Source organism: Morchella importuna (genome assembly GCF_003444635.1).
Source record: "Morchella importuna strain M04M26 chromosome Unknown Morimp01GS010, whole genome shotgun sequence".
Taxonomy (NCBI): Eukaryota; Fungi; Ascomycota; class Pezizomycetes; order Pezizales; family Morchellaceae; genus Morchella; species Morchella importuna.
This window is the reverse complement of record NW_025763407.1, coordinates 219,069-465,691: the sequence shown is the minus strand read 5'-3', so window position 1 is coordinate 465,691 and position 246,623 is coordinate 219,069. Positions and strand designations below refer to the sequence as shown.

General features: G+C 47.3%; 72 protein-coding genes across 72 annotated transcripts; 39 read left to right on the top strand and 33 right to left on the bottom strand.

Moving 5' to 3' along the window:
- Positions 1 to 8,104: 8,104 nt before the first annotated feature.
- LAJ45_04226 (uncharacterized protein) lies at positions 8,105 to 9,588 on the bottom strand (the record flags this gene model as incomplete). Its single annotated transcript, XM_046113806.1, has 6 exons — positions 8,105 to 8,426; positions 8,481 to 9,021; positions 9,072 to 9,143; positions 9,202 to 9,220; positions 9,281 to 9,421; positions 9,487 to 9,588. The coding sequence occupies 6 exons, from the start codon at positions 9,586 to 9,588 to the stop codon at positions 8,105 to 8,107; spliced, it is 1,197 nt and encodes a 398-aa protein (XP_045972908.1).
- A 2,170-nt stretch (positions 9,589 to 11,758) lies between these two features.
- Positions 11,759 to 14,820, top strand: LAJ45_04225 (uncharacterized protein; the record flags this gene model as incomplete). Its single annotated transcript, XM_046113805.1, has 9 exons — positions 11,759 to 12,738; positions 12,801 to 13,503; positions 13,561 to 13,746; positions 13,799 to 14,214; positions 14,267 to 14,308; positions 14,366 to 14,469; positions 14,527 to 14,605; positions 14,658 to 14,714; positions 14,775 to 14,820. The coding sequence occupies 9 exons, from the start codon at positions 11,759 to 11,761 to the stop codon at positions 14,818 to 14,820; spliced, it is 2,613 nt and encodes an 870-aa protein (XP_045972907.1).
- Positions 14,821 to 15,010: 190 nt separating this feature from the next.
- Positions 15,011 to 16,021, bottom strand: LAJ45_04224 (uncharacterized protein; the record flags this gene model as incomplete). The annotated part of the gene is made up of 6 exons (XM_046113804.1): positions 15,011 to 15,040; positions 15,099 to 15,168; positions 15,240 to 15,454; positions 15,518 to 15,643; positions 15,699 to 15,782; positions 16,013 to 16,021. 6 exons carry the CDS (start codon positions 16,019 to 16,021, stop codon positions 15,011 to 15,013), a joined length of 534 nt encoding a protein of 177 aa, XP_045972906.1.
- Positions 16,022 to 16,090: 69 nt separating this feature from the next.
- Positions 16,091 to 16,554, top strand: LAJ45_04223 (uncharacterized protein; the record flags this gene model as incomplete). Its single annotated transcript, XM_046113803.1, has 4 exons — positions 16,091 to 16,160; positions 16,233 to 16,278; positions 16,388 to 16,398; positions 16,457 to 16,554. 4 exons carry the CDS (start codon positions 16,091 to 16,093, stop codon positions 16,552 to 16,554), a joined length of 225 nt encoding a protein of 74 aa, XP_045972905.1.
- A 1,352-nt stretch (positions 16,555 to 17,906) lies between these two features.
- Positions 17,907 to 18,212, top strand: LAJ45_04222 (uncharacterized protein; the record flags this gene model as incomplete). Its single annotated transcript, XM_046113802.1, has 1 exon — positions 17,907 to 18,212. One exon carries the CDS (start codon positions 17,907 to 17,909, stop codon positions 18,210 to 18,212), a length of 306 nt encoding a protein of 101 aa, XP_045972904.1.
- Positions 18,213 to 19,602: 1,390 nt separating this feature from the next.
- LAJ45_04221 (uncharacterized protein) lies at positions 19,603 to 22,130 on the bottom strand (the record flags this gene model as incomplete). Its single annotated transcript, XM_046113801.1, has 9 exons — positions 19,603 to 19,643; positions 19,699 to 19,867; positions 19,930 to 20,371; positions 20,427 to 20,689; positions 20,746 to 20,818; positions 20,871 to 21,556; positions 21,620 to 21,732; positions 21,788 to 21,887; positions 21,951 to 22,130. The coding sequence occupies 9 exons, from the start codon at positions 22,128 to 22,130 to the stop codon at positions 19,603 to 19,605; spliced, it is 2,067 nt and encodes a 688-aa protein (XP_045972903.1).
- An 856-nt stretch (positions 22,131 to 22,986) lies between these two features.
- On the top strand, positions 22,987 to 24,778 carry LAJ45_04220 (uncharacterized protein; the record flags this gene model as incomplete). Its single annotated transcript, XM_046113800.1, has 5 exons — positions 22,987 to 23,165; positions 23,242 to 23,258; positions 23,426 to 23,575; positions 24,532 to 24,691; positions 24,754 to 24,778. 5 exons carry the CDS (start codon positions 22,987 to 22,989, stop codon positions 24,776 to 24,778), a joined length of 531 nt encoding a protein of 176 aa, XP_045972902.1.
- Positions 24,779 to 25,370: 592 nt separating this feature from the next.
- Positions 25,371 to 30,591, top strand: LAJ45_04219 (uncharacterized protein; the record flags this gene model as incomplete). Its single annotated transcript, XM_046113799.1, has 7 exons — positions 25,371 to 25,402; positions 25,925 to 26,061; positions 26,431 to 26,492; positions 26,751 to 26,784; positions 27,348 to 27,349; positions 27,406 to 27,547; positions 27,608 to 30,591. 7 exons carry the CDS (start codon positions 25,371 to 25,373, stop codon positions 30,589 to 30,591), a joined length of 3,393 nt encoding a protein of 1,130 aa, XP_045972901.1.
- A 404-nt stretch (positions 30,592 to 30,995) lies between these two features.
- On the bottom strand, positions 30,996 to 31,429 carry LAJ45_04218 (uncharacterized protein; the record flags this gene model as incomplete). The annotated part of the gene is made up of 2 exons (XM_046113798.1): positions 30,996 to 31,267; positions 31,321 to 31,429. 2 exons carry the CDS (start codon positions 31,427 to 31,429, stop codon positions 30,996 to 30,998), a joined length of 381 nt encoding a protein of 126 aa, XP_045972900.1.
- A 304-nt stretch (positions 31,430 to 31,733) lies between these two features.
- Positions 31,734 to 33,304, top strand: LAJ45_04217 (uncharacterized protein; the record flags this gene model as incomplete). The annotated part of the gene is made up of 5 exons (XM_046113797.1): positions 31,734 to 32,132; positions 32,213 to 32,317; positions 32,374 to 33,072; positions 33,132 to 33,223; positions 33,283 to 33,304. 5 exons carry the CDS (start codon positions 31,734 to 31,736, stop codon positions 33,302 to 33,304), a joined length of 1,317 nt encoding a protein of 438 aa, XP_045972899.1.
- Positions 33,305 to 34,456: 1,152 nt separating this feature from the next.
- LAJ45_04216 (uncharacterized protein) lies at positions 34,457 to 36,714 on the top strand (the record flags this gene model as incomplete). Its single annotated transcript, XM_046113796.1, has 3 exons — positions 34,457 to 34,655; positions 34,712 to 36,474; positions 36,544 to 36,714. 3 exons carry the CDS (start codon positions 34,457 to 34,459, stop codon positions 36,712 to 36,714), a joined length of 2,133 nt encoding a protein of 710 aa, XP_045972898.1.
- Positions 36,715 to 37,160: 446 nt separating this feature from the next.
- On the bottom strand, positions 37,161 to 40,210 carry LAJ45_04215 (uncharacterized protein; the record flags this gene model as incomplete). Its single annotated transcript, XM_046113795.1, has 6 exons — positions 37,161 to 37,483; positions 37,544 to 38,260; positions 38,317 to 39,502; positions 39,557 to 39,925; positions 40,005 to 40,130; positions 40,187 to 40,210. 6 exons carry the CDS (start codon positions 40,208 to 40,210, stop codon positions 37,161 to 37,163), a joined length of 2,745 nt encoding a protein of 914 aa, XP_045972897.1.
- Positions 40,211 to 41,293: 1,083 nt separating this feature from the next.
- On the top strand, positions 41,294 to 43,299 carry LAJ45_04214 (uncharacterized protein; the record flags this gene model as incomplete). Its single annotated transcript, XM_046113794.1, has 11 exons — positions 41,294 to 41,415; positions 41,481 to 41,581; positions 41,691 to 41,730; positions 41,782 to 41,851; positions 41,912 to 41,938; positions 41,994 to 42,026; positions 42,105 to 42,338; positions 42,393 to 42,420; positions 42,468 to 42,581; positions 42,640 to 42,890; positions 42,949 to 43,299. 11 exons carry the CDS (start codon positions 41,294 to 41,296, stop codon positions 43,297 to 43,299), a joined length of 1,371 nt encoding a protein of 456 aa, XP_045972896.1.
- Positions 43,300 to 45,020: 1,721 nt separating this feature from the next.
- LAJ45_04213 (uncharacterized protein) lies at positions 45,021 to 46,576 on the top strand (the record flags this gene model as incomplete). Its single annotated transcript, XM_046113793.1, has 5 exons — positions 45,021 to 45,072; positions 45,145 to 45,237; positions 45,293 to 45,732; positions 45,808 to 45,973; positions 46,035 to 46,576. 5 exons carry the CDS (start codon positions 45,021 to 45,023, stop codon positions 46,574 to 46,576), a joined length of 1,293 nt encoding a protein of 430 aa, XP_045972895.1.
- A 2,809-nt stretch (positions 46,577 to 49,385) lies between these two features.
- LAJ45_04212 (uncharacterized protein) lies at positions 49,386 to 50,473 on the bottom strand (the record flags this gene model as incomplete). Its single annotated transcript, XM_046113792.1, has 4 exons — positions 49,386 to 49,639; positions 49,730 to 49,999; positions 50,053 to 50,190; positions 50,272 to 50,473. The coding sequence occupies 4 exons, from the start codon at positions 50,471 to 50,473 to the stop codon at positions 49,386 to 49,388; spliced, it is 864 nt and encodes a 287-aa protein (XP_045972894.1).
- Positions 50,474 to 51,068: 595 nt separating this feature from the next.
- On the top strand, positions 51,069 to 52,180 carry LAJ45_04211 (uncharacterized protein; the record flags this gene model as incomplete). Its single annotated transcript, XM_046113791.1, has 3 exons — positions 51,069 to 51,590; positions 51,668 to 51,911; positions 51,984 to 52,180. The coding sequence occupies 3 exons, from the start codon at positions 51,069 to 51,071 to the stop codon at positions 52,178 to 52,180; spliced, it is 963 nt and encodes a 320-aa protein (XP_045972893.1).
- A 704-nt stretch (positions 52,181 to 52,884) lies between these two features.
- Positions 52,885 to 55,814, bottom strand: LAJ45_04210 (uncharacterized protein; the record flags this gene model as incomplete). Its single annotated transcript, XM_046113790.1, has 7 exons — positions 52,885 to 53,051; positions 53,107 to 54,546; positions 54,603 to 55,201; positions 55,380 to 55,399; positions 55,514 to 55,591; positions 55,675 to 55,692; positions 55,773 to 55,814. 7 exons carry the CDS (start codon positions 55,812 to 55,814, stop codon positions 52,885 to 52,887), a joined length of 2,364 nt encoding a protein of 787 aa, XP_045972892.1.
- Positions 55,815 to 56,038: 224 nt separating this feature from the next.
- On the top strand, positions 56,039 to 57,024 carry LAJ45_04209 (uncharacterized protein; the record flags this gene model as incomplete). Its single annotated transcript, XM_046113789.1, has 5 exons — positions 56,039 to 56,160; positions 56,340 to 56,362; positions 56,428 to 56,488; positions 56,620 to 56,799; positions 56,871 to 57,024. 5 exons carry the CDS (start codon positions 56,039 to 56,041, stop codon positions 57,022 to 57,024), a joined length of 540 nt encoding a protein of 179 aa, XP_045972891.1.
- A 454-nt stretch (positions 57,025 to 57,478) lies between these two features.
- Positions 57,479 to 59,039, bottom strand: LAJ45_04208 (uncharacterized protein; the record flags this gene model as incomplete). The annotated part of the gene is made up of 5 exons (XM_046113788.1): positions 57,479 to 57,826; positions 57,894 to 58,091; positions 58,165 to 58,680; positions 58,754 to 58,841; positions 59,011 to 59,039. The coding sequence occupies 5 exons, from the start codon at positions 59,037 to 59,039 to the stop codon at positions 57,479 to 57,481; spliced, it is 1,179 nt and encodes a 392-aa protein (XP_045972890.1).
- Positions 59,040 to 61,951: 2,912 nt separating this feature from the next.
- LAJ45_04207 (uncharacterized protein) lies at positions 61,952 to 63,350 on the top strand (the record flags this gene model as incomplete). The annotated part of the gene is made up of 4 exons (XM_046113787.1): positions 61,952 to 62,295; positions 62,365 to 62,413; positions 62,464 to 63,263; positions 63,335 to 63,350. 4 exons carry the CDS (start codon positions 61,952 to 61,954, stop codon positions 63,348 to 63,350), a joined length of 1,209 nt encoding a protein of 402 aa, XP_045972889.1.
- A 369-nt stretch (positions 63,351 to 63,719) lies between these two features.
- On the bottom strand, positions 63,720 to 64,544 carry LAJ45_04206 (uncharacterized protein; the record flags this gene model as incomplete). Its single annotated transcript, XM_046113786.1, has 3 exons — positions 63,720 to 63,872; positions 63,949 to 64,272; positions 64,443 to 64,544. The coding sequence occupies 3 exons, from the start codon at positions 64,542 to 64,544 to the stop codon at positions 63,720 to 63,722; spliced, it is 579 nt and encodes a 192-aa protein (XP_045972888.1).
- A 1,800-nt stretch (positions 64,545 to 66,344) lies between these two features.
- LAJ45_04205 (uncharacterized protein) lies at positions 66,345 to 67,091 on the top strand (the record flags this gene model as incomplete). The annotated part of the gene is made up of 4 exons (XM_046113785.1): positions 66,345 to 66,430; positions 66,509 to 66,707; positions 66,776 to 66,881; positions 66,955 to 67,091. The coding sequence occupies 4 exons, from the start codon at positions 66,345 to 66,347 to the stop codon at positions 67,089 to 67,091; spliced, it is 528 nt and encodes a 175-aa protein (XP_045972887.1).
- A 1,605-nt stretch (positions 67,092 to 68,696) lies between these two features.
- On the bottom strand, positions 68,697 to 71,334 carry LAJ45_04204 (uncharacterized protein; the record flags this gene model as incomplete). The annotated part of the gene is made up of 8 exons (XM_046113784.1): positions 68,697 to 69,018; positions 69,078 to 69,281; positions 69,341 to 69,986; positions 70,040 to 70,109; positions 70,184 to 70,562; positions 70,617 to 70,903; positions 70,956 to 71,035; positions 71,142 to 71,334. The coding sequence occupies 8 exons, from the start codon at positions 71,332 to 71,334 to the stop codon at positions 68,697 to 68,699; spliced, it is 2,181 nt and encodes a 726-aa protein (XP_045972886.1).
- Positions 71,335 to 73,020: 1,686 nt separating this feature from the next.
- Positions 73,021 to 74,883, bottom strand: LAJ45_04203 (uncharacterized protein; the record flags this gene model as incomplete). The annotated part of the gene is made up of 8 exons (XM_046113783.1): positions 73,021 to 73,176; positions 73,240 to 73,395; positions 73,452 to 73,682; positions 73,750 to 73,790; positions 73,857 to 73,959; positions 74,022 to 74,135; positions 74,207 to 74,814; positions 74,874 to 74,883. The coding sequence occupies 8 exons, from the start codon at positions 74,881 to 74,883 to the stop codon at positions 73,021 to 73,023; spliced, it is 1,419 nt and encodes a 472-aa protein (XP_045972885.1).
- Positions 74,884 to 78,580: 3,697 nt separating this feature from the next.
- LAJ45_04201 (uncharacterized protein) lies at positions 78,581 to 80,276 on the top strand (the record flags this gene model as incomplete). The annotated part of the gene is made up of 4 exons (XM_046113782.1): positions 78,581 to 78,673; positions 78,736 to 78,836; positions 78,892 to 79,753; positions 79,809 to 80,276. The coding sequence occupies 4 exons, from the start codon at positions 78,581 to 78,583 to the stop codon at positions 80,274 to 80,276; spliced, it is 1,524 nt and encodes a 507-aa protein (XP_045972884.1).
- Positions 80,277 to 81,119: 843 nt separating this feature from the next.
- On the top strand, positions 81,120 to 82,978 carry LAJ45_04200 (uncharacterized protein; the record flags this gene model as incomplete). Its single annotated transcript, XM_046113781.1, has 6 exons — positions 81,120 to 81,231; positions 81,312 to 81,530; positions 81,604 to 81,714; positions 81,764 to 82,524; positions 82,581 to 82,820; positions 82,877 to 82,978. The coding sequence occupies 6 exons, from the start codon at positions 81,120 to 81,122 to the stop codon at positions 82,976 to 82,978; spliced, it is 1,545 nt and encodes a 514-aa protein (XP_045972883.1).
- A 3,471-nt stretch (positions 82,979 to 86,449) lies between these two features.
- Positions 86,450 to 88,153, bottom strand: LAJ45_04199 (uncharacterized protein; the record flags this gene model as incomplete). Its single annotated transcript, XM_046113780.1, has 3 exons — positions 86,450 to 87,560; positions 87,618 to 87,783; positions 87,850 to 88,153. The coding sequence occupies 3 exons, from the start codon at positions 88,151 to 88,153 to the stop codon at positions 86,450 to 86,452; spliced, it is 1,581 nt and encodes a 526-aa protein (XP_045972882.1).
- A 1,237-nt stretch (positions 88,154 to 89,390) lies between these two features.
- On the bottom strand, positions 89,391 to 91,322 carry LAJ45_04198 (uncharacterized protein; the record flags this gene model as incomplete). The annotated part of the gene is made up of 7 exons (XM_046113779.1): positions 89,391 to 89,598; positions 89,671 to 90,080; positions 90,142 to 90,363; positions 90,427 to 90,776; positions 90,850 to 90,985; positions 91,046 to 91,101; positions 91,187 to 91,322. 7 exons carry the CDS (start codon positions 91,320 to 91,322, stop codon positions 89,391 to 89,393), a joined length of 1,518 nt encoding a protein of 505 aa, XP_045972881.1.
- A 2,703-nt stretch (positions 91,323 to 94,025) lies between these two features.
- Positions 94,026 to 94,821, top strand: LAJ45_04197 (uncharacterized protein; the record flags this gene model as incomplete). The annotated part of the gene is made up of 4 exons (XM_046113778.1): positions 94,026 to 94,236; positions 94,289 to 94,384; positions 94,436 to 94,534; positions 94,598 to 94,821. The coding sequence occupies 4 exons, from the start codon at positions 94,026 to 94,028 to the stop codon at positions 94,819 to 94,821; spliced, it is 630 nt and encodes a 209-aa protein (XP_045972880.1).
- A 1,323-nt stretch (positions 94,822 to 96,144) lies between these two features.
- On the top strand, positions 96,145 to 97,791 carry LAJ45_04196 (uncharacterized protein; the record flags this gene model as incomplete). Its single annotated transcript, XM_046113777.1, has 6 exons — positions 96,145 to 96,343; positions 96,419 to 96,537; positions 96,611 to 96,682; positions 96,782 to 96,952; positions 97,013 to 97,354; positions 97,435 to 97,791. 6 exons carry the CDS (start codon positions 96,145 to 96,147, stop codon positions 97,789 to 97,791), a joined length of 1,260 nt encoding a protein of 419 aa, XP_045972879.1.
- A 719-nt stretch (positions 97,792 to 98,510) lies between these two features.
- On the bottom strand, positions 98,511 to 99,834 carry LAJ45_04195 (uncharacterized protein; the record flags this gene model as incomplete). Its single annotated transcript, XM_046113776.1, has 4 exons — positions 98,511 to 99,020; positions 99,092 to 99,151; positions 99,216 to 99,451; positions 99,558 to 99,834. 4 exons carry the CDS (start codon positions 99,832 to 99,834, stop codon positions 98,511 to 98,513), a joined length of 1,083 nt encoding a protein of 360 aa, XP_045972878.1.
- Positions 99,835 to 100,272: 438 nt separating this feature from the next.
- LAJ45_04194 (uncharacterized protein) lies at positions 100,273 to 102,003 on the top strand (the record flags this gene model as incomplete). Its single annotated transcript, XM_046113775.1, has 8 exons — positions 100,273 to 100,421; positions 100,482 to 100,495; positions 100,573 to 100,635; positions 100,754 to 100,848; positions 100,932 to 101,023; positions 101,093 to 101,234; positions 101,331 to 101,833; positions 101,913 to 102,003. 8 exons carry the CDS (start codon positions 100,273 to 100,275, stop codon positions 102,001 to 102,003), a joined length of 1,149 nt encoding a protein of 382 aa, XP_045972877.1.
- A 517-nt stretch (positions 102,004 to 102,520) lies between these two features.
- LAJ45_04193 (uncharacterized protein) lies at positions 102,521 to 103,635 on the top strand (the record flags this gene model as incomplete). Its single annotated transcript, XM_046113774.1, has 2 exons — positions 102,521 to 102,772; positions 102,838 to 103,635. The coding sequence occupies 2 exons, from the start codon at positions 102,521 to 102,523 to the stop codon at positions 103,633 to 103,635; spliced, it is 1,050 nt and encodes a 349-aa protein (XP_045972876.1).
- A 1,613-nt stretch (positions 103,636 to 105,248) lies between these two features.
- Positions 105,249 to 108,214, top strand: LAJ45_04192 (uncharacterized protein; the record flags this gene model as incomplete). Its single annotated transcript, XM_046113773.1, has 11 exons — positions 105,249 to 105,569; positions 105,652 to 105,711; positions 105,807 to 105,921; positions 105,984 to 106,252; positions 106,313 to 106,489; positions 106,558 to 107,048; positions 107,126 to 107,427; positions 107,506 to 107,579; positions 107,634 to 107,754; positions 107,840 to 107,938; positions 108,132 to 108,214. 11 exons carry the CDS (start codon positions 105,249 to 105,251, stop codon positions 108,212 to 108,214), a joined length of 2,112 nt encoding a protein of 703 aa, XP_045972875.1.
- Positions 108,215 to 111,566: 3,352 nt separating this feature from the next.
- Positions 111,567 to 112,018, top strand: LAJ45_04191 (uncharacterized protein; the record flags this gene model as incomplete). Its single annotated transcript, XM_046113772.1, has 3 exons — positions 111,567 to 111,594; positions 111,762 to 111,843; positions 111,913 to 112,018. 3 exons carry the CDS (start codon positions 111,567 to 111,569, stop codon positions 112,016 to 112,018), a joined length of 216 nt encoding a protein of 71 aa, XP_045972874.1.
- Positions 112,019 to 114,570: 2,552 nt separating this feature from the next.
- Positions 114,571 to 114,882, top strand: LAJ45_04190 (uncharacterized protein; the record flags this gene model as incomplete). Its single annotated transcript, XM_046113771.1, has 1 exon — positions 114,571 to 114,882. One exon carries the CDS (start codon positions 114,571 to 114,573, stop codon positions 114,880 to 114,882), a length of 312 nt encoding a protein of 103 aa, XP_045972873.1.
- A 1,098-nt stretch (positions 114,883 to 115,980) lies between these two features.
- Positions 115,981 to 119,893, bottom strand: LAJ45_04189 (uncharacterized protein; the record flags this gene model as incomplete). Its single annotated transcript, XM_046113770.1, has 10 exons — positions 115,981 to 116,118; positions 116,199 to 116,321; positions 116,382 to 116,411; positions 116,468 to 116,548; positions 116,619 to 116,939; positions 117,009 to 117,334; positions 117,397 to 117,545; positions 117,610 to 117,705; positions 117,779 to 117,865; positions 117,921 to 119,893. 10 exons carry the CDS (start codon positions 119,891 to 119,893, stop codon positions 115,981 to 115,983), a joined length of 3,324 nt encoding a protein of 1,107 aa, XP_045972872.1.
- Positions 119,894 to 123,658: 3,765 nt separating this feature from the next.
- Positions 123,659 to 127,557, bottom strand: LAJ45_04188 (uncharacterized protein; the record flags this gene model as incomplete). The annotated part of the gene is made up of 10 exons (XM_046113769.1): positions 123,659 to 124,196; positions 124,269 to 124,771; positions 124,835 to 125,355; positions 125,419 to 126,115; positions 126,171 to 126,338; positions 126,418 to 126,580; positions 126,666 to 126,760; positions 127,074 to 127,161; positions 127,238 to 127,264; positions 127,499 to 127,557. The coding sequence occupies 10 exons, from the start codon at positions 127,555 to 127,557 to the stop codon at positions 123,659 to 123,661; spliced, it is 2,859 nt and encodes a 952-aa protein (XP_045972871.1).
- A 636-nt stretch (positions 127,558 to 128,193) lies between these two features.
- Positions 128,194 to 129,619, bottom strand: LAJ45_04187 (uncharacterized protein; the record flags this gene model as incomplete). The annotated part of the gene is made up of 2 exons (XM_046113768.1): positions 128,194 to 129,317; positions 129,394 to 129,619. 2 exons carry the CDS (start codon positions 129,617 to 129,619, stop codon positions 128,194 to 128,196), a joined length of 1,350 nt encoding a protein of 449 aa, XP_045972870.1.
- A 2,784-nt stretch (positions 129,620 to 132,403) lies between these two features.
- Positions 132,404 to 133,639, bottom strand: LAJ45_04186 (uncharacterized protein; the record flags this gene model as incomplete). Its single annotated transcript, XM_046113767.1, has 4 exons — positions 132,404 to 132,729; positions 132,793 to 133,107; positions 133,166 to 133,426; positions 133,486 to 133,639. The coding sequence occupies 4 exons, from the start codon at positions 133,637 to 133,639 to the stop codon at positions 132,404 to 132,406; spliced, it is 1,056 nt and encodes a 351-aa protein (XP_045972869.1).
- Positions 133,640 to 136,210: 2,571 nt separating this feature from the next.
- On the bottom strand, positions 136,211 to 136,861 carry LAJ45_04185 (uncharacterized protein; the record flags this gene model as incomplete). Its single annotated transcript, XM_046113766.1, has 4 exons — positions 136,211 to 136,300; positions 136,360 to 136,444; positions 136,501 to 136,699; positions 136,771 to 136,861. 4 exons carry the CDS (start codon positions 136,859 to 136,861, stop codon positions 136,211 to 136,213), a joined length of 465 nt encoding a protein of 154 aa, XP_045972868.1.
- An 841-nt stretch (positions 136,862 to 137,702) lies between these two features.
- Positions 137,703 to 140,782, top strand: LAJ45_04184 (uncharacterized protein; the record flags this gene model as incomplete). Its single annotated transcript, XM_046113765.1, has 6 exons — positions 137,703 to 137,782; positions 138,114 to 138,219; positions 138,686 to 138,744; positions 138,811 to 138,818; positions 138,869 to 139,258; positions 139,317 to 140,782. The coding sequence occupies 6 exons, from the start codon at positions 137,703 to 137,705 to the stop codon at positions 140,780 to 140,782; spliced, it is 2,109 nt and encodes a 702-aa protein (XP_045972867.1).
- A 2,504-nt stretch (positions 140,783 to 143,286) lies between these two features.
- Positions 143,287 to 144,106, top strand: LAJ45_04183 (uncharacterized protein; the record flags this gene model as incomplete). The annotated part of the gene is made up of 2 exons (XM_046113764.1): positions 143,287 to 144,031; positions 144,090 to 144,106. 2 exons carry the CDS (start codon positions 143,287 to 143,289, stop codon positions 144,104 to 144,106), a joined length of 762 nt encoding a protein of 253 aa, XP_045972866.1.
- Positions 144,107 to 145,202: 1,096 nt separating this feature from the next.
- On the bottom strand, positions 145,203 to 149,784 carry LAJ45_04182 (uncharacterized protein; the record flags this gene model as incomplete). Its single annotated transcript, XM_046113763.1, has 9 exons — positions 145,203 to 146,432; positions 146,499 to 148,174; positions 148,249 to 148,413; positions 148,471 to 148,711; positions 148,763 to 149,089; positions 149,179 to 149,247; positions 149,305 to 149,545; positions 149,643 to 149,701; positions 149,782 to 149,784. The coding sequence occupies 9 exons, from the start codon at positions 149,782 to 149,784 to the stop codon at positions 145,203 to 145,205; spliced, it is 4,011 nt and encodes a 1,336-aa protein (XP_045972865.1).
- Positions 149,785 to 153,377: 3,593 nt separating this feature from the next.
- On the bottom strand, positions 153,378 to 154,848 carry LAJ45_04181 (uncharacterized protein; the record flags this gene model as incomplete). Its single annotated transcript, XM_046113762.1, has 3 exons — positions 153,378 to 153,692; positions 153,755 to 154,602; positions 154,707 to 154,848. The coding sequence occupies 3 exons, from the start codon at positions 154,846 to 154,848 to the stop codon at positions 153,378 to 153,380; spliced, it is 1,305 nt and encodes a 434-aa protein (XP_045972864.1).
- A 793-nt stretch (positions 154,849 to 155,641) lies between these two features.
- LAJ45_04180 (uncharacterized protein) lies at positions 155,642 to 156,582 on the top strand (the record flags this gene model as incomplete). Its single annotated transcript, XM_046113761.1, has 2 exons — positions 155,642 to 155,935; positions 156,025 to 156,582. 2 exons carry the CDS (start codon positions 155,642 to 155,644, stop codon positions 156,580 to 156,582), a joined length of 852 nt encoding a protein of 283 aa, XP_045972863.1.
- Positions 156,583 to 160,093: 3,511 nt separating this feature from the next.
- LAJ45_04179 (uncharacterized protein) lies at positions 160,094 to 161,319 on the bottom strand (the record flags this gene model as incomplete). The annotated part of the gene is made up of 2 exons (XM_046113760.1): positions 160,094 to 160,705; positions 160,771 to 161,319. 2 exons carry the CDS (start codon positions 161,317 to 161,319, stop codon positions 160,094 to 160,096), a joined length of 1,161 nt encoding a protein of 386 aa, XP_045972862.1.
- Positions 161,320 to 167,858: 6,539 nt separating this feature from the next.
- LAJ45_04178 (uncharacterized protein) lies at positions 167,859 to 168,113 on the bottom strand (the record flags this gene model as incomplete). The annotated part of the gene is made up of 1 exon (XM_046113759.1): positions 167,859 to 168,113. The coding sequence occupies one exon, from the start codon at positions 168,111 to 168,113 to the stop codon at positions 167,859 to 167,861; it is 255 nt and encodes an 84-aa protein (XP_045972861.1).
- A 356-nt stretch (positions 168,114 to 168,469) lies between these two features.
- LAJ45_04177 (uncharacterized protein) lies at positions 168,470 to 169,033 on the top strand (the record flags this gene model as incomplete). The annotated part of the gene is made up of 1 exon (XM_046113758.1): positions 168,470 to 169,033. The coding sequence occupies one exon, from the start codon at positions 168,470 to 168,472 to the stop codon at positions 169,031 to 169,033; it is 564 nt and encodes a 187-aa protein (XP_045972860.1).
- Positions 169,034 to 170,442: 1,409 nt separating this feature from the next.
- LAJ45_04176 (uncharacterized protein) lies at positions 170,443 to 170,959 on the top strand (the record flags this gene model as incomplete). The annotated part of the gene is made up of 2 exons (XM_046113757.1): positions 170,443 to 170,664; positions 170,765 to 170,959. The coding sequence occupies 2 exons, from the start codon at positions 170,443 to 170,445 to the stop codon at positions 170,957 to 170,959; spliced, it is 417 nt and encodes a 138-aa protein (XP_045972859.1).
- Positions 170,960 to 179,537: 8,578 nt separating this feature from the next.
- Positions 179,538 to 180,574, bottom strand: LAJ45_04175 (uncharacterized protein; the record flags this gene model as incomplete). Its single annotated transcript, XM_046113756.1, has 3 exons — positions 179,538 to 179,750; positions 179,807 to 180,339; positions 180,406 to 180,574. 3 exons carry the CDS (start codon positions 180,572 to 180,574, stop codon positions 179,538 to 179,540), a joined length of 915 nt encoding a protein of 304 aa, XP_045972858.1.
- Positions 180,575 to 180,585: 11 nt separating this feature from the next.
- LAJ45_04174 (uncharacterized protein) lies at positions 180,586 to 182,547 on the bottom strand (the record flags this gene model as incomplete). The annotated part of the gene is made up of 1 exon (XM_046113755.1): positions 180,586 to 182,547. One exon carries the CDS (start codon positions 182,545 to 182,547, stop codon positions 180,586 to 180,588), a length of 1,962 nt encoding a protein of 653 aa, XP_045972857.1.
- Positions 182,548 to 183,049: 502 nt separating this feature from the next.
- LAJ45_04173 (uncharacterized protein) lies at positions 183,050 to 185,867 on the top strand (the record flags this gene model as incomplete). The annotated part of the gene is made up of 4 exons (XM_046113754.1): positions 183,050 to 183,059; positions 183,372 to 183,627; positions 183,732 to 184,078; positions 184,135 to 185,867. 4 exons carry the CDS (start codon positions 183,050 to 183,052, stop codon positions 185,865 to 185,867), a joined length of 2,346 nt encoding a protein of 781 aa, XP_045972856.1.
- Positions 185,868 to 187,013: 1,146 nt separating this feature from the next.
- Positions 187,014 to 187,394, bottom strand: LAJ45_04172 (uncharacterized protein; the record flags this gene model as incomplete). Its single annotated transcript, XM_046113753.1, has 1 exon — positions 187,014 to 187,394. One exon carries the CDS (start codon positions 187,392 to 187,394, stop codon positions 187,014 to 187,016), a length of 381 nt encoding a protein of 126 aa, XP_045972855.1.
- An 89-nt stretch (positions 187,395 to 187,483) lies between these two features.
- Positions 187,484 to 188,802, top strand: LAJ45_04171 (uncharacterized protein; the record flags this gene model as incomplete). Its single annotated transcript, XM_046113752.1, has 2 exons — positions 187,484 to 188,151; positions 188,217 to 188,802. The coding sequence occupies 2 exons, from the start codon at positions 187,484 to 187,486 to the stop codon at positions 188,800 to 188,802; spliced, it is 1,254 nt and encodes a 417-aa protein (XP_045972854.1).
- A 1,213-nt stretch (positions 188,803 to 190,015) lies between these two features.
- LAJ45_04170 (uncharacterized protein) lies at positions 190,016 to 190,519 on the top strand (the record flags this gene model as incomplete). The annotated part of the gene is made up of 1 exon (XM_046113751.1): positions 190,016 to 190,519. The coding sequence occupies one exon, from the start codon at positions 190,016 to 190,018 to the stop codon at positions 190,517 to 190,519; it is 504 nt and encodes a 167-aa protein (XP_045972853.1).
- A 1,525-nt stretch (positions 190,520 to 192,044) lies between these two features.
- Positions 192,045 to 194,084, bottom strand: LAJ45_04169 (uncharacterized protein; the record flags this gene model as incomplete). Its single annotated transcript, XM_046113750.1, has 1 exon — positions 192,045 to 194,084. The coding sequence occupies one exon, from the start codon at positions 194,082 to 194,084 to the stop codon at positions 192,045 to 192,047; it is 2,040 nt and encodes a 679-aa protein (XP_045972852.1).
- Positions 194,085 to 195,062: 978 nt separating this feature from the next.
- On the top strand, positions 195,063 to 201,183 carry LAJ45_04168 (uncharacterized protein; the record flags this gene model as incomplete). Its single annotated transcript, XM_046113749.1, has 4 exons — positions 195,063 to 197,982; positions 198,037 to 198,575; positions 198,641 to 200,114; positions 200,165 to 201,183. 4 exons carry the CDS (start codon positions 195,063 to 195,065, stop codon positions 201,181 to 201,183), a joined length of 5,952 nt encoding a protein of 1,983 aa, XP_045972851.1.
- A 392-nt stretch (positions 201,184 to 201,575) lies between these two features.
- On the bottom strand, positions 201,576 to 202,903 carry LAJ45_04167 (uncharacterized protein; the record flags this gene model as incomplete). Its single annotated transcript, XM_046113748.1, has 4 exons — positions 201,576 to 201,768; positions 201,828 to 202,256; positions 202,338 to 202,761; positions 202,819 to 202,903. 4 exons carry the CDS (start codon positions 202,901 to 202,903, stop codon positions 201,576 to 201,578), a joined length of 1,131 nt encoding a protein of 376 aa, XP_045972850.1.
- A 1,969-nt stretch (positions 202,904 to 204,872) lies between these two features.
- LAJ45_04166 (uncharacterized protein) lies at positions 204,873 to 205,833 on the top strand (the record flags this gene model as incomplete). Its single annotated transcript, XM_046113747.1, has 2 exons — positions 204,873 to 205,747; positions 205,803 to 205,833. The coding sequence occupies 2 exons, from the start codon at positions 204,873 to 204,875 to the stop codon at positions 205,831 to 205,833; spliced, it is 906 nt and encodes a 301-aa protein (XP_045972849.1).
- Positions 205,834 to 206,756: 923 nt separating this feature from the next.
- Positions 206,757 to 212,260, top strand: LAJ45_04165 (uncharacterized protein; the record flags this gene model as incomplete). The annotated part of the gene is made up of 5 exons (XM_046113746.1): positions 206,757 to 209,000; positions 209,054 to 210,517; positions 210,575 to 210,694; positions 210,746 to 211,801; positions 211,853 to 212,260. 5 exons carry the CDS (start codon positions 206,757 to 206,759, stop codon positions 212,258 to 212,260), a joined length of 5,292 nt encoding a protein of 1,763 aa, XP_045972848.1.
- Positions 212,261 to 213,551: 1,291 nt separating this feature from the next.
- Positions 213,552 to 213,980, top strand: LAJ45_04164 (uncharacterized protein; the record flags this gene model as incomplete). The annotated part of the gene is made up of 1 exon (XM_046113745.1): positions 213,552 to 213,980. The coding sequence occupies one exon, from the start codon at positions 213,552 to 213,554 to the stop codon at positions 213,978 to 213,980; it is 429 nt and encodes a 142-aa protein (XP_045972847.1).
- Positions 213,981 to 215,315: 1,335 nt separating this feature from the next.
- Positions 215,316 to 216,004, bottom strand: LAJ45_04163 (uncharacterized protein; the record flags this gene model as incomplete). The annotated part of the gene is made up of 3 exons (XM_046113744.1): positions 215,316 to 215,382; positions 215,444 to 215,764; positions 215,838 to 216,004. The coding sequence occupies 3 exons, from the start codon at positions 216,002 to 216,004 to the stop codon at positions 215,316 to 215,318; spliced, it is 555 nt and encodes a 184-aa protein (XP_045972846.1).
- A 2,280-nt stretch (positions 216,005 to 218,284) lies between these two features.
- LAJ45_04162 (uncharacterized protein) lies at positions 218,285 to 218,938 on the bottom strand (the record flags this gene model as incomplete). Its single annotated transcript, XM_046113743.1, has 3 exons — positions 218,285 to 218,555; positions 218,613 to 218,786; positions 218,919 to 218,938. 3 exons carry the CDS (start codon positions 218,936 to 218,938, stop codon positions 218,285 to 218,287), a joined length of 465 nt encoding a protein of 154 aa, XP_045972845.1.
- Positions 218,939 to 220,444: 1,506 nt separating this feature from the next.
- Positions 220,445 to 223,528, bottom strand: LAJ45_04161 (uncharacterized protein; the record flags this gene model as incomplete). The annotated part of the gene is made up of 2 exons (XM_046113742.1): positions 220,445 to 223,057; positions 223,349 to 223,528. 2 exons carry the CDS (start codon positions 223,526 to 223,528, stop codon positions 220,445 to 220,447), a joined length of 2,793 nt encoding a protein of 930 aa, XP_045972844.1.
- A 2,140-nt stretch (positions 223,529 to 225,668) lies between these two features.
- Positions 225,669 to 226,019, top strand: LAJ45_04160 (uncharacterized protein; the record flags this gene model as incomplete). Its single annotated transcript, XM_046113741.1, has 3 exons — positions 225,669 to 225,759; positions 225,813 to 225,905; positions 225,964 to 226,019. 3 exons carry the CDS (start codon positions 225,669 to 225,671, stop codon positions 226,017 to 226,019), a joined length of 240 nt encoding a protein of 79 aa, XP_045972843.1.
- Positions 226,020 to 226,784: 765 nt separating this feature from the next.
- On the top strand, positions 226,785 to 229,823 carry LAJ45_04159 (uncharacterized protein; the record flags this gene model as incomplete). Its single annotated transcript, XM_046113740.1, has 3 exons — positions 226,785 to 227,546; positions 227,601 to 227,690; positions 227,742 to 229,823. The coding sequence occupies 3 exons, from the start codon at positions 226,785 to 226,787 to the stop codon at positions 229,821 to 229,823; spliced, it is 2,934 nt and encodes a 977-aa protein (XP_045972842.1).
- A 2,137-nt stretch (positions 229,824 to 231,960) lies between these two features.
- On the bottom strand, positions 231,961 to 233,785 carry LAJ45_04158 (uncharacterized protein; the record flags this gene model as incomplete). Its single annotated transcript, XM_046113739.1, has 6 exons — positions 231,961 to 232,000; positions 232,057 to 232,175; positions 232,231 to 232,412; positions 232,470 to 233,579; positions 233,657 to 233,702; positions 233,762 to 233,785. The coding sequence occupies 6 exons, from the start codon at positions 233,783 to 233,785 to the stop codon at positions 231,961 to 231,963; spliced, it is 1,521 nt and encodes a 506-aa protein (XP_045972841.1).
- Positions 233,786 to 234,345: 560 nt separating this feature from the next.
- On the top strand, positions 234,346 to 235,362 carry LAJ45_04157 (uncharacterized protein; the record flags this gene model as incomplete). Its single annotated transcript, XM_046113738.1, has 6 exons — positions 234,346 to 234,437; positions 234,496 to 234,552; positions 234,623 to 234,634; positions 234,913 to 234,938; positions 235,155 to 235,276; positions 235,357 to 235,362. The coding sequence occupies 6 exons, from the start codon at positions 234,346 to 234,348 to the stop codon at positions 235,360 to 235,362; spliced, it is 315 nt and encodes a 104-aa protein (XP_045972840.1).
- LAJ45_04156 (uncharacterized protein) lies at positions 235,004 to 235,442 on the top strand (the record flags this gene model as incomplete). Its single annotated transcript, XM_046113737.1, has 4 exons — positions 235,004 to 235,066; positions 235,155 to 235,219; positions 235,272 to 235,276; positions 235,357 to 235,442. The coding sequence occupies 4 exons, from the start codon at positions 235,004 to 235,006 to the stop codon at positions 235,440 to 235,442; spliced, it is 219 nt and encodes a 72-aa protein (XP_045972839.1).
- A 1,849-nt stretch (positions 235,443 to 237,291) lies between these two features.
- Positions 237,292 to 237,785, bottom strand: LAJ45_04155 (uncharacterized protein; the record flags this gene model as incomplete). The annotated part of the gene is made up of 5 exons (XM_046113736.1): positions 237,292 to 237,345; positions 237,412 to 237,495; positions 237,595 to 237,665; positions 237,715 to 237,719; positions 237,781 to 237,785. The coding sequence occupies 5 exons, from the start codon at positions 237,783 to 237,785 to the stop codon at positions 237,292 to 237,294; spliced, it is 219 nt and encodes a 72-aa protein (XP_045972838.1).
- Positions 237,786 to 240,336: 2,551 nt separating this feature from the next.
- On the top strand, positions 240,337 to 241,125 carry LAJ45_04154 (uncharacterized protein; the record flags this gene model as incomplete). The annotated part of the gene is made up of 2 exons (XM_046113735.1): positions 240,337 to 240,490; positions 240,548 to 241,125. The coding sequence occupies 2 exons, from the start codon at positions 240,337 to 240,339 to the stop codon at positions 241,123 to 241,125; spliced, it is 732 nt and encodes a 243-aa protein (XP_045972837.1).
- Positions 241,126 to 246,623: the final 5,498 nt, after the last annotated feature.

Below are 246,623 nucleotides of genomic sequence, written 5' to 3'. Positions count from 1 at the left end.
ATCAAATGGAGCTTTGATAGATTTGCATGCACCCAAGAATGGCAAAATAGATGGAAGTGTGGCGCGGCACAGCCGATAAGTCAGTTTCTCTAAACCCCAGGCAAGTGTGTATGTACGAAACTGCGGTTCTGAGTGGGTAATGCCAACAGCGGGGAAGGATGGCGACGGTAATCAATGTCAACGCTTGGACTGCGGGTCTTCCGCTTCCCTCCCACCTTCGTTGTCTTTTTTTTTTTGTATGTCTGTAACCGTCTAACTGCTTCTGCTTCTAACAGATTTCTTTTTTTCTTCCACTTGAAAGGAACGCGGGGAGCTGACTGGTCCTACGCGGGGTTCATCCATGCACTGGATACCTTAGCTGTGTAAATGACCACATCGATGGTAAAGATACTCCATCAAAGGGGCCTCTTCGCGCATATCACTTTTGATTCTACATCATCTCATCATATATCAAGGGTTCAGACTGTGACCCTTCTTTCGTTTAATTTCTGGACCCTTTCTGTCTGATCTACTAGCTCTGGAAACCTCGAGAATTGATTCTTAGAACCCGACAAATTGAGAAATTGTTTAGGTCAGGGGTCTAGCAATGCCTCTAGGCCACAGTAGGTAATAAGGCCTCGATCGATCCCACAGAAAGCTCGGTCTTTGCCGGCATACCATACCCATGATCCATCTCTCCAAATGCACGCTGGTGTAGGCTCTGCACCTTTGCGGGGAGGAGGGGGAAGGGAGCTGAAGATTGCTATCCTCCAGTTCGACTCGACGAGTAAAATTAGGAACCTCATTTTGGCGAACGCGTGTCGAGTCGACGCGCATCATCTGCAAGTTGACCTCACTTGTGTTGATCCTTCTTTTTATTTTTATTTTTCCCATTTCCTCGAAGAGATGGACCCAAGACTCGGGGTCCTTCAGCAGGTGTGGAGTAAAGCCACGGTGCGGAGGCGAGCCAAGAAGCCTTGTCACGTCCGATCCTGCCGTTGGGTCCACCTCTAACCGCAACTCGATCACCGCGGCGACATCGATCGCGAGTGAGCCACAGGAAAAACTTCATGCTCGGCACCGTTACAGTTCCTGATTGGTCCTGCCACAAGAGTACCACCGTGATGTGGCGCTTCCCGCCGTAGTCATGCACGTGAAATACTACGTCATAGGGGGCGGAGATCTGCGGTGCCGTCTATGGACGGTCACGGGGGAAACCCGGATGGTCGTCGAATGCTAAAAAGGCAACTACGGCCCAGCTATGGAAATGATAAGATGGGGAAAATTACTTTCTACGGGAAAACCTCAAAGTTCGTGAATGTCCCCTCCAAGAACCAAGCACAGGGCAGCAGGAGGCTTAATTGTTGACAACATCCTGCGCTCGCGGCAGTGGATCACAGCTGCAGACCGTTGACACCTGGGACCCGGAATGCGATGCGGGGAATAAATAACTGTTGAATCAAATCATATTAAGGGCTCAATTAAAGTACCGTCCGCCAGCTAAGGCTTTCCAGTCCTCATTTTACTATTGCTTTTTCCTTTTCGTCTCCGTCTACGAATTGAGGATGTTCGCTGTGAACCATAGAACTCGCACTCTAATCGACGAGAGACATCTCGATTCCCGAGAGACTGCGTCCGCTTTCCCTAATAAACACCATCCAACGCGAAGGACCTGCAGCGATGTGATTTGTGATGTAAAGGGCCGTCGGTCTCCGTTGGCAATGAATGATATCGTCTTCCAGTGCACCTCCGTCATTTCCATTTGGTGCCGTCCCTCCAAAGTTCAGAATCCGCCCACTATTCTTGAGAGGAATAGGTGACACGCATGAGCTGCAGGCCAGAAATCGACTGCAGGCTGAGGAATACGCCGTGGGCTCGCCCGGCGCCGCAGAATCTATCGAGTGAGCTAGCACGGATCAAAAAGTGATATGTGAGATGCACTTCTGCCCAACATCATTGTTCTTCAGAAGACGTTAACAGGGATAACATATCAGAACGACTGCTATAATTACATGTCTTACTGGTGTCTCACCTAATGTCTACTCGTTTATCGAAGAAGCATCATTTTGCCCGAAACCGATACACCAAAGATCCCGATTGCTGAATATCAATGCCATTTATGACGTCATGAGCCCGAGAACACAGATGTGACACTCCCGAGAGCGAGATAACGTTATTTCAAACATTGCCCGGGTGTCGGGTGGATGCTGTGCACGATGGATGCACCGGGCAACGGTTTGGGCCTCAACAGCGCTGGATCGGCCCGAATTCTCCATAAATTGCTGGAGCTTCCATTCGGACCTGCTTTCAATCTCCCACCTTTAGCATGGGCACAAAATACGTGACAGGGATTTGCTTCCCCCTTTCCCCCCCAAAAAAAGCCTCTACCGCTGCCAATTTTGAAACCGCCAATATTCCGCCTACTGCCAAGCCGCGCGGATGCATCTTTTCTGTCTCGTTCTGTCAGACTAGACCGACCCCAACCCTCGCATCGGCGGCCCACCACGGAATTTCTGCGGCTTGGGTGAGACATTGTGGATTCTAAAGAGCGCATATCCGTGATATATGCAAGAAGCGACAGGAAGCAAAGAGAAAAAAGGTCGGTGTGCTTTCATCCGGCAGAGAAGGAATAACCCCAATTGGATTTCGCAATCGAAAAATGGGTGTGCTTCGGTACAGTGTGCTCCTAAGCTTTGCAAGTACCCTGTGGGGGGGGATTATTTTGTGGAAGGTGTTTTTGTGGGTTGATGCAGAGTTGATGCAAGCCACATGCTGCACGGTACCAGAGGAGCGGTGAAGGGTTGTTCGGGAGGCGAGGAACATTTCGGCAAGACAAGAGGTAAGAAGGGGCCCTGTCGGCTCCTGCCTGTGCTCTACGACCTTTTGCGGCTAAACCGCCAATCACCACGGCCACCGACAATAACAATGACGACATTAGAGTTATTGGTGTGGAACGACAGAAGCTCTGAAAATACATTCTATCATCATAAACACATGATTTTTATGCTGAGAATGTGTGATACCGACAGATATTGTAGACATGGGCGTGATCTTCCCCAAGCAAACTGAAGGCACGGTGACATACGGGTGCTGACCACCATCTCGATCGCACTTTCATAGAGTGTCACTCGGTAACGGTGTGGTTGGGGCAATTTGCTTGTCGTACGTCATGGTGTGTGGGGGCAGTATAACCTCACCTCGGTCTTTCATGGTAGGGGACGAAGGGGAAAGGGCAGGACATGTCAAAACCCTCCTGCCCCTTGAAATGACGTCGGTGCCGCCGTAGATCATTGCTTAAAACCCCCTTCCCCAAGGCTCTTACATGTTCGACTGCAATTTGCCAAGCGGGGGGTTGTGTCAGCGAGCCAAGCACAAGGTTGCAAACCAGTTTCAGTGTGGAGGAAAGCTTCGAAAAACAAAAAGGAAGCACAAAACTCTATAATTTATCCCAGGGCTGTGGCGCATGAAAGATACCCTACGTCAAGTGGTCATCCCCGGCCATGTCTGAGACAAAAATATAACGCGCCGATCATATATACATCGCGAAATTATGAAGTCATTACTAGTGACGTTTTGAACGCTTTTACGTTTCTTGTGAACCCTTGAACGGAGAATGCCGCACGTAACTTTATTAACTGGGCCACACTTGGGGAAATGTGTATTCGGAGGCCGAATCACTTGACTGTAAAGGAGCTCTAAAGAAAATATTGAATTTAACAATCAGCTGGTTTTTATTTTAGTTCTCCGGGTCGAATCACATATTCCCAATTAGTAACTAGGAGTTAGAGCCGAATGTGAGAATTAAAAAAAAAAAAAAAAAAATTCGCGTGACGGGCCGTCAATAATATTACTAGGTCTCTAATTTAGACCGGACGATAATATTTTCAGGCGATTGATTACCACGATATATATTGTTATTATTAAGAGGATGTAAATACCGCATTGAGTAATAGAGATCTTACTAATTGCCGGTTCCATAAGTAAAACTTCGCAATAACCCTAGAGCTGTGATACTTCGTGAACATCGAGTGATAGGCAATGACCGAACATAAACGCAGAACAGCCACAGTCTTTATATAGAGAAGCAGCTCATTGAAGTAGGTAATCACTAAAAATGACCTGAAAACCCAATGACATCTCGGTACCAGAATAGCCAGAATTAAGGGTGGACAGGACCACGGTGTCGGCCCTGCCATGCGATAGGTAGCCGTTTCACTCGAACTCGGTCAGACAGATGCGATCGCCTCTGTACGAGAACACCGTAGATCTGGTCCCGACGATCTGGGAGCTTTTATATTTGATGGATGATTGCTGCAGGGTCACCCCGCCTCCTAGTTTGAAACATTTCTCCGAAGATGTAGCATACAAGTAAGCTTTATGCCGAGCAAATGCAGGAGGATCATCACCACTAGAGTGGGGTCGTCAGCTTGGAAGGGGGCCAAGGCTTCGGGAAGGGTGTTTAAACCGTCGATCATCCCCAAAGTTAATTGAACTTACCAGCCGGTCGCCTATCACCCGTAACAGGGTTTTGGGGATGCATACGCACATACATGATTTGATAATCGGTCTAAAAGGGAAGGCAATCCGTCTTCATGTAATATGCAAGTGGGGTAGAGGTCAAGTTAACCATCTTATGAGTATTGGCTCTCGGAGTGCTTCGAAGGCTGTGAAAAACGTTGAAGATTAGAAAGATCAAATGTTCAAGCGGTAGAAATCAAACTTGTAATTCACCGACTGCTCTTATATGGTCCTTTTTTGATAAGTTCGTCGGGCTTTACAGCTCGTTCAACATACTTTATTCAAAAGTTGCGTCTGAAAAAAGCAACCAATTCCTGTTGATGGAATTCACGTTTCCTCTAGGCTGGTGTTATATCATATTATTACAAAACGAGTCCGCACTACCCCATGATATTCCCAATTTTACCAATTTTTTCACATGACACAATTTTGGTAGGATTTTTTCACAATTTTAGTCCGCGGACACAGTCTTTGCGCTAAGGTGAAACCGAAAGTAGAAGCGTCCATTTGAACCAATCTAATTTCTCATATCAGCCCTCTCCTCCTGAATAGAGCAGCCTTTGAAGACCAATACCTTTAGTTAGATTTTTGCGCATTGGAAATTCGGTAGGATACAACTTAAGAATATATCTCAAAAGATAGGTATCCCTCGTTGGATGTAGCTACTTGATAAACGATCATGTTGATGGTTGTAAGAACCAAAGAGAACCAAAGAAAAGGACAAGTTGTTTCTCTATGGATTCACTTCTAGCTAGCTAGCTTTGCTAGTATGCTATATTTAGTGAACGCAAATCCCCGTTAAGTTTATCGCCCTCAAGCTAGATAATAAGAAAGCATCTCTGTTAGTGCTTGTATATTACTCTGTCATCAGTTGGGATGACCTAGGCTACAGAACTCAGTTCAGTGATGTTTCCCTCCAGTCGATTAGCCCTCCTTGAGCTACATGTGGTAGTTGATATCGGGTGTATTTTTTTTTTTTTTTGTTTAATTGATATCGGGAGTATACTATAAGTACATACATACATGTATACATATCGAAGGAAAAGAAAGACTACACTAGAATCGTGTTTTCAACAACCTGCATAATTGGCCATAGTTATGGTGTTGGCTGCGCTACCACGTGCACGCCCATAAGAAGTTTCCAGAAGTAGGCTAGTGTGGTCTTTCTGCCCACACACCGCTAAAGTATTTTTTTTAATATTCCCCTTATATATACCTCGAGCCTCTTTTTTCTGAGTCTTCTAATCCTCAACCACTAAGCATCGGCTCTACAGCGGTAAGCTTACCAGATCAGGTCTACGTATCTTCTTATGATTGACTTTAGCTCTGAGAACCGGAGACCTTCCAGATTCGGTGCTACAAGAAATGATGACTCAATTAAATCTGTCTCTCTAAGGTTAGAAGGTTTAACCATGACTTGGGGTTTTGTTGGAATGGACCTCTCGCGCTTGGCATATGAAATTAATAAATTAAACAAAAAAAAATATCGCGCTTGGCATTCATAGGTGTAGCGAGTGATTTTTAATGATTCAATTTATACACATCCTTCATGAACCGGTGATGGAATGAACCCATCTAATATAATCTCTATTCAATAGAACAAATTATTATACAGAAACTTCAATGACAACCAGTGTGACCACCAGCCTCAAAACGGCGAGACCCAGGAACGTCCCAGCTAACCGCAGCCGGGCCATTCCATGATAGCAAGGAAGAAATAAGCCAGTTGTAATAACGTAATATAATACCCACAGACTCTAGGAGCCGTGGAAATGTGTACCTGAAAATATTAAATAATATTCAGTAAAGTCGTCGGTAAAGTCGTTTTTCGAGCTTGGATTTACGTGGGTAATGTCAATATTTTGGTAGAGGGAAAGTCGTTTTAAGGGAAATCAGACGACTTTGCAGACGACTTTACAGACGACTCTACTGATGCCTTTACATGTCACGCTTCTGTCACACATTTGGGCGTATACACGGGGGGATAAGTTTTGGCCACCCGTGATGCTTCACATGATTGACGAAGGGCATCGGCAATGAAACGAATCATCACAGAGCATCCTACTATTATTCCAGGAGCATTAAGCAAGAATTGCCTGCATGTATATGCCAAACAATAGATCCACCAAAATGAAATTGTATTCCCCAACTGTTACAAGCCCATTGATGCCAGATACCATTTGATGATCCCACCGAAATATTTTGTTTGAGTACTCAACTATCTCGAGATCTAGAGGGGGGCTTCATTGGAAAACATTGATTTTCCGGTGGAAAGCAAGAAACGCCGGAAATAGTCAGTAAAGTCGTATTTTATTGCATTTAACATGCCTTTAACATGCCTTTAACGGGGAATGTCGTCAGTAAAGTCGTATCTTATTGCCTTTAACAGGTAAATGCATCAGTAAAGGTGTCGGTAAAGTGTCGGTAATGGGACAGGAATGCCTTTAACACAAAGTAATGCGGTTATTGCATCAAATAATGTGTATCTCGTAACTTTTTGTACGGGCAACGTCAAAATTGATGCATTTCCACGGCTACTAGAGAGATGTCTGTAGCGATATCTATTGTTGTTATAATTTCTAAAAGTATCGGCAATTATAAAGAGGCATTGGGTCACGATCAGTTAGGCCATCGCACAAAAGATATACGCATATATATCATGTGAAGCCAAACTAAACAAATAGGTGGTCGACAAATGTGAAGCCGAAAGCTGAACTCCGGTTCTTTACTACATGTAGCCATGCCACCTGGGATTTCGATCACGTGTAGGTTAAGTAATGTGTAGGTGAGAGTAGAAACTGGTATGTCCTTTGCTACTCTCTAGGTGTATCCCCACGTGACCGAGATTATTGCTAGTATAGATGCTAAGGCCAAGTCAAATTTTTTACTTTCACTGGGACTGTTGATTCTATTTATATCTATAACTGGAAGAAGGAACCAGAGTAATGTTAAATATCTTCAAACCTAGCGAGACATGAAATGTCACTCGGTAACATATGCTCCTTCCTTGTTTAATTCAGCTCCTTCCTTGAAACCACCCGTCATAGATTGATTGTTGTAGCTATAGATGATAGGTATGTGACTAGTAAAATTTTAGTTTTCGTATGGATGGTGAGGCCATAGTTCGCGATCGTAGGTAATCCATACTAAGAAATTGTTTAGACCTATTGCGATACCTTTAGGAGCTAAATACTGAATACATTTACTAAGACCCCATATAATGTATGACCACAGGTCATCAATCGATAGCTTGACTACCAACTCTAAAACGAACTTACGCCGAATACAAAAAACCGCATCGCTGCGAAGTAACAAACACGGTGTATATTTGCAGATGGCAGTAATCGATGTTGAAAGCGCGAACTGCTTTTTAACAGAAGCATGTGTAACAGCATCAATTCAATACGCTAATAATACTATCCAGCTAGCTATTCCGCAAAAGATATGCTGCTTGCGCGTTTGTAAAATAAAAATAGAATAGACAAAATTAATTCTGTCCATGTTATCCAGAACCGAAACCCAAACGAAACAAAATTCCATTACAAAACAACCGTGTGTACGTTAACCATTCATCGAGAACCCCAAGCTTGCCACTCGTGTTATTGGTTTATTTGGACTTGGCAAGGCCAACAGTGTTGTCTCCCAAGTCGTAGACAGAGTACCATCTTCGCAAGAAAGCATCACCTAGGATTGCAAGAGGTCCTACGGGTTCAGGGAAGTCCATTCCCATGAAAGCGCTGATGCAGGAGCCCTGAACTTCAAGAATGTAGTCATAGGGACCGATGGTGAAGTCATGGCCGGTGAGAGTGAAAGTGAGGTCAGGAAGTGAATCCCGCTTGCTGCACTCAACGGTGTACTGTCCATTCCATCCCTTCTTGGCGCCAATTTCCTTGTTGAGGAGCTCGGCCAAAGTGGAGGGGAGAGCGATGCTACGGCGGTTAATTATAGTTCGAGGAGAGAAGATTTGGGCCAAAGGAACTTACAGAGAAGTGCCGGTATCAACGATAGCGCCCGTGTTCTCAAGTTGAGCAGTAGCCTCTCCAAAAGTAATCGCCTCGAATTCAACCTCCCAATAAGCCTTTCTACGGACAGGAAGCTTGATGAGCTTTCCCGAGAAATGACTTTCATCGATACCACCAAAAATAGCCTCACTCTCCTGGTCGGTGCTCCCAAGGTAGAAAGCAAACACAGGTTTGTCCAAAAGACCCTGGTCGATCATGTTGTAGAAGGGAGGGGTGATACGGTTGACAGAGATGGTATCGTAGCCAAGCCCAAGAATGCCGTCGAACTTGCCGAAAGCAAAAGCGAGGCCAGGCTCAGAGGTTGCTTCAGCAAAGACCTGGTTTTTAACCTTAAGATCGCCGATCTGGAGAGTGTCCTCGGACACGAAACCACTCAAGCTACCAGAGCCGTAGCGGATCTCAAACGAGGTACCGTTGGCCTTGTAAGTCTTGGACGATGACGAGTCGTACTTTGTGTGGAGATAGCAAGCAATCGAGCCACACTGGGTGGAGGGAACCCAAACTAGAAATGGTTAGTTCAAGGTTCAATGTATGATAGGAGGTTTAGCTTACGGTTGGAGCTTCCGGTGTCAAGGACAACCTTGAAACTCTGTGGCGGTGTTCCAAGAGAAATCTCGGAGAAATCTATATTTCGTCAGTATGGGAGAAGCTCATCTGCCTGGACGCGGATTATTAAGCTTACACTGGGCGTTCAGGAAGTTCTATAATGGATAATATTAATGAATGAACTTGGAAGATATTACGCAAAGGGACTTGCTCACATTAACAGGAATAGCATGACCGCCTTCAATGGTCATGTCCTCAGCAGCAGCCTTGAACATTTCCTCGGTATGCTTTTCGGGGCGAATGCCCATATATTTCTGACCCAAAGCCCTCATCTGGGTGTCGATATCGTGATGCGACTGAAGGGATCAAAATTAGCAGCTCCTGGTTTGTAAAAACTAAATTATTGAGCGAGTAAACCCACTAGTTGCTCTGTTAGGGGGACCTTTTTCAAAGGCATCCTGTGAATACCGGCCATAGCCGAACCCAACAGCGAGCCAGCAGCAAAGAGAATAGACGACTTCATGATTAGCGAATTTACTAGCTGCACGGCAATAAAGAAGAGATGTAAAGATATAAGAGAGTTCAAAGGTTGAGTGTACAGGACCGAGTAATGCCCAGTCAAGTGGTGAAGAGAACAGGAAAGGAGGGAAGATGAGGGCAACCAGCTTCTTGAGGCGAGAGATGGCGTGGCTGGGAAACGCCAAGACCTCCCCATGCGGACTGTACGCGCTGACGTCTTCATATCCAACAACAAATCAAGTCTCGTCATACCGTTTAATCCAAATAGATACATGTACCATACCTACATGTAGGTACACTCACTCATAAAGTAAAGACGGATCCTGTCTGATGGCGGTCAGGGATTTAAGGCCAATAAATTAGGTTATGGATGCCAAGGGCAAATTACTACAAACAGAACCATCAGACAGGATCCGCCATCAGTAGGTGAGAGACTGTAACCGTAAAACGCCGTGTTCTTCACTCTCTACTTTGTATAACGGCTACAGCTCCGTATCTAGATCCTGGAGTTTCGGCCAGGGGCGGAAGTGGAGAAGACATCGTATTTAACCAGTTCTACAAATAAGGGAAAGCGCGGATGCCAAGAATAATACATGTCCTACTTTAGGCATGGATGTCCACCAATTGACTCATTCGTCAAGTAGGTACTTGGGTACCTCCGCACTTAACCACCGAGAAAACCTAACCCTCCCAGGACGGCGTTTGGTTGCTACATGTATCATTGAACCTTTGAAGTTATATCCCTTCGTGTGTTTTCACGACTAGGCGCTAATGGGCAGCTTTTACTCGGTAATAAACTTAACCCTCATTCCGTGAGCCTTTTGCTGTAAAGTCACCTTCTGTGACCCCTCCTATACCTTTTTCAGGTCTGTAGGTAGCTAGAGTTTTTGAATATCACTACGCCGTCGAGAGCCTAATATGTCTCCGATTTTGCTCTGACGAACGAAGGGATGTGGGCACTCGTACCCAGGGGGTATTTAAAGGTTCACCAGGCCAAGGGATACATCATACTATAAAATCGAGCTTCGATTATATGCGCTCGCGCGTGGCGGTCTCTTCTCTTCTTGCGAGCCTTCCATTATAGATAGTTCTTTGGCCCTCTCAAATAATATTTTGGTTATGAACATCATTGACCCGTCGTTGCTTCCACACTGGTAGTGGGCCCAGAACTGTTATTAGAGCGTATTTGCCAACCGTCAATTTCAAGAATTTACAAATTGTGGGGCTCCAAAAATGACAACCGGGGCTGTTAATTTTGGATTTCGGCGGGGCGGTGTGCTGTGAGATATACCAGGAGGATCACAGGTACCCAGTTTTGTTACTACCAAAGCTAGCTATAGTATCATGGGTATGAATTTTCAGTATTTCACAGGTAGCGTGACGAATTGTCTGATTTTCGGGGTTATTCTGTCATACCGTTAACCAGATCGATTTTGGCCACTGAGGGGAACTGTCAATTTTGCCTCCCGAAACTTTCAAGTTTGAAGTGTCAAGAGTTGAAATTGACGGTTGGCAAATACGCTCTATTAGGTCTATAAAGTTGCCTAGAAAGAATAGGTCGTTCTAAAGCTAGAAAGGTCGCTGAAAAATGACACCAAAGGTGTTCGCTGAGTGCCCCGAATTTCGGAGTCTACAGAGGGTCGCCTGTAGAATTGTATAAAATTGCTTATATGAGTTATAAGTTTAGTTTAGTGACCAATTGCAAGCATATGATAGTACTAAAATTCATGTGATCACATACTGGTGTGTTGCCTTGGTTTTCACTGACTTGGTACCTTTATAGAGCCAGATCTGGGACTACAATGTATGTAGTCATGGAGTATGATTCGGTTAGAGGGCAATAACAGGAACGTTTGGGTAAGGTTAGATGATCTACAACGGAAATTGCCCGAACAGGTTAATTTCTACTATGTTGAGAACGAATGAAGGATAGGTCATAGGGATACTTTTCGGCACCGATTAAAGTAGCTTACACACAAAGGTAACAGCGCCAAGATCATCATACAGTGGGGTTTTAGGTGCTGTCTGTGCCCCCTTATCCGCTTTACTCCTGACCATTGTCGACGACACCTTCGAGCTCACCATTTCAACAATAGGAACGAAAACCACTGCGATTTACCCCTGCCTACCCCATACTAGCACTATTACCATCGCGTTGACGGCGGTGGGACAGGATGTTAGGAGTCGTGCGTCTTAGACGCTATAGATCCCTGCTTCTATTCGTTGTTATTGCGGTCGTCGTGTTTACCCATTTCTACTCTTTTGGTGATTCTGCCAGTTCGTTTTCCGTCGATAAGTTAAAAGAATATACATCCACCGTATCGAAACAAAGCCCGCAGGGTGTGCAATGGCCAGTAGCTGAGGTCGAAACTCATATTCCACCACCCGAGATTCCGCCCATAGATAAACCAACCCCTCGGCCCTCGGAGTCTGAGAAAAATCCTCTAGCTGCAGACAAAGAATCTTTGCACGGGGCGGCGCATACAGTGGCCACGTCTTCAACAAAGTCTGCGAATCCTGTAAAAACATCTACACCGAAGCTCGAAGATGTGCCCTCAAAAGAACAAAGCACTATCAACGTTGCCCCTGTGGTACCATTGCAGGTACATTGGGAGAAATCACCAGAGCATTACCCACTACCCGAGGAATCAATCATTCCATTGCCCAAGAAATACAAGAAACTTCCCCAAATACAAGCTTCGTTTGCACAGGAAAGCGAAACGAAGCGCAAAGTGCGTATAGAAAGGCAAGATGCTGTAAGAGAGGCAATGAAACATGCGTGGAAGGGCTATAAGGCTCATGCCTGGGGCCATGATGAGATAATGCCTGTGAGCGCATCTTATAAAGATGGTTTCGGTGGGTGGGGAGCAACACTGGTTGATTCCCTCGATACATTGTGGATTATGGGGCTCGAGCACGAATTTTTAGAGGCTGTTAAGGCGACAGGAAAGATTGATTTCACAACTACGCCCATGACAAAAATACCTGTTTTTGAGACAGTCATCAGATACCTTGGAGGTCTGATAGGGGCATATGACGTTTCTGGCGGGAAGCATCAGATTCTACTTGATAAAGCAATCGAGTTGGCTGATATGTTATATGGTATCTTTGACACTCCGAATCGCATGCCGATTCTATATTTTGGGTGGAAACCGTATGTCTTCCCTTATGAAAGAAACAAATCCGGCAATGTAATGAATGGCTAAATTTAAGTAGGACGCAAGTTGCCAAACAAAATCGTGCGGATATTCGAGTTGTTTCGGCAGAACTTGGATCTCTTACTGTCGAGTTCACACGTTTAGCTCAGATCACAGGAAACGATAGATATTACGATGCGGTTCAGCGCATCACAGATGCATTGGAGGAATTTCAGCCCAAGACAAGTCTTCCCGGCATGTGGCCATTGAGCATGGATGCGTCTGGGTGTCAAGTAGTCAAAGTTCCCGTTGAAGAGCAGAGGAAGACTGTACCGCAGCCAGTTCCCCTACCATCAAATGGCATATTTGCGGAGGATGTAGGTGAGGGAAAAATGGTATCTCCACCGGTCCATAACCCTGGAAAAAGGCAATTGCCTCAAGTTCAAGAAATAGATTGGTTAGGGGAACTACAGGGGGGGAAGATCTTGACCGAAAGCGAAAAGGATGCTAGAGAAAAGGCAGCGGCGGCAGCGGCGGCAGCAGCAGGACCACCACCTGGGTTGACAGCCGAGGCGCAGAGTGGAAAGATTCATCATGAAGGAGAAATCGAGCCCGGAAGATCCAACGCTATTGGGGCGCAATTAAGTGCCACTAGTACTGTTGCCGCCGCAAAAACTTCCCCGTCTTGTCTGCCTCAAGGACTAAAAAATGCGGGATACCAAAGGGAACAAAAATTCACATTGGGTGGAATGTCCGATTCCTTATATGAGTATTTAATTAAGGTGTGTCACGAATATCTCTATCCTAACCCCGTGTTCTCACGTGTTTGATATATATAGGAGTATATACTTCTCGGCGGTGCATCTGATCAATACAAAAAGATGTACGAAAGCTCCATGGATATCGCCAAGAAATATCTGTTTTTCAGACCACTTGCAGACAAGAGCCCTGATGTCCTACTTTCCGGTAACGTTTACGTGAATGATGCCGGTGACGTCAGCTTTGATACTAACACAGGTCATCTGGTAAGAATTCCCGTATTCCGCTGATAGAATATATTTCTAATTCATGTAACAGACTTGTTTCACTGGGGGGATGCTGGCTCTTGGTGCAAGAGCGCTCGGTCTCGAGGCTGATCTTGAAATTGGCGCCAAGCTCACGGATGGGTGTGTCTGGGCATACTTCTCTATGGAAAGCGGCATCATGCCCGAAGGCTTTCAGACCGCATACTGCCAAGATCCAGAAAACTGCAAATTCAACCCGACACAGTATTATGAGCAGCTAGTACCAAAATACAGACTGCCAAAAAAGAAAGTAGATGGAACTACAAATGTCAAGAGGGACGGTCCAACTCCTGCAGAAAAACAACGACTCCAGGCCATTGATCCTAATGCAGTCCCAAAAGAATATCCAACAACTCTTGAAGGAGTTGCGAAGCAGATGATTGAAGAGGAATCATTACCAAGTGGATTCACCAAGATCGGAGACAGGAGGTATTTAGATTCCGGTATCTATGAACTTCATATCGTTATTGACACTCCTTAGGTACATTTTACGACCAGAGGCCATCGAATCTGTTTTCATAATGTATAGAAAGCTCTCTCTTAATTAATGAATAGGCCCTTACTCACACCTGGAACTTAGGTATCGGCTTACAGCAGATACAACATGGCAGGATAAAGGATGGAAAATGTGGCAAGCTCTTGAAAAAGCAACACGGACGGAGTTTGCCTTCTCAGCGATAAGTGGCAAGTAGTGAATTGAATCTACATCTATGAAAACTTTCTAACATTAACGGCTTTTAGACGTAACCAAAAGTCCATCACACCCCATGTTTTCCCAGATAGACTCGATGGAATCATTTTTCCCCGCCGAGACACTCAAGTGCGCATTTTTCTGTCCTTCTCTGATGAACGTCACTCATTATTTTATCTAGATATTATTACCTTTTGTTCAGCGAGCCTGATCTGATATCTTTGGATGATTATGTCCTGTACGTTTTAACCTTTCTGCTCATAATAACCTCTTTATATGATACTTATAGTGTTCATAGGAATACCGAAGCGCATCCTCTGAGGCGTCCGCAGCCCTCGTCGTAGATTTAACACTTTTCTTCTTCATTTTTTTTCGGACTTGTTACTTTGATTGATTGTATATAGGAGCGAAGGGCTGTTTTTATTATACGTAGGGGTTAAGGCAACCATAATGATATACCTCTCGGATCCTACTAAGTATGAAAATATAAAAGTCAATGAGCAATTGGTACGTTCGAATTAGCTAGGGCTTAATCTAAGGCACGCCATGGTGGAGATATTCGACCTACATATCTAGTCAACGCGATCCAACCCTTAATCTGGGGTTTATGAGGCCGAGGAACCTTCTTCATATAATATACAAAGTGATTGGTCATCCGGTAGTCCTTACTACTAGCTTTCCCAACACTTCTACTTCAAGACTTTTGAGCCCCCCTCCTATAGCTTTCTCGTTCAATAGGCTTTGTGTGTTGAGGTTATCGGACTTGATCTTGTAGTTCTTCGCCACTTTGGCCCAATCCACCACCGTTTCCTGCAGTAAATTCTCGTCCGTGAACTCCACAGCTGTTCCCTCCACGGACCTTTCTAGGTGTGATTTTATGGATTCCAGAGTAACGGGTGCAGAGAGTGTAGAAAACTTAATGCACAAGAGGGAGGTGGTAGTAGGTAATATCCCAAATCGTTTAAAAGCATCTGTGATCTAAGGTATTCAGCATGCGTTAGATAAACTTATAGTAGCCAATATATTAAGTATATAACCTACATTGTTGTTTGGGCTGAGACAGAATACGGTCTCCGAATGGACATTTCTAGTGCGCAATTTCCCTGCCACGAGGAGATTGTGGATGGCCTGGTGAGCAGCTGCAAGGGCGTGGACTTTCGATATTATCTGGCAAAATTTCCCGTTAGTCATGACCCCCGAACTAACTGAGCCAGCCTCCTACAGTATTCGCATCAATAAAAGCGTATTCAAATTCGGAATTTCCGGCCAGAAGCTGATCCCGGAGGAAGGTTGCGTTTTTCACATCCTTGAAAAGGGTTATATACACTGTATGCGGTCGGGGATGTGTTCTAGCTGGAGGGAAGTTATTGGAATTGTCATGGTTGAGGTTATGATATAGTTGAGACCCGTGCAGCGCGGGGTTTAAAGTAAGGCCTAGTCTTAAAAAGTGATGGAGGCTCAGCCGAGCCTCAGTATCGTAGACTTCATTTGTAACACAACATCCCCTAACCCTTAATATGATGCCATAAAACAGACTTCACGCATTTGCTAGGTAACCACGATTACATGTAGGTACATATACTTCTTTACCGGACCATAAGACCCTTCATCCTTATGGTTATCGCATCGCTCGGTAGTACTGATGCCATACACATGGTCCCGCAGTTCTTCGGGCATGATAATCGTGAGGTGGCTCCAATAAGTTATAAGAAGGGTTCGTTCCTTATCACGACTGACAATAAATTTGTGTTTCTAGAATCTCAAAGATACCACACTCAACATCTTTGGTGTTGCCTTATTCTGTATGGCCAGAAGAAACAAAATGTTGAAACGGCTTTAGAAACCACATAACTTCTTCCCATGGAAGTAGTGGTTTGTGTAACACCTCCGTGCCGTTCCCCCGCCCAAAAGGGTAATCACTGGTATTCTTCCTATCAGATATGTAGGTACTCATAGAGTATATTTTAATGGACGATTAAGACTATGGTCATAGGTTGGCGCAGTATATCTACCATATTCTTCAGATCCATCGAGGGAGCAGCACAAACACCCTTGGGAAAGTTACAATAGAGGGGTGAAAACCTCGGCTTTATGAATTCATGTGTTCTAGTCTCGTTCCCAGACTGTTTTGTTGTCGCACTGCGTGCAGACACGATATTTCTCGTTACACAGAAGTAAACAACTAAAAAAATTGTAGCACTCCCTAGGCTTGGCGAGTAGTGCCAACGATGATAGAAACGCCGTTTTGGAATTGACCAATAGAGAAGAGTCGCATACTTCAGACTTTGAAATGAGTTATTATATATCCCCAGGGCACAAAATGACTAAGAGTTATCCTTATCAAACGAGTCATCAATTACGTGTTCAGAGGATTCCCTGGCGATAGAGAAAAATTGAGAAAGCGGTGAAGGAGGGACGGCTTGAATGACAGCTAAGTTATCTGTGAATCCTGAGCTTGTATTTGCGTTTCACGGAACCAACAGTTAGGTTACAAAACAAATTGCCAGGGCACTGTTCTCTCATTGGCTTTGCTGGGCCAGGCCCAGACCAAAATGTAATTCGATTTCGAGTGATAATCCATGAAACTTACCCTGCATTCAGCGGTGGTTATTCTAGAAAATAAGCTCCTCGATCGCCCGACGGATATCTTGACCACGAGTTTAACAGATAGATTCGAAACCCAGCTCTATGGATTGTGTGGCGTACGTGTGGGTGCTGGGTTGGTGGAAGATATCGAGACACGAGGGTTGACGTCCTATGGATTACCTATCTAATCGAGGCGGCTAATGACCCTTGTCTCGAGGTATGATCTGCTAAGAGAAGAGCTACCATACCCCTGCCTAGAGAAATGTTTAAGCTTACAGTACTTGCATGAGTGGTATAACTACAACTCTGCACGTCTGGCTGGCCTAAGATGTACGTACGAGGCCGCACTGGCACTCCTCAATTCACGCAGTCACACTGCTGCACAAACACACATGCACAACAAAAACTACTCTGGCAGTTGTTGACAATTCACTGAGCATCGTAGCAAACAAATCTTTTTTTTTTTTTTTTTTTGTTGTTGACTCTTGCGAGTTTTTTCGCATGAATTTCTACAGCCCCCCTCCCCAGAGCTCCAGGACTTTGATCGACAGTGTCTTCTATTCAGCCCTTTAACCCACGCCCGACAAAAAAAAACAGATTGCTTCACACCCTCGGCGCTTATCCCTCCTACGATAGATACCCTTGCTATCCACGTTCCCCAAGCTCGCCTCATCCCCCACTCCAAAGTTCGCTCCCCGAGAATCGACTCAGCAACTCAATAATCTCGTAAGAAACCCTCACCAACTTGATAATTTCTTCAAACCAATCTCTTTTTCTAAACTCGCCATAGGCTTTGATCCTATCAAGAGAGAATAGAACAACTTCATAGAGTTCGGAGTCACCCATGGAGACAGACACCGCTAGTACGCAGTCACTCCCGCAACCCCCGCACCTCACCAAAAGACGAGTCAGCTTTGCCGAGGCCCTAGCAGTTCGCCCAAAACTCAAGGAAGCTCCAGTTGACTCTGGAAGCAACCACGAAACTGAGGCTCTGGCAAAGAGGGATAGAGATGCTATTAAGGCAGCTGCAGGAGGATGGGAAATCGAACGGTCAATATACAAGAAGAAAGTGGCCGGCTCACGCACGAAGGGAGAAGAATCGCAGTTGCCAGTTCCGAAGGAACCTGTCAGAAGAAACACTGCGATTTGAACGACCTATGAGGGGGAAGTTGGAAATTGGGGGGGTTTGGTGATGGTGGTGAGACTATCAAAGGTTTGAAACGATATGCACTCAATCGAGCATGTACCTAGACGCCCATAATTATGTCTTTATATCATTGACCCCGTTTCGGTTTGGCTGGGTAGGGTGGGTGTAGAGACCGATTTTTTTCTAAGACTTTACTTATTTCTTAATTTTTAAGTAAGGATTCATAGAAGAAACCTTTGGAAGACTTTCTCTATGGTGATGGTGGTTGCTAGCTGGTGCGATGGCAACCTAGTTGCATCACCACAGATCACTCGCGCGGGATCTCCGATCAACAGGGGGTTAAACACATCATTTTCCCGGGTATGCGAGGTATTACGCATGCAATAACAGCACAGCCGACCCCTGAAGCCTTGACAACTCTAATTCATCCATGTTTTATGGGAAGGTACATGTAGATATAACGAGTAGGGTGCTATGCTATGCTAGTAATTCCGGTGATCCGAATCTGATTGAGCGAAAAACAGCGATCGTGGGGTATTCAAGAGATCGGTACGGGAAGGATTTTTATGCGGTACTCTGGGCCTTGATTGCCGTATTAATCGCGGCCATGTTTTTCGATCGTACCCACGTGTTCCACACATGCGTGCTAAACATTCACTTCCGGAAAGCTTTTGTGAGCCCAATACCAAAGACGCAAAATATATACTAACACCAATCACAGCAAAATAGTTGACTCTCGTTGCAGTATCACCGCATATAGTGATATCTTCGCCGTTATCATAGCAAGCACTAATCCAGAAATGCTGTTTTCCTAGATCCTCATGTTGATATCTGTCTTCTAGGTTTATAAACCTTTCGGTTCAACTCTATGTAGATAGTGGATATAATATGTATCTTCTCCCCTTAAGCTGTCAGCTGCTGAGCCTTTTTGTGGGTACCGAGAAAAACAACAACAGATCCAAGTACATAAGAGATTGATTCAAATCCAATATAATTGTTGAAGAAATCCAGCAAACCTACTCACAAAAGGACCAGCATTTCGGTGACAGCTTAAGGGGGATGACTTCACACGTATTGGAAGTGTTGAGAAAGAAGAATCAATTTTAGCTCTCAGTCCAGCATGCAGCATACATGTATGTATCCATCAACACATAATTCGCCGCCCATGGCGCACGCGTGCGCAACATACAGGGCTGGGCTATCCTTTAGTACTTCCAACCTCAAGCAATCGTCATGGTCATCATTATTTAAAAAGAAAACAAAAAAAACAAAAACAAAAACAAGACAAGACACAAACTCTAGAAAATCATGAGCATAGAAAACCTCCATTTTTACCCTCTGAATAAGAAAACCCGTTACTCTTTGAAAACCCTCGCTGTAACAACCCTAGTCTCTATTCTTCTAAAGCGAGAACAATAGCGGTCCTTGTTGGAACTAATTTTTATAATTTAATTAGTATCATAATAAGCAAAAGGATGGTATCACAAACCGTAAACTTGAGTAAAGTTGTTCCTGCCGTTCCATGGGAAATCGGTTGTGAAGAACTTGGTGCTCTCATCAATTCTGTTCAATCCACCAAATTCTGGCCTGTCCGTGTTCAGGACAATTCTGTAGGTGCCAGCCTTTTCAACGCCAACCCTGTAGTCCGCAAAACTGTTCTATTATCCCAATGCCGAACCAGTCAGTAATGAGGTTACAGTAAATATTCGACTTGGCTTACCGTAGGGTGGAAGTTGAAGATCCAGAGCAAACCAGCACGCTCGAATACAATCACTTTGTCGCTCTCATTCTTCAAACTGATGTAAGCCTGTGGTGAGTGTAACCATCCATATTTACCCTCGGTATTTTGCATGGCTGAATCAAATTCATTGAGAAACTTGTATCTCAGAAGATGATCATCGGGAAGATTGAACTGTCTCCTGGCATAGTGGAAGGAGTTGTTGTTGCCAGCACGCGGGAAATCAAGCCATTCTGGATGCCCGAACTCATTTCCTTCAAAGTTGAGGTAACCCTCACCACCCAACGCATGAGTGAGCAGGCGGATCATTTTGTGTAATCCAAGACCACGCTCAATGATGGGGGTGAAATCTGTGAGTGTAGACATGTGCGTATACATCTCTTTATCACAAAGCCAGAACATAAGAGTTTTATCTCCGACAAGCCTAGTAATTTTAGTACGGGTTTGAAAGCAAGAATATTTAAAAATTTGAAACATACGCTTGGTCGTGACTCTCTGCATAAGCAATTGTCTTCTCCTGGTGGCGTCTGTTGATGAGAATCCAACAGATATTTGCCATGTCCCAGTCATCATCTTTCTTCTCTTTCAAGAGCTTGATCCACATATCTGGAATGGCCATGGCAAGACGGTAGTCGAAACCAACACCTCCCAAAGCTAGTGGGAGACATAAGGCAGGCATTCCGGAAACATCCTCGGCAATTGTGAGGGATTTTGGATAAACGTTGTGAAGCATCTCGTTGGCCTTTAAATAAAGTCAGCAACTGGTTTTTATTCCAAGTTTCTTGTGAGACAACATACCAGCATGAGATAGACAATTCCTTCTTCATCGACGTTGGATCCGAAGTATTCGTGGTAACCACCAGAGAAACCGCTGAGTTTTGTTAATTTATTATTGGACTTAAGGATTAGAGATTAAAACTTACGTCCCAATACCATGGTGAGTGTAAAGAATACTGGTAACGCCATCGAAACGGAATCCATCAAACATATATTCCTCCATATAAAACCTCAGATTTGACAAGAGAAATCTCATCACCTCATGATGTCCGTAGTTGAATAATCGTGAGTCCCATAGCTCGTGCCTTCCCTTTCCACCCTCGTGGAAGTATAGGTGATCACTGCCATCGAACATATTTAGTCCATCCTCTGTGTTTTTACAAGCATGGGAGTGGACAATATCGAGAAGGACAACAATTCCCAATCCATGGGCAGTGTCGATCAACTCCATCAGCTCCTCCGGAGTTCCATATCTGCTAGAAGCAGCAAAGAAAGAGGTAACCTGGTAGCCGAACGAGGCATAGTATGCATGCTCCTGGATAGCCATCAATTGAATAACGTTGTATCCAAGTTTCTTAATTCTAGGGAGAATATTTGCGGTAAACTCCTTGTAGGTTCCAACTCTGTACTCAGTGGTACTGATACCAACATGAGCTTCGTAGACACGAGCTGACTTAGGCTTTTCTGGGCGAGGATTCTTGAAGACATATTTCTCCTTGGGATTCCAGAAAACCGCATCATAGATGGGGCTTATAGAAAGGTCTTGGGTAACACGCTTGATCCAGGCAGGGATGCGGTAAAGAACCTCACCACCAGGGATTTCCAAAGCAATCTAACAATTTTAGAATATGATATCAAAGGGAGATAGTGAATGGGGGGAATGGATAGAACTAACCTTGATTTTGGAGTTATGAGGGACAGCGGATTGTCCGTTTACAGCAGGGACGACGGTCTCCCAAACACCGAAATCATTCTTCACCATTCTGTTGGCATTTCTATCCCAGTTGTCTATCAAACAAGATAAGCAAAGACCCAAAAGGGGCGAATTTTCCGTAAAACCTACTGAACTCTCCAACGAAAGATGCATTGATTGCATTTGGAGCCCATTCACGATAAGTAATATCGCCGTTAGGAAGGACATTGATTCCGAAATTCTCGTATCCCTAATCAACAAAGAAGACATTAGTATACGATGAAGAGATAGATAGCTTTATGGGGTAGTATACCCTAGAGAATTTTTCCAAACCGCCTTCATGAGCGTTCAACTTTGTGATCCACTCATCTGCTCTGGTGAAGCGGCGACGGAGATCATCTTTGAAAGGACCTAGCCAAGGGTCTAGCTCAACAACACCAGTTCCATCGGCGGGAACCTCTTTTCCTTCGTACTTAATAGTTTTGAGAGACATAATGGATGCAAACAGATACGATGGGCGTGAGAGAGTCTGTGCAGGAATGACAAGAGGAGTTGAGGATGGAAGAGGGTCAACACTTGGTTTAAGTACTAAATAGGATGGAAGGATTGTATGTGGGCAGGACGACTATGGAAGCTGCCTTGAAAGGTGTGAGGGGTATATGTTTCGATAGTACATGAGGGAGATTTGCAGGAATATGTGAAAGCCATCGAAGATCGCACAGTCGTCGCCAACCCCTCCCAAACAATTTCTGGTACTTGTTGCTTTCTCCCAAGCACAAACTGAAAAACTATGTACAGTGCAACGTCATGTCGGGGAGATGAGGGGTCCGCAGCCTAAGTTGGAAAGCTCTCATTGCTCTCGACGAGTCCATCCCATGTTTAGTTCACGCACTTTACTTTTTCTACATGCATGCATGCTGCGATGTATTTTACCCAAGAGTGGATGCTTTTTTGAGCTGCAAGGCCCTGCCTCGAGAGTAGCTGCTTTCTTGCTTTTTTGTTTTTCCGACAGCCGGATTGTTTGGTGCTGGTTGGGATGGAGGCCCGTGCAGGGAATGGGAATGTGTGGCGATGACCACTTAAAACGGTTTGCAGGTGTGGCGGTGGAGAGCTAGTCTACAGATTGATAATGGGTTTAACCCAACTCTAATGACAGATGAGGGGCTGTCAGGGTCCTGTCCCACCCGAATATGGCACACTATCAATCTTCATTATGCTTTCTCACCACAATACCTATCATGATAAATTTACGCTGTCCCTCAATATCTTTCACCATCACACACACTGAAGCGATTGCCGCCGAGAACATTCTTTGCTGTTTCCGATAGAACATCACCACCTTTCTTACCATGTCCGCCGCTGCCGCCGGACAAGACTCCGAGCTTGGTGGCTACAACATAGGAGGGAACCACCTCATGTATGAATTCTGCGCTGTTCTGATTGAAGATGACGAGCCCATCGGAAACGTCTCCAAAAAAAACTTGCGTGCATACCGACATTTTTCAATTGAGATGCCCCGGGTTGCCGGGTAATTCCAGGTCATCGAATTTTACGGATTCATCGCAACTCTTCCGATTCGGAGAAATATTTACCTTTTACAAAAGAGAAGATAAGGCTCCCGGTACGTACGCCCTGCCATTACCTCCACTCTACATGACATGTGCTTGCATCCATATAATAGAGTAGCATATGCTGCCGCCCATGGTTACTCTAGAGTAGAGTACATATCTACATCATATGTACCTACATGTATAACATAGAACCTTTAATATTAATTTCTCGAGTAAGCACGTCGATCACAGGAATTTGCCACAGTCTATCGGACTACATATCACTCGAATTTCGCTTCTTACCGTGGCTTGGCATTTGCGTGGTTTGGTCTAAAGCTTGTTCTCTCCCTCATCGCCCACACTTGGCTACAGGAATTTCGCCTTCCAGGTTCTGGAAACCCATACGCAATATATTTAGAGGCTAGTTTTTATTTATTTGACTTGTAGTAGCTATATGCATTGTCTCTTGACAAACTTACTCTACTCTACGTACATGTAATAAGGTTTTTTTTTTTTATATAGGTGAGGTGACGACTTATTTAACCAGGCTTCTGCGGTCTTTTCTCTTCAAATGCTCCAAGCTCTATCGGGATGATGCGTGTGTTGCTAAAATAACGCTGCATACATGTACCTACATGTAGCGACCACCTTGAAATTGCTGGTACAGATGAAAACGGGGATGCCGTCGCAATGAATAACAAAATAAGCTTGTAACACTGAAAGAAAAGGATGAATAAAGAGGATAAAAAAGTTGATTCTCAGAAGACCGATACCTGGGAGAACAAGAAACCTGAAAGACCTAGTAATAATTAATAGTACTCTAGGTGGGAGGCATACCGATGCGATTCAGGCTCCGATTGAATTGTGAAGACAAGAGCCGGCATCGAATAAGGATCCACAGCGAGGCATTAAGATGCTCTGCCTGATAAGATCATCGGGATTCACTGCGGTAACTATATGTTACTTCACCATATTTCCCTTACGATAGGGTATGTTTGGTAAATCCTCAAAACTGCTTAAGCCGTTTTTCTTGCTCAAGACCTGCCCTCCATGGCCACTTTGAAAGAGTTGGACGCCAATCGGTTGCCCGCAACTAGTTATACCGAATGCCAAAAGAGCCACAAATCTGTTGTTTTGGTGATCCGAATCCGAATTTCACACAGAGTCTTGCCTGCTGCACCGGATAGGCAATCTGCTGTATCGAACGAGTATGCAGGTTCGTTATAACAGAGTGAGGCTGATGTTAAACGGGTCTTCAATCGTAGATGAACACCAAGCCTTTCCGACCTCAGAAAAACTGTTGACTTTGGCACTGTGATATTAATCTGACATGGTGGCGTCAAGAGGGGAGACAAAACAGCAATCTCCGAGATTTGGCCCGAGGGTTGGCGTACATAGTTCGGAGAATAGACGATATTTCGGGTTGCCATCATCTCTTCGGCGACGGATACGAATCATGTCAAGCAATCCCGGAAACCCATGAAAGAACTGATCAGGCCGAGGTGTGAGTGTAATATTCCCCCAGGGCTTGCGGGGGCAGGAATGCTGATGGTATAAGAAATAAAGGAATAAAGGAAAGTGTACCAATTGAGCTATTCTCAACTAAATGAGTGGAAGGTGCGGGGTCTTATGTTTTCCCTATGATGTGGGGCTATCGTGATACCCTCCATGATGATTAGCCCCAGAACATGAAGGGACCGTGCAGACGATGTGCGGAACACGCAAGATCTTAAGACCAAAGGACTTGTATCCATAGCCAGTGCAGGTGTGTAGTCCGAGCCTGTTCTCCAAAACCCAGTTACTAGAGAAGTTTGAGTTCAACTCTAAAGAGTCCAAGCGTCAAGAACACAGAAGCCCCAATTCTTCTATCACTTTTCTTGTTCTACTCCTCTACCCTCGAACTCGAACTCGTCTCTTCTCTTCTCTTACCTCTCTTACCTCTCTCACTATTTATCACACATTGGTTCTCTTATACTTGCTATCTCATCTCTATAGGTCTATCAACTGCAATACGCACTGATCAAGGCAATCCTTTTGCCTCAAACCTCCAAATGTTTCACAACTTTTGCATCAACATATCCAGAAAACCGATATTTCATCCTTACCTTTCCCCACCTCCTATCAATCAACTCGAATCGAATTAGCAACAGAGAACGAACCGGTGACGAGGCACATGCATGGCCATGTTCCATGGAGAAAACGATAGCCAAGCTGGGTGCGTAGCCGGACCCATCAAATCCTCAGCCCCCCTGCTCGATAGTGTGGCCTACATACATACCAATATGCTCAGACCCACCTATTGCTGGTTCAAATACTCTTTCTTTATTTTCTTCGAGTTTTTCAGTACTTCAAGTCAAACTTCTTGAGTTATGTCGAGCGTTTTGAGAATGTCTATTACATATGGAAGTTTTGGTTTGTCGTCATGGGTACTCCTATTATTTTTTGCTGTTTCCTACGATACGTTGCTTTTCTCTGTTGCCCAACCTGATACCCGTCTCTTTCCGATCCTTTCAACGTTTGGTCAGAGAACACGCAACGTCGAGTTATTCCAGCTCAGGCGGGTAGAATTCTGTATCGTGAGATTGTTAGGCGACCGATGAAGTATACACGAAGCCCATAGATCCCAAGTTGTGTCCTTTTTATCGATCTTCTTCCTGAGAAACGAATCCCCCTATTTTTTTCTTGGAGGAATAGGCTTTCTCTTCCTCTCCATACACTTAACGCGTCTTTGTTCGAGCGTTTTCGGCAACGGTAGGCTGGGTGCTGTCGCCCTTGCCACGCTCCCTCCTTCAACCTCTCCATCCTCGCGCGCCCTCCCACCAGAGATTTTTTGGCTCTACGTTTCTATCTCTCCACTCGCGAAAGCAAAAAAAGGTACGCACTTTATTTTCCTGCGCTTGTCCCCATCCCCATCCCATCCCATACATACATCGAATCGCTTCTTATTCTCACAAGCTCCGATCCCTCCAACCCCCCTCCCCATTTTACTTTGCCTCTCTTTACCTTTGCGCTTCCCCATCCCATCCCCATTTCCATCACACACGTCGTATGTATGTACATGACATTATTGTATTTACATACACCCGTCCATCCATCCACCCATACCTCATCACTCATGCCACCCATCCGGTTCCCTTGACTATCTCGCTCCCCCCCCCCCTAGTTGCCTAAGCATGCTGTTACCTGCCTATGTACAAGCCGTTCCGTGTGGCTAACTATTGAGGCTCTCGTTCCCTACTCAAGCTTTGATACCACTCCCTTGCGAAAAGAAGAAGAAAACAGCATCAGCGGCATTGATAGTAGCTGTAATAGCTGTCATTTAATAGTAGCATTAGCCGTAGCAAGGAGAGTCTCTCAACATACCCAGCATCAATAACGTTGACGTCGACTATTGAATTTTTTTTTTTTTTACATTTACCTTTGTCTTTTATAACCCTACCCTGAGATATTTATTATTGTCATTTACCTTCCCCCTTGTTACTACTCGTTTGGCAAGCGGCGGCAGAGACACTCTGGTCGATCTGACACACACCACCACTCACTCGTCCCCGCTGTTGAGCAAGCACGCACGCACTTGCCGGAACCTGCTTGCTTTTGGTCAGTGAATTTGCTCCCCCGTTCTTTTGCTGCTTCTTATACTGTCTGTTCTACCCCTCTTCCCCCGTGCCTGTGCTTCCCCTCCCTCCCCACCAGCAGGCCTGGCATGCTTCGTGCCCCCCCTTTTTGTCCGCTTGCCTTGTGTGCTCGCACGCCTTTGGCTGGCGCGGCCCGAACCTAAATCCCATGACCTCCGCTTGCTTCTTGCATTTCCGCATTGTGCTCCCCGTCATTCATCTTGCAATGATGTTCTTGCGTGCCTGGGGTTGTTTTGCCTTGGCTGCCTTCCCCTTGGCATGCGGTTCATGTCGTTATGATGGTTAGTGCTGCTGCCAGTGAATGAGGGCGTTGCAGTGGCAGCGGCATTGACAGTGACAGCGGGAGTGGGAGTGGAAGGGGTGGAGGGAGGGGAGGGAGGGGAGGGAGTGGAGTGGGGTGAAGGTGAAAGTAGTAGCGGTCCTAATCACTGAGAGGTGGTTGGGATGGGTGATTTAAAGACGACGATCGTGTTAGTGGTTAGAAATGACGATCATATTAGCTAACGCGTGTGTACTGCTTTGTAGAGGTTATCCCGAGTCCATGTCATTGTCTGGTTGGTTGCAAGACCCTTCGGCTGTCCAGAACTCAACGTTCGTTAGCCCCGAGGTCCCTTCTGCGACGGGCATGCACTCCTACGATTCAGCGGCCGGTGTGATTCCTCCCTCCGCCATAGATCCCCATCAATTCCAGCAGGCAGCACATCAACGCGCCCAGCTCCAGAATGGTACGTCTCGGACGTCATCTCCCGGTTTCCCGCAGCCGGCGTATAACGTGAATGCCGTAGTACCTCTCAAGAGACCACGTCCGCGTGAAGAATCTGCCACCTTATCCCCGCGTCAGTCAACTGGCAATCTCCCAACGTCGCGTTCCCACACGCCCATGGCACAGAACCCCCAACAGCTCGCGTACCAGATATACCAAAACAATCAGAACGCGCAGCAACAGCAGCAGCAACGACAATATACACCTGTTGGATATCCTCATTCACATCTTCAGCATGTTGGTTCTGCTACTGCAAGTCCGTCGCCTGTCATGCAGAACCAGACGTTTAGTCAACAAAATGTCTCTCAGGTTCCCCCACCGAAACGTGTTGCAACGCAGTCCCCATCTCCCTTTTCACCAGCGCCTTCTCAGCAGTCGTTCATGGCGCAAAGCTCTCCTCCACCGCCTGGTCATATTTCACGCGTTAGCACTCCGCAAAATAACATTAGCTTAGCCATGCCTTCACAGCACGCCTACACCCAGAACTTCAGTCAGGGGTTCTCGCCGCCCCCTAGTACTGCATCTTCGTCCCCTGCCCCCATGCCCGCGCAACATATGCAACAACCGATGCAAAATCAGATGCAAGCGCAAATGATGTATCAGATGCAAGCGAGGCAGCAGCAGCAAAGAATGATTCAACAGCAGCAGCAACAGCAGCAACACCAGCAGCAGCAACAACAACAGCAGCAGCAGCAGCAACAACAGCAGCAGCAGCAACAACATCAACATCAACTTCAGCAACAGCAACTTCAACAACAACAAACGCAACGTATGGGAACTACCGCGCCGCCGAATTCGAACGCGATGATTTCCAATCCCATGAATTCTCAGGTGTCGCGCCCTCCAGGTCAAGGCCAGGGGCAAGTAGCTCCTGGTTCTGGACAAAGACAACAGACTGATCCCCACCAATTCATGGAGATTCTCTACGGGTTTATGCAAAAGCAGGGAACTCCGATTGTTGGCCTTCCGACTATTGCGGGAAAGGCTGTGAGTCTGGTCAATCTTTATGGGAGTGTGTTGAAGATGGGTGGATCGCGAAAGGTCTCCGCAGAAAACAAATGGGCCCACGTCGCAATGAGCCTAGGATTTAGTGGTGACCAACACCCATCACTAGCAGAAGAAATGATGAACATATACAGACAATACCTGGGGTCTTATGAGATGATGGCTTGGATGAAAATTCAGCAGGATATGAAACGAGCGCAGATGGCGAGGCAGAACCCGCAACAAGTGCCAGACATGAGGCTACAGCAGCAGCAGCAGCCTTCTATGCAACAGCCCCAACCGGTGAAGCAGATTTCAAATACACAAAACGCTCAGCAACAGATGCCGCAACGACCTCAAGGGGCCCCGAAGCAAGCAACGCCGGTGCCCAATAACCAAACGCGGCCTAACATGCAAAATGGGTATGCTGCTCAACCAGCAACGCCCGCAAGACCACAGGTTCAATATCAACAAACAAGCACACCGAGTCGAATCCCGATGGACATGGCATCCCCACATGGCCCCGTCCCATCTCCTAGTTTCTCAATGCCGCCCACACCTTTACCACAAAAGGAACCAGCCGCCTTTTCAGCCCCCCAACACCCCATTACGCCTATTAAGGAAATCCCGGCCGACTTTAAACCAAAAGTGAGAGTTTTGGATACCCATGGAGGATTACCCGCGGCTGTTTTGGGACAAATTGGGGCGGAGATTATATTTCATAAGCCAACGATACCTATGTTTCAAGAGCTTGGAGTTATCGATATTCATGCCTTGACGATGATGCTCAAGTCAGGCTTGGCCGCTGAGGTCAGACATGCATTAGATACACTGGCAACAGTTTCTGTGGAATCGAGATGGTCAATAGCCCTAGAGAGCTGCGAGGATTTGATTGAGACATTAGTGGATGTGGCCGAGTCTCAGGTGGGATTGCTTACGGAGCACTCAGAAGAGAGCTCTGAAAGCATTGCCGTACCCGCCTACGAAGAAGTGATGAGAGCTTGCAAAGCAGAGGTAGATAGGCTTGTCGACATCCCACAATTTGGATCCATCGAATACGAACTAGAAAAAGCAGCCGATAAGTTAATTTGCATTACCACAATATTCCGCAATCTGTCATTCTTTGAATCCAATCATAAGGCATTGGCGGATCCCAATGTGGTTAGGTTCTTGTCAGTCGTGATCGAAAGACTTGGCACTAGCAGGCTACTGCTCCGCACATATACCAACACCTTGGATTTTATGAAAGATATTATTATCTATCTGTCCAATCTTTCTCATTCAATTACACTGCCTAGTGAGGATGAGGCACTTAATTTGTTGCACCTAATACTGGCATTTGCTCCTCAGCCTCTCCCCGCAGTTACTGGGCGAGAAAATCTGATGTTCACATCATATTCCCCTTCAATTCATCGTTATCTTCCGCCCGCAGTCGATAGTTTGGCGAAGTTGCTAGCACGGGATGAACCAAATCGTGCATTTTATCGAACGATATTCCTTTCAGAATCATCGACGACACCCCCGTATGACCTTCTTACGCGCTCCTTTGCTCTCGCTATATCGCCAATTCCGGACAATACAAAAGTAACGCTGCCTCAGGTTGTGGAGGCGCGAAAACCTTTCTTGGAGCAGGGCATGCTCGCTGCAGAGATTCTTGCTGGAATTGCTCCTGGCCCCGATCAAGGAATTGCACGGTCGTGGCTCTCATCTGAGGATGGGTTTGCCCTCAGTTTGTTGCGATTGGTGTGTTTATTAAGTCCCCAAGTTGGGCCAATGCATCCTCGACAAGGCGGTAAGATGCCAAGTCCGGATGACTCACAACCATTTGCACGGATCACACACCGGGGAATGGCAGTTTTACAAAGGTTGGCAGAAAAATCAGAGCTTGGAAAGGATGAAGCGTCGAGAGTTCCGCTGGGGGTATTGCCGAAGAAGGAGAGTCTTTTAGGAGCGCTGTTGACAGTTCAGATAGACGGTGCTATTGTTAAGCAGCTTTGTACTTATGCAGGGCTGAATGATTGAGGGAAATAGGTATCTTTTTGTAATGGTCCGTACTGCGAGGCGCAGAGGCGGGGGGAAAAGGAGGGTTTGGATGGTTCGTATTTGTATAAAATGCTGGGATCAAGTCTGTTTCATTGTGGAAATTACTATATCACTTTGCTATTTCTTTTTTTGTTCTGTACTTTACCAGAGGGATCATCGGCGTCCCTTGCATCTAACTAAACGGTGGAGCGATATTTTGGAGGGTAATTTATGCCTCTTTCAACTTTGTACACTTACATGAGTTTTCTTTTTTACAGTAGGAAAGGGAAACGCCAAATAATAAAATGAACACGCAGAGTTTACATCAAGATGTCCCGAACCACCAATTGTTTTGTTGGCGCTCTGTGTCTCTAAGGGTAGCCACACTAATGTCAAATAGTAGATTAAAATCTTAGCCCCTGCAACCATGACGATAGATCCTTCTTAAACCATCCCTTAATTATAACATGTCTCGTGCGCCCGTTGATTGAGACCGACTCTTTATCGATACCCAAATGATTGATTACATGGCCTTTCAGTGCATTAAGGTCTCCATCAACCTTGCGGATCCGTGTTTCCTTCTTATTGCTCCCGCGGAGTTCCTCGTAGACGGGGAGGTTGTTGGTTTTGGTGCGATGGATGAAGTAGGGGAGTTGGGATTGGGATTCGGGGGTGACTGAAGGAGGTTAGTTGGGCAGCCAATCGAGTAATATAAGGAGGAGAGCTCACTCTCTTCTGCTCGTCGGGTTGTGGTGGTGAAGCGAGCAGTGTGGGCCTGTCGGAGGAGTTGAGAACGCAATGCCCTTAGGGTAATTGAATGAGAGTACGTGTATAGCATGATGCTCAGCACCAGTTGAACTTTTTTGTTTTTCTGGGTGATGGAGGGATTCGCGATACTGTACTGTCGTCTGGCACTTCGTAGAAAAAACCGCGCGCCATATCAGATGGCGAACTCACTAGATGTCTTGGCGTACGAAGTTTAGTCTGGCGGGGAGGGAAAAAAAAGACAGTCCTTTGCAACCCCACATCTCTCTCCTGCAACCATCCACAACGTTACAGGCCAAATAAAACACCAAAAATCAGTTTCAACAACAACAGCTCTAATTCGAGTTTGTTGGAGCTGACGCCAAATACTTTCGAATATGGCCGACAGTGTGGAAGCTGGTAGCAACGATGTTGCTGTCTCCTATGATCTCATTCCTAAGCTGATGCCCCATCTTGACCGACACCTAGTATTCCCGCTACTCGAATTCGTACAGCAGCGTGGAATATTCACCGACGAAGAAATCACTCAGGCGAAGTATGATTTGATGAAGGGCTCGGACATGGTAGATTTTGTCAGTTCACTGTACACAAAAATCCATAATACCGATGACCCCCTCGAAGAACTTATTGGAAAGAGGGATGTGGTCTTGCAGAGGTTAAAGGACCTTGGGGAACAAAGTGAAAAGGTTATGCAGCTGCTTGAGGATCCGGATGTTGTTGGGAATCTTCGAAGTGATAAGATGCAGAATATGCAGTATTTGAAGGATAACCATGGGGTATAATTGCTCTTAACCGTGGGAAAAGCAGAAATTGAAAGTAAAAGCTGAGAGCTAATCTAGGATAACTTCTGGTAAAGGTTACAGTCGAAAGTGTCAATGTGCTTTTCGAATATGGAAGGCAACGATTTAGATGCGGAGACTACGCCGCTGCCGCCGATATTCTCTACCAGTTTCGTGTGTTGGTATGTCAGGCCTTTAATTGGCTAAGCTTCTTGATACTGATATTTCTATTTAACAGTCCACGGATTCGGACAAGACTAGTCAGGCTACCTGGGGGAAGCTTGCCTGTGAAATTCTAATGACCAACTGGGAAGGTGCAATGGAGGAGGTTACAAAGGTTAAGGACCTGATTGAACAAAAGCTCTACAACAACCCCCTTGAACAGCTTCAACACAGGACATGGTTGCTTCATTGGTGCTTATTTCCCTTCTTCAACCACGAACCCTCTAAGGATACGCTTCTTGAGATGTTTTTCTCACCTGCCTATATCAATACTGTTCAAACGTCCTGCCCATGGATCCTCAGATATATTGCTGCCGCTGTCATCACCAACCGCAATAGGAACCGGAATACTGTACAGTACCAGAAACAACTTAAGGACCTCGTCCGAATAGTGAAGCAGGAGATTTACGAGTACCGTGACCCTATCATTGACTTCGTTGCGGCCCTATACATCGACTTTGATTTCGAGGAGGCGCAACGCAAGCTGGGAGAGGCAGAGGAGGTTCTCAAGAGTGATTTCTTCTTGGTGGCCACCGCTGAGGAATTCGTGGATTCGGCAAGACACTTGATCTCTGAAAGCTATTGCAAGATTCACCAGCGCATTGATATCAAGGACTTGGCGCAGAGGTTGAACTTGAGTCAGGATGAGGGTGAGAAGTGGATTGTCAACTTGATCCGCGATACCAGGGTCGATGCGAAAATTGACTACAAGGACGTAAGTTGATGAGTCTGGCTCGTACACATTAATGAGGTTGTTATTTATATCTATGTTAGGGAACTGTTATTATGAACCATCCTCCACAATCGGTATACCAGCAAGTAATTGAGCGAACAAAGGGTGGCTTTTTCAGGACACAAGTTATCTCGTATGTCTCCCAAAAGACAAACTATATATATAATCCGATGCTAACCTACCTCCTTATAGTGCTGCGGTTTCAAAATCTTGAAAAGTTGGTTGGGTTTTTTTTTTCTGTGTTCGTATTTTCAATTCATTAGGGCAATCAATTAGTAGATTAGGGATTTGAATAAAAGACGTAACAAAAACTGCGATTCTTGTCGCGGAAAGATATTGAGAAGCTTTGATTGTAGTAGTAGCTTGAGTCGTGGCTCGAAATGGTTTCTTTTTTTCAACGATCTACATAATTGCATATCTACTTTGAATTGTTGACATGTCTATTTAGGATGACTGCATAAATTGAGTGCCAATAATATTAGGATAACCCCCCAGCTTATTAGTAAATTATTGCTGTGCAGTCCAGCTCGTAGACCCATGTGTGGCTATTAAGGTCTGAGACGAGCTGAAGAAGTTGTTTGATGGGATGTGCATAAGAATAAGTAGGATGATCATTGGATGCATTCCAAGCTGAAACACTGGCTTCGCATGTTCTAGTGTATGTTTTGTTTCTGTGGTATGGCTCGAGAAGCTATGGTGGGTAGGTGTGTAAACTTCGGCGTTTGTAGCCAATCAATCTATAGGAATTGGAAGATCTACTCCCACAATGGTACTAGCGCCTAGCCTGACGGTGGAATTTTCTCTCCCATACAAAAAAAGTTCCTCTGAAGTTGACACACCCACCCCCTATGCCTTCTCGCATACGTAGAGTAGACCGAAAGTCATCTCATAACTTACCTGCATTTAATGTGTGTAGCACAAAAGTGGCAAAGCGTACCTGGGCGTTTGTTGTTGTGGAGACGCCCCATGTTTATCCCATTTGAGCCGCAATTCCGTAGTTATCCTCAACTCCTTACTGTTTGGCCTTGCCTTCTCATTCTTGTCTTCGAAGCTCGGATAACTCCCCACTCAACACCATCCCTTCGTTCGTATTGACGAGAAACGCTATTGGGGCTGATTAAATTGTTCCAGCAACTTTTATCTCTAGTACACCTAACCCACACTCCGCGAACCTCTTTACCTCTTTTTCAACAGATCTTTCCACTACTAGAGGGTATCCACTCCCTGTAGCAGTTAGTATTTTGAATATCAACTCGGCTTTTTCTTGCGAAAACCGGGCACGAACGAAGGGATAAACCAGAGGGCCTAGCCGCTGCCCCTCAAGCTCTTCGATACTCAACACGAGCTTTACTAATCCTTCCAAAATATGTCTACCAGCAATAATGTGCGGATAATTGCCCGTATACGCCCTCTCCTGAAAAATGAAATAGAGAAGGATATTGTTGTTCGCACAGAAGGGACAGCTATTTCCATGCCAAATCCGAAAAACGAGAACGAGAATTTCACATTCCCTTTCAACGCGGTTCATGACAGCGAGTCTGATCAATCACAGCTATTTTCTGAGGGTACATTATTCAATTCCTTCATGTCTCTTCTCTAAGCTAACGGGCATATGAATAAGTGTCGCCAACAATAAAACATCTATTTAAAGGCAACGATGTTACAATTTTCGCTTATGGTGCTACTGGTAGTGGTAAAACTTACACTATGCGCGGTCAAAAATCAGCTACGGAAAGAGGCATCATTCCGCGTCTTCTCAACGCCATCTACCGTCGCGGAAAGGAGCTGGAACGAAAGTCGGAGGGAGAAATAACAATGACGGCAACCATGAGCTACTACGAGATCTACAATGACAAAGTCTTTGACCTTTTTATGGCGCCCGAGAAACGCACGCCTTCTGGCCTATCACTACGAGATAACGCAGGGAAGACAGTGGTTGTCGGGTTGACGGAGAAGGAGATCTCGTCACTCAAAGAGTTCGAAACATTATACGATAAAGCCAACAACAACCGTTCCACTTCTGCCACAAAGCTCAATGCACATTCAAGCAGAAGCCATGCCATTATATGCGTCCGAGTCGCTATTTCGAACCGCGATACGGGCGAGACCCGAACGGGCACAGTCTCATGTATCGATTTAGCAGGCAGCGAAGACAACCGCCGAACCTGTAATGATAAAGAGCGTATGATTGAATCCGCTAGTATTAACAAATCTCTATTTGTCCTTGCGCAGTGCGTCGAAGCGATGACCAAAAAACAAAACCGCATACCTTACCGCGAAAGCAAAATGACACGCATCCTCTCACTTGGTCAAAATAACGGGCTCACGGTGATGATCTTGAATCTTGCCCCCACGAAGGCATTCCACATGGATACCCTTAGTGCACTTAATTTTGCCAATCGCGCCAAAAAGATTGAGTTGAAGCAGGCCGAAACAGACTATACACCAGCGGCTACCTATTCCAACCGCCAGCCATTGCCAGCGCTATTAAGTAAAGAGCCAACTCGTGCTTTCGGAACTGCAAAGACAAATACTACACAGCACATACCGAGACCTTCGCTCGCTGAAAAGTCGCTCAAGGCAACACGCGCACCACTTGCTGCTAAGCCTGCTAAGCCGTTACATAAACCAGCCTCTTCCGGCATTACTAAAAACCGTCAAACCGATAGTCGTATGTCAACGCATCTATCCTCTGCTAATATCGCGGATATTGTCGAAAAAAAGGTGGAGGAAATTCTCGCAGCACGCGCACTCGAATCTGCCAAATCCCCTCCACCAGTATCAGCGGATGTATCTTTCGACTTTAGTAGACGACTCGAACTCCTCGAGAAAAAACTCGAAAAGAAGGCAGATGCTCGTGCAGAAGGTCTTACTTATATTCTCCTAGCAAAACAACACACTGCCCGTGGTGAAAACTTCTCCGCATTGAAAATGTATGAGCTGGCACAGACCTACTTCCCTGACAACCCGAAAATAATGAAAAAGATTGCAGCCTTGCGAGGCAAAAAGAACTCGGGCATGTCTACTGCCATAAATATTTTATCGAGAAAAGAAGATGAAACGTCAATTATGGATATAGAGGGAGGAGAAATTAAGACGAGCGACGTTAAAGAGGAGCTCTACACAAAAGAAACACACGCACCGCCCCCCCCAATGCCAGTGAAGAAAGCGTTTGCAGTCTTTACCGACAATGACCGCGTTGATGCTGTTACAAACTGGAAGGAGGAGCAGGATGAACAAGATGAGCAGGATGAGCATGTTCATAACAATGATCTCATGGACACCGATTATATACCCCCTGCAGATGTTCAGCAGACTCCGCGGACACAGTCACTCTTGAAGATCATCAATAGTGAGGATGTAGCACAGATAATGAAGCTCAGGGTAAGCTTTTTAAGACTCGAGTGATATTACATGAGGACCCTTTGCTAATTGAGGCGTTGCGTTGTGTAGGGTGTTGGCAAGAAAAGAGCAGAATCTCTCGCGCAACATGTTAGAGGGAGGAGAGAAGCCGCTATCGACGACGACGAGGATTTTGGATTCAAAGATTTGGAAGAACTGGGTATGATCCGGGGGATTGGACAGGGGATGGTAGAGAATATGAGGAATAGTTTGGTGGCGTAGCATATTGAGACACCTCAACTACTTAACTATATGGCTAGGAGTATTGTTTCCCTCTTGAAAATGCATTTCTTGAATTTTGGTGTATTGGAGTTGTTGTTCAATTCGGAATTTCATTTGTCTGTTTAATCATTGATTTACCAGCGCTTGCTTCCTGATTATCCCTGTTTAGAATACCTTTCTCCCTTATAAATGTATTGTACGTTGTGCATTAGATACACAGAGTTGTATAAAATTGTTGGTTTAATGATATTTACATGATTTCATTACATCTATATGGCATCTTATAAATGCTTATTTCCACCTCTACAATAGGGAACAGGTGAGTGTAAGAAGTCATATAATTAGAACAATGCAATTTCAGCTATTCATATTCACCACCAGAATTCCATGCGCACCCGCTGACACTTCTACTATACGTTCAAATAATAATATCAACGTCGTATAGTCTACAAAGCCTTCACAGCCTGGAAGAAAGGATCATTTTCGAATGATTCCTTGTATGGCCCTGATATCAATTTCATGAGCTCTTCCCTCATTTCTTCTGATGACATGCTCCCGCCATCAACTTTATCTTTCCATTCCAACAATAATCTTTTGAGAAGTATTGACCCCTCTGTAATCTGCTCTTTACTGCATTGTGTATGCTGTTGCTCTAGCTTGCCGGTGAAATCTTCAAGCTCATCAGCTTTCCGTTTAGCCATGTTGATGACCTTCTGCGGGAAGCGGACTAATTCCGCAACGTGTATACCAAAACTTTGATCACAAACGCCTGTTAAAGGTATTTTTTTTTAGCTTAAACAGTTAAGGTATCGGAATAATAGGGATGTACCATCTTCAACTTTATACAGAAGCGTGACCTCTCTCTTTTCCCCTTCACTATCTCCGACGTGAGCGACGACGTGAAGGTTCTTGACCGAGGGATACTCATCCACCAGAGCCGTTAACTCATGGAAATGGGTAGCGAACATAGAGAAACATTGGATTTCCTTGACAATGTGCTCCGAGATAGCCCATGCTAGCCCAAACCCGTCATAGGTACTTGTTCCTCGACCAAGCTCGTCGATAATTATCAGCGATTCAGAAGTGGCCGATTTGAGAATCGTTGCAGTCTCTAACATCTCTGCCATAAACGTAGAAACACCCTTCAATTGCGAGTCGCTAGCTCCGACTCGGGCCAGAATACAGTCGAAAATGGTCAATTCCGCCTCGGAGCAAGGAACAAAACATCCTGCCTGGGCCATGAGAGCAATTACCCCGATCTGTCGAATATATGTCGATTTACCACCCATATTAGGGCCAGTGATGATTAAAAACTCCGAGCTCCCTCGACATAAGCTCACGTCATTTGTTATGAACTGAATGTCGTCTTGCATTTCCATACAGGGGTGTCGAGCCTCTTTTAAAATGGTGTTTCCTTCTCCTCGTGGGTGCATCTTAGGCCGGACATATGGCGACGGAGCGTGCACCGAAACATGGGCAAAGCTGACAATAACGTCCATGTGGGCGATTACGTCTGCAAGTTCTTCAAGAACAGGACAATAGGAAGCTAAGCGTGTTAGAGTTGTGTATAACATCTATAGGCAAATGGTTGCGAAAACTTACCTGCCACATTGACGACTTCTTGCACAAGCCCACTCTGAGTTTTATTATAAGTCTGTGTCGATTGGTCAACTTCCCTATTTAAGTCTCGTAATTTACTAGTGGTAAAGTAAACGCCGTTTTTTTGTGTTGAAATTTCCTGATATTCTCTCTTATTCCGGATAGATCCTGCCTCCGTCCGAGTTAATCGAAAACACCATCCGTGAACTTTATGATTCTCGAGGAAAAGCTTTTTGTCAACTTCTTGGTGGAGGTCGCTCCCAGCTCTTCGGTGTTCCTTTTCCATATCGGTTTTCAGCCTTTCAATCCTTTTCTTAATGATACCAAGGTCATCACTGAATTCTGGTTTAATGATGAATTCATGGTTATCAAGCGCGTCGAGATCAACAGTAGTCTCAACCAATTCTTGCAACATCTCCAACTTCCCAGCGATCTCCGTTAGCTTTGCTGTATAACTCATGTCTAGTGGGTCTTTATATTTTTCATCCATGACACCTTCCAGTGTACCAATAAATCCAGGTATCCTGATAACAACTTGGTAGGCTCTTACGACATCTTCCAAATTGGCCAGCTCCCTCTGGAACCTCTTGGCGAGTCTATAAAGGTCCGGAATGCTCTTAAGGTGCTCCTCCTGCATCGTCTGTCTTAGCTCTGTGTCCTCTACAAATGCTTCGACAAGGATATGACGCTTCTCAATCTCTTCATGGCTCATCAACGGTTGTTTTAGCCATTGAGAAAGCAATCGAGTTCCGATCGCAGTCTTGCATTTGTTGAGGAGACCATAAAGAGACATATTTTTAGCACCATCTCTAGGTCCTGGTAGAAGGTTCAAGGCCCTCACAGCAGATGCATCGAGCTTCATGTATTGAGCCAGATCATGCTGGTAAAGATGATACTGGCCGAAATTGTGATCATCGGACATGAGATTTAGATACTTTATCAACGCCGAAGCAGCTCCCATAGCGAGTTTACTTTCGGTTTGTGGAAGTACCCCAACTGCAATCTCACTTGTGAGTAGGCGCGAAAAGTCTTGGTCGATATCCTTGATAGAGAAATCGGCGGCTTTTCTAAATGTCATGACAATTCCGCAGCGATCGATGAGGGCCCGAAGCTTGCCCAGTTCGTAATCTTTGTTTTTCTCGTCCATTTGTACGATGCATTCTTTAACACCCAATTGAATCAGGAGAGACTACAATGAAGGTCAAAAAGCGGTACGATGCAGATGAAAAGATTGTTAACATACCTCGAAGTTACAGTAGAGGTCATTGTCAATGAATTCGCTCACACCCAACTCACGAATACTGGCATCCGCAAAGCAGACACCCACATTTCGCTCTTCTCCCTTCGCAGATATCTTGACTGCTAGAATTATTGGCGATGATTCTATCTGTCCAGCAAAATCTTCTTCTACATCCTGAAGATTTCCAGGGGAAGCTTGTTTTGTGAGCTCCCATTTATTTTTCCCTGTGGATGACCAAATTTCGATTCGTTTGCCCTCCTTGAAAAGAACTTCGCGTAGAAAATTACGGAAGGCAGTCACGGAAAGTGTACATGATTCAAGAGTATTTCTTGAATTACCTAGTTGTCGGATAACCGATGTAGTTTTGTAGACCTATTTGCCATCCGTCACTTTAGCCATGTCAAGTAATTTTTAAAAAAGTTTTTTTAAGAAAATGAGGCCAATGGCTTACTGTTTTAGCAACATATACCGCGTCCTTGCCATGAACAGTATAGAATTCATTGCGTTCGAATAGACGGATAGCATCTACTTCTGGGAGTCTTTGAAAGAAGGAAATGAAGCCATTCTCGTCGTCGACCTATGAGGGCATTTAGCATTGACATCGTGGACAAGCTGGTGATACTAAATTCGTACCTTGAGTTCTGGCCTGGATCCCATAATGATCAATGCAGATTCTAGGATTTTTTAAGTTTGAGTTGAGAGGGATAATTGAACAAGATTTACACGCGTCAAGGAAGCAACATTTTCTAGGTCCCAGGAGCTCGGAGACGCGTTGAATAAAATCTTGGCACGCGAACCGTGCATGATAATCAGTATTATTCAACGTGTACCTCGTTATGTACTTACAGTACTGTACTCTATGTCTTCAATTCATACACATTAAATACATGTATTCCTTTAATTAGCTGCAGATTGGCAGCCCTATCACTCGGTACTCTACGCTCAATTCACAGGGAACGAGAGTATTCTACTGGGTCCGGTTATAGGCTACGAAGTTTATAAGCACTAGAACTTTGGAACGGTATTTGAATTGGGCCAAATATTATTTTCGAGCTAAAGTATTGGTTCGATTGGACCCACAATCTTATAGACTGTTACCCGGCCTAACTTTGATCAACGCCTTATCAACAATCCATAGAAAAGGTAGAGTGTTCCCATGCTCCCATGATAAAGGTTAGGTGTGTTGCACAACTTAAAAGAGTTTAGCATATTTTATATGGCGTAGATGCTGTTCCTGATTCCATATTGGAAGGTCATGCCCACTTGTCTAGGAGGTACTTTGTATACATACATGTGAATTTCGGGGGGTGTTTCAGAAATTCAACTTGAAACCGCGTGTTTCGGTATCACAAGGAGCTTTGATCAGACGAAGCGATACGTACATGTATCTACAGCTGTGTTTTTTTTTTTTTTTTATTATTATTTTGGGGGGCATCTCGGGTACCATACGCGATGATCTCTCGGTTGCCCCGAAGATGTGTACGTGTGTACCAGTTTTGTAGTTTAATTCCCGGCCAGTGACTGGCAAGCACCAGACTAGTTAGGTACTGTATTGCCGGAACGTTGCGATATCAGAGCTCTGGCCAAACCCTATCCCTTACCTCACCTCCTAAGGCCAAATACTTCCTTAACTTCCATCTTTTCCACAACCTCGCCACATCCACTTTCTGCTCACCTTCCTACAAATTTCGTTCTCTACGCATCTGTCTTTCGATTTCTCCTCTCCATACGTTAGAAGACATGGAGCCCTCATCTAACGTCTCTTCGACACACGCATCTACTTCGGCAACCCCTTCAACAACCCCTCCTTCGGGGACAATTTCAAGCGCAGTCTCTGATGCTGGGGATCAGTCAAAGCTAAAGTTTGTCTATACATTTTGACTCCTATTGTATTTAGGAACCGTATTACTAACTTTGCTTATTATAGGATACTTCTCGGTATTCTCAAGCGGTTTGTTGGAGTGTCTGATATTGCCTCCGTGCGGTTCTCGCTTCCTAGTCAGCTTCTAGAGCCTGTTCCTAACCTAGGTAAGGACATGTACCGTCTGGGGAATCTCCACGGTCCTCACCAGGCTATTAAATAAGCTCCCTATAAGAATGCCGCCTTGCGTCAGCTGACTGGTCTTTTCCGTGCTAGAATATTGGAATTATTTGGACCGACCAGAAACCTTCATTAGGTGGGCTAATTTGTCATTCTGAGGCCTTAAGATTTTCTAACAAAAGTGTAGCATCGGCGATTCGAATGACGAGCTTGAGCGCTTTTTGGGCGTTTTGAGGTTTTGGTTCACAAAAGATCTTGTACGTTCTCTAAATTGCCGAAGGTCTGTCGCAGCGCAACTGCTAATCATTCCGAAATAGAAATTTGTTAAGGGAAAGCCTTGTAAGGTGTTTATTCACTCCTATATTCAAACTTTAGTGTCATACTGATCGAATTAAACAGCCATATAACTCGACACTCGGCGAATTTTTCAGAGTATGTTTACCCAAGACCAAGACCTAAAGGACCATGGAGTCGACCGGCTGATGGAGGCCCCGCGGGTGGATTGAATAGTGTAGTTGGGATGTTGAAGCATCATTACCACCGGTTTCAGCCTCCCGCCCCGCCTCACGAAGTTCTGCGAAGAGCAAAGCTGCCTCAACCGCTACTACACCCGCGCCAACGCCTACTAATAAGGCGCCTATTCGAGTGTCATTTTTAACAGAGCAGACATCCCACCACCCTCCCGTCTCTGCATTTTACATAGACTGCCCCGAAAAGGGCATATCCGCGAGGGGTTATGATCAGGTACACGACATCTCGCTTTTTGTACTGAAACATGCTTACAATTTACGCTTGTAGATCAGTGCCAAATTTACTGGAACATCAAGTATGAATTCTTTTAATTTGGAAAGGAATCTTACTAATTCTTTGAAGTCAGGGTTACACCCGGTGAACATAACTTGGGAATATTCATAAACTTGCACAACAGAGGTGATGAATGCTATCGACTGACCCACCCCGCTGCCAGTTTGGGCGGGATTCTAAGAGGTATCTCTTTCGCCCAATGCAACCCTACTCGAGTTCATACTCACTTACAGGCTATCAGGATCCCTGAACTTATATGTCGAGGACGTATGCTATGTGACATGTCCAAAGACCAAGTTGAAAGTTATTTTGCAATATTTAGGTGACTCGTGGCTGGGCAAAGCAAAACATCGAGTTGAGGGAGTTGTTTATGAGTACAATGGTGAAGAGGATGGCATAACAAGACTCAAAGACGTACCCAGTAAGGCTATACGTGCTAAAATTGAAGGTTCTTGGATGAACCAACTATACTATATATTGCCAGGATCTACAGTAAGTCTTTTGTGTGTGTGTGCGTATCTCGATAGGAGCCAACTAATTTCTGTTCTAGGAAAAAATACTTCTCATAGACCTAGACCCTCTATTGCCAGCAAATAAGATTTGCCCGCCACTGGAAGTCATGCTTCCCAACGAATCTCGTAAAATGTGGCAGGCCGTTTCGGAAGCAATACACGCTAAAGACTACGCTCGCGCCACCCAACTCAAATGCGAGATTGAAGATCGACAGCGAGAAAAGGCTGCAGCCAGGACGGCGGAGAATATAGATTGGAAGCCAAGGTTCTTCGAAGCCCCTTCGTTGTCTGCTGGGCAACCATCATTGAGCAAGGACGGAGAGCTGGTGCTGAAGGGATTGCATTCTGGGAACTATGCTTTGAAACCCTCCGATGTTACCGGAGCCTAAGTAGAAGGAGAACTGATCTGGGGGTATCCTGTATCTTCGTATTTTCGACTATTCATGTTTTGAGTTAATTTTTCGCTTCTTGTTTTGTTTGAATATCGGTTGCAAAGAACGTTAGCCGACGAAATCCAGTATGAAGTTTGAACGACAGTGGGAGAAAGGGAGTTAGAGTGTAACTGGGGAAGGTTTAATCTTGGATCATTTTCAGTTCTTCCTAATGTTATCCGCTTTTTTTTTCATGTTCATGTATACCTCTTATCGGTGTCTCCGTTAGTCACTTCATGTGCCTTTGAACCTTGGTAACGACTCCTTTATCTTCATTTATTTCTTTGCAATGCCTTTAGGTCATATTGCATATCTAATTCATTAGACGGAGGATACCTGGGCTTGTATGCTGGCCAGAAAGTCGACAACGGTGTACATGTTTTACTTACATGTATATGACGTACATGAACAGGTAATAGGCACAGGAACAACAGCATCATTTATATAATTATAGGTTTCTAGTAATACTCGTCGTATTTATATTTAAGGACGTACTAGAGTATATATACATCTATTACTTTCGTTCGTCCATTGCGTTACATACATGTATCCTCACAAGAATATACAAAAGTAAACTACATGTAGTCCTCTAGCTGCATACATCTATGGTCTCGCGCATACTGCCAGAGTGAAGATACCCTGGTTGATAAGATAATCGCCGAGCGGTTTCGATCCGGCAGTGCAGGTATTTAACAGCCCAATATCAAATTGGTCACGTGGATAATAAACATGAATATCCTAGATGAATGACTTGGGCACCCGGCCACATGCAGCAGTGCACACGTACATATCAGCCCTCTCTCCTATGTACAGTCGCACCTCGCTATCTCGTAATTCGATATCTCGGATCTCTTGCTGTCTCGTACGAATTTGTGGGACAGGTACTGCCCTTCTCCACCAAAAACTATTTGCTGTCTCGTATATTTGCTATCTCGTAGGGGTTTGGCTCCCAGAATATGTTAACGACATAACGAGGTGCGACTGTATGTGTAAACTTGAGCTTTTGGTGCTTTGGCCTTCGGGAATCTGCGTTTCGAGGATCAGAGGCCGAATTGGAGCTGAGGCCCCCCCTAACACATTAATAGGTCAAATATCCCCCCACATTTAAGTACTCGCGCGGCCGAGTTTCAACTTAATCACATGACCTATGGGTAACGCAAAAAACCTGTTAAATAGCGTCACGTGAGTAAGTCAAAACTCGGCCGCGCGAGTAGGTATTAAGTTTCATGGTGAAATCAAATCGACATACATGCGAAACGTGACAAGGTGATTGCCGAGATGGTGGTGGAGGTGCGTGATGGTGATGATGAGGCTCTCCTAGAATGTCTTAGGATGCCACATGGAATCTCTTCCCCTCATCCCTGCTTTTAATAGTTCCTCTATCAACGGGTGTTACCTACAATAGCCTGACCGTCCAACCCCCTGACAGCTGGGATCTCCACTCCCTCCGCAACCTAACGGCCTACATATTTTGACCGAACAAGCTTGCTTCCCGCCTGGTCCCCACTAACCTGCAATCATTCCCTCTTGCCTCGTGATGCTATAAGGAGTAGTCAAAAAAAAAAATCCGATCTTTACGAAAATCTGTCCTTTCGCTCCGTACCTTCTTTCTTTAGTAAGGTTGGTTTTCAGTTGTTTTTTGTACTCTTCATTTCAACTGGGACCGCCCAACACTCGTTATGGATTTCGATGTCTCCTATAGCCTTGAGAATGAGCAGCAATTTTGGGATGGTAGTGACCTTTCATATTCTTCCCTTAGATTTCCCTGGCGCCTTTTTATATTAGACTAATTCGGGAAAGCAGAGCTCGATGAAATTGTCGGCGCTCATTGTGAAACTCAGAGCTTTGTTGACAACGCGCTGAAGACTTATTTGATGTTCACGTCTTCGTTTACAGGTATATTTCTTTTAGCGGCGGTGGTGGTGATTGGTGGCTAATGCTGAGACTGTAGACGAATACCTCAACACGGAATACGACTGGGCGAAGTGCGCATTCAAATTGCTTGAATCTTCCTTATTTTTGAAAAATAAGCACCATGTTCGTCGGCGGATGATAGGGCGATTGCGTAAAGAAACCTCAAACACAAAACTACGATTGATTACGAACGTTTTGTTATATGATGGACGACAACATCAGAAGACTTTCGAACTCATGCAGGAAGAGGGACTTTTTTCGAGATTAATGGAAATGGTAGCGCAGAAAAGGGAAGAGGATCGAATATTGTGGAGTTCTGTACTAGACCTTCTCTATGAAATGTCAAGGATACAACGTTTGAGGCGTGAGGATTTGGACTCGATTGGTGATGGGTTTATTAGCTATCTTTTCCAGCTGGTAGAGGAAGACCCTGATGACCCTAATGATCCATATCATTATCCAGTAATTAGGATGCTGGTGGGTAGCTCTTTTCGCATGACAGTAAAGAAAAGATGGACTTATAAACTAATCTATGCGGTCCATGGTTTTTAGCTAGTTTTGAACGAGCAGTATATGGTTTCAGCCCACGCCCCGCCAAGGGATGGTGCACCTGAGGACAGCAATGCGCCAACTAACAAAGTCATCAAAATTCTTTGCTTCTATGGATCCACTTACAAGACTTTTGGCGAGAACATAATTCTATGCCTTAATAGAGAAAGTTTGTCTCCCGCTTAATATGTTAGGATGGGTTCTATCAGATTACTAACAATATCCCACAGGTGAAACATGTTTACAACTTTTAATACTCAAGCTCCTGTATCTACTTTTCACAACCAGTGCAACATACGAGTACTTCTACACTAACGACCTGCGGGTTCTGGTCGATGTAATGATTCGCAATCTGTTAGACCTCCCTGAAGAGTCCGAATCCCTCCGTCACACCTATCTCCGTGTTCTTTACCCTCTTCTTGAACACACCCAACTTCGCCATATCCACTATAAACGCGATGAAATCCTCAATCTTCTCGAATGTCTTAGTGGTGTTCGGAGCAATCATTTCCAGCCTGTCGATCAAACCACAGCACGACTTGTGTCACGTTGCGCAAATGTTGAATGGATCAAAGCACCACCAGGGGAAACTATACATCCAGAGAACCCAGCTCATAGATTATTAGGGATGTCTTTGGGCCGTCAAGCGCAAAGCTCTATGTCAGTGCTAGAGGTTGCATCACAGTCGGAAAAGCCAGGAGTTTACACCCCATCGAGGAATAGAGGGATAGGTGGCGACTCAAGTGGGGTGGAGATTGCAGGGGAGGCTTAATCGCTGTAGTTTTTATTTATTATTATATGGTGTTACAGTACGTACTGTTATGTTTTATTTCCTTGTCCTGGGTTATGGGGAGCAAAGAGGTTCGGTGTAATTCTTTGACTTTTTTTTTCATTTCTTGATTGCTTTCTTGCTTTCCTTAATTTTTTTTCGCGGTCCCAGAAAGGATTCCTCAATCAACCAGTTTATATTTCCTATCTGGTATACTCCCTCTTCACACCTTGCATAATTTAGGCTTCCCCCTAAATGCCCTCTACATTATGCTTATATATTTCATTGTTTCCTACACCTTTCCCTCCATTTTTTATAGGCGTTTTATTTCTTATAACTATATTATAGGGGGAGGGGAGGTGCGAAAGAGGTGTTTGGCATAAACTAATAATCGACTGGGTACGGGTATAACGGTAAATAAACGTATGTGCGCGTACATAGAGGTTCTAAAGCAATCATTATCTCAATATTATAGAAAACTACTATCGTTACTTGCATATTTTGCTTTCCATATCATTCCGTATCCCCCCTCCAAATTGCACCTATCGCATCGTATATATAATGCTTGGATCTAGACCGGCAATACCTGAGATATTATCTTTTTTTATGGGTATATCAAAATAAGCTATAGATATATCCCTTCAACATCAGGCATCCCTCTAAATTGAAAGCCGAGGCACCCCCCTAGATGTATGGTGGGCATAGAGGGCTGTAGTTATTGCCATAAAGCGTTTGTGCGCCTCGTTGTTGCGGTTCAGCTGACGGGTAGCGCAAAGTGATTGGGACAACGTAACACCTGGAGATACACAACACAATTCCGGGGGAGTGACGCAGCTCAACTCCTTGGCTAAGCGGATCTACATATAGAGACTAGTGTCTTAGAAACACTCCCATAAATGGTTTTATTTGGGGAGAGGGCCGCGCCGGGTGGAACTCTGGTCTTTGGATCATGGAGTATCACTCGTGAGGATTTCTGTTGTTGCGATTTGTGTTTTGACTTTTGAGCGGGCCGGTGAAATAAGGCGTCGCTGAGAGTATTAGTAGCGGAAGATTTTGGGACCCGGGGGGGGGGGGGGTGTCTGGTATGTCTATGGTTAGTTATAACTGGGTGCGGGTAATTATAATGTGGGTCGATCCACGAGGACCCTCGAGGCGAGGTTTGGGGTGCCCTCGAGGCGCCTCGAGGACAACCCGGTAGAGCAAAAAGTGATATTTCTTAAACTAAAAAGTATATTTTATTCATAGCCTCATATATTCGATTAGGGCATATTAAGTGTGTATTATAGCCACAAATTGTCCTCGAGGTTCCTTGTCCTTTTTGATCACTGTGCTTGCGTGACATCGAGGACATACCCTAGCTCGAGGCAAGGACACAAAGACGCTCGTGCTCATACTCCTCGTGCGTGGACCGCACTAGTTAGCTAGTGGGTATTGGTGTTGGTGTAAATGGAGGATATATGTGGGGGAGGGGGGGGGGGGGGATCGTACTGTGTGGTTAATCCGCTTTTATATATGTAGTCATCGTGGTCATTGGTGATATTCGCTGTATCTAGGGGGACATATGCGCGCCTTTGTGGCTGGTAGGTTGTGTATGAAGGGGTTTCCTTGACCAAGAGACCAGATATAATCAGTTAGCTACTTGCCAGAACTAAAGAACAGGCAGGTCAAATACTAACGAAAGACTCCCGCGCTGAGCTTCTACCTTCAAGATATATAGGATCATTACCACCCCAGTCTCCTCATCGCTGCTATCTCAAATCATTTATACAGAGACATAGAGACATATAGAGACATGGAGAAATGATCGCGATGCAAACCATACGCCCCCACCCCCCCACAACCACCACCGCACACACACACACCACACCAGCAACGAGACCACAACAAGACAACACCGCCAACACGACGCCTAACCCTACCTACATGTACCTATCCTACCCTATCAAGGGAAAGTAGATATAATACCGAGCTTAGTCTCCTCAGTACGGCCGCGGTACATGGCTTGTTACAGCTAACTAATGGAACAGCTATGTAGCAACTGCACTGCCACTTTACTCTTCCATGGCGGTGTGTACGCCCGGCGAGCTAGGCCAGCCGGGGCGCCCAGTATTGCAATACGTATACAACCAGGTCAGCACCTCGTCTTGTCCGACTTGGGCCGCCCAGGGAAAACGGGAGCCGTCTTGGTTGTTCGGTTGTTCGGTTGTTCGGTAGATGCTGCCATGGTGGTATACTAGTCGAGTGCGAGTGATGCGCCATGACCCATCCATCCGACCCGAGGCACAACGGAAACCTCTAGATCTGTGCTGAGAAATAGAATGGCGGCCGCTGACAATATATCAGGGCCTACTCGTAGCTACATAGGATAGTTAACTTCTCTTCCGGTGTGCGTTGGGCTCGGCGTATCTCGTAGTGTTTTTCTCAGCGGGGGATGTTGGCCGCTCCACTTGGGCGGCGGTCATCATCTAATTAGTGGCATAGTCACTACGGGTTAGGGTAGGGTGACGCGGCGTCATGTGTGATCACTCGGCGTGTATTCGCCCCCACACGACCCAACTACTAATCAGAAAGCAATCCTACGCGAAACCCACCCCCAATGGACAATTGAATCTTTTTTTCCCCCTTCACAACACATTACATGACACCTTAGATGGATACTACACATTAAATCATTCCTATTATCACCTTAAAATAAGTCCTACCCTGTCCCGTCCTATCCCATCCTATCCTGTCCTGTCCTGTCCTGTCTATGGGCATCCATAACAACAAAAGAGATCTACCCCCCCCCCCCCCCCATACCCCAATTTCCCCCTTAACTCCCCAGCCTGATCCCGGGCCCCGCAAACCCATCCTCCATATCGCTCTGCGCCGCCGCCGCCGTCGGCACCGCACCCCTGGCGCTCCTGAAGCTGCCCGCCATCGGCATAAACTCCCAGTAGCCCAGCTCCGCGCGCCTATCCAGCGCCACATAGTGTGGCACCCTGCTGAAGATGAACGAGAGCTTCTGCTCCACCTTGCCCATCAGCCATTCTGAGGGCTCCAGCAGGCGGAGGTATCGGCACGCATCTATATACACCACCAACACCACCGCCATTAGTCTCGATTCAGCCCCGGGGGGAGAAAGACGGGAAGGGGGAAGGGGAGAGGGGGACTAACAAGCATAACCAATCACCAGCCCACAAAAGTGTCCCAGCAGGGATGATCCCGGCATCAGGAACGCCATGAGCACCATCCAGAAGACGGGCGTGAAGTAGGACGGGAACTCGTAGCCGGCGATGATGTAGTATGGCTGGAAGCCGTACGTCTTGACGGACTCGATGGCCATGAGCGTGAACACGAGGGCGCTGGCGCCGGCGACGGTGGTGTTGCCGTTGAGCAGGAACATCTCAATGCCGAGGTAGAGGAAGCCGGGGAAGGTTACGAGCGCTGGAGGGTGTTAGTTATACATACGGCGGCATGGAGGTATTGGGGGGACGTACGCCCGAGGATGAGGAGGAGAGTCTTGAGGGTTCCGCACTCGCGCTCGAAGCGCTCAAGGAGCGGGGTGAGCGCGAGGAGGTTAAAGATCGCGTGGAGCAGGCCCAGGTGGACGAGGGGGTAAGTGTTGAGTCGGTGCACTGTTATAATATCACTCTCGGGTCAACCTCCGGTTTCTGATCATGTGTTTTCGGGCATGTGTGTGTGTGTAGTGTACGTACTCTGCCCCAAGTCCATCTTCCCCGGGCTCAGCGCAAAATACTCGGCCATTGGCAGGCCGAAGGTGGCCGCGAAGTGGAACGCGGCGATCAGCAGCATGACGATGCGCGTGAGAACGGGCAGCCGCAGGAGGTAGGCTTCGAGCTTCTTCCAGATGTCGTGGGGGGAGACGACGACGGCCCCGCGAGGGTTGGACGACGACATTGCGGGTGTGGTATGAATTGGTTGTGGATGTGATACGGGTGTATGTGTGTTTGCTGGTGAAGTTTTTTGGAATATGGAAAAAGGGAGGAAGGGGAATTAATCGAAAGGTTTTCTGCAACGGCCACCACGACCAACCGCGGAGAAGCTAAGCTCGATTGATCCGTTGTGCAGCTTTTCCTCGTTCTCGTTCTCGTTCTTCCTTGCAGAACTGCCGGTCCGACACGAGATTCCACGCTGATATCAATGTGAAAGTTAAGCTCTCGACAACCAATACGGGCTGAATAAAAGACACCGGGCATGGGGAAATAACAATAACATCTCGGAATGCACGCACCCGAGACCCCCGAGGGCCACCGACAGCCCTATTATCCAGCCATCCATCCATCCATCCACCCAGCCCAGCCCAGCCCAGCCAAATCCCAATCCCGCCGTCGAGCCTTATCCCGATAAGCTTATTAACTAACCTGGACCCTTAACACACAACCACCCCTAACCCTGATCTTCCATCCCACCTCAGGTTCCACAACCTCTCCCCCACCACAGAAAAACTCTCTCTCCCCACCACAGCACCTCCCCCCGCAGCACCACCGCAGCAATGTCGACCACCCCCCTCATGCAGCAACAAACCACCGACGCCCCCACCCTCACCATCACCGTCCTCGGCTGCGGCACCATGGGCGTCGCCATCCTCTCCGGCATCCTCGCCTCCCTCACCTCCTCCCCCTCCGGCACGGGCACCTCAACCCCCAACGCCCTCCTCCCCACCCGCTTCCACGACACGGACGAGTCCACGCCCCCCGTCCTGCCCTCCCGCTTCGTCTGCTGCGTCAAGCGCCCCGAGAGCGCCCAGCGCGTCAAGAAGGCCTTCGTGCACTACGGCGACGCCGTAACCGTCCTCACAAAGGACAACGTCCACGGCGCGCAGGCCGCCGACGTGGTGCTCCTTGGGTGTAAGCCGCAGATGTACCAGGAGATCCTGGGCGAGGAGGGCATGGCCGCGGCGCTGGAGGGGAAGCTCCTCGTGTCCATTTTGGCCGGAGTGAAGATTGAGCAGCTGCGCGCGGTGGTGCCGGCGAGTACTAGGGTCGTCAGGGCGATGCCGAATACTGCGTCGAAGGTATTTTCTTCCCCCCCCCCCCCCCCCCCCAATGACGGGGAATTGAAGGGGTGGGAAAGCTAATAGTGAGGTGTTAGATCCGCGAATCCATGACCGTCATCTCCACGGCCGACGACCTCCCCAACGAGGAGAAGACCCTCGTCTCCTGGATCTTCAGCCAGATCGGCAAATCCCTCATCCTCGGCGAGAAGCACATGGACGCGTGCACGGCGCTGTGCGGGTCCGGCCCCGCCTTCTACGCCCTGTTCATCGAGGCCATGGCCGACGGTGGCGTCATGATGGGCCTGCCGAGGGCGGAGGCGCAGATGATGGCTGCTCAGAGTAAGTTGACCCCCCAAACCCCGGGGGAGGGGGGTGGCATGTGGGCTAATCGGTTTTTGTGTTTGTGAATAGCGATGCAAGGCGCGGGCCGCCTTGTGCTGTCGGGACAGCACCCGGCAATCATCAGAGAGCAGGTATCGACGCCGGCGGGGTGCACTATTGGCGGCCTGCTTATGCTAGAGGATGGCGGGGTGCGGAGTACGATCGCGAGGGCGATCCAGGAGGCTACCAATATGGCTGCTGGGCTGGGAAGCTCGAAGAAGAAATAGAGCTAGTTGGTGTGGCGTGGATCTTATAGATATTGGGATATTGGGATATTGGGATATGGGCTGGGGCTTATAGACGCTCTGGGAGTATGCGAGTCATGTAGATATGCGGAATATCAAAAAGTTTTTTTTGTTCGGGGGGTACTCTATAGATAGATAGGTCTAAGCGCTGCTCTGTGGAAAGATGCTTTATTCTGATAATTGGGTTTTAATGGCGGTCTTTTGGATTGGGGGCCTGGAGTGCCTTTTCGGCATATTGCTTGGATGTGGAATTGAGGTTGTAGGAGCAAGTTACCCCTCACTAGGGGCTCGATCTGCGAGTGATAATCCATGAAACAAGAGATTTAGATACGGTTTGGAGGGAATGTTCAGTTCACAAACTTCAAATGAGAAGAATTGAGGACTACATGTAGATAGTATGAAGGCAATCCTTCAAAATGAACGCTAAGTCACAGCTCGGTAAAATAAATAAAATGTGCCCAGAACCTTGAATTTTGAAGGAAAAAAATAACAAAAAAACAAAGCGCTGAATAATGCTAACCAAGCGAGACTACATGTAACTACTACTAACCGCATCAACCCCAATTCGTCTCCCTATCATTTTTTCACAAATATTGTTCAAGAAAATAACACCCAGTAAAAATAGGAAAAGTTTGTACATAATTTTAAAACCGCCTAGCTATTCTATCCCACCAAAACGTGCACATCTAAGAGCGTTGAGCCTTGGCCATGGTGTTGAGAGCTGAGCCGTTCTTGAACCACTCGATCTGGCCCTCGTTGAAGGTGTGGATAAGGTTGGTCTCCCATGGGCTTCCGTTCTTGGGGTGGAATCTTATCCTCATGGGCTTTCCGACAGCGAGATCGGTGATGAACACTAAATCATTTAGTTAATTAGTCGTTCTTATCGTTTCCAAAGGGATTAAACTTACAGTCAACCTTGTCATCAGGGTTGATCTTGTCGTAGTCGGCAGGGTTCTCGAAAACGAGAGGAAGCATTCCCTGCTTCTTCAAGTTGGTCTCGTGGATACGAGCGAAAGACCTGGTAATGATGGCAAGACCACCCAAGTGCCTGGGCTCAAGGGCGGCATGCTCACGGGAAGATCCCTCTCCGTAGTTCCAGTCACCGATAACAACCCATGGGATGTTCCTGGCCTTGTAGTCACGAGCAGTGGCTGGCACGGCATCATACTCGCCAGTGATGAAGTTCTTGACACTGTTGGCCTGGTCGTTCTCAGCGTTGGTGGCACCAATCAACATGTTGTTGGAGATGTTGTCCAAGTGACCACGGTACTTCAACCAAGGACCGGCCATAGAGATGTGGTCGGTGGTGGTCTTACCCTTGCACTTGATCAAGATCGGGATGCCCTTGGCGTCCTTTCCGTCCCAGGGCTTGAAGGGGGAAAGTACTTGGAGACGGTCAGAGCTAGGGGAAACCTGGACCTGGACCGATGCGCGGTCCGCAGGAGGGGCCTGGTAGGTGTCCCTTCCTGGGTCGTATCCGCGCTCGGGGAGACCGGCACCAGTGGGAGGGGCGAGCATGAACTCGTTTCCGTCCTTGTCCTTCAATTTGTCGGTGAGGGGGTTGAAGCGAAGATCACCGGCAATGGTCATGGCGGTGACAAGGTCGGGAGAGGTGACGAAAGCGTGGGTGGCGGGGTTGGCGTCGTTACGGCCAGTGAAGTTACGGTTGTATGAAGAGATGATAGAGTTGGGCTCTCCCTTCTTGACATCACGACGGTCCCATTGACCAATGCAAGGTCCGCAAGCGTTGGCAAGAACAATGCCACCAAACTCCTCAAAGGTCTGGAGTTGACCATCACGCTCGATGGTAGCACGAATCTGCTCGGAACCGGGGGTGACGGTGTAGACAGACTTGGCCTTGATTCCGTGGTTCAAAGCATCACGGGCAATAGAGGCAGAACGGGACATGTCCTCGTATGAGGAGTTAGTGCAAGAACCGATCAAACCAACCTTGAGCTCAGCGGGCCAGCCGTTCTCCTCAACAGCATCCTTGAACTTGGAGATCGGGGTAGCAAGATCGGGGGTGAAAGGTCCGTTGATGTGGGGCTCAAGAGTGCTCAAGTCGAGCTCGATCAGCTCGTCATACTCAGCGCCCTGGTCCTCACGGAGCTCCTTAGCGTAAGTGCGGGCAAAGTCTCCAATGTCCTTACGCTTGGTAGCAGCCAAGTAATCGTACATGCGGTCGTTGAAGGGGAAGACAGAGGTGGTGGCACCAATCTCAGCGCCCATGTTGCAAATAGTTCCCATACCAGTAGATGAGAGATTGTCAACACCAGGACCGTGGTACTCAACAATAGCTCCAGTTCCTCCCTTTACGGTGAGGATACCAGCAACCTTCAAGATAATGTCTAGCCAAATCATTAGTATAAAAGACAGTGAACTATAAATTGTGAAGATATCATACCCTTAGGAGAGGTCCATCCACTCAGTTGACCGGTGAGCTTAACACCAATGATCTTAGGAGCCTTCAACTCCCAAGGAAGGTTGGCCATAACATCGACAGCATCAGCACCACCGACACCGATAGCGCACATTCCCAAACCACCAGCGTTGGGGGTGTGCGAGTCGGTACCAATAAGAAGACCTCCGGGGAAAGCATAGTTTTCGAGAATAATCTGGTGAATAATACCAGAACCAGGTTTCCAGAATCCAATGTCGTACTTAGCACAAGCAGTTGACAAGAAGTCATAGACCTCCTTGTTGATCTCCTCAGCCCTTGCCAAATCCTTGGCTCCACCAACCTGCGCTTCGATCAAATGATCACAGTGCACAGTTGTTGGAGTTGCAACCTTAGGCAAACCCGCACTCATGAATTGCAGGATGGCCATCTGAGCAGTGGCATCCTGGCAAGCAACACGATCCGGTCGGAGCTTGAGGTAGGATTTGCCGCGCTCGATTTCCTGGCCGTGAGGATCGTCTAAATGCGAGTAGAGGATCTTTTCGGCATATGTAAGAGGACGGTTCAAACGGGCACGGACAATAGCGAGGTTCTCGCTCATCTTCCTGCAATCACGATCCTTGTCTTAGCACACGGACCACTAACATGTGACGACACCTGCACATCATTCTTGCTTTATCGCAACAACACTTTTGATTACTCGGAGAGTGATTAAAGCGATTGATAACGATAAAAGCAAAAAAGAAATTCTCCACATATTTTAACTCTCAAAGAGAAACATACTTGTAGTTGATGAAGTTACCCTATAATCATAAATGTTAGTAAATTCATCCGAGACGAACCCATGTGCCACCCGGATATCCGGGCGTTTCCGAAAGATAGCAAAAAATTTGCAGCGGGGAAAATTATTCACAAACCTTCTCCCAGTTGGTCATTTCGACCTTCCTGCTGAGCGGATCATCACTGACAGAGGCCAATCCACGGTGCTTCTGGCCCTAAATTTGGAATTATTAATCAGTATGTTTCTTTCTTGAGCGCCTAGACTCTATCGCCGAGTGATAGAAGTTAAAATACTTACAACTCTAACGCCAACGCTCTGAAAAAAGTAGAATTGTCAGCTAGTTGTTTTTTAAAAAAAATACATCATGCTTGATAGCTAATAGAAAATGATCATACCAGAGGCAGCTTGGTGGCCCTGGAAAGGTGCCTGGAAAGCATGATGAATTATATAGTTGATTCAAAGAGTAACAAGCTAAAGTCACTTCACTATGGAAGAGAAGAGGAGATGCACCTCTTAAAGAAAACCCCCGGTGAATAAAACGGGAGAGGATGGGTGAATAAAGGGAAGGGAAGAGGAGGAGAAAGAGGACAGGAAACAGAATGAGGGTTTAGAAGTAGAAGGGTTTGGGGGGGGGTCTGCCAAGAAGTTGTTAAAGCAAGAAATGCAACTCAGCGTCACAGGCAGCAGTGGTTTGTGCGTTTATCTCCTGCACACCCCGCTGAGAGAATACCAGGGGTGGGGAGGCGGGGGTCAGCTCGAAAAGAAAAAAGCCTCTGAAAAAGGGTTTACGGACATTCTGGGCCAATCACATTGTTTTGATTTGTGAAGCCTGTTGTCTCCTCTTCGCCGACCCTCGGCCCGACGAAACCCTTCCCTCCGCACCCTACCGTGTCCGCCAACAACCGCCTCCGATAAATTATTCCCACTAGCGTAGGTAAGACCCCCCACATCACACACACTAGCCCACGCGCCACAGAGCCTCAAGGTGCGAAGAAAACTTTCCGGGACTTCAGGTCTCAAAGCTCTACTGTGCTTACACTGAATCTCAAGGCTCCTTTACTCCTACAAAAATGGGTTCAATTCGTCGTTCAAAAACCAAGCGAATGACTCGGTATTAAGACCTCAATCCCCCCCCTTTGAATTCACCCCCCCCCCCCCCCCCCCACAACCAATCTTTGCATCACTTTGGACACTCTCTTTCCCAATTCAATGGCTAATGCTAACATGTTTTAAACTCAACAGCGGCCTCGACCAAATCCATGCAGACCTCCGCAGTTCCAAGCGGCTCGCGCAGCTGAGGGCGCTTGTCCCAAATGAAGACAAACCTGGTCTCGGTCAATTTCACTGTGTTGAATGCGCAAAGTATTTCGAGAGCGAGTGGAACATGACCCAACACACACGAGGCAAGAACCACAAACGAAGGTACGTCGTTAGAAGAATCATTTTGGTCTAAATTCAAAGAGAGCTAAAGGAAAACTGTGGGGAAATTTCAGAGTGCGCATGCTGCTTGAAGAGCCCTATTCCCAAAAGGAAGCGGATGCTGCAGCGGGGTTGGGAACCACTTCGTTTTATGAGGCGCTCGAGGCAAGGAAGGAGGCAGAGAGAGTTGCTAAAGAGTCCGTAAAGCCTATGGAGGATGTCGAATAAATATTCGATCTGAGGGCTTCTTTACTTTTCCCTCTCTATTCTCTTTTCTAGATTTACTCTCTGCGTCATTTATTTGCTCGGCGTTTCAAATAAAAGTGCTTTTGTTACGGATTAATGGCTGCGAGTACATATGCTACTCTGTGCAACGCGAGAATTAGCACATTATAGTAGCCCCACGGATGTAAGGGTATCAAGTGTCTTGTTTCTGTAGAGTCTAGGTAATATGCTTTGGAAGCTCTCAGACCGTGCTTGTGGAGAACGCTCGGATAAGCGGTTCTCATGATATTATCAAGAATGCTACGTAAGCAAATATCTCACCTCCGCAGTAAGTACATCTGTTGTAAAATCAAACACTTAAACCCTCAACTCCAACCCATTCTCCATGCAACCAATCCTAGCCCGTGTTGAAACGTGATTATGTACAGCCATCCGAAGTAATTATGCTGACTAGTGACTAAAATTCCCCAAAATCCGAATGTCCAGTTTTAGTTGCGTGCTCCACAGCTGCCTTCTCTCCCTTCAAACCAATACCACAGATATTGCATTTAATTGCGAAATTTTTGGTATCAGTAAAGTATTTTCTCTTCCTAAGCTCCCTGCACAATTCCAGTGCACCTTCAATCATCTCATCATCATTCGAGTCAAATATTCTTATATCGTTGCTCGAGTCGTGCTTCGATGACCCGGCTGGTGAAAGCGCCAGAGCGTCGTAATGAATTCCGGAATAAACCACAAATGCTCTTTTCGATTTTCCTTCATTGAACCGGATCATGTCATTTGTAGAAACATCAATTGTGCATATCTGCCCTGGTCAGCATCTTGCATTAAGGATAAATGTAATCACTGTACTCAATGAGGTTTCCACATACCTCCATGTCAAAAAAGTTTGCAAAAATCCCTAACTCTATTCCACCTCCCCAAGAACTATCCATAGTAATCCACTCACAGTAGCCGTCCCTCTTCTGCTCAAGGACTGCCTCGGAGTAGGTCTCATGATCTCCCTGGATTGTGCTTGCTACAAGTTGTCGCAGCTCTTCAACCGAGTACATGGAGTTCGTCATAACATACTACTATCCCTGTCAGTCTTTGTCCGTTATAGATGGTTTTCCTTTTCTACAGTGCTTTTGAGGGGAGTGCTACACTTATCGCTCTAAAGAGGCAGGAGTTATCATCTTCCATTACTCTTAGCATAACAGTTCCACGCCCATTTTTGAGTGGTACATCCGGAGGATCATCCTTGTTGATTTTGGGTTTCAAAGAGCGCGACAGACTCAGTGGATTTGAGTTGGTGGAAGAATTCAGAGCTGCAGAGCCTTGACCTGCAAAGGAGAATGAAGCATTTGATTTTGGTACTGTTGATGATGGTGGCACGTAGACCCCAGCCTTTTCTGTTTCAATTGTGGTAGCCTCACTCTTCTTCACTACGCCTGAACCACTTCCACGAAGAGCTGCCCCACCGCTTTCCGAAATGATTAATTGCTCCCCTTCTAGCTTTACTGGTAGCTCTTTCAATAGGGACGATGAGGAGTATTCGCTCAGTTGAAGAGTCTTAGGCGGATATCCATATTTTATCTCCATATCTCCTGAGATGGAACATTTCGATCTGATTTCTGATAAGAGAGACGAGACTGTTGCTTCCGGTGAGAGGTTGAGGACCTGCGTTCCTGTCGGTGAGCGAACTTTGATGCGCATACTTCTAGTTATTTGCAGAAAGGTTGATGAAACTGACAGTTTTACGGAAATGGGAATGGAGTGAGGGGAAAGATTTTGAAAGGGGTTTAATAGTTGAGGGGGATGATACTGTTGAGGGGGTGATACTGTTGGATATAAGGTTAGGTAGCTTGATAAATGTCCCGAATGTCACGCACGGTTTTAAAAGCGGCAAAAGTCGCTGGTTGCAACGTCACTGGAGAAGCCCGGTCCACCCCAGCACTGCAGCTGAAGAATCTCAATTTCCAATCTTCATGGAAAGAGATGGAAAAATACTTTCCGCTATTTGATAGGCCGGTTTGCATAATTCTATCCCGGCACCATTGGTCTCACTCAAAATCAGATCACACCAATGCATACATGGACGTGTGTAGATACATGTATACATGTATGGTCTACAGCTAGGCCGGCTGCATATATCCTTTGTTACCATCATCTTTATTATACCGGCTTCACCTTCACATTGCAAAAATACACAACTGGTTCCACAACCGGGAGTTGGCGGTTGCGGTCCATGTGATTAAACAATTTGGATGGTGATACCCACATGTATGTAGGCCTACATGCACGAGGCAATATCATGATCAAGAACGATTGCAATTGATTATTAATATTAGTAGATTGTAAATATTATTTGAATCTTATATGTAGAATAACACATCAAGCTACCCTTTTTTCGTGGGCCCGTCAACAAGCCACAAATCTAGCAGAGTGATTGGAAAATCTGTTGACATGACAGCATGGGATATACTGCGCACTCAGCATGGAAATGTGATGTAGCATTGATGGGTCCTGATCATCATAGGTCACTCGCACGTGCTTAAGGCCAGGGTGCATATTTTCTTTTAATTGTATACATGCAAGTACGTACGGAAATGGGAAGGTAAAGAGAGGCTTCGCTCTATAATACGTACTTATCAATAGTGTTAGGCACGAGCCTCTTCGAGACGAGCCTGACTTAGAGCTCGAGCTGGTTCGGGTTGTGCAAACGAAGGCTCAGGATGTTCGAGCTCGTGAGTATGGCTCGAGCTTAGGCTCGAGCTCCAATTAAAGAGCTAAAAATGGTCATTTCGATATAAGTTTCACTTTTGGGGGCGAGCTCAAGGGGTTTATCTTCGTTATATTTTCCAATTTTGCCATTACTGATAGTCCAAAAGCTCGAGCCTAAGCCCGAGTCCTTCTAATACTAGTTCGAGCTGGCTTGCGCTCGTAAGAAGGAGAGCTTGAGGTGTTCGAGCCCAACACTACTTATAAACACCATAAACTTCCACCCCTTAATACAAGTATATATAGATTATCATTTTAGGCAAGAATGATAGCTCCAAAATTCACAGGGTCGGTGCGCGGTGGGGTCAAAATCAACACGATGTTCCTAAAATTCTTCGTCTAGATCTTACGAGAATATTGCGAGCCGGTAAACTGTTACTAAATGCGCCCCACCTAGTGCCATTTGCATTGTAGATGCGGTTCAAGCAACTCTGGGGGCCAGAAAAATTGTCAAGATTATAAGAAGTATGTATATCACCGATGTCGCGTGCTTTATCACACCCAAGATCCGTCGGCCTAAAGCCTTTGCTGACCATGAGCAATTGGGATGTTCCACATCGATAGGGCGAAGCCATGTAAACACGTCTAGAGAGGGTCGCTAACTACATGTACATGTAGTGAAGAAATAGCCTGTTTGGCTCTAAAACAACGGAAATAGCCGTATGCCTATAGCTACATGTAGTCTTGCGCCGAACTGTCGAAGGTGCAGCTTAGGGTTGGGGATCGGTGGAAGTGATGGCTGGGTGGGATTTAAGGGCTAGGGGGGCGCGGATTACTTCAGAATTGACTAATTAATAGATAATCCGAGCGTCTGAGTTTATCGAGACTACTGCACGCCCCTGTGTGTTGTTAACTCAAATACTTGGGAATCAACTAAAATGGGACATGCGCTTCCGTGCTCCGGCTTTGTTGGGGGGCGGTCTGGGTTTAGATACCTGCGGGAAGCAAAATGGTTTAAACCTTATAACCTAGTGAGAGATAACCCGGATAGTACCTTCAAGGTGCGGTGTTGAAGGTGTTGTGTTGAAGGGCACAAAGACCACGAGGTCGCAGAAAGAAGAGATGGCATCCGTGCAGAATAATGATGTTCTTATACATCTCCTTAGACTACACCTGGCGCATTATACATGTAGTTATCAAGGCAGATAAAGACATTAATAACCAGCTAGCCAGAGGCTTTTCATTTCATATCAGGTTCGCTACATAGTACTTTACTCAAGGCATGTGGGCTGTTAGGTCTTATGAAAGAATATTTGTAATTAATTGCCGCCATCAGCCATATGCATAAATACATGTATGTAGTAGAAGAAGACAGCCTGTAACAAGTTATAGGATATGTATGTATGCGTAGGCCGTACCCATAGTATGGCGGCCTTGCTAACATCCATGGTATAGAAGACCTTTCGATGACGTCCCCTAGTCCTCCATAGAACGTAACCTCCGTGATATAAAGATTCTTTGATCGATCATAACTTATACAACAAATCAACGAAAATAATAATTAATGATCCGATTAAGCACAAAAAGCAATTACACGAGTGATATATCATGATCTAAATTCCTTGAGGCGTGAATTAGGTAAGTAAAGATATACCGAAAGACTTCTCCAGTAGATAGAGCCAACCAATTCTATACTTCGGTATATATTTAGACATATAATTAGAAGCCAACATCTCCTATCAAAGGCTCTGTAACTATAGCTACTAGTGCACCCACCCTTTAAAGTGTTCGTGATTCTAAAGTCAGTCGATACCATGATTGAAACTTTTCGTAGTATTTACCGCTTTACCTGACTCCAGGTATAATTTTATTTAGAGGTCATATTTCTGAGTTAATCAACGCATACCTCTTGTTGGCGCTCTAGATCTCTGCGAGGGTGGGTTGTACTGATCAATAAGAGGCCTAGATAACAGTATTCATAATTAAGATTTCTACCGTGATTAGCTAGATATTCAGGTTGAGAAACCCGAATAAAGAGAATTCCCACTTCCGCCCTCCGTTCAACATTGGCACGTTTATCGTCTAGTGCTGAAACGTGTAGTTATGGCCGAGTGATATATCATGAAGATTATCAAAGACACGGTTGCGAGTCACGTGACCATAGATAATCTACGCGAGAGAAAAAAACCGACGCGTATCCGTCTATCTCTCATCTTATCACAACGCAATAATGCCGCCTAGAAGGATAAATAACCAGCAACATCATGACCAAGTTCTCGCCAGATATAATACTTTCCTCGAAAATTCTAGGCTCGACGAGAATGGAAACCCTTTCGCGGAAACCATCTTTAGGATCGAACAGCGGCAGGACTGGACCCTTGTGAAAAACAACAGAATTCTGAACTCTATTGAACACAATGGAGATTCTCTCAGGCACAGGGCTGATGGTCCTCCTTCACTTTTTGACATAGTCAGGCGATTTTTGAATCGGAATCTGAAAGATCTGAGTATCGAAGCATTGGAGGGTGTTCCATGGTCTATCATGAAGTGTATCTGGGATGATGTATTATCCTCGTAAAGTTTCCTGATTCCAGTTGTACAATATCGTCGCCCATGCGTGATGTTAATTGTGTACGTGTGTAGAGGGCAGGAGAATGTTCAAACGTGGTCATTGTTTGCTACAGTCTACGGCGTAAATAACCCCATTGTTCCTGTAAGGGTTGAGCTAATTCGAAACAACAGCAAGAGCCTGATTTCAATACTTCCTCCGACGAGAAAGAAAAAGAAGATCGTAGTAAAGGGATAATTTTGAAACGTCAGGTTTCCATAAACTCTCTTATCGCTCCAGTTTCGTCCCCTTCTTTCTCATGGCTCGTGGATCTGGACATACAGCGTTCATCCGGCTACACTCGTTATGATTTTCTTGAGCTTCCTCAACTGCCGAATCTTGGGGCTCTAAATATATCGCGACACCACCAGGACCTCGATATAGATGATGGCATAGTTAGGACATGGTCAATGGCTGCAGTTAATCAAGGCAAATTCACGAGGTTGAAAATTTTAATAGCGAGAAATCATAAACAGATTACATCTAGGTCTTTAGAGTATCTGAGCTGGATAAAGAGCTTGGAGGTCTTAGACTTGACTGGCTGTGGCACATATGATATGGAGATAGCTCGGGTTGCATGCTGGAAGCTCGATCCGTTGCTTAATAACATAATTGATGATCATGATATGGCGTGGAAAATTATAAGGGGGGAAGAGGATGGGAATAAGGTAAAAAAGTTAATATTGCAGGTTAAAGTTGAAGCCTCACGACCTACGCCTACGAGGGTTGTTACCAGAATTGAGGCGGTGTTTCGAAGGCAGGGCCATCAACCAAACGCCAAACGCAAGCAAGTCCCAGGTACCGAATTACCCTCAGCAACGGCAATAGAAAGATCCCACCCTATCACAAAAAAGCCAAAAATCCTCCGCAACTCAAAAAAGAAAGACATGGGCAGTCTCCTAGCTGAATTCGGGATGTACGGAAGCTCTAGTAGGTATTGTAACAATGCTATTCCATTGAAGATTCGGAAGTTCACCTCAGTGGCTAAACCTTTGGTTGATGCAGAAAGTCAGATAGCTAGAAAAAGGAAACTTATCAATGCTTTCAAGCTGTTATCGAGAATGTCTTCTTAACCGATATGAGGAAGGGTGATAGTTAAGCTTCAAGGTTTCAATTGTGCAAAAACAAAGAACACACCCTCCTTAACTCCATGAAATCGCAACAAACAGCAGTTTTGGTATGTCTGGCATTTTTGATACAGATCCCTCTCGGGTAGCCCACCAGATTTCCCAAGAGTGAAAAAAGAAAAGAAAGAACCCCATTTGCCCTTTTTATTTTTTTTGATGCATCGGAGGCCTGATTTTTTGATTGTTTCATTCCACACATACAAAAATGCACATGCCTCCCGAACTAAAGAAAACCTGATTCATTTTTCCCGCAAAGCCACCGTCTACCACTGCATCAAATGGGGCCTGTCACCCTTGGAGAGGGCAAAGTTGGAGGCGAGGTATGAGGAGAGCTGAGGAGTCTGCTTGATGGTCTTGATCAAGGCAGCGTCGACGGCCTTCTGGTCCTCCTTGCGGGCCTCAGGAGTGCTCTTTCCCTATTCGTAGAAAACCCCCATATCAATATCATCATTCCAGCATAATTTTCCCTGGCACCAAATTGAAAGTACGAACCTTGACCTTCTTTCCACCCTCGTAGAACTTCTCCTCGTTGGACTTCTTTGACTCCTTCTCGCGGGCAAAGTACTTCTCGTCAAACTTGTCTGTGTCAACACCGGCAAGATCGACCTTAGTTGAGGTAGCAATGACGAATCTGGCGTTGACACGGCGGAGGGGAACACCGTTGATCCTGAAGGGCCCAGTAACAAGAAGAACACCGCCCCCGAGGTTCTTGAGGTAGACAACACGCTTTCCACGGAATCGACCAGCGAGAACGATGAGGATCGCGCCGGGCTGGAGGGAGGGACGGAGGGTGGTTGGTCTGGGGGTTTTGCGGACCTGAGGAAGGTCAGTATATGATTCCTGAATTGAACCAGCTTCAAGACCAAAAAGAGCTCCAGGAAGCAATAATCAACAGAGCTTCCCCCGCTGAATATTGCCCTTCATAGCTTCTTCTTCTTCGCGCTCTTCCGTAGTCTATCCCTCGAACCTATCATCTAAAACCATACCTTCTTTGGCAGTGACTCGTCCTCGGCCGGGTACCACTTGCTCGCCTTTTGGGCGGGGACCTCCCTTGTTCCGGAACCGAAGGGCACAGACTTATTCGACATTGCGGTATTAATTGACGGGTAGTATTTTGTGTTGTCGGGAATTATCGTAGGTCGTCGTTGGGTGTTGTTGTTGCTGCGTCGTTTAGTTCACCATACAATATTTTCGGACTGGGCGAAAATGTTGAGTGTGTGTGGGCTAGGATTTAGGGCTTCTGTGACGGTTTGTGGTTGTAAGATCTAAGATAATATGGAGATAAGATAAGATAAGATCTACACATTTCCTTATATTAGGGTGCACGTGCCTTCTATAAGAGGATAAAGGCAACATTATTGATCTAGACGCAATCCTGGGGGTACGAACAACTCGGCCATCCTGCCTTGGCACCTACGACGCCATACTAACCACTCGGCCATCCTTGGCGTCTATGGCCCGGGCCTGGCGCCATAACCAACTCCTCACAAAATCGAAAAGGGCTTCCAGTAAACGGCACTCTTGGTGGCTCCTGACAATTGAAAACGGTTTTCCATATTCTTGAAAAAAATAGAGCATATTCTCAAGAATTCTCCATGCCTCCCAGTTTAACCATACCCCCAGGATTGCGTCTACTGGTTGCCAGCAGGCTGGCTAGGCCCCGAATATTTCTACTCTTCTTTTGGGACTGCTTGGAATATAATTATGGATTATAGATCATATATATTAACTTTTTCCTCAATAACTACGGGGTAACTACTCGATACTGGATGCCTCCGGCACCCCCGTCCTCCCTCCGGGATCCCCTTCGCTCTCCTAGTAAAAGGGACATCGAGATTTATATGTACCAAGGAATGACCGCCAGAGGTTACGCCGGAAAATGCTTCCGCAGGAAACGTATCACAGATATCTGCTAAACTGTAAGTAGAAACGAACAAAGGATCTACGACGAGTCATGTGTAGAAAGACAATTAGACTTTTGCCTGGTGGCGTGTCGTGTCAGGGCGTCAGGGAGCGGCTTTATTAGGGCGAATGTCAGAGTTTAAAGATTGTGTACGCCTTTGTTCAAGGGTTTTAGTACTAGGGTATGTTTAAAAGTACATGTCCTTAGCTACATGTCTTCTATTTCAGGATGCGGACAATCCTTAATATATATATTAACCTTTGCGAGCTATAGCTATCCGTGCGTCCTGGAACTTAAAACCGGCTCCTTAATGACTACACGTACATATATTATTTCCCCTAGTGTACCCATAAAGTACGTATATGTAGGTGCACTGATTAAATAGGGTGTAACGCTAACGAGTTTAACTCTTCTATCGTTCAAGATAATCGTGATCGATTTTTAAGGGTTACATTAAGTGGACCGGCCCGCCCGCCCAAAATGTACTAAGTACAAGTAGTCAACTGGTGGGCGCGGTGCCTTGTCAATGATGGATCAGATCCGCAGATTTCACATTTGGAAGTTGTCCTCTAAGAAACTCTTACCAATGGGTACGTATCACAGTAATTGTCGTTTGTTTCACATTGTTCGTAAATTTTGTGTTTCGCGTAGGGCATTGATAGTTATACAAATTATACATGGATCTTGAAAACAATTGAATAGGTCTAATCTTCCACTGGGTACTTTCCAAGTTACCATATAACTATATACACAAATATCGTTAACATCAGTACTCCATTCTATATAATCACAAGCTTCACTAGACTTAAATAGTGCTATATTCACCCCCTCGTTCTTGTTGTCATCGGTAGCCATATTTAGACCTTGCGCTTCAACACAGAATAAGAGCCAAGAAGGCCCTCGATCTCCCTGCTAATAAAAACCGATCACCCAAGAACTACACCACTGAAAGTTAATCTCAACAAACTCAAAACTCAAACTCGAAATGTTGCCTGGATGCATCATCTCCTTTTTTCTGTTCACCGCAGTTTTTGCTGCCCCACCATTCTTCACCAGGGATGAACCTAAAGCGTATGAATATCCCTTCGAATATCATATCCTTTTGATATATAATACGTGCAGTTAAACTTACGGAATCTGTTATTTTAGATATGTTGCGGGATTCTCTGGCGTCGTCGAGGGCAGTGTAAAGTTCACATCTACTGGAGGAGGTGCCGGCGTATCTATCGACTACAAACTTTTTGTACCGAACAACTTGCTTGGCCCTTTCTCATACCATATTCACGAAAATCCCGTCCCGGCGGACGGAAACTGTGCTGGAACTGGTGGGCATTTTGATCCATTCAAGGTAAGCATTATATTATATTACTATATATCATCGTGTACACCCCAGTATCACAATAGCTAACAATCTAGCCCAACTCGCCGCGCACGGGTTGCGATAGGTCAAAGTCTTGGACGTGTGAGATTGGTGATCTATCTGGGAAACTCTACCCATTCCCGCAGAGCACAACTGATTCACGTGAGTTTATCCTACATCTTCTAATCCTATAATCTTATTTATTAAAATGAAACTAATTGCGCTATAATTTTAGCATCTCTTACTGCGACTTTACGTGACCCTTGGATCTCTGTGATTCCAGGAAATGCCGCTTTCATTGGTGGTCGTTCTATCGTGGTTCATAACATCAATAAGGATCGTATTGGTTGTGCAACTCTGGTACCTTTGTAATGAATTTCTTTAGTGGATATTTCATTTTATTTGTCGAAGGTTGAGTGAGCGAGTTAACTACCAGGGTTTGCATTATGTTACCTTACTTTTCTGATTAATCATTTCTACTTTTGGTTTTATTCCAGCTAGAAAGTTTGGTTGTGTCGTGATGTAGCTAGAGACCGGTGGCTATTCGTGCGTTCAATTGCAACGGTTGGTTTTGTTTTCTGTGGTTTCCACATATTTACATGCCCATATGCGTTTTTATAGATTACCAAACATTAAATAACTAATTTAAAAGCGGCATACAAAGTAGGGAGCTGAATAAACAGCGTGCTGTGCTGTTCGGATGGTACTCAACTGACAAATTTTTCAGTTACCAAGAACTCTTTCCTCTAACCATCAACTATGTTTATCATCAGGTACTACTACTCTTTTACCGAATGTGTTCAACTACATGCGGGAAAGGGGCTGCTTAAAATTCCTTCAAAGTTTAGGACAAACCGAATTTCATGCAGGATAGTGCGGGTAAGGGTCGGTTCTGGTTTGGGGGTGCATAGGCGCAACACAGTTAACAGCCATTTAATACTTGCCTTGCCCTGTGTTTGTCGGGATCGTGTGGTGGGTTGGGTAGTCGAGGGTACCGGGTATCATGCTATACGCTCCGATCCTTATCTATGTAGTACTCTCAAGTATCTTTGGGTGCTCCCATCTAAAGAAATTACATGTATGCTTAATTTCCTCGTTGAGGACTAAGACAATTATGCAGAATTATGAGTCCAAGGAATCGATGGCTTAATAATTTAGTTTAGATATTGTGAGAAAATATGATTTTCGATCTCCACTAACGTAAGAATGTATTTCTTTCTTTCTTTCCCCGCTGGGAATTCTTTTTTTTCTTTCTTTTTTGCCCCCCATTTTTTTCTTTCTCTCCTTCCTGAACACACCTGTCATGATGCAGGATACAATATCCCACGCTAATTTAACCAACCTCTAGATGTAAATATCCCTATATGTAGTTAACAAGCCGGTATGTTTCTGTTGTTAATCATATGTGAGTTAGTGAGCGGGCGACTGCATACAACACAACAAAAGTATGCGACACAGTATATCACTCGACCCTTCCTTCCCGAAAGAAGGAGGAGAAGAAAGAAGCAAGAAATCAAGCAATTCCTTCAGGTGTTGCCAAAACTACTACATGTATATTATATATATATTGGTAATCTTGTGACATGCATATGCAATAGGAATATACTTTGCAATTGGGAGTTATCTCCTGTATTCGAATCGATGCTGGTCTACTATATTTTGCATGAAACTTACCATACAAAATATCATGACCCAAACTTCTACTGTAATAGGATATGCCATGGCAGTCGATATTCTTTTTTATTCCTTGTAAGATGATACTTGAATCCCATATATTCCATATATATCCCATCATCCAAAACAGATGCCCATGTAAGCAAGTAACGCCTAACCATAAAAGCGAAGAAGGTACCCTAAAATACATGTAGTTAAGACCAAAACCCGTGTTATAAGAACCTAAACTGTATAAATGAGCGCTTAAAAAGCCGGGGCATTCAATAATGCCAGCAGCCACAAGTGTAGAATCGTAGTGTAAAGCTACATAGAGGTGGCTCGAAGATTGACCGAGACTTGACTAGACACCTCAGGTGATTCTGATTTGAAGCGCTTCGAAGAAGATGAGGTGGTATGGTGGGAGACCGAAAATGGTGGCTTCCCCTTTGTAGGTTTATGGGACGAGACTGGAGGCTCAGGCGTTGCTTCATAAGGGATTATGTCTTCCGGTAACCCACTAACGTCGATATCCCCCTCGAAGACCTTCATCTTTACCGAAACCTCAGCTGAATCATATAACGATAGTTTCTCTAGAGACGCTAACATTCCCTCTGCAGCCCAGAGATTTTCAGAAACACCATCAATCCTGAAGATGTCGGTTTTGTTAGCCTGAGTGACCGAAATATTTTTCTGATGGGTAATTACTTTGAAGCTGCGCCTTCCTTGATTCGATTGAATCTACCATTACTTATTCCTTGTAATTTGAGCCAAGCAAATCGCAAGCCATCGCGTACAAAGCTCATAGCATGAAATCCAGTCTCTTCAAACCGATCTTTTAGTGCTGTCGATAGCCATTCTTGGTGACTCTGCTGCCGAAGTTCCATTCCCACAACAAACACCGGTACGACTCTGGAAATAATATGTTAGATTACACAATATATGAGTTTTTTATCTTAAGAAATGCTTACATAGACGCATCAGTAGAATTTGGTAAAAATGCAAATATCCTAAGGGCAGCATGACAAAGAGACCCAATATGTGGTGGGACAATAGGTATCTCTGGATACCGTATGCGGAAAAGTTGAACACGAACACCGATTGCCCAGCCAAGCACCAGTCCAACACAGATATGTGGGTATCTTCTGGGGGTAATTGAGGTAATATCCGTGTCGTTTATGTCTTCCTCTTCCCCATTTTCACCGGTTGCTGGATCATCATCAAGCGCCTTGAACCAATAGGGGACCTCCGCATACCAAGCATCTAGCTCCTGATCCAACTTGGATACTCGAGACTCAATGATATCTTGCAGGCGTGATTTCTGCTCACTGGAGGTATTTCCACCGTATTTCATCCAAAGGTCTCTTCTTCGCTTTAGTGCCCAGGCCTTGAGATATGTGAGTCTGCAGCAAATCACACAAAGCTTTGATAATGCTGCATCTGCGGCGAGAAGTATTGGCGAGTCATGGGTGATGGGTACACGCGTAAACGGGTCTACGGTCCACCAATCACTTGTCATAAAAGTCGGGTTTCCAGAAACGCTTGAGGTTGCGATATCCGCTCTTTTAAAAGCTGCATAGAGAGCTCTGCCAACTGGAGTCATATGTGCTGCTTTACCTAGTAAAAGGTGAATAGGGTACTTGGTCGTAATGATTGGAATGAAAAAGTACCTCTAGCAACTATAATGTCCCTACCTCCCAACATGTGCACTCCCATTTTTACGTTTTCTCCGTTCCATATCTTGTCGAAAGGTGTTAGCAAGTTTGAATATCTTGAAAAAATGTGAGGATATCTGCATTCTGCGGGAATATTACTTCGTAATGACTTAGAATGATACTCGTTGCCAATAACGAATCTGTGTCTTTATTCCGAAAATCAGGATCCGATACAGCTCTGAAATGTTGCTTGAGAGATTTCTGATAATGTGATGCAGCATCAACGGTTATCATTCGTAAATCCTTCTTCATTAATCCAGTTTGCAAGGCTGCTAAGGCCAAAATCCCTTCCATCAGGGCTGGAGAATCATGAGCCATAGCTGGTATATATTTCCGAAATAGGTCAATATAAGAGGGTGAAGTATCTGCTAGTCTTTTCGCCGAGAGCTTCATGTAAATCGCCAAGAGCTCTTGATTCGTAGGGTTATCTAAAGTTGGTGGTCGCGGAGGGGCTAAGGTCATGGTTGTTGGGTTCCAGCTAACTCGGAATGAGCAATTATACTAAGTAAATTAGAGAAACAATAAATCTTACCCTGACATTGGTAATGATATTTCATCCATTAATTTTGGCGAAAACCTCGTTACGAACTCTGGTAGGGAATTTATAATTGCTTGGTCCCGGGACATGGGCCCTTTACCAAATATTGGTGATGAGATCGTTGTACTTGAGCCAAAACTGATTATGCTTTCTGGGGGCGAGCTCGCTCCTTCGCTTGAATCTGAACTATCATCGCTCGTTTGATTTACGATGTACCCTCCTAGCCTCGAGGGGGTTTCTGGAGTATCACCGATCATGAGTTGAATACCCTCAGAGTTTATCTGCATGGACATTAGAAAACGAATAGTACCCGAAGCCCAGTATTTTACTCACAGAAGCCTTGCGCTTTCTATTTATCCCCATATATGCATCATTCCTTCTTAGCATCTCATTGACGAATAGTTGAATGTCCCCTGTATAAAAGCGCGGTAAGTTGAAGTGTCGCAAAGACAATTGAGTACAAAAGTATCAACCACGCCTTTCCTCCGCATTCTTGCTTTTCCTAATAGGGAATTATACCATTCCGGATTTCTGAATCCTGAAGCTGTCTGGGTACTACCCATTTATCATTTTCCCAGAGAAGGACCGCATCCTCCTCCTCCGCCTCATCCTCCCCAGCTTCTTGCCGCAGTTGTTGTTTACTTTTCTTCTCAATTTCTTTCCTCCTAGGCAACGGCACTGTAGAATTCTTTGAATTATGTAGGCTTCGCATCGTGGAATTTTTGTATTTCCTTCTATCGAAAAGTTGGCAAAGAGTTGGCAGCAAATTGCATTGTTGCCTGCTCCAGAGAAATTAAAGGGATGAGGGATAGACCAGCCTTTCAACTGTTCCAGTTTCTTAATAATACTGGGATTGCGCAGCGTGCAATACCCTCTGTGTTGGATCCGGACCCGGCTTCTACTATGAGATGCCTAAGGAGTGTGATTACAGCGACTGTCCACGAGGATCCTTTACTTATATAGCTAGGTTGAGAAAGAAGACTGACTGCGGGTAGATAGGTGAGAGTATCGGCTACACACAAGATTCCCTGCGATAATCGAAGGAGGCGCACGGTTTACCGATAAAAAAACGGTTTGGGAAATTTCTTTACTTTTTCTGTCTAATGCTCTAGTTGACCCCTGCTGATTTCGGTACCTTGCTGTTGGGTAGACAAGTATCTAGATGGAGGGGGAATAGCTGAGGGAGAATATAAGACAAAAGCTGCTCGGCTCCACAGATTTTTCTTGAGCTTAAGGCTGTATCGTAATGGAAGAATCCAAAACTGTTATGGTATTGGATTAAGGTGATGTGGGGCTTATGGATCCTGCAGGTATTTTAAGGCTGCAACGCCTTTCCTGGTGTGCTGACGCTTGGTGGCTGAGGAGGACGAATATTTGATTTCAAGAGGTCTTAAGCTGAAATTGAAGTTAGGGAGATGCACATCATGCAAGAAGAGTTTAGGTGAGTGGAGTAGAGTAAATACATGTAGTATACTAATATCGAGCCGGAAGGGGCTATGATACTCAAGATCTAGATACGCTGTAGCGAAAACGATCAATAGACGCCGGATGCGGAACACAAGGTTTGATTTCATTCCTTCTTCCACCACTGAGATGTTTAAGCTTTGGCCACATAAGAATCGTGTGTAGGAAGAAACCTTGCAGATTCAGCCTGGCAGGGCAACGGTGGCTTTCTGCACACATCGTACGTGCGTCCATATCAGCTACCAACGACCTACCATTGCTACACAGGTACCTACATGTAGAGTACTCGACTGAATTCTCTAGAGTAGAGTACGTATACATGTACATGAATCTACCGAATTGCGTACGAAGATTGAAAAGAGCCGATAGGGCAAGAGTTCGTGTCACATTAGCTAGGTAGATACAGATATCTCAATCATACGTCCAAAAATTACATACATACAGTACATTAATAGTGATCACGAAATTAGTTTGAATGCGCAGAAGAGACTACATGTACCTACATACATATAGTTTCAAGAAACCCAGCCAAATATATGACCAGCCCATCTAGTACCAGTAGTAGCAAGTCGAGTACGCTAGGCTAGGCTATGAAGAAATCTCTAAAGCCAATCAAAGCCAACTTCAGGCTCTTCTCGCCAAAGCGAATTCTAGGATCCTAAGCGTCTGAAGTAGAAAATGAACAAAAGAGGAAAAGAAGGAGAAAAAAGGTGGCTGAATTCAGCCAATGCAAGACCGTTGATGCCGCCCAATTACCCGTTTTAAATAAGATGGGTTTTGGTGATCGTGGTTGCTACAAAGCTGGCTAGCGGCTACTATGTATGTGGACCAACCACGTGGAAAACATGTGCCTGTCGTGACTCGTGAAAGAAGGAAAAAGACGTTACACACCCGCGCTTTCCGATTGCGCTGCATTTCTTCGAAAGAGGAAAGTTCAGCTTTTACGGTGCTCTCGCCGTAGGGCCCATCCCTTTATGGCCATAACACCAGTTACCCAGCACATTATAAGTGCTGCGATACCGATTATGACCGTTAGGATGAACATCGGGTCTGCAGAAACTCTGTCGAGGTAGCTGGCAGTGTCCTTATTCTGATCGATCCGGGGCGTCAGCAACAAAAAAGGGAAAGAGGAGAGGATTTCTTAACCACTTACACTAGCCATGAAAACCAGACCTCCGGCCATCAGGCAGAAGGACCCTACAATCTCTGTGGGCGGCCTGGATGGAAGGTACGATATTGGAGGTGAGAGATAAAGTAAGGCATATGTCAAAAGCCTAAAGACCGAGAACCCGGATAAAAGTGTTCCCCACTGAATTCGATTAGCTAAAGATCCATTACATCCATCTATTAAACTTGGGTCCGTACCTGTGTGTGTAAAGTGGTCGATAAAGGCAATGCCTGGTGGTGTTTGCTCATCATCACCCCCAAAATGAAGAACACCAAAGCCGGAATCGGATTATACGACATGCCATAGTTCTTGGGGACTTGATGTCCAGGAGTTGAAATAGTAGGAGAGTTTGATGGAGTTGTCACTTGTGTGACTGTTGAGTAATTGAGCAAGTCTCGAATCTTTTTGGACTCGAAAAGTATTCCCGACTTCATGGCTACAGTCAGTACTCACATTCACAAAACTCGAAGGATTTACTTCTACTCGATTACTTACCAGACCACCCCCGATAAACATGAAAGCTATCGATACATGCTCTAGATCGCCATGAGACCAAGCACCACCCGCACCGGCGAGCCGTTCAAGGAATATATTGGAACAACCATACACAAATATTGTCGTCGATTCAATCATTTCAGCCGATGGAACGTATTTTCTAGCCCAGCCTCCGCCAAATTCGCGAAGAGAAGGCTTGACATTCCATGCCTATGTTTTATTCGATGTTAGAGAAAAGGGTTTTCTTTCGGGTTTGGGGAAGGAGTCAGTACCCAACCGAGCTCACTAAATGCCCCGAGCCACCTTCCTAGGGTGATGATACCGTAGAGGAAGAAGATGCTGCCTTTGATGAAGTGTGCGAGGCCGTTGAAGACTCTGTTGCCCATCTAGATTGAGATAAATCAGTAAACCCGATAATACGCATAGGGAGCCCAATCTACAAAATCCTATTACTTACGAATATGCCGCTTCCCGTTACGATACCTAAACATATCTGCACATACCCCAGAATCACAAGGAATCTCTCTATATAATCATAGCAAAACCCGCAAACTCGCATAACACGCTCATTAAAGACAAACGGCATACGGCGAGAAAGGAATGATTCGATACGTTCTGTAGTCTTGGCGAAATAACCAACCCTTTCTACCTGTGTTGGGACTATGTAAGGCTCATCACCATCAAATTCTTGAAGCTGATTATCTCGATCACCGTAAACGGACGCTCTCGACGGATAATAATCCTCTGTTCCCTGGCCGCTATCCCCAGATGGCCTGCACTCTGGGTCATCTTCTCTAATTGGCGTGAAACCTTCCTTACTTCCCATGAGATGTCGATTCTCTGGAAGCACAGTTCTGACGATTACTCTCAAAACCCCGAGAACTGATTGAACTAATAGTATACAGATAATTGCCCATTCGAGTTTACGGTAGGAGTTGTTTGGATAAAGATCGGGGGTAGCTTTGTCATATATGAACCCGAGAAATATACTGACGCCGTGTGTTACGAGGAATAAAAGTTTTGCGGGGAGATGATATCGCGAATTTGATATCAACAATACACATGCTGGTGGGGGATTTAGCCAAAGAAATACTTATGAGTGGTTTGGGTTAGTGAGTACTTACACACTGGCATAAAAATTATCCAGCCTGCACACATCGTCAAGATGTGTGCATACATTAACCCTCTATATTTCGGGTATGAGAAGTAATAGGTCCCCTCATCATTCACAATCGTAGCTGCGTGCGCCTCATGGTTATGCTCATGTTCGTGGTTATGTTGGTGTTCATGCCCGTCTGCGTAAACCGCGGTGCTCAGGAAAAGCAGTAGAGTTAGGCATACAAGCCTACCTGTAAGCTTTTTAGGGGTAGACATTCTGGAGGAAGTTGCGATATATTGAACTCTGAAAAACAAAAGTTACAAAGAGAAGGTCGGGCGCCCCATAACTTTATTTACTTGTTACTTTTCCCTACCGGAGACGAGGGACCCATCAAATAGCACGATGCTTTGCCCTAGAAGGCATCTAAACACGAAGTGGAGCTCGATCTTTCAATTAATGACGTATCGAAAAAATACTGCATGAGTACATGATACAGACATGTACAGAGATAACTCCGCACACCGTACAGTGCCGGTAGCACGTTTCGGAATATGAACTCCGCCATGCGTGATGCCAAGGCCTTGTTAATACGGGTGACTCCACTCCGAGGTAAGCAACAGCAACCCACGGCCGCGGTCTTAATCTACTAATTCTACTACAGGGTAAAAATTTTTAAAAAAAGGAAATTTATCACGATAAAAATTGCCCATGGGATTGCAGAACCCTTGAAGATTGGTTGCACGGCATAAAGCAATTCGGAGTTCCGAAAGATCCGAATTTCCGTCTTGGGCTTCGTTTCTCCTCCTCCCATGCTGCTAGTTTAAACAACAAGGTACCAATTGGGGAGGGATATGCAGGATTGGACTTTTGAAATCCGATTTCAAATATAATCTTCGATAATCGATAGCATCATACCCACCCAGATAAGGAACCCTAAATCAACAACAGTTCGTTTAAGAAGCTAGGACCGGGGAGAAAAGATCATTAAAACCGTTTTGATATAGGCTCAGGTTCGGTGACATTCGCTACCATTCGACTGGACTATGTTTTGTAATACGCAATGCAAGTTGAAAGAGTCATATGCCCCCCATGCCTCATGACCACCTAGAGTACCTTTAACTCGGTCCTGCAGAGTATGAGTGGGGTGACGGTCGTATTCAAAGGCTGTCTATGCGTTTATTCTCTTTTCTTTAACAATAATTCTTAATATTGTCCAAAAATAATTTCATTCTTAAAAATCGCTTTCTCTCTTCTTAGTATCAATATGCTCCCATGTGAAGGTTTTACTCTCAAAAGACGAGTAGCAAAGGAACTCATTACTAAGTCCTTTCATATGACGGACTTCATAGGTGGTCGTTCGGATTCCAGCATGCTTATAGAGCTTCTCCACTAGTCCCTGCATTCGTTCTCCCGTGCAAACAATTAGGCGATTACTGGGAGTCCAGGGTTTCATCATCCATCGGACAGTGAGAGCCGCTAGTGATGGGTAACATTTGTCAGTGAAAATCATATGCAAGAACGGAGGTGATGGAGTCGATGTGATAGTGAGTGATAATGCTAGGGGTAAGAAAGATGCTTTACATTTGGTCTGACAGTCATTGCTAAGAAAAGGTGGGTCGAGGATGATGCGATCAAACTTGCCCTTCAGCGACTCGGGAAGTCGGAGGGGGTATTTGAAATCGTAGTGCACAAACTCGTCGAATAGGTCGAATCGGTCGTCGAATTCGAGGAGGTAGACCTGGATGCCCTTTGACACTTTTCCGGCATTCTAATGACGTAGCTCCCCATCAGTAACATACCCTATAGCTATGTACAGCGGTGGGGTTTGTATATATATGCACCTTCATTTCCTGTATCTTCACAAACACGCTAGGGGCCGAGACAACCCCGATCACGGTCTCATCCGTCGCGCCGTCCAGCAGTTCCTCCGCAAACTGTTGTGCTGTAGTGTGATCGTACCAGAACTGCACCGCGCCGTACGTAGGTAAGCTTCACCGCACATTCACCATCCAGAACCGTGCCATAGGTATAAAAATAGAAAGCCCCAACCTGAGAGTGCTGCCAATCCTCCTCAAAGTCATTGATGGTGACGATCTTCCTTCTCTCGACATCCTCGTCCTCCGCCTTCTTCTTCAACGCCTCAAAGCGAGTCTGGCGCTCATCCTTCTCGCTGAGGAACGCACGAAGAGCTTCCTGCGCCTCGGGTGAGAGCCTTTATTTGTGCATGTGAGGGTTAGCTTGTCTGTGATGGGGGATAGGTGTTTAGGGGAGAGAAGAGTTCAGACTGGATTTTTTCGTCGTCGTCGATTAGGGCCATTTTTTTTATGGATTTTATTTTTTTGGTTTCAGGTAGTACTGAGCCCGAGGGGTTGTCTGCAGGAGGGAAAAACCGATGTCTGGCCGTAGGGGTGAGCATAATCCTTATTTTCATGGGTTGAGGGAAGCGAACCTGGGTCCTTGGGAAGTTTTGGGTTTGTTTCGACACGTTTATGAGTACCGAATATCTTCAACTACTTTTGTTTGGTAGATGTTTCAACTTTACTTGAGAACTTGTGGGATCTTAGTAACGCGATCGGGAACTTAGGGTTAGGGCACTTCATCCGATCTTTTTTTAGAGGGCAGACGATAATAGTAAAAGGGCACCCTATCTGGATGTGCGCATTTGCGCAAAGATATCTATATAAGATGACTTTGTCCCTTGTAGGTTTGGTTTTTATCGTTGACAAGCAGATCCATCTAAAGTTTGGGAGAAACAAAATATATTTAAAACTAAGAGAATAAAAAGAATGAGAAAAAAAGAAAAGAAAAGATTAAGATTGTTGAATTATTCGGAGGGTTCTCTTGCTCCCACCCCACAGCCTCTGAAGAAGCCATAAAGAAGTGGGAGCCTTCTATCTCCGCCTTGCCTCCCTCTCATGAGCACCGAAATGCTCACAAAAGAAGAGACAAATCTTGATCTCCCAACGCTCCGTTAAGGCCCACACCATAATTATACAGCGGGTCCCTGCAGTCTCCCGAAGAGTCTGCATCGCTGGTGTCCTATGTAGTACAAAGGGGTCACATTGCCGGATATCACATTAGAGATTAATTTTGGTCCCGCAAATCTTGCTTGCGAACAATGAATTATATTGATTGATGCTATTTTGTTCCATGACATTTGGTGGTGCTCTAGATCTGAGGATCATGAATAAATATTAGTCGATGCTCTCAAGTTTAAGTAAGAACAATGGGTGCAAGGTGTGGGGAGGAAGGAAAGATCAGAGAGGCTCGCATGCTAAATTTTGTAACCATGTGTTTGTCTTAAAGACTAATCGAATTTTTTTAATGTCTCATCATCTCGGTGTTGGTGGGGTATCCGGGCAGAAGGAAAGCAGAGCATCTTAAGAGACACAAGATATCATTGGGGGGCGTTACTGACCTTTTACAAAGTGCTGTTAAAGAATTGCGACGATGATTGTTAGCCAATTGCCTGTATCTTCCTGAGTGGGGTTCATGGTTCCTTATTTGTTGAAGTTGACGTTGAGGTTGAAGTTGATTATGGAGAAAAAAACTTTCTTCTCTCTACATGTATTTAAACCACGCTTCCCCGGGTAACCTATCCTTTGTCCGTTGCTTGGCTACATAGCACCTGCTGTGTCTACAACAATTACCCTACCTACGCGTCTCACAACCTTTCCCACGCTCTACAAACACTAAGAACTGTCTCCAACAGCACACATAGATAATTACATCATGGGCATAATCGACGAACAGCGCAGTCTCTGCGAAGATCTTGAGCGCCTTGAGCAAGCATGCGCCGACCGCAGTCTCGAGGAACCGAAAACTGTATGTTGTCCTTTCCCGCCGCCGCCGTAGCCGCAGTCACTAATGTTCGGATTGAATTGCAGATCAGAGAGCGATTGTTGCGTGATCATCAGATCGCAAAATTTGTGGACCGCTTCCAGCAGCAGAGTTCTAGACTATTAGATATCCAAGCCGACGCTGACGGGTTTGTTATATCCCCCGCCGAGAGAGAGAGCATGTTAACTAATTCCGAGCAACAGTGTACGACAAAAAGAAATAGACTCCCTCTCCGCCAAAGACCCCTTCGATGAATTCTACAAACAACTCTCGCAAATCAAAGACTTCCATCGACGCTACCCCAATGAACCCGTCGAGAACCTCGAGCGCGCCTACAAGCGCCGTCCCGCCGTCGCCGACGGTGAGTTCGTCTCGGCAAGCGAAATCGACACCATGTTTACCGGTGAGGAGAGTAACGGGCGGTTCTTTGACCTGACGCGCAGCCACGAGGAGTACCTCAACCTGCCGGGAGTCAAGAAGCGCACGACGTATCTGCAATACCTTGGGCTATTTGATAAATTTGACCGCTTTGTTAGGGCACAGAAGATGAACGATCGGTACTTTTCGCATGTCAATGGGCTGGCAGAATATTTAGAGAGCTTTTTAGCAAGGACGAAGCCCCTCCAAAACCCTGAGGGGATTGTTAAAAACATCGAGGAGGAGTTTGAGAAGGCCTGGAAAGAGGATAACGTTCCTGGGTGGGGAAAGCTTGCGCCGGTTGAGGGGTCCACAGAGGTTGTCGGGCCCCAGAAGGAAGAGGCCAAAAAAGAAGAGTTCTGGTGTGCGCCTTGTGGGAAGGGCTTCGGGAACAAAAACGTTTACGACCACCATTTTGACTCGAAGAAACACAAGAAGGCAGTTGCAAGGCAACAGGAATCCGGTACCAGAGTGGAGCTAGAAGTCCGAGGTCCTGGCGGCCAGGAGAGTCTTGCGAGGTTGAAAGATAAGGCGATAGCAGAGAGAGAATGGAGGGTTAGGGCGCTTACTGAGCTGATGAAGACGGAAAGAGAGGGTACAATGACGAACGTAGAGCGAAAACAATCGCTTACTGAGAGAGAACGACGGGTACGAGCTCTTCCTTTCTCATTATCCCGTGATTATTCCTAACCATTCATCACAGATGGAGCTTGAAGCACATTACCAAGAGAACTCAGCAGATCCAAATGCTGAGGCCGGAGATGCCTCAGATGACGATGACGATGATGAGAAGATCTATAATCCTCTCAAGCTACCTCTAGCCTGGGACGGTAAACCAATTCCGTACTGGTTATATAAGTTGCACGGTTTGGGTGTCGAATTTCCTTGCGAGATTTGCGGAAACTTTGTATACATGGGCCGACGGGCGTTCGACAAGCACTTTAACGAGCACCGACACACATATGGACTGCGATGTTTGGGAATTACAAACACAACGTTGTTCCGTGAAATCACTAAAATCGATGAGGCTCAACGACTATGGGAGAAATTAGAAGGTGATAAAAAGAAGAAGAAACAAGCGAACGAAACGGTAGAGGAGATGGAGGATGGACAAGGAAATGTTATGCCTAGAAAGGTTTACGAGGATTTACAAAAGCAGGGCTTACTTTAGTCCATGGAAAGGTGGGGAGTTTATTGATGCTATTTTTTTCTTCCTGTTTTGATGCTTCCTCGGTCTAGTTTCTTTTATGCATGTATCTATAATAGAGGCCGTAATTCAAACGAGTGATCCCCGATGATCCATTCAGCGCACCACCGTGATCAACACATCCTCCATGTACCTACCAATGGTAATTCGCCGGCCTATCATGGGAGGGGGAATATAGCAAATCTGCCATTGGTCAAGAGGTGAAGCTGTGTCATTTTTATGTACTCAAGCAGCAGCGGCGGGGAATTCTTATCTCGCATGATCTCGGAGAGCGATGGCATTTTGCCGCTTGGTGCAGCGGACATCATCTTTAGTTAGCTAACCTTGTAAGTTGTTTCCCCCTCTTCTTTCTTCTCCCCTTTCCTCTCACTGAGGCCTGGGATTGCTTGGATAGGATCCATCCAACTCACATGTACGGTATGTAGGTACTCTGCCGTATCTGGATAAGTCCCCAGTGTCATGTAGGTCGGTCCAACCCGATTGGTCCGCTGCGCCCTAACCCTTACCTCCCTTCGCCTTCTTCCATCATTTCAGCCTCATGGACGCTAATAACTTGTCTGAAACACTCGAACTGCGCGCGTCCTGCACGTAACTTACTTCATCCTTCAACCTCCACACTCTCTAACACCTCCCACACAACCCCCCCCCCCTCCCTCACTCACTCCCTTTCCCTCCCCCCCCTCCTCCCTTCTTCCCCTCCCCCTCCCCTCCCCCTCCCTTCCCCTAGAAAGACCTTCTATCCTTCCATTCCAAGGTTATCTTCCCTTCCAGTAGCTGTGGTGCATAAATAGAAATATCGTGTCAATTATGAGCCCTACACTAGTTATCAAGCGGCCTCCCGCTACTACAACCACTTCCCCAAAGGCTGTTAAAAACAACAAGCCAGCTGCAGTGGTCGCCGCGACGTCCTATGGCTGTGGTCCGAGCTCCTTTCTCTCTTTCTCCCCTCCTCCCCCACTACACACATTTTTAACGCGTGCATACGGAAAAAACAAACAGACCATATCAAGAGCCTTCTACAAAGCGGACAAGGAACAAAAGCTTACTACTCGGGCGCTACCCGCGTCGCTTTCGACTCCGTCAGAACTACGGCGCAGACATGTGTAAAGTGCGAGTGCAAGTTTTTGGTCACGAGGACCTTCTTGTGTATGCAATGCCCGAACACTCACTGTCCGCAGGACGCGAAGGAGCACTCGAAGGATATGGGGCACGTATTTGGTGAGTGGTATTGTTTCCGCGCCGGCGCCAGGGGCAGCGCGCTACTGGTACTGATTGTGGATTTGGTGTGTAGGTATTGATTCGAGAAGCGGCCATGTTTACTGCTTCCTCTGCGAGGACTTTATTTATGACCCGACTCTAGAGGAAATCCGAATAGAACGAGAGGCATCCGTTGAAGGACATTGCAAGTTACCCCCATCCTCACCCTAACAACCTTCTAACACAGCCAACAGCGCGCAAACGCCGCCGAATAGACGATCACAAGCCCACCCCCGAAGACGTCAAATACATAGAATCCAATACAAATGCCGCGCCCTGTCGCGCAACTGGCCTCCGCGGCTTTCTCAACATGGGGTCCACTTGCTTCATGAGCGTCGTCCTCCAATCCCTTATCCACAACCCTCTCGTACGCAACTTTTATCTCTCGGACGGACATAAAAAGGAGTGCACGCAGATAAACTGCATGTCCTGCGCTATGGACGAAGTGTTTTCAGAGTTTTTTGCTACGGATAAAGTAGATGGATTTGGCCCTGTGAACCTCCTCACGACATCGTGGAAATGTGAGCAAACTCTCGCTGGCTACCAGCAGCAGGATGCACACGAGTATTTGCAATTTCTTCTGAACCAGCTCCACGTGACGAATGGGGGGAATAGCGACACCAAGGAGGACCCATGCAAGTGTATCATCCATAAGAGTTTCTATGGGAAGCTTCAGAGCGATGTTACGTGTTCCGGATGCTCGAATGTTACGACTGCGTATGATCCGGTCATGGATCTATCACTGGATCTGCGGATCAAGTCGAAGAAGAAAGCGGTCACGGCAGAAGGAGAGCCAACGATGCAGACACTACAGGAATGTCTAGAGCGCTTTACGAGCAGCGAGAAACTAGGCGTTGATGGATATAACTGCGAACATTGTAAAAGCGCGCAGGAAACCGCAACGAAACAGTTGACGGTGAAGCAGCTCCCGCCAGTGCTATGTATACAACTCAAAGTACCCCCCCCCCCCCACTGCAGCAAGGCCATAAACGTAAACTTACAAACCTATAGCGGTTCGAACACTCCTCAACCGGATCTTCGAAAATTGATACAAAGATACGTTTCCCGATGCAGCTTGATATGACACCATACACCACGCGCGCACGCCGGAAAAACCCCAAGGCGACAGCGGACGGTGCGAGTAAAGGCAAGACAAGCGGGTTGTACATGTATGATTTGTTAAGCGTGGTACAGCACCATGGACAGATTAGCTCGGGACACTATGTGAGCTATTCAAGAGAGAACGGTCAGGTCAGTACATACTTTAGTCATCTCCAATATTTCCAAGGGTGCTGATAAGGGAATAGTGGTTTCAATTCAACGACAGTGTCGTCACATTAGCGACAGAGAAAGAAGTGTTGGGCGTGCAGGCGTATCTGCTATTTTATATTGTCCGGAACCTTAGTTGAGGTCCGGTGAAAACCCAGTGCAGGAGTCATAATGGGAAACGGACATGGCTGAGAAGCAGGCGTAATCATATGGAGTTTTTTTTCTTTTCCTCCCCCCCCCCCCCCCCCCTTTTCTTTTCTTTCTTTGGATCCTTACTCTATTCTTAATTCTACAGGGAGACCTTTTTTTTGTTCATAAGACCGGCTTGTTTTCTTTTTCTTTTTTCTATCTTTCATTCTTCTCTTAACTACAGGCGTCGAGGACTTACTTATTCTTACTCTTATTTCTTATTCTATTGTTGATTATTAGGGTGGAATAACTATCACTATCTCAGTTGTTAAGGTATGAACACACAACGAGTGAGAAAGCATGAGAGACGATTTCTAGAAGATAACAATTCTTGGCAACATGCTATCATTGGCTCCGCTGTATACGTCGCAAATCCAGTAGATGAGGCTAGCAAAATTTCTAGGTCTATATCTCATAGTTGGAAAACACCATAGACACTACTCCAGGTTGAGGACTGGTCTTTGCTATCATCTAAAGTAGACAGAACGGATTACGCTCGAGTGATATCCCATGATCTAAATTAGCCTTTGGCCGTGGGAGGCGCCCCTTCCTTCCCTGGGGCTAGCAAAAATGTCCAGCTAATGAGAGAATTCTTGGCAAAAGTCAGAGTTTAGTTCGGAACAGAATATCTTTTATCTGATATTCTCGGTAATCAATGTTGTCAACTTTGTTTTCAACTCAAAAAGAGGGTCCAACACTATATTCAACGAGTTTTTAATTTTTGTGGCCTGCTCTCGGTGGCGGGGGGGTTGTCGACGTCCTGTCCCGGTGCGATCCCTATAGTATTCTTAAGTCCGACCTCACACCCAAATTACATAAAGCCCAACTCTCGCTGCAAAGTTACCTAACACCGGCGGTAACGGTAGAGTACAGAAGACTAAGAAAATAGGGGACAAAAAAGAATTATTGGGTCATGAAAGGAGATTGAGATTTGTGTGCCGTGAGTCCGGCGGGATTGGAGTTGAGGCTACAATTATCACGATTCGAATAGCTGAGTTGGCAATTATTCTAGCTCCCAAAATATCTACATCCAATCTTAAACCCGACAGCGGAAGCCTTACGAAGCATTTGGCTAGAAAGATGGATTTCAAAACTGCCAAGCCAGGTTATTGATAGGGCTTGGCATCCGAGTGATTTATTATGACCTAGAAACTTGTGCTTGGTATTCCCCTGTAGCCCACATGTGCACTTAGCAGGAACTCATCTTCTGTTATAGATATTATGGATCTTCAATGTTTCTATTATTGGGAGTGTTCACTCCGTGTGGTGTTTTCTCTAGTCATTTTCAGATGTAATAGGAAGGATAGCAGAGTTTTTTTTAGAGGGCAAACATTACCTCGCAGAGCTAAAGCCATGCATATGCCCCAGAAGAACCCAACTTATCACCCCGGAAAAGCCACCGTTATATATCACCCGGCTCGAGGTCGGTTACCCAGGAAGTCCCATCATCGGCTCCCGAGGAAGTGGGAACTAACGAAATTTTGGTAATTTTTAATCATTGAAGCTACCAATCACTCTGAAAAGGGGCTATTCGCGTTGGTGGTAGGGGTGAATGTTCGCTGGTTACAAGAAGTAAGGGAAGAAGGGGGGTGGGGTAGGTGGGGAGGGCTTGGGCAACTGGGTTGGGAGTAGGATTTAGAGGAGCAAGCCCCTTCTACTACATGCTATCTACCGTACCACTTGCATGCTACCCGTTATTCTTTACGAACTACACCCACATATAAGAGTTAACACACAAAACACAGCACGCTGCACTTCTAATCCGAGAATATGCCGGGCAGTAATATCCATAAATAAAAGAGCCTTTCTACTATATATATATATCAAGCTGTCGAAATTTCCTGAATGGCCGGTCACTAATCATACTTAAGACGCTTGCTCTTAGGGGTCTAGATCACGTATCTCTACCCTCTTTGTCGGGTTAGAGGTGGGAGCCGTCACGATTCAATCCATCAGCCTTTCTCAGAGCACTTCCGTAAATCCAAAAGGCCCGTAAGCTAACACTTCATCTGTGTCCTCTGGTATTCTAAGGATGCGATCCCGGTGCTTGTTTTAATCGTAGCCCCCGCTCCTTATGCGCTCATTTTGCCGTCCGCCTCCACAAATACCGGTAGCTTTGCCGAAGAATGAGTGGGGTTCTTATACGGGTGTTTTTCACCTCGCCTCTCCGAAGCTTCGCCCGGGTCGATCGGACTTCTCTAGGAATGTTTACCGAAATGAATGCCTTGAACTTATCCCCGGTATACGGAAATGTATTTTCAAGTGGATTTAATTCCAATATATAATGCCTATCGCCCCATTTGTTAAGGTCTCTTGGGCCTCAAGATATATCTCTGCGTGTCCCCGGGGGGGGGGGGGGGGGGGGGGTCTCTATAGGGACTCACAAGTCTGGGCCTGGAGTTATGAGCGGTAAACCTCCCCGTTGTCCTAATATATGCTGCACTCAAAATTCGGAGCCCGCCGTCAGGCTCAATTAAAATGTGCGTGAATAAGTCTTCGGAATTGGAACTGCATGCTCGGTTGGGTTGCTTGCGCGTTACGCTTAGCATAGGATATCACTCGGTTGCCAATTAATTTATCTGAGACAAGATTTTCTCGACTAAGATTGCAAATCCAAGTCTTACAACAAGCTCTGGTGGCCAAGTTGGTAAGGCGCAGCACTAGTAATGCTGAGATCCTCGGTTCAACTCCGAGTCAGAGCACTTTCTTTTGTTCCAGGATACTACGGTAAAGCTTATAACTGTTTTGATTCTGTTACTGACTATGCTGATATTCAAAAAGAGCTTTTTTCTCTCTTGCCGCTGAGAGAAACACGCAATCCAAAAATTTGGCATTGGAAGAGAGATCATTGTATCTTGATGGGTATTATTTATATTTATTCTTCCTGAATAAGTGCTTGCACTATCTCGAACCCTATCGTACATGCAACCGGGGCCTCTGCATCAATACTTCTCACCCTTGATACAAAGTGAAAGACATTGCGGGGCTACGGAAACTCCAGCCCCTAGGGCCCGTCCCCATTCCTCAATTCTTCTTATCCTGAGCGCGGCTAAAGGAAAGTAAAGACAAGTAATACTAAAAATTGACAGCAACCCGATAAAACAGAAATGATATCAGTGCGTTGCGCAAACGTATAAAGAAAAAAATGGATATAAAAAAAAGCAAACCCCGCGCCAGATCCTAAATTGCCTGAGTGACCTGGCAGAAAAAAAATGCAGCAGGAAACAAAGATAAGAAAATGAAAAGAGAGAAAAATATGCCGATGCGAATCGAAGTAGCGTCCCCTAGGATATAATGGAAAAGGCAACAAATGGAAAAAAAAAAAAAAAAAATAAAGCTATAATCCTCCCTAGTAAAAAGAATGAAATAATAAATCTCGTCCCATCTTCACTGAGTAACGTCAAGATATATGCATAATAAGCCTATTCGACGCCCCAGTCTTCATCCCATGCACCCACACGGGTCTTCCGGGGCCTCTCGTAAACACCATAATCGTCCTCATATTCGAGGACCGTCTCCACATCATCATCATCCAGTGCTTCGATAGACATATCTGTGGAGTATATCTTCTCTGTCAATGTATATGCAGCCCCCGTCACAGCCCTGCTAGCAATTTTGGCTGCAATGGAAAACATCAGCCCTGCAATATATGATGACGGCTTGATTACAACCAAATTTGCAATGCTGACACCTCCAGATAGCATTATTTGAGAGGCGGAGCGTGTCAGTCGTGGTTTCGTAGTAGTTGAGATTGGGTCGAAGCGATGTGGCGGGATGTTTCGAGGAGGCGTGGAGACCGATTCTGACCAGTTTTCCTCGGACTGGGAGTCAGAGCCGGACCAGAGACTTGGTGTTGATGCGTTTGAGGGAGTGAGTGAGTCTTGTGAAAGGTTGGTGTACATTCTGGGCTCGGTTCTTACGTCTATGAGTGATGTCGCGCGCTCTCGACGTTTGGCGATACGTATTTCCTGTGATTGGATCTTTGACTGCCGTTTGGTAGTAGGGCTCGTAGGACGGCTCGGGGATGGTGTGGAAGTGCGTGATGATCTCGTACTGATTGTTGAGAATGTATTTGTGTCGGTACTGAAGTTTGGGGTCTTGAAACCATTCCACTCCATCATCGGATCAACAGATGATGGAACAGCTCTCTCTTTGTGTGAAACATCTTCTTGTGAGATATCGACTAGTGTCTTTGTCGCATCTTCCTTTAATTCCTCGATCTTTGCGGGGGGTGATTCCAGCCCACCCAAAATACCGGCCTCCTCCTCCTCCTCCTCTTCTTCTGCCACAAGCTCCTTCTTCTCAAACCCCTGTACCGATATCTCCTCGACCTCTCCCAAGTCGGCCAGTTCAGCCACCTTGCTTGGCCGTCTCCAAACCTTTGAGGGCTGTAATGTCCCAAATATTTCTGCCTCCCTACTCACACAATTCTCCCCCGTTCTTTGGAAAGGGCAGGCGGTTACTTCGTATGCTAGTATTTTCACCAATACACCGCTGAATTCAATGGCTTTCACGGCCGGAGCGTCTTCTGGTCTAACAAAATCTATCAGCATTCAGCCCTCACTACTAAAAGCAGTATCGGTGACAAACTCAAGAATCTCTAGCCTCCAAAAACTCCCAGGACGGATTTGGAGACAGAATGTCCCCCGCCCATCCACATTCCAGCATTGACTACGTGAAAGCACTGGCCGCAATGCTGAACCAGACTGCAAGAATGCAATGTCATGAGGAATAGTTTTATATATTCTAATAGGGCCTGATAAAATCAGCTCCCAGCTCTTTCCACCACCACCAAGACGGGTTATTTAAGGAGCAAACATACCCGACGCGATGGTCCTCTCCGCTGGACTCGTCCATGGCAAGAGCCTTCCCCCAGAACTCACAGCACTAAAGCTCACAATCTTCGCACTCGAGTGCGCAAACAACAAATCAATATTCTGGGCGCTCGCAGCAGCGGCACCGCTTGGCGTAGTAGAGGAGGCTCTGGCACATTGCTCGGAGGTTGATGAGGAACTCCCTCCCTTTTCAAAGCCGGCACCGAGACGTACAGGTACCGACGCGACTCGTCTGGGGCCTCGCGGGCCGGGCGTGAACTTTCGCTGGGAGGGCGATGATATTTGCATCATTGTGGGCTAACTATTTCATACGGTTTCCCGGACTGCAAGAGTAAGAGGAAACGTAGCACCGAAGCACAGTAAAGAGCTCGAGATGCTTGGAACTCGAAGGGACGGGTTCCGAGGAGTCACGGGATCACGAACGCTTGATATGGGTCCGAGAACGTGACTTAGAGCGCGATGAAAAGAAGGAAGAGCTCAAAGTCTCAAGAGAGAGTGTGTGTCGGTCAGTCACGAATAGAGAACTGAGATTTCAAGCAGTTGGAAAAAACAAAAACAATAGATAGACAAAAATAGGGACCACGAGAAAACCTGAAGAGGATAAATTGTGAAAAAGGGAAATTAAAAAGACGGGAATGAGCGGTGGACAGTGGGAGGTCTTAACAGAGGAAAACGCGATTGTAAGTGTAGGTAGGGGAGGGGGAATTAATTTAGGGGAAAGTCTTGGACGGATATCACTCAGGGCAATCGTTTGCCTAACCGTGAAGAGCGGGCGGTTATCAAACACATGGGCGTTTGTCTCATCCCCTGTCAAGTCAATAATCTCCCCACTGTTATCACATCGTGAGGTGAGAATAAGGAAAGTGGGATGAGGTGAGATGCAGTTACCCCTCTGTTTGCTTCACAAATGTCAAAATCGCCATGCATCCTCCCATTAGCATTCCTTTCATGGATGGCATTGTCATATGCTGTTTGTTCGAAGCGCTGCAGGGTGCAGTCGCAATTTTTACAGGGGCAGCGTTCAAGATGGGATGGAACGTTAGGTACATGACCTAATCGGCAAGACCCGAAGTGCGCAACTGGAACTCTGCAAGATGATGGTTGCAACCAAAGCTTGAAGCCTCCAAAAAGAAGCTGAAGCTCTTATGCACCTTATGCAAGGCCGGGGCGTCGCTAGAATACTCGCTAACTGTCTGCTGTATGTAGCCTGTAGGGAACCCGAACACCCCACACATACACAACGCTTACCCCTCATATCCCCTGCAAACCCACAAAACACGATTCGATTGAGAAGAAAAAATATATAAAAACTTCAAACCCCACTTTACGTGCTACACAGAGGATATGGTATGAACAAGCTTGTGATATTTCAAGAGAGGAAAACAAAAAAAACATAGGGAAAAAATACAAAGACGCTCCCATATCACCCAACCTCCCATACAGGTCTCTTCGCTAATCTAAGAAAAACACCCACCCAAACCTTTTGAATCGCCCCACGTCCCTCTATTCACGCAACAGATTAAATGGTTTATGCGTGGATAGGTTTCGAGTAGGCAGCCATGGCAGCCTCTTTGAAAGCCTCAGAGAGGGTAGGGTGAGCGTGACTTGTGCGACCAATGTCTTCTGAAGATGCACCGTATTCAAGAGCCAAAACACCTTCTGCAATCATCTCACCAGCGTTGGGTCCAATGATGTGGATTCCCAGAATCCTGTCGGTCTCCTTGTCTGTGATAAACCTGTAGAAGAAAGGAAAATATTAGCAACAAATCTCCGATACAATAAAGTTAATAATCGCATGATATACTCACTTAACCATTCCTTCAGTATCCAAGTTGGTCTTGGCTCTAGAGTTGGCGCTAAATGGGAAGCTTCCAATGTTGTAGGGCTTTCCAGTGGCCTTAACCTCCTGCTCGGTCTGTCCAACCCAGGCAGCTTCAGGGTGGGTGTACATGACGCTAGGAATGGCGCCGTAGTTAACGTGTCCGTGTCCCTTGCTGATGTACTCAACCGCTGCGATACCCTCCTCCTCGGCCTTGTGCGCCAGCATAGCTCCAAAAGTGACATCTCCGATTACGCGGATGTGGGGAATCTTGGTGCGGTATTCCTGGTCAATGACAATACGGCCTCTCTCGTCGGTTTCGATACCAACGTTCTCGAGACCAAGGCCGGAGGTGTAGGGTCTACGGCCGATAGCGACAAGGACAACGTCGGCATCGAGCTGCGAAACCGGCGATTAGCTTAGGTTTATGCAAATATACTAACTATAGTCTTAAGCCTACCTGCTCCTCCTTTCCACCCTTCGCAGCCTCAATCTTGATCTTAATGTCATCGGCGTTGACATCGCCACCGAGAACCTTAGTGTTGAGCTTGAACTTCATGCCCTGCTTTGAGAGAATCTTCTGCATGGTCTTGGCCATATCAGCATCCATACCTGGGCCACCGATAGCGCCCAAGTATTCAACCACGGTAACCTCAGCACCCAATCGTGACCACACAGATCCCTAAACCTCGCTATCAGCCATACTCTCCCCCGCTAAAAGATTTGCCAGAAATTGGATACGAACCATCTCGAGTCCAATGATACCACCTCCGATAACGATCATTTTCTTAGGCACCTCTGTGAGCGCAATCGCACCTGTGCTGGTAACAACTCTCTTCTCATCGATTTCGAGTCCTGGGAATGGTGTAGCCTCTGATCCAGTGGCGATGATGATGTTCTTTGCGCGGTATGTCTGAGCTTCTCCACCATCGAGAGGATTCACCTTGATTTCGTTTTCGCCGGTGAGGGTACCGGTTCCCTTGATATAGTCGACGCCGTTCTTCTTGAAAAGATACTCGATACCCTTTGTAAGACCGGAGACGGAGGTTTCCTTTGCCTTCATCATTTGTGTAAGGTTGAGCTTAACACCCTCGACTGCATGAGGTCAGCATTTCAGCTCCTAACTCCGAAATAAAAAGACGGGATATCGCATAATAGGTATACGAACCATCAATACCACGGTTCTTTACATCGTGTAGGATCTGGTGGTAGATATGCGAATTGTTGAGTAGCGACTTTGAAGGGATACATCCCACATTCAAACATGTTCCACCCAGAGCACCACGCTTCTCAATGCAAGCAGTCTATAAAACCCGCCGTTAACCCCTACAAACTCCGTATAATCTGTAATCGGTAACTCTTACCTTCAATCCCTCCTGAGCAGCCTTGATGGCCGCAACGTATCCTCCAGGACCGCCACCTATATAAAACCTCATCCGTCAGCTCAGCTATTCCCAGCATACCATTTCCTCCAAGCACCTATCGTAGGAATATGCTGCACATACCAATGACAATTACATCATGTTCGGGAGTCTCAGAGGCGAATCCTCTGCGGGGAACAAGGTAGAAGGCGGAGGGGGCGCCTGAGTTCAAGGGCCGGAGTAATGAGCGGGACTGTCGGGGAATAAACGACTTCAACATGACTGCCCAGAGAGATTGAATCTAAAAGATATCTCTGAAATTGATGAAAGTGATGAGGATGGAGTAGAAGGGTAAGAGTAGAACGGTAAAACAAATCTTCCTAGGAAAGAGGAAGGAGAAGAGGCTTTTTTTGAAGTGTGAGTGAAGAAACCCGGAGTTCAAGTTTCTCACTTAGCGAATGGGGCCTCTTGGGCGGAACCTCCACAGACCGGGTAAGGACTCTTGGCAACTACGATAGCCGGTGTCCGCGTGCCACCACAGAAATAATACGGAATCCCCAACAAATTACTCAGCGGGGCCATACAGGAGCGCCACGATAAATTTCCATCAGTTCCGAAGGGCTGGGGTCCAGTCGTTCGTTGACAATTAAACCCCGTTGACAAATTCGGGTTTCTGCCTCGGTAGCGGACCGAAAGATACGCAATTGGTGATAACTCGAATCTTCATGAAGCTGCTTCTCTGTCCCAAGGGGTCGGATCGATTTCATATCGTACCATGGAAAGGCGTTAACCCCGTCCCCCACCACTTACTCATCCACGTGCACCTGAGAAGGTCCAATTGGAGGGGTAAATTGCCATTGAAACATCTCTTATGCCGTTTCTACCCATCATCAAAAGGCATCTGCTTCGGGGGTGTGCCTGAATCAGCACTAGCCACTATAAAACCCTTTAAGGGACTCCACACTTGCCACTTTTCGTGAGTCAGATGGATCATATCGCGTCACTCGCACAATCCAGGTCTTGAAGGGTTCGTGTTTTCAAGAGGTGAAGCTTTGATAGTGACGTCATGAGTTAAATTTTGAAAAGGTTTCCAGAGTACATACCTGGTCATGAGCCAAGATCGAGTAGAGGTGTCATCTCGATGCCCTATGGAGTCTCTATGGAATTGAACTAGGGGACTCACATACATGTAGTTAGGGTTTCCTCAGTCTCGCTTATCCCTGTGTAATAAAAACAACTATATAATACTTAGGCTTCTCTACCCGAATTATAAATACTTCTTACAAAAGGTAATGGGATAATAATACCCCGAGCAGCTCTTATAATAAATTAATATTATAGCCAACTACATCGAAATTAAACATGACTATTTATAGAAAGCTAATAATTAACGATATTCCTCACATTGAGTGGGCGAATCAAGTTCTGGCAGTTCTGGAATACCAGTTAACGACTCATGGTCGACTTGTGCTTGATTGTTGCAGATATATTCTGACACCTCACATCGATATAAGAATGTCCAGCTTACATCTTAGATCATTTGCGTACAGTTTGAAGCGCGTGGGAAGTAGCCTTTCCTTCAGTTCTGACAGAATGTTCCATAACATTATTACCCGTCCATATGGAGCCTACAATGATGAAATATACCCCAATATGCCTAGGAATGTTTGTGAATCACGGCCACTCAGTCTTTTGAGAGACCACCAAGTTGGGCTCTGGTTTGCACTACATGTAATTACACATTGTACAACGTAGGCGTATGAAATTGTGTAGATGTACTACTTGTACAGCTTACATGTCACCCTGATTACATATATAACATACTTGTACTCAGCTAAAGCCCATTCGTGAGTGACGCGTTTCGCAGATTACTACATGTAAGTTACATGTCTGATGTGTACATGTATGTCTATTAGCGAAAAGGTCGAATTCTGTCACCCATATAGTTTACGAAATCTGTCCTCTACATATTTGTCTTCCGATATTTATTTATAATTATTTATTACCTGATTAAGCTCTTATGACGGCGTTGTTGGGTCATCTCCAGAAAACCCCAAAATGGCCAATTGAACGAAGCTACTGCATGCAATCAATATTAAACAAAAAAAAAATTTGAACGAAGCTAGTAATTCGAAGTTACATGATGACGTTACAATCATATTAATCACCGGCGATGATGGTCTGCGCTCTTCTGAGCAAAAGCCCTTTGAAAGTGCAAGTACACTAGTCTAAAGAAGTGTGGTCCGTGGTATCAACGTTGCGACGAAGTTGTCTGACAAATGAATAAGTAATGTACCCAGAGGTGCCGGAAAGTAATGCAACGACTCAATTTACTACTCACGATTTCAACCACATGCAACCCAACTTTGACTTTAACGAAGTAGCGATATATAGTATATAAAGTAAAGAGAGTATGAAGAATTCATCAATCACATCAAAATGAAAGAAATTACATGTAAGGTGGTTGCGAATTCACTAAGACCTCACCCTATATTTCCAAGCCGTTGCATCACTTTTGGGTACCCCTGGGTACATAGAGGACAAGACAGATCACAGGGGCGCAGTACTCTCCAGTAGCTACTACGTAGTCTTTGTCGTCGCCTATTTATATATTGCGTCTCTCTCTTCTCCTTTCTTTTCGTCATCATCATCAATACACTTCGATCCGGCGCAATCTGATCAAATCTTGTTATTTTCCTACAAAACCTCCGAGATGATCGTCGCGGCTGGTCATCCGAACACAGAATATCACTCGACCTCTCTTTACAACCTAAAAGTAGTACGCTAAATCTACTAATTGCGCAATTATCAAATCAACGACTAAACACCTCGAGACATGAGGTAATCAATACGACATTGCCCAACGAAGAAAAGAGGGAGTCTATGTGTATAAAAGGCTGCATATCCCTCCATCTGGAAAAGAAACCCGCCAACATCCAATTGCAAATACAACGCAACAGATCTAACAAGTCCCAATTCCAAAATGCTTCTCAAGAACATCATTTTGCTTGTTGGGGGGGTGTTCGCGGCCTCAGCCTACGGGCAAGACTCGAAGAGCGAGTCTATCGCTCTTGGAAACGGTCTTGCACCGTCAATGCAACCCTCCAAGCCTCATAAGAGACTTCACACCAGGGAGTTTTTCCCTGTAGTAAACTTCGGGGCCTCTGGGCCTCCATCAACTCGCTGGGCTCCTGGTTTGTCTCTTCACTCCTCCTCATCAAAGCCCTTAAAACTGACCAAACACAGTGAATAAGCCCACAGGGTCCCAGCTCCAAACCAGGGAGTTTTTCCCCGCGGTTGACTACGGAGCATCAGGGCCTCCACCAAAACACTGGGATCCTGGTTTGTTCACTCTCCCACTACTTTATAGTCCGCAGCGCTGACCAAATGCAGCCAGTAGACGCGCCGCTAGCGCTCCAATCACCCCCCCGTCCCCCCCGTCCCCCCCGTCCCCCCCGGCCCCCCCGGCCCCGTTAGTCTCTGAGCCGCCAGGTATGTCTCAGCCTATCCCCCGCTCTTTATCTCTTGTTGTGCATGTATACTGACCAACCGTAGTTGTCCTCTCGGAATTCGACATTGAACCCCTCGGCGGCCCCGCTTACACTTATCGTCAGTGGGAGACCCCGAAGATGACTCCCGAGGAGGAGGCCGACCGTGAAACGTGGAAGGATGGCCCACCACATACTCCGGGCGAGTTTGAGTTCTCGTTGGCTTTTGCTTGGCAGGCTTTCAAAGATTTGCTTTCGTTGTTGCCTATAAAAAGCGCGCTGTCTCCTTGACGAGCCGTTGTTAGATAGGGTGCAGCGATGTAATGGAATAAACAGATACATTCACTCATCCATATGTTCACTCGGATAGATTTTAATAAATTTTTAATAATGTGAATCTTGTAAAATCACTAATATGTCAACTGTGTGGTATCTATATATAAACCTTTGAGTGGCATGATCTTACATGATATTAAAATGCTATAAACTATATGTATAAGTAATCAATAATCATTAAAGTTGATTAATTGAGGGTCAAGGTAGTTATAGTGGAATAAGCATATAGCTTGTGTCTAATTCGATTAAGATAATGAGGTATGACTATTTAAAATTATGTTACTAGATAAAGATTAAAAGCCAACCACGTCAAGCGTGGCCTTAGAAAAAGAGTCAATGCTTTACCGTACCACAAATAAGAAAAGTGTTAATAAGATCGTGTTTTGTATTTAGATAGTGTAAGCTAGGGTATGGTGAATAAAAAAATCCGGATGGCCATATGGGACAACCTGAGCGAGTGATGGGTTGTGACGTGACTTAGGCTGTGGGTGGCGCTGCAATGGTGTATGCTTTTCAACTAAAGGTGTATACTATCCCGTTGATAGAGACTTTCGGTTCTTAGTCCGCAGGTACTACGGGCTCGGTCGATTGAAACCTGGAAAGTATACGCAGTGCTGGTTACTCAATGAAAGTTATATGCATAAAGCTTTGTCCCAATGGAATAAGCTTTTCCCTTAAGCTTCTCGATCTCCAACATAAGCGTACGTACGCGCATGTATGTAGCACTGACTGTAGGGAGCTGTTATTAGTGATAGATGAAGACAGCATATAAAGACAATTAGCTTAGATAAGGCGATAAACATATTAGTAGCTATAACTAGAAATAGGGAAGGGACCGAGACTTAAATAGACATCAGTAACCGCTCTATATACACTGACGGCTCGGTGTTGAGACCCGTGGGCAGTCGAAACAGGCGCATGTGCCGTAATTTCCCTATCCCATAAATATATCCCAATTCCAAGCGAAGCTTCTTTCCAAGTCTGCTAAAAAAAAAACCATTCCAAACTATCATTACTCTCGCCTAGGCCGATCATTGGCTGGTTCGTGGGGGCTAATTTTTGACGTGGTTCCCGCCGTTGCCATAAGCGAGTCTCCCCACCCAGTCGGAACCGCCATAACGACGTCCCCCCCAGCAACACCCCCAACCCCCACCACAGTCCAGTCCAGGATGTATCCGAACCGGAAAAAATCATTACCTCAAAAAAATCCCTACGACGAATGAATGAATGAGGCTCACGAGCGAGCTTCGTTCCATCACTAGAAACACCAAACACACCATGGCCGCCGTCGCCGCCGCCGCCCGCAACACAACTGTCCGCCCGTTCCTCGTGGCTCCACTCCGGCTTCGCCAATGCACTAGGAGGAATGTGCACATCAAGGCAACGCCGTCAACGTCATCCATCGACGGCCCGGTGGACCTGTCGGAGCAGACACAGGCAATCCCGAAGTTGAGCGGAGCGGGGCCCTTCCCGGCTGGTGAGTTGCAGGGCGGTCCATCCTTTCTGCTGGGGTTGTGTGGGGGCGGGAACTAATTGCGCGGTGTGGGTTTAGATGTAAGGTTTGAGGTCCTGGGAGCTCCGTATTCTATGCTGTCGGTAGCTCTACCGGCTTCCTCATTGCTGTACTCGAGGAGAGGAACATTGGTGGGAATCAATGGGCAGACTGAGAATGTGAGGAGTCTTTTGGAGGGGTTGTGACGGGTTTGTGGAAAGTTCTTTATCTGACCGTGTAAACTTGTTGCAGGCAGTCTCAACGTTATCGATTCTGGAGCCCTTCAGAAGGGCAGCTCTACGGGTCCCGTTTCTATACCAGAAAGTATGATAAGGCCCCAATGCTACGGCAACATCTATATCATCCAGTACGAATCGATACTACGACGCAAACAAAAATGCTGATACAAACAACCCTCAACAGATATCCTCCACCACCCCACTCACATGTCTAATATCTACAAACACCCCCCACACCACCTTCGGCATCATAGAGCTCGACGGCAAAGTCGACTGGATGCTGACACAAAACGACGCACTCCTCGCCTGGACCGGCCACTCCATCTCCTCCAAGCCCACCATCAGCCACAAAATGGTAGAGCCCTCCCTCCCTACATCATAGAACCCATAAATCAGTTCCCACTAACAATCCCAGAGTCTGGCCCACTGGGGCAACTCCAAGCTCACCGGCCGCGGCCTCGTCGCCCTTATCGGCCGCGGACAGATCTACCAGGTCACCCTCAAGCCGGGCGAGGAGTACACAATCCACCCCAGCGCCCTCCTCGCATACTCCATGAACGGCCCCTCCCGGCCAGTGCCGTATAGACTCAAGAGCACTTCGCTCCGTCTGCAGATTCCTCGCTTCAACATGATCCGCCGGTTTCTGCCGGAGGTGGAGTTTATCCGGAAGATAAAAGAGTCGGACATGTACAAGACCATTGCCAGAACACTCTTTGGCATCAAGGCCTGGTCACGAAGGACCATCTGGGGCGACAGGGTATGCTTTCCCCCCCTCCATTCTCTTCCCCTACCTTTCTACTTGAGCCGTCCCCGGCGGTGCTGATGCGGTAGGTGTAGCTCTTCCTCCGCTTCCAAGGCCCCAGCACAATCCTTGTGCAGTCACGGACCGCACGCCTCTTCGAGGTCTTCCGCAAGGAGGACTTTAGCGAGCTTGCAGACATCGAGCCTGGCTTGCTTCCGTCGCCGATAGCTACCAAGGCGATTGAAGCGCCCTCTTCCTCCCCATCCTCCTCCCCATCCTCCTCCCCCTCCTCCTCGTCGTCATCGGAAAAGATCACGATCGGCGCGGCGGATGTGTGGCCGGTGGGTGCGTCGAGTGGTAGGCATCCGAGTGCGCTGAAGATTGCGATTGTGACCAAGGATGGGAAGACCGAGTTTCAGGATTCGGACTTTAGGGCTTTTATCAGGTCGTAGGGTAGGCGTGAGGGGTAAGGGTGAAGGGTGAAAGGGGGGAGTGTAATATATTACATAGATTGAAATGGGAAAGGGTTTATAGCTATAGTAAATGTTGGTCTGTGAAGGGTGTTCTAGTGATGTGATGTGACGAGATGTGGTTGTGGGCGGGGTGGTGTCTTGTGGTAATGATTATTTGGTGACTTTCAGAGTAGACGAGAGTCTGAGCGTAAGCCTCCCAGTGATGCAGTATCGAACTTCTCATACCATTGAAACGACGTTACTCAGGATTGGTTTAAAATGAGTTGCCCATCCTAGGCTTCTGTAGGAGCTCCAAGGAGATGATGTAATTATATGTAGCCTACTTCAGAGCTAGGGTTATCATTTTTCACTAACATATTCTAACTCTCTACGTAAGCTTAGATGCAGAATTGAAGAGTGTAGGACGAAATAGTGGAACTGCAGAAGGATTTTACACTTGATAAGCTAGCTAGAATCGATTCTCCGGCCCCCAAGAAACATTTATTTTTGGTTAACATTCGTGATATTCATTCAGCCATGTCGATCAAATCATTTCTGTCCCAAAGCAACGACAGGAACATCACCATCACCAATAATAGTCGATAGCAATTACGGATACTATTCCCCTGATCAACCCATACAGGAAAAGCCAAATTTTATTCTACTATTTCCCGCCCATCCCCGGCAAAGCAAAGCGAAAAAGTAAAACAACACACAACCTAAGCCTCCGCCGGCGGCGCCAACGTAGTCTCCATCCACGCACCCATCTTATTCACGCTCTCATCCCAGTCTAGCAGCCTCTGCTTCATACTCACAATCTGGTCCTTATCGAGCACCTTCGGCTGCACCCACGAGATCCTGGCCACCTCGGCCACCTGGTCAATGCTGCCGCGCACGAGGCCCAAGCTCAGCGCCTTCATGAGCAGATGCTCGACCTCCTCGGGGTAGACGCGCGTCTCCTCCAGGATGGTCGCAAACGACATTGCGCGGTCGTGCGGCGGGCGGCGGAACACGGCCTCCGTCAGAGCAGACAGGCAGATCTTCTCGCGGAGGAATTTGGACTGCTGCTCGAGCAGGGGCTGCTTGGAGAGGTGGCCGGAGAGGCCGTGGAAGCCGGCGAGGTTGCCGGCGTTGAAGGCGAAGAGCAGCTCGCGCAGCCAGGCGTGCTCGGTGTTTTTGAGCGAGTCGAGGATGGGGTGGAGGAGCAGCTCGCCGAAGTTGTAGATGGTCTCGCCGAGGAGGGCGGCGACGGAGAGGTTGTAGGCGCGTTCTTGCTGCTCGGGGTGCTGAGGTCGGAGACGTTGACGCAGGCGAGGTAGAGGAGGGCGTTTTTGTAGTAGGAGGCGAATTCGAGTTTTGCCTGCGGGTGGGTGGGGTGGGCTTGTTAGCTCTATATGTGGCGGGGTGTGGGGGGAGGGAGCTACGTTATAGTAATCGGCGTTCACGCGGTAGAATGAAGCATGGACGACGGACTCGACAGAGTCAAAGGTCTCGAGATGCTTCTCGGCATCATCCAGGGCTTTCCGTGCACCCTCCAGATCTCTCAGGAGCAGCTTCACCCGAGCTACCTCGACCGTGGCATAGACATATGCATCCTTCGAGTCGTCCCGATTCACCTTTTCCGCCAGTGCCGTCAGGAACTCTAGTGCCTCCTGGTTATCTGTAATCCCGCCATCACCATCATCACCATCATCAGTTTTTCTTGTTCTATTCTGTGCAGCGTGCGACTTGTTTGAAGATGGACAGGACAGGACGGACGGACGGACCTTTGCACTGTCTCGACGCCGACAGGCCCAGCGTGACGAGCTTGAGCTGGTTGATCTTGTCCGAGAAGGACAGCACAAAGTTCTTGTAGAGCGGGATGCGCTGGGGCGCGCTGTCGGGGTGCTCAAAGAACTGGAGCAGCACGCCCGTGAGCTGGTGCCACAGCTTGCGCTCCCAGTAGTCCTCAAAGTCGATGAAGAGCGGTTGCAGGCTGGGCGGGGCTACCTCGTCCCGCTGCTGCGTGAGGAACTCGGGAACGGGCTTGGGGTCGATGTCCATGGCTGCTGATGTGGTGGGGATAGAGTTTGATGATGGATTGATTGATTGATTGATGGAGCACAGTCAGTGGGGTGGTGGTGGGTGGGTGAGGTAGTGCGTGGATGGGATGGGATAGGATGGGATAGGATAGAATAGGTGGGTAGTTGTAGTTGTGATCTCTATCATTTACATCTTGGTGGGATGGATTCACACAGCAACCAACCCAACCAGTGAGCCCTGACCCTGGCCTGCTTGTTCCCCCCCCCCCCCGATGAGTAAGCGGAGCAACCACCCACATCACGTGGTGGGGCCGCACCTCCACCCTGACCGACGACCACCCACATATCCCGCCTACCGGCCTTTCAGTTTTCCTGTAAAAGGCCGCCGCCCCGACCCCCAATTCCTTTTCCCTTAACCCTCTCTCCACTCATTTTTTTTCTTGCACACCTCAACAACAATATGCAGAGGTGCCTGTTTTCCGCTGTGCCACGGAGCTCGTGGGCGCCGGCCGTTGGCCCGCGCATGATGCTGGCGACAAAGAGGGCCATCCACGATATCGCAATCACGAGAACCGGGAAGCCGATCATTCGCCAGCCGTCCGGCGGGAGGTGAGTATCCTACTTGCGGTGTGTCTACGGGTGGCCGGGTGCTAACGGTGGGGAGTATAGGTCTTCGATTGGAGGTTCGTTGTTTAACACCTGGATCATTCTATATGGCGGGCAGGTAGGCGGGGGGATGCTAATTGAGTTCGGAGGACAGGCCACACTGTCACTGTTTTCGGAGCGTCTGGATTCCTCGGGAGATATATTGTCAACAAACTCGGTATGACCACCCTGGTTGGAGTCGTGGAGTGGAGTGGAGTAGAAGGGAGGGGCAGGGCAGGGCGGGATATCGGGGGTATGGGTATGGGTATGGGGCTGACTGGACGGCGGGAGGATAGCTAATTCCGGGTGCACGGTTGTGATCCCGTACCGCGAGGAGATGACGAAGCGCCATTTGAAGGTCACCGGGGATTTGGGGAAGGTTGTGTTTATAGTGAGTGTTTCCTGCGCCGTGGATACCGGGAGTGGAATGGGATAGTTGGGATGGATATTGATATGTGGGGGTGGGGGGTGTAGGAGTTTGATCTGAGAAACACCCCGTCGATTGAGGAGAGCGTGAGGCATTCGGATATCGTCTTTAACTTGATCGGCCGTGACTACACCACCAAGTATGTTTTTCGCTACTATCTACTTACTGCTTGATTATGAGGGCTGGTGGCTGACGGTGACTGTGTTAGGAACTTCACATACGAGGACGTCCACGTCGAAGGGACCCAGCGCATCGCCGAGGCAGTCGCAAAATACGACGTCGACCGCTTCATCCAAGTCTCCTCCTACAACGCCGACCCCAAGTCGCCCTCCAAGTTCTACGCCACCAAGGTATGCTTTCCCCCCATGCACCCCCCCCCCCCTCCATACACAATCCCCCCCCACATACATTCCCGCACTCCACCTCTACTAACCCCCCACCTGTAGGGCCGCGCGGAAGAAGACGCACGCCTCATCTTCCCTGAAACCACGATCGTGCGCCCCTCCCCCATGTTCGGCTTCGAAGACCGCCTCCTCCTCAAGCTCGCCAGCGTCACCAACCTCTTCACCGCCAACAACATGGCCCAGCGCTTCCGCCCCGTGCACGTCACCGACGTCGGCAAAGCCCTTCAGGCCATCGCCTACGACGACAACACGGCCGGCCAGACCTTCGAGCTCTTCGGCCCGCAGGAGTACTCCATGGCCGAGCTGGCGCACATTGTCGACCGCGACATCATCCACAACCGGCGCCACGTCAACCTCCCCAAGCCCGTGCTGAAGGGCATTGCGCGCGCGCTCGACTATGTGTGGTGGCCCACGATCGCGCCGGATGAGGTGGAGCGCGAGTTTATCGACCAGAAGATCGACCCGGCCGCGAGGACGTTTGAGGATTTGGGTATTACGCCGGAGAATGTGGATGATATTGCGTATCAGTATACTAGACACTTCCGGTATGTGTATTCCTGTTTTGCGTGTAGGGGGAGCTGGGTTGTGTTTGGTGGGATGTTTGCTAATGATGGTGGGGGATAGTCCGGCGTCGTACTATGATCTGCCGCCAATGACGGAGAAGGAGAAGAGGGAGGAGAGGAAGTATCTGCACGTGGAGCACGACCTTGTCTAGAGCCCCTGCTGCCCCCTCTAACTTCACCTCCGTGCCCAGTGCTTTTTGTTTCTTTAGGTTTTTTTGTGGATATATATATATCAAGTGTGGTTTGTTGTTCAGACAGAACAGTAGAGTGCAGTACGTATGGCTTGCTCAGTAGATTGTGTATATACGGCATCAAGCGTATTACGCTGAAATCGATTCTTTTTTTTCTTTTTCTATTTTTTTTAGTTTCTTTTTTTTTTACGCAACTCCTTTGCATGTAGATCTTTTTTCATGCTGTCGTGATCATTACCAGTAGTGGGTGGGTGGGAGAGGGGAAATGATTGTTTAGTAGGTTCTGCAGCTCTGTAGCTCCCTCCGGCTTGTGATGCCGACAGACAGCTGGATGATTACGCGACTCCCACGCGCAGAGTCAGAGTTACCTCGGGTACAATTAGTGATAGATAATCACAAATAGGGGAGAATACCCTGTGTCTCTGTGTATGCCAGCTGCAGTCAGTCAGTGATACATATAACAGCTTGTGTAGCTCCCATGCTCGCACGCAGACTCGCATCCAGAGCTCTCACAGCAGCAGCAACAGCACTCCCCACACTCGCACCCATCACCCCGCCAACCACACCCACAACCACACCTCCACACCGCCGTAGCAGCAGCACAATGGTCGAACCCAAGCACCCGCACGACGCCTTCCTCACCGCCCAGCTCGCCTCCCTCCCCGCCCTGCCAGCCACCGAACGTCTCTCGCCATCCGTAATCCGCATCCTCGGCCACAACCCTGGAAAGGTCTCTCTCCCCCAATCTCCACCCCACCCCACCCCACCCCACCCCACTACTAACACACAATGCAGTTCACCCTCCAAGGCACAAACACCTACCTCCTCGGCACCGGCCCCACGCGCATCCTCCTCGACACCGCCGCCGGCAGCCCCCTCTGGCACAGCACCCTCCTCACCGTGCTCGCCGACGAGGCCGCAACAGTGCCCACATGCCTCATCACGCACCACCACGGCGACCACACCGGCGGCATCCCCGCGCTGCTCTCCTCCTCCCCCGACACAGAGGTGTACAAACACACACCCGCGCCCACCCATCTTCCAATCGCCGACGGGCAGGTGTTCAGCGTGCCCGGCGCGACACTGACAGCGGTGCACACGCCCGGCCATACGGCCGACCACATGTGTTTCCACCTCGCGGAGGAGAACGCCGTGTTCACGGGCGACACGGTGTTGGGCCATGGGACGACGGTGTTTGAGGACCTGGGCGCATATGTGGGGTCGCTGCAGCGGCTGATAGGGTTGGGGGCGAAGCGGGCGTATCCGGCGCATGGCGCGGTGATTGAGGATTTGGGGGGGCGGGTGGCGGCGTATTTGAAGCATCGGGAGGGGAGGGAGGCGCAGGTGCTGAACGTGCTGAAGAAGCGGCAGGAGAGGAGCAAGTTGGCGGGGTTGTGGGGTGGGAGTGAGGGGGTGACGGCGGGGGAGGTGGTGGCGGAGGTTTATCGCGGGTTGGAGGGGGATTTGGTGAAGGCCGCGGAGAGAGGGGTGGTGCAGGTGCTAGAGAAGGTGAAGGGGGAAGGTGGGGTGAGGTGCGAGGAGGATGGGGAGGTGAAGAGGTGGTTTGTTATAGAGAAGCCGCCAAGGTTGTAAAGGTGTCTAGGTAGTAATGAATATATAGGTAGAAGTATCCTTTTGGTTCTGGTGATATTAATAGTAGAGGTTTTATAACGAGGGTCAATGATGGTCTGACTGGTAATGATTGCTGTGAGCAAATATGGGAAACCCTAGCCCTATAAACAACGATAATAGTGTCCCGGCCGCCCGCTGGCCTATGTAGCCACCTCCGGCCCCCGCACCTCACTTTCCGTATGCGGCAGTGGAATCTAATATTACAGCAACTATTTGGGTGTCAGAGCCCAGCTAGTAGCGATTTGTATCGCCGAACCTACCGGCAGGGGGGACGTGCCGACACTTCTACATGCAACACCCGACAGCGCCGGTCAGACGAGTATTTATATCCCCCCAACGCCCGCGCAAGCGCCTTGATTGTACGGTCTTTTCGCCATGCCATTTCTGCTACCCCAGCAGTACCGGTAGGGTCCTAGAATTCGGACGGCCGGCCATGGACAGGTAGCGGTGCTCTAGGGGTTACATGCATTAATACCACAACGCTTTTTGCATGCTCGTTTAAATTACTAGCGTTTCTCCCGCTTACTCCGGTCTCGGGGTAGTGTGTTTCATGAAGAAGTTCAAGGTTCGGCCCCGGAGATACTCCTGTTCGGGGGGTTTAGAACGTAGCATCGTTCATGACATTGCTGTTCGGGGGAGGGTATTAAGGTATGGCTGGAGTTTCTTGTCGTTGTGGCTCTGATGGTCGTTGTGGGAAACAACTTGGGAAGTTGGTTCATACATGTATGTAGTTGCTTGTATTGATGACGGGAGGAGAGAGAGTTGTTCTCTCACAAACTTGAGTATAGAGCTTCTTTAGTGACAACTAAGTTACTGGTGCTCTTTAACCACGTATGGCGTATATTCTGAGCTAGTATAGGGACAGGGGCGGGCGAGTCATAGAATATCACTCGCACTGACACCGGTATTCTTTTCACCTAGCTCGACAACGAGACTCTAAGAAGAGGACACGAACACATTAAATAGATATCTATAGGACAACAAGGACCACTCCTCTTGTAAATCAACCAAGTTCATCATCTCCGCCGAACAGAAACCTACAATCTTGGGTTCCACAACGGACCAGTCCATCGAGATAGGAGCATCTGGTTATCACAAATCACCATTTATCTATTATTAACATCGGTAGAGACCTAGACAGGGCGCAGGTATTGCTCTTCAGGTTTCTGAGCTCACTAAAATACCAAGTTCTAGTATATATGTTTAACTCATATGTGACGAAGCTTGGGGTGTCAATGACAATAGTGAATGCCTTCCTAAACGGACCAAACCACGTCTCACAATACCACTAATAAAAAAGCACCACATCAAAAGAACAATATCACAATCCCGGGGCACTATTTATCTACAGTAACTTACCTTCTACTGCGATTTTACCACTAAACTTACATAATGACTCATCACTGACTAATCACCCAACACTACTTGAAGCTCCAGCAAGCACCCCATGCGGCTCCTCCCTGGCGTCATTGTGCCTACAACACCAACCACAACCCCCACCACGACCCCTCCAAGCTCCCCCCAAGCTCCCCCTCAACAGCTCCTCGCAAATCTACCAACCGCTCCATCCCTCGATGCTCTCGGCCAGCATTCTCCGGCCAATTGCGCGGGAAGGGCGTCTCCACCACCACTACCACCACCTTCACCACCTCCTCGCACGACCCACCCTAACCCGCACCTTCGCCTCGACGCAGCAATGGCGCGCCATCAGCACCGAGAAGGAAAAAAAGACACTCGCGGCAGCGGTGGACCAGAAGAAGGCCGCGGCAAAGATGCTGGCGGGCGACGCAAGTAAGAAGACGAATCTGCTGGCGGAGGCGGAGCTCACGACGAAGGAGCAGAGGAAGGCCGATTGGGGCATCATCAAGGAGATGTCAAAGTACCTATGGCCGAAAGTACGGGGTTTTCGTTCTTGCTCCTTGTTTACCCCCCGGTTCTCTTGTAGAGCGTAGTTGTTGAGAAAGGAAATGGTGATAGGACGATCTAGGTGTCAAGGTCCGGGTCGGGCTATCGCTAGGATTGCTAGTAGGCGCAAAGGTATGTTTCTATAGCTACTTGTACTTGTGTAGAGCATAAGGGAGAGTATAGCAAGAGGATGGACTGCGCGGGACTACGATACTGATCCCAATCAGATCCTCAACGTCCAAGTGCCCTTCTTCTTCAAGACCATCGTAGACTCCATGAACGTCGACTTCCTCGCCCTCGGCGGCACCGTGTGGACCACCGCTGGCGCCATCATAGTAGCATGTACGAGCCTCAATCTCCCCTCTCGTACCGCAAAGCTTAAAATAATGTTTTTTAATCTCAAGATGGCCTCACGCGGGTAGGAGCGACGGCGTTCCAGGAGCTCCGAAACGCCATATTTGCCAATGTCGCGCAGAAGGCGATCCGGAAGGTGGCCTGCAACGTTTTTGACCACCTGCTGCGCCTGGACCTGAATTTCCATCTGTCGCGGCAGACGGGAGGGCTGAGTAGGGCGATTGATAGAGGGACGAAGGGGATCAGCTTCTTGCTCACGTCCATGGTGTTTCATATCATTCCCATATTCTTGGAGATATCCATGGTTTGTGGGATATTGGTAGGATTGTCATTGACCCCTCCGGGTAGAGCTCTATGGGAAGATGGCTAAGTGGCAGAGACATATAAATACGGGCCTAGCTTTGCGGCGGTCACGGCGGCGACGATGCTTGCGTATTCGGTCTTTACGATCAAGACAACGTCGTGGAGGACAAAGTTTAGGAAGCAGGCAAATGCCGCTGACAACAAAGCTGCGACTGTGGCAGTTGATTCTCTTATTAACTACGAGGCTGTTAAGGTACGGTATATCTATTCCCTGACCGCCAATTGCTCAAACCCGAGATTGATAGCCATGATGGATGATAGTACTTCAACAACGAGAAATTCGAAGTCGGCCGCTACGACGCTGCGCTGAAGGCCTACGAGAAGGCGTCTATCAAAGTAGCCACATCACTGGCCTTCCTTAATTCCGGCCAAAACATAATCTTCTCCTCCGCGCTCACCGCAATGATGTACCTCGCTTGCCAAGGCGTCGCAGAAGGCAGCTTGACAGTCGGAGACCTTGTGATGGTCAACCAGCTCGTCTTCCAGCTGTCGGTCCCGCTGAACTTTCTAGGCTCGGTATACCGCGAGCTGCGGCAGTCGCTGCTGGACATGGAGACGCTGTTCAACCTGCAGAAGGTCAATGTGGCGGTCAAGGATGCGCCGAATGCGAAGCCGCTCGAGTTTAAGGGCGGGGAGATCGTCTTTGAGAATGTGACCTTTGGGTACCACCCAGATAGGCCGATCTTGAAGAACGTGAGCTTTACGATCCCGGCGGGGAAGAAGACGGCGATTGTGGGGCCTAGCGGTTGCGGGTGAGCCTTTTCTTTTTACCATATTCAAGCGCATAAAGGCAATTGTTGGTTACTGATGGATGATATGTACGGCGCAGTAAATCAACCATCCTGCGCTTGCTATTCCGCTTCTATGATGTGCATGAAGGCAGGATTCTCGTCGACGGTCAGGATATCAGGGATGTGACTATGGAGTCGTTGCGCAAGAGTATCGGTGTCGTACCGCAAGACACTCCACTGTTCAATAACACCATTGAGCATAATATCCGCTACGGCAGAATCGATGCGACGTCCGAGGAGGTCTTATGCGTCTCCAAGAGGGCGAAAATTCATGATATCATCTCCTCTTTCCCAGAGGGCTATCAAACGATGGTCGGGGAGCGTGGCATGATGATCTCAGGTGACTAGCCTGGTCCCCACGATTCCTACTTTTCAAAACTTCTAGAGCTCCCGACTTAACCAAGGAACAATATCACAGGTGGCGAAAAGCAAAGGCTTGCAGTCGCGCGACTTATTTTGAAGGACCCGCCTCTTCTGTTCTTTGATGAAGCTGTGCGTTGCCACTTCCGAGATCCTGATTGTAGCGGCGGACTGATAGGAATGTAGACCTCCGCACTTGATACGCACACGGAACAAGCGCTGCTCAGCAATATAAACTCCATCCTGAAAGAGAAGGAGCGAACCAGCGTGTTTGTTGCGCACCGCCTCCGCACCATCTACGACAGCGGTGAGACTACTCCCCCACATCACGCCAAACACACTCGCAACCTTCCAGAACAGCACACTAAGTTTTAACCCTCTTTTCTCCGTAGATCAAATCATCGTCCTCAAAGACGGTACCGTTGCCGAGAAACCAGGCACTCACGAGCAACTTATTAATTCTGGCGGCGTTTACTCCACCCTTTGGGCAGGTGCGTATTTTCTCTGTTTTTCTTTCGTCTTCCGTCCCTTCCTTTCTGCGGTTTCCCACCTTCTGGCGTGGGGCGGGGTGGCGGGGATGCACGTTGCTTGCTTGCGGGGAAGGCCCCGGGGTTGCCAGCCAGCTGTTTCATGCGTGTTGGGGTTGGGGGACTGCGACTAACGACTAGCGTGTGCGCCTTTTAGCCCAGGAAACGATGCCGACAGTGGAGGATGGCGCAAAGTCGTCGTCTTCTTCCACTTCTTCGACCACAACGTCGATGCGCTGAGTTAATTCTCCCGGTTGTTGAATTTTTCCAACCTCCTTCTTCTACCACCCCCGTTATCTTTTTCGTTATTCTTTCGTCTTTTCTTCCATCCTTGAGCCTCCTCGTTTCTATGCGTGATGTCTGTTCTGGTTGAGATAAGGTCCGTGTACCTGCATATTATAGTGGGTAGAGTAGAAAAAGTCTGTAGAGTAACACAACTCTCGTACGTTGTTGATATCTGGCTGTCTTGCTGTTTGTCTGGTTGGGGAATTTGTGCATAGAGTTCATGTACCATGCGTGTGCCTGTTCGCTCGCTACATTGCAGTGTAATCACGATTCCCATCACGGCTCTCAAAGTAGGCAGGCAGGCAGGTAGGGTAATCACAGCGTGGTTATGTGCCTCGGTGACCACGTCCAGCTCATCATTTTACCTCCAAGCACTCAATCTGAACCATTGAGCGCACCTCCTTACGGCCTGGCTTCCGCCAGGATTCGTCATGGTGGTTGGCTACCTGTAGGTGCTCTACTCTTGGGATTCTGGCCGGCACGGGTGCGTGTGCCTTTGCCTTTGCCTTTGCGTCCATCTATCTGAAAAAGATGGCAGGTTGGAAGGTTGGCTGTGGGTTGTCCTGTTGGTTGCGTGAAACGGGTATTCTGTTTCGATCTTGACATGATATCCCTTGCGATCCGTAGAGTACCGGCCTACAGGCTACTGTGGTACCTGGACTCGTAGAGCAGCAGTTTGCAGCAGAATCAGATTAGCGACTCTGCGAGTTTTCTCTACTTCTCGCAGCAGGCCCGAGCAACAATAATGGAGGCTGTAGAGTACCAGTATGTATGCACGCACAGTCCTATCCAGTCCAGCTCATCTCGACAAGTAGCTCGCGAAGCTAGAGCGAGCATCGGATTCTAGTTCTAGAGCACCCTGCTGCACTCACACTTTTTCATAACCAACCTAACCTAACCCTATGCAGGTACTTTTCGAGATGCAGCCGTGCAGGCAACAACAAAAATTGCACTTTAATCAGCACGCGCAGCACTTTCCCACATAATTCTATTTTCTGCTCTATGTAGCAGCTGTTTGCTTTTTGATCGCTGATCACCTCCCATGTGCTGTTGTGCTGTACAACTCGCGATCGGGTTGTTTCAATAAAAAAGCATATTTAGGGAGAGCGGAAGTCAAACTGCAAGACCTGCACTTTTCTTTCCCCATGACGGGTTTCACGGCATGGTGTGGGTGGTGGTGGGGGGGTTTCTATTGGGGCCCGCCGAGAGCCCCGAGTTGAAAATCGCGAGGGACCCGAGTTTGTGTCTTTCGGCCCTTTGGGGCTGCTGACTGGTTTGGTTTGGCGGGTGCATTTTTGAGACTATTCTAGGAAGGAATGGTGGAATGGGGGAATGGGGAATGGGGTGCCAGCCGCAATAGATCGCATCGTATGATGGGCGTCAACTTTAAATGTGGCTGTTAAATAGCAAGCAAGTTTAAACGCGCGCAATAATTTCAGCCCAGCCATGGGGGGGGGTTCAAAATAGGCTGGGCGGGCGTATGATGAGCTGGATTATTTTACTTTATGATGATGGTGAATGGGCAGATTAAAGCTGTGGTGATATGATGTAGTTAGTGCTGGTTCAGACTCTCTTCAAATATTGCCCAACCCCTGCCTCTCTCTGCCTTTCTGTCCAAGTCTGCCTGCCTGCCTGCCTGTCCAGCATGTAAGTGCAAGGCCGTCGACAGCTACTCTAGACAGCATCAAGCACAGAGCAGAGCTGGAAGCTGGAAGCTAGACGCAAATCGACCCCTCTTGTTGAGCTGTACAGCACATTTTCCGGGTCTTCAAAATGCAGTTTCCAGGCTCCACCTTACCCCCCCCCCCCCCAAGCCCAGCAGCTGGCTAACATGTATTTTCTAAATGCAGTTATGCGGCGGGCCAGACTGGGGCTTGTAGGGTTCAGGAATGGAGAAAATGGGAAATTCGGTACCAATCCTGCGGGGAGAGAGAAAACGAGGTTTTCCTTTCCAAGGTTCTCCCTCCCCCAGCCTCCCACACACTCTTTGTCTTTCCCCCGATTCCGCCGATAAACAAGCAAGGCTTGCTTGCGCGCGGGACCGGCGTGGACGGCACAAAATTTGAATAAAAAAAAAATTAAAGGCCTCACAGCCTTTTACCGTTTTTCTATCTTTTCCCTTTTCTTGTCAACGAAGCGGGGCTAGGCCCGGAAGGGAATAAGAGAGGCGGTTGTTGTTGTCTTCGAAACATCCCGCGAAGGTTTCTCTGCTTTACCGTTGCGTGTAAGGCAATGGGCGCACAGACCCCGGGAGACTTTTTGATTTCGCTTTCTTTTTTTTCTGGTTCTGGTTCTGGCTCAACGACACACGGGTGGTCAGGGAGATGGTCAGGAACACGACCAACCAGAAGTGTCAGATGCGGGTGTGTGGCGCTGGCCTGTCGCGTGCGTATCGAGGAGACTGAGAGAAGAAAGAGATCCACCTCCTTTTCTTTCTTGGGGCAGCTAGGAAGGAAGCTCAGGAATGGTATCCGAACCATGGTGTTTGTCGTGGGACCTTCCCACACACTCACACACTCCCACACACATCTCATATCCATCTCGTTTTGTGTTAATTCATATTGTTTACTCTACATGCCTATTCTAAAGTAGATACTTCTTGTTCTGGTCTGTCCTGCACAATCTTTATCAGGAAGTTCCTCTTACAGCTGCTGGCAGAAAAGCCCGCGTTCCTCCCTAAGCCCTAGACTGCACCCTAGTATTAGAATAGACCCGTTGCAGCCATCTTTGCCCAAATCCATTTCACTCGTTGGTTTAGCCGTCTTCTGCCCAACCTGCATCTACCCAGAGTTTATCAATTTAGGTACCCGAACTCTGGGCACCCCATCCTATCCCAGAGTAGCTAAGATCAGTAGAGGTATTACTAGCCTCACCTCCACCTCTCCCTCCCCCCCCTTTTGCACCATATTATTATTAGTACTAGTATTATTACTGTAATAGCAGCCACTCCTCTTTTTTTTCTCAACTGCGTTGTTTCTGGCTGGCTGGGATCTACCTACATAACTTACTTGTACTACTTACTTCATTTTACCCTTTCTTTCTTTCCTCTGCTACTTATTCCATCCTTCCCTCTTCCACTTTTCCCTTCTTTTCCCTTTCCTCTCTTTCCCAACCCTCTTCCTCCTCCGTTCATTGCTCGCTGCTGCCACCGCAAATCTGGATACCACCGTCCTGTAGAAGCAAAAACAGAAAGGGAACAAAACCCCTCCCTCTCCTCCTAAAAAGCCAAAGTCAAACACCGGGCCTGCCCTTTTCAAGCTTTGTTCTGCCTGTCGTCTTCCATCCGCTCTGGTCTGTTAGATTCAAAATGGGGTTCTTTGATAAACTGCATGCAAGTAAGTAGTTGACAGCCAGCACCTTGCCTTGCCTTCTGTTCTCTGCCCTTAACCGTACCTTACCTTACCCTCATGCAATCGAGGGTTCGGTTCCCCCACCACAACCACCACGTGTTCTTGTTTCGAGTTATTTGGCGTGCGCAATAACGTGACTAACCAGGAAACAGAGTACGAGTTGTATAAATTAGAACAGCGCTACACCAAGCGTAAAAGAAGAACCACCTTCATCTCGGACGCCAAATATGTCGAGTACGTTCACACACCTACCCTACCTACCCCCAACCTTCAGACAGAGAGACTAACGTTGGGGAATTGTAGTGGTGAATACGTATACAACTCATACCAGCCAGCCAGCCCCCAAAAGAGCAGCTTCCGCGTCTCGGAGACGGGCTCATCGAGTCGGCGAGGCTCAAACAACAGTTAGCCCAAACAAGCCAAGCCCACCAGAACTACGTACTTCAATACAGCATAGCATGGCCGATTGGAACGGGATGTGATGGGGGAAATTGGGGGATTGGGGGATTTGAATGATGATTTGTACTATTTCCACGACAACCTTGGAGGACTGAAGGATGGGTTATAGGGGGAGAAAGACAGAGAGAGAGAAGCGATAGAAGAAGAAGAAAGACAACGAGAGAGATGTAGCCTCTATCTACAGCTCGGCCGGCCGGAACACTACAATAAAGAGGCTATATAACCACAACAAACACATACTCGTCACCATCGTCACCGTCATCCTCACATTCTCCTGCTACATCCGCGTCTTCTCGGCGAACCCTTCACCCTCAGATCCCCCTTTTGACCGTTTCGATTCTTACGCTCTTTTATGGACTTTTTTGGGTTTCCTTTTTTATAGTTATTGGGTTGGTCTGGTCGGTTTTTTTACCAAGGGAAAGGGTCCCCGGAAATTTTTTTCACCTTCAATTCTTATTTTGATACCAATTGTTCGATTTTTTCCCTTTTCTCACTGTAGAATATTCTTTCGCTTTATATTTCCTTTTTGTGTTCATTTTTTTGTTAAAGGGCGCAGCTTTGGATGGTGTTCTGATTCGAGACTCTTTTTTTGATATATATATATCTCCTTCAGCGGTGTGCATCGCTTGAAATGGTAGAATACATATAGACAACAGTAGCAAAGAAAAGCTAAGGTTACCAACAAAAAGGAATCAAAATAATCAGGGATTCTTTCTCGGGGCTATATCATACAAGTTTTGTAATTCGAGGATTGGATGTGTTAGATCTGTTTGCCATATTGCTTTCTTTCTTTTCTGTGCTGCGGGCTAACTTAGAGCTTAGCTGTGTTTTGTTTGTGCCGGGAATAGACTAGACAGGGTGTGAAAGAGAAAGGGAAGAAAGGGAAGAAATTGAACTCAGATTATGTCAATATTACGCCCTGGCTCATGATCACTTTTTGTTATTGCACCCTTCTCGTTTCCGATAATTAAACGGCCGTCACGGAGGTCAGCGGGCACGCACTCACTACTCCACGGGCATGGGAATATAAACGCCCCGGGCTTTTTCTTCTGTGGGCATGTGAAAACGTCATAGCGCCCAATCTCACGATGCGTAATACCTGGGGGTGCTGCGGCGGCGGTCACCTGTCATTGCGACGGACTGACATTTATGAAGTCTGCTCCGCTGTGTCTCAGGGTTTTGACTGAGTGAGCGTCTTGTCTTGCTTATGTATATTATGTTTGTTTATACATAAGCCACGATTCTTGGCAACGTCCGTTTGAGTGAGGTTGTGGTAAGGGACTTCGTCCGAGTGAAGTGCTGCACAGCGTTGGTGCCCCGCTAATCTCCTAGATGTTGGTAAGGTCGGTTCCTGAGAGGAGATCATGCGCGAAATAGCCCCTATATATTTTCGTGTGCTCTGTGCGTGTACTCCTCCAGCCACCTTGTTTCCCCGGATCGAGTAGGACACTATATAGCTGTCAGTACAAGTTGAATCTTCGACGAGTGATATTCTATGATCTTTGGTTCGTCCCATGTTGGTAGACCGCCTTGAGACCTGAGTCCCCGATGAGATTCCATAAAGGTTCAATGAATACATACGCAGATTAGCCTTCCATGGACGGTGAGTCCCATGCCCAGGAATGCCTTGTGATGTAGAAGCGGGAATAGGAAGAAGCATAAAGCACTAGATAGGGGTCCCAAACTTTAGTGGGCGAAGCAAGGTCTGTTGATATATATTTGTTAGGAAATTGGAAAGACCATGGATAAGTAGTGATATATACTCGATATTGGGGAAGGGTTCCCCGTGGCCAATGATTATGGTGAGTAGTTACACCTTTCGAGCGGAGGATACAGTGCCAAATGATCTTCAGTCACCTGACACCCGTCCCACAATTGAATTGTTACTTCTTAGTCACAAATTTAATTAAAGTGCAGTTGCATACTGTGGGATGTGCATGTGTCGCAAGAGAATGTTGAATACACATTTTGGCACGTCGTAGTTGGTAATACCATGGGACATTTCCTTTTATTATATATCTAATATCATTAACCAGATCGATTTTGGCAAAATTGACGCTCTATTTTGCCAGCGATCATACGACCGCGACCGTAAAAGGCGTTAACTATCACCTGTTCAGTGCCAGGCTTGGGAACACGCCATAGAATACCGCAAAAACTCACGAACTTTGCTAGCGGATCTGACCAAAAACTAACTTGTAGAGGAAATATCTGAAGCTGATCTCTGCCTTTCAGCCAATCATCAATGAAGAAATCCCTGCACGGAGATAATCAAGTTGGCGAGTTTCTGCGGTATATGGAATCCTAATACTTAGAGTTACCCCCTCTGGGTATTTCTTATACTATGCAGGGCCTTTATTCCCCTTGCCGCTACTGTAGCCACCTCCCGCAAGCACATAAAAACTTAGTTACCCTCTTCATCCCACGCAGATACCCACCTCATCTCATCGCACCGCATTAATTCTAAACCCACCCACCATCGCGCACCCCCACAACCCCACGATGGCCAAAAAAAGTGTCTCCACCAGCACGCAGCGCATGCCCGTGCTGCCCAGCACCTCCAAGCCCAAAAAATCCACCCCCGCCGCGCCCGCGCGAGAAACAAAGGGCCTCCCTATCAACAAAGATGACCTTCCTGAGAACCAGCCGGGCCACCCAAACTTCAACAAGTTGTATGGGCTGGACTTGGGCGAGCGTGCGGCTCTCAAGAAGGAGAGGAAGGCCGAGCTGCGCGAGCGCGATGCGAGGAAGGATCGGGTGACGAGGAAAGGGAGAGAGAGCAAGAAGTTGAAGCAAGGGCTTGGGGACTGGTAGAGAGAGGGGTGAAAAGGGTGTTACTTTCTTTCTTTCTTTCGGGATCGGGTTGTAGTGGTTCTATTTTATACCGATAGAGGCAGCGATCGACTAGACCGGGGAATTCTTTTATTTGGGATTTTTTTCTTTAGGATTTGGGATTTGGGTTTGTGTTTGGTATAAGCTTGGGTTCTGTGCTTTTTTATAAACTACATAAAGGCTAGATATTGTATGGCAGTGCTGTACACATACCAACTAAAGCTTTTATACATATACTTTATCTTGCCTAACGGATATCGCTACAACCAAATCCCTACTAAGAATTCCGACCATTTAATGAACGCATGAGTATAGTTGTTGGTCAGTTGAGTTTCGGCGGGCTTTTGATTGGCTGCGACTACGGTACTAAGCCTGGTTGGGTTTCACTAATAATAATTAGTAGCAATTAGCAGCTAAAAGTGGGGCTTTTCTATGGTTGGTTGGCTGGCTACGGTCTGATCAATAACCGAGTGATATCCTGTGCCCCTATCGAGACCTGACCTTCGGCCAAATGCTAACCAGGCCAAGAACTAACGTCCCCAGCCCTGGAAATGTTTGTAGTTCATCCTTCGTATTGGAATATCACCCTTGAAATGACCTTTCTCGGAGTATGTGGATTGATGAGAGGGATGGAGAAAGATCTCAGCGTCCACTGGTTCGTTCCTTATTGTTCGAGGGGTCTTCCTCGATTTTTTTCGGATGGGTGACCCAGAACCGGCTTGTAGTGTATATCCCGTGCGGGGAGAAATGCCACTGCGGATCTTTTCGTAAGATGTTAATGTTGCGCACGGGGTTCGGATTTGGCTTCTTTGGTCTTTGTATGCCAGGTAGTCCGTGGAGTTTTAGTGGAGAATTTCTATGCAGTCCTTTCTCGTATTATAAATATAGTTAGATGCCTTCTAATTTCATGGATCCTCGGTAATCCTACCCCCTACCAGTATGCATCTCATTACGGGATCATTACCGCATGGCCAAAACAAACTAAGACAAAGGAAAAGATATAAATGAAAGAAATAAATGAGAGGGTGAAAACAAAAATGAAAAAGAAGAGAAAGAAAATTATCCCAGGAGATATGACTTTCAGCAGTATTTCGACTTTTTCGTCCCGCTTAAATGAGGCATATGGAATGTACTAGTTTTGGTACTGAAGGCACGGGCTTCAAGATCAATATCTCGGTCTGCTTTGTTTTTCTCCATCCTCTTGTTTTGTAGGTATTCCTGAATATCATCCATAGTTAGTATATGCAAGTGCTTTGAGTAATCAGTTTAAACTATAAGGAACGGGATGCAATATATACCTCAATATACTTGCAGACCAACCATGTAAAGATCACCAGGACCAAGACAGGAACGCAAAAGATAGGATACCACGACCAATTAGGACCCCCAGAAAGTATGTCGATGTTCATCCCAAATAAACTCTGTATATTAGTAAGCGGGATAAAATATCTCTTGGAAATAAGATAGCTAGGGGTATATACCGCGACAAACATTGATGGCAGGAATATAAACTTGGAAAAGATCAGCTCAAACTCAATCATGTATTATAAGATGGGTCAAGATTTACAGTAATCCAGCTAAGTCGTTTCATGCCAATAGCTGTTGTGTTCGACCTTTGAGACTCGTAGGCTTGAAGTAGATTTAGTTTCTGGACAAGTCTTTAGCCTGAGACGAAACTAGCTAGGTTTAATTAGGGACATCAATAGGGAAAGCCTTACAAAGTCAACCAGTCCTTGTGTTTTTATCTCTAAAGCAGTTATTTCTTCTTTAAATCTGGATTCAAACTTCAAAACTCTCTCTGATAACAACGCAAGCTCTTCTTTGAATCGACTTTCTGGGCATCCAGCCCAGTCAATTTCCCGAGAGAAAAAGCTGTCACCTTTATACTGGATTAGTGTTTTATTGCAAATCTGTACATGCGATGTTAATTGGGCCCGAAATTGACTCCATGTTCTCGCGTCCGCAAAGAGATGTTCCAGGTAAAATGTAGTCTTAGAGGTCTGCTCTTGACCATATTTGCTTCTGAGTAGTTCACCATGCTAAAAAGACCATAAAAAACGTGGTTAGAGCGTTAGTTTTAATTATATTATAAAGGGAAGAATATTTACGTCTTCATCTAGGTGATCTCGTGATGCAATAAGAAGATCCTCCCATATTCTGTGCAAGTCATCAAAGAATAATGTGAAGAGTTCCAACGAGTGATTAGGAATCCAACGGTGGTTTAAGGTGCTTCGATATTTGACGGTCTGTACCTGTACTTTGGGCTTATAACTCTCGGAAGAACGCTTGTCGTCGCCGTTCGCCCGCGCTAGCATGGTCCATGAAATGTGGCCAGCCCGACGTTCAAGTTTAAGGCCAGCTAGTTTAAGACCACTCTGCTTTGTAGCATCGACGACAATAAAGAATTCATACTTTATAGAGTATTTAATTATAACTTTTTTTTTTGATAAGTTTGTAAGCTTACTTCACTTCAAGTACTTAGGTAATTATACGTACTCGGCGAAACGTATACATTTGTCAACCTTGGTAGGTCGGTATTCCACCCATCAAGTCGTCTCGGGTCGCATGGCAACCACCTCAGTACTGTAGCCGGCCGCGGAAGTTCTCCAGGCCTAGGTGCAGTAGGAGGTTGTAGTAGCTCGAGACTTTACGGGATTAGCACTGCCTAAGAATAATGAGAGTATGTGGTCAAGGTCGTATCATACATACCAGAGAGATCTCGTAGGAGCATTGTGATCAGAGATCCATTCTTCAGCGGTTTTCATGTCTGCGAGTGAAAGGATTGAGTCGTCAAAAGACATATACCTTGATAAACAAAAATATTAATCTTAGATTGTTCATTTGTAACAAGCTTGAGGCGAGGAATGGAAGACTATACGAGAGCTTATTTTCAATACGATGACATGACTTCTTTTTATTTGGTGTTTCTGCCTGTATTTCTTTGTACTTGGCGGAATACCCTGAACTTTATAAAGTTAGCTTTGTAATAATAAGAGAATACAAGAGTGCAGGAATTCTACTTGCTGATGATCTCGGGATGCCGTATCTCTTTTAGCTCAAAGATTTCATCGCTTTCACCCTCTGGGCAGGGAAATATTTTGCGCCAAGCCAGGGACTGATCGATGTTGTGAGCATGAGGAGCGGCACCATGCTTTAGCAAGAGCAAGATAATTTCCAGTAGTCCATCGGCTCTAGTTAAGGTCGCGGATTCTGGAACGATTTGGCCGCCTGAATTTGTCTTTTTTGTATCCATTTCCTTCTTTATAGCCTTCAATGCTGTCAATTCACGGACTTTTAGGAGTTCAAAAATCGTTGACTCTAATGGGTTTCGGTCGTCTAGATCAGTCTTATCAGTTTTTGCCCCCTTTTCTAGCAATAAAACGACAGCATCTTTGAAAGGTCGAACTGCAGCAATGTGTAATGGAGTCTGCCCTGCGCTATCTCTTGAATTGATAATAGTTTTCGAAGCTTCGCCGTCAAGAAGTTTACGGAACTCCTCGCCGACTTCTTTATCATTCCGGCAGAACGAATGTAAGCCATGAGTTGTCAGACGCTTGAAATACTCTGATATAGACTTGTATTCTCCTTTATTGGCTGCCTCGATTGCGCTGATTCCACCTATTGCTGACGGTTTGGCGTCTATGTCGGCTCCGCGTTCCACTAGTAACTTCACTATATCTCCATGTCCCTTTTCAGCTGCTGCTTGGAGCGCCGTTCTCCCATCAGATGCTGATGCGGGTGCGTTTATCTGAGTGTCTCCGCCCCTTTGTAACAAAAGCTCCACCACCTCCTGATATCCTCCTCCAGCTGCTGCTTGCAGCGCTGTTCTCCCCTTATATTGTGCCGGCGGTGCGTTAATATTTGCGCCCTTGTCCAATAGAATCCTTACTATTTCTTCATGCCCGCCCTCAGCTGCTGCTTGTAAAGCCGTTCTCCCTTTGGGTTGTTCCAGTGCGGATTCGTTGACCTCGGAATCTTCTAAAAGTAAAGTCACCGCCGACTTGTATCCTTTTCCCGCTGCTAGCTGTAAGTTAGTTCTTTTCCCTTCTTTCGATTTTCCGTTGGCGGCGATTCCCTTCAGTAGCAATTTCACAGCAGTCATTTCTCCCTTTATAGCAACGTTATCTACTACTTCAGCAAGACCATCCACAGTATCGGCATTGTTATTGACTTTTCTCCCGACCTTCAGTAACAACTCCACGGCCTCCCAACGGCCATCTTCTGCTGCATCTTGCAATGCCGTCTTCCAATATGTGATATCTTGTGGAGGAAGGGTTATATCTTGATCCAGTATTTCTGAAACTCTTTTTGCATCTCGGCCTTTACTAGCTGCTGCGACTAGCTGCGTGTTGATTTCCGGGATCTTCGTAAAGTTTTCGCGGATTGACCTCCAATAAGTGTATGAGCTTTGAACACCGGGAATACTTAAAGTTCGTTCCCGCGAGGGTCCCTGGTTCTTGGGATCCACTGAAGATACTCGAGCATTCGTATCAATCTTTTTCGGGCTGGAAATATCCTGAGGTTTGAGGCTCTGATCTCCCACGGGAGGAATTTTGATATCCAACTGGGAATTCCTGAATCTGGAATACTTATCTGCAGATACTGGCCGAGATGTTGGAGTGTTAAATTCCACAGTAGAGATTCGAATGGCTGGTTCGACCTTTTTCGGGTTTAGGTTGTCTCCGGATACTAGCGGAATTTCTGGATTCTCGATCTCAGTTGCCGACACCTGAACAGCTGTCCCAAACTTCTGCGGGCCGGTATTATCCGCAGATGCTGACGTTAGTCCGTGATTTTGAAGTTCCAGGGCAGAGATCTGGAGGTCTGGTTCCGCCGGGCTGGGTGTATCTGAAAATAACAGGAGAGGTTCAGGATTATGAGGTTTGGGCGCAGAGATCTGAGCATCTGGCTCCATCATACTGGATTCACTCGTGGGACTCGCATATGGTGGATGTTCAGTGTTCAGGGCGGGAGTCTTAGGAATTTGCGACATGATAATATATCAGAGCTGGCTTTTGACGTTGTACTAAGTATTATGATCCTATTAAGTAAAATAATATCAGACACCAAATCGTATCATAAAGGAAACTATGGAATCTACCCGGATAATAATAAATCCTATTTAAAAACAATATATACCTTTAGTAAAATTTGTTGATTTATGTGCAAGATGGACGAGTAAATTGTCGCTGGGGTGCATTTTTTTAAAGTGGGACTTTGTTCCCTATTATATCATATTTGATATCCAATTAACAGCTCTGTTAAGGGGCTTCATTGATACGTGAATGCGAATTAAAGTATCCTACTTTGATATGGAGGTGCGCATATACCCGTCGACGTGTCATGGAGAAAAGATCATATGTAACCAACTGAAACACAGCTGTAATGGAAGCAATAATCGTGGCAGCTATTTCAAGATAACGTATATTTCTTTTTAGCAGTTACACAGTTAGGGACTGCGCATGGCTCACCAATCATTGGCAACCAATACATCTGCTGGCTGCCGGACCGCCTCATTATGTATATCATGCACCTGACGTAAGTAGCATGGAGAACACGAGGATATTAGGTGCGTAGTCTACTACCCAGTTCGTCAATTGAGAAGTATATTCAATCTCAGCTCAGATGATTCAAAACCCCTTTTCAAAAACTTGTATTTCCGTCCATCGGCCGCAGAATTGGGATGCTATTAGAAAGTGCAATACATGTCTACATGTACCTATTTAGGTAGTTAATTTATTAAGTTCACCCGACCAAGCCCTGACCTCAGGTTGATAGAAGTATGCACCACCTACGTATATACATGAATACGAGTTTTCCTGAGTCTATAGTATGGACTTGTACGTAGACTTAGCACTGAGCCATATAAGAGAAAGGATTGATAGAGTACGTACCCATGATTCTCCACACTTTCCAAAAATCAGATAGGTAACTCGAACTTGTCCCATTGGTGTTCATATAAACGTCTACATGCGTGCTATTTCGCAGTGATAAGCTATAACTTTGGATCCGATAGCTGAAATGTATGTAAGTATTTCCATATCTCGCCCCGTGTCCCACTAGCGTCGAATTATTCAGTCATTGGAACTACCGATCTCCAATTAATATTCAAACCAATATAATCCCTATTTACACATCTACTAACCACTCGAAAATGGTTTTTGCAGCCACCGGCACGCATCTTATGTTCAATGTGACCTGTATCTTGTGTGCGTTACCAATAGGAATCCGCATGTAGACTATGCCTACTCTCGCTGACCAAGGTGATGCTGTATGTACTATTGGCCAGCTTTAGCAGACTGTGCGAAGGCGTATTATTAAGCAACTCATATGTTGGATTATTAATTTATCATCTTAGAACCTTGAGCATAGGCGAGTTTAGTAATAGTTACTTCGGAATAATATTGCAAAATCCCCTACGCCAATATATCCATGGGAATTAACGATCTCGATTCAACTTTGGCCAAGCCTAAATCACAGCTTCGTCACCAGTGGTTTTCCACAATTTGAGATGAGGCGGGCTGCCTGTATTTCCACCATTCACTCATAACCTAAACCGCCCACACCCGCACACATAGCTCCTAACCGAGGAAATTGACGCAAGAATTAACACCTATCGCTTGATGTGCACTTCTTTGGCCAACGGATTCTGCCTGATGACCCTCGACCAACTAAGTTGAGATCTTTCAGCTTGCCATAACTGTAAAGTCATTAATTAGTCAACATATCGCAGACCTACCTGTCGAGTAAACGTGGAAGACTGGGGGGATCAATTACTCACATGACATGATCAACGATTCAATGATAATTCGCACTCCTGGCATTCATGAGATTTCCCTACCCTCGACTTATTATCCTGAAATATCCTACATTCTGCCTCTATATTCACATTTTTTTCTATCCGGGACCCTGTCTATCATGACAGACTTATAGAGGGCTGGGCTTCTCATAATTGCATGATAATTGACTGGTTTCCTCAAATAACACTAAATTAATAATAACCGTATCCATAGGGAGGAGGGGGGTAAATTGTAAATAAACAAGGGGACGATGTAGTTGCGAATACGGCGACCTGGCTAGATACGCTGAGAATCTAGTGCAGTGCAGCAATGACATAACCATACATAGTTCCTAGCTTTCCACAAAACAACGATGATTGATGCCAAGATGTCCAAACTGCACTGTACCAAATTTTGAACGTGTCTCGTCGGACCATGATATAATAAGCTTAAGCTCAAGTAAGACACAAACCAAGACATGACCAACGGAGTTTCTTCGCGAGTGATAACATATGACTCAAGTGGAACGAAGAAAGAGACGGTTTTGACATTCCCTTCTTTGCTTTTGGGCGGAGCGGATAGCCTAAAAGTGAAACAAGTTCCCAGAAATTTAAAGGTGGGCCACTTCCTCACTTATCTATCACACACCCATGGCGACCCACCACACAACCAACCCACTAATCACCACACATACCACCGCGATTCCTGAAGTCACTGAAATAGTGACACGTGCACTATTTATGACGGGCGACACCTTCCTCCGGTGAAGTGTAGCCACAGGTATCCTGATGGAGGCGCTCGCGAGATCGGGAGGAAGCGGACCAATGATGTGAGGGGCCGATATGTATGACGAGCTATGGTGCGAACCAGTCAGCACGGATATTCCATGTTATCTTTTGCTTTGATGTTGGGAGCAGGAACACTCGCTACTAGCTTTACTAGTTAGATTTAGGGAGATACTCTACAGCTACATGTACCATTCCGCTCTTCTAGCACCGGAAGTTTAGTCACACAGAGATCTGTCTGGAGGGAATCCCCGTTTTGACTCCCAACCACGTATCCATCGATCTCCACGTGACCGGCATCTTAGTCGGCATCGCTGGTTTGCTGAAGCACACGCGCCGGTACCGCCCGAGAGAGGAGGGAACAATCACGGAAGCCGAATGTCTGGAGCGCTCAGAAGTCGATTTTGCGGTGCCTAGATGTGTCTCGTTAGTGTAGGTCTATGGTAGAGAGTGAGCTAGGTGATTATGCGAGTGATATTCCGTGCGGCAGATTTGGAATTGCAAGTCATCCTTGGTCTTGATGTAGTCTACCGATAGCCTTTATTTTGCTCCTTGAATTCTATCGCGTGTAATACCCGCTTAGGACCTTCGAACTTTTGCCTTCTTGAGCGGCGGATTTTAAAATAGGGTAAGGCCCGAGTGAGCCGCTATGACGCACGAGTGATATCCTATGCTCCAGCCCCACACCCCAGAAACCACATCGCTCCAACCCAACCACATCATACATACTCGTACAGGAACAACACAATCACTCCTCACAACAGAGCACGAATCAACCCCGACCATTCTCCTCAAGCAGATATTCAAGGACTCAATCTCGGATTATATTCCCTATACTCTTATCACTCTCGATCCCGCGCTCAGATACATTAAGCTGCAACCCAAACAAATAAACGCCGGCCAATCGAAGAGGAAGGAAGAAAGAGAGCCAGATGAGGTATAAAGAAATAAGAATAAAAGAGAGACATGCGGGGGAGGGGGGGAAATAGATGCGATGCATGCTTGACTGACAAATAGAGCCCGACTACGTACCTGGGGAATCGCCGTGATCAATCTCTCTTAAAAACGGAAAGAACGAAAGGGAAAGACACAACTACAGTACACTGCTACAGTCTACCACACAGGGAAGCTCGAAAAAGCGAGAGAGAAAAAGCCACATAAAAGACATTAAGGATGATTGTGCAGGCGGGTTAATCATTTCCTGACACCCCTCCTCCCCGCAGCCAGTCTTCCGCCCAATCCCAAACCACCGGACCCTCCAGGCCTCACAGCCCCCACGGTATTCTTCCCCGCTGCCGGTGTCCCCGACCTTGTCGGCGACATGACCTGTGGCGTGCCCGTGCCCCCACTATTACCACCGCCGCCAACATGAAACATCTGCTGTCTTCTTGCCCTCTCCTGGACACTCTTGAACTTTTCCAGCAATTCAACCCATTTGATGTCGTCCACCTTCCCCTTTAATCTCCCTGGCCTTTCGCGCTCTGGAGGTGCGGCGCGTGGAGCAACGTGAAGGTAGCCAATTGCGCTGACGCTGTTGAGGCGGTTCTTGAGGGCAGCGAAGGCGGATGATTGTGGGAGGAGCATTAGAAGACCGTAGAGGCATTTGTAGAGGTAAGGGTGCTTCTCGGGTTCGAGGAGTTGCAGACGGAGGTACGTGAAGACGGGAGATTCGAGAAGTTGAACGAGTTTGTCAATTTGGATGAGAAGATTAACGGTGATTTCGAGTTCAGCACTGGGCATGGGTTAGCACTCGGTGATTTGGCGCTAGCGGGCTGTGCTCATATCTCGAGGAGGATAAACTTACAAGATCTGCAATAGGTTCGACGCCTGCTCATATGCTTGCGCCAATAAACACAACGAGAATGTTGCAACGGCATTATGGCACCAGCTCCTAAACAGGCTCACAAAGAACGTCTGGCCATCCTTTGTATCCAAGCTCCTCAGCCGTTTTCTCAGATCCGTTAGTTCCGGTGCCGTGATCAAGTTATTGTTCAGGTTCTGCACCATGATACTGGCAAATTCTACGTCCTCGTCTTTCTCAAGAATGTCTGCAAGTGTGCGGTAGATCCGCTCTGGGTTTAGGTTTACGCATAGATGCCGAATGATAAGGTTCCCACGGGTTTCGAGGAGCCGTCGGTCAGTAGAGAAGAGTGAAAGAAGAGACACCATAAAGGAGGTGAAGTAGTCGTCTTCACTGTTGTGACTGATTTGAGAGAGGAGTTGAAGGTCACGGGTTACAACTTGGTCTGAGGGATCACTCAGAGTTTTTAGAAGTGCTGGGAAAGTGCCGTCGTTGATGGCGAGCATCTACACAAATAGTGTTAGTATTACCATTTTCCCGTTCTGATATAGCTATGTATGATGACCAACTTTACGAGGCGCCTTCTTATGTAGCATTAATAGCCACTCTAGGGCCACAACCCTTGTCTGCTCGTGCTCATTGAGAAACTGCAGAGTTAGTGCGTTAACTGTTGCCGAGTAATCCAGATCCGCCTGTTTCGGCGGAGTGGGCGATGGTGGAGGGATAGGTGTCGGCGGTGCAGGCGGAATACTTGACGGTGTACGCCTTCCCATTGAATCCGACTCCTTTGGTAGGGACTGTCTCGGCATAGAGTCCCGCCTATCGCTACCGCTCCTCTCTCCCATGCCTGTACTCTCCCTTGTAGGTTGCCGCGACATAGGCGGCGACACACTCTCTTCACTCAGTGACATAATTAGATTTAGTAGGTTGGTATTAACCTTCAGCGCCGCCTGGCGTACCACCTCGATTTCATGCGCGATAGCCGGAAGAACATGCGACAACAATCGCGGAACAAAGGGTAGCATATCCTCTGGACATATCTCGAAAAAGTTATCAACCCACCGCAACGCAGTAAGTTGAATCTCCTCCTCTATCTCTGGCGGTAAGTTCCTGGCTTTTGTGGTTTCTCCATTAGAGATAAAGTAAAACCCACCTGATGAGTCGATGAATGGAATGAAAATCTCCAAGATCTTCTGGTACGCGACAACTACATCTTGACCTGGTATCCAAGAGCCGTCCGCACCGCTCTTTTCGTCATCAGGTATAATAGTATTATCCCCTGTATCACTGAGGGAGAGCTTTTCGGAGAGGTGCCGGCCCATGCCTTCGTCGGTGCCGTCATTGACACTACCGTCTTCACTGCGTGCCCGCTCTCTGGTCCGTGATTTACGAGACTCTTCAATATTCCGTTTTACGCTCGCAATACGCTTGATTTCGGCGAGGAAGCCCTCGAGGGCTTGCTGTGTGGCGACGTGGACGTCTTGGTTGGGGTCTGAGAGGAACTTGAAGAGGCCACCGAGGAAGTTCGGGAGGTAGGTTACTAGCTCTAAATCCGGTATTGAGTCCAAGAGAGTTATCCATGACACCAAAAAGATGCGGGTGAAGGGGTTAATAACATGGATTCTCTCTGTCAGTAATGGAATAAACAGCGGCAATGAGAATGCAGTCTTGAAGGCTGCTTCCGAAGCATAGGTGGGAGAATTTGAGTCGGATTGGTCGTCTATTATGCTCTGCTCCGGAGACTGCAGGACGGAGACGTAGGTGGGCGCCGACTCTGCTACAATGTCTTTTACAAGGCGGTCCAGTAGCTCCGCACCGTTCTTGACTGAGAGCTCGGAGTCCGCGGCTAGCTAAGCGGGTTTAGTATATTAGTCTGTAGAGAACCGGACGGGAGCTAGGACGTACTTTTGATAGTGCGTCGAACACATCGTTGAAGAACGGGAGTATTTCGCCCTTTGCGACCTTTGCGATGTTATACATACTCTCGCAAGCATAGTACCGCACTCTCGCATCCTGATCCGCAAAGCATGCTAGCACTGGGGGTACAATCTCCTTCAGATATTTCGCGACTTCCTAATAATTACCACCGGGCTTGCGTTAGCCTTCCTACATCCCTCCTGCCCACTTCCTACCCCACGCAGTAGTAACTCACAGGCCCCAACGCGATACTCGCCGCAGCAAGGCCAATCAGTCCTCCATTCCGCGCATGCGGTTGGTGAACGGCGTACGCGAACTCGTGGCAGAGTTGGTCGATGATGAGGCGAATACGTTCATGGTCCTCGTGCGCGACGCACTCCCGAACTACCTTCTCTAGTCTTGCCTCTGTCAGCTACCATGTTGCTATGCACCCACGTTCTCCCCACCTCTCCTCTATCTCTCTCTCTCTTCTTGTGGACTCACTCGAGGGCGCCGAGCTTCCGTCGGTCGTAGAGCTTGTCGTTGAGACTACGTTGGATTGAGTTATCCATATAACGGGTGGGGTAGTGGTGATGAAGCTTTCAGGAAAAGTATGTGTGAGGTGGGGTTTGGTGTGGGGAGCTGGTGGTGACGGTTGGCAAGGATTGAAGGTCGAGGTGTATGTAAGGGTCCTGTAGAGCTTCTTCGTTTCTTCTTTTGGCTTCGGTGAGGCTCTCGCGTATTGAGGGTGCGTGGGTACCTGAGAATGCAACAACGGGGCCTGTATCCACGTACGACTCCGAAGGAAGACACAAGAGAGAATCTACAAAAAGGAAGAAGCAGCAGCAGCAGCAGTAGAATAATAAGTTCAGACAAGCAGAGGGGTAACTGCTAACTGCCTAACTGACTGACGTTCGCACAATACAGTGTCACAGCCAACGACTCTAGCTCAGGCCTGCGCGGGGCAGGCAAGCAATCAAGCCCAGTAGATTTCTTAAAGCTAGTTCTCCAGTCAAAACCGTTGGTGAGGGGCGGCAAGACAGGGAAGGAAGGGTCAAGAGACGACGTCAACTTACTAGTGGCGTACCCAGTGTCCAGAGTGGCTAGCGATAAAAGATGGTCATGCCCAATCTGGCCAACGCTTTTCCGACTGGAGATGGAATACCGAGGGTTGAACAACTAAATCACTACTCGATTGGCTGTGCGGATATGATATATCACAGGTTACTATTGCAGTGTCTGGATTGGCTTGGCGGAAGATGTGAGTGATGGGTTGTGATGGGTGTCCTGGGAGGAAGGGGGGGGGGGGTGTGCAGCACAAGGTTGATGCTGCATACCTACTGAGTTGCATAGGGCACATGGGAGTTGCACTTCGGTAAAGTTGTGTGAAGTGCATCTTATTCCTCTATGCTGACATCACAGAAGGAATATTTAATGTGGCACCGTGGTGGGTGGTATGATACAGTCTTTTACCGTCTCTTGACGAATACTGCCACTTGACGAACAGGGATTCCAAGTATGGAAAGACAGTCAAGCAACAGCCAAGCTACGAGATCTCCGGTCCTTTTAACTTCTATTGGCCCAAAGTCCCCTGTCTGTCAACTGGCAGTATTCGTCAAGAGACGGTAAAAGACTGTATGGTTTAGGTGAGGAAACGTCACAAGATGCATGAGGAGGGTATATAATCCCCATAACCGCTCCTTCAGGCACCGTATTGCGAGATCTCAATCCAGTTACAATCCCATCCGACTCCATGGACATATATATAGACAACACACACACAATTATATATGTATCTTATTATCGTAGTATTCATTAAATACGTAATTATACCTCATCCAACTTCCTATTAACCGGGGAAGAGAAAATTAATAGAACCAAGCCCTAACAGAATGCTAACAATCCTATACAAATCTGACGAAAACCGTATGTACCCAGAACAGATCATGAAGTAAATAAATTATAGTAACCAACAACAAAAAAAAAAGACTTTGGACAACGAAATTTGGGGATATAGACTCAGAGCCAGTCATTACACCACCGTCATGACTGATCGCCCTCCCACCACCACCCTCGCAAACACAAACGCCGTTGCTCCACACAGGAGCATAGTCCCGGCAAATATCTGTAGCCCTTCAAACCCTCCATCATATCTTGTTACAAGTGCACCTCCAATAGGCACACCGGTCAATGCAGCCAATGATATCACAGCGAACAACGCTCCGTTCCTCACTCCAATCTCACGAATCTGACTGATCTGTGCTAGGCACGCCGGCGCCAGACTCACAAATGCACCCGTGCTGAATCCGTACAGCACTGAAAACACAATCGTGGGGGCATTCCCGGTTGTTGTCATCCACAAGGCGAAGATCAGGATCCCAGACACATAGCTGATAATCACCATGATATTGTACCGCCCAACCTTGTCACCAATCCACCCGGGGAGAATTCGACCGAATACCGAGGCAGCATTGAGCACGGAGACCATGTAGTTGGCCAATGTGGTACTCATGCCGTTCTGTTTCGCAGAAACGACAATATAGTTGAATGGCAAAAACATCCCAAAGAAGAAGAAGAATGCACCCATCACCGTCAGAGTGAACCCGGGCTCCTTGAAGTGTCGTGTGAAGTCATTCAACAGGAACGGAGACCACCCTTTCGCTGGGAGCCGTGAGCGCAGCGTAAGATTCGCGACGATCATGAGCCCAAGGATCAGGAATGCGGTGATACGCATAGCCCAGCCGTAGCCTACTCTAGGAATGAGGCGCTCAATCATGATTGGCATGATAACACCGCCGAGGGACGAGCCGGAGGCCATGATACCGAGGGCGAAGGCACGCTTCTTGAAGAACCAGGTGGAGACGTCGCCGAGGGCTGGGTAGAAGATGAGGGATGCACCAGTTGCGGAGACGATGCCCTGGCAGACGATGTAGTGCCAGTACTTGGACGAGATGCTAGTCATCATGAGGCCAAAAACATGCAAGAGGGTTCCTAAAGGAAGAATGAAACGGGACCCATAGGCGTCATAGTACTTTCCGACTATAGGACCAAAGAAGAACATGCAGAAGGTCTCAAGGGACGAGATCCACGATACTTGTGATGGCGTGTAGTCTTTTAATTGATGTGAGGTATAGTAGCCTTGAAATATTCCTATACCTGTATTATACCAGCCATAGATTAATATGGATATTCGCCACCTGATATAATTATATACGGAAGGAGGAAAACTTACAATTTATCCACCCAAAACTGCAAAACAGGCACGAAAACCCTCCTAAGACTGCTAACCATGCCGTTAAGCCTCCGTCTGGAAACTGTGACGGGTGGTGTATGGACACTTTCGTATCCACTTTCTCTAGGTCGGTCCGCAATTCGACATCCCTAGGGGGGTCATCTTTCAAAGGCGGAATACCTGAGAGGGTCGGGGAGGAGCTTGAAGGTGTGGATTCCGTTATCATCGCTGCTGCCATCTGATATCAAGGTTGGAGTTGAGGTTCTTGTGGTTCGCCAAATGTTTGCCTCCTCGTAGTAGGCACTGCACTGTATGGTACGTACCAATTCTCAAGTTATGTCCCTCTCTGTCTGTCTGAGTGTATAAAAAAAATGAAGGCGGACGGAAAGAGCCTTTATAATGTATCATTCTTTTTTCCCAAAAAATATGCGGTAGAAAAAAAAAATTGATTACACTGCAGGAAACAGTTACACTACAAAATCAATCAAATTCGATCCAACAATCAAGCGTGACTCTTCGCCGCAGACTAATCCATGCTCTTTATTCGTATGCTATGCTTATTCTCTACTCGTGCCAAGAGGGTAGATGTCTCACAAGGCGTGCGTGCATCTCCCGGTTAATCGGCATCTTTGAGTTGTTGCGCACTGATGCGCCAGCCAGGTGGGCGGGGGGAAATAAGATCTGGACAAAAGCATATCTCCGCCAATGCCAACGCCGGCGCTGGCCGAGCAGCAGCTATTCGAGGGTATTCCGCATACCTTGCTTAATTATCTACCCAGAATCTCTGCCATTTGTATCTGGAAAAAGGGCAGTTAGGAGGCTGGTCTTGTAGAGCTCCCAAGATCCTGGTAGGAGGAAAGGAATTGAGGGGATCTACTATGTGCGGTGGGGCAATATGGCTACATGTATCCAATGAGGCAATTGGGGCCAATTTACCCTACTCGCACATGTGGGGCAAGCGCGGAAGCAGAGCTTATTTCAATGTTCTGTGTGCCATTACCGGTGCCGTAAGTGCTCCCTGTTCTAGACCATCTGGTACTCGGGGAAGAACAGAATTAATGTTTAAAAGTATTGTTTGCTGTACTTTGTATGGTTTGGAACCATTCGTGTCTGATCACTGACTTACTTGCACTGGTATTTAAAAGTCTCAATGTAGAAATGAAGTATGTACGTACATAATACATGTAGTAGCATATTGAGCCCGAAGAGAATCCGATAGGTATACGGCTGGCCGGCGTGCACATGCCTAGATGATTGACGCCATATTGGGGGCGGCCTGTGTTGACCACCAATTAACTGTCCAACAGCAACAGATAGACGAGTCGGTTATATTGTTCCTTCATCAGATAGAGTAGGCGTATAGGCAGAAATTATAATCAGACCCTGCCGGCCCATGCCTTTTGATTTCCTCCCCTGCGTCTAGCTCTCGACTAGGGAGTGCAAATATCTCTAAGGCTCTGATTTATAAGTGCACACTTCCAGTTCTAATATGTAATCGCCCTTCTCTCGGCCGGGTGAAGTCCGGCGTCTCTCGATTCGAGTCACTTGTTCTCTTATTTGGTCGGGAAATTTCTTTGATGCTGTGTGCTATACAAACGGTAGGCCTTTGCGATACCAAAGCTTGTTTGGAAATTAAGGGAAAACGCATGGATTACCTGCAGGCCATGACGGGCGACGTCATGCAGTGGTGTCCGAGCGAACTTCGGGGTATTATTTTTGCTGCAGGTGTTTATGTTCCTCGCGGGTAGAGTGCAAGAGAGTGCAAGAGAAAGAAGGAAAGAATGAGTGGACATCGGTACGTACGGAAAGTACGTATCTGCACCGTTTTGTTCAAGGTGTCTTAGTCTTATCCCTAGGCAGCGCTCTCCAATCGGTCTCCAACCTGTCCTTGAAAAAGTGCACTCAGCCCATGCGGCTTAGCCCTACGTCGTATAGACCGGCCAGTGGTAGACACTTCGCAGCATAGCGCCGTCCGGCCAGCGAACCTACTAGGAATGGAGCGAAACGTTACTAACGCACAAACCCGAACAACCACAGCCGCGTAGGCTCTCCCCTCTCCCCTCTTTAGCGGATGAGTCACTTGGCATCAGAAATGGTTACCTTAGCACCTACCCTAGCCCTGTCAGCAATTGATTCGATTGATAACGCCCCAACTCAACTAGCTACTGATAACACCACGAATTCTTGGCACGCCGGAGTTAGTACAGACACGAGGACCGAAGCCCGGAGGTAAAATGGGATGGGTTAGATCGATTGATTGGAATTAATGCCAGTTAACGCATGTACTAGCATCGTAGTAGGTGAAGGTTGACAGTGAGCGACATTGATCGTACGTACCACGAAATTCATATCAGGGTTTGTGGATGGTGTATAGTGTCTGTGCGAGCTGTGGAATGGCGGGAAAACCGGTTGCAATTGTGAAGGTGCCTGCTTTCCGGCGTTGTGGTGTCAGTGGAGGATACAGAGCAGTAGTAATGGGAGTTAGAAGGAGTAAGTACAGGGTGGGAAACCGGAGGGAGTAGGTAAAGAGTGGGGCTATACACTTACAGCGTGCTAGATTTGAGGATAATAACAAGTACACGATGATAAAAATTCGTGTATCAGAATTGGATTTGAAAACACACAGTATTTTCAATTGAGAATATTATTATTTTAGGTGTTTATAAATATCCCCTCTCATCTTATAGTGGGTTTCTTCACCTCTAACCTTCCCACCTTATATACATACACCGCTGACGTTTGAGATATATAGACTATTCTTTCCAATATATACTCCTACTCCTATGTTCCTTCAACGAACATAGGGCCCACCCTGTACAATACTGCCATCAGTACCGCAAACAAGAGGCCGACAACACTAACCTCACGACAACCCCCAAACTGACCGCTCCTACAACAGAATTCAGATCCATAAGCACCTCGACGCGACCAACGGCCCACAAGAGTCAGCAACAATGACCTGCAACGAATCTTCTTCTCTATCTTACACCCTCCCTAACGACCATCACCACTACCCCTTCTTCCCCACCGAGAACCTCTGACAATCATCCTGCGCACCCCTCTGCGCAACCGGCATCAAGACAGGCTGATGATTCGCCGCCGAGCTCATCGTACAAACCCTATAGAAACCCTTTTCCAGGCCCGCGGACACCGTGGCCTTCAGCCCGCCGCTACCATCACCGGCGTCATTGATGCCCTTGAAGAACTCAAACGCTGCTGGGTCTGGTGGTGTGCTTGGGTTGAGGGAGCTGAGGCGTTGGATGACGACGTGGGTGTGACCTACTATTTTGCCGTCCTTGAGTGTTTGCGGTGCTGAATAGTAGGTTGATGCTGGGTCTTGCAGAAAAGGAGGTATGTCAGTACTGTATCAATGCTAGTATATGATTGGAATATACTCACTGGTGAAGCTTCCGGCAACGAGGTTAAGAACTTGGATCTCGATATCGAATGACGTCTCAGCGGGGATGTCTTCGCCGGGGCCGGGAGATATGATGATTGTGGAGACCATGTTAGCCGTAGAGGGAATGTCGCCCATGGGGATTCCATTACAGGAGCCGGATTTGATCTGCTGGCCGTTTGTGAGTGTTTTGTCTGTGCAGAAGTTTATAAAGTTCGCAGAGTCGGTGAGTGAGTCGGCCTGGGTGGGGTCGGAGGTTTCTTCCTGACCAGTCTTGGCAGAGTTGGATTGCACGTTGGCGGGTGAGAGGAAAAGCGCTGTTTAATTGTGAGATGAGATTTTGATTCACAAATTGACGGTGAGTGGGGATTAAACCTTTTCTTCCACGCCCTCCTCTCCCACTACTCCCTCCCCTGTTACTGTTATCGGAATCAATCTCATCATCACTGCCGTTACTATTTCCACCTCCATTCCTATCACTGCTGCCATTATCCCCGTTATCGTCACTGCCATTACCAGTCTCGGCAAGTCCCTCCGCATCCCCAGTAGCAGACGGGCTACCACCAAAAAAGTCACCAATTGGAAGCGTCATAGTAACAACTAGTCCACCTGGGGCTGTTGTTGTTATTACTATATCTACGTTTATATCAGGATCAATGATCATATGATAGATTTATACACTTATATAAACGTACCTTTCCCATTATCATCACAACCTCGACCCCTGCAGCGGTCGTTACCCTCTCGCCCTTGGCCTCCTTCACGATTGTCTTCTGGTGTAGGAGCACATATAACAGATGTGCCGAGTAGAAAGAGTGAAAGGAGGGGGAGTGTAGTGTGGAGCTTCATGATATATTGAGAGAACAGGTCTTCCAAACCTGAGAAGCCGGCTTAAAGGAAAGGAGAATGCAGCAGAAAAATTAAAAATAAGGAAAATAGGATCCGGACCCTATAGGCAGCAGTAGTTAAGCTCTAATGAATTACTGAAGTGAGGGAATTCGAAGAAGTCTGGCGGGCCTCGGAGGGAAAAGCATTGATACATATAACAGCCCCTTTCGCCGCACTTGTCTTTGCTTCTTTCTTCGCTTAGTGTTGGATACATGTATGACAACACAGGTGTCTTTTATATACCAGATCCAGGCCGTCCGTTGTCTATGATTTGAAACCTCAAAAATCTTGGTATCGAGCTCTAAAACCTCTGCAAGCAAAAGCTCCCATGCAAAAATAGCCGGGAACCGACCCAATTGCCAATCATTGCGCGATTGTTATCAAATAGCAAAGAAACGGGTTTCTTTATTTAAGCCTCGAAGGAAGGGACTACAGCGAAGCAGACATCAAGCGCTTTGTACCTGAAGATCACAAGGCTGTTGTGTTGGGTGTTCGCAGTAGTGTAACTGATAACGGGTTAGCGCAGAGTGGTGGTAACGAATCAGGGCACGGGAGGCTTGAAACGTTTGCCGCTCTTCTGGGATAAGGTTAAGCTCCGGCGGGCATGAAGAATTTCTAAACATAGACACTTCCTATTGGCACATAACCGCCCTTTGGGTCTTTTGTTTACCTCGGAAAGTGCTGAACGATATCAGATTGATCAATTGACATGCCGTTTTAAAGATTAGAGTGTTGTGATGCGAGCTAACTGGTATCTTACCTTTGCCCCGACGTTCATGATAGATTACTAGGTCGGAGAATCACCCCGGGAACAGCATAGAGGCATATTCCTATTCCTAAAAACAACCAAAGGTAAAAAACGTGCTAATGAGATATCAACGACGTTTAAGTATCCAATCTCCACCCTCCCCTGCCCTTATGCGATTCCCCGGAAAATTGAATCAATTTATTTTGACCCGCATTCCTGAATTGCGAAATCTCCCTCATGGTGGAGCGCGCCCGGTTTGGGGAGAGATCGCGGCGGGGTGGGGATAAGGATGTCTAAGTTTGTTGTTGGTTGAAGTTATGTCACCTCCCATGGTATTGGTTTCACTAGCTGCATGCGTACGGCTCATTCAGTTATCGCAGGAATGAGCATGGAGTTTGATAGTTGATGAAAATGTGAGGTGTGTACATCTATTGAGGCTGAGAAAACGTTATGATTGTCGGCGGGGGGTTGGAAGTTCGAATTCCGAGCCTCGGGCTTTCTTATAAGGTCTGGTGCTGGTGGGATCGTCCCATTCTTTATGCTAGTAGGTGCTGGGATATACATACGTGGACTTAAGGTTTAGAGCCTAGATTTATGGGATCTGTCCGGATAAGTATCTATTTTTGGTTTTTATAATGAATTTATGACGGCTCGAAACGGTTCCTAAATTTGGCGATGTCTAAAATGGCTAAGAATGTAAGAACATCATGTAGTTTTTAACTCCTGTTTTTTGCTCCAGTAAGATTTTGAGAGGCTAAATCTAGCGCTAGGTGATTTTGTGTTGGGTCCTTATGTGCGAGTGATGGGCCATGTACATTTTCAGGAGCTAGAAAACCAATTTGACGGTTTGCTTGGCAATTAGGGTCTTTAAAGTACTTACATGTATATAGGTAGTCATATTCTCTTCTTTTTTTGTTTATTAATTGCGATACTAAAGTGGGTACAGTCTAGGCACAAGATAAGCTACCGCTTAAGGCTGTATGGGTAGAATCACATTGACATGTACATACTAGTACTAGGGTATAGCGAAAAGTGATCAGAATCTGATAAGAAAAATACACGTATTCACCGCAGCATTCACTTATCAGATTCTGATCACTTACCCTCAACACCTGGTACATGTACGTATCCCTTGGGCGCGTGAGACATTTGCGAAATCTCTCATGCATAAATATCATGTGATCTCGAAATTTGAGTGAGGAAACGTCAGGGTAAGCTGTTCGCTGCGTTTTCCAGTACTTGTAGTACGCCTATATGCCAAAAACTTCGCAGGTCGCTGCCTTATTTCAGTCAATCACTTCCTGAATAGATCACCCTACTAAGTGGTGCACGGCCCAGGTCGCGAATTTGACAAGTTTCATCCATGGAAGGGATAGTTTCTGAGAAAATAAATGGAATTTTCGAAGCTCTCATTCCTTGTGACCCCCGAATCTTTGAGTCAAATTGAAAGTCTAGTCCAATGTCTAGGTCCAGGTCCAGGTCATAGCTCTTGAAGCACTTGCGAGATCTCTGGTAGCGTCATATTTGTGCCTTTAATGGTCGATCATATGTAGTACTAATCACGCCTCTAGATCGATAAAGAGTGACAAGAGTCATCTCTTCTAGAAGCAAGAACGCGGTGTGACGGTAGGAGTTCATAAGCACATTACGATCGCGTCACATCACAGAAGCACACGATTCCCAGAAAAAAACCTTTTAGATTCTAGCCTACTTTTGATATTAAAAAAAGTACATGAGTCAGTTTACCCGTTTCCTTCCCTAACACCGAAAACCCTTGCCATCCTCTAAGCAGTCTCGTCGAAGACGTAGGTCAAGTGGCACTTTCCGCAGTACTGGCGGTTGTGCATAGCGGCCATGAAGACACCAGCACCACACTAGAATTGAACACACGGTTAGATTTATGATATCTGAATGTGATTATGGGAATACTGACTCCTTCCTGAGGACACTCGCGGCGGAGACGCTCGATCTTGCCCTCGCTGTCGACCTTGTAGAACTTAAGCACAGCAAGTTTGGTCCTACGAATCCAGTTGGTATCATCTCCATCTCTTTACAATCGGAACCAGGGGCTTACTTCTTGCGCTTGTGCTTGATCTTCTTGGGGGTGGTGTACACCTTCTTCTTTCTCTTCTTGGCACCACCACGGAGGCGGAGCACAAGGTGGAGAGTGGACTCCTTCTGGATGTTGTAGTCCGCGAGGGAGCGGCCATCCTCAAGCTGCTTGCCGGCGAAGATCAAGCGCTGTTGGTCTGGGGGGATTCCCTCCTTATCCTCTGTTGATGCACACACACAGTCAGCGGCTGATTGGTAATCGTGATAAAGACCCTCAAAAAGAAAAACGTACGGATCTTGGACTTGACATTCTCGATTGAGTCGGAGGACTCAACCTCGAGGGTGATGGTCTTGCCCGTAAGGGTCTTTACAAAGATTTGCATGTTTGTCGGATGGAAACCAGCAGCTCAGCAAGAATGCCTCTTCGATGTTGGTAATGGTTTGTTAAGGTGGAAAAAACCCTGCGGAACTTTTGGTGGGTGGGTATTTGTGGGGTTGACATTAGTGGGTTGTGTGGGTGCCCTAGGACAGTCACACGCCACGTTGTGGCTGACCAAGATCAACCTGCCCTGTTGGATTGGCTGTGGCTGGAGATGTTAAAACATGGCATTCTGATTGGATGTGGGAGTCGTGATATATATCATGAATATTCCCCGGGTCTGTGGAGCAAGGGGAATCTCATAATTGATTTCAATGCCCGGATAGCCGTTTACTGGCACGGATAAACAATTTCTCGGAGAGGTTTGTTATGAGATCGATCACTCATCAAACCCACGAGGTTTCAACTAAAAATAGAACAATAACAAAATCCTCGAATAATCGTTTATGATTTGGTGAATTCGGACTGTCCTTTTGTTTACCATAATATATCATCACATGCCGAATACCTATCGGTTACCCTTAATATCACGTTATAAAAAGCACGGTTTTTAATTAGTAGAAATTCTTTTTTTTTTTGATCTGTTGAAAAGCCATCGCGACAGTTTGCATACATGTATGTTCTCTACTCTATACATGGATGTCCTACATGATGTATATGGAGTGACGTACAAAAGCTTGTCATAGATATCGAAGTTCAATTTTCAGTTGTCACTTGTTTTTGTTTTACGGAGTTGATTATGCAAATGATGTGTTGATCGTAATTTCACCACGTCGGGCCTGGTGTTTTGTCGTGGTTGTTTTCCTCGCTTTTTCAATACAGAAGCCGTTAAAAGAGATGAGCTCATGCATGCTTTAGATCTCGTCCTCTATAGCGGGGTTACGCTGCTACCATCGGCCGTCTTGACTACAGTACTGTTCATCATGTATGTACATGTATGTATGTATTATATGTACCTACATACTCTACATACATGTATGTGCATGTAAACAGCTAATATTCGCGTGTTACGGAGCGCCATATTTACCAGCTGATAATGCTCATTAAAATGCCCTGATACATTGAAATTCTGTCCCGTGAGTACATTATGTAGGTCATGTTATGATTTCAGCTTCTTCGTAGAGACTTTCAACAACAACTTCGGCTTAAAGGGCAAAAATTAATCCGTGTATTATCTTACTGGATAGATTGGACTCATTACACGATTTGGGGCCACCAGTAATATTGACATCTGAAGTTTACTAACAGAGGCACAGCACAAACTCGGCGGGTCAAGTCGCGTCTGCAAGCCGGAAACAGCTGGGGTTGTTTGCTACGCGCCGATCAAGATCGTTGCCGGTAGCAACGCCAACTCACGTGTTGGTGCGTCACGGAGATCGCTCGAGGCGTGTTGTTATAGCAACAGCCAAGCATCTATGTAAACAAGGCATCCGTTTCCCTCTTAGACCCTCCTGCTCGCCCCCTCCTGCAGCTTGTTTCTTCCTTTCCTCCCTCTATCCCTCGCTTGGACTCCGTAGTCCACTCCTATCTTCACGCTGCGAGTCATTTCGCTCATAATTACCCCCTCACCACGTCCCTCCCTATCCGATATACGCAGTCAAAACAATATCGGTCATTCTATTGTCACTATCAAACCACAGCAGCTCCCGAGAGGGCTTCTCGAGTAACTAGTCCATTGGATAATTTCTCCAGACGATATTACGATCTACTTCACGATTTCACGTTTTTGAGGTTTTCAAAGAGTTCAATTATTTACCCGGGGCCATCCCCTTATTTTGTTTTACGGGGCCAATTATTGCAGCTTCCGATCCATATAACATCTATATAGCCGGCTGTTTGTCTTGTTTTTTCGCATCTGAAAGTTCTACTCTGCAATACTATCGTCAGGTATTTTAATATACCCCAGATTACTACTCCCTGTATTAAATTACAGTTGCTAACGTCTGACCACAGGGCGATAGGTAGTTGCTAGAGATAGGATCGACAATTGATAATTCAATGTCAATGACAGCACAGGAGCTCACTTTCCATATGCATACGCCCCAAGGCAACCGGGCTATAGATGGGAAACAGGCTGCCAAACAACATAAGCAACGACAGCAGACAAACCGTCTAGCACCCTATCCCTCGCCTTCGAAGCGTCAAGGAGGAGGTTATCAACACAGACGGCATAACTCTGTTGCGGACGCACTGACTCTCGGCTCGGCTACGGCTCAGAGCCCCATAAACAGCAACGCCAGTATATCTGCGGTTAGAACCATGAACGGACTCGGCATTAAAGTAAATGGGGACGAACAAAACCACAACCATCCAACGACAGCAGATGGCGGTATTGATATGGAGTATTGGGGCATCATGAATGATCAAAGGCCTAGAACACCCACATGCCAAGGCATTCTTAGTAAGTCAACCACTGCGGGTTGGTCATGGATTATCACCCGCTTACACGGGTCTATTAGCTTTCAACCCAGTCACCCCGCAAAGCCCATTCACCTGCTACCAACAGAACAATGCTTCAATTCCGCATGACATTGATCAATTCCTCTCCGGAATTGACTCGCCGGCTATGTCCAGAAGAGTCTCGGTTGTGTCGAATCACTCTCCACTAAGAGCTAACTTCCAGTTTGAGAATTCTCAAGTTCACGATTTGCCTACCCCGCCGCACACCGCTCGCCTAGGCCACAATACCTTTGATATGGCACCTCTGCCACACATCAAGTTTGCTAGCATGTCTGCAATCAGTAATATGGGATCGGAGGCCGACTTTGAAGCCGCACCTCCGTATTCACCCCTATCTCCGGCCTTCGACTCTATCCCATCGTCACCCCCAGTCCGTTTTGAAAAACCTTTCCGGAGCCCTCTGAGTATAGTTGTTCAGAAAGGCCCAGCTCCAGCAAAGAGGTTTCAACAAGTGGATCTTCCGGCTCTGGCACCAGCCCCACGCACAACTTTAGATACACCGCCCCCCGCTCCAGTGAGGGAATCGTCTTCTACTCCAAGTGAAAAGGCCACAGAGATTACAATTGATTTAATAAATAGCTACATCTCCGGACCGGAAGCTACTGACGGAAAATGGTTATGCCTTTACCCTGATTGCGAGAAGAGATTTGGGAGAAAGGAGAATATCAAGTCCCATGTTCAAACCCATCTTGGAGATCGTCAGTTCCTATGCGAAACCTGTAAGAAGTGTTTCGTTCGACACCATGACCTGAAAAGACATTCAAAAATTCATACGGGTGTCAAACCGTATCCGTGTGATTGTGGAAATGCATTTGCTAGGCATGATGCTTTGACTAGACACCGGCAGCGTGGGATGTGCAGTGGAGCGTTTGAGGGGGTTATTAGGAAGGTAGTCAAGAGGGGAAGGCCTCGCAAGAAGCCGCTCAAGGAAGAGGAGGACCGTACTGTGAAGCCGGAAGAAAATACTGAGGGTTCAGAGGAAGAGGCTTATTTTGCATCTGACGCTTCCAACCCCCCATCACCTCGTGATATTCCAGATTTCAGCAGCCCTGCCGGTCACAGCCCAGGACCGCAAACTCCACAATACGTTATTGAAGGGACACCCTCGTTGAGAGAGAGTTCCCCTAGTGCTTCTCATGACTTCAGCATTCCCCCCTCACCACACGGGGGATACGATTTTGAGGACTTCACCTCATCATCGGGCAGAGGCTCTTTGGCATTCAATGCGCTAGATGGTAGTTACGATATGCCAGCTCATTCTATGGAGAACTCATCTATGGCGAGAAAGCCTCAAAATTCCTACACCGACGAGTTATTAGCCCAGCCAGAATATTCAATGTTTACACATGAAGGGGTTTTAGACTTAACAGCATTGGAAAGGGACCCTGATATCCTGGGATTTCAAGATTACATAAAACCTGAATTACTCAACAACTCGCAGGACACTTTCTTTGGAAGCTGTTGATGCGGGAACCGCAGCGTCCTGGAATATGAGTTTGCCAAATGACTATGAGGCAATTGGGTTGTAAACGGAGTATTAGGAGAAGATTTGATTTATTCGATTTCCGGCTTTGATTCAAGAGTTGGTTTCACTCTTTGGGATTGCGGGATAACTGGGTTTCCTTTAGTCGGTGGTGGTCAAATTCTTTAATGAAATTCATGAATATCAGTTTTAGTGATTTCCCTTTCTTATATTCTATGTTTTATGTTGTTGGCCTTTGATTTCATATGTCTGCGAGAAGGTATAACGAACGATACCAGAGAGAGAACGATGTTGATTTTTTATTACTGTTTTCAAGCAATGGTTTCCCAGACTTACAAAAAGAAAAAAAGAAAAAAAATCAAGCTACTGTTATTGATTAATGATGTTTATGTTTTGTCGCATTTTGCGTTGTCATTTTCCTTTGTTATGCACTGTCGACTGAGGAGGCCTAATGGTAAGTGGAGTAGTTGAGTTGGCGAGGGTTATCTGATTTGTTTATGAGTATGTACTAGTACAATGTTTGTAAATTAGCTACTAGATAGGACACGCATAATTGAGTTTACGTTGAGTTTAATGACTTAAGTTCTCCACTAGGCTTTTTAAACGCACATATATGCATCTTACCCATATTTTGATCAGGACTGCCAATGCATATGTGAGCTTGTTCTGCATATCGTAATAGTTACCTATTAGCGCTTCACCGGAAATCTACCTTACTGGGGGAGAGCTGTAGCCTGTAGCGAATTAGGTCGATCAACACCGTAATTGCGCAATTACATAAGGCCTCACCTAGCTTGCCAGAGTATCCAATGAGGTCGAGATGAAATGAGTCAAAGCATATCTCATTTGGAGAGCTATGTTTCTCTTCATGGTGCTGCCTTTACACCCATTACCCAAAAAATAATGGGATAGAGTCGATAATTTTGGAGCGTATGGAAAGTAGGTACGTACATACATCGTATATTGGATTAAGCTAGATTTCGAAATAGTAGGTATTAGCTCCCTGATTGTCGCTCTACCAATCCCTAGAGAAACCAACGTATATAATTGTTATCGGGTGGTGAATGAGAGTGGTATTCAGTGTATTGCTCGTGAGCTAAAGAAAATACTCAGCAGCCAATCAACCCAAAGAACAGGACAGCAAGACAGAGGATCGATAGCAAGACAGCAAAACAACAAGACAGGATCACGAACTCTCTTCAAAAGCTGACGCGACCTGCATACTATGAGCAGGGAACGATTATTTTATATTTTAACAATAACGATTGTATGATCATACGACACAAGATATGGTTACTCACCATTTTGAATATTGAGACTACAGATGAGACTCCATAGCAAGCTTATATATGCACTAAGGTGTGAGTTTTGTAATTTAAATGATGTACATTGCATAACCATGTACATGCATTTACACGGTCAATGATCAAATTTGTGTTTTACATAAGCTAGAGCTAAGGGGCATATACGTAAGTACGATCGCGACCATGCCATTAGATTTCCGCAAACCCGCAAATTAAATCCTTGGAATCTAACTAACCCTAACTGTAAGAACGAATGTCTAGCTATATCTCACGTCTCTTCGATGGTTCGTGGACTATATCACCAGTCTAATAATCTCTACTACGCGCGATGAAACAACTCACCAAATGCACACCAACTAAAAACAACACCTGGGCTAGTTTAAGGTTCATTGATAGATCAAGAATGATTAATTGGATGAAGATTGGATACATTAAGCACCAAGTACATATTATAGGTGAGGGTATTTATTCTTTTTTTGGTGAAGAATCTTATTATACAATCAAGAACGATGAAGAATTTTAATAGTGTCCCACCCGTTCCGATTCTATAGCTAGAATTAAATCTTCAATCTCCTCAATGGATTCATCTAATGAAACCGAGAACTCGGCTAGAATATCATTAGGGGTTTCCAAGGCCATCCTGAAGGGACTTATTTGTTTGTGTATCTCCATTATCATCAGACAATATATAGCGGAAACTTCTTCATCTGATACGTGAGGTAGTAATGCATATATAGGCGCCCCGTCGAATATGGGGAAACTCATGTTTAGAGCATGAAACAGTACTTTACATAAAGACCAATCTGTGGTTAACATCATGGTACTCATTCGAAGCCTGGCTTAATGAAAATCTGATATGATCATATGGAGGCAGAGATAATCTCCACTAATGTACCAGCAGCTTAGCACTCGCTCTCGGGGCTGAGCAGAGGAATTTTTGTGGTCGCCTGAATAATCAGATCAGTAGCTGCGCCAATAAATTAATCAGTTGATCAATTGATCCTTGCTCGTGAGGTATTTTGAGTTGTATACGATGTTGTGGTACACACATTCCTCTTTAGGCAATGCACTGCCCGCGGCCCAACTCAAGAAACCCAGTGAAGACACCTACGTAACATATATAAGGTATCTTGCCAATGAATCCTTATTCATCCATCTCTTCATACTCGAATCACCGCCAAAATGTCCACTAGAATCAACTTTTACGGTTTCCCCCAACCCGTTAACGGACCTAGCCCCTCGGGCTACTGCCAAAAGCTCGAAACCTTCCTCCGCGCAACCGGTTTCACCGATTATACGCTTCATACTGTGCAACCCATATCGGCACCTAAAGGGAAACTCCCGTACATAGAGCTCTTTAAAGACGGCGGGAAAACGGATACCATTGCAGACTCCCACTTTATCGTCAGGGAGCTTATCGAGAAGGGTGTGGTCCCTGATCCAGACAGTCGGCTCACTGCCGCACAACGTGCAGACACAAGAGCGTGGCAGGCATGGACGGAGGAGCTGCTGTATCCAGTGGTTGTGTACCAGCGGTGGTGCATACCTACCAACTTTTATGCCTCCCGATCTATCCTTCCAGGCCCGTGGCCACTACAATGGCTATTCGGGTTCTACCTTAAGCGGAATATCACCAACGCGATGTGGGCGAATGGTTTCGGCCGGCATTCTGATGAGGAGCGGGAGCGACTGGTACGGGAGTGGGCCGAAGGTCTTGAGGCGAGGTTAGAAGGGACCGAATTCTTCCATGGGAGTGAACCGACGTTGATTGATATGATCCTTTGTGGGTTCCTCCAAAATGCGATCGGGCAGCCAGGAAATCCAGAGCTTTTGAAACTCGTATTGGGGAGTGAGAGGTTGAAAAAGTATACAGCAGTGTTAACGAGGAAATGGTTTCCAGAGTACGAGGGGGTGTTGGAGGTGGTCAGTAAGAGGCATGAGGATTGATATAATATGGAATACTAGGTGACTAAGTAGCTGCTTAGTATGTTTGTGTAAATAATCCGTTATGTATGGTCTCCACTTTCAGTTAAGGCCATGTGGTTACATGTATTGCAATCAATGTTCCTCTACAAGATCCTGTCACCAACTACATCACTTTGTAAATACATACATTTACTGCTCCGACTTTGTCACCAATACCAAGGGGACCAGACCCGCTCCCCCACCCCCCCCACAATGACCATAAAACTCCTTATAAACAAACACACAAATAACTCCAGGAATCTGTGCTAGCATAATCGTACTCGAAGGAAAGTAGAGAGAATGAATAGACATCGTTGACTAGCCTCGATACAATATACTGTACTGGTATATGTATAACTATATACCGCCTCGATCGTCGTCCTTTCACGTTGCTAAATCAACGAAGGAATGCAGGAACTGTTTCTTTTATTTAATAAGGCATTATAGTTTACTTTGTGCTAGTATTAGCGTGGGGCAAGGTGTGAGGCAGGGGAGAGTTAATCATATTCGCGTTCTCAATGAATTTTTAAAGCTACGTATGTACTATAGACTCGGAAGCTTGACTTTAATGAGGGCTGAATTTTTTAAGCAAAAAAGCGCATACATACACACATCTAAATTACTTTTGCCCGTAGATCACAAACCATCACTCGCAAATTAACTCCATGAACCATTAGCCCTCCCAACTCTTTTTTTTTTTTTGTTTAATTCATTAAAGCCCTTCCAACTCCCGATATACTTGCTTACCGTATGAACCAGAAAATACGCCTGCTAGAACCATGAACTATTTGTATAGAGTAGCGCCGTTCTGCCATTCAAATAACCCTTATTCCGAGCCCGCGTCCCTGAGCCGCATGCCGGCAAGCAAAGTACTAAATGCCAAACTACTACGCCAAACGATCATGCCAAATAACCCGAAAAAGAATTGCAAATACAGAACTCCGCGCGACGTAGCCCATATACCACCGTCAAAGTACTCAATTGGCCAAGTCCCTGAAAATGTAACTACCCTTGAGGAAATGAAACGAAAATGAAAACGAAAATAAAAATAAAAAACGAGGATAAGAGAGGCCAACAGATTATAGAAACCAGCACACCAGTAGGAATTAAAACTTCACTCTCAATCTCCAGCATTAGTCGTTGTGGGATTTCTGCTCCCGGAGTGGAGACCTTCGCCTTATCGAGACACCAAGCCCTGCTATTGGCTCACTGATGGATCTTTGCATATCTGTAGATCCTACTTCAACGGCTCTTTCCGGCACCGAACTTCTTCTCTCTCCCAAATAATGTTCACCGCGTAAGAGATCTTCGTCCTCTGATCTCAGCATTCCACCTGCGAACCTTTCGGAGGTCATGATATCTGGTGAGTGCGGAGCGACAGTGACTTCTGGAAGCCCGAATGGGATATGAAGGCCATCAATACCCAAGCCAGGCGAGTGAGAGGCCCGATTTGGCTCTGTTGATAAGACTTGCAATGGTTCTGAAACAACCCTATGGATTGGGTTTGCCTTGGATCTCGGCAAAGGTCGTCCTCCACCACTGATAGATCGTTGGTGGCCTAATGCCTGCGTACTAGCCAGGCCTTGCAACTGTGCAATACGGGGCGACTTCCTCTCACTTGTTGCTGCCGTCGACGATCGTGCTCTTATCATGTTTGTAGAACTGAAAGGTGAAGCCTGTGGGGAGTAATCGTCTTCATGTTCTAATATAGGCTCTGACCATGCAGCTGATGGCGGCCTATCATATCTCGGACCAACAATACTTCTCGCAATTGGAGAGCTCGATAGGTCTCTGCTTGGGGAGAATCCAGGCGAGAATGGCTTTGTTTGGTTGACAGCCACAGTATGCGAAGGTTCATATGGCATGTCGAGAATGCCTCCTTTACCCTGATAATCTACAGGGGTTTTTATTTGTGGAGGTAGATAATGTGAAGGGCCACCACTTCCACCAAAAGGAAACTCTTCTGGATCAGCATGTAGAGAATCGTCATCGTATGCAGGTGCATGCAGACCGTCTCCACCATAAGAATTTGGTACCAGGTCTATGGGTAATTGAATACCGGAAAGCGAGCCCCAGCCTTTTCTAACAGGGGATCTTCCTCTAACCGGAGTTTGAACCCCACTGGATATAGGAAACGTTGAGTTTCCTTGGGTTGCTTGCATGGGTGTTGAGGGTGATTGAAGGGGCGCACTTTGAGGGGGAGAATGATTGCGATTCCATGGCCAGTTATATTGAGATTGGGGGGGAATAGAGGAAAAACCTGTTGGTGCTCTCAACAATGATCTCAAACGAGAACCAAGAGGTGAATTTTTCTCAGTATCAGCGGGTTGCGATTGGTCGTTGGTGTGTCTAGAGTTCATGTACTGAGGGGACGCATTCTCAGTGACAAGTTGCGAATCTAGCGGTCTAGAATACATCGATATACGTACTTGTCCGTTTCTTGGTATCCCCGGAGGCTCGTAACGAAAAGTGTAGGGCTTTTCCCCTGTCCTGGGTCTCGGAAAATGTGTTCGATGCGGACGTCTTGTTGGTTGATATTCGATATCCGAGTCGTAGGAAGTATCATGCTCCGCAAGACGCCTCCAATGCTCCTTCTGGCTTAAATGCTCCCGAAGCCTATCCACAGATCCGATCTGTGAACTTCCTGCTGGCCTGACCACGCCAGGATTGTCATTCCAAGTCGGGTGCCTCGAACTTTCCGGTGACACAGAGGGGGTTTCAGGTGCGCTATCAGAACCACTTCCGCTGGCGAACATAGAAATTCTTGGCCCCTCCGTTTGATCATCACCATTGATGGCCTCTCTAAGCTTCTCCAACACTCTTTCCAGTTCTACCTTTGCAAGTTTGTGTTTATTTGCGTGCTCTAGAAGCCTCACTCCATGAAGTTCGTATCGTCGATAATCCGATACCAAAAACTTCGCGCGGTATTGTCGTAATTCCATCGTATCGAATGATTTACAATACATCCCAATCGCTAGTTCAAGCCATTTCTTCAATTCACCAGGCGTTTTGCGTAATCGAGAAATGCATACTTCTTGAATAACGCTGTGAATGACCAACGTATCGATTTGAACATCATCAGATTGCTTTCCAATCCTATCAACCATCGAATATGCCAGAAGGTGACCAATCGTATTGTTTAAGTCCCTTCTATCGGCGTCCCCCGCACGAACCTGGATATGTTGTGGTATGTATTTTATACCGAATTCCAGCATCTGAACGGGTATTTCTCTGTGCAGGAATGCGATCAGGCGCAGTAGGTTTCCAGCCTCTTCGTAACGAATGTCCAAACGATCAAATATGATGTGAAAGGGTTCTAAAAACTCCCTTTCAACGAATGGTCGCTTTTCATATTTCTTTAAGTAATCAGACACTGATACTTTTTTCCCTTTGATGTAGCTGCCTGCTGATTGAATCGCCAACGGGTTGTATTCCAAATGTTTCACTAGCTTCTTTGCTGCCTCAACCTCGACTCCGGATGGTGAATTTATTTGGCTGTAATGCATAACCATTCTCACCGCCTCGTCCTCTGTAATTCGTCCAAGATCTAGCCGTTCAGGGCTTCCCAGGCGGGCAGCACCAGCAAAAGACGAATTCAGAGTTGTAAGAATAATGCTTCCGCCTTTACTTTTTGGGACATACTCTGATAATAGGTTAACTTCATTATTCGTTTCCACATTTGCACCATCAAGTACGAGTAGCCACCCATCGTGTTTGTCGAACCAATTGTTGACCTCAAATCGGGTGCTTAATTTCGGATCAACGTTCTGATGTTTGTTGATATTCTGCTGATTTGATAATCCAAGCTCCTCGGCTATCATGCAATACCCCAAATCTAGTGATTCAGTCGATAATGTATCTCCACTGTGTTTGCAGTCGATCCAGAATGCGCCTCCAGGAAATTCCGATTTTCTATGAAAAAAGTATTCGCGCGCGAGATGTGTTTTCCCTGCACCAGTCACTCCGGATATGCTCACTACCCTCTTATTTTGGTCGGTGAGTATTGAATGGATTATTTTTAGCTCGTCGTCTCCCCCTTCGAAGTACTTATTCTCTTGGAGTGAAAGAGGTTTAACGAAAGGTGTGTTCTTGATAAGAAGAAGATCTTATTAAATTGTTAGTGGATGAAACTATTTAATACGGTTTCAACAATTTATCATTTTTGAGGGGGCCACATACTATGGGAGGTGTTTGCCGATTCATAATGTTCACCGAACTCAGAGATCTCATCTGGTTGAATAAAACCGCCTTCAACACCTCTAGTGACTACCCTCATACTTCCTGGGGAAGATGTCCTTGAGTTATGCGGAAGCATAGGCGTCGACGAAAGCCGTTCTTCCGTATCTGTTTGCAAGTAAGCATCGTAAGTCCGCAAGTCACCGATACCAGGTTATCACGTACTTTGAATAACATTTGTCACGTAATCACGGGTTTCTTGTACGTTTCGCCGGGTTTCCTGCGCCCAACCTCTCTCGATGGCAGCTGATGCCTGCTGGGCAAAATCGTAGAGACACCCAGCCACTACGTTCCACCCTGGTGAATTGACATCGTAGAATTTACACATATCACTGTGGTTTGCATGGATAGCTGCACGACCAGCATCGGCGAGTGCTTCTGGTGCGGCGGAAGAGTATTCAACAATCTGAAAGTCATTTAGTAACTCACTTGCCTAGAAGAAATACCTAGAGCTTACCAATTCTTTCCCCACCCCTGGTATAGATGTCTTCAATTCCTCCCAACAAAAAAACAATTTGAAGTCTCTTGAAATGCCCAGAAAGTTGTCTGTAATATTTTGTAGTGTTTCGGAGTTTGACTCGAGAGTTTTGAGAAGGGCACTATTCGAGTCCACTAAGGCTTTTGGTGTTACCAAGCGAAAAATCATTTCAGCCATTTTCCCCCATTTTGCAAGATCAGAACCCATATGAGGAGTGCCTAGAAATAATACTCCGTACGTCGAAACCTTGATAGCCCTGAGGTGAACATTATGGCTAAGATTGCAGCTGTTGGAGTAGATAAGTGCCTATCGTAAACCGTAACAGGTTAGCCGTGATTCTTACCAGATATAATTAACCACCATTATGTTTCTGCAAACATCGGATGGAAACTCACTCTTTTGACAACAATCCCCCCTAAGCTGTGGCAAACAAAGATGATAGGTCTTCTCCTCTCATGTTCTCGCTAAAACCAAACAGTTAGACTCCATCATTCTTCGCTCATATCAAAGTGTAAACTCACTCTTCTGAAGAAATATAGTTCCGAAACCAGAGTGAATGCGTGGTGATGGACCATGCTTGTACTAGCACCTCCAAGAAACTTCCCAGGATCTGAGTCGTACCCGTACGCGAGAATACGGGCATTGGGTATTTCTGTAGGAAGCAGATCTCGTAACCACATCACCTCTGCCCCACCAGCCTTTTCCGGTTTGGCTGTCCATGTTTTGTACGCATCTCCATGAAGACCATGAACAGCAATTATGCTTTATCTCGCTTAGGTCAGTAAACGGTACAGGATAGCTTCAACGCGGGATGTGGATAAGCTAGCTTCATTATGATGGCGTGAGGGTGTCTACATACTCCACAATAGGCTCTTTTCCACTCGCTATAAGTTTGACCCCGATAGAATTTAATGAAGCCTAGTAAAGAAGACGTACGTCAACATCGTGGTCAATGTGCCTGACCAGGGATATTTGGAGCGGGGTTTGATATCACATACCATGATATTTTCAATAATATAGTGATCACTTTTGAAAGGACGAGATGACCGGGAAAAAAATGCAGCTACTTTCCCTTATATACCAGTGAAGGGAACCCCTCAGCAATACTTACATACTGTATGTATGATACGTGCCCACCCCCAGATCAATAAGTGCGTCACAACCACACATGCACGGCCTCCGGACAGGGATTTAGGAACAAATGTTCTCGTTGCGTTGATTCGCGCGTGACGGCGGAGGCGCGTGTGTATCCAAGTTTTTCAAAAGTCGACGAATCTTCTGATGAGGAAAGCGTTTTGGAAGTTAAATCCAACTTAATAATTTAATGACGAAAGTGTGTATTTGTTCTTTGAGGTTCTTAAGACAGTTCTACAGTACGAGCGAGGCCGAGGTTACAGTTACACAGTACCAGGGACAGACAGGTACCTGTGTAACAGTGTTGCATTATACCCCTGTCTACACCCACATACATGTATCTACATGTACTTGTTGTTATAAATAACCTACCGCTACTGCCACTAAACAATAGCTAACTGTTAACTTCACCGAGGATTACACATACAAATCTCTATAAGTTAGAGCAGCATTCCGTAGAAATAAGGTGATATCGGAACAAAAACCAGGGAAGCTCAGAGGTAGATGAAGTGGTGCTATGCTCCCTAGGCAGGTGATACCAGAATGACGGTACCTACGTCAACGTATTCAATATTCTATGGCGGTCGATAGGGCCTTCTGTGTAACTTCATGGACATCTACGTACTGCCCATATATATAACAGGTGTTTTGTGGGTGGACTAGAAGTGTGTACTTCCGTATTTTAACTTTAGTTAGTTGATAAATCCCAATAAATCCTAAGCCATAACTAGTTAACAACCTTGAATTATCTCAAGAGATTATCTATTAACCTGTTGCTAGGATTCCTTGATTATGACTTTTATTCGATCTGTTTCGAAAGCCTTGATCCCGGTGTCAATTGTTCTTAAGCCTTTTCTATCACGAAAGATGTTTCTGCTCAATAACAATGTAACTCCAAAATCCAAGCCTTGTGCACTACCCACATGTTCTCAAGTTTTGATAGGAGGGCCGCAGGATCAACATGCCCATTCAACACATTTGTAAGGCGGGCTAGGATGAGCCGGGGCCGGAAGCCTTAGTTTCAGATCGACATAGCTATAGTGTGCTTCTACTACCAGGATTATTTCAGAATGTTTTCATGCGATTATGAAGAAAGCCCTGCCAAGGAGACAAATGAGCTTTCAATTCGGTATATGCCGTTAGATTATCTCTGAAACCCATAATAACGAGCTATAAGCATCCTTCGCACTGTACTCATCATCCTCGGCCTAGTATGTACAACCAATAACAGGTTTCATTCGTGGCCAGGAATCAGGCCGGAAACTCTAATTCTAGCTATATCACAAGGTAGCTAAAGCCACCGAGAAAGTTTCAGCATACGTATGTATAATCTCTAGAAACATTGAGAACAGTTCCCTAGATTGACAGCTGGCCTACTCAATCGAAGAAGTTGGAAGTGACAATGCCACGGCGTTTCAGCTTTACATGTAATTAATACCAGCTGTGCCTTTGTTATGTATCAATCTCGGGCTCAGTCTTAGGTCCATCCCATTTCTAACTGACTCACGGCTAAGTACTCACCTGTACTGAAAAAAGTGAGTACGTGCCTCTGTGACTATTCAACTATTCACTTCTGCCTCCAACCGCCTAGAGTCGCCACTACTCAGCCATAGGGAGAGAGACAATATCTACCACAAACGAGCTCCTTGGGGCGAGTGATTAATTGTGAAACCAACCCCTGAACCACTCAGTGCTGGAGTTGGTACCAAGTACCTGGCTATCGCAGAAAACTATCTCGGCGGCAAGCTCCCGAATATATGAACCAATGATGCTTCATCAGCCACATTGTTCACCGGCGGCATGCAGCCTGTTGATGTTGGTACGATACGTACCAATAGGAATATTTGGTGGTCCGTGCGTTGCTAGGACGGATTAGGTGTAGAGTACTGTACGTGTTGAGCTGGCAGTTCGTAAATAGATTGTGAAAACCAATTTACAACATGTGCTTTTGGGACTCAAGCGCAAAGGGCCAGGTCGTGATTCGTGAAGTAAGAGATCGATGGAGTTGGATGGGTCGAGTGATAGTTCATGATTCTTAACAGGTGTCAGGCCCTATTCCGTATTCAGCCGTGTATGTGCCGTGTCTTCTTCAAAAATAGCACCCATGTGATCTTCTAGCCAGAACTACATGTACATTGTATTTGTTTAAAGTTCGTTGCCTTGCCTGGTACATGTCGCGCCAGGCACATGTATTCAGTCCTTGCCGGCCAGTCCTGAGAACTCCCACCCCCAAGAAGTCTATCTATTGGCCCAGATTACCGAGTTAATTATTAATTCCCATCAATAAACGGACTCATATCTTGAGGCTGACCGTTTCAAACACTGTCACTAGGGCGACGACGTCAGCGATTTCAGCGGCAGGTCTAAGGCCAGCAATATATGTCCATCCCATCCCCCCTAGCTGGAGTCGACCGCTAGTTACTCATACCATAGATCAGTGCGAGAATCTTTGGGCCAGAGATTGTTCGATGAGAAAAAAAACGGGGTACGTTCTAGCTAGGCCATAGCCTGCCCGCCACTGATAGGCGGGCTATGGGTTGGGATCTACGGGGGATGCAACTAGCTAGCTGTTACCAAGATCTGAGGTATTCCCAATTCGCCCCTCGCCGAAGCCCTGATCGACCCAAGGGGGATTCTAGACTTCCGGGAGAGGTAAAGTCACAGAGCCTCATAGCAGGACCCAAAGAAATGATAGCAGTAGTCGGCGCTGTGATATCAACAGTTTGAAGCTTTTTAGCAGGACCGCCTCCCACTGTGGCGAAAAACGGCTGTACCCGAAAATGACGAAGAGAGGATGAGGTCAGCCGGTCATCGCGCGGTGACAGATATTTGTGACTGAGAATGGGTTTTTACTACTTTGGTCACCAGAAGCAAACCCGTATTCAGGAATCCACTTAGTGGTGGGAATTTGGTCATGTTTCACAAAGAAAGTCGGGGCTGCCAGAGAACTACAAGGCTCAAGAATTAAGAGTACGTCCGATTTCATTCAATAGACCATAGCTGCCACCTACGTAGCGGAACCTTTTTACCTGGTAACTCGTAATTACATGTAGGTGAGGGTGGATGCCAGTAGCCCCCACGGTTGTGTCAAATGCTGATGGATCTTCTAAGCGTTATCGATAACATGGGAAGCCTTGGTATTATTCACAGGGTTTTGTCGCAGTTAAGGAGCGGAGCCCTGGATTTTTGCAAGTAGCCGTTTGAGATGTTTCATGATCCGAGACGGGATCAGTTCCGAATTAAGGCATTACATCAAACAGTTCACACAAAGGGACGCGTATGTCTAATTTGTATCGTAAACCAGGCAGATAAGTTTCATTGGTATCATGACTAAAAAAAGATAAAGACACTAAAAAAAAGAAAAAGAAAGGTAAAAAATGCCATCTAGGTACTGAATCATCTATCTCAATGCACCGAAAACAAGAACGCCTACTCCGACATATTCCAGACCAATTATCCTCTACCTGGCGCCCAAAGCTGATCTCTCGGCGGCCCAACTCTCCCAACGCCTCCAGAACACTGCCATGTTCGCAGCGACTAGCAAATCCATCATGTACTGCCCATCGCTGTGCAGCACAAGCATCCCCAGCTTTGATTTTACGGATGTTATAGATTCTGGGGCAGCTGAGTTGATGTCTGTCGAGGGGCTTGGAGTTCTATGACGGCCAGAGGACGATGAAGACATGACAGTTGTGGAGGGGGGCTTGAATTCGATGACTGAGAGAAGGGATGAGCGTTGGGCAGTTGAATTGATATCTGGTGGGTAATATTTGCACTTCAAGTGGTTTGTCAGTTGGTTGGTGTGTCATGAAGGTTTCTATGGTAAATGATACTGACCTTCAAGAACTTTCCAGCAGCTTCATCCTTGAACCCACATCTACCAAGTCCACCGTCCGCACCCGCGCCCCAAAGCCCTTGGAAGACGTATCCTCTCTTTTTGGCCTTCTCCTTCCTCGGGCCAGCTTTCTCGCCATCCCCGCTACTACCATTGCTCCCATTCCCATCATGACTCTTACTCTTCCTATGATGTCCTATGCCCTTTACTCTCTTCCAGAACCCAACACCTTCCAACGACATTACCCGCCTAAACACCCTATCCACCTCTTCAAGCGGTTGGTCATCATCGATCATCCAATCGTTCATCCCAAACTGGCTACTCTCCCTCCTGAGCTGCCCGCGGCGCCTCGCCTCCCAAGCCTCCCGCTCCTCCGCTTCAGTCCGGTACGCAAAGTCCTGCCACGTGAGGTCAGGCCCTTCTGAAGAGACGCCCTGCGTTGACGGCGGCGGATGGAATGGTGGCTTCGCAGGCGGCAAGAACTTGTCGTAGCCCTCGGCGGTGATCTCGAGCATGATGCGATCGTTGTTGCTGGCGTCGTCGTTATCTGGGACCGGTGGCAGCTGGCTGACTTTTGCAACGTTCCACTGTGCGCCGCTGGCCGGGTCGCGGCGCACGATGGTCATGGTGGGGAGCGTTCCGATGGTCTTGTGCCAGCGCGGTGAGCGCAGACTTTGGGAGGACCATCGCCGGTGGTGGGTAGGGCGGGGTGCGAGGTGACTAGGTTGGGGAGGGGTTGCGGTGTCGGTGCCAGTGCTGTTTGGGTGGATGTGGATGTAGTAGATGCAGGCGTTGATATCCTCAGCTGTTACTGTTGTGGACAGAGGGTGGAGTGTTGTGAGGAAGAGATCTAAAGTAAAGTGCAGTTGTTAGATTGAGGCTGATTAACATGCAGGCTCCACGATGTCATGGCCGAACCCCCACCCGCAACAGCAAAACAACTATGTAACTAACCTTGGCTGCCCGGAACCCTCACAATGTAGAGTATCAGCGACGGCATCACCGGCGCCGTCGGGTTCACATACAACGGCGGATTGTCGGCCAACTTTGTCACGGTCGACAACGAACCAGCGTGAATCGGCTGCGTCGGCGGCATTTTTGTTTCACTAAAAGCGTCCATGGAGCAAGCAGTATGCATAATATTGGGAGAAGAGCAGAGGAACTCTTCTCTGTCGCTATTATAATGGCTCTTGGGCCACCCCCCGACCCCCGGCGAAGCTGAGTACGAGCAGTCGTCACCGGCCTGTGGCTGCGGCTGCGTCCAGCGGGGTTTGTGATTGGTTGGTGCGGTTGCCACTCGGTGGTTGGCTGTGGCGCACAGGGGTAGGTAATGTAATCGCTGAGATGAGGGGGATGTCGAGGGGTTTACTCTTGACCAAGCGGATTGCAGTATCTATTTGATAAAATTTCTTTCTGGTGCAGCTTTGAAATCTCTTGTGTGAATTCGTAGCTTTCTTGGTGGAAGGTTGCGTACGGGGCTACGCAGCTGTTGTGGATCATCACACAGCGAGTACCCAGAGTGTTATTTATATACATATCTACGGTAGATAGTTACGCAGTGTTGATACTTGTTATTGTGGTAGATAGGAGTCTTGACTAGAATAGATCTAAATAGAGTAGTGGAACCTCCCACGAGCTGTTGATCTGCACATGGGGGACTTTCCATGTACTTCCTCGCTGCACGCACCCCTGCCATCCATCCTGGATAGAGCTCCCAAGACCACACAGAGCTAGCCAACGCTACTACCACCAACACCGAGTGATATCCCATGCCCCGGCTACCCTCGGCCAGCTAAGCTCTCCACGCATAGCTCCCTCCGCACAACCAACACCTCTCCACCACCTCCTCTGAACCTCACAAAATAAACAATTTAACCTATATCTCCGCAATGCACGCACCCACGCCCCTCCGCCTCCTCCTCCACCGCCGCACATATACAACCTTCACCACCACCCGGGCACACCCGCTGATAACAACAACCTCCATCCCCGCCCCGCACACCGGCTCCATAAAGCTCCTCAAGCTCAACCGCCCAGCGGCCAAAAACGCAATCTCGCGCGCGCTGCTGGCGGAGCTCGCTGAGCATGTCAATGCCATTGGCAGCGGGGAGGACAGCGATACGAGGGTCTTGATCATTGGGAGTGCGGTGGAGGGCGTGTTTTGTGCGGGGGCCGATCTGAAGGTACCTCTCCCCTCCCCTCCTCTCCGCTCTGCCCGCAGTAGCAGTAGTACTAGTGGGACCGGTAGCTAATAGGTGTGTGGTCATGACAGGAGCGCGCAGGCTTCACAAAAGCTGACACCGACGCCTTCCTCACCAGTCTCCGCAGCACACTCACAGCCCTGTCCACACTACCCATCCCCACCATCTCCGCCATCGACTCCGTCGCGCTCGGCGGCGGCCTCGAGCTCGCGCTCGCCACAGACCTGCGCGTCGTGGCCGCCGCCGCGCAACTCGGGCTGCCTGAGACGCGGCTCGCAATTGTGCCTGGTGCCGGCGGGTGCTTCCGGCTGCCGGCGCTGGTGGGGCGGAGTAGGGCGCTGGATTTGATACTGACTGGGAGACGGGTGGGGGCGGCGGAGGCGCTGGGGATGGGGTTGGTGAATCGGGTGGTGGAGGGGGACGCGGTGGAGGGTGCGGTAGAGGTTGCGATAGAGGTTTGTCGTGGGGGCCCGGTGGCGGTGAGGGCGGCGGTAGAGGCGGTAGGAAGGGGGGTGGGCGGGGAGGTGGCGGAGGGGTGGGCGTATGAGAGGGTTGTGGGGACGTGGGATCGGAATGAGGCGTTGAGGGCATTTAGGGAGAAGAGGAAGCCAGTGTTTAGGGGGGAGTAGGTAGATGGTGGTGTTGTAGATACTTGGTACGTAGCTGTAGTCATTGGGTGGTACGGTAGGTACTGGTACTTGTAGCTATCATTGACACCTGCTGGATAAACCTAATCATTGCAATTAGTATAAATATACCCCCCGCAATTAACCATCATACCCAAGCTCGAGAGAGAGTCCTCCCTCCATTGTATATTCCCCTGCCCTACCCCAAAGACACGATCCTCGAGTGATAGTTCGTGCATGACACGATACCGCCGCGCCCGCGCACCGGCAACCATATTCATTTTATCCCCTCCAGACCCGCCGGTCTCTATTCATAACCGTATAATTCACAAAATGGAAAGGCTAGACCGCCGGCCAGCGGGTTGGGCCCAGCCCCATTGCGAACCACGCTGCATGGAAGATGTGGTTTCCTGCATGGAGACTATTTCTGCGCGGAATTATGGTTGTGACTTGAGCTCTTGGTAAAATAGTTATCTTCTTTTTTGTTGCTCTTGTGAATATAGATAGAGCCTCAAGTCTTGTGTGCGGAAGATGGTAGCCTACGATATTCGTATGTGATCATATCTGCCTCTAGCTCTGGGGGAAGGGCGACCACAAAGGCCCGCCCCTCTCTTCCTGTTCCTGGGGCTCGAGCTCGTATATAGAGCCTCAATATACCAGCAGCGGTGTATATATCCATGGCACACCCGTACCTGGACCCGGTTCGCAATCTTGGTCGTAGCCTTCTTCTTCTGGGCTAGGTGTGTCTAGATGTGTGACTGTGCTAGGCCCGATCGAGACACACCGCACTGGATTTTTGCTAGCTGTGGGCGTGCAGGAGCGCTCAGATACGGTAGATGAAGATATAACTATTGTGGTTTTCGTTGGGGGTTTGTGAGTCTTTGCTGCCACGCTATGTCGAAACGCCCTGTGGGGTGGGTGGGTGCGGGCTGCGTGCGGAAACGTGACGTATTCGTAGTCGGTAACAGTGCCGAAGACATCTTCGCTAGGCGTATACGTACGGTGAGTTTATGGTTCCTTAGAGGTGTTGTGTCTATTGTAAGCGTTTCCCTGGTACGTGGGGGGGGGGGGGGGAGGCTGCGTTTTTTCATTCTCGTGGCGCGGGCAGTGCTTCGTGGTACGTATGTATGTGGAGCCCAGGCTCGTGGTTTGTAAAGATATCGTGCTGAAAATATGCCCATTGGTGGGGAATTGTGGTACAAGGCTTTCTCTATTCAGGTATGACGGTAGGTGGTGGTGGTGAGTGGGGTCGGTAGGGGTGCATCATGGATTATCACTTGATGGTGTTTATCCGCCGGTGGAAGATATTTTGGGGTGTTGGTTTTTCTATTTCTCTTTCTTTTTTGTTTAATTGATTAACTGTTTTGAGTGTTGGATGCTGTGGTGTTGTAGAGTTGTATGAAGAGTATGAGTATTAAAACCGGGCAGAATGATGGAGTGGAGAGGGAGTTGTGGTGTTTATGTGTATGGACAGATCTCGGGTCTTTAGAGTACTCTTTTGCGGGTTAAGGCGATGTATATATATATATAGATGGTCGCAGCGTTTCATGCGGCGACTTTAGGTTTCGGGTAACTCTGTACGAAACTACAGTAAATACACGTCAGGAACGGTGATTGTATAGGCGGTTAAGGTTTTATACTACGAGTTGCTCGCATCTGTTCGGAAAGATGCTCTCGTTTTGTAACCTGAAGGGTCTTTACAGTCTATGTGTACGTTCTACTTACCAATTTACAGCTTCTCTCTACGTACTATACCTATACCGACCCACTGCCCCGGCCCTTACAGAGAGTACAAGAAACCAACGCAACAGAGTAAAGCAAAAAACCCCTCTCAATTCTTCGGACCACGCCCAAGAATCGATGGAAGCCCTTCCCCACGAAGTAACAGGGGCAAAAGAGACCCAACGCAAAAAAGGCCCCTCCTGATCTCCAGGCCGAAGCCCAAGGACCAAGAGAGGCCTTTAAATATATATAAAAACTACTCCCTCCATACGGAGGGAGACCTAACGCAAATAAGGCCCCTCCTAGCCCCGCAGGACCAGGAGGGGCCAAACTGCTCTACTCTCTCCTCGTGGAGTGAGCAAGAGACTTAACGCGAAAAAGGCCTCTCTTGGTCCCGAAGGGCCAAGAGGGGCCAGACTAAACCAGCCCCCTCCCGTGGGGAGGAGGACTAACGTAACCCGCTCGCCCCGTCCTCCGTAGAAGGGGTGGGAGAGGGGAGTAGTGCGCATGACCCCCCCCCCCTCTCTAGGGCAGCAGCGCCCAGTGAGATGGAGAAGGGGCCTAACCCCACTACTCTCCTCCCCCGCCGCTTTCCCCCGAGTGGGAGGGGGGGGGGAGCAGGGAGAGTGTTGGGGGAGGGGAGCATTTGAGGAGGGGGAAGCAGGCAGCTCAAGTCCAGCAAAAGGAGAATTGCCTGCTCCCTGGGGGAATTTTTTTTAGAGAGAGTAGAGAGGGAAGTCTTATATAGTAGGGTGTCATAACCTATGCCAAGCTAGGATTTGATTTTCGTCCACTGGAGGGCAAGGGCTAGAAGGGGTGTCCGGACGGCCCCTTGGCGTGGGTTTCCTCGATCCTTGGCGTTGGTTGTTGAGGTTTAGTGGGGTCGTGTGTGGGATTGCAGCGTTGGGAAGTTGGTGGAAGGGTGGTCTTCACGGCAATGAAACACCATTGCAGTGCGGCGTGGACACATGTATATGTAATTCTTGTGTACGTAGCACTATTTCTTCCTCTACTCGATCCATGAAATATAAGTCTATCACATAGCAACACCGAACGTTTGCCATTCATCATGATAACCCCATCCTACCTCTCTTTCTTCCTTCATCGATCCTTTTGCCTCGTTCATGACCAGCGGGTTCAACACAGCTGCCCTAAATAACCGCACTATCCCTAGCCACCATCATCAGATAGGGCGCAGCTTTTGGTCCACCAGATAGATGGAGAAGTGATGATGCTCCTAGCTTGGATATCTATCATAAGAGGAGCCGTTCTTGGTTAGATTTTTCTCACTCTCATCGAATCCGAGATCATGCTCATGAGCCGGCTCATCCAGCTAAGTATCCATCAAGGCAGAGCCATGTGAATACTGCTGACAGCGATCTAGCGAAATACATGTACTCATTTCAAATTATACCTGGCTTCAGTGCAGTAGCTCTGAATAGCGGCTAGCTTTTATCAAGAGATCTAGAAAGCGGGGAAACACAGTTTATCTATAAACTCATTAGTCACGATATCTCACTCGGAGGTTTCAAGTATTTTTTGTTTTAGTTTCTCTCGAGCCAAGGCTCGAGCTTTACCATATGTACATTAAAATTACCTCAATAGGCAATTAATTAAGGAAATATCACGCTATGATTTACCCTAATTGTACTGATAGGTCTATCTTATGGGGCGATATGGAAGCTCCCGAGCTAGCCGGCCGGCCTTGAAGCAAGCTAAACCTTATTATATAAAGATAATGTGTCGAACAGCTTTATAGTTGCATATATTTAAACGATATGGCTACATACTTTCAAGCTCCTCCCTGTCCCCTGGCCTTTTTCTTCCTATTCCCCCGACCCCGAGAATTGTCCCCCCGAGAATTGTCCCCCCGAGAATTATTCCCCCGAGACTTTTTACCATTCCTCCCCTGAAATTTCACCTCATCCCTCATCTGCTGAGCCCTCATCTCCCGTTCTCTCTTCTCTTTATTCTTCCTCTCCTTCTCTCTCCTCTCCCTAGCTCTCGTCTTCTGGGCCTCCGCATTTCTCGCCTCCTTCTCCCGATCCTCCGCCTCCCTCCCCATTATCTCCGCCTCCCTCTGCCTCCTCATCTCCCGCCTACTCGACCACATCCCAATCTGAACACCGGGAGTACTCAAAATCTGGGTTGGAATAAGGTTCCTGTACCTATACTTCTTATCCCTCGCATCAACTCTTTCCAAATAACTCTCCTTTTGCGCAGTTCGTTCTTCAGAGGCATAGATCTTCCGCGTTCCGCGAGATACACCAACAGGCGCGATTTTCGCCTTTATTTTCCTCGGCGGCGCCGGCACGGGCTTGCACTTCTTGAGCTCATGTGCGCCCTTGCAGGTTGCGTACATTGTGCACTCGCATCCTGGGCACGTCCACCACTCCTGCTTAAGCTGGGGATATGATAGAAGTGTTAGCTGTTGCGGCTACACAACAACATGGGGAGTCGGTATACCACCGGATAAGCATATCCATATCTCTCTTGTCTCTCGGAATACCAGGTCCTCCATGAGCGCTCTACAGGAGGATGCTCAATCTGCGGGACGACAATGCGGGCCGGCGCTGGAATCGCAGATATAATCCTGATCACTGGTGCCCCATTGACTACTGTGCACTCCACATTACCCGCGGGTGAATTTCTGGGGGCGGAACGACGCGGTTTTGATCGCTTCTTAGGCGTGATAGAGAGTGGAACTGGTACTGGTGTCTGCGCACCAGCATTTTCAACATTCTTAGTACTGTTCTTTTTCTTCTTCTTCTTCTTATGTATCGCCGGTGGCGTCTGACCGCCAACCTCTTCACCATTCATATCCACCGTAGCAGTGGGGACTAGTTGGGTCTGCATCCCCTTCTGTCGCTCCATAGCATTATGCATCTTTGATACCTCGTGAGCGTCGCGGAAATACACGGGGATCGTGAAGTCACAGAGCATGCATTTCCATGTCTGTGTCGTTGGCTTGCTGATAATGCGCTTGAGGGTGTCATCAAGGTAGGCTCCGCTAGTCATGTGGGTTTTCTCGGTACCGGGAGGCAGACTGAGGAGCTTGTAGGGCTTATAGGACGAGTTTGAGGTGTAATAATAGGATATTATTTAACCAGGAGATTTTATTGTGCGGAGAGGAGTGAGTAGAGTTTGGCTATATTGCGGGATGGTAGGTGCTGGTATTTATTGTGGTGGATGATATAAAGGTGTGGGTGGGTTGGTGGGATGCCTAATAATTGCCCCGCGTATCCCGGCCCCCCGACGCGCATCGGTAAATTATTATGATGAGCGAACCCGAAGTTTCTTTTTGTGGGGTACATGCCCTGGCCCAATTCTTACCGTAAGATACCAATGGTCGTTCTGGAGAGATGTCTTATGCTATCGCAATTGGTATATCCACCCACCCATGGCGGCAGAAGATGTAGCGTCATGGGCCATCACTCGTGGGCTTTTGCAATGCAGCTTTGATAAAGCGGCGGCATAGCTCTCAGAAAGCAGCGAAAATCAGATATGTCATCCCTGAGGAGGATATTCCCTTAGGCTCTACCGAGCCTCACCGCTTTTTAAGCATGAATATCGTCCCAAGCAGGAGGTCAGGACTCCCAGAAGGAGGTTTATCCGGGCCATAACGCTTCACTGCTGGACTTAGAGAGTTAGCCTTATGTGGTAACTACCGCTGGTTTTCGATTGGCTTAATGATTGCTATTAACCGCAAAAAGAAACTTAATTCACTTAATACATGTACGTGTAGTTACAGTCCAGGTCGTGAACTTGACGGTTTCATATATCCGCCCAAGGTCGTACATACGAATTACAACATATTCGGCATCAACTAATCATGTCATAAAATAAAATGAGGGCAGAAATATACATGAAGAATATCACCAAACAAAGCATATAGATACATCTCTCTGTATGAAATAAAGAATTACGATGCCCTGACTTTCTTAATTTCATCAACCGCCTCTGCAATCAAAGAAAGCACCTTACCCTGTAAAGGCGTCTATATTATTTTATGGCTGGATCCCTTGGACGGGTGAAATCGAATCATCAAATTCGCGCCCGGCGCCCTGGACCGTGCACGCACTTACATGTATTAAGTGAATTAAGTTTTTTTTCGCGGTTGGTAACAATACCACCTTGTACTGTGGATGTGTAGAACCCATCCTTAACAAATGTCAATGTGCCATGTGCCAGCTTTTGTCTAGGCTACATAGGCGGATTTAACAACTTTCTTGAAGCGCATTTTTTCTGGCCCGAGCACAGACCTTTAAACTATTTTTCCCCAGGAAAAATACAACAATGAAAAACAGTTAAAGGTTTCCATGCCGAATTTTCTACCAACTCCAACCATCAATTTTTAATTGTGAAAACTCGAAAGCACAAGATTTAGCTTCTGCTCTACAAATCACCCCTTCGTTCGTTTTCAAGGTAGTAGAAATTAACCTGTTTGGGCAATTCCCGTTATACATATGTAATTCACCTAACCCTCACTCCGCGAACCTCTTTAGGCTTCAAGTCACAGATCTTTCTCCTCCTGAAGGGTATCCACTCCCTATTGCAGCTACATTTTTGAGTATCGCCACGCCGTCTCTCAGTTAACTAATGTGAAAACCAGGCACGAATGAAGGGATACAAACCGAAACTGCTGTAAGGAATTATCACTCGGTTTTGAACCTGATCTCCCAAAATTTTCTTGGAATCTCCCAGCTTTCTTACGCTCACTGGTGACTAATAAGGTGTTTGCAGCATTTTTTCTCTATTGATGAAATTTTTTTTCCAGCGATTGCAGGAGTTCCACAATTGACTATATTAGTACCTTTACTAGTAGAGTCTTCGAGAGTCTACTTGTAACTACCGCCAAAAGCACCTAGAATCCCAGACCCCTCCAAAAAAAAAAAAAACCCCAACCCCCCAACCCCCCCAACCCCCCCAAAACTGGTGGAATACCATGCGAAGAAACCTATTTTTTTTTTTACAAAATCTGCTGTAAGGAATTATTTGCTATCCCTTAGTCTGGCAATGCTGACCCCCCTATAATAGAGGAATTAAATTTGTATGGGAGATCTATTATTTGATAAGAGAGATAACAGGATCTGTTAGTAAAGCCACACAAAGTTTGATTTTTGGGGGGGTCAGCATTTTTTGCCAGACGAAGGGATAAGAAATGAAATGGCTCGGATATGCAGGTTCCTTATATCGAGGTGCGACTGTATGTTGTCAACCTTATACTCAAGTCAATCAAAAATCAGCTTTATAATTTAGTTACCACATAAGGTTAGTGAAAGAGGGATAAAGTCTCCATCAAGGGATACTCATTGGAGCATACATCTGGTATGGGTTTGGTTGCTATGGGTAATTGATCGAATGCTCGATCGACTGTACTAATCCCGCACGCCATCGAACAAACGGGGGCCAACGCCCTGCACCACTGCCCCAAGCACACGGAGAACTCTTTTCCCATGCACTGGGTTTTAATGAGGCTGCCATTTCTTGCTTTTGTAACTCCCCCGTGTTTTCACAAGAGTGGGAGTGTTGATTTTGTACTTTCGGCCTGGGGGTGAGATCCCCGGGTAGATCTATTTTTGAAAGGGTTTTTATGTGACATGTTTTTTGTATTATTGCCAAGAGGTATTCTCCGGGGTTATTTAGGAGTGTCTAGAATATCTTATTAAGAGAGTCTAGAACTTATGGTTGCCACCTATGTTATATATAGATCTACTATTAATTTACACTCATGTCGAACGGTCAAGCAATGCCTGAAGTTTACTTCAGGGCTAAGTGGGCATAGTCACTCAGCGTTTACCTAGTCGTCCCCTGAGTCATCATCATGCTGAGCAGCTCAAGCTTGAGTGTCGACCGTCAAACATACACGCAGTTATCCGTTCCCAGATTTGGAAGGCAGGAGTTACGGCGACCGAAGCTGAATTCATGGAGCTAGACTACAAGTGCGAGAAAGGAGTGTTCGAAAGCGGTGCAGCGGCTTGAGAGCCTAAATTCGAGCCCTTGTAGGGTAAGGGTACGAGCCATAATTCCATTATATATGTAGATGCAGGCTTCAGGGCGTTTCTAAGCTCCAGTTAAGAATTATATATTCACTACCTCTTTCCACAAGGATTAGTCAGCGGGTATCGAGTGATGGAGCATGACCGAGCGTTCTGGTTGCGTGATATTTGCGTGACGTGACATCACGGTTTCCGTTTCTTTCGTTGGCCAACAGAGATGCCGGGTCACGGAAAACACACGCAATAATTTTTACCAGAATCTGTAGTTTCTAGGCTTCTGGATGAACCGCCAAATCTTGACTACCAAACAAAAGAGAATAAAAGAATGCACGCATGATCATATGTATCTACCCCTTCAAGATAACTTTACCAAACATAGGAAATGAAAATGAAAGGCATGCGCACTCGCTAGTATAATAACTCTGGGTTTCGCCTACAATTCCCAGAACGCATATTGTGGATATTACTATGGTCATTTAAGATTGCACTCCAGATCCCCAGATCTTCGCTCGATCTCGAGTGCAGGCCTTGGGGCATAGGACGTAGTAGGGCGAGAATTGCAGCTCTGTGTGGATGCAATATACATGAGGATGAAGTAAATGTAGAAGATATCGTTGTCATCCTTTGTTGGTGTTAAGGGCGCATGGCTGGTGGCAGTAGTAGGTAAAGGCTGGATCATTGTCAGATTTGAGGATAGGGTACAATAAGGTATAAGAAACATACGAGCAAATCTTGCTTTGATTTTTTCCAGTGCTTGTATCCCATAAATGCAAGAGTGAGAATTGCGACTAAAACACTGGCAATGCTGGTGACAATAGTGATCGTTTCAACACTATTGCTTCGAATTCGCTCTTGGTATTGTGGGTCGGGAGCCCCACTTGCAGTAGTAAGAGAAAAAATAAAGATAGTTGAAATGGGGGTTTTGCTGAAAGTCGGGTTCATTGTTGAAGATAGTTTCATGAATGTACTGGCCGTGTGGGAACTTGGGGCCCAGAAGGCGAATATATATTACATTCAACGTAGCAACCGATCGTACGGTGGTTGATGATTGAGGTGAGTGAAACTAGAATGACGTTGATTAATTGAACTCCCCCGCCAGCCCACCCTAAAAGCCATTTCATAAAGTTATGTAACTTTTTTTTCTGTAGGGCTAGAGACAAGCCAAGGGCACCCGAAGCACCATGCAGGGAAGAGTGTACATTGACGGCGTATAGCTACTGTGTCCGGCGCGTGCCCGGAGCCTAACATCTACACCTGAGTTTTATATTTTCAAGGAAAAGCACTAATTCATATATCTGGGGTCAGGCGGAATTCATAAGAAAATAGTTTCTGTTTGAATTATATTATTTGAGTTGTGGTGAAAAGCCCTAGGGATTAATTTTACAGCTTCTATTATATGGTAGAGCGCCTATACGTGGGCTTCGGATTATAACCCGTTGGCACTGCCCCCGGCCTCGCAAAGGCTCTAGCTATTTACTTTTATTGTTTACGTGGGATCAATTGTTGATATATTCCTTCGTTCGTGATCGTGCCCGTTTTACACTCGGGGGATAAACGTAAAATTAACCGCATTTGGTCTGTAACGCTGCCAAAAGATAAAGCTTAGGCAAAGAAAGGTTTGTATAATGACACAAAAAAAAAGTTGTGGGGTTAGTTTAGACTATGCTGGGCACGAACCAAGGGATAGTATAATTGATTTTTTACCGAAAACCATACCCAAGCGTATTTACCGTCAATTTTAGCTGACAGTTAACGCTAGGCAACTCTCCAAAGAAGTACCTATAGCTATATAGCTAGGTGTTAGTCTTATCATGTGGGATTTTTGTTAAGCTGCGAGAGATTTTTCACATTCTAATATATTATAATTCTGCCCACGTGGCTAACACTAGGGGGCTCCGGAGAGATGTCAAGTACTACCAGAAATGACATTGAGTAATGGTTTATTAATGAATTTACTGCTTATGGGTCACGTATAGTAACCTTCTACATAAAAATAAAGCCCATCGAGTTTATTCCCATGCTGGACCGTCGGCCGTTGTCAATCAATATGTATCATTCAATGTTACGGCAAACATTCGAATCATAGAAGAGAAATGGGATATGGATGGGGTGGATTAAGAGACAAAGATTAACGTTTTCATTTGTTTTGTTTTCTTTTAGTCAGCTTATTTATGAGAGGTGTCGGAGGAAGATGGGAGGTTCAGGGGTCTTGTGTGATATTGCCATAACCGTAGGGTTGCATGCAATTAATTAATGAATTAAACAAACAAACAAACAAAAACATTCGAATCATGGAATATCGCTCGTAGGGCTGCTTTCACGTATGTCTTTTTTTCTTCTTGTTTAATTCATTAATTGTACTTTCACATATGTCGAACAGGTATGTAGGACGAGATAGTTAGGTGGCTCGGTTTTAATACCAACAAATAGTCTAACTAACAATTACTTAGTTAATCACGTCCCAGTTGTCAGCAGCTAGGTTCGCATAGCTCGCCGTACAAGTTTAAAACCCCTTGAAAAGCTAAGTGTCTAACAAGGTGACCGCTATCCCGTTGTCTACTTCGCTATTATAAAACCTATTAGAAATGATATTTCAATACATATCAAGTAGGGGGCGCACGTTACATAGTCAAGCTAGCATGTAAAGCATAGAAGTAAATTAGAAGGTTGAAGTATTAAATACTCCGCATATACTCTTTTTGTTTTAAAACCGCGAGTATTAATTTTAGGCTCCCGAGCCTAGGATTGATTGATGACCAATTGATATTCCAAGCCTAGGGGATATTTATATGGGCTAGTGCGGCCGATAATACATGTACTCAATTAAGCAAACAAATCTCTTACATCTCGGCCTAGCTTTACCCTCCCATTTCCAAACCCAAAAGGAACAGCTAAGGAGCGAAATAAACGATGACTTTATAGACAACTTCTTTGTATAGATAGCCTAAATGCCTTCACGGTCACGATAAAGGGGCCGGAGCCGGGTGGGGGTAGCCATCGCGACGTTATATAACAATATTAATTGTATTAATTAACCATACACGTAACGACGTCTGGTAGGAGTTAGGTGTATTGAGGGCTGCATAACTGTCAAGTTCTAGACCGGACAGATCTCGGTAGTGTAGTGATAGTAGGTGAGGTACGCCGACTCAGCTCGTAGGTATTAGTACTGCGAGGGTCCTAGGGTTCAATCCCGGCCATGGTTTTTTTTGGCAATAAATGCCAAGATCCAACTATTTAGTAGTCCACAGGGGTTTAGTACTAACTAGCGTACTAGGCCCAAAGCGTAATGAATTATTAACGCAAGCTACATCATAGGGAACCCGCTGGTAAAGTAACAACCGAGGGCGGCCGTGGTGTTTACAATAAGCGCCGTTCCGCCAATTCGTAAAGGGTGCACCTTACAGTTTTCCCATGTGGTAATTTTCCCATGTAGTTTTGTCACTGTACCTCTACCCGTGCGTCTGCGAAACCAGTGCACGTACAGTCATCAAGCTACAGTAAACCAGTCAAGACAGATGTCTCATCGATTATACTAACAATAACTATCAGCAGACATCAATCCCACTTCCTCTCACTCGCCGAATTGACCGAACCGGTACCAGCAGCCTCAACCTCAACGTCAACCTCGGCCAGATAAAGAAAACTTAGTGTCTCGGTCCCCACAAGTTTATTCCGCAGCAACAGCAACCCTAACCTCTCATTTGATTTGACGTCACGGCCGGCAAGGGCCTGATCCGAAGCTGCCCTGTCCTGTCGATCAAGGAGAAGGGCAAAAGCTTTGTTCTGAGCAGGGAAAAGCGAAGGGAACATTGTAGAGCTGCACATGCACAGGGGTTGCTGTTAGCCAATCTTGGCGGGTTGACATCACCAATTAATGGCGGTTCGCGAATACTGACGTCACACATACGCATCACGGCAACGGTGCTAGTGCTCTCACGATCTCTACCAAGTACCTACTCTGCGAACCAACAAACCAAGTAATGAAAACGGTCGAGAGGGTGGTGGGAATTAATTATAAAATGCCCAATATTCCCCCGTAATTATCACCCTTTCTATTCTACACTGAATACACACAAACCCTCACACGCATACAAAAACACTCTATCACACACACATATATATTACCACCTCAAAATCTTAAACCAAAACCACATAAATATCACAAAATGTCTTCAATCCTCCGCACCACCGCCCTCCGCGCCAGCACAATCCTCACCCGCACTGCCCCTGCCGCGGCCGCCCGTCCCATCAGCACCTCCCCCGCCCTACACAAGACCGTCACCGAGACCGTCAAGGACGCCGTCAAAGCCGTTGACCAGACAGCCGCCAACGTAGCCGTCAAGGGCCTCGAAACCGCCGAGAGCGTCACCGAGCAGACCAAGAAGACACTCGGCTCCACCACCGGCACAGCGAGCGAGCAGGCATCACAGGTAGCTGGAAAGACGAAGGAAGTTGGAGGCGATGCCGCTGGAACTGCACAGGAGTACGCTGGGAAGGCGGCGGGAACCGCGAAGCAGTATGCTGGAAAGGCAGCGGGGACAGCGCAGGAGTATGCTGGAGAGGCCACGGGGAAAGCACAGGAGATGACGGGAAGCGCGAAGGGGACGGCGAGCGAGTATAGTGGGAGTGCCAAGGGGACAAAGGAGGAAGTTAAGGGGACTGTGAAGGGGAAGGCCAATGAGGTTGCGGGAAAGGCAAAGGGGGCGATGAATGAGGCGACTAAGCCATAGAGCTAGAGAGCTGTTTTTCAATTAGTTTCTTTTTAGTTTTTCTTGGGGGTTTTCTGGGATTTCTGACTGCATTCATTGTTCTGTAGCATAGTATCTATATCAAGCATTGATTTTTTGTGCGACTTTTTGTAGTCAATGATTGATTGGCGTGAAGTTCCACTGCAGCTTTCGATATTTAAAACTCGCCATTGGTTACAATCATGAATGATCACACAGCCATGTGGTCATGAGGGACTATTCGTCTGAATTAATTTAAAAGCTCTAAGATACGAATAACCCCGCTCATGGGAGCCGTGGTACAGAGCCCAGATTGAAGGAGCGACCGAGATGATATGAGGCCGGATACGTTGCAAGTCACTTCTTTGAAGGATTATGCAGAACGGATGATGGACTATGAGACGTGTTCTGTGATATGACCTATGTAGTCAAGCTGTGCGACCCATACCAGACATCTTTAAGTATAATTTCATAGGCTAATGGTGACCGAGTTTGTGAATTCGAAGTCCCGATTGGTCTCAGGATTGCCGCACCGGCCAGACTGCCTCACTCCCAGGCTCTAGAGATCTTATCCACCGGCCAGACATCTTGAACCCCAGGCTCTAGCGGATCTATCGCAGCTTATAACGTATAGGGCTCTGAAATAATTGCCGGACCTATCCCGTCCAGTGTTGGTTGCGAGGCCAAATCTCAATCAGGTATATATATCGGACAAAAACGCGCCGTAACAGTACACAGCATAAACACCTTAAAATCTAACAGCTTGAACCCACGTAATGGTTGCAACGTGTTGTAAGCTCTGTCGTAGCTGTCCAAACCTCCCAAAATCACACTACATCTAGGACAGGATTGGGTTTGGCTTACTCCTCAGCGTTTATCGTGATATGGCAATTGCAACTATACCTCTCTGTTATCTTGGGAATCTGTTGTAGAAATCCATGAGTCTAAGGATGTCCAAGTAAAACTAATAATTAACCATATTATACGCCCCGTTTTGTTGGTTTCTCCTTATAGTGGTGCAACCTTCATTCAAGATGACTCTTGACTTCGGATCACCAAAATACAACCGGATCTTAGAACTGTCGACGTCAATTCCGCAATTATTGGTGTGGCCTCTCGTCTAGACCGGTGTGCTTCGGGCGGAGGAGTACGTGAGAAGACACCTGACTGCGGAGGCTGCGCGTACGTTGGGAGGTATCTTCTCAAGATACAGCGTTTCCTCTACCCAGGATGCAGAGAGGACGTCCAGCACACACGACAGTACTCGAGGTCAATGTCCACCTATACACTTGTACTGTATGCTCGTCCCACAAGGAAAAGAAAACTTCTGTAATACTTCAGTTAATGTATATTACACCCTGATCCGCAATGGTCTCCGGTCGGTCCTTTATCCTCAAGTCGCAAGATCAATGATGAACCCGCCTCTCACCACAACACCCCTATCAGCGACCTTCGCTTTTGCCCATGCTGCAACCGGAACTCCCGACCAGCGATATGTGCTTCATACACCGCGTATTCAAGAGCGGAATAATAACGTCGAGACGATAACTATGGTCACCGGCATTAGTAGTGTCTTGATCGCGATTCTCGCCCTGATATTCATGGGATACAAGTACTGGCGAAAGAAGCGAGATGTGAGCCTTATATGTCCCCTTATACTCTGCCTACCTATACCCTATTCCCTTATGCCCTATGCCCTATGCCATAGCTATTATTTCAACTAACACTTACTAGCCACTGCCTACCACTGCCACTGACCATGCGTGTTCATGTCTGCGCCTACCGACGATGGATACCAACGATCTCTTCTACTTCTATCTCATCCTCATGTATCTTGCATCCGCACCGAGACACAACCCTCGTCCCGCGTCCCAGACGCCCCCAAGGCCCGAGTTCGAGATTGGGCGGAGATCTAGAGCACGGGCTTAAACTATCTATCCAGGATGTGCATTTTGGGAATTGTAACTTGAACTATTGAATTACATGTAAGTATTAATATGTCCCGGGCTGCACGTCCCACCACTTACTACCTGCAGCTGCACCCGAATTTAAGAAATTTCTGACCGTAATAGATTAAAGCAGCTGGAGCAAGCGCCTCCCATTTTCATTTCTTGTGCTGGTGCATAAACCACGGCCCTCGCAAACCAAAACCACACTAGAAAGGGCCAAAATTTAGTAGTTGTGCCGCCCTTCCCAAACGGCCTAGAACCCACCATTTTGAATGTCCGTAGGACTACAATTTGACTTCCGAAACTCTTGGGCATTTGATTGCTAGAAACCCTAGGCGCAAGAAAAGGCCCCATTGGTTCAATCGAATGGGAGAGGGGCATGAGGGAGTGGAAGGAGTGGGGGAAGCGGGCGGGGGGCGAAGGCTCCTATTAATTGGCTACTTGATTAATACGAACGGTCTAAATTGCATTTATAAAGCTCATAAAAAAATACATATATATCCGGAAGTAGCTTGCGGTCGTGAGTGGGAATGTCTAGTAACTTGTCTAATCAGTCAAACATAACTCAACGATTAAGAGGATCACCTGGCAATCTTGTATTCTAAAGAACTATCGTTGAATTAATGGTAGGGAAATCTATTCTATAGATGGGCCCCTAATAAGCTTATACCCGTATATATAACACTTAGTATAATCGGCGGTACAAACTTTCGCCATACTAGCTACTTCAAATAAATATCTTCTAGGCTTGAAATGTGAATCATTTAGCTGTTATAATATAAAAGCGATGCCGACTGGAATTTCGGTCGCGCGGGGATACATCTAGATACATATACTCTACAATGCACGTGGCACAAGGCATACCAGCTGTTTCTACTCCACATGCACGTGACCTAAACTCCAGTGGGCATCGCTACAGTCGATCGTTAACGCCGCTAGCTTGGCGAATACGTTTTACCAGTTGATTAACGAACAGTTATACAGGGGACTTTGGGCCGGCCAATAGAAGTTAAGGGGGGGGGGGGGGGGGCTGAGGGGTCTCGCAGCTTGATTCAGATTTCCTGTCAAGTGGCATTGTTCGTAAACTAGGCAGCGATCACGTGAAAGGTATTCGAGTGATTTGCCATGATTTGACAATTGAGCGTTTGCATGACATTGAATAACATTGATTGATAATTCAGTATATATGTCATTGAATTTTGATAGGCTTTATACTCGCGCATTAACTAAATCATTCTATGAAGCGTTTCTACCAGGAATTCTCAGGCCTAGGATTTCATTAATGCGTGAGTACATGTATTTATGTTATAACATACGTGTATATGTATACTATACGTGACCAGTGCCAGTAAATTCGCCAGCTAGCCAGTCAACTATTGGAGTGTATTTACCAAGTCTTATCTCTGACATTTGGCACTTCCCCTCCGCAGTGAGTTAGCCGCATGTCCCTATATATAGGAAGGGGTGATTGGAGAAATTCTAAAGTCAGTTGAACAATTTCTCGCACCACCTGTGACGTAAGGCGACGGGATATAAAGGCGCAAGCCGTGATAACAGAATGATGGTTACTGTGGCGTTTGGTAAGTGTAACACTTGGCACCCTTTCGACGTATTTTACAGCCTGGAAATGCGACCCCATCCAAGATTGAAACCTGCAGATACCACTTTGCGGGGTGGCGGAGTGTCAACTGTAAGATGACGGTTAGTAAATACATGTACTCTCTAATATGTGCATGTATTTTTGGTGAAATATAATCAGTAAAAGAGTTAATTATATTATCCTTCGGTCGTTTGCTTTCAAAATAGTAGAATTTTAAAGTTGTAATTCATGTAGCCTTCATTCTGCGAACCTATTTAGTATCGATATATCCTAGCTTATATAGAGCAATCTGTTCCCTCAGCGTTTATAGCATAAATGAATGGATGGATGATCACAATTCATATTGTTCTCTTGCATAAATCACAACTGTTTGTAATATATCAACTAATGCCACGTACACACGGCAGGTGGATAGAGCCTTTACGAAAAACAGCCAGATCTACATACTCTGGTAAGCCAGTCGGCCGGCGCCGATTCTTAAATTAGCCAATCAGATCATCCGGATCTAGCTGGAGTCTTTTGACTTTGCGTAAAGGCTCTAATTTACTCTAGTTCAATTGATGCGTTATCTGCAGTGGTATGTACATACCAGTCTCGGTCGAGCATGTAGCTGTCTACTACGCGTATACGCTCATGGCACAGCCCCTCTTCTCCAGTGCGTGCGCAGTATTTTCATGCGCACTGGCTTACCTATAGGGCCGCATTTCAGGAGCGCACTGCGCAAGTCAATCATCAGCCGAAACCCATGATGCCGCCCCCCGTCGCAAAGCCTACTCCAGCGACTTTTACTTTTGTCCATTCTACAACTGGAGCTCCCGATCAGCGATATATGTTTTATAAAGAGCGTAATAATAGTGTTGAAACGATCACTATTATTACCAGTATAATCAGTGTAGCAGTCACAATTCTCACCCTTATATTCATGGGATACAAGCACTGGAAAAAAACAAAGCGAGATGTAAACCCAGTATGTTTCTTATACCTTATGTCTATGCCCTAGTTATTATTCCACTCAACAGTTACCTAGCCATTGCCCACCACTGCTACCGGCACGGACAATGCGAACCCACGCCCACAACCACCGACAATCGATGTCAATGATATTTTATACCTTTATTTTGTCCTTATGTTTATTACCTCGGCGCCGAGACGCAATTCTACCCCCATTCCTTATCCTCCAAGGCGTGCATTCGAGATTGGGCGGAGATCTACTGCGCGATCTTAAATTACATGTAGTATGGTATCTAGGATGTGTGTTTTTGAATTGTAAGTTCAATTATTGTGCCTGTATTCAAATGATTAACTGGCCGTAATAGGTTGAATTGGCGACCTGAGCGAGCGGCGTTCACTCCTATCCCCTACGTTTGGTACGATTATATATAGGTAACCGGTGATCCTGAACCTCGAATTTGTATGTGGTCTTGGCAACGTTTGTATTGTTTCATGCTGCAGGTGAAGGTTAGAAAAGTGGCCAATTTGACCAATTTGGTGCGTTTTAACGCAAAGACGGTGATTTATGTCTAAGAACTACATGTATACAGCTATCTTAATAGGGTCGATTATCCCTTAAACCGTCAGGCCGAATTTCAATGCCAGCTACTAGCCTTAAATAGTAGGTATTCTCAGTTCAACGCGGTATGTGTGCATGCTCACACGCTAGTGGAGATTCGAGGCTGTGCTCATAGCTTTCACTTACGGCGTTCACAAGATCATGATTACCAGCTACAGCTAGTAGCTGGCATTGGGATTTGGCCTGACGGTTTAAGGGATAGGCGTGCATTCGTTTTTGAAGCGATGTGGGATAAATTATCGAAAGAGGTGTTAAAAAAGTTTCAACGGTTGTGTTTAAAACCTGTAAGTTAAGCTGGGGAAATCGCGAGCTCATAATTGGGCCTAGCTAGAGAAATATTTCTCAGATGCATGCAGACTGCGGGGCCTGGTCCCGGTAAGCCGTGTATGTGTGCTCGCGGCACAGGGAAACGGTCGAGACAAGCTTGGGATTTCGAGGTCCATATGTATATATGTACTTACGTACATAACTTTAGACCATAGTCTTCTAGAATAACCAAAAACAGTTTATTGTACTACGCAGAGGGGTCCTGTAACTCAAGTCTCTAAATTCCAAATATCGCCATCCTTACTTGGCGGAACGGGCTTAAAATAGCTGCTTCGCTCATCAACGCCAAGATCTAACTGTCCCATAGTCTACTCACATACTAGTGCACAACACACCATACCGAAAGTGTTGGAATTGTGTTCTGAGCCTAGGAGCAAAGTCCTAATACTCATATGAGTGTCAGTATATATGTCAAGTTGTAGTCGTATATAGACTGTTCTAGGCACAATATTCTTGTATGGTGCGCACACTCATAAAGGTGATATGGTGGCATACGGAAGTGGAACAATTGTGGCTGCAATAGGGCCTCATGGGCCAATAAGAGGGCCCATTTCTAGGTATTCTGCTGCATCACTGCCACGGATCAGTCACGTTTGCTTTTCTAGGGGTATAAATGGGTATAATACTGTTCCACTTTGTTCAGTCTTGGCGCACTTTACATACAAAAATACACAATTTCAACCTCTGATAACTTTACAACCCAAACAGATATCAAAAATCTGCAATGATAGAACTAAACTTCATCACTAGGACTAGAGTTCTATCATTACACTTTTCTTCTAACACTTTTCGTTGCAAAGTTATCAGCCATTGACATTTCGTCACGATCCGACACCTTTAAGCGTGGGCGCACCATATAAATAAGGGCTTGATATGCCCCCTGTATTATAGTTAAGCAAGTCAATTGAGAAAGTCACAGTCTTCCGCATTTATTATTATTTATTATTCTCTATTACTATTCACTTCCAACAAAAAGGCCACAAATTAGGACGAGTGATATCCAATGACGCCGCATACACCTACCATCGATCCTACAAGTAGCTACAACATGTACTTCTGGAAGATGATTTTATTAGATAGATTTTCTATATATTAAATTTTAAATTTTGTCGGCGTTCTGGAGTGAAACAGGAGTTCGTACTTAGGCTCTGTTCGGACGGACGTCAATACCATGGTATTCACCCAACAATACCCCAGCTCCGGTTTTATCTCAAAGCATAATACCATGCAACCGAATTTACCACAGTATGGAATACCACGTCCGTCCGAACAGAGACTTAGATTTTTTTCTATCCTACATGATTCTCGGAAGACAAAATCTCAAGCTCTGACGACAGAAACAAAAACTTGATGGACACGTATATATGATAGGTGGTTGATGAGACAGAAGGAGACTCGGAAGAGTCCAAGTCTAGCTACAACGTGAGCCGCTTAGTCGTGACCTGCAATCCTATCTAGAGTAATAACCTTCTTAAATGCACTGCCACGCTCTGTGTTCGCCATTGTGTCACGGGCTCTCAGCAATGGCCATTGGTGGTCGTTTTGAGGCCCTGCAGCAGCGCAGGGCAGTGCTACCTCACACTAGTGCCGCATGGAAAATGAGCCGCATCTAGCACCCCCAACTTTCAGTTAACCAAAACTAAAAGCCTCCCCCTCGTTCTTACAGTCAGTTATTAGCTGTTTATCAAGAGTAAATCTACCACACCACATTCCTATAACTACAATACGCATTGTATTATTATATTAGAACTAGTGCTCCCTACCAATGGATCCCACCCACACCACACCAGCTGTAACTCTCAATAGAGAGTATTTATTAAGTGTCAAATCCAAAAATTGACACTTTAAAAATGACAGTTTCGGAAGACAAAATTGACAGTTCCCCTCAGTAACCAAATTAACCACACCAGGAAGGTATGATAGGGGAAACTGGGTAGATAAATAATTCTTCACGCTTACTGTGAAATATGCAGGCGGGATATATACTGCACTCAGTAGAGTAAAAATCCCCAGGCATATCCTACATCCCCACCTTGGAAAATTGACGGTTTCGGCAACCACTTTTTAATGTGGCGAAGTGTGAATTGTCGGTTTTGACACTTGGTAAGTGCTCTCTAATGTCGTTAATGCGGCTGCCGAATTCACACTCCACAAACTTTATGCCCGAGCAGCTGCAGGGCAAGACATAACTGTCGACGTGCTCACCATTGCCACCAGTATTACCGGCACACTCGTCGGAGTAATTGGGATCCTCCAAGGATACAAGTTTTGGAAGCGCCGCCAGAAAAATGTTTGTCCCCTGATGCCCTATACCCTATGCCCTACATGCATTAACTGCTTAGTCATTAACGCAACTCCCTACCACCGCGCCAGATTTTTTGGCGAGGCGGAATGTCAATGATACAGCTTACGTCTTTATCGTTCTCATGTGTGTTGCGTCGAAGCCGGCCCACGCCGTTAGACCAACGGCCGAGGAGCTCGAGATGGAGCGGGGGTATGGTAGATACGCAAGGTCTTGAGATATCGCATCCGTGACATGTGTTCTGGCGTCAGCCACTAGCTGTGAGTTGGAGCCTTGGTTCTGTAGCTTTCACCGGGGCAGTATGTTTGTTTTTTGTAAGGGATAACTGGCTGATTTGATCGATTTTTGTAGGCTTATAGGATGGTTGATTGGTTGGTTGTTGTGGATCGAAGTTCCTTTTCGATGTATCATAGTGTGCGGCATGAGTTGACTATAATCGAGTACAAAACTCGAGTATTTGATTTGATTAGACTCGATTAGGGGTGACATTTCGAATCGTAATCATGATTAGTTTTTTTGCAATAAATCGATTAAGTCATATAGGCCATGAAATATGACCGGCAAATGATCATTTCCCCTCCTATGAACCTGGCGAATGTCAATTTTGGTAAGAAATTATGTCTTCAAGGCCGAAGATATAATCCTGTAATCAATCAGAATAATCGGATAGGTATGCGTTTATACCATCAATCAATCATGAGTATGATTTGATGGGTCTGGGAGGGTGAGTTGACTCGATTAGAGGCGAAAAACCTAATCGATTGTAATCATGCCTCACATTAATGTATCATAATCACAGATCGCCTATTTGGGGGGGGCGCGCTATTATAGAGGGATTACGGGGTCACTTAAGTACTTATAGAGCTACCAAGAAAGTTCTTTTTTTTGTTGAATACAACCATCATTTCATACTCGTACTCTTACAGCCAGCCAGCCTAGCCTTTCTTTTAACAAAGATAGGTTCTTCCAAACGAGTGATTTCTCATGAACCATACCTCCGTGACCATCAACTGTTATCCGTACATGTAGCCATCCCACACACACTCATCCTCTTGACCACCAACTAACAGACGGTACGCGGTATGGCGTAGGTAACGGTAGCCATGCGTTAAGGTAAGAGCTTGTGTAACAAGTGCCGGCGGCCAAGCGAGGACAGACCCACGTACAACGGACACAGTGGTCATAAACATTCGTACAGTCAACCCTTTCTTTCTTGCTTTCTTTCGCGAATTCGTCTCTTTAGATCTCTTCTAGCGTTATCATCGATCAATCATACACTTAAGCTAAGGTTCGAGCCATCTATCGTGACAGAGACCTGAACCCCCTGACATGACATGATTCACGTACATATGTATGTACGTAGGATCAAAAATCTACACTGAACCCCCCCCCCCCCGCGGGGGGCGTAGCCACCCCCCCTACGAATGGCAACCATGATAACTAAAACGGAACTAGCTACGTACCTAGCTAGGTAACAAGTTAACATCTCCTAAATTAACCCCTTACACTCGACTACCGCAGTAATTCGTCTCAGGGGACACTCACATTGACGTTGAAATTACTTGTTCTGGTCATATGTCTTGAAAACGTCCCCCCCTAATATCCCCTCATACGCGCTGTAAAAAGCATGTGTAACTGTCCGCTGAGAAGAATTATTGCGGTAGGAGTACAGAGATCGTCATAGACTGCAATCTGCATACGATTAATGAATTAAACAAACAAACGAAAAAAAAAAAAAAGACTACTCGTGATTTCATAGCGTTTGTAAACACAGCTAGCTGGGTCTGCATACACAAAATCTAGAGCCTCATGCGGGTATACAGACCCAGTTGTGCCCACAAACACTATGAAACTTCAGAGTGGCAATCCAAAATCATGAACCATCACTCGGTGCATCCCACACACACACACACACATACATGTACATATCTCGACTATCCTGAAATTAACAGCTAGCACATATACAACAAGAGGTCACCCGCGGCGCCCGACAACGGGGGGGGGGGGGGGTTCGCCACTGTGAGCGAGCGAGAGTGCATATATGAAGTCATACATACTATACTCTATAGCTCCGGTAAAGGGCCTGGTAGCTAAGATATCTTGAAAAAAACTGCGTATGGTGGGCGTCACGATATCGGGGTCGGTCTTGGCACATGTAAAAATCTCCATCAGGTAAACCATCACCTGTTTATGTGTTTTTGAGCTCACAGATGGCAGATCAACGCCCTTTTGGTAATAAACCGAGTGCTTCAAGTTTATGGTGATGGACAGGGGTATCTGTAGTGGATTTTGATCTGGCCTTAACAATCTGTATGGGTAAGTACATGTATTGACATGTCTCCCTACTAGTTCAAGTTACCAGACTCACCCAGCTTCAAAGTCTATCTCCTCAACCACAACGCAAGATAATTAAAAAATTAAAGGCCGTAGAAGATTATCCGCTTGATTCTCTCTCATTCTACGGCCTCGAATCAAAAATATATTGTGTTGTGGTTGAGGAGATAGATTTGACGTTCATGTACTTTTACCGGCCCCGATATCGTGACGCCCACCATACTGCACCCGCGGTGCAGTACGCTGCAGGGCTATGGTCGGGGTGCCATGCCCCCCCGGTCAGTGGTCTCTATTCAATATCTACAATACAACACAGAAAAGAGAAGAGAAGAAAAGGTTAAAAAAAAAACAAGTAAAAATACATCAAATAGCTTACAGGCCCTACTATATATATATACATCTATAAAATTCCAATTTCTACATATCTACTGTACAACTACACCGGCTCCTCCATCCTCCATCCCCCCCACCACCCCCTCCACCCCCTCGCCTCCACCGCTCTCAACCACCTCCGCCGCCTCCACCTCGCCCTCACCCCTCTCCACACCCCCCCTCCACCCCCTAACAACATACCTCTCCACCTCCTCCTCCCCCGGCCACCCCCCCGGCCACTCCCCCCCCTCCCTCCCTCCCGCATCCTCAACCCCAAACACAGCACACGCCCAACCACCCTCCTCCCCACCACACTCCCCACATCCACCCTCCCCCCACCCCTCAACCACCCCACCAACACCTCCAACCTCTCCCGTCGCCCCGCAAACCCCAGCATCCTCACATACGCATGTAGCGTCGCCGCCTCCGCCGCCACCAACGGCACCCCCCCACCCCCTCCCCCCTCCATCCCAATGCCAAAAGCACGCTCCACAACCCCCGCCGCAACATCAACGGGCTCGCCCCCGCCCCAGTCCACACCCCCCGGACAGCGCTCGGCCGCCACACACAGCAGGCGCAGCGTGTTGCTGTCTGCCTGGATGTGCCGCGCCGTCATGGACGTGTAGAGGCGCCAGACGAGCGCCAGTCGCGCCGCGGCGATGGTGGTGGTCGGGGGTGTGGTGCAGAGAGCGGAGAGGACGGCGTTCCAGGCGGGGGCGTGCCGCGGGGTGTGGGTTTGCAGGAGGCGGAGGGAGAGAGAGAGGCGTGGGGGGGTGGGGGTGCGTAGGAGGAGGGTTAGGTACGAGGTGAGGAGGTGTCGGTCGTCGCTGCGAGGGGCGGTGGTGGGTGGTGTGGCTGGATGGTGGGTGTTAATAACCCCTGAACTGGAAGAAGGAAAGGAAGGGGAAAGGGGGGGAATACTTTTCAGCAACCGCCGAAAGCGCTCAGCGCTCCACGTGGTAAGCAGGCGCTCACCCTCCTCCAGCGTCTCCGCCTCCCTCACCAAATACGCCAACAACCTCACCGACACCCCCGCCCTCCCACTGCCACCACCACACACCCTCCTCATCATCGCAAACAGCTCCTCCATCGTCGGCGCCTTCACCGGCACATACACCCTCTCCCCACCCCCGCCCTCCCCTCCAACCCCGCCACCTCCCTCGCATCACCAGGCAACACCCGCACCGCCCGCTCCCCCATCTCCCGCTCCACCACCCCCCACCGCTCCACAGCCCGCAGCGTCGCCGCCGTCGGCTCCGCCCGCGACGCGTCATGCCCCGCCTGTATCTCCTGCAGCCGCCGCTGGTGCCCCTCGCGCTGCCGCGCAACCTTGCGCGCCGCGCACACCTTGTAGAACAGCTCCTCCCACGCCGGCGGCGGGGGGACACCCACCGCGTCCAGGCAGTCGAGGAACACGCACCACGCCTCATCGAGCGTGCGCGTGGCGCGGACGCGGACGGCCCATATATTCCGCGGCTCCGGGCGGGCGCTGGCCCGCCCGGCGAGGTGGAATGTGCGTGTTTGGATGGTGGGTGTGGCGTCGGTGTCGGTGCCGGCGAGGACGAGGGCCTCCTTCTCCCAGCCGAGGTTGTGGTACCCGGCGGCGGTCATCTGTTGCAGGACTGTTGCTGCGCGGGAGAGGTGTGGCGGGGAGGAGGGGTGGCCGGGCGAGTGGCGGTGGCCGTCTTTGGGGACGGGGTAGGGGGGCCAGGTTGTGGAGAGGGAGTTGACGTGTTGCGCCTCGGGGGGGGTCTTGGGGTGCGAGAGCTGCACGGCGATGAGGGAGCGGTAGCCTTCGCGCGTGATGGGGATGTCGAGACTGGCCATCTTGCGCAGGAGCGTGAACTGCGACTGCTGCAGGAGGGGCATGCACTGGAAGGGGCGGTCGTGCGTGGGGAGGGAGAGGAGTGCCAGGAGGCGGTTGTACGTGCCTGTGAGGCGGGCGGAGCGTTTCGGCGCCCGGTCGGCGGAGGAGTGTAGGTTGGCCATGAGTTCAGCGACGTGCGGGATGGCCGGCGGCCACGAGCTGCGCGCGTGACGGAGCAGCCGGATCAGCAGGAGCAGCGGCGTCTTGGTGTCGCCCGAGTGCGGGAGCAGCGACAGCTGCACGTGCGGGAGCAGCTGGCGGAGTGTGTGCGCGCTGATGTGGCCGTGTGGGCGGCGGAGGTTGTGGAGGATTATGAACGGCGGGATGCGGAGCGAGCGCCGAGTGATGCCCTGTGCTTGATCCGTGTCCAAGGGGTTGAAGGAGGCGCAGTCGATAATAGCCCTGATTGCGCCCTTCAAGGTCTGTTCTCTGCTGTCGTTGTTGTCGTCGAGTCGCGCCCACACATCGAGCCGCACCACAGCCCGCCTCACATCCCCCGCCAGCAGTATCCACGCCCACACCACCACGTCTTCCGCCGTATACCCACGCTCGGCCAGATACCCCAATACCCGCCCACTGAACACCTTCTCCGCCTTCTCCGCCTCCACCCCCTCGCCCCCCGGAGGGAGCAGGTGGAAGTGGTACAAGTACTCATACGTGATGCTCTTCAGCGACACGCGGCCCTTGCGCTGCTGCTGCCGTGGTGTGCGCCGACGGACACGCACCCGGGAGAGCGGGTCGTGGAAGGATAGGTCCACTTTGCCGGGGCGGTGGCGGGCGGGGATGTCGTGGGCGCGGTCGAGGAGGTGGAGGAGTGCGAGGAGCGTTTTAGGGCGGTGGTGGTGGTAGGTCTCTGGGGTGGGTGTGGAGGGGGGTTTTCGGCGGCGGGGGAGGCATTGGTGCTCGGCGGTGGTGGGAGGGGTGTTTGTATTATAGTTGGTTGTAGATGTAGTAGTAGCAGTGGTGTCTATCAGGGTATCAATTGCAGAAGCAGCAGTAATAGCTGTGGTGTCTATCAGGGCATCAATTGCAGTAATAGCAGTGCCGTGTGCAGCAGTCCTAGTCCTAGATATCGATTCCCGCGGGCCCTGGCCGTGGCGGGCGAATGTGGACGTGAGGCGCACGAGTAGCGGGGCGCTGGGGGGCCGGCGGAGAATTGCTCGGCCGAGTGCGGAGCTGAAAATGGAGTGTGACATTCATTGAGTGGCGGGGGGAGGGTGGCGGGGGGGGGGGGTGGCGGGGGGGTGAAAATTGGTGGGTGGGTGGGGCAGGGGTGGTTTGGGGGGATTAGTCAGCGGTTTTAAGGTTCTGGGGGGGAATTGAGGATGGAGGTTTGCAGAGGAGATAGTTCTGAGGCAATTGCCACGGGCCCAGATCCAGATCTCAGATCCATCATCACCCTACCTACTCGGGCCAGCCATCATCTAATCTAATCCAATCTCATCAACCATCTAATCTAATCAGACCAGATCAATCGCCCCGCAGCACGAAACGGGGCGCGTCTCCACACACACACCCACACCAGCACGGTGAAACGTCCCCTCTCCGTGTTTCCCCTTCCCGCTGACCCAACTGTACCCTGCGTGTGCACTTACTTTGTTTTATCCCCCAAACGCCAACCACAGCTGGAACTACAACCCCGAGCACTTAGTGTACTGTCGAAAGAGAAAGAGACGGGTGTGTGCAGAAGTGTATTCAATGGCGGCAGGTATGAAGACTTTTTTTTTTTCTTGTCTTTTTTTGTAGTTTATGTGGCTATCTGGTGTGTTTTGCTGCCAACCACCTTTTTTATGTTTTCCTGCCCAGCCAGCCTCTTTTGTGTTGAAGCCCCCCACACACGTTGATTCTCTGTCTGCATTCAATCAAGCAATCAATCAGTCAAATCCTGGCTTGGCCATATTCTTGAACCCCCATCCACATCCGCATCCACATCCATCCATTCTCTCCAGAGAGAAAGAGACACCCCCTGCCCTGTTCAGTCAATCAATCAAGCAAGCAATCTAATCCGTGCCCTGTCCAGACTTGACAGCCACCACTGCTACTACCACCACTACCACAACTGCAACTCCCACGACCACGACCACGACCGCTGCCAACAACCCCCCCATGGTCAACGCCCCTACCACCACCACCGCCGAACCACCCACAGCATCGCAGAAACGGAAGCGCAGCACCAGCAGCAGCGCAGCAATGAAGGGCACCGACGACCCCGCGGGCGAGAAGCGGAAAATGGTCTGGGACCAGATCATGAAGGACCTTGCGGTGGTGCTTAAGGAGTGAGTTTTTTCCTTTCCCCCCCATCCCCCCCCCCCTTGCTTGCGAGTGGCTATACGCGTGGATTATTGGATTGGTATCTGATCTCGAAAACCCCCGACACTAGACACGACACTCACCCCTCCGTCCTCACCACTACAATCTCACCCCCCTCCTCCTCCTCCTCCGACACCACCGACGGCACCCCGCCCATCAAACGCGCCAAGCTCTCCCCGCACCCACCGAGCACCATCGCCTCGCGCCTTGCATCAGGAACCTACACCACGCCCGCCGCGCTCCTATCCGACATCGCCGCCATCTGCCACGCCCTCGACGCGCCCACCACCGCCCCTTCCACGACCTCGCGCACACCCTCATCACGCGCGAATGTGCCCGCCGCCCCGACCTCTTCACCAGCGCGCACCTCCCGCCAGCCACCACCGCCGCCGCGGCCCCCGACCGCGAGAAACTCGCGTTGATGGTCATGGCCCACCACGGGCCGCTCTTCTCGTCGCTGCAAAACGCAACAGAGGTCCCCATCCCATCCTCTGAGCGCCTCTCGCGCTCCCCATCGGCCTCCGAGTCCTCCCCCGCCGCCTCAACAGCGCCAACGTCAACCTGCGCGTCGCCAAAAACAGCGCCCACAAAAGTCGTGCGCGTCGTGGCGCCACTGAACGAGGCTGCGCTGCCCCCGCTGATTAGTACCGTCAAGGCGGCCTCGAACCCACTGAAGCGCGATGCGCCCGAGGACCCGAAGAAGGTGCCGACGCTGGGCGAGGCGTTCCCGCCCGTCCGCATCAGCTCGCTGGCGCCGCCAAAGGCGGGCGCGGCGGGTGTTGTGGGGTTGAAGTGGGGGGGTGTGATGGGGCCTGGTGGGGTTGCGGTCGTGAATGGCGCGAGCGCGCGTGCGGAGCCTGCGGGCGAGTGGCTGCTGTATCGGAACCATCCGCCGCGGACGGCAAAGTGGCGGGCGATGGCGCGTGGGGAGCCGGTGCGGCAGGGGATGGGGCTGCCGGCGGAGGTTGTGGCGGCGTATTCGAGCTTTGCGCCGGTGCGGGATGATGCCGGGGCGAAGGTGCCGGCGGGGGTTAGGGGACGGGTGTGGTGGGAGAGGATGGGGAGGGAGATGTATAGGGAGATGTTTGGGGCCCATCCGGGCGTGGGGCATATGTTTAGGGAGAAGGAGGAGGAGGAGGAGGGGAAGAGGCAGGAGGCGGGGGATGTGGTGATGAGTGAGGCTGTGGTGGGCGACGGCGAAGACGAGGAGGAGATGTTTAGGAAGGCTGTGGAGAGCTTTGAGCCTGATCAGGATGTCCCGGTTGATTTCCGGCTGCTGGAGGGCGCGGAGAAGGAGGGCGCGGCGGAGAAGAAGGAGGACGAGGAGGGCGGGGCCGTGGAGGTCGCGGGCGTCAATGCGGATGAGACACTCAAGGAGATCTCGAACCTCCTCAAGCGCCTGCAGAGCCACCAATACATCCGTCTCTCCACCGCGCCCACCCCTCCCGCCCCGCGCATCACAACCACAAACACCCCGTCCACCTCCACCTCCACCGCCACCGCCCCCGCACCCCCCTCTACAACAACCAGCGACACCCCCACAACCCCCACCCCCGAAGAGCTAACCCTCTACAACGACATCCACACCCGCCTCACCCACCTCATCTCCACCCTCCCCCCCCACGCAACCATAACCATAGACGGCACGCCCACCGCCCCACTCACCATCTCCGCCCTGCACCCACTCACCTCCGGAACACCAATCTACACCGGCACCCTCCCGTCCACACCCCCCGCGCCCCCCGCCGCCGCACTCGCAGCCCTAAACGCAGCAGTCGGCATGTCCCCCTCCTCCGCCTCCTCCCCGGCCCCCATCGCAATGATGTCCCGCACCGCCCCGCCGCCGCGTCTCCAGGGCGCGCCAAACGTACAGACGTACTACACGCCGCAGCAGTACCACGGCCACCAGTTGCCGGCCGCGACAATGCCGCACCACTATCCGAGCCCGTATGCGCCGCCGCCGCCGCGCGTGGTCAGTCCAGGGGTGAGTAGGGTGGGGCAGCCGATGTTTCATGCGCATAGTATGCCTGCTGCGACGGTGCCGGCGCCGGGGGCGAGGAGGGTGGGGGTGCCGCAGCCGATGGGGCTGGCGGCGATTGGGGCGGGGTATGGAGGGGGTGGGGGGTATGGGGTGCAGAGTGGAGGAGGAGGGGTGCAGGGGGGAGTGCAGGGGGAGTGCAGGGGCAGAGAGGCGTGGATGGGTTGAGGATGGGGGTGCAGCATACGCAGGCGAGTATGGAGAATGGAACGGTGCCCGGGGGGAGGTATGCGGGCAGGAGCAGGAGGTAGTTGGGTTGTGTTTTGTTGTGTGCTTTTTTTTTCTTTCTTTTTTCTCCGTTTTGAGAGAGAAGGGGGAATAGGGAATAAAAGTGGACGTGTGTGTGTGTGTCTGTGTGTGTTTGTGGTTTCGTCTCTCTTTTTTTTTCTTTTTTTCTTTCTGTGTAGGTTTTTTTTTTTTTTTTTTTTTTTTTTTCATTTCTTTTCTTGGTGCTTTCTTCTTTCTTGGTGTGCCTTTTTCCCTCCCTTTTTTTTTTTTTTTTTTTCCTTAGTACCTTTTTTTTACACTGTTGTCGTTATGTAGTTTGTTGCCTGTTACTTTTCCTACGCTACCACTATTCTGGTGATGTTGCTGCCGCCGTCATGGCACTACTGTTTCTACCGGTCGATCGATTAAAGGCTCTGTCTGTGTGTGTGTGTGTGTGTGTGTGTGTTTCAATTTCTATTCTACCTACTACGTACGTACCCAAGTACTGAGCTGGCCTGCCTGGCCTGAGTCTGGGGGCGAGTTTGGCGGATTGGGGTAGTGTCAGTTCTTACTTTTTGTTTTCGGCTGTGTTAATCCTGCGGTGGGGGGATCGATGGAGGGTTGGGGGGGGGGGGAAAAATGTTCATGAAGTTAGAGTAGTTGGGGGTTAATAAATAAAGTATCTATCTTGGTTCCGAGAAATGAAGAGTTATATGTGGTGTCGGTGGGTGGTTGTTACTTGATCCAGCAGACGTGGTTCATGAGTTGTGGCTCGGTGCGAGTTGGCAACACGAACCATGATCCATGATCCGCACCGTGGCTAATAGTCCATCATGGTGCATCACTCTGGAGACGAACCATGGCCCATGATCCTCCCTCTCTCTATTAGCCGCCCCACTGGCCACCCACAATGCCCCCAGATCCACCATCTCGCAGCGCCTACAATGGGCACGCTTATTATTACCTGTCCTACAAAATAACTAACATAATGTAATCGGCGACGCGGCGTCAATTAAGCCTCTACTTATCTCTATCTACAACCCAACATCCATACCTTCACAACCCTCTACCCATATCCCCCCCCCCTCCACACACCCCACCCCACCATCACCTCGGCCCACCCCCAAACCCCCTCCTCACCGCACCCCTCACCCACTCCTCCACCCCCGCACCCCCATACTCCCCCGCGGCCCTCACCAGCCCGCGCATCTCCTCCACGCTGACCAGCGCCCCCGCCGGCAGCCGCAGCAGATGGTCTTCGCGCTCGCTCGTGCCGAGGTTGTGCACGCGCTGCCAGCGCATGCGTTTTACGGCCTTGACGTAGGCCTGCAGCGCTGCGACGGAGGGCGAGGAGATGAGGAGTGCGCCTGGACGGCCTTGCAGGTAGAGGCCGCTGTAGAGGGTGGGGTGCGTGTGGGCTAGTGTGTGTAGGGTGGAGAGCTTGATGGGGGAGTAGAAGTGGTGGAAGGAGAGGAGTGTTAGGGGCATTGTGGGGTGGAGGGTTTTGGGTGGTGATGGTGTTGGGGATTTGATGTTTGATATTTGATATTTGATATGCAGTGTGAGGTCATTTCTGTATGCAGTTATCGTTATCGGTTGCCATCCCACAAACGCGTCTCCCAACATTCCATCTTCAATCCTCACTCCAGGTCAACCAACGCCATCAACAAACACACACACCCGACTATGGCACCCACAATTATGGCACCCAGACGCTCCCTCGCCGCCCCCTCCGCCCCTCCTCCTCCTCCTCCGCCATCACCGTGACCCCTCTCCCTGCCTACGAGCCCCCCTTCACCCCCATCACCACCAGAGCCCTCCAAACGCTCACCACCCTCGCCGAGAACAACGGCCGCCCCACCCCCATCGACAAGCTCTGCCACACCACCTCCCAAGCCCTCAGCAAGCTCAGCGAGATCGCAGCCGACCTCGCAGACCACGTTCCCGCCGCCGACGCCGACGCCGACGTCGACAGCGACACGGAGGAGCGGCAGGCGCTGCTCGACGAGCTCGAGGCCCAGGCGCGCGCGCTGGTCGACCAGGCGAAAGTTGCGAATGATCTGAAGGAGGTGCTGAATCTCGCTGTGAGGGATGCCCGGGATGGGAGGGAGGAGGCCAGGAGGGGCGCTGAGGCGGCGGGGTTGGATGCGGTGGTGGCGGGGGAGGATGAGGGGGTGGCGGGCGGGTTTAGGAAGAGGATGGCCGAGAGGAGTGTCCATTATGATGGGCTTAGCATGAGGGCAAAGTATATCCCCCCCCCCCCCCCTCCCCTCCGGGACAGAGGTACAGTAGCTGACATTAACACCGCAGATACGGCAACGTCGCCGACTACGTCCAGTTCCGACGCATGGTCTGGGCCTCACAGCGCGGCGACGCAAACATGCCCAAAGTCTCCACCTGGTTCCGGAATCTCGACGGCAGCGCTGGTGGGCGTCGCAGGTCATCGCACGCCCCCGACTCGGACGACGACGACTCCGACATCGAGATCGCGCAGGAGCGGCAATCGTACCAGTGCCCGCTGACGCTGCGGACGTTTGTCGAGCCGTACACGTCGACGGTGTGCCCGCACTCGTTTGAGAAGGACGCCATCCAGGACTACATCTGCAAGGGGTCGAGGCAGGGCGTCAGCTGCCCCGTGCCCGGGTGCTCAAAGAAGCTGACGCTGGGGACGGTGAAGCTGGATGCGCTGCTGCAGAGGAAGGTTCGGGGTGCGGCGGCGAGGGCGAGGGATCGGGCGGAGGAGCATGAGGATGGGGAGGAGGATAGTGAGGATGGGGATATGGTGGATGCGGATGCGGATGAGGGGGTGGCGGTGAAGAATGAGAGGAGAGGTGCGATGAGGAGACGGGGGAGGGGTAAGGTGGTGGCGCTTAGTGATGAGGAAGATGAGGATTAGGTGGGAGGGGTCTAATGTCTTTTTTTCCACTCGTAGTCTTTAGGGAAATAGGGAAATAGGGAATAAAAGAGGATGGCTATCCTCACATCATTGGGTGTCTAGTCTTTTCGCTTTTAAAAGATGGTGGAGCGGCTTCATGAAATATCACTCGGTGATTATTAGCGGGGGTGTTTCCAAGACGGGTGCCCCGCCACTCACAGAACATTCGCAACGACAGTGGATATATAGCCATTCCCGGGCAGACAGTATACAAGCGTAGAATAAGTGAGAGTACAAGTCGCAGCAGCGGCGGTGCTTGTTGATCATCCGGTGAGCACGGAGGGGGAAAATAGTCATGCAATATACGCTCGGGAGTCAAACTGATATAGCAGAGTGGCAGGCATGAACAAAATCGGTAAAAGGCACGCGGGCTCTGGACGACTTATAATAAGTTTCCTGGGCCGCTTTCAAACAGTTGTCGATAAGAGGTATTCTGGTATATGATTTTAACCGTTCTTCTTCGTTGTTGGATTAACTAATCCAAGTATTTGATAGACTCGTAAACATATGGGCCATATTATAGGCTATAGGGTGTATAATTAAGGGCTACTTCGATCAACATGCTATACATGCACATGTGTTGGAATCTCTTTGGAGCTCCCAAGCATACTATGTCGTAGAGATTCTGGTTTCGTCCATTTTGTTGTGAGTTTGTGAGGTGAAGCTTAAGCTAACACAAAAGCGTAGTTAGATATACAGTGGAGTCTCGATAATAGCATATGGTCGGGAACGGATTTTCGTGTGCCACTATCGGGGATATGCTTGTATCGAGAACAACTTTGCCCGTACCGACTCGTTTGGGATTGCCCAAACATATGCTACTATCGAGGATATGCTATTATCGAGGTTGCTACTATCGGGACTCCACTGTATCATAGTAATTCTATGCCCTGTCAGTTAAGAATCTGTATTCGGGGCAGAAAAGAAGAATCCGAATATAAGATATGTGCCAAACACTAGGGACTCAAATTCAAATGAGGAACTCTTACCACCAGAAAATCATGTTCAAAATTCCCTCATACTTACTCGAGTATAAAGCCCAAAACCAACGTCGCCGTACTAACAACCGGCCAGTTCGGTGCATAGAATCATCATGAGGCCGTAGATACCAGCCTTTATAAGCTGATAAGCCCTCTATATCCACAACATAACTATTCCTCCATAGCCCTAAAAAATGCTAAACTCGCACTCCCATAATATGGATATCACACCCACCACACCCCTTCTTAGCCCTTACTCAAAGGGCCATGCCAGCGTCCCATTTCTATCTCGCCGCGATGACGGCTTCCTGCTCAGTTACGTCCCGGGCGGTAACGCAATGCACCACTTCCTGCAAATGCTACGGCGCTACTGCCAGAACCTCGACTACTACATGGCGCGGTGGTTCAGGCTGATAAACACAAGCCCGTTTCCGTTTGATTACATTCGCTACATGCAGCAGATTCTGCTGCCGAGGCTAAAGGTACTGACAGAGACGTTTGAAATAGCGACAGTCAACTTCAACACGCGTGAGGTGATGCAGACAATGGATATGGAGAGGTGGCTGAAGATGGTAAGGACCGATGTGGAGTGGTTTAGGAATGAGGGTTTGGTGAAGAATAAGGGGGAGAGGAGTGATATGATACAGTTGGGTATATGCGTGGAATGTGGGATGCATTGGGAAGGTATGGGTAATTGATGTATTTTGGAGGTGTTTTTGTTTTAGTTTATGTCTTTTTGTAACCAAATAAAAGAAAATAGGATTGAATAACTTTCACTCGTGCCTTTTTATATCCCCACTACCACGCGTAGCTACAGTATTTCTTTTCGACTTATAATATTCATACATATAGATGTTACCATGCATGACGCCTGGATACTCTAGCCAGAGAATATACTACATGTCCATTAACATTTGAAGTTAGCAGTGACTAAAGCTTTCCCAGATGTGATTGTTCTTAGTTCCGCTCTTCGGCTCCGTCATACCCTAGCTACATAACATGTCGAGTCCATTTCCCCGGGAAGCTCTCCACCAGTAACATATTATAGACCCACATGTAGTGGGTCAGATATCGAGTGCGTGTAGGAGGTGTTTCGAAGGAAGTATCGATGATGATCAGAGGAAATCACCTTGAAAAGTTTACAAGCTTCCCCTTGGCGTCATACTAATGCCACGTCTTCGCCATGACATCCTTAACCTCTATTGTACAGTCGCATTCGAAAAAGTACTGGCACCCTACTATATTGAGTCGTTCATGAATTGTAGCCCACCAACAATCATGGCACTCGCGCATACTCAACTTATTGATAGGTATGACCGCAATAGAGACATTGCAGCTCTCTCTGGCAATTGTCTCGAATATGAAAATTGAAAAGCAGAAAGGACTGCCTCGTGAGTTTGGCTTGGAGGTGCCAATATTTTTCAAATGCGGCTGTAACCACACACACCACCTAGTTGAAGCGAGTGACATTCTGTGTTTGTGAATCGTAGCATTAAGTACACGTATGTGTAGCGAATCGCATAACTAAATGCCAGCTCTTATCCCGAGGCGTGCACATAACTCGTTTAACAACTTCTACACAGGCATCAAATTATATTATGGTGTTGCTGTGGCAGGAACGATGATGACACCACACTGTATGCAGTACCATCCCCCACCAAAACCTATCCTTGGATATATTTCCCACATCATAAGGATTGAGTGAAATACGCTCACGATATCACAAGGCGCTACTGTGCAATCTGAGTTTAAAATGTGTCGTGAGATGCAGAGCCTACTACAAGAATCATTTCCAGTCTGACATATACGCTTTTCGTGCAGATGCCATACCGGTGATGTTATGAACTCCAAAGGTTATACAATCCCGCGCACGCGAACCATAAATAATATTACCGCTCCCGATCCAGAGTAATACAGACGTATAAGCGTACAACATACAAGCCGAAATATAAAAAAGGAAAAAGAAAGAAAAAAAGAATAGAAACTCCCAAGACAAGGTTTTTATCTGATATCAAAACGAGAAAGTAAAAAAAATGGAAGAAAAATAAGTAGAAAATAAGAACAAGATGGAGCAGAAAAGAAGTTATAACCCACAACAAGACAACCTATTTACTTTTTCACGCCTGAACTCTTTAAAACCGACAATCTGGGGGGTGCATAGAAAAAAAGAAGAAGAGCGTAACAAGATTAATAGAAGATGGAAGATAGAAATACACAATGAATCTATGAGTCTTGCAAGAATCCCACCTTTCTTTTCCCCTTTGAACTGGTCCCCGGTACCGGATTCGCCTTTGGCAAGATAGCACGCCTGTTCGACGCTGCGCCTGTCGCACTAGCTACTGCCACTGCCAGAGTCTTTGAATCCTTGATCGCTGCCACAGCGCTCGACTCCTTAACATCCATGATGACAATCCTGCAGCTTGTACCCAGCAATATCCGCGCAACGTTCCCCTCGGGCGTGCTCACACTATCGCCATCCCACTCGCCGTCCTTTGTACGGCCAGGCGGAATAACGTCGACACCAGTGACGGTAGCACCGCCGCAGTTCCACCCCTCTAACACAATGAACTCCTTCTCCGCTTTGCCATCCTCCCCATTCCAGAGCCCCATCCCGAGTGTGCCGGACTTGTGGGAGCGCTTCTGCATTTTGGCCTCCTCGACTCTCCAGAATTTCTTCAGAGACGGGATCACCATAACTACACTGCCAAACACAAATGTGATCGTCTCGTCGTTGATTTGAAGACCGCCCATTGCTGTTGTCTTCCCCTTGTCCAACACGGCAGTGCTGGAAAAGAAGCTACTTCCCGGAATCGCAGTGACAGTGAGGAACCCTATACCACCAGTCATATCTCTCGCGCTGCTCCCACGGCGCCTACGAATCGTAGTACCGGTTCCGCCGGACATAACGCTCATCGCACGGTTGGATGGGCTTCGGCCGCTAATCTCGCTGACAGATTCGTCGTAATGGTTGGAGTGAGATTTACGGTTGTTGTACCAGGTTTCGCCGACAACACCCCCAATGAAGAAGCCGGTCACGGATGCTTCATCGAGCTTTGAGAGAACGCCTTCAAGGTCCCAAACACCCCATTCTCCATCTTCACAGAGAACGATAATGCCGCGACCGCCGGTAAGCCATTCGGCACCAAGGATCTTTTTTCGGCGGTCCGAGGTGCGTGAGAAAGAAGTATAGAAGCTGCCGAGCCAGGATTTCGTGCGCGTGTCGAGAATTCTTACTGCACCTTTACGATCCACGACCAGAAGGTGTTGACGGCGTGACTTTGACGTGGGAGAGGTGTTGAATGAGAGAGAGGTCGCTGGGGCGTGGAGGAATACATTGATGGGCCTTGAGGGCGTTTTGAAAGTCACTGGGAGCGAAGATTTGCGCGGCGGGGGATGAAGCGATATGCGCCAAAGTAGGATCAGACCGTTTGTATCTGCAGAAGACGAGGCAATCAAGATATCCCAAGCATCGGAGGTACCGAGCCGGGGTGGGCTATAGGAACCAGGGGATCCGCTAGGGGTCCGTCTTTCTGAATTCTCGTGGGAGAAGGAGCTGTTGGCAGACGGAACAATAGTGACAGATACTGCACTTGGTACTTCTTTGTGGCCATAGATTCCGGTTCCAAGGACAATAACATGCTCTCGCTTCTTCGTAGACTGGCTTGATGATGGGGGCGCTCGTGGGAGAGTTATCAGCCGGACGGACCGATCAGCGCATGTGGCCACTATCAAGAAATTCTTCTGGAGGAGATCATTCGGGAGCCTGCTCATCGAGTCTTCTTCGTCATCATCACCCACACCCCGTGAGGCTTCTAAATCTGAAGGTAGGATAGAAGCCGGCGGAAATGAGATATGGTGAACTGGTGTCCCAAGATGAACTGTGTATGAACATGCAAACTGCTCCTCATCCGCCGGCTCCGGCTGTTCTTCTGTCTCAGCGCCGTTGATCGCGTTCTTCTTTGACGGCGGACCGTCAAGAATCATCATGTCATCACCATCGTCGTCACGCGCAATAGCCTTCTGTTTCCCTGAAGACGCGTCCTTCGATGGCTTCTTCGATGTCCCCTTAGCGCGCCACAAAATAGTAAGTCCGGACTCATGGGCGCATATCAAGACCTCAGAGACTGTTGTTGGGCGGGATTGTAGAGAGCGAGGATAAAACTGTGAGGTGTAGATGTGAGAATGTGGGAGCTCGTAGGTGAGCTGCGAGAAAGCTGAGAATGAAGTATCTTTTGATGAGAGGCGAGCTGTTTTCGGGGCCATGATGATGATGGCTGATGCGATAGTATCTGATGTCTACGGGGGGCTTGTCGAAGGGTATGATGATGGAGTTATTCGAGGTTGACGCGATGGATAACAGAAGCAATGATCATCCACCCGGCTTGGCGCGTTTGGTCGATTTGGCGATGAGGATGCAACGTTACCTCATAGGTGACCCCAGGCCCCAGCTAACCAACGCCTACCCTAAGAAACAAATTAAACAAAACAAAACAAACTCTACACAGATATAGATCACAAACTTCAATTAATCAATGGATTGTACAAGTACATTCTCTCTGGCTCTACACGATCTACCAAAAAACGCTAGATAAATTTGTTCTGGCTTGTACGTGTATGATATACGAGGCATAAGCTGGTAAATTAAAGGATTTCCCTTCACGATCTGGATATCAATGGGTTTTTGTTGTGTATGTATAATGCAGTCTTTTAAGTTTGAACGCATGCATCCTTCCGAAGATACCTCGATGTTACACAGCCATTGAGTGGTAGAGTACCTGGAAAAGCTTATGCCGTGTTCCTTGTTTAGTTTCCTGAGCGTGTGGGTACAAGTGCCTCATGTACCAATCTCACAAGGCGCAAGGACCGTACTCGCGTGCCTATGGGCTTAGATCCGGGTGATGTCTCGTGATTCATTTCTTGATAAACATCGTATATCATAGATCCAAGATTTTAATGTGTAATAAACATGTCTACTCGAGAGCTGAGAAATACTCAAGGTTACAGTGCTCTAGCTAGTACCGATTGCTGCTAAATCTAATATATACATGTAGCTCTACCCAGCTTCTCAAAATATGGGCCAGGGTTGCTCCGCCAAGCCCTGCAGAGCCGCAGTTTCACACAGACATGGACCTACGAATGTTTCAGCATCACGCGTCTCCCCACCAGGAGTCCAGGACATCCCCCGCCTGATGTTCCAAAACCCCAAATAGATATCACGATTTTCACAAAGCGTTCAATTCGATGTCCCGGATTTCGTCTCTTGGTCTGCACACTCCTGCAGCTCTCCCGTACTGTATAACCGAGTCATTACTACCTGATCCCCCACCTCCAAACTCCTACACATTCACCACAGGTTTACCACACGAAGAGCTTCTAGTCACTGGATCTGCTGTAATATGGTCCCAAGGCGGCGTGATTCGTCGTGTGTTTCGCTATGACGTTGAAAAGGAGCCAGTACAGCAAGCTGTGCTCACTTGGTTCTCCTCCGATGACCCCCAGGATGCAATTCACCATGCACATGGGAGCTCATCTCCAGATGAGGATGGCGAGGGAAAATATATCAACGGCCCCGAGGGAAACAAGAGGAAAAATCAGGACATGCCCGGTGGAGGTAGCTCGAAGAAAAGGGTCAGCACCTGGAATTCAAAAAGCAGGACATATGCTGCACAATTAGGAAGCTTCCCTAAAGCTCACGGTACCGTCGGAGGGGGTGGGGGAATGGTTTCTACAACAGGCGATATCGACGACGAAGATTTTATACCAGGGAAGGTCAGGGCATTGGTCGTTTTTCTAAAGAGTCAGGCATTTGTCTACTTTCTGTCAGGAACAAGTCATGTTATCCACTTGCCGTTCGAAGTCGAGCGTGCAATGCCAGCTCCTCATGGGTTGATCTTACAACGAAAATCACAGATTCTTTCAGTGGCTTCACCAGGTCCATTTTCTCCTGGAAATAGCTTCAATTCTCGCCCAACCGTCAATGCAATCAAAGACTCCCCTACCCTCTTCTCTCTAACAGATCCTCTTTTGGAGGTCGGTTTAATTGTAACATCCTCCAATACACCTTCAACCGAAGATCTGATATTTATATCACCAACATCTGAGCTTGACGCTTCTGCCACCGAGGACACCAGCTCTAGACTTAATAACTCGGTTAACCCAGAAGTAATCTTTGCCGTTACTCGAAACTGGGAAAGGACACATATCACTGTTTGGAATGTTCGTTACATTCCCCAAGAGCCGCCAACAAATGCACAGCGCCGTACACCAAGTGCCTCTGGTACAGCATCTCGAAGGCGTTCCTCTTTTGGGCCTGGGACAGGTGGCACAACCCCTGTTTCTGGTGGTGGTCCTGGCTCCATTGCGTCTACATCAACAATTGTTGGTAATCGGGAGTCACTTGGGCCATCAGACCTGGCCTCTCTTCCCGACCTCAATGACGATTTTGACGCGGGCGGAAGAAGAGGTAGTCGACGTGTATCTTCTCTTGTCGCAAGAGCAGACTTATCTGCAAATCATGATAGGCCTAGTCGATTCTCTGATGTTTCGGGGTCCATTAACGCTTCTTTCGGTTCCCAAATTCCCACGGCGCCATATAATTCGATGAATCTTGATAGTGAACAGCCAGTCGATGAACTTTTGAATGAACTTAATATGGGCGCTCTAGGGATCGGAATGGGGGGTCTTGGAATATACGATGGGGAGGGGTTACGAAACGAAGTGCTTATGAGTAAAATTGAGAGCTACCCGTTTAGATCATCTCTCGGTGAAGTGAGTGGCAAAGCTGGCCAGTTACCAAAAGTATTTACCCTACACGCACCAAGCTCTTCAACTGCTGCGGCAGCAGTGGGCAAGGAGAGTGGCGGGAAGAAAGTCGTTCTGTGCGTTATGAATGTCGAGGAAAGTGAGCTACTTTTGGTTACTTTCTTATTGCAGATTCACCCTTCAATTCCTCGAGGATACAGCCGTAGGTCTAGCACTAGATACGGATCTGTGACAATGGGATATACCCCTGTATTTGCAAACATGGAGAGGAAGAAGGGAGTTCTTGATGCAATCAAGATGGAAGACCACGGTGCCTCTCGAATTCTTATACTCACTGATGATGGGGAGTTACAATTATTTTCTCCCTGGGGCCCTATTATTCGGGTTGCCTTGCCGCCAACGTTATCAAGATGGAACACGAATGTTGTGGGCGAGGATGGAAGCAGAAGGGGCAGTCGGAAAAAAGGGTTTGCAAGAAACTTGTCGACTAGCCCAGATAAATATGAAGAACTGCGTCACTCTGAGATAGGTGGTAGGGTTACAGTCGTAGATGGGGATGGTGTAGGACATCGAATTAGCATCACGATGGCGCCCAGAGAGACCGCAATAAAAACATGCTTGGAGACGTCTAGGGTAATCCTTGGGGCTTCCGCAGGCTCACCTGTGGGAGAGGGGATGTGGGCTTCGTGGATTGAAGTTGGAAAGTGGCTTGGTATTAACACTAGCCCCGAACCTATTGTATCTTCTCGTGGCCAGTCCAGTCAACAAAAAGTCCCTGAAGTGGATGAATGGAAAGCCTTTGTAACCACCCTCTTTTTACTTGCAATACCTTCATTGCCGGAACCTAAACCGGCCGGAAGAAGAAAAAGTGCTGGGTTCGTGAGAAGTGCAAGTCTCGTAGCTTCAAAGGAGTGGGAAGATTTGGTGGTGAGTGAAGGAGAATGGGGGAGCGGTCCGGAGTATTTGAAGTCACCAGCTTGGTCATGGATGGTCGAGGAAGAGGACAATCGCATTCTTGCGCAGATGGAGAGTACTGCTCATAATACGCCAAAATCCAGATCACATTCTACGCCCGAGACGAAGAAAATGAATGCTTTTATCACCGAGTGTATCTCCCTAGCTAGAGATTTCACAAAGACTCCCATGGGCCAAGCAGTGAAAGACGAATATTACGGTGGAGATGGAGGTTTGGAGCCCCTCAGAAAAACTGGGTTAGCAATGTTACTGGTTGCTTTGCACTTGGTAAGGGAGGAATGGAAACTGGACGTAACTATGGAGGGTGCAGGGCGCAGGCTGTGCCCTGTTTTAAGACAACTTGCAACTTGGCTGGGTTGGTCTGAGTGGATCGAAGAATATATGCTCGAGGACGTGGAAATGTCATCATGGAAGTTTGATGAGAGTACGTTGAAAGACCCTTTGTTCTCTATATACATTTTTTGCTGACGGTACCCAGCGAAAATATCGAGCATTGAGGTTCCTCCACAGCCGTTTAAAGCCCCTTCGATATACGACTGGCTCATAGGATGCCTAGAAGGTACAAACAATGGACCGTTTATGATGCTGCAAGATATTGTTACAATTCCGGTATCCTCACCGACAGGAAGTCATTATTCTACCACTTCCCAATCTCGTGCAAGAAATCCATTTTCTCCGCCTCCAATGCCACCGCCACTACCAACACAAAAACGTGTGTTTGCTAGACTTACACCTAGGACAAGGATTATCACCGAACTTTACACCACCTTGACAACTCCTGGCTCTACCGATGTAGATGTGGTTGCTCGAATGGTAGAGCTGAAGATGAACACCACGAGCCTAGAAAGGTTGCCAGAAGGGATTGCAGTCCCTCTCCGGGAGGCTGTTGCCCGGTGCCAAGAAGAACCTCCGACTACTTGGGGTGCACAGGCATTAGACCTGGTAGGAAGAAAAGACCTGAAAATGCTAATTGACCCTGGGAAGGGAAGGAAAGAGGGCGGCGCCAAGTGGCAGAGTGTAAGAACCCCTTTTGGAAGAAACATATCAAGCCTTTAGTTAACGACATATTTTAATATTAATAGACTCCAACACATGAGGCTACAAGGGATGTTCACGCAATTTGCAACTCAACCTTTGAAATTGAAGCGATTGGGTCATACGACCATCTTGCCGAACATGATAGACAGGCGGTATCGCGATTAATATTTAAAGAGGACCGGCGTACTGCCGAAGCGGCGAAACTACTTTCCTCAGTCAAGCCCGCAGTCGCTAAATGTATTCCCGAGCAGCATTGGACTGAACAGGACACACTGAACGCTCAAAAAGAAATAGCCCAAAATGTCGCGGTGAGAACATTGTCGGTATCACCCGGGAGAGGATTGTTTAATTTCTCCTCCAGGATTCCTTTGTTGACAGAAAAGTTTCCTATTTCTGCCTTCAATCTTTCCACGGTAATGAAACCAAGTAATACAACTGTCTCAGCAGATAAGGTCACTTATAGCGAGGAAAAAGTTTGCTGGGCCTTCTTCCACGCCGGCGTCTCAGCAGGCGTGAGCATCTCAAGAGAAGCCAAAGAGATTGATACCAGCTGGATTGTGTTTAATAAGCCCGCGGAATTGACGAATCGCCACGCAGGGTTTTTATTAGGCCTGGGAATGAACGGACACCTAAAAAGCATTGCTAAGTGGCATGCTTTCAATTATCTTACCCCCAAACACACAATGGTATCTATTGGACTCTTGCTGGGTTTGAGCGCGAGTTATTTGGGAACCATGGATACAACAATCACGAAACTGCTCTCTGTACATGTCACTAGGCTTCTACCGCCTGGCAGTGCAGAATTGAATCTGAGTCCTCTTACACAAACTGCGGGAATTATGGGTATCGGATTATTGTACGCAAATACACAACACAGAAGAATGAGTGAGGTCATGCTCAGCGAGATCGAGTATGTCGAAATAGTGGATAGCTGTGTTCCTAGTGATACATTGCGTGATGAAGGATACAGACTTGCGGCCGGGTTTGCGCTCGGATTCATCAATCTGGGCTCTGGGAAAGATCTTCGTGGTCTACATGATATGCACCTTGTTGAGCGACTGCTCTCATTGGCTGTTGGGAGCAAGAAAGTCACAGCCGTTCACATACTCGACAAGGCGACTGCAGGAGCCACTATCGCCCTGGCACTGATTTATATGAAAACCAACGATGAGGGGCTAGCCAGGAAGGTAGATGTACCGGATACTATTCATTTATTCGATTACGTCCGTCCGGATATATTCCTACTTCGGACTATCGCGAAGAACCTCATCATGTGGGACAACATACAAGGAAGTTTTTCATGGATCAAAAGAAGTTTAGTCCCATTCTTGAGGGGGAGATACAAGTTGAGCATAACAGATGTTTTCGACCTGGACAGTGAGGATTTGCCATTTTTCAATATCATAGCGGGCCTGTGCTTTTGTATTGGATTGAAGTTTGCAGGGAGTGGAGATGAAGAGGTCAGAGATGTTTTGGTCCACTACTTGGATCAATTCATCAGGCTTTGCAATATGCCTGGTAAGCTCACCTTTGCTATCTTAGAAGACGAATATTAACCCATTAAATAGCACGCAACCACGATCAAAAACTCACAAGGGCAACGTCGAGAAATTGCCAAGACCTTATAGCGCTAGCTGCATCAACTGTAATGGCCGGGACAGGAGATGTGGTGGTGTTTAGGCGATTGAGGAAACTCCACGGAAGAATCGAGCCAGATGTCACTTATGGAAGCCATCTTGCTGCACATCTAGCAATTGGAGTTCTTTTCATGGGAAATGGCAGTTTTACCTTTGGAACCGGAAACTTGGCAGTCGCATCTTTACTGTGCGCATTCTATCCACTATTCCCAAACACTGCAATGGACAACAAGTCACATCTTCAGGCATTCCGGCACATGTGGGTACTCGCTGCAGAAGCAAGATGCCTGGTTGCCAGAGATGTTGATACCCATCGGCCGTGTGCAATCCCTATCACCATCACGTTAAGAAACGGAGAAGAGCTTCATAAGTCTGCGCCTTGCCTATTGCCCGAGCTTGACCGCGTTGCTTCCGTTACCACTGCTTCCCCACACCATTGGACTGTTGTTCTGGATTTCGCAAACAACCCGCAGCATTTAACGAGCTTCCAGAATGCTCAAACAATCTATGTGCACCGTCGTACAGCCCATGCATCTACATCGACGGTCTTCCAAGCGACATTACAAGCCTTAGATGAGACAGAGACCAACAACTCATCACTTGAGTGGCTTCTTGGTCTTCGGGCCTTTAGCTCACTAGACAAGTCCGAAAGGGCCCTACTGTTACCACCCCCAATAGCATCAGCCGAAGGCGCTGGCACAGCAGCCGCGGCAGGCGGGATCCAGATGGCCACTTTCGAGAGTAACATCGTCGATACTAAACTTGTGCTGGAAAATGACTCAGTCAGTGGCGTTAATAGAGATAGATTGAAGGGTGTGAGGTTGTTGTTTGCGTTCTGCGAGCGTATGGGCGAGGAACGTGGCTTGTGGTTGACGGCGGAAAGTGTAGACCGATTGAGAGCAGGTGTCTGGACCGCATTTTCGGGAGGAGATGGGAGGGGCAAGACCTAATATTACGATGCATAATGAAATATGCTTTTTATTGTTTAGGCGTTAGATTCGGTTACGTTGGCGTTATAGGATAAACAGCGAAAGATATCATAGCATTAGCAAACTTGTATTTCAGTTTACTATCGATAATTTAGGAGCAGAGGCCTAGATGCAATATACCCTTTGTTTTTAGACAGCCATCTTATCAGTAGCCCGACCTCTGAGCGTTCTAGCCCTACGGCCAGGACAATTCACGAGTTATTTATCTCGAATTAGCTGCTACAATAGGGACTGAATTTGTGACCAAACGAGTGATATTTCATGACTAAATTGACCCTAAGTACAAGCTATCATTTATTTCTAGACAGAATGATGTCTCTATGTAGATCAGGGCCTTCAAATGTATCCTTCCCTTACAACTCATCCTTCGGCGTATCCTTTGGTGCATCCTTTGGTGCATCTTGTACAAGAATCTCTGTATTTGGTACAAGATCTCCGGTAGCAAATAAGTGGGTAATTGATTTCGCCATCCCAATAAATTTCAGTCTTGGCCCTTCCTCAAAGATCCTCTTCGGGATTTTGTACCCAAACTGTTCGAACAGAAGCCTTCATTGAAGCATACACGGTTAGAACTTGCACTGGTCCTAAGCAATGGAAGGACTTACTCAAAGTCTTCGGTCTTGTAGAAAACCAAAGCACCATCACCCATTCCCTCAATAACATGCACCATTCCCAAAATCTCGGCCATATCTTCTCGGAATTTGTCCTCAAACTTGTGGTCCTTGGAGAAGTGCCAGTTGTAATTGCCTCTTGCCTTCTTTCGTAAGAATTCTTGGCGTTGAGTAGCGTTGAGGGGGCCGGATGAGGGGTGGTTCCTGTCGGATAGAGCGATGGGTTGATCTTGCTTTATGATCCATTTAATGAGCTGCTCGGTTGTGAGGTAGGGAAATATATCTGTTGGGTCTTTGAACGGGAGAGGTAGGATCGGGAGGTGTCTGTTTTCGTAGGCGAGGGAGACGAGGTCGTTGGCTGGGGGGAGTGGGTAATCGAGACGGTATGTTCGTAGGAATGAGCGGAGTTCTTCAACAGTCCAACTATTAAAATGAAAATTGGTTGTTAGCTTTAGGCCTACGCTATTCTGTGGGGAAGACAGGAGGAATTTTCTTGCTACTTACTCTTTGAGAGGTTTGATATCCCCGACTATCTGAACCTTCCCTACTCGCTCATGGATAGCCTTTACAGCCATATCTGCAAGCGCTTTCTTGCTCTTTGAAGTGGTCTCCTGCTCCTCCTCTTCTGATGGGCATTTAGGAAGCTCCTCGCCGCCCTTGCGCTCAAGAGTACCCATATACTCGTACAGTCGCTGGCAGCTCCATGAATTCAGTTCCTCAGGATCAAAACTTGTAACCTCTGGGGCTAGATGCGCATATGCTTTCACTGTGTCGAGGAGGGCGTTGCGGTCAAATGGAATAGCAATCCCGCGGATATCGAGGAAAAGAAGAAGCCTCTCAGTGGACCAGCCGGAGAGGGCCTGCTTCTCAGGAATGAGACGCTCGTTTGCCGTGCAGAACGGCGCAACTGAAAGGATGAGAACTGCAGCTAGGGTTGTCAATCGCATGTTGGAATGTTTGTGTGAAATTGAATGGAGATCTCAACTGTGTTCTTCACAAGTATATAAATGCCATTTGGTTTCGTAAATACCACGTATATCTTTAGGGTTCGGTGGTGAGGATAGGCTCATTGACGCGGAGGTCGGGCCGGGTTAATATAATCTGTCCCTGAACCCCGGATATATACCCCAGTTATCCCGACCCTGTAGAACATTAGGCGAGATCAAGTACAGCGAGAAGTAAAATTATTGTAGAAACAGGGGTCTAAAAACAGGGTTTCTGTGGCTGGGCAAGCCAATAGGACTCCTCCCATATTTCTACAATAATCTTACCGCAAGCTGTAGTGAGCTGTGGAAGATGCTCATCTATATATGATCATGAGACAAATACTACTATTGTTTTTATAATAATTAATTTCTATATGATGATAGCAGTAATATTATGCGCGCGGTCGGGAGGGGTATCTGCCGCATTTCCTACTATTTTATCATTGGCCTCCAATATGCTGCTACATCTACAAGGGTACATCTATGTAGAACCTACAGTATGTATATAATTCTGCGATAGTTGGGAAAACTAAAACATGGGAATAGTACATGTATCTTTAGGCTGGTTTAAGCTAAATTCCGCTGCTAATTGTTGGCTGGTTTCGCCAGTTAACACTTTAAGCCTGGTCCAGTGAATAAAGGCTTGGCACAAGGTTAGGGAAGATTTTGGCGCTTAACGACAATGTTGATTGATAGATCTATTCATTCTCTAGTGGTAGTGTCCACCTAATTGGCATATCTTCTCATACCAAGCTGTGCCTACCTTGGCCGGTTTCAAAGGTTCTGGGGGTACGTATACCGCTAAAAAAAAAAAAAAAAGGTGGTAATTTGGCCTCATAAGACGTTAAGGACACAATGTTTAAAAGATAATGCTATTTTCTAAAGCGCGTGTAAGTACATTACATGTATGGCTGGCTAGTCTCGTTCCCGGCGGCCCCATTTTATCTTTTTTCTTTTTTTTTTTTTTTATTGAATCTCATGGTAGTTGACAATTTATACTGACCTTTTTTAGTCTAGTTGCTATGCCAAAAAAAGCCGGTTGCTATGTTAAAACCTCGACTGGACTGCTAATATACATATACAGCTTCAGAATATAAATCCAAGAAAAATTGCCCACAGCCCGAAAACATCGTCTTGCTAGCCATATAACGAGTACTCTATATACTAGCAGCACTCTGAGTACAACTAGTTCTCTTGGAGAATATCATCTTCTGCCATATATATATGTACATAGTGTACAATTGTACTGGTGAGCCTGCATATTATATTACAAGCGGAGTGCGGCCTTCAGCCGCCCAAATGTAGTGAGGAAATGGAGGTGCGGGCGGTACTGCAATAGGAATTTCTTAGATTATTGCTGTCATTCTGGATTATTGGGTCATTCAAAGGTATAGGCATGCACTAAACCTCATCTCCACCTCTCCTTTATGTAATCTGTGATATATTAGCTCTAGTATGCACTCTAAGTCATTCAATGAGTAGCGTTAGTGTGTACATGTAGTTCATGATAAAATTAAAATGGTATCAGGGAAATTCGACCTTCATATATAGAAATATAGCTGTAGTTCTGTCGCTAGTGTTCTTTTATATCCATCAACTGCAATAGCTACACGCCTTTTAATGCTAGTTCCCTTCCATCTCGGGAGAAGTTCTTTGTCGAATCATGATATGCAATCAATAGGAGACGTTCCTGGTGACGATGAGGAAGACTATATAGTTTAGATTAGCCGGCCGTAACGTAGTTGTTGGTAATTGAGGGGAATAAAAAGCACAAAGGAGGGGTATTTCTTTTGGAAAGGCATATGTAGTTATAGTACCAGACTAAGTAGTTGTTTCACAGGTATTTAATTTCAGTTCCAACAAGTACGCAGATTCGTCATTAAATCTCTGGAAAACGGTAGGCACACCCCACCACCATGCGGCTTAAAAGCTTAATCCCTCTACATCAATCCCTGTCACATTACCCGGACGTCACGTCTCACGCGGGAATAACACAAAACTTGTACCAAATATGTGCAATATCAGTCCCTATTTCCACGAATAAAACACAAAAATGGCACGCACACACTCCCGCTCACCGCCACTCCACGAAGTCGACAGACCCCGCAGAAACCGGTCAACTTCACCTCGAGACAGTGATCGGGATCGAAGACACAGGTCGAGACGACACGACGACGAAGACAGACGGAGGCCACGAGAGGACCGAGATCGAAGAGATAGGGGCGGAGATAGGGGCGAGAGAGAAAGACACAGAGACAGAGACAGAGATAGGGGTGGACGGGAAGAAAGGGGTAGTAGAGATAAGGATAGGGGTGCGAGAGAAGACCGTGGATCTACTAGAAGCTCACGCGAGAAGAGCTACAACGGCGACAAAGACAAACCCAAGGAAGACCCCCGAGCAGCTCTGGCCCGCCGAGCCGCAGGATCAAGCGCCCCCGGCCCCGGTACGGGTGCAAACGCAGACACTACCGAAGGTGAACCCGTCAAGAAGGAGGTAGCCAACTTCGGAAACACGGGGCTCCTTGCCGCGGCGACAAATACGGTTAACGGTGTGGTCTTGAAGTACAGCGAGCCAGCCGAAGCTCGGAAACCCCCAGGCTCGCAGAAATGGAGGTTATTCGTGTTCAAGGACAAGGATATTGTTGACAACATCGACCTTAACGTGAATAGCTGCTGGCTCGTGGGAAGGGATAGGGCGGTGGCAGATCTGCCGGTGGATCACCCGAGTTGCAGTAAGCAGCATGCGGTGATACAGTTTAGGTTTGTGACAAAAGTAGGGGAGTTTGGGGATAAGGAGAGTTCGGTGAAGCCATATCTATTAGATCTGGACAGTGCAAATGGGACATTTGTCGGCAAGGATAAGATTCCTGAGAGGAGATATGTCGAACTTAAGGAGGGCGATTTGGTAAAGTTTGGGTTGAGTACGAGGTTTGAGATTCTATCCTTGGCGTTATTTAGTAGATATTGACCGTGATTATCGCAGGGAATATGTTTTCATGCTCGAAAAGGATTAGACGTCCTCCATGGACTTTGTCTTGGGAACGAAGGTGTTGTGGCCTGAAAACACAACAAGTAATTTGTCCTGAAACGATTAAGAACATCACAAGGAATGATTAGAATGTAAAGCCCATGCAGTCACAGCGTTTAGTGTATACACACATGTAAAAAAAAAATATAAATATGTCGCGTAAAGTAGCAAACTCAATAATAAGGATGCAGTGCATGCACGTTCGTGCACTGCATAAATGAGTAACAGCCTACATGTAGAGTAGGTAGATCAATCCCAAGAATTGGGCTGGCTGCGTACCCGAGACAGTTGAGATATATTATTACATGTACGCATAGACAGTTCTATTAAATACATACTCTAGTAGTACCAAGGTGGCTGGCATTCGTGATATGTTGGGAACGCATGGGTTCTGAATTGCTCATACCTACATGTAGTGACACTCACCTTGAATGCGTACTCCTTGTTGGCCCGCTAGATAGCTTGAAGACAGGCTAGAAACAAGTACAGACACAAGTTCCGGGACTAAGAACAAGAAGCCATTTATGTCATCTTAAAAACTCCACACAATATCCGAGAGGCAAAGAAGAATCAGTCATCCTTCTTCACCTTCAAAACTTCCTCTTGGAAATTTCTTTCCTTCCTTAACATCCTCCTCCTGTTCATAACTATCATCATTATTATCATCACACTCCCTCCTCCTCCTCCTCCTCCTCCTCCTCCTCTGATCTTCATCATACTCTCCCCTCTACCCCCCTGCTTCAATTCAGCTAACCCCTGCTTGCATACCCCTGAATCAAAACAAACGCTGTAAGCTCATTGGGAAACAGAATTTACAGTTAATAAAAAAGAAACGGAATCCTGGCTGTCGTAAAGAAAAGAAGTAGAGTGATTCGTTTCTCTACCTTTTTTACCCACCCAAAATCGTTTATGTACCACTCCCGTGACGTATTACCGTCACGACCCCCTACCGTCACTACGGCTCGATCTAAACCATCCCGTTCTCCTTCTTCTCCAACTCTCTCTCGTCTTCAGAGTTTCGCGAGACGCCTCTCGCTGGGGTCAATACGTTCATCTACAAAGTCATCTCAATCCACTACTCACAAAAAGAGCCAATCACCATCTAGGGCCAGTTCCCCATCCCTGATCACCACACCTGCATTACCGGCCCCAGTACCACCAACTCCACCCGTCAGTGACGAGCTACAAAAATCTACTGGAGAAACACCAGCACAACTTGACGGGACTTCAACAAGCTGTCCAGTATATCTAGAGATGGAACCCTTGTCGCCACAACTACCTCCAAGTAGAGACCCTGAAGGAGGAGGGGGTATTTCACTACTTCCTTCCGCAAGCCCACCCCTACCAAGCAGTCCAGTCTATTCTCACCGCGATGACGATACAAGTCATTATCATAATGTTGGCGACGAGAGTTTACCTTCTGGACAGAAACGGCATTTAATGAATTTTGAGAGCTCTTTTAGGGCTGATTCAGAGCTCAGTCGGTTGTCTTCAAATGCACCTGCAGAGCGCGAGGCCGAGGAGAGAGAGGTGCCTGGTAGGACTGCATCTGCGTCTGAACTCGGTCGCGTAGGTGACATGGGACCACCACCGCTTCCGGTTAACACGGGTGCTTCTGCTGCGAGTAAGAGACGTCTACACCGTAGCGCAAGTAACATCTCAAATCGGAGTAGCAAATCAGGTCGAAGCATTTCAGCGTCGAATCGCAGCACATCGGTTTCGCACAGAAACAGGAACGGGTCAGTGTCGACCACTAAGGAGGAGGTGGAAGAGGAGAAGAGCGAAGAGCGGCAACAGGGGATCACTGCAGGTTCGTCACCGTTTTTGCCGTTTTCAACGGGCGATTCAACCGGGTCCGAAGAACCTTTTAGCACCCCACTTCATCTATCTACTAGCGATAACGACGCCGCACTCGAAAATTTCAGTAGCAGCCCCACTGTTGCTGCGTTAACAAGAAATTCTTCACGGAGCGCATCGGCGCTGGGTCCAGCGTTCGTGCCCACTCAGCGTTCCAAAGAGCCGGAACAGCAGTCATCATCATCAGAGGAAGAAATTGGACTAGGGATACAGAGGCAACCATCAGCAAGATCGTTACCAGGGGAAGAGGGAGCGGCTGTCAAATCTTCAAGCGCCTCTACACTGTCTGCAAGAATTCAAGCTAGTTCTTCGTCGAGTTATGGAGCGTCGCATAGGAAACGGCCAAAGTTTTTGAAATCAAGACAGAGCTCGAGTCAACGGAGTAGTGTGTCGAGCATGACGGATATGCACCTAGATTTGAACCTGGATATGGATCATGATGGAGCAAGCACAATTACGGCGGGAGATGTTGGCGGGGGAGCCTTGTCACGGTCTACCAGCTTGGGATCCATTGCTTCTGGGGTGACTGGAATCGCTGGAGGAAGCATTTATGGAGATAAAAACAACGGGGTTTCTATGTCCGCAGCTGAAAGAGCTCTGGCCCGCCTTGATGAAGAGGAACGAAATTCAAGAAGGGGCTCTATCGTTGATGATAAAGAAGCGGGTAAAGGTCGCCAGGCAAAAGAGGAATACAAAGAACCCACAACGCCCACCGATCAAAAACCACCGTTAGAACCCACGGACACTATTATAACTGCACATGTAAAGTCGATACACATACCTGCAACTGTAACACGAGAGTACCATTCCCGCCATCTTGGCGGGATGACTCCCGGAAGTCCATCAAAGCGGACAGGTGCAGCTCCCGTTCTACCACAGGGAAAGAACATGACTCTGAAAGAACAGAGTGCTATCATCGACCGTCTTCAAAAAGAAAACTTTGATCTCAAGATTAAAGTATTTTATCTCAACGAAAAACTCGAGAAACAATCCGATGAGGGAATTAAGGAAATGACAAAGGAGAATGTTGAGATGAAAGTAAAACTTGCCGAAGGGATGAGGGAGCGGAAGTCACTCAAGAGACGACTGAAAGAGTTAGAGAAAAAGGTTGAGGATATGGGCGGCGAGAAAGAGGGGAGAGAGGACGGCGAAGATGGTGAGATTTGGGAATTAAAGGAGCGGGTTGAGAGATATGAGATCGAGATCGAGGAGTTGACTCGCCGGGAGCGTGAACGCGAGGAAAGACTAAGAAACGACATCGGGAGTAAAGGAGAGCCAGCAAGAGCTGAGGATGTTGTGAGTTTGAGAGTGCCTATCTTTAGTTTTGATTTGACTAACAGCGTCAATAGGAAATGCTTCGTGAATTCCTTGAAACCGAAACCGCACGCAGGGAACAAGTCGACCTTGAGAATCGTAGACTACGAGAGGAACTCTGGAGATTGCGAAACGAGCCAAATAACTCTCACCTAAGTACCGGTAGCACTCGACAAAACTCTGTACGAGGCGGTTCTGAACCAAGAGAGGATGGCAGCTTAATGAGTCAACTTCGTTATGAGAATGATGAGCTCCGTAGAGAAGTTGGTGCCCAGACAAGCATGCTTACCTCTAGGAACCGTGAAAAGGAACGGCTCTACCAGGAAATCGAGGACTTGAAACTACACATGCGGAATGGCGGAATTAGTTCTGCAATGGGTATGTCAGACAGGGGAATGATGAACGACAATCGCTCGGTCATTGGCGGCACCATCCTCGGCAGTGACCGTATCCTCGAACGATCCATTTCCCGTGCCGGTGCTGCAAGTGCAACCGGAACCCATGCTACGAATCTTAGTGAGAGTGAGAGAGATGACTATGAAAACGTCAATGGTGAACTCCGAGATCGTATATCCGAGCTCCGCCTAAATAACCAAGAGCTTAAACTCCAACTCGATGATTGCTACCGCGCACTCCACCAGCGTGAAGAGGAAGCAAAGCAGCTCGAAGCTGAGTATGCGGAGGATCTCGAAGTCGCACAGGCAGAAGTCCAGGAAATGCAAGCTGAACGCAACGAAGCTTTGCGCATGCACGAGGAAATTGGATTAGATTTCGAACAGCTGAAGGAGGAGGCTGAGGAGGAAATCCAACGGCTCGAGGAGGAGATGGTCATCCGTGTGAATGAGTTGAATCATGAGCTCAACCGGGTGGAGGAGGAGGCCCGCATGAAGGAGGAAGACTTCAGGGGATTACAGCTGGAGATGAGGAATGTATCCGAAACCGTGGTTAGGTTAGAGGACGCTCAGGAGGAGCATGCTGGTGAAATCCAGCGGCTGGAACAGAAAATCGAGGAGTTAGAGAGAACTATACAGGAGAACGAAGAAGAGATGAATGCACTAGAGAGCACTCTCAGGGAAGCCAACGAAAAGATCGAAATGATGACCGTCCAGAGCGAGAGTGCAAAGGGGGAAATTGCATTCTTGAGAGAAGAGCAAGATGCTGATAAGATCAAAATCGGAGAGTTACAGAACATCATCAAGGGCATGACGAAGGAGGTCGAAGACGAACGGGAACGTTTCAAAGAGACCCAAGAACAACTAGAGGCCGAGCGTCACGAGCGTGAAAGCTCGGGTGATCAACGCCACCAAGAATGGGAAAAGAAGGTCAATGAAAAAAATAACGAAGTCATGACTGTCAAAGAGGAAGTCCGCAGACTACGTGGTAAAGTTTCCACCCGCGAAGAAGAGGCGAAACAGTGGAAAGAAAAGTTGGAAGACCTGGAGAAGGCTCTCAGAGAAGCTATGGGCGATCTCTCGGGAACACGTTCTGGGATACTTGAGGTAAACTCGCGCGCACCATCTGGTGAAAAGATGAGTCTAATAAAAGACTTGAAACAGTCAATCGTAAACATGCAAAGCGAACTGGAGAGTACCCTGGAGGAGCTGGATTACACAAAGAATTTGTTGAGTGAAAAAGACCGGATGTTGAAGGATAGAGAACATCTTTTGGAGACTATGGTGGGTTCCTGCTCATCCGAGTTAGTTTGTGGTTTGGCTAATAATAAGTAGGCACTAGAGTCGAGAAAACTCTCGGATATGCTTGATAAAGAAAAATCCGGTCGCAAGACAGATCGTGCCACCATTGATACTCTACAAACAAACCATCAACAATCTCGACACAAGCTCTCACAGCACCAGACACAGTACACCGATTTAGAGAAAGCTCGCAGTAAAGACAACCGTACTATTCAACAGCTCGAGCATCAATATCGCGAGCAGCTCGCAGAACGTAATAATCTCCTCATTCAAATCTGGCAGCGTCTCAGTGCCCTATGTGGACCAGATTGGACTCAACGCAATAGTATTGTCCAAACTACCACCGGCCCTGGCGGCGCTACCGGAAAACAGAGTATGGAAACTGCAGTTGTTGGTGCTCTGCAAGGATTCCAAAAGAATATGCTCTGTGGGGTCAAAACCATCGAGAGTATTGTGGCTGGATTTAAAACCCGCTGCAGAGGCGTTGAGAGGGATCTGTGGAAAGAATATCAGGTCGTTGAGAATGCGCTTGAGAGCCGTACCCGTCGTTTAGAACGACTTGAAAATCTCGTTCGCGGCGGTATCGGTGAGCAAAGCGGCATGAGAACTGAGGTTGCAAAGCTCAGGACCGAAAACAGACTCTTGAAAGCTGAACTCAACGTTATGAAAAACGAACAGGCGGCCGCGCAACAGACGTCGCCCCTCCATAGGTCGAAGACTGTTGCTAGCTCTTCTTCAAACACCATTGTCGCTTCAACCCCAACAGAGCGGAAACACCGTCATCGACATCACCGTGAGAAGGACGGAGATTCTAAGTCTGATTTCCTCAACGAGAAGCAAGAAACTGCCCTTGTTGCCCCTCTCACTCCTGGCATTATGACTAGAACCGCTTCTACAGCCTCTGTGCCGGTGTCAACCGACTCGACAGACGTATCTGAGAAGCGCTGGATCTTGCGCCTTCGTGAACTTGAAAAGCGTCTCAAGGCTGAACGCGAGGCAAGACTGCTCGACCGCTCTGCGGCGAAGAAGAAGGTTGATGAGGCGCGCGGGCAACGTGAAGAGTTGAAAGCTGAACTCGAGAGAGAACGGGTGAGTAAAATTGGGAGTTGACTCTCAAGGGCCATGAGGAAGGGGGATAAGGGCGGAAAGCAAGTTGAGCGCATTGAACCGGTGGCAGAAAGGCCCGTAAAAGATCAAACCCCACCGGTCATTGTAGTTGATAAGGCGGAAGAGGACGATGGTGAGAGGGAGAAAGACCGAGAAAAGAAGAGGAAAAAACACAAAGAGGGGGAGGGAAGCAGTGAAGGGAAAAAACACAGAGATAGAGATGAGAGCGACGGCAAGAAACACAGATCTCGAGAAGGCCGTGAGGGGAAAAAACATAGGGATAGAGACGGCAGCAGCAGAGGCAGCAGCAGCAAAGAAAAACATCGGGAACGAAGCGATGGCAAGAAACATCGCGAAAAGAGCGAGGGCGGAAAACATAGGGAGGGTAGAAGCAGAGAAGGTAGAAGAAGCAGGGAAGATAGGGAGCTCGAACAAGAGTAATGATTGTATGAGATAAGTAGTTTTTACAAGGGAAGAGGTGTTTTGGGCGGTGTTATGGGGTTCTTTTTTACTCTCTTTTTTTTATTACTCTTTCTGTTTTACCGCGTACCCATTAGTTGTGTTTTATTTTACTATTGAGGGATGGATATTTTTTATCTTACTTTTTTCTCAGTGAACTTTTAATGATCGAGGAGGAGAGGTGATAATTATGTCTATCAAGAATTGTTTAATACGCGTTCACAGCAAATAATATGTAGTAACGATAGTTCTTTTCCAACAGAAGGCTTCAAAAACCCATCCTCAAGTACTTTATCTAGTAAACACTTGAGGCATGCATATAGTTAAGACCAATCATGCCAGATGCACATTCAGCTCTGCCCGTATTGGCTGGCCTTGCGTTAGGGGTTCGGCCCGAAGAATGACCACAATCTCAGGCCGCTTATCCTCCTGAACGCCCGGGCTGCACTTGAGTAAATACGTGAGGAAATATATCCCACCGTAAGCATAGAAATGTCGACCCTGATGCCATTTCCAGACGGCGATGCCTTAAATTCCCCACAGCAACTCTCCAGTCCTCCAAGAACACAGTTTCACATCTAGATTGGTTAGTTGTAGAAAGTCAAGAATCTGGCCTGCCACCTCAGCCACAGATGGTGTATGTTAGTTTGGCAGCAGTACTATTTCGAAAAAAAAAGTAGCGGTGCATTTACACACAGGGCCGGGGTGGGCCTAGCGGGTATGGTATGTGTATAGTCCGGTTGTCCAACTGATGTGAAGGCTAGCAGAGGCCCGGTCCGCTTGAGTGGGGATATGTAGTCCTTAACCTTCTGCTTTCAAATGATGCATCGATCATCGATGGGTGATTCATCGGTGAACTAGTTAGACCAAATTCCGAAAACACTTGTGTGCATTTTAAAGTCCATCACTGGGCCTTATAACTTTATTACCGAGAAGTTGATCTGTTTCGAAAACTAATTTAAGGAACGGCAACTGGTAGATGTTTGATCACTTCTTTGTAGGGTTCTTTGTTATGCTCTGCCCGACGGGGAAGAGGTGCTTGAACATTCAAGTGGAGGGACACGCTGTATTGTATTGTATTGAATCGACCAACTGAACACAATATAGCTTAAATATCCCAACCAACACACCACAATAAACAAAAAACACTATACCTAAAGCCTAACATATCTTGAGAACCATATGAGACAGACCAGACAAATACTACGAAAAGAAGTTACCTACCTACACGAATACACTACACCTATCAATAAGCTATACACTCAACATCAAAATGCGCCTCGACACTATCCTACTATTTACCTTTCCACTGATGAGTCTTGCCCTCACCAACCCACAACGCTTCCATCCCCGGGACGATCTCCGCGGTGATCCAGAAGATACGGTCAAGTGCGAAACCAGCAAAGGCTCCCCTATGGTTTCTGAGGTACTTAAGGCCGCCGATGAGCTCAAAAATAGCAAGAACTACGATCTTAGGTGCGTGCAGGGCAACGTTTTTGCGAGTCACTGCACAGAGCTTGCAAAATATGGCAGTTCCAGAATCATGCTCTGCGGATGGGGCGTGAGTGCCGGTTATTATATCTGGTGTCGAGAGGCTGCGATGGCTGCGAAGAGGATCGTGGATGACTGTAAGAACGACAACCGAGTTGGTGGGCAGTATAGCTTTAAGCATGCGCCTTTAATCGTTCAGGTCAGTTATTAGTAAGAATGTGGGTTAGTTAAAGGGCTTAATTTTTATCGATGAGGTTTTACGTGTTTTCCTCTTTAAATCGCCGATTGGCTAGAGTCTAGAAGATTAATTATAAAGAGAATTATAGAGTAGAATTTAACTTGATTTCCCCATAATATTATTATCTCTCGTGCCGATTCAGATTGACCTCTGAGATTTTTATATTCACCCTTTAATTAGTGTTCTGGATGCACTTGCGATCTTGCTTGCTGTATGCCGTTGGTAGCTGATGGACGTCCAATTGGAGGTAATGATAGTGATTCGATCATAGGTATATAAGAACGGATATTATGAGGAATTGTCCGCCGGTCCTTACAGGTGTAGAAAAGCATCCTTCTAGTGGATGCACATGTACGTTGTAGTAACATGTACTTACACATGTAGTGTTTACGCTAGTTGGGTGTTACATGCAGCAAAGGGGAATGTGGAGAACACGTGGAGTATTAGTGTATCAAAGGAGTGTGTTATTCTAAGGCATAAATTAGAAGAAGGGTGTCCATCCAATCCGGCTACACACACCCATTCTCGATACTTCTTCTGTCCATATATATCGTCAAGATTGGGCCCCTCACCTCACCACCCATTCATGGTCCATCACTCGACCTATGCGTTGACCAGAGCGATCCACTTTGATCTTTGTCTACTCTGCACCCCGTTCTCGTCTCTCTGTATCTTCCGACTGGACACCTCCGCTTTCATTATTTGCATGACATCCAATGCACCCATACAATTCAATCAGTTTTATCCAACCCACCCAGCCGCCTATACTCTCCAATCAATCCATCAGCAAAGAAACAAACCAGAGACATGGTTTCATGCACGTCATTCCATAAATGTAAATGCGCAATAATGATTAGCGTGTTTTTATGCAGGGCAATTTGGACAACCGCACTAGGTATTTCAATGAAGCGTGGGGTTGGTGGGGTGTGGCTCGTATCGTGGCTAGATATTACTGACTGTCCGTGGGTGATTACAGAAGCTTAAAATATCTAGATTAAAGCTTGTGTTTTCCTGAAAGTTTTATACAGATAGAATACTTTTATGTCATGGTAATCTTTACAAAATGCCATCCCTTCGTTTCTTTTTAATCTACTCATATCGTCATAGTAACGTCCTCCACCCCTACTCATCCTCATGAAAAAAATACAACTCCGTTCCACCCAACCAACTGACCAACAAAGAAAAATAAATATCACCCCGCCTCAGCATAGAACATATGGAAATTGGTATCATTAATGCGGGCATTGCAGCGTAAAAACAAAACGGATGCGAATCGAATAGGAATTGTGAATGTTGGCCTTAATCGAATTAGTATCCGCGTCGCGCTCGACTGATGACCTGCCACGAGAGCAAAATCATCCATACAAAGAGGAATCTATTTCAATATCCGTCAGTTACACAGCATATACAATCTACCCGGGACCTTAAGCACTCACGTAGCAATCATTTCCATGGCAAATGTCGTCTTCCACAAGTTACATACAGTCTCCTGCTGTATCCTCGCCAACGTGTATAGGCTCCCACCACCCCAGTAATCATCGTTATACACGTATCTCACGCAGTTATCATTGATGCTTCCCAGTGGCCCCCACAGCTCAATCGACGCCTTGACAAGGCCTGTGAGCCAAAGAACAAACATCACAAAGGATCCTATCATGACTACGATTGGAAGCAAGAGGTGTACGACATAGAGTCCGACGACTGTGAAGACGAAAAAGATGGTTACGATGCATATGGCGAGGAGGAAGTAGTAGTACCTGTCATTGACATCGTTAGCCCCGATAACGCAGCACAGCGACTATTGCGCAAGCGCTAGGAACTGATACTAACCACGGCACGGCGACAAAGAGCTTTTGTTGAATATACGTGAAGTACGCGAAGGAACCGAGCACGATTGAAGCGCAAACAAAGAGGATCAATAGTATGATACCGAGGAGTAGTTCCGGCCAGCGGTATCGCCGCAACTTGGCGGGACGTTCCACGATCACCTCGCCCATTGAGCTGGTGAGGGTGGTGCCCGTTGCCGTTGTCGTCGTTAGGTCCGACGTTGCGGCGGTATTGAGTGGGGAATAAATGGTGATTGATATTTACTGTCGCGGACTTAAAAACTGCTCGCAGTGGACGGAGCAGCCAAAGAAATCACGAAACGTTACAAAGTGACAACACAGAAGGGGGTGAAGAATGATGATGGATATGCGCAGGAAGAGGAAACAAGAGAGAAAGAAGGGAGGGGGGTAAGAAGGAGGGGGGACGAAAGGTATTTCACTCGCGCCTTTGATTGTTGTGTGAAAACTGCGTGGCAGGAACGGAGCGCTGTGTATGTGTGTGTACAGACAGATGCTTTTACTCCCAGTCTTAGGTAGGCGGTTGTCAAGCCCAACCACCTGAATTTCTGTTTCCACCCCCCCCCCTCAACCCCACCCCTGTCAGTTTAGAGGATGTATCTGCTAAGTGCTTTGCATGTATTTACCATCCCTGTTTCTTGCTTCTTCTCGCACTCTTACGGTTTACCAAAGGCACAGTTACGAGAAAATATAGGGCAGGCCGCAGAGTTACTGTACTCCCACATCTCAGCCGCGTAATCCATAGTTACCACGTCAACAGATAAAAGCTCCTTTACGGGTAATCGGCCTATCTACTAGATGTGTGCTCGATCTGTTGTGTTTCACACGCGAGAGTACAGTACCGCCGTCTCTAGAGTACAACAACCATACAGACAGACAGACAACAAACTACCAAATTGTCACTAGCTGATCCGAAGCATTACTCGCTACCTACTAATATTCCAGCCTAATACCCTACCGGGTAAGTACTAGGACAACTCAACACAAGCGAAAAAGGGGTCCTTGTGAGATTACAGGCGCAGGCGTGAATCCATGTTTCAAGCTGAACGGGACAGAAAGGGAAGTCTTGGCGAAATCCCCCGCACTCACATGAGTGCCCCCCATTGGCTTGGCGGGGTGAGTGATGGTTGATGAACCAGGGGAAGTGAGGCTTAGCGCCGAATCATCTTTCATGACCGGTGAGCCGTTTCATCTCAATTATCGTGGCTGTCGGATTCAACAATACACGTTACTCCAACAATTGAGTCCGATTCGCAATCCAACCGTCTATGATAATGCGGAGTGCCGACTTCCCGTTTGTGCTCATTGATAATTGGGGTGTGGGGTGCATTGTCGAATCATAAGCTTCGCGAGGACGGGTGAACACCTCGAGCCCGAGGGGAACATGCATATTACAGATTAACTTCTCATGCTGTAGCGCATCAGTTCTCAATACTAAGCATTTTAAAGCATTAAAGAGAGAGTTATGTACCTGCATTATGTGCAGTAGTTATACCCCTTCTCCGATGTATGGTGTATCGTGCTCCATATATAACTTCTGACATGAATTTTATGACGACGTGTCTCTAACCCTTTTATGTATGAAAACGAGTTTTTACCTATGGTTTCAACGGAGCGGCCTGCAGATACCGGCTCGAGGTGACGCGGCTTGGAAACAGGCCACGACGAAGCTACGAACTCATCCCTAAAAAGTCGCTTGACTAATTGTGATAGTCTTGATACTTCTAATTTACTAAAGAAGACAGATATGAAACCACGCAGATCTAGGGCTCTACGATAACTGATATACGAAGTGAGGATACAGTTTCGGTATCGCCGTATGAGAAACAGTCACCTCTGTAGATGGCGGCGGTCGAGTGATGTGTCATGAATGTGTCACTATGAGAACCGATGACTAATCACTCCTTGTTGGGGCCAACCAAATTTAATGTGATTACGATAAATCTAGTATAATACACTTCGTTGGATATTCCTCGATAGCAGTACTAGCAGTTCCGACTGCAATTTCGGCCACGAGCAGGCCAAATAATGCGCAGGTAAGGGTAGAAACTAGTACTGGTATTAATAAAAGTAATAGAAATCACAACGACTAGAGTTAGTATAATTTGCTAAAACTGCTGAACAGGCCATATTCCTCGATGAAAGCATCATTCGTTCGGCCATCTAGTTCATGTATACAATAACGGGATCTGCGGAAAAGACAGTGTGGATTTTATAGCTAAGATATACGTATACTAAATATAAAATGAAAGGAGCTTCATCAAGTGATGATAGCTACTGCTAGTAAGATAAGTAAAAGTAAAGAGTGAGGGCGGAACAAAAATAAATAGTTGAAAGAGGGTGTGAAGGAGAACAAGATAGATGAGTAACACCAGCCAGAAAACTTAGGTGACAGGGCCGGGAGTGGCATTAACAACGCCGTTTTTCGCTCCCTTAGATGCCAAATCTGTACTGGACAACAGGGACCACCTGTCCATGCGCCTTTCTCAAATGTTGCAACATATTGTCCCTCCGGGAAAACCCTTCTTCACCAACCCTTTTACACCCGGCAAATTCACAATCAACCAGCGAATTTTTGAGGCCATGTTTCGTCCTACAGCGGCGGTTGAAGTCATTCATCGTAGTAGAAGTAGCATGGTCTGCACAGTTTTCGTTGAGGCAAGTGATTTGAAGTCTTCCGAGACGTTGACAGCTGTGTGGGCCGCTATGCGTAGTGGTTAGGTTAATTGGTTGGAAGCGAGATACTACAATCGGAACTTACTTTAGATCTCCTTTGCATTTTCCGTTGCAGGCGGCAACGGGGTTTGCGGGTTCTTCGACTGCGGGAGATGCGGGCTCTGGAGGCTCAAGAAGAGCTTCAACTAGCTCAACCTCGGCGCTGGGTCCTGGTGCTAGTTGAAGCTGCTCAGGTGTCACGAAAATATCGGGTTGGGATCTAGGCGGATCGGGTTGTACTAGGTCAAGTTTAAAAGCATCGTAGCTTGATTCGTCCTCAAGCAAGGCTACATAGATACATGTATTAGTGGATCTAAATTACATCAGCAAGGCGAGTCAAAAAAAAAATTACCTAATAGCCTGCTCCATCATCTGGAACAAGGATGGCCAATATGTAATGCGTGATCAAGGCTTCGAATCAAGCACAAGCTTCAGGAAACTTTAGGCGGGTAGTTGGAAAAATTGGCAGCAGTTCGATAACTTTACTGAGAGAGAAGACGGGGGAATTTTGCCCAACTTATCTCCTAACTAGCTGTTGTCGTCTAAAGTTGCATGTTTTGGCAGCGAGCCTGACGAGCCTGCATGAGGGCAGTGAATTGGATTGGATGCTGAATGTCTTAGTGTAACACAGCTTTGCATGGGGCTAGCCTAGCTACTGAAGATGCCAATGATAATTGGAGCACAGGAATAAAGCGGATTGAATACCCTAACCACGAACTTCACGTTATGTAATAACATACTACTCTTGTAGAGTACCCATCCCCTTTGCCAAACACAAATTAAAGGCTGAAGAGGTTTGGGATCGAACGAGAGAAAATTGTAACCTACACCGGAGATCATGAAAGCAGAAATTCGAAAACAATATGAATTCACATATATGACCATAATTTATCCGCAACGAGCTTTAGAAACTTATAAAGCTCTTGATAGGATTGACTACTTTCCTCATGATTAGAAAGATTTGTATATGATAGGAAAGTTCTAGATAAATGATAAATACATAGTATTGTGGGGTGACAAAAGTTCTCGTGATTTTTTACATGGATGTATCATGAAACGACTCTAACTTCACGATATTTAGGAGACAGCTACGCGACTTGAGAGCTTAAGATTGATAGGAACATACCTCTTAGGTATAATTCCAATTACCGACTTTGTGGATTGGTCTTTTGAAAATTCCCCTGCTGGTTGCTATGCGAAAATCACGAGAACTTTTGTCACCCCACAATACGTACTACTTCGCCTTATAGTACTGTTAGCTCACCTTTATACATGCATGTTTTAATTTATACCATCCCATTACCCATTGGATATCCATCATCTACATATCTTTCCCGATTTACACCTTTATATGGCTTTATGCCCTCTTTTAACTCCTTTTGGAGTTTACCCTCCCTTTTCGAATCATTTATATCCATTTACAGCACTCATTATTCAATTTTTGAACGAAATACCAATCTTATTATCTCAATGAATGTGGATAAAATCAAAAACATAAACAAAAACATCCACCCATACACCCTGCAGCTAGGAGTACGTAGTTTCACTGTACCATCTCTTCTTTCTTCCTTTCTTTCCCACGTTTTTCCCGCGTCTTTCCCCCCTTCCTCCTACATATCCCAAGCGAGATACGAAAGCTATTCGAAGGCACGAAAGTCAGAACTAAAAAGGCAAATAGCACAACGATAAATAGCTCCAGACATCTCACACTTTTTTCCCTTCGAAGTTCCAAACGAGCTAGAAATCCACCCAGTCGTAAAAGACATTTCCAAAAAAAAATAAATAAAAAAAACCGAAACAAGAACCACTCCCAAAGCGTCCATCAAGAAAAAAAAAAGAGAAAAACAGTCTTATACATGTTCAAGCCGGTTATCACTACTAATTTCTTTGGCCCCAAGCTTGCCTCTCCTCTTCCAACAACTCAACGGCATCGTGAACTCTTCCTTCAGCAATCTGGGAGTAGACTCTCAGGCTCTCAAGTGCACTTTCACTTTCATCTTCAGCGTACCCCATTTCAAGTAGACGTGCAACGCACGCATCCACATCATTATCATTGCTAGAACCAGAGTTTTCCTGCAGATGCTCTTCCTGTTTCTGCTTTTGGGGGAAGGATCCTTGGGAAGTAGGGCGGCAATAGTAATCCCAGTCACTACCCTTGTTTTCTGTGATATTATCTTCCAATCTGTTATTCCTTCTCCTTCTGCGTTCAGCAAAGGGATTGGTCTCAGTGGCACCCTGATCACTACCCAAAAGGCTACTTCTAGCTTCCTTGGTAGCAAAAAACCCCATCGAGTTCGCACGATGCAAGTCACGTGGAGAAAATGCATCCATCGGCGCAGGGGGAGGGGGAGGGGGGATAAGCACCGCCGACGGCCACTGGCCTAGGAGTGAACTTGATTGCGATTCTTTAACATTGCGGGTATCCAAATCAGTTGGCTGCACAGTCGGTGAGGGTTGTCTTGGAGGTGTTGCAAAAGGATTTTCCCCAATATCTACCGAAGATTTATTTTCTTCCAATGGGGCTTTGGGGGATCGGATTTCAGTTGTAAATCTTCGTTCGGTAGAAAAGTTCGGGACTGAGGCTTGCGGCCTGAGTCCTCCAGATTGGACACCTGGGGAGTGATTAAAGCTCGAAAGAGATGGGAAACGACGCATCACATGTTGAGCGGAGGGAATTGACGGGATACCAACTGAATAATTGGGAGAAGGCCATTGCTCCCTGCTCCCTTGGCCCGCGGGGCGTGTGTGTATACTGTGGGACATTGTATGGGCGCGACGTATAAATGGAAGGATAGGTGGGGGATTTCTGGTGCTTTCACCATTTTCTTGGTCTCTGTTCACTTGTTCAGCGCCGGTTTTCTCAGCCTGGGCCTCGGCGCTAGCACCCGAACTTTCGGCCACCATATCTGGGTTGATGATGTCATCGAACAGATTGGATCCACACCATCCAGAGCTAGAAGGAGGTAGAGGTGGCGCAGACGGCAGTGGGTATGAAGACCGTGGTGGGGAGACCGAATGGGCGGTAGCAAGGTATTGACGAACATGAGGTGGTGGTGGCGGTGGTGGGGGAGGTGGGGGAGGTGGGGGAGGTGGTGGATGTACGGGGTGTTGGTTTGATCCAGATCCAGGCATTCCGGGATACTCTGGGTGAGGTGGTGGACCACCGTGGTGGCCATGGTGGGGACCGCCATGAGGTGGTGGGGGACCGTGATGAGGGCCACTGTGAGGTGATGGGGGGCCATGGTGAGGACCACCATAATGCGGCCCGGGCCTACCATGTCTGGGATGTCTAGGATGGAACATATGATGTCCTGGCGCCCAATGGGGGTATGCACCAATTCTTGCGGGTCCATCAACATGGCCACCTTGGGGTCGGAGGGGATCAATAGGACGGCGACGGCGGTATCCACCGCGTGATAGCGCGCCAGGAAGATCTAATTCATCATCCGACGAAGCGTCCAGAGATGAATTAGACTGACGGACTGTAGCATCTACGCCACGAGCGGGAATGTTCACAGGATCAACGGCGTTACGAGTGCTAGTCGATCCTGAATCCTCATTGGCCTGATTGTTTTGAGAATTGACCCTTTCTTCGGGGCCAGATCCCTCTGTCGCGACCTCCTCCCCCACCTCTTTTCCCTTGGCTAGACTTGTACTGACCTCACTTTCATCTGGAACCTCTTCTGCCTGACCACTTACCGATCCAAGTCCACTAACATGACCAAGTGCCCTGTCAACCTCTTCTCTAGCAATGCCAGCTCCTTGGACAGCAATATGACCAACAGTCTCAGCCAATTCCTTCATCCTTCGTCCAGTGGCCTCAAGCTCGGAAACATTCATCTCCCTGGTAGCTTGGGCCGCGCCTCGAGCGGCAGCAGCAGCCTCAAGAGCCACCGCTTGCAGTTGGGAAGTAAATGAACCGATGGCAGAATGAAGTGCTGTGTTGAGAGCCTCAACAGTTGGTTGAGTATGTGACGGAAGATCGTTACGAATTTCGATAGCAACACGCCCGACATTTTGAGCAATGGTACGAAGAGTCTGCCCAAGGATTACACTTGGGTATTGCTGTGGAATACTGTAAATAGGGCTAGGCGAGCGCGCAGGAGTAGCTTCAGCCTCAGTCGGGGGGGGCGAAACACCCGCCGTAACTTCGAAAATCTTTTGAAGTTCATTTTCGAACATGCTGAGGAGTGGTTCTTGAGAGGGTTCTTCTTTGACTTCTGAATCTTTATCCTTCGGGCTCACGGTACCATCATTGCTAAAATCCACTGATTTACCACTATTAGAAGCGATGCCTTCTACCTCCTCTCTTGCCTTTCCTTTGCCCTTTCCCTTTGCAGGAGCATCACTATCGGGTAGGATAATCTGCCTCCATAGTTTGAGTGCGGTCTCGTAATCTGGATGAGAAGGCGAGACTAAAAGGTCAAAGATGACTGGCGAGAGCGGCTGTAGTTCATCAACGCGTGCGACAAGCTCGTCCGTTGAACCGACCTAAAATAGCATTAGCTGGGAAAGCCTCGTAAAAGTGAAAGAAAAAAAAAAAAAATTTAACTGAAAAAAAAGTATGCGCCGGAACAACTTATAACGCAAACGTACTAAGGCGTTCAGTAAAAGGTCGTGAAAATAAGCGTTGCAACGGACGATGACCTTTTACTGAACGCCTGAGTAACGAGGATAACAAATGCCAAAAAAGTTCTCGTGTAAACATGCTAATAGCCCGTTCAAGTAATCAAACAAAAAAGCTCGCAAAAAGATAGAGATTATGGTGAAGTTGTTACTCACAGTGATAATTTCGCCATCATCATCGTCCACATAACTCAAAGTTGTCTCCGGATGCTCACGAATAAGCTGCTCATACTGAGATTCATTATCAAGCTGGACGTCGGCCCAACCATCTTCGGCTCCGGAGATCGAATCAGACGAGCAGCAACGAAGCCCACGGACTTGAAAGGTCGGTAGCATGATTGGGTCGCGTACTGTTTCTCGCTCGCTTGATTGATGGATTTCTGATTGAGCTATATGATAGCTCGCTCAACGACAGAGAAGAAAAACCTCTGTTGTAGATTGCTTTTAACCGTCTGTTAGGAAAGCGGTTTACCGATGAAGACTCAGCCTTGTAAGATGTTGTCTGGTTTTCGAACGGAGCCTGTTCTACACGGTCGGATATTCGATGTATCAAAACAACGTTCCAACAAACGGACGATGAGGTAACAAGAGAAGAAAGAATATCCCAAGAAGAATTGTACGATAACTGGCAACGGTGGCGGGGAAGGCTAGAAAGCGAGGTATGTATGTATGTGGTTGTGGGTGATGAGAGCGGAGATTCAACAGTTGGAGAGTCAGAGGTAGGTAAGGTAAGGATTGTCTTCGTCAGCTCACTGGATTACATCCCAAAGCTCTCCAAAAGTGGCCGCGCGGCGCCTCTCTTTGCCACTTTTCATTGTAGGTTGCCTAATCTTGAGCGCCACAATGTGGGGTATGTAAACAGTTGTCATTGTCAGTAGCACGGTGCTCGCCAAGCCAATGCTATACATCCGGTATATCAAATGTTTGGAACTCCTGGTAGGTATGTACAAGTATTTATCGGGAAGAGTCATCCGTACCTGTGTTTCCCGGATCCCTGCCACCAACAAACGTGTCCCAATGCCCCCAGAACCGCGAGAACTGCAAAGTTATCAAGGGAGCCTAGCTCACGAGTGCACATGTGTGAGGAGAGGTTTACTCTTGGTACTACGAGTAGGTACGTGCATGGTACGTACTCTACTTGGCATCGGATAACAACATGAACACGTCGTTCTATTAAGGCGTGACCACTGTTGTAGGAAGGAGTAGACCGTGAGGCTTATCAGCTGAGCTAAGTGTTATGAACGTCAACGGCACATGGGAACCAAGGTGCCACCTCGAGATCCACAAGCTTCAAGTTACATGAGAGAGTTACATAAGAGAGAGAGTTGAGAAAGTCTATGCTAACATAAGTGTGGGTGATATCATGCATCGTGGTTGCCCGGTGAGACTCGGTTGAGGAGCTACAAATGTGGATGGGGTAAACTGACCTGCTAGATATGATCCTGGGTAGAAGATCTGCCTTTACTCGCGTCAGGGAAAAAGAACCAGAACGTGCAAGTGAGAAAGCAGGGATTATTTGTATGGAGTGGCGCTGAGCTGCCATACAAACCAGGCATTTGCATGTTCTGGTTCTTTATCCTAGACGCGAGTAGATAAACTACATGTACATGTGTTTATCGAACTTCTGTGAGAGGTTGGAGCTTAGGATACAATTAGATAAATCGAATGGACTACTAGTACGCCTAGAGCTACTCTACACCAACAGACCTACGTTTCATGCTTCTATTATAATATGCACCGATCTGGTGATAATATCGATATCAGCTATACATGTAATTATTAATGTCATTATATTATCTACGCTACTAGATTCACGGTAGACATTGTACTCGGAGGTGTGGACCGCAGTAGGGCAGAGCACGGTAGGCTCACTGCATATGTAATCCACCTCGTATGTTCGATCTGTAAATCAGCATCATGCCAGAACTCAACGTACTACCTTTCACATGTGGATAATTAACATCAGCCAAAGCCGTCACAATCACAGAGGTACACAAGATCATTGAGACATATCGCTAACTTCATGATCTATTATATTTCCTATAGCGGCATACTCTACTAGCTAGGGTTGAATCATGGTAGAGGTGCACCGAAGCTAGAAGGCTATTGGTATGATTTTATATTCGGGTGAGGGCTTCTCGAAGCACTTCCGGGTAGCTATCCGACAATGGTTCTGTGGTCTCTGAGTGGTTGGTTCCTAGTATTGACAATCAAAAATCGACATCAGTCCAGAATTCAAGAGGCACGAGTTGCTGTAATGAGGTAGAACATCCCCATGCCTAGGGCTTGATATATTCTTTCCCCATCTAGAACCCTGAGTTATGTGGCGTATCTGTCAGGGCTCGAGGCTGATGCTCTCATAGGTCACTGGATATTATTTGCAATTTCTGATACTCTAGCACGCGCGGCAATTAATCCTGGTTACATCTGGTGGTTGTTGAAATATGCTATTCCACTTACCTGAACCGCTCTAGGCATGCAGAGAGCTAAAGAAAAGCTTCATGACCTGCATGACCTGCATGAGCTTCGCGAGAATTTTAAGGTGAAGTCAAAGCTCTTAGGAAAAAGTTAATTGAGCTAGGTATTCTCCAAGTTTGGTACGCATGAATAACGGCTGCAGGTACATACGTTATTTCTCCGGGAATACAAGGTCTCTCACCTGGGAAAGGGAGGCACAGGCTTCAGCTACCAAAGTGTTTGCCATCTGCGCCAGGTTAGTATCATTCTATGTATGTACGCTAGATTTCCGAGTGGACCTGAAACTCTACCAGACAGTGGTTCCAGCCCCGGTTTCGGCAAATTGTTAATTATAATGGCAACACATTGATAGGTGAGTTCTTCTCGGTTATCGCAAGCCACCTCGGCACCGACTCTCTCTATGCGCCGTGAGGCAGGTAATGACCCCTAAAGTAGGAAAGGCCCAGCATCATATGTATTGACCGGAACTCCCTGTTGTTTCCCTTTTTCTCTAAACCCGAGTCCCTTCTCCAGTCTGCCCTTTCTTTCAAGAAGGCGCTGCACTGCCTACTGCTTCAATTATTCGTTTTGTTTCTTGCCTGTTTTCTTCCTTTCTTGATATTTACTTACCCCACCGATCGCGAGCTTCAATCATAGGCGATTGTTGATCCCTTCGTTCGGGCTATTTTGCCGGATCAGTATTCAGTCTCCGCGAGACACACATTTCGCTCTTCAGCTCATGGAAAACCTTACAGAAATTCGATTTCATTAATACTCACTCATTCTTTTACCCCCCTTATCCTTTTAACACTCTAGTCTACCCCGCGTAACCAGAAGCTCATCGGGTTCAGGAAACGCAGTTGACACTCCAGGTGATACGCCGGACGGATTTAACACCTGCAAGCACACGAGGCGCGCGAGAATTTTGACGGACACACCTCGAGTAGGGGAACATACATCTGCAGGCTGTGCCACGGTGGGTAATTGAGTGACAGCTACCGCTATCGGAAAATTTAATATTTCCTTTTTCTTATCCTTCTTTTTTCCTCGGATATTTATCCAGACAGCGGCCGGCCCAGATTATCATCATATCTAAAAGTCACATATACATATATCTAGAGAGGCCTTCCCAATCATGCCTCCAACCATAGGTATTTTCTCACGACGCAAATGTAGCGGTGACAAATCGCTCAAAGCCACGCCGTGCCCCCCGCAATCCGATCCCTACATCCACATGGGGACAACCTCCTCCACGAGCGCGGTTGATACCCTCCCCCATCTCCCGCAAGTTCCACAGCCACCGCATTCTGCCCCACTTCTAGTGCCCCCTAAAAAGAAGAGCCTCCCAAAGCTCCCGCAGCCCGTGGCTTCCGGATACGCATCCGAGAGCGCCGGACTGGTGTTTGCACCCCGCCTCAACCGTTCCAAGACATCAACTTTCGATGAGCCTCCTCCCTCCGCGCGGGGCAGCACCCACAGTAGATCAAAGACTTCACTCAACAGATCATCAAGCACAGGCCCAGGAGGAAGTCGGAGAACAAGGTCATTCGATCAGAATCAGCCCATGATGGACTCTTTCCCAGCTCCTCCTGGTCATCCCCAAATAATTTATCCAGCTCCCCCGAACTCACCAGTAAATCGGAGCGCGCCTCGTAATAGGGTCCCGGTCCCGCGGCGGCCCTCGACGTCGCAACAGCAGCTCTATTCACCCGTGTCGCCGCTTCAAGGTTTGCAGACAGTATACTCACCTGTATCGCCGCTGTATCTGGCGAGTCCACCTTTGTCACCGGAGGATGCGGCGGAGAACCCACAACTTGGCTACAATGCTATTGGCGCGGCGGATTATAGAGGGACGGGGCAGCAGGATTTTACGAGGGAGATTGGGGAGTTGAAAAAGGTTTGATAACTTTTCTATTCCTTTTGCTCCGTTGAGGCTGATGCGAAAAAACAGGCGATATATCTTCGAGATAACGTGATTGCAAAATATGCCGCCAACTTTGATATCGACCAGGTCATCTCGGCCCCACCCACGCAATGCGAGGTATTTACCAATATCTGTAGCTTTAAGTCTCATCACTAATAGCCTTCATAGAACCAGCGTGTAAACCAGATAATCTCCTCTCGAGTCCGAGATGTCCAAGCGCCCCATAACGATCAGGAAAACCAACCCTTCCAGCCACTCCACAATTTAAACAATCCCAAAAGAGAATCTAATCCCGAAGACCTTGAGAAGATCCAAAAGCTAAAACGCCTAGAGCGCGAACTCGTCGACGCAGTCCAAGGGAAAGAGCGAGAGCTCGAATACCTACGAACCCACAGCCAAGGCTACCAAGAGAAGCTATCGGCCCTAGAAAGAACCATCGCACAGAAAGATGAAGAGCTCGAGAATGCCCGATTTAAGCTCCATGAAGCAAACCGCCACCGACCTACCCCGTCTATGGAGGGCATCTCCGACATGGGCCTGGCCGATATTGGGCGAAAGCTCATGGAGGAAATCAGGCGGCGAGAGAGGGCTGAAAAGAAGCTAGCAGAGACGCTTGTAAAAAATAGATCAGACCTGGAAACAGTCTTGATGGAGGAGGAGCGGAAGAGGGGCGACATCAGAGCGGCCGTCTGGAAGGAGTTTGAGCAGAATCTCCAGAGCGAGGAGCGTAGGAGGGAGGAGATGCAGAAGAGGTCAAAGGAGCACCTGGACCACGTTCTAGCGGAGGAGGAAAAGAGACGGGTAGAGCTGAACTGGCTATACGGCGAGAAGATCGAGAACATCGAGCTCTTGAGGCGCAGCGAAGAGGAGGAATACAAGCGAAATCTAGCGGCGTTACGGGAGGAGAAAACACGACTAGAGAAACAAGTAAAAGACAGTGCGGAAGAGTCGGAGAGGAGTAGACAGTCTGTTCGTACCCAGAGGGATGCGAACGAAGAGCTTCTTGACATGACCAAGAGGATTAATACTCGTTTGGGGGAAGAGAAAAAGAAGAATAGACTCCTCGAGGAGAAAATGAACCAGATCTCCGAGGACGCGCTGAACAACGTCTCAGGCGCAAACCGCGAGGTTTCCATGTTGAAAAACGTGATCGAAGACAAGGACGCGCAGATTCAATACTTTGAACGAGAGCTTGCGGCAATCAAGGCTGAAAGGACTGGCATGCAAGAAGCTTGGGGAGGGCTAGAAAGCGAACTTGAGGAATCTCGAAAGGCTCTTCTGGATCGCGATGAAGTGGTGAAAGGTCTAGAAGAGGAGAAATCTGGGGTGGCAGATAGACTAGAGGCCTACCGGAAAGAGTTGGAAGACTTCAAACAGCAGGTCAGCACTGACGACCAGCGAGCCAGGATTCCCGAGATGCAGGATATGGTCAAGGTCATGGAATCGATGAAGGGCGATATCGAGCTCTACAAGCAGGACGTGAGGGGATACAAGAAGGACGTCAAGAAGCGGGATAACCTCATAAGGGACTTGAAACGGAGTGTTTTTGAACTAGAATCGCTTCTAGAGAAAAAAACATCGGAAGCGAGGGCTCTACAAAACGCTCTCGACACCCAGGGGGGTTATCGAGCAGATTCTCCAGCCTCCATGGATAGCTCTGGCACCGAGTCAAAGTCTACGTCCCCTCTCCCCGACGGCACTGCAATGCTCAAATCCAAGATCCAAATGTACGAGAAAGAGTACCGGACAATCTACGAGGAACACGAGGCTCTCAAGAGGAAGCACGAAATGTTCAGCGCTCAGCAGTCACTCATGCTCGCAGAGATGGACCGCCAGCTAGTCCGTGCCCGCAGGGAAAAGGATGCAATTGAAGCGTCTGCAATCAAGCAGATCAAGAAAATCCAGCAAGGGTTTTTGATACTCTCGCAAAACGCTGTGGCTGGGCAACTGGCTGGCATTGGCGGTGCTGCGGCGCTAAAGAAGTATCAAGAGGTCCCGTTGCCTCCGATACCAAAGGGCCCGCCACAGGAGCCGCTGCCAGTGCCCAAGAGGTCAAACACTGGGTCGCGGAAAGGTGTGAACAGGACTAAATCGGGGAGGAGACACTCTTCACTTTCTGGCATAACACCGCCGGCCCTTGGAGTGGGGAAGATGGAGCCTGTGCCAAAGATAGTTACTCACAAGTCCATGGAGAAGCTAAAGTCAAGCCCCAAGTTGATGGACGATGAAGAGGAGGTTATCGAATGGTGAGATTATATATCGAGTCGAAGCGGTATTTTCTGGGTTTATTTTTTTTTGCGGGCGTACTGCGTTTTTAGGGTTGGTCATTTTTTCTTTCTTTTTTTTTATGAATAACTATTATCATTTTTCTATCCTTCCTTTCATTCTATCTTTCTTTTCTCTTCTTTTCTAGTTCTTTAGGGCAGTTAATATTGTGTAACTTTATACCTCCTATAATCCATGATCTTTCTTTCTTTCTGTATTTTGGTTAGAGGGGCTCGGGGGGGGGGGGGGGGTAGTCATAAACTTTATGATCCGCTGTATGCGGCGGTGAATTCATCTGGATTAAGTAGTCTCAAGATTACATACCCGCTCATCTCATACATTTATGTATTGAAACTCGACTTTAGTGACAGAAGGAAGGGACGGGGTCGAAGTTTCCCGCGCCCCCCCCCCCTCCCCCTCATGGAAGGCTTTCTGTCACTGATGGTTTAAAGTACAAGAAATAAAAAAGGATCAATCCTAAACTCCAGAGAGTACGTACAAAAACAAAAATACCAAGTGACCCAAGTCGATTTTATAAACTCAATTTTATAAACTCGCTTGCCGAGATGTTAGCCTAACCGGGGGCCTCCCGATTAAACTACCATGGGATCCGTCGCCAATACCGCTAGGCCATTAGGAGGTTCGGTATTTCCAGCTAGCTGTAGAGATTTAATGGGCCAAACCTTTGCAGCAGTTTCATAATACTAGGCCTAGTTGAACATAACACATGGATTAACGATTCTTCCAAAGTTAAGCACGATTGCTCTATTGGGCAACTCGAGATACCCGCTTATATAGCCCAGTTCGGCAGGATTGTCAATGAAGCTGTGGGAGTTACCTAGGGAGGCAATAGCCTAGAGATTCGCACCATGTGTTACGATGCTCGCCTGGGCCTAATATTATGAAAAATGCTGTAAAGGGGATTGATGGTGATGACGGACTATCACTGTATATGATGATAGTGGGAGGGTTGATAGAGCGGTGGTCGAGCTCGAGTGGGGCAAGCTGGCTACGTGTAGTCTCATGCCTTACTGTGCTATCTATACTGATATATATATGCTGCTTATCTTAATATAGACACATCTCAACCTTACCCGCAATCCCTTTGAGGTTTTACGTTGAAGCCGGTGGGAAGATACTTTTGAGGTTGCATTATAGATCATCACTCGCATTTATCAAAACCTCATATTGTAGATTCCAACATATGGCTGTGTTTACAAATGCTCCTGTAATGCAATTCCGAAGGCCAAAAACATTTATGTCTGCTACACCGTATCATCTACCACTATATGGCCCGGGTGGCGGTTACATGCGGACACGGCAAGAGAAATCGGGCAGACAGCTGGCGAACGAATGCCGCCCCCGCAGGCCTCCCCGCACTTTTTCGCGCCTGGGTGCATCCCTCTATCCCGGATATCACCTCCTCGAGAAGATTACGCAATCGTCTGTTAACGTCTGTTTTCTAGCCCCTTCTTTTATTATCATCCTACATGTATCTCCTGCTACTCCCTTCTCCCTCATTCGTGTTTCATCGGCCGGTATTATGTAATCGATGGGTACATACATGGACAACCCATCCGCTGGCGGTAGCGGTTGGACCGGGCGCTAGTGACGGTCACCAACTCGAAACCGCCGCAACCCCCAGTTCTCAGCACAGTCGTATATGGGATACGTGACTGTCAGCTACGTATACTACAACTGTGGACTTATGGCGAGGGATAGGTGGCGTGACAAGTATAAAGCTAGAAACTATAATAGTCCTATCAACATCGTTATCGTCTCTTCTTCCTTCCAATAGCTTGGTCGTAATTATTACAGCCATAATTGGAACACGTACTGCTTTACAGTACTACATGTAGTGTTTCAAGTGTAAGATCTTCTAGTATACCTATACCACGACGGCCTGTGGGCTGGGTTCACGGCCCTTGCGTACCACTGTAGGCTACATATATTATCACCGTTCTTCTCTTCGCTGATGTGTACTCAAGGCCGAAATCAACTCGTTATTATACGATATACAAATGAAATTTATTGAGCATATATGAACGCCGTGACTCCCAAACTATGAGTATGCAAGATGCTCAAGTACGCCCGTTCCCAAAATCACACTAACCACCTAACACTAGAAAAACGCCCACATCATAGCCGCTGCACCACCAGTCCTATTCCAAGTCAGCTTACTCGTGCTTGGGGAAAAAACCAATTATGGGACACTCACATTCCAGCCGCCAAAGCCAAGGGTACATCCGCAGCCCGCGAAACTCTTAAACTTGCTACCCCGGCGATCCCGCATGACAGCATTGTTAAGCCCACCTTCAACGCGGGGGAAAACTCAACCTAGAAGCCACGGGTTATTAAGAGTGATCTTACAAGTGGGGGACGGAGAATCTACCTCAGATTTTCTGGGCCTCCGATGTAACCTTGCTAGGTCTTCTGGATGATCACCCAATACTCTCCCTTCAGCTTCTACAAGTGGTCGTCGCTTTATCATCCATGCCTTGTAGACTTCCAGATCTCCTTTCTCTATCGGTGAGAGGGCATCTGTCATTTCTCTATACCCCTTCAGCGCTTTGTCTATTCCCAGTCAGCAACCTCCTTGCCCCATTTGTGTAGTGATAAAGGCTGACTTACTATACTGCTGTAACTTGAATGCAATAGCGCCCATAACCTGAAGCCTCCTACTGTCACTTCCCATGCCGCGTCTTGCACGTAGGCTCGCACCGTTGTTGTGAATATACTCCTGCTCATCGAGCTCAGAAAGGACAGATTCAAGCTCTGATATCTCATCCTGGAGATGCAGAAGCACAAGATGATTCAGCTTTGAGAAGCGGCGGTATAGTTGAAGAGATGGAGTTGTAGACAGAGTCTCTGCGAGGAAGGGATAACCAGTAGGTACCCTGAAGGTAGGTGATGGAGGCGGTGTTGCGTAGTACGGTGTTGATGACAACATCTGTGTGCTACATTTCTTCTCCTCAAGATAGATGTTGGATGAAACATCACCCTCACCCTGCCTCTTTTCGCACACTTCTCCTTCCTGGACACTCTTGCACGCCTTCATGCTCTGCGACCCTCGTCTAGTTGCGTTGTCGTAACGCTGGCAGTCACTCCCCTCACTGGGGGCCTTCTTCATATATGCCATCACCGGCGGCGGCGTCGGGAGCGGGTGCGGGTAGTGTACTGGCGGCGGCGGGTAAGAGCTTCCGCAGAAGGAATCTCTTACATGTAGAGGCGATACAAAGGGATAGGCCTGCAGCGGTCTCATTTGGGTGTGCGGTGAATACCCTTCGTTGCCACACCCATACGCATTATCATAGTATCCAGATCCTTGATATGCCCGATGCGATTCTGGGCTATTCTGATAAGGCGGAGGATAGTATGGGACATTCATATATTGGCTTGGAACCGGGATGGGTTGGCGTGGCCGTGGTGTTGCGTCTTCGACGCCTGTGCTGCGAGTCCTCTTCTTCTTGTGGGAAGCCCGTGAGGTAGACTCGGAGCGCTGGGGATGGGCGCTTTCAGCAGCGGTAGTGGTCGTGGCAGTGGTAGCAGTTTTTGCTGTGTTTGGATCATCTATTTTTGGAAGTTCGGGGAAACGGGCTTCATAGTCGGCATCAGCGGTAGGTGAAGTGTCGCGGAAGCGTGCTCCTACCACAGCAGGTGACGGTGGTGGAGGAGGGCTTTGAGGGTTATTCCAAGAGTCTGTAGTTGAAGAGGTCATCGTGAGGATTTGCTGCCTATGGTCTTTTTTCCTTTAGGTTGGCTCTTGCAAAAATCGAGGTTTTTTAGATGTTGGGAAAGTTATATGGCGGAGGTCTTACTGATATAGCAGATTGAATCCAGGTAAGTGTTGGTGATACCGCGTGGCTACTCTACTGTATTATGCTATCTATGTAGACTGAGTGCTAACTACCCAGCACAGAAACCTGGGGAGCATTGCCTGATAGCATTGCCTGATCGCACTACCCAACATCGATTTTTAGCCTTGTTTATTCCCCCTCCCTCCTTCCTCCTGTGCCTGTCAGCTGCGTATATACTTGCTACCGCCGCACTGGTAACGATTTTCTACGGCCAAGTTTCAAGCCGTCGGTCTACTTGGGTGATTTACCAAACCGCTGCAGGTTTCTAATGTCATGCTCCTCTCTTGCGCCAGGATTAGAATCCAGTAACTAGTGATGGGGGGATGTGGTGGTGTGGGTGGTGGGCATAGGACCGTTTTTTTGCTTTTATCTCCCGAGTTGAAGATCGTTAGTTTTGAATCGGGCTGCGGCAGCAGTAGTAAAGGCGTGGGTTAGGGTTTGAGTTGATAAGGACCGAAATAGGAAGTGGTGGTGCCGCGTTTGGTTGTTTACTGACGATGTTTATTAGTAGGGATTTGTTACTGATCGCACCGCGTACCGCTATATAAGACATGGGGTTGCGGGTCTGCCCGCACTTCGCTGGGTTATTACGTTTCCCCATCCAATGATATATTTGCGACAGACAGACAGACACAGAGATAGTCTCCCAGATGAGGCAACAGAAAAGAATTATTAAAAACAAAAAAAAGCAAACTGGATCGAACGTCATATATTTGGACGACAGGGGGGTGGGTTTCAAGAGGTAGGAGCACTCCGCTACTAGCTGCTCTAGTGGGGGGGGGGGGGGGGTTTGAAATAAGATGGGGCGAGCTAGAGAGGGAGAAAAAAACGGTTCAAGTAGTTGAATTGGAAACATTGTGAGTTTCGCACGATGGTCGTTAATCGCTCATCTATCATGATCTACCTAGCTCATCTTCTTATCTTCAGACGCATTGGATCGTGGGTCCTTAAAGGCGCGAGAGAGGGGGAAGATTGGAGATATCAATTAACGTCTATCTCGAGATAACTACACCGTCAATGGACTTGATAAGATCGCTAAAGTCTCCTCTTCCTCTAACTCTGAATTAGGAGGGCAGAGGCTAAACGACAAAAAACATACATCTTTGGTCGACCGCGCGCGCACGATATCAGATTTTTTTAGGGGGAGAGACGTCGCGATAAGTTGAATTCAGTATCAGTTGTGCCACATGGGTTGGTTTCCTAATCGGGAATTATAGTAGGATATTGTTTGAGGCTCGATGTGGTAATGTGAACCCCGGCTCCCCTTCAGGCACTCCATTTTTTCTCTTTATTTTTACTCTTTGTTGAATGGAGGGGAAGGGTCTCGGATTGTCAAACAGTGGGCTGGCTTATGATGAGTCATTTAAAAATGTGGGATGTTTTTTTTATTTTTATCTTTGGATGATTTTGTCTACTCTTGGAGGTTCATGGAAGACTGATACTCGGTATGCTCCGCTAGTTGCCGCCAGCCGCCCCGCAATGGAGGGCGTTATCGATAAACGAGCGAGTACTAGCTTGCGTAGGGTATTCATGTACGCACTATCATTGACATCTTTGACCTCTCTCCCCGGGTTAGGTACGGTACGTATTCCAAAAAACTACTATTCCAGTATATGAAACCACGGGTTGAATGGGAACTAAGCGCCGGCCTTGCTGCGTAGGCCTGAAAACCCTCAACTACCCACCGTACGCCAATTCGTATAATATTAATACGGCTGCCACGAACCAGGATCCCATTCTGAAATAAAAAAATGCCGCTAGCTTCACCCCACAATTCACATTCACATTTGCATTCCGGAAAGCTGGCCATGGGGGTGCAACTTTAGAGACATTGATCCACTCAAACTTACTATACATACCGGGACGGCCCCCAGATTCACATGGCAATATAATACCACAAGAACCCCGGCTCGCGCGCTCATGAGCTCTCAGCTAGTTGTGGGAGGCCTGAAGCTAGGTTTCCCTCAGTATTTTGGTTGTGGGTACATATATACAAATCTGTGCCACAAGTCTACCTACATGTACCTATATATGTAGTCTACGTGTACCTCCAGCTCTCGCGCGGTAGACCTACTATATAAACAGGGGTCCGAGAAACAAGGCTTCTATGGCTAGTAGCTCCAAAAGGGCTCCTCCCATATTTTTTACCACGCAATTAATTAATTCCGCCTTGCGCAAAAAAAAACAAGGCTACCAAAAAAAAATCCTCAGAGGTCATGTGACCGCGGGCCGGTTTTGCTCCAAGTGCAAATTTAGATGGTGAACTTGGCCGATGCACTAAGGGAAGTGTAGATTTGATGATGATGTGGGATGTGCATAACTGTTATCAGAAGAGATGAGAGGAGGATGGGGTAGGGTATGGGAAGCGTGGCGAGTGATGGTTGGTGATGCGGCATATGTTGATTGATGGATGCGGGATATGTGGTTTCACCTCAAGGTTGACACTACTTGTGTATTATTACTATTTTGTGGGGATTGGGGATTTCGGTCTGGGCGGTGGGGGGGTGTGTGGTCAGATGAGTTGTGGTGTACTAGAGGATTCTAGAAGTGTTGTGCCACCGTGGGGAATGACTTTACAAAGCGAGGGTTGACAGTCCTTGTAGGAAGCAAAAGAATAATACGGACGGTGACTATGGTAGAAGCTTTTGCGGACGAGTTCAATGAAAGTGTAGGTAGATTTGGACAAGGGATCATGGTATATCACTCGGTCATGCCATTTTTTTCTTTCTTTTTTGCACAGTCATTTTTTTTTTTTTGTTTAATTCATTAATTGCATGCAACCTTACAGTTATGGCAATATCCCCTGAACTACCAATTCTCCTCCTCCTCCACTCGCGAGTACTAGACAAATGAAGATATGTGTGCCGTATATAAGAATCCTGAACTACTCCTCGTCTCTAGCGTCCTTCAATGTCCCCCACCCATATCCTAGTTCCCTTCTTTCCTCTTCTTTGCACAGTCATTGATAACAACTAATTTTATTCCGAGCGCAGGAAAGCAATCTCCTAGCTGCAACGAGCTAAATAGATACACATACATGTATGCGGAACAGCCCTCATTCCTAGCACGCATACGTTCCTTGTGCATACCCTGTGTCCTCTGGCTCGGAACAAAGGGCTTTCAGGCTTTTCTCAGCAACTGAAGTACCGATTTCTTAACTGTATACTGTCTAGTCGATTCCATAACTCCTTGACATGATCCTTAGTACAAGAGCCCAGAGCTGAACAGTTTCATGAGCATTGGGTCAGAGAATCGAGAGAGTGGTAGCTAAGAGATTGAAGATTAGCTACGAGCCGGTCAGGAGATAGAAATCTTCCATACATTAGATAGATAGGGTGATAGCCCAGTTGATAGTCTTCCTTCTATTCTGAATTAACCGCTCTATGTCCTTCATCCACTGAAGGAGACGGCTCTTTCGACGCTGCAGGGCCTCATGCTCCTCGGTGTCGAAAATGACGACCTCACCATTGCGCGTATCAAAGGTTATGATATGCAAGAGGTTCGAGAATAGGATAACATACTGGTAGTAGTCTGCGGATAATCTGTCGTAGTCGGCATTGAGAGTGAAGACTTCCAGCCGGAGGGACTTTAGCAGTTCAGGGATTGTTGAGAGCATTTTGATGTTTGGAGGTGTGAGAGTATGTGATTATCTGAGTGATTGTTGTGGTCGTTAGATTAGACCAATGAGAGATAGTGAGAAGATCTTTATAAAGTACAGAAGAGATCACGGATTCAAGATGGTGAGATGGGTGTGGTTGAGTTTTGAATAAGGCTTCATGTTTCCTTGATCGTGAAAGGGTCTTGAAATACTAAACATCAGCAAAGTACAAAGTGCCCAAACAGAAGTATACAGTTGGCGTTCTGCGGCATTAGAGAGGTTTTACAGACAGAGTACATACATGTACTATCTCCAGGGATGCGAGTGCAGAGTCCGAAGTTTTGAGGTTTTGCAAGTTGGTTTGTACTCCCACTTTCTCGGGCGCACATCATGTCTGCAACTGGTTAAGTTGCTTGTTTACCTGGCCTGTGCACGAGTTAGTACAGACTATCTTCTTCACTAACATCGTGCAGCTTTGAGTACAGACTTCATGTGTCGCAATATTTTGGAGCCCGAACCCCTGCTGTTGCTGTGGATCCAAGGAGAGTACGTACACCGCCTGCAAAAACAGAGTTTGGGCACAATCTGGTGTACGTGGCCAAACGTGTAGTTATCAGATAAGATGGGCCAAGATCTAATCTACACATCTAAGGTCTTGCTCGTCATCTGCAAAGCTTAAGTCCTAAAATTACCTCACAATCCACTCCGTCCTTCATCTCCATGCCCCAACCAATTGTCCTTGTATTCCCCAGAAATTCTTCCCCTATCATCTTCGGTGCTTGATACCCCCCCCCCCCAAATCCGATTGCCGCCCACTCCTACGCACTATACTAGAAATCAAGAGAACATACTTCCTTTCATCCCACTCACCCCACCCCCTCACATACCGTTTATCCTTCACGGATCACCTGTACTCCTGCCTGCTGGCTAAATTTGTGTTGTTTTGATCAGCGTGCCTCCCGATTCCTTTTCACTCACCTTTTCTTTTTTTCATTATCTCCCCGGCCAACGATCAAGCCAAAGAAAGGCTGGACAAGCTAATACAAAGACTCACAGATAGGAGAAATCAGCTGCACGCAGTGCGACAACAAAACAGTCTGGGAACGAGACTAGGAGAAATCATCTTCTTCTCGACTGGTTGTCTGTAATTCGAAGAGTAAATGATAGAACTTTGGCTCTGTTCAAAAATTACTTGAAATGCTTGTTTCTGGGAAACGTCAGCCTTGCCGAGATTGATCTGAAATTTGTCTTAGCTTGCTGCTAGCTGAGATCCAGGGGTTTTAATTGACTGTTCGGTCTCCACACAAAGCAATAGCGTCATGCTTGTCTATCTGCTCGAGCTTTGGGCCTAGTTTTTTTTTTTTTTTGATAGCGCCGTGTTAGATCCTCCGGCTATCTCTTAGGCCGCCGCTGCCATTGAGTCAGGGGATAGTTTTTACACATCAAAGCATATCTAATTGCGGCGGCAATTAACGCCTACGCATCCAATTCACTCGCCGCTTTGTGAAGTTTACATTTGCAAATATTTCAGAATGAACATTTTAACTAGGAATGGCAAGCTTGGCCGGCTAGGGCCAGTACGGAAACCATTGTTATTTCTAACTAATATGTAGTAGATACTTTCTTAAGAGCAAACACTGATATACCGGTAAGACAGGTCTAGTCAGGCTTCTGCTAATAGGTCTACGGTGTGCTGCTTTGGACACAGAACCTATAGGAAGCGCCGAAGAATTTATTCAGACTAACTAACGCATCGTTGAAAAAGGAATTTAATGACTTGGAGGATAGTAGTACACGTACTATTCTGCCTCTTTAACCGCATGAAATCAAATCCTTCTGCCTTGGTTGGCAATAACGGTACTGTTCCGCCCCCTTGAACGTCTAGGGCGTTCATTTCTATGGGCATGCGACCCGAGGGCCGATGGAATAGGCCAATCGACTACAGACCGAGTGGCGATACTCAATCTCGGCTTCGAAATTCCTGGCTGGACGATTAGCTGGGTAGGAACATTGACAGATTTTCTAGTCGAGTGAGAGTTCATGACTTGAAGAGCCTATCTGAAATTGAACACTCGCTCGCAATGCCATTGGGGAAGACTCTCTATGGGAATAAATAATCTGGATTATGACAGCTCTACTACTACAGCAAAAGCTCGCTATAGCGGTGCTCCTTATCCCTTAAACCGTCAGGTCGAATTCCAATGCCAGCTACTAGCCTTAAATAATAGGTATTCTCAGTTCAACGCGGTGTGTGTGCATGCTCACACGCTAGTGGGGGTTCGAGGCTGTGCTCATAGCTTTCACTTACGGCGTTTACAAGATCATAATTACCAACTACAGCTAGTAGCTAGCATTAGGATTCGGCCTGACGGTTTAAGGGATAAGGTAATCTCCTACTAAGGCAGAGGGCTTCGGTCTCTCTTAGTTTTGGTGGGCTAGACTGGTAAATTGGCCATAAGAGTACCGGTAGTATGGTAGGAAATATCTTGGTGTGATATCCTTGTGGTGAGCTAAGGATCAGAATTAGATTGCAAGGGGCTGCCGGTGGTTCTGGTTGCCATCAGTGCTGGACCCGTTAGTGACTGCTGTCAATTTTCCTTTCTTTCTTCCAGGAACAGTTACGATCATCTGTATTTTTAAAAAAATGGTTTGCATTCTCTAGCCTGAAAACCTTTCAATCCACGTTTCATGTGTAACATCACGTACGACAATCTGTAGGCTATAACTATCGTTATACTCGCCCGTACCATGGCACCTCCACATAGCTGCATAGGGTCTGCCAACGAAAACGACAGCCAGCCCCTCAAAGAAGCCACAACACCTGCCATCTTGTCGAGACACTTCTCGGGGCCGGGGCGAGTGACTCACCATGTCTCACTCCCCCATATATTTCTTCTTCCCCACTTAGTCATCCACGCAAGCCAACCTCAGAACAGTTAGCGGAGCACAGACAGCCCCACCACCCCGCAATCCTCAATTCTCAAGATCTGCAGACATCAATTCTCGCGACCTCACTTCCTTAGTTCTCAAATCACACGCAAACATGTCCTACACAATGCGCACCTACGAGGCCCGTGCCGAAACGCACCCGACCGAGATCGGCCGCCGCCTCCTCACCATCATGGCCAGCAAAAAGACCAACCTCTGCATCTCCGCCGACCTCACAGACCCCTCCCAGATCCTCACCCTCGTCGACAGTACCTCTCCCCCCACCTCCTTCCTCCTCAAGCACTACTAACACCCCACCCAACCAGAACTCGGCCCCCAAATCTGCCTCGTAAAAACGCACATCGACATCATCACATTCACCACGCCCTCCTCCATCACCGACTTCACGACGGCGCTCAGCGCCCTCGCCACAAAGCACAACTTCCTCATCTTCGAGGACCGCAAGTTCGCCGACATCGGCTCCACCGTCGCGCACCAGTACCGCGGCGGCGTCTACCGCATCGCGTCCTGGTCGCACATCACAAACGCGCACACCGTGCCCGGGCCGGGCATCATCGCCGGTCTACATAGTGTGGCCAAGGAGGTCGGGGAGCCAAGGGGGCTGCTGATGCTCGGTGAGATGTCGTCGGAGGGGAACCTGGGAGGTGGGGAGTATTTGCAGAAGACGGTGGAGATGGCGAGGGGGGATCGGGAATTTGTGGTTGGCTTTATTGCGCAGGGGAAGGTGGACGGGGCGAAGGAGGGGGAGGATTGGATTGTCATGAGTCCCGGGGTGAAACTGGGGGGTGGCGGGGATGCACTGGGGCAGAGGTATAATACGCCGCAGAGTGTGGTGGGCGACAAGGGGAGTGATGTGGTCATTGTGGGGAGGGGGTCATTATGAGTGAGGATCCGGTGACGGAGGCGGAGAAATATAGGATGGCGGCGTGGGGGGCGTATGAGAAGAGGGTTGCGGCGGCGTGAGGCAGGGGTTTTTTTTATCGAGAGGAGCATGGGGAAAAGTTTTTTTTTTATTGATAATAGGTATTGCAGGTTAGGGCATGGCGGAAATAGAACCATCCCACCTAGAGTGCGTCTTAAATCCCACGCAGTGAGAGAAAAGTGCAGAGTCAGACCTCCCTGGAAAATGATAGAAATACCCGCCATGTAAAAGACCACCCAAAAGTAGATCCCGCTAGTCCTAATACAGCACCGTGTGATAATCTATGATCAACCGGCCGGACATTATCAGAACATATTTTTTTTTAATTTCAATGTTCTAAATAGATAGATACATATATTATCATACACATTTGCAGCACCTGTAAGAGTGAAGGGTCTTATGTATCTCTTCCTCTATATATCTGTATGAGAAGGCCGGCCGGGTCTGAGACGCCCGGGTCGACAGTGCGCGCTAGAGCCGGTATTTCTCCTCGGCCTCATCTAGGAGTAAAGTATTCCGCCCATCATTTATTACCGACTCTTGCGGTCAAGGTCCTATACCCGCTATCGGCGAATTTACGGGGTGCGGGCGCACCAAGAGCCGGTATGGTGCTTTGGTAATATGTTTTCTCCTCTGCGATTTTCTGGAGGGTGTGAGCCGTTGTGTTACTGGAGGTGCAGTGGTAGAACTATGCCCGATACGCCACTTTCCAACGATTATTTTCTGACTGGGCTCTGGTGATATCCATTTTTTCAGAGGTTCGAAGATTTAGGTTTGATAGGACAGAGTTTCTTTTCGTGGAGGCCGGTGTAACTCGGAGCTTCTGGGGTGAGGTTAGGGCGACGTAGAGCTTTTAGAAGCTAGTTTTTGAAAGTGTGTTTTGGAAGGAGCTGGCAGGAATAAAGGGGGGGGGGGGGTTCTTCTTTTTATCTGCGAGAACTGAACTCGCCAAATATTCTCACTTCAGTGTTGGGGCGATCTATGGACGCGTTACTGTTCCTATCTGTAGAGTAGAGCGGGGGAGCAGAGGAAGGAAGGTAGGCAGCGAAGGGATTCATCTCATCCTACAACTCCACGTCTACTGCACGTACCTGACAAAAACGGTCATCAAAACCGGAAGCCTCTAAAGGCGAGACGTGCGGGGCGTTGCGGGAAGGGGGGGCGGAGGGGCAAGAAGGAACAGAAAAGTACAGCAGACCATGTCCATCCTACAGTCAAGTCTGTCCCTTTGTATTCCTCCACACAGGGGGATGAAAAAGCCAATGGACAGACGAGACGCGCAGGATGCCGCCACTTGTGAGAGGGGAGGAGTGAAGAAGGGATTGAAAGAAGTGAGGACAATCAAGCAGGCACCACAGTCTTCCTACAGTCAAGTCTGTCCCTTTCCGCTTGTCTACCTCCTCGAGATCTACAGTCTTCCGGGACAGACGAGACGCACGGGCTAGAGGTTTCTACTTAAGAGGGGCAATGGCTGTCGAAGGGATTTGGGAAGTCAGAAAAGTCAAGCAATGTAACTACTTGTAGCCTTCCTGTTGTCAACTCTGTCATGGTATAATCCACATCTCTAAACGGCTCAGGGTTAACTCGAGTTCCTACATTCCATCGTAGATATTTGAGCCCTGACATTTCAAGTTCAAATTATCGTGATTGGCAGATGCTTCGTCTAAATAGAATAGTCAGGTATCTCTGTCATCGCGAAAGGTTTCAATTGGATGGTTAGATGCCTCCGGTTTCTGTGGTCTGGCGGGTTACAGCTGTCAATAGACAAAGATTGGGGTGCTTTAAGGGAGACGACATGCATGTTTTCAACTCTTCTTTAAATGGCAAACCCTAAGCACTACCATCATGATATATAATAGTCTTCCGTCCAAGATCAATATCGACTCTATTCTTCCAAAATTACAACCTCACGCGAGCAAGGAGGGGCCCAGCCTGCCGCGCAGCGGCAGGTGGCGCCGAATGCGTGCGTTAATTACATGCATATCAATGTTTATTTTCACCATTACATCGAATCCCACGCATATCCGAGCCACTGAACAGGGCCGGATCTTTATACATACACATTCCTTTAGTTATCAGCAGTTCCTCGAACTGATGGTTAATTTCATATGCGGCCGGAGGCCGCTCCTCACTAGTACTATAAAAGGCCGTGTACACGTTTCTAACGTCTCCTACTGCAGATCCCAAACGTGAAAGAAAGACACTTCTGCACAAGGTACCATGACCCTGTGGACTGCGAGCAGCTACTTTATTCCCGCATTCGAATTTGTACGCCAGACACCTATTACAGAGCAGAACAACAAAAACAGATAATAGAAAATACGGAAAAGGTCTAAAATGACACAGTTTTCGGTAGACGTGCTCTACAATAACACATGACACAGCTGGTTGAGCAATGATAATATCGAAGGGTCAGGGTTCAAGTTCGATATTCATCTTGGCACACTGCCAAGCTAGCTCAAGTATCACTTCGGGCACAGCAACCACTATGGGCGGGTGGTCTAGTGGATAGACTGCTCGCCAGGTGAGACACCGAGAGTACCCAGGATACAACCAATCACACATAAGGTCCTGGGTTCAAACCAGGGGTGGGGGTAGCAGTCGCAAATGTCTAAATAAGTCGCTGCAGTACCTTTTGTAGTTTTGTACCTTTTGTAGTTTTGTACCTTTTGTAGTTTTGTACCTTTTGTAGTTTTATAGAACGCTTTGTTCTTTTTTTACTTGTAGTGACAGCGAACTGTGCATCATGTGTTATTTCGGAGCACGTATACCGAAAACTGTGTCATTTTAGGCCTTTTCCGTAGAAAATATTTACACTGGGATCCCTGCGCTCGAGTCTGTAGAATATTGGAATCAACCTGCTGGCAAGGAGAAAGGATACAATACTCATAGAAAGAAGGCACGGAGCATGTGTCATTCTGGATTAAGATGGGATTGAACCCATGACCTACAGATGGTCATGGTATCCTAACACCAGGTGTTCCTCGAGTCCAGAACGCGCTGTCTGCCACTAGACCACGCACACACAATTTGCTAACGCTGGAAGTGACTTGAAGGGTCGACTTGCTTGGTGTATGCGTGTAAGGTGTTTTTCTTTCTCTCTTTATTTCTCAGCACGATTTATGAGGTTCCTCGCAGTTATTTCAGCAAGTACATCTTGTAGTCTATATAGAGCAGGGTTGGGAATGATGGTGCGTGAAGAACAATTGCTCCTCGCGAAAATGTTGATGAGTTGTGCTAGCCATCTACGTAAAACCAATAAGGCAAACTAAAACCCTTCAAAAATAAAATCATAACAGAGAAAATTTATGCTCCTGCACCCCAAAATCTCCCAAGGTGGCATGAAAATCAAAGTTCCTACATTCAAACCTGTTCACCCTGTTAACGCACTCCGACACCAATGGAAGAAGCCAGATGACAATGTAAACAGGAAAGAAGCACGAACAGGCTCCTATCTCTACTTTTACGTACCTACATTCGAGTCTGTATATGATTACCAGCGTAAGCAGCCAAGCAAATGGTAGAATATATACAGAAAGGAAACACGAACAAGTATCGACCTATGTCTTCCTGACCACATTGGAGAAATATATCCCTTGCTGGAGGCAAATTCTTAAAGGAACCAGGGTGATGGAAGGAGGCGATGGGGAAACCACGGGATAGACGTTTTATAGTGCGGTTGGAAGAGCCAAGCCCCCTCCCCCGGCTGCTAACTCTACCGGCTTTAGGTATATCTACATCGGTGAATGAACGTGTATATGTTCCGTCCCAGTAACGAGTAGATCGCATTGGCCAACTGGCCGGCTCATTGACAAATATTGCCTATTGACCAACGCTTTCTGAGATTTGACAAACAGTCACTGATCTTCTGCCTAGATGGCCAAGCCCTGCCAGAACTTGACCAATATCGACCAATTAATTAACTCCCAAAAGCCATCGCCTAACAATTAAGAAACTCAAAGTACATATTATATCTACATGTACAAATGTGCTCTTGCCCCTGATATACCACTGTCCTGGAGCTACGTAGCTCGTAAGTAATGCAAATAAATATTTCTTTGACAAAAAGCTAACCAACTAGGCCAGCGGCGTCCCGCTGGAAAATCTGAGAATTGTATAGCAGAATTGCGTGTAAACGAAAAATAAGAGATTATTCGCCAATAATGAGCGTTTGCGACTGCATGGGACGGAACATATTTACTGCACAATCCCATAATTGAGCTCATAGCAGAATAATTCTAAGACTTCCCCAGTCTCATCTCGTCCTGTATGCTTTCGAATTTTCGTCATGTGACCATAGTGTTTGGAAAACGCTGCAATTATGCTATTCAATGCAAATAAAGGTCAGTGCTTCTTCATTTTAGTTTTCCCTTTTTTTCATTCTCATTTTTGAGCTGGCGCTGGAATATCTACCTAGGTAGAGAAAAAAGTTCAGAAAGGTCTCGAGACTTATCTCGAGACCTCATGTAGCTTCGACACACGCCTTCCGCGTGCCCTCTCCTGCAAGATCCTATATAATGAGATTGGTTGTAACTCTTTGAAGATCTAGATCCTGTGGTATAAGAAGTTCCAGCCTCTAAACTAGTATGTTCATGAGGACGTACCAGCGTCCTTGAGCTCTTGCCACATGTCCCCGATGACACAAGGAAAATGGTCTAACAAGGTGTCTCGAGGACATGTACTACCTGTTATTGCTTCGAGGGGCCCCCAAGGACAATTCTTGGTGTATTATGTGTATAACGTGTTTCACCGGGAAAGCGATCGTCACCGGGAAAGCAATCAAGGGTGACAACGGGATGATCCAAAGTTGGTGAAGAAAGCCGAATTTATATACAATTACAGAACCAAGTAGCCAGAGGTGTTATTTAGATGTCTCCCAAATATTTTTGACATGATTTACCTCTATCTAGCGAGAGTATTGTTTCAGAGAGGTCGTTGACTGGGTTAGGGAGTGTAAGCTTTATCGACTTTACCAAAATTTTAGTTTATATTCATTATAAAGTAACTCCAGGATTCGGAAAGGACACACTGAACCCTCTTATATGCGCCTGCCTTCATATATTGTGTTTTGGTGCCCACAACCTCATTTTGTGAGGTTCGGTTGCTTTCCCGGTGATGATCGCTTTCCCGGTGAAACACGTTATATAGCCTGCCCGATTGAGATGTCAATTGCTCAAAGACAGAATATGTTTTTTAATTGAAATATATACTGCGTTTTGCTCTCCCAGAACCGTCCTCGAGGACAATGATGTTGGACCTCGAAGATATCAACAAACTTCGCCTCGAGTGCCTTCATGGACCACACTGCCTTAGGTACCCGCCTAACTGAGGGTCGTGGAGCATTGATCTAAGCCTTGGTCAAATAACCTTACTGCAAAGGCAAAGATTTAACAAGATTACCATGAGGATGATTCTCACATCTCGCTTTAAACTTGCGAAGATACTATCAGCGCTCTTTG